Here is a 266174-nt window from a genome sequence, read left to right on the forward strand (position 1 = left end):
AGTGGAGCTGGGAAAGAAAAGAAAGGCTGGAAAAAGTAAGATTTAAAATGGCATGGGTGCTTAAGAAAAAAAAAGCGACAAAAAAAAACAAACCCCAGCCTCGAACGGGATTTAATCCTAAGTCCTTTCGAGTTTTAACTGAATGTCAGCCATTGCGCCACACGAACAGCTGAGACCTCTCGCATTACATTACTTGTGTAGTGCAATTGCATTTTTTACTCATTTTTCACTCACCGCTAAACAATTGCATCCCAAGTGTGCTGAATGCTTTTGCTGGCTGTTAATAGTGTCACCGATGTCTCATATCTATGATAAGCATAGGAGTTTACTAAACTATCTCGTAATATTTCTATTTCTCTATTTTCTGCTGTCCCAGCGTGCATGCACAGACATTACTCGCACATCAGTTTGCCATCTGCAGGGCAGCGACGCTAGAGTACACCACATAAGGTGTAGACATCCAAGGAAGCATTGAACGAAAGGGAGCTCAGTTGGTTCATATTAAGAAATACAATAGTGAAGGAAACGAATTAAATTGAGCAAAACACGCCCTGTGTACCCCTTTTTTCTTTTAACTTTCTGCCACAATGTATTGTTCACCCCTTGCTGCTATTCAAAAAAGACCATCTGTAGCAGTCTTTACTCGTCACTCGTGATGGTAGCTCGGCAATGTCAGTGGCCGCATCCATAGCTTCGCTAGCTACAAACTTTGCCGCCACGTCGGCGCTCATACATTCTATCCTGTTAGTCAAGTGACCTCAACTCTAAAAAGCACTGCATGCTCTGTGGCTGCCAAGGTCAAGATTCATTGCGAGAACTTTGCAGTCAAGCTCAGGATCTATGCCTGGTGCAAACAAATAGACGGCTTTGGCGAACTCTAGCTTTAATTTCAGCTGCTGCTAGATTGCACTGTTCGCTATGCATCAAGAATCACGTGTTTACACCATCGTTTGTGTCATTTTCCCAAGTCTAAATCCCTTGGAAGGAAAACAGACCTCTTCAACTTGAAATCGAAATATCTCGGCAATAAATGTGTCTTGCTGCCGGACAAGCGACAAAAAAGTCACGAAACACTGCACTATTGGATTCTGGCAACAAAAAATATTGTGATGGGTCCCATACTGCAGAAAATCTTGCATCCATGAAAAATTATGGGCATGTATCTGGCAAGTGGCAGGAAAGTGAAGCAGCACTGCAATGACTGTCCGTCAGGTTGCGTGACATCACAAGGCCACATGACATGACAAAGTCAGCAGGTACTGCCACACAGGGTGCTTTTTATCGTATCAAGTTAAAAAGGAAAACAAAGAGAACATCGCTTGGAGCAATTACGCGCCACTATTTGTTTCTTGCAGGTGTATCCGTGACAAAGGTTTGCGCATGCAGGGCTACCTGGAATCACTTGAGGCAAATCCTTGAAGCCTTTGTTATGAAATATTAAAAATTGTAGAGGTTCAGCTCTCTTTGAACCAAGTCAAGAGCATTAGCCATCGGCCGGTGCCGCATTTGTTGCTGCCGCTTCAATCTTGGCTCGATTCCGCATTTGGTAAGCTTCTCGGCAATAGGCTAGTCTGGCGTCTCGTTCGAGGTCTCGGCAACCTATCTGGCATGGTTGCAGTCTCTGTCTTTAGCACAAGTGGATTCCTCTACATTACACTGCCTCTTTTTGTTATGCCGCCTGGTGAATTTGCCCAACACTATGCTCGCGGTCTCGACTGCACTTACCCAGAAATGTTTTAAAGCAACGAACAGAATATGGGTGCACAAAACACAGACAACAGAACATGTTGGTGCCGAAGCAATTGAATGAAGAACGAAATAGCTATTAGAAATGACAGCAGTGCCTACTCTGCTGGCAGAAATCTTGAGCAAAAATTTCTCATCAATTGGCCCTAATTGGCTATACAAGGCCATGCGACATTTTCCCATGAAAATAGCAGTGACTGAAATTTTTCATACTTTCACAATCATCTTTTAGCAAATAATGACCTCCTTTTGTTTCGCACTACATGCGCCATAGTGTCAGCAAATAAATTGCAATGCTGTTTGTACAGCAAGCGACTGCAGGCAAGGGACCCGTCTGGGTGATATTTTTGAGGTAGTCGTGTAAGCCAGATATCACCCAAGTTTCCAGGGCAAAAACATTACAGCATGTAATTTTTTCCTAACAAAGATTACCAAAGTACTGCCTGCTGAGAACTTATTCTCGGCAAATAATTTCAACAGTGTATGGAGCAGAGCATGAATTCGGACAGCCCGAAAACCTGGGCCGGGCTGGAAAATTGCCATTTTTATGGGTCCGGACCTGGCTCGGGCTTGACATGCAGGCCTGGGCTTGCAGCTTGCAGTGGCGGAACCAGGCCAAGCTGGGTAAAGCTGTGTATGGCTTCTTTTGGAGATGGAATTCCAGCACTAAAATCATTCCAGTGGTTTATGAATAAACCACTACTAGTACATATGTTGACAGAGAATGAGAGAAAGATCATTTGTAAACAGAGTTTAATCAGTGCCACTAGGTGTTTTGTCCAAGTAATTTAGTACGAACATGCCGGGCTGCATTCAATGACACAAGTGAAAAAAGTTAAAAAGGAAAGGCTCAAAACTCGATAGCGAACAGTGCTACAATGGAGGTGTTATGAAGTGCTGTAACCTGTCATGCATGACACAGCCCGTTTGCATAAGCACGTGCCTACTGAAGTACTCAACACCATCAGCTTAGGATTTCTCAGCAATCAGTGAGCAAGAGGGTAGCTTCTAACCTTTGTGTTACTGCTAACGGCCGGACATTTGAAGCCTCATAACAGCCCCTGGACAAGGACCTTCAATTACCTGCTCGGCAGGCAGCCATCTGTTCATAAAAATTCTGACTGTCTGCTTTGCCCCCCCCCCCAAAGAATGTTTCTATGCTACAATAAATGCTGTAGGATAAGAGCTTATTGCTTTAGGAATCTTTACATATCCAATAACATATACATGAACAATGAACAGTCACTACCGATTTTCGTCTCCACAGAGATGTGGCAATGTGGCTGTGATTTCTTCAATGAATATGTAAATTTTGGTTTTTTCTGCCCTTGCCCACTCATGTTCCTGGAGCAAAGTTGCCAGGGGCAGTCTTTTTGTAGGTGATTAAGCAAAGAACTTGCACCAAGAGCCAATTGCTTATAAGGAGTCATAGTTAAAATGCCCGTAATCCATACCTTTTAAATGTACATTGTGCTAGATAGCTTTACATAAAATGACTTGTCAAAATATTCTTCACCATGCCTTTGCTTCTGTCGGTGCTTTAACTGTGCCCTTCTCTACCAAGAATATTTTGCAAGGTTTGTCTCTCATCTTGATTTATTGTGATGTGCTAGTTAAGCAATACATTTTTAAGGCGTCTGCTCAGACTTACTTTGTAGGTTTGGCACGGGCCCTGTCGTGGAAGCGCAGGCCGGGTCCGGGCCATGTAATCATTGCCGATGGGCTTGGAACCATGGGCCTGGGATGGTCTTCAAACGTGGGCCAGGGAAGGGGCTTGAAAATCCAACCCGTGCAGGGCTCTAGTAAGGAGTGTAAGAAACTAAAGGTACAGGGAAAAAAATCACACACACATAAGGGGAGTTCAGTAGCGAGTTCATTACTTCGAAGCACCGCTACGTCGTCTCTGTGCTATAATGGAGTTGTCTAAAAGGTATTTACGTTATCATTTCTGTTGTCTCAACAGAGCTTATGCTTTTGTCGTACCCGATGCAAACTAGGTAAAATTTCATCAAGGGTACGCAGAATATTGATACGGGGCAGAAGGCTAGCACAGAAACCACAGCAGATGAAGGGCAAGCGTCCACAGCACAGTAGAGCAAGTGTTCAGGCAAGTCTCTACGGTTTCTTCAGCTTCGTCTTCCTTTCGCGGCACTACTGTTAATCGTCCTCTTCTTCAACATCCAGCAACGCGCAGGTCATATATGTAACATTATCATCCATATAGCTGCCGCTTTTGGCTGTAAAAGGTTCAGTGCTGAGCTTTTGGTGCTCAATATGTATCACTAGTTTCAAGCAGTGATGCTCGAGCGATATCATATGCAAGTACTTCACCCGGATGTGATCAAAACGAACAGTGTATGGAGAATCGGGGCCAAGAACAAAAAAAGCATAAAATGAGCTTCGTCGCCCTAAGCAGTTAATCACTGACGAGTGCCGTGAGTACCTGGTTGATAGAAGACAAAGCATCAAGCGCCAGTTATCAGCATCATAAGACAGTGCAGTGCTCCCCTTCAACCGTGCTAAATTGGCGCGTGCTGTAAGTGCATGCCTTGGCACAAATCCCTGCAGTATGTGACAAATAAGAACGGTAAGCGGACAGCATATCACCACGAAGATTGCACGCAAAAGGGGCAGCTAAAATTTGAACATGGCGGCACCTTCATTGACATGCTTTGTCCACAACTAAACAAATCTTTTCACAGACCGGGCATTAACCTTTCTGTACCGAAGCCGCAGCAGATGTGCCAGGGTTGTTCATGGCGCGCACACCAGTCAGTTCGATCGCACCCGTCCGTGCAACAGGCACAGTCTCGTTTACTGCAACAAAAGCCACGGCACCAAACCTGACCAAACCGCCGCCGCGGCACCGGCGGCACCCCCAAGCGTGGGTGGCGGGCCACCGCTCATCTCCCGCCACCCACCCTGCTTGGAGGTGCCGCCGGTGCCGCGGCGGCGGTTTGGTGCCGTAGCTTTTGTTGTAGTAAACGAGACTGTGCCTGTTGCACGGACGGGTGCGATCGAACTGACTGGTGTGCGCGCCATGAACAACCCTGGCACATCTGCTGCGGCTTCGGTACAGAAAGGTTAGTGCCCGGTCTGTGAAAAGATTTGTTTAGTTGTGGACAAAGCATGCCAATGAAGGTGCCGCCATGTTCAAATTTTAGCTGCCCCTTTTGCGTGCAATGTTGGTGGTTATATGCTGTCCGCTTACCGTTCTTATTTGTCACATACTGCAGGGATTTGTGCCAAGGTATGCACTTACAGCACGCGCCAATTTAGCACGGTTGAAGGCGAGCACTGCACTGTCTTATGATGCTGCTAACTGGCGCTTGATGCTTTGGCTTCTATCAACCAGATACTCACGCACTCGTCATTGATTAGCTGCTTAGGGCGACGAAGCTCATTTTATGCTTTTTTCGTTCTTGGCCCCGATTCTCCATACGCTGTTCGTTTTGATCACATCCGGGTGAAGTACGTGGCTATGATATCGCTCGAACATAACTAGCTTGAAACTAGTGATACATATTCAGCAGCAAAAGCACGAAACTAGCACTGAACTTTTACAGCCAAAAGCGGTAGCTATATGGATGATATTCTGCGTACCCTTGATGAAATTTTACCTAGTTTGCGTCGGGTACGACAAAAGGATAAGCTCTGTTGAGAAAACAGAAATGATAACGTAAATACCGTTTAGACAACTCCATTGTAGCACGGAGACCACGTAGCGGTGCTTCAAAGTAATGAACTCGCTACTGAACTCCCCTTATGTGTGTGTGATTTTTTTTTCCTGTACCTTTAGTTTCTTACACTCCTTACTAGAGCCCTGCACGGGTTGGATTTTCAAGCCCCTTCCCTGGCCCACGTTTGAAGACCATCCCGGTCCCATGGTTCCAAGCCCATCGGCAATGATTACATGGCCCGGACACGACCTGCGCTTCCACGACAGGGCCCGTGCCAAACCTGCAAAGTAAGTCTGAGCAAACGCCTTAAAAATGTATTGCTTAACTAGCACATAACAATAAATCAAGATGAGAGACAAACCTTGCAAAATATTCTTGGTAGAGAAGGGCACAGTTAAAGCACCGACAGAAGCAAAGGCATGGTGAAGAATATTTTGACAAGACATTTTATGTAAAGCTATCTAGCACAATGTACATTTAAAAGGTATGGATTACGGGCATTTTAACTATGACTCTTTATAAGCAATTGGCTCTTGGTGCAAGTTCTTTGCTTAATCACCTATAAAAAGACTGCCCCTGGCAACTTTACCCCAGGAACACAGTGGGCAAGGGCAGAAAAAAACAAAATTTACATATTCATTGAAGAAATCACAGCCACATTGCCACATCTCTGTGGACACGAAAAGCGGTAGTGTCTGTTCATTGTGCATGTATATGTTATTGGATATGTAAAGATTCCTAAAGCAATAAGCTCTTATCCTACAGCATTTATTGTAGCGTAGAGACATTCTTTGGGGGGGGGGGGGGGTGCAAAGCAGACAGTCAGAATTTTTATGAACAGATGGCTGCCTGCCGAGCAGTCAATTGAAGGTCCTTGTCCAGGGCTGTTATGAGGCTTCAAATGTCCAGCCGTTAGCAGTAACACAAAGGTTAGAAGCTACCCTCTTGCTCACTGATTGCTGAGAAATCCTAAGCTGATGGTGTTGAGTACTTCAGTAGGCACGTGCTTATGCAAACGGGCTGTGTCATGCATGTCAGGTTACAGCACTTCATAACACCTCCATTGTAGTACAATTCCCTATCGAGTTTTGAGCCTTTCCTTTTTAACTTCTTTCACTTGTGTCATTGAATGCAGCCCGGCAAGTTCATACTAAATTACTTGGACAAAACACCGAGTGGCACTGATTAAACTCTGTTTACAAATGATCTTTCTCTGATTCTCTGTCAACATATGTACTAGTAGTGGTTTATTCATAAAGCGCTGGAATGATTTTAGTGCTGGAATTCCATCTCCAAAAGAAGCCATACACAGCTTTACCCAGCCTGGCCTGGTTCCGCCACTGCAAGCTGCAAGCCTGCATGTCAAGCCCGAGCCAGGTCCAATCTCATAAAAACTGTAATTTTCCAGCCCGGCCCAGGTTTTCTGGCTGCCCGAATTCATGCTCTGCTCCATACACTGTTGAAATTATTTGCCGAGAATAAGTTCTCAGCAGGCAGTACTTTGGTAATCTTTGTTAGGAAGAAATTACATGCCATAATTTTTTTGCCCTGGAAACTTGGGTGATATCTGACTTACACGACTACCTCAAAAATATCACCCAGACGGGTCCCTAGCCTGCAGTCGCTTGCTATACAAACAGCATTGCAATTTTTTTGCTGACACTATGGCGCATGTAGTGCGAAACAAAAGGAGGTCATTATTTGCTAAAAGATTATTGTGAAAGTATGAAAAATTTCAGTCACTGCTATTTTCATGGGAAAAAGTTTGCATGGCCTTGTATAGCCAATTAGGGCCAATTGATGAGAAATTTTTGCTCAACATTTCTGCCAGCAGAGTAGGCACTGCTGTCATTTCTAATAGCTATTTCGTTGTTCATTCATTTGCTTCGGCACCAACATGTTCTGTTGTCTGTGTTTTGTGCACCCATATTCTGTTCGTTGCTTTAAAACATTTCTGGGTAAGTGCAGTCTAGACCGCGAGTATAGTGTTGGACGAATTCACCAGGCGGCATGACAAAAGGAGGCAGTGTGGTGTAGAGGAATCTACTTGTGCCAAAGTCAGAGACTGCAACCATGCCAGATAGGTTGCCAAGACATCGAACGAGAAGCCAGACTAGCCTATTGCCGAGAAGCTTACCAAATGCGGAATCAAGCCAAGACTGAAGCGGCAGCTACAAATGCGGCACCGGCCGATAGCTAATGCTCTTGACTTGGTTCAAAGAGAGCTGAACCTCTACAATTTTTAATATTTAATAACAAAGGCTTCAAGGATTTGCCTCAAGTGATTCCAGGTAGCCCTGCATGCACAAACCTTTGTCACGGATACACCTGCAAGAAACAAATAGTGGCGCGTAATTGCTCCAAGCGATGTTCTCTTTGTTTTCCTTTTTAACTTGATACCACGAAAAGCACCCTGTGTGGCAGTACCTGCTGACTTGGTCATGTCATGTGGCCTTGTGATGTCACGCAACCTGACGGACAGTCATTGCAGTGCTGCGTCACCTTCCTGCCACTTGCCAGATACATGCCCATAATTTTTCATGGATGCCAGATTTTCTGCATTATGGGGCCCATCACAATATCTTTTGTTGCCAGAATCCAATAGTGCAGTGTTTCGTGACTTTTTTGTCGCTTATCCGGCAGTAAGACACATTTATTGCCGAGATATTTCGATTTCAAGTTGAAGAGGTCTGTTTTCCTTCCAAGGGATTTAGACTTGGGAAAATGACGCAAACGATGGTGTAAACATAGACTCCGTGATTCTTGATGCATTGCGAGCAGTGCAATCTAGCATCAGCTGAAATTAAAGCTACAGTTCGCCAAAAGCCGTCTATTTGTTTGCACCAGGCATAGATCCTGAGCTTGACTGCAAAGTTCTCGCAGTGAATCTTGACCTTGGCACCCACAGAGCATGCGGTGCTTTTTAGAGTTGAGGTCACTTGACTAACAGGATAGAATGTACGAGCGCCGACGTGGCGGCAAAGTTTGTAGCTAGCGAAGCTATGGATGCGGCCACTGACATTGCCGAGCTACCATGACGAGTGACGAGTAAAGACTGCTACCGATGTCTTTTTTGAATAGCAGCAAGGGGTGAACAATGCATTCTGGCAGAAAGTTAAAAGAAAAAAGGGGTACACAGGGCGTGTTTTGCTCAATTTATTTCGTTTCCTTCACTATTGTATTTCTTAATATGAACCAACTGAGCTCCCTTTCGTTCAATGCTTCCTTGGGTGTCTACACCTTATGTGGTGTACTCTAGCATCGCTGCCCTGCAGATGGCAAACTCATGTGCCAGTAAGGTCTGTGCATGCACGCTGGGACAGCAGAAAATAGAGAAATAGAAATATTACGAGATAGTTTGGCAAACTCCTATGCTTATCATGGATATGAGACATCGGTGACACTATTAACAGCCAGCAAAAGCATTCAGCACACTTGGGATGCAATTGTTTAGCGGTGAGTGAAAAATGAGTAAAAAATGCAATTGCACTACACAAGTAATGTAATGCGAGAGGTCTCAGCCGTTCGTGTGGCGCAATGGCTGACATTCAGTTAAAACTCGAAAGGACTTAGGATTAAATCCCGTTCGAGGCTGGGGTTTGTTTGTTTGTTTTTTTGTCGCTTTTTTTTTCTTAAGCACCCATGCCATTTTAAATCTTACTTTTTCCAGCCTTTCTTTTCTTTCCCAGCTCCACTCGGGTCTGTGCAGGTTTATTCTGCCCAGTAAGTTATAACTTAATCCTGTGTGCATTTCATACCAGATTTTTCAATAGAGAAGCGCTTACTGAGGCATGAACTTCATCAGAGGAAAACTCTGCTGCTCCGCACTTGTAAACCAAAGCATGTATATCAAAAATGAAACCATGTGGTGATGCCAAATGCATAGCTGTGACTTCAAAAAACCAAAACATACCAAAACGAAACTGACTGCCTGTGGCACTGCCAAGCGCAATTTTTTTTTTTTTTGGCTTCCAATATTTAGCCTGTCTTTTTGCCATTTTTGAAACAAAAGTTAACAATTCGAACATGCAACCATAATACATGTTAGGCAGCCTCCGGGATCCCTTGCTTGTCATTGTGCATGCATTTGCGATTTCTGTATTTCTGCAATGCCTGCATTTCTGTTCTCTTTTTTCTACCTTATAAGAGTTTTGTTTTCAGTGAAAGTGGTGTTTTTGTGATTAGGAGCCAGTATACCATCGCTGCAAGCCTACTTTTTCTTTCAGTGTTCCTTTAGCACTACTTGCAGGTCTACTGCAGGTCTTTCATATTGCACTCTGAACAATTTTTTACCCATGCTTTTCATTAAGATTTTCGAAGCATGATGGGTTGTAGCGAATGGATTTGATTGCACCTGAAAACTTCAAACACAAATTGAGAGCCTGTAATTTCTCTTTTTGTTTTGCTCACTGCGTGTTCTTTGCGAATGATGAATTTGACCACTTGCTTCACGAGGGAAGGCTCGCGGACATTGAAGCTACTTCGATTGCCCGTCACTAGGTACAGTTACAGCAGTCTCGTAGCTCACTGGGTGCATGATGTATTTAACGTTACTACTCCTTATCGCCATAGACACCAGCAGGCTCAGCATATGTATCTAGGCATGCGGCTTCTTGTTGGTGGACCCCTTATCATTTATACTGCGCAGTTTGTTGAATAATGGAAGCGTACAAGTTGACGCAGGAAATGAAACGCCATGCAGTCCTCATCGCACTGGCCGCGTGCCACAACGACTTGGAAATTGCCAACTTTCTGAATGTAGCGAAGTCTTTCGTTAACAAGGTGCGAACAGAACTGATGTGCTGTGACGGTGACGTGGCATCTGTGGTGAAAAGGAAAAAGCACAGTCAGCGATCAGACGTCGTCAGAACACCTGATTTTCTTCAGAGGCTGCAAGTCATCGTGAGTGACAACCCAGAGAAGTCAATGCGGGCCATTGCAAAGGAGCTCGATTTCGCAGAGTCAGCTGTCAGGCTTGCTGTGCACGAGGACGTGAGGTACCATTTCTGTCAAGAGGAGGGCGCAATTCTTTTCTGGTAAAGCTCGGGAGAATCGTCTGCTCTGGTCCAAGCGCTTGCTAGGCAAGCTGAAGTGCCTGGAATGCTCTTTTTTTTCTTTCAGATGAAAAGAACTTGATCAAGACCAAAAAGCTAATTGCCCCAATGAGAGATGGCTTTACGGAAGCGCTAATGAGGTGCCGACAGCATTGCACACAAAATTTCTGTCTGTGATGGTGTTAGCAGCCGTCAGCAACAAGAGTGATGTCATGCCGCCACACTGTTTTGCAGAAGGACTCCGCGTTAATGCTGCCGAGTACGCAGAGGTGCTTGCCACCGTTGTGAAGCCCTGGACTGATACTGTTTCGAAAGGAAAACGTTGTGTCTTTCAGCAACATTCGGCTCTCGCCCACACCGTCTGCGTCAACCACGAGTGGCTGGCCAACAACTTCCAATAACCACATCACTCCCAACTTGTGGCCTCCTAGTTGTCCAGATTTGAATCCACTCGGCGTCGTTGAGAGAGGAGCCGACAAAAGGCCACATAATACAAAAAGCTCTGAAGGTCGCCACTGCGAACTCAATGGGCAGTACCTCTAAGACCCACCTGATCCGTGCATGCAGCCATTTCCGAAGCCGAATTGAATTGGTTATTGCTGCAAGTGGCGCATTCATTGAGTAATGTGAAAATAAACAGTAAGAGAAATATCTCCTTAAGTTTGGTGAAAATATATATATATTTGCTGGAGATATTCTCTGCCTGAAGCCAACATTGCATCCTCAAATGCCTCGCGCACCCGATATATTGCAAGATATGTGGCTCGAAAGTTCAGGCACAAATCAAAATGCAGTACTTATTCTGTATCTAATTTTGAGCAAATTATGTGTACAAAAAAAAGAAAACGAATTCATCTCAAATTTTGACCACCGAAGTCTTCTTTATACGTCTGCAGAGCTTGCAAAGCTCGTAAACACGCTGGAAAATTCGATTTTTTTAATTATTTATTTCATTTCAATAATTGAGATTAAGACAAGCAGCATTCATAATTTTGCAATGTTTTTGAAAAGCCCAGAGGTTCCCGAGCCTGGATATTCTGCCCATGACAGAAAAGGTTACTCTTCGCATAGAGAAGTTCTACGTCCAGATATGGTTCTGTTTTTATGTGAAGTCACTAAACTAAGAGCAGAGCTCTAAACCAGAGCAGATAATGCACCTGAAAGTGAGGAGATGGGAAAAATTATGTTCTAGGGCTCAATTTAATGACTCTGCCCGCGTCTTGTGTATTTTCAAATTTAGCAGCTTAATTCATTCACTTGCTCGTAGTTCAGTGACATTTTCCTATAATTCTGTAGTGTTTCTTACGTTGGTACCATATGCTTGAACTATTTATATTCACTTAAAGGGGTCATGACAGCTAAAATTTGAGCATAAACTGATTATTGCATTTCACTCCATTCACGTTAATTATAAATCCTCGAAATTTGAGATTTCAGTGCAGTTGATAGTTTAAAATGAATTTTTTTTATTAATAGCGAAAGCAGCTTTATGGTTTGGCAACCTTGGGCGCTGACGTCGCACAATATCATCCCCATGTTTTCTGCTATTCATGGTGACTGCGGCACTCTTGCATGCATGCCGTGGATTGTGGTCACTGAGAGCCTTTTTCTTTCGTCCGCAGAAATATTTCATTCGCATATTTTTTTTACTTTGACAAGCCTTCACTATAGTGTGCAACCTTAGCGATCCTTGGACTTGTTTTGGGCTTCGTCTAGAGATTGTCGAGAAGGCCAAAATAGATGTGCTCATGCTGTATTATTTAAGCATACAATCTGAAGCACATTATTCTTACGTTTTGAAAGTTAGCTTGTTTAGCAACAAGTGCTCCTATATATAAGAAGGCACATGTCCAACGTTTCCTTCCTGGTCTTAAATCGGTAACCAATTGATATGAATCGAAGTTCGGTTTACATCCGGCTTCTGTGTTGGTGAGCCGTCAAGGTCGACAAGTCTCGTTCTGAACTAGGCCAATTTGGGAAAGCGACCCACGGTTTGCCTTTGCAAGTGTGAACATCGGTCAATCTGAGCGGTTCCTTAATCGCACACTGTATGCAATCCTCAATCGTGAATGGGCCTTTAAACTGCACGCTGGTCACATGTTGGTTACAGTCGGTCCGCAGTGAAACATCTTCAGAACACAGCGAGCCTGTTTGTAAGCAGCACAATTTCTGCTGCCAAGAAGGGTAGAAAGGCCTTTATAACTTATTAGAGATTTAATTGACCACATGCTCTGAAGTTTCTTCAAAAAGCCGATATTTCTGCTATGAAACATTAACATTTCTGCTCCATAGCTGTTTCAGAAAGTCTGTCCTGCTTTCTGCTCCATTTAGCTGCTCCAAAAAGCATATTTGCTTGCTCCAAGAGCTGCTCTAAACACCTATTTTGGCCACGCACACATGGTACTGCTTTTCACGAGCCTCTGTCCAAAAGTGCTGGAAAAAGACAATAACGATGCTATTTTGGGGCCTACTTCAGGCAACTTCAGAACTCAGACTTCGACTACCTTGAAGGAAAGTCATCCTTGCCGCTTAGAGTGTTCAAACATGGACTAGCCTCCCTTGCGCTTTATAATGGCGTTCGCACCCTAATCGCCTACTTACTTGTCCCTGTGGGCCTTCTCGACGAAATCCTACAAGCCCCACATGATGAGTCCACAGCTGGGCGTCTAAACTTTCGCATTCAGGTTAAATAATATGGGTCCATATTGGTCTCGTCTATCTGCTAATGTCACGCACTATGTCAGGAGTTGCTGCGACTGCTAACGCCACTGAACAATGCTAACAAGACCGCAGGATATACAACCAAACCAATCACTTGCGAGGCCATTCCAACAGATCGGCATGGACTTAATAGGTCATTTCCCGACATTGAAATCTAGCAACAAGTGGATAATAGTAGCAACTGACTACCTGACTCGCAACGTCGAAGCAAAGGGCCAAAGGCTTCTTCAGACTAATTATCGTTGTAGAAAGCGAGAAGCACATCATAATATCCGTCGTGTAAAAAACCCACTTCTCGTTGTCCGTGGCATTGTCCTCCTTGCATGCATTAGCAGTCAGTCGGCCTGAAAGTTAAGCCGATGTAACTAGTTTCTCGCTTTAATGTCAGCACAGTAGCCCGCCGCGCTGTTGCTGCCGGCTAGGAGCGGAGAAGCAGGTCAACTCCATTCCACCTTGTGTACGGCAGGGAGCCCGAAAATTCCGAGAGAACTGTGGAATCTACACTGCAGAAGTACGAAAGGCTGAGTGCTGCTGGTGCACACGGTGCATCACGTTTGCTCTCATTATCATTATCGACTAAATGCACCGTTATTATTGCTAATGCCGTCATTGTCATTATTACTAATTGCAGCGTCATTGTCAGCGCTACTATCGTCGCATGTGAGACAACCGCCAACCTTGCCTTGCAGCGCCGGCTGAGCACTTTGCCATAGATGGTCCAGCGAGGTATACAAGTGCATCGTACTCAAGTGCTCCAACACCAGATGGATGCTTTGAACGCGAAGGTTGGCAGAGGAGTACGGAATTCCACAAGCCGGCCTGTTGGAGATATTCCAGCTTGCGTGGAGAGAGCAGATCCATAACCAGGTTTGAGAAGCAAAAATGAAGAGATGGCACAGCGAAGCATGGGCAAAGTCATCCCTGGCGGTGGACTCCAGCACAAAACACACCATCGCTAATGAGAACATCTATGACAACACACGAGACAGCGGACGGCAGCGGGTTACTCTGCGAGGCACGGAGTGGTTTTCTGCGCACAAGTGCTCCAAGTGCCACGCAGCCGATAAAAACATACAGCATGTTGTGATCGAGTGCCCGAAACTGTGGCCCTCCCCCCCTACAACTGCGATATCAGCACTGATGGAGACTCTTTCGACAGCACTTCTTTTCCTTCCTTTTTTCTTTTTTCTGGACTTTTGACCAATGCACAGCAGTTGGTATAGTTTTTGTTCTTTTTCTACTCCTTTATTTATTGGCCTAATGAAGAACTCTGTGATCCCTCGCTACAAAGGGGAGTGGCCGCATCAGCATCATGCAGACAAGGAGAATTATGATGTGTGTTTTAACTCATCCTCACGATAGACAAGGGCCCGCCGGGGTGGCGCAGTGGTTACGGCGCTCGACTACTGTTCCCAAGAATGCGGGATCGTAACCGGACTTCGGCGGCCGCTTTTCGATGGAGACGAAAGCAAGGCCGCCTGTGTTCTATGCGATGTCAGTGCGCGTTAAAGAACCCCAGGTGGTCGAAATTTCCGGAGTCCTCCACTACGGCATCTATCATAGCATGAGTCGGTTTGGGATGTTAAACCCCGCATACCAAACCAAACCAAATCACTGTGGGCAAGATTTATGTGCAGTTCACGATCCCGGGCGTGGCGCAGTTGGTTAAAGCTTAGGCTGGCGATGCGAGGGATGCAGGTTCGATTCCCGGTGGATGCAGGATTTTTATCTTTCCGATGACATTAGTTTCGGTTTCAGGTGATGTAATTTGATTGAAAGCTATATTGTGACCGAACGAACGCCGACAGTATGAGCCATTAAAGCGCAGCTGCATCACTTTTCGAGAATTCTGCGACATTCAAGAATTTGACTCTCCATAAGCTGCCGGTAATGCTTGCAAAGTGTTTGTGTGTTATCTTTAAAACTGATGAAGTAATCAACGAATACAATTCGAGCTTCTCCTCACAGCACTGAAGGACTGCGTAGAAGCTCGATGATGACATCACGGACGGTAATATTTTTTCTTTTCGTTGCGTTACCTTCGCCCACATCATGCGGTGCCTTTTTTGATGCCATCAAACAATGTTTCTGGGCCTTCAATTTTGGTAGCCTTGTTTTTACTTCTTCCAACCAAGCCATTCTATGCGGGAAACATACCGGTGCCGTCAATGCTGTCATTATGTGCCCCCCACGCGTCGCTGTGTGGTGAGGAGAAGCTCGATAGCTGAAGCGGTTTAAATCGCTATTTGCGCCATTGTTTGAAATGCTAGCGCGAAAATATCTTGCATGCTTAACCTGGAAGCTGTAATCATTTGATTCCTTGAAACTCGTCAAAATCTACAACTGGTGCAGTTTCCCTTTAAAGGCTTTCGCCTTAATACAGCGCTCGATGTCATGCTGATGCCACATGTAACGGAAAAGGACAGCCTCAGTGTCACTGCCTACCTTCAGCGTGCAGAAGCAGCCCGACGACTCGCCCAGCTGCAAATAAAAAGCCAGCAAGGCACCAATGCCTAACGTAACCTACAATGACAATGAAAATTACAAGCCAGCAGACCGACTCTAGGTTTGGATGCTGAATCACCATCGTGGATTTAATGAAAACCATAAATTTTATGCTGCTGTTTCCGCAAGTCAAGTTCACTCATCTAGATGAAATGGGCTATGGAATTGTCCCCAGATGCTGCTGACAGCACCCCAGGGGTGATACATGTCCAGAAATTGTATGTTGTGTGCCTAAAGCCCTATTATAACTGATGGACACTGCTTATATTTTGCTTGATGTTTATTTTTGCCTACCTTTCTATTCAATGTAGAGCATTGGGCCGATGCTTCTTTGAGGGGGAAGTCATACCGCAAAGCTTTTTTTTTTTCACGCTTTACGCCACCTGGACGCAGCTTTTACTCTTTTTGTTGTACAATGATGATGCACAGAGATTTACCTCGAATAATTGCCACAACACAACACTGCTTCTACATTGTTCTTGATCATTGTACTTGGCAGGTTTACCTCTGTTTCCTTGTTGCCTTTAAACTGAGCACTGGGCATTCTGTTGTTCGATGACCAGTGCCTTTGTCGTGATTGGCACCTTGTTGCAACGAAATAAACTCTGAAAGTGAATCCAGTGTCCAGATAATGCTGTCGAACAGAGTACTGAGTTCTTTTTGGCTGATAGTAAATGATGGAATAAGAACACATGGTTGCAAAGAGCATATGTAGGCTCTTGAAGAAGTTACATGTGCTCCTTCTGCCATTAGCTTGTTAATCGGTGTGATGAACCACTAGTTTAAGAAACACTATCACCAACCAAATTATTTATTGGAACCCAACGTTTCGCGACCAACTCGGTCCGTTCCTCAGGGGCGACTAAAGTTAGAGGCCCGCAGTAGCAGGCAGCGGCCTATGCTTAGCCGATCTGAAGAAGAATGGCTATACACCCGCCTTTATTCCAATGTGCTTCCCGCCGTCGAGCTAGTAGGACAAGAGGGTCGGTCAGCACGGAAACGACGAAGCGCCCTCGCATTGTGCTCCCATTTGTGGCGGGCATCAGTGAGGCACTTGCACGCATCCTGCGCAAACACGTCTGTGTGTCGCACAAACCTACCTCAACAGTCTGCCGTTTTCTGCCGCTACCAAAAGACCGTATTCCCAGAGAAAAATAACCAGGCCTTATTTATAAAATCTCGTGCTCCGAGAGCTCTGCCTCGTATATCCGCGAAACAAAAAATCTCTGTCGGCGAATATTGCAGCACAAAAATGACGCCCGGCAATTGAACTCGAAAAGCAACCCCCCTCGCCGAGCACTGCGAATGCACCGACCACAAAATCGCCTTTGACGAGGTGAACATACTTGATGTGGAGACCAATCCTTTCAAAAGACGTCACGTCTTTTTCCGGTTCATCCGGCTGACAGCTGCAGCAGTGAACAGGAATCCGGGGACGCTACCCTGGCTCTGCTACACAACTGGACTTCGCCACGGGTGCCTGCTACTGCGGGCCTCAAACTTTAGTCGCCCCTGAGGAAGGGACCGAGTTGGACCCGAAACGTCGGGTTCTAATAAAAAATTTGGTTGGTGATGGTGTTTCTTAAACTTTTGTTTCAAGTACCCAACCAGGCGGAGTTACACCGAAGATGTTCTTGTTCAAGTCAATGAACCAATAGGAAAAGCTTTAGGCCTTTCACGTGACAGGCATCGCAAAGAACCAATGAGTGCGGAGGACAAGTCTATTTGCCATGTTTGAGCCTAGTCAGAGCCTCTATGAAGGCCCACAAAGGACAATTTGATAAGAAGTTATCTAGCTCATTTTGGATATGTTGACATTCATCCAGCAGTAGTTATGGCTGACTGCATGGCAGTGCAGCCTAGCCTCTGAAATATGCTTCCAAAAATTGATGTGAACATACGCAGTTTACTTGTGCAATCCGCTGGTGTTGGCAATATCTGTTCTTTTTTTGTATTTTGTATTTTCCAGTCTACAAGAGTTCTGTTTCTTGCTGTCTTTTTTTTTTTTTTGAGGCTCACCTTTGACAACTTGGAAAATCTTTCTTTTTGCAGAGTTCAAAGCCTGGAAGGACCATATGGAAATCTGTGAAGTGGCTCATTTTGTTAGTGGCAGGAATGGCTCATCTGCATACCATGCAGGGTTCTGCAAATGCACATCTGTTTGTTAGCCGACTTTGAAAAATACGAAGGCTAAGGAACCTGTTCCACATCATGTTCAAAATAGGCTGTGCTTATATGCCTAAGCTGCTTCTGACATTGCCATGGTGCTTTTGATTTTTTATATACATGCTATCTGAATAAAAGGTGCCTACGTATTTTGTATGTTTAATGAACTCAAGCATGTGATGGCTCACATGCATGACATTGTTAATGATGGTGCCCAAGATACACAGCATTTAATTGATTTTTGTTCAGTTCAGCGTCTACTTTCCTTCTTAATCGCAAATGTTAGAGTAATTCGCTGAACAATTATGTTCATGCGAATGGGAGACCCGCCGCCAAATTAACTCCCGCAATAAATACTAACATCGCCAGGTTTAGTTGTAATGTTTTTCATACCATTCTAATTCTAAAAAGTTTCCTTCATTAGTAAAGCATGCTGTCACTTCGCCATCTTTGTTTTGTTTTTTTTTTCCAGTGATACACATCGCAAACGGGGTCAGAGTAACTGTCAGGTACAAATTCTAGATTGTCAGCGAAGCTGTTGTCTGAACTACTTTACGAAAGAGCTCTTTTTTCTTGAGGCATCACCGCCACCGGCACTCTTTGTGTGTGGCACTATCATAAAATGACTTTTGTCATGCCAAAAATGTGTGCTAAAGACTGAAATGAGCATGTTTTTTCCATGGATAACTATGGCTCTGAAGGGTTGAAAATGCAATCAATGTATTTACCAGATCTATTCCTTTTTCATTGGCAGTGCAAGCAATGTAAGAGCAGGTTGGACAAGTGCCACTTGTCACTGGCAATACTGGCACAATTGCCAATGACAAATGAAGCTCTGAGGACTAAGCCAGCATATGGTTTTGTGGATGTGGAAAGTTATGTGTAGTTAGTCAAGTTTGTACACAGTCGTCTGAAAGATTCTCAACATTTTTACAATGATTATTGCAGACCTGCAATGAGACACTAGAATATTCACTTTTACATAGAAAAGTGATGCTGCTTCAATAGAGGCAATATGCGAAAATGCCCGTATGATATGCAGCAGTCATACGGGTCATACGGCGTCTCTCATAGCCTGAGTTGCTTTGGGACGTTAAACCCCACAAACCAAGCAACCAAACCAACCAACCATATGCAGCAGTATTAGTAGTGCACAATAAAGGTTCCCAAGAGGCTAAAATTGTGGCCCTCCAACAGCCTGGAAATAAAACCCCATATACTTTGCTGATATGCACAGAAATACTGCCTTTTGATAACTAGACATAACCTACCTCCGCCATCTGTGCTTGCCTTGGATTGCAATGCCTTATGTAACGTGCACAAAGGGATTGTACTTTATTTTGCAATTAATGGTGAACTGTCTGCAGCCCCAGGGCCTGCTTTTGAGCTGCATAGATTGTTTTCTCCTCATGGAAGTTTACAGTTGACAAGTGTTCTGTTCGGTTTATGGGGTTTAATGTCTATTGGCTATGAGGGATGCTGTAGTGGACAGCTCCAGAAAATTCTGACCACCTGGGTTTTTTATGTACACTGACATCGCAAAGTACAAAGCCGCCTTGCATTTCGCCTCCATCAGCTGCCACCACAGCTGAGAGTAAACCTGTATCCTTGGGATCAGCAATCAAGCTCTCTTATCCCTGAGCCACCGCAGCAGGGTACAAGTGAACATAGCTGAAAACAGATCCACGGCATGAAAAGTTTTCCCAGCTGGTGTACCTGTAGGCATAAGTTCAGGTGTAGAAACATTTCCTACAAAATTTTGCCTTGCAAACAAGCAACATTTGTTCACAACCTGCGCTGTGTGCAAGGAGGCTGCAGTGACAAAGCTGGCACCTGTTTCCAAAGCTAAGGTAAAGCTTGGCAACAAAGCTGCACATGCAAAAAATGAAATGATGCATTTTGAAAAGCCCAATGCTCAGCTTCATTCAAAGATGTGTACAAAGCCAAAATTCCTTTCGCCAAACATGAAATCCATGTTTCCTGCACAGCTGTAGTGCATAAGATGCCCATCTGAAAACCAATAAATGTTTCGCACCTTTCTTAACTGTGAGGAATTTATTTTTGTTGCATGCTTCAAGCTTACTCAAGCTGTTGGGCTGTTCCTAATTCGTTAGCATTGAGCAAATTATTGCAGTGCAAGTTTCAGTTCAGTTCAGGCGTTCAGTCGTGTCCAACTCTTCGTGACCCTATGGACCATGTCACGCCATGCTTTCCGGTCTCTCACTATCTTCTTAACATCACATAGCTTCATCTGCAATGCCTCGAGAATGCCATCTAACCATCGCGTTCGCTGCCTACCCCTTCTCCGGCGACCCTCAACCTTTCCCAACATCAAATCTTTCTCCAGCGACTCCTCTCTTCTCATCAGATGACCAAAGTAGCTGAGCTTTAACTTTAGAATTTGACCCTCCAATGAGCAGTCAGGGTTTATGGTCGACAATATCGACTGATTTGATCTTCTGGCAGTCCAAGGAACTCTTAAGAGTCTTCGCCAGCACCACAATTCAAACGCGTCAATTCTTCGGCGGTCAGCCTCTTTCACAGTCCAACTCTCGCATCCATACATCACAACTGGAAAGACCATAGCACGGGTTATACGGATCTTGGTTGGTAGACTAATGTCTCTGCTCTTTACTAGGCGGTCAAGGCTAACCATTGCTCTCTTTCCCAGAAGCAGGCGTCTCCTAATTTCATGGCTGCAGTCTCCTTCCGAGGTAATCTTGGCGCCCAAGAATAGGAAATCTGTCACAGCTTCCACTTCTTGTCCATTGATGCTCCAGGACTTGATAGGGCAAGACGCCATGATCTTCGTCTTTTTAATGTTCAGTTTAAGCCCAAAGTTTGCCAGCTGGCTAATGTGCATCATTTAAAATGATGCACTCTAGCTCGCAACCAAGCTTGAACAAAACTAGCCAGGGTTCTTCAATAAATTCGCATTTCGGAAACACCCTGGAGCCTGAAAGTTGCAAGGAATGGCGATTGCTAAATGGCTTTTTTCAGCTGCACAGTGCCTTCAATAAGCTCAAGCTTATGACACCATTTGGCAGTAAAGTCTTCTATTGGCCTGATTGGTGCACTACCCACAAAAAAGCATTGGCACTCGTGCTGAGCAGGTCTAGAATAGGAGATGTTAAGTGGTTCACAGGGCAGAGTACAAGCTGCTTTATTCTAGGTGTAGGAAATTACCAACATTACAAAATAGAGAGAGGGTACGAGTCAGGACACGAAAGAAAATGGCTGACTAAATATTCTCAGCCTGTGGAGTCATCTGTCTGACTGTTGGGTCAAACGCTATGCAACCACTAGATAATTCCATTCTTAAAAGCTTGGGCTCGCCTCATGACAATGGCATTAATATTTTTCTATTTTGCTGCATTAAATAGCCGTATTGCTGACACAAGCTGCAAGTCTGCGAAGTGTTCACTAGACAAACTGCTTTCAAGCAATGTAAACCGTGAACGCCTCTACTTCTACCGTTCCACTAGCACAAACAGCAAGCATCGGTGCCCGAGAGCTTCTAGCAAAGAACACTCAGAAGCATAAAAGTCGCACAAAAAAGTGGCTCGGTAGTAGTTAAACCGCTTGCGTTTTTCATTCCATAAGGTAAATGAAAATGCGGTGCCGTTTCGAATGTCATCAACAGAGCGAGGGGTGCAGACAAGAGTAGTAGCCAAAGGAGAAATCTTCCCTACCGTGGTGGCATTCTATGCCATCAAAAGCAGTTCCCTCGAATACCGCGCGATGGGCCCTACGTAGCCGCAGTGCTCATCAATGTGCTGGGCGAGGAAAGAAGGTTAATAAATTATATTAAAAGCGATAGAATTCGGGCAAAAACAGCGGTAAGCAGATCAGAGTTTGGACAGCCGGAGAAAAGCCTACATTTTTTTGTCCTGATTCAACCTCCTTAGTCCCGGCGTCACCCATTCCGTGGCACTTAGGTGCACACTTCTGAACCTAAGCACTTTCATAAAGCACAAAACAACCGGCGCAACAAAACGCAACATCGCGATTACGTGCGGCGGCCCTTTGACGTCTTATGTCCCTACCTGCAAGAAAAAGCAGCACCTTGGATGCGGGACGTATTATTTATTAGCGAGGACCTTGAAACTTTGTTATGGGTAAACATTCAGGACGAGAAATCTTCAAAAGAGACGGTCACTTATGCGTCTCAGCGCAAAACATGGAGGCAGCCATCTTGAATGTTTCTTTTTTTCTCTTTTTGGTGTACATACACAACAGATGGCGAGAGACGCTACAAAAACGATAATGATGATAATGGCCGCGAATTTTGAAAATTTTATTTGCGCAGAAGGGTGGCGTTTTTCGCTTAAATTAGGCGCAAATTCGACGAGTTTATAGGCAGACGCCAGGCATGAAAGGGAGATTCAGTTTGGCTATGAAAAAAAATTTACGCCATACATAGCATAAAAACAAATCCCGCTAATAGTTATTTTCGACTTCAATTACACTCGGAGACAAGGTATGATAGGCCACTGTTCCCTAGCCTTGGAAAAGGAGCCAACTCACCCCAAGTGACCTTACACTTTCTCTTCAATTTATCCCTTTCACCCGTCCCCTCGCCTTCCACAAGGCAAGAGGACCATGGCCTGTCCTCTTTCCTTTCCTGTCTGGCCTTGGCCACAGTGAGAAAGAAAAGGGGGGGGGGGGATCCTTTAGTATATACATAAAATATACTGACAACAATGAAAGATGAACTAATCGGGCAGCGCTTAGCTTGTCCATGCGACCCTCCATAGCAGTTGCAGATCCTGTATCGCCAGAGAACTTGTGTTCCGTCCAAAAAGCAAGGAAAGGCACTAGCTTTCTAAACTGGTTTATTTTATTTCATACATACTGCTAGCCTCCTTTTGGAGGCTGTTGCAGGTTTGGGGCATAATATAGAAACAGCAAATGACAGGAATACTGACAATCCACACTTGTCTAATTTTTATATAATTCTATATGGCAGTGTGGAACAAGAAATGGAAAAGAAGGATATGATACAATACACACACGCTGAAGACACATGTTTCACTATATTTGTACAGAGGTCAGGCTACACATATATAGGGTACTCAAGGAACAATTGCCAGCCGTGAACTGAACCCATCTAGTGATGAGCAATTAACCACTTCATCGGCTAAACCATTCCATTCGCGGACCGCCACGGGAAAGAAGGAGAACATGAACGTATCACAGTGTGCTCGATACTCGACTAAATGCTTGGAATGACGCATTCTTTCGTTTCTATGTGGTGACAGTTGAATAAATTTGGAAGCTGTATGCAATCAAGAACATTCACACCGTGCGTGCTGCATAGCAAACAGCCTTCGGATACTTGCCGTTGAATCAAACTATAATTGGAGTCTCTATAAAAGTCTTGACCATGAACTGCAGTACTTTATGTTGCTTTTCACCTCATCTTGGTTTGCAAGTTCAGGTTTAGGTTCATTGCACAGGCAAGTTCTGAGTGTAACTATAGGCAGGGGTGTTGGAAGAGGAGGAAAGGCAGGAAGGTTAACCGAAGAAGAAACCGGTTTGCTACTCTGCACTGGGGGAAGGGGGTAAATGGATATAAAAGTGATGTGTAAAAGAAAGTTACAGAAATATGAAGTCAGTACTGTCACATCACAGCCATATCACGTCGCATCGCAGCAAAATCAGTCTACCGATCAGGCCCGTGGTTTTCATGAAGCAGAGCCGTGCCTGGGAGGTCTTCACCGCAGACGATCGCCGCAGCCAATGGCATATAATCTTGATTTCTGTCAGCGGGTGTCCATATAGACACTCTAGTGCAGGGCAGAGAAACTGTCTTTCCGCATTGTATGAGGTCCACTCGCAGAGAATGTGGCCTATAGTCTCGTCAGACCCACAGGTTGCACATGCAGGGCTATTAGCCATACCTATCACAAACGAATGAGAATTTGTGAACGCTACACCAACCCACAGGCAGCACAGCAAAGCTGCTTCACGTCGGGGTAGGCCGTGTAGAATCCGGAGCTTCAGTTCAGGAGCAGTGGTGCCAAGATGCCTGTTCTGCTTATGATATAATGACAGCACCACATTTAAGCTGCAGTGAATATGTTTTGTTAAGAATGCTGCAATAAGCGGGTACCGCACGGTTGCTGATTTATCTATACATAGGAGAGTGTCCCCCTTATATGATACAGGGAAAGAAATAACCACATAGCGATCAAAAGGATGGAGGAAGGAGAGACTGATGACAGCATGCTTTCTTGCCACTGAAAAACTGTGGAATAAAAGAAATCAGGCAAGTGCCAAGAGACGGTTGGTTGGTAACTGGTTTATGGGGTTTAATGCCCCAAGCATCTCGAGTCGTATGACATCAAGAGAAGTGGTTATGGAAAAACCAAGCACATATAACAGTAGGACAAAAAAAAGTCATAGCAGAACTTGCCCAGACATAACAGATAAACAAATAAACAGACAAGTGTAGCAGTATAACACCAAAGCATTGTGCCTTACAACATATTTACAAATTTGCTTCCATGTGCATGCAGGAACTTGTTATAGCCTTTTCAAGATCATGGAATCAAGCATGTTGCATGCAAGGGCAAAAGTGGCTGTAAGCGAGGGAAGAAGGTGACACAAGCCGCTGACAAGGAGAAAGCTTTGAAACAGTTCACAGGAATAGGGAACGTAAGGCACAATGAGCAGGTACAGGTCTGGACAGTATCAAGGAAGTGACAGTGGCTGCGCACGATTGCATCGCATGAATGTGAAATGTGTAGCCTCTCAAATGACGTCAATGTATCCATATGAATTTGCATTTTAGCGTACAGTTGTTGTTTGTTTGCTTTTCTTTTTTTAGCGAAGTGGGGGCTTGACTATGGCAGGCCTGAACTGTTTGAGATCAAGTTAAATATTGTCACGCTAATGACGACGATGAAGGGTGGTGATGGTGGGACAGAAGAGGAAGACGAAGCGTTGGTGCCTGCGGCTAGTAGGCTTCACCTTATCCCACTGCCATATCACAGTAAATAAACACCCCTTTGCTATTTCATCGTAACAACTTGGTGGAGGTGCTCCGTTCGATCCCCAAGTACGGCGCAGCAAGAACAACTGGAGTTTCGACGTAGTCGCCGCCTTGCTGGACTGCCACCGCTTCCAAACATCATGGACCACACCGATTCTAACCGTGCCGGCTGCGACGCTGCAAACCAGGCTGGTGACAGGCCTGCCCCCTCCAGCTCTATTCCCTGCCAGCCTTACCGGGAACCACGACCGTTTGCAGGAGAGGAAGGTGAGGACGTTGAGAAGTGGCTACTTCATTATGAACGAGTTAGTCGGTACAACCGGTGGGACCCTATCACCATGCTCACAAATGTCGTCTTCTTTCTAACTCACACGGCGATGACATGGTTCGAGAATAACAAGGACAATTTGACAACTTGGGAACGGTTTGCCACCGAGATCAAACAGCGTTTTGGTGACTGTACCGAGCAAAAAGCGGGCTGAGCAGACCCTTGCCCAAAGAGCTCAATTGCCGGATGAAACTTGTACCACTTATATAGAAGAGATCCTCAGATTGTGCAGATGTGTCAATTCCAACATGCCCGAAGAAGACAGAGTCGGCCACATTTTGAAGGGTATCGCGGCTGACGTGTACAACTTTTTTATCGCCACAGACAGCCTTGAAACCGTCTCCGATGTCATTAAACACATCCGCGCTTTTCAAGCTCTGAAAACGCGTCGTATTGTGCCAAAATTTGGGCGGCTGGCCAACGTGCCTACCGTGGCCAGCCTTGATGACCACGCCCAACTAGATCTTCCGTCGACGATCCGGCAAATCGTGCGGGAAGAACTCCTGCGGCTCAACCCACTTCCCCTGCACGAATCTGCTGAGGTCTCTGAACAGAGGGTATCTAGACGGCCGGCTTCACCACCACAAGCGATTACCGTTCAGCCTTTCCCACAAGCTCCTGAAGTTGCAGCTTCCATTGACTATCCTCCTATGCATTTCGCCAACCGGAATGCGTCGGTGCCTGACGCCCCAAGGTATGACGTCGCCTCAAGTGCCCATAGATCTTCCATTCGATCTACCAGGATTCCTGAGCAGTATGAGCGTTCAGCCAGACCTACGACGCACCCAGCTGTTCCCTGCTCTTATTCGCAACAGCATTTTCTACCTTCCCCGCCGATATGCTACCGCTGCGGCGTCGAAGGTCACATTGCCAGATACTGCCGCAGTAGGTTCCCACCTCGCTATAACCGTCCGGCGCTTCCAACAGCACCCAACAATCGGCAATACAATCCCGTTTTTCAACAATCAAATACTCAGCGTGGGTATTACCGCAACATCCATAACCAGAATATCCGCGACCACTCCCCTGCATCTGATAGAAGTGTTACTCCACCACCCGCCTTCCGTGCGCGTCGTTCTCCATCACCACGACGGCGCCCCATGTCGCCTCAGCATCCGCAGCAGGAAAACTAACCAGCGCGACCAATGGGGGTGAGGCCGTTGGAAATGTGCTGTGTGCCAACATCCCTCCAACTATAATGCTCAAAAACAAAATTCGTGTGTTTATTGATGGTGTGTATACATTAGCTTTGGTGGATACGGGTGCGACTGTGTCTGTGATGAGTAATCAGTTTAGGCGCTTGTTGGACGCAAAGTGATGTTTGAATATGACCGTGCTTCAACGTTTTGTGGTGTGAGTGGAGAGGCGTTGCGGCCACTGGGTGTGTGTAGTGCGCAAGTGTCTGTGGGTGGTGCATTTTTTCAAGCCGAATTCGTAGTCTTACCCCACTCTACGCATGACATCATTTTAGGAATGGACTTCTTGAAGTTTTGTGGCGCTACCGTGGACTGCCGAAGTCAAGAGGTTCATTTTGATGGCTCGCATCTGCCGACACTTTTTGAAAGTGGCCGTGATGAAGAAACAGTTTTTAGTATTACCGAAGACACAGTAGTTCCACCCTTGTCTGCCATGTTCGTCCCCGTGTCCGTTCCACTTCTTGAGAAGGTTTCATTCCAGGCCATGGTGCACCCAGTTCACTCAGCATGCCTGAAGAAAAATGTAATTATCCCTCACTGTATGATATCCGTGCATCATGGTAGTGCCTCGTTATGGACCATCAACCCATCGTCCGAGCCCGCAGTTTTACCAACGGGATTGAAGCTTGCCTCCTGTGGACCCGACGCGCCCCACGTCGTTGCTTTGGTCACAGATGCTACGAGTGCCACCGTACCTTTGCCTGCTGATGAAACTTCGATCTTCCGCATGATCAGCGCCGATCTCAGCTCACCTCAACGCCGTACTCTTGTGGATATTCTTCTACCTTTTTCGCCTATGTTTGACTTTTCTGAAACAGATGGACCAACCTCTCGCCCTGCACATCGGACCCATCATAGCATCTACACTGGTTCGGCTCGTCCCATTTGTCAAAAGCCATATCGCGTGTCCCCATCTGAGCGCAAAGTCATTCATGAGCAAGTGGAGGACATGCTACAGAAAAAGGTGATACAGGAGTGATCTAGCCCCAGGGCTGCCCCTGTTATTCTTGTACGCAAGAAAGACGGTTCGTGGCGATTCTGCGTCGATTATCGGCGTTTAAATTCTGTTACGAAAAAGGACGTCTATCCTCTTCCTCGCATAGACGATGCCCTCGACTGCCTCTCTGGTGCGTCCTATTTTTCTTGTCTTGATCTCAGATCTGGCTACTGGCAAATTCCAATGGACCCTGCGGATAAGAAAAAACCAGCCTTCGTAACGCCAGATGGCCTTTATGAGTTTAATGTTATGCCATTCGGGCTGTGTAATGCGCCAGCTACATTCGAACGCTTTATGGACACAGTTTTGCGCGGCTTAAAATGGGACATTTGTCTTTGCTATCTGGACGATGTCGTCATATTTGGGAAATCCTTCCAAGAACACAATGACCGTCTAGTGCGTGTCTTGAATTGCCTGCACAACGCCGCCCTAATTCTGAACTCCAAAAAGTGCCGCTTTGGAGAGCGCCAAGCGCTGGTGCTAGGACACCTTGTCAATGGTGATGGTGTAATGCCGGATCCCCAGAAAACTGCCGCTGTTGAGTCTTTTAAACCCCCGCAGACAGTGAAGGAGTTGCGCAGTTTTCTAGGGTTGTGCTCGTATTTTAGACGCTTTATACATCGCTTTGCTGACGTTGCTTACCCATTGACGTGCCTTCTCCACAAAAACTCTACTTTTAACTGGACACCAGACTGCGACGCGTCATTCCGTCAACTGAAGTTTCTTTTAATATCGAAACCCATCTTACGTCACTTCGATCCTGCTGCAATGACAGAAGTACACACGGACGCTAGTGGAATCGGTCTTGGTGCAGTCCTTGTCCAACGGCACAATGAACGAGAGCATGTTATCGCGTACGCAAGTCGTACCCTGAGCAAGCCGGAGCGAAACTACACAGTCACCGAACAGGAATGCCTAGCTGTAGTTTTCGCTGTGCAGCGTTTCCGTTCATATTTGTACGGACGTTCGTTTACTATCGTAACTGACCATCATTCACTCTGTTGGTTGCGGAACCTTCGAGACCCATGTGGTCGCCTCGCACGCTGGGCCCTCCGGTTACAGGAATATGACTTTGCCGTGGTTTACAAAAGCGGGAGGCGTCATGCAGATGCAGATTGTCTTTCTAGGATGCCAATGGCCACGACTGGACCTGAAAGCGACAATTTCGACAATTATATATCGACTCTCGAGCCAGCGTTCCGCGACACGAATGTTTTCAAAACGGAACAGCAAAATGATACCAGTCTGCAGCCTCTCTTTGCCCAAGCCAACGTACCTACAAGCCGTTTTTGTGTGCATGATGGCCTCCTATGGAAAAAGAGTTATTCGCCTGTCGGCCAGCGATACCTACTCGTAGTTCCCAAGACATTGTGCACGGACGTATTGCGTGTTATGCATGATGATCCAACTTCTGGGCATTTGGGATCGGTTCGAACACTCCACCGTGCTCAAGAAAGATTTTACTGGCTTAGAATGCGCTCGACGGTTGAACAATACGTTGCCAGTTGCAAGCAATGTCAACGCCACAAACGTCCAACTGCAACTCCGTCTGGCTTGCTGCACCCTGTGAAGACCCCGACAGCACCGTTTGATCAAGTAGGCATTGACCTCGTAGGTCCGTTTCCGAAGTCCGTGGATGGAAATCGCTGGATTGTAATCTGCGTGGACTACCTCACACGTTACTGTGAAACCGCCGCTCTTCCATCTGCTACGGCGCATCAGGTGTCGCTTTTCTTGTTGCACTCAGTCATCTTACGACACGGGCAGCCACGAATTGTCATCACTGACCGGGGCCGACAATTCACTGCTGATGTTGTTGAAGAGCTCATGCGTTTATGCGCCGTAACTTTCCGACACTCGACGTCATACCATCCCCAGACAAATGGCTTGACTGAGCGCGTCAACAGAACGCTTATCAACATGCTAGCCATGTATGTGGACGCAGGGCATAAGAACTGGGACACCATACTGCCCTTCATCACGTATGCGTTTCATACCGCCACGCATGAGACGACTGGGTACAGTCCATTTTTTCTGCTTTATGCCAGACCGCCACGCTACTCTCTGGATACTATCCTGCCCTTCACAAGCCGTGAAGACCCCTGCCTGGCTGAGACCCTCTGTCTCGCCGAAGAAGCTCGGAGAATCGCCCGATTACGGTCTGGTGCTTCACAAGAACGTTCTAAAGTGCGATACGATGCCAGTCACCGGCGGGTTACGTACTCTATAGGTGATTTAGTCTGGCTATGGCGTCCAATTCGGCGCCGTGGCCTACATCAAAAACTCTTGGCCCATTATGACGGCCCATATGTGGTTATCAAACGCCTTAGTGATTTAACTTATGGAATAGCCCGCCTGACAGCATCGGGTCGCCGGTCTGCCAAAACCGAACTGTGTCATGTTGCCCGCTTGAAGCCGTGTCAGCCTCGCACGACTCACGAACACGCCCAGAGGGCTTCGTCTGAGTAGGGGGGAAATGTCACGCTAATGACGACGATGAAGGATGGTGATGGTGGGACAGAAGAGGAAGACGAAGCGTTGGTGCCTGGGGCTAGTAGGCTTCACCTTATCCCACTGCCATATCACTGTAAATAAACACCCCTTTGCTATTTCATCGTAACAATATTTATCTAAAACTTTCCTGAGGCCTAAAACTCCATTTGTGTTGTATCTGTGGAAATACGATTTCCCATCATCATTCTGTTGTTCTGTATACTGATGTCCATTTAAAGCAAGAATAACTAATATTTAATTAATAGCTAATAGCTATTAATTTCGAATAGCTAGAATAGCTAATATTTAATTTCGCAACAGATGCTTAAGCTAGGGCAGCGCAAAATGCTGAAGCCAGTCCAGTGCTCAATAATACTGGATGAGGTTACAGCATTGAATGATACTGGTTTATATCTACGGCACTCACAGGCCATGCACGACTATCCTACGAGGGTGTGAAGGAGCAAGCAGTCGGAGGTTGCAAGCCCAAACCATGGATGACAACAAGGACAAGTGAGCGGATGTCTATACCATGAGGTAATGCTAATTTAAGCATCTAGATCATCATCATCCTCAGCCTGACTATACCCACTGCAGGGCGAAGGCCTCTCCCATATTCCTCCAATTAACCCGGTCCTGTGCGAGCTGCATCCACTTGACCCCTGCAAACTTCTTTATCTCATCCACCCACCTAATTTTCTACCGCCCCCTGCTACGCTTTCCTCCCCTTGGAATCCAGTTTGTTGCCCAAAGCGACCATCACTTATCCTTTCCTCGCGCTACATGTCCTGCCCATGCCCATTTCTTCTTCTTGATTTCCATTAGAATGTCAGTGACTTGAGTTATTTCTCTGACCAACTCTGCACGCTTCCTATCTCTTAACGTTATCCCTACCATTTTTCTTTCCATAGCCCTCTGCGTTGTCCTCAACTTTAGTAGAACCCTCTTTGCTAGCTTCCACGTTTCAGTCCCATAGGTAAGTACAGGTAAGATGCAACTGTTGTATGCTTTCCTCTTGAGCAATACCGATAAATTGCTAGTCATAATCTGGGACTACTTGCCAAATGTGCTCCATCCCAGTCTTATTCTCCTTGTTATTTCCCTTTCATGGTCCGGATCTGCTGTTACTACTTGTCCTAAATAGATATATTCGCCTACTACTTCCAGTGCTTCGCTACCTAACGTAAACTGTTTTTCCTTCCCTAGGCTATTAAACATTACCTTAGTCTTCTGCATATTGATTTTCAAGCCTACTTTTTTACTTTTCCTGTCTAGGTCATCATTCTTTGCAATTCATCCCCTGAGTTACTTAGCAAGGCAATGTCATCAGCAAATCGCAGATTACTGAGGTATTCTCCATCTACTCTTATCCCTAACTGCTCCCATTCTAGATGTCTTCTTTCTTATATTCTAGCATCTAGATGTCACTGCATAAATTGTTCATGGTTTTTTATGCACCTATTTCTGCTTACAGCTTTTTCTTTGCTTGTATTGTAAACACTCATATGTTTTAATTGTTGCTATAAATGTTTTTCAGTCACTTAACAAATTGCTATCCATAGCAGAAATATAGCAGAAACAATACTCATGCACTGAAAAATAAAATGAAAATACTGAATATAATGCACATATATATACCTTGGTACATGTACTGTACATGTAGGAAGCCAAGGATGCGAAAGTTGTCTAGAATAAACGAGCGGCTGCGTCTCCAAGACTGCTGACAGTAAAAACAAAAAATGATAGACTACAGGTAAACACTGCAATGAAGTGAGTGCTCTACCAAGCAGCATTGCATATGAGATATCAGCCCAAGTTTATAGTCTACTAACACGTATACAGTAACAAGACAGCTGCAAGTGACCTGAAGGAAGTTAAGCAAGCTACCTTCCTGGCCGCATTTTGGCAGCTCACTGCATTCGTTACTCTGGGCCTCAAGCGAACTACTGTATATTGTGTCATAGTGTATATATATTTTTTTTATTTTTACCTACCCTGTACTTTCTCCCTATCGTTCACCTCTTTGATTTCCTCTACCCCTTCCTCGATATCCCTTTAATTCCACAGGTGCTTCAGATATCAGATACCGGGGCCGGCAAACCTCTTTTCTTTCCTTTTGCATATGTAATAAAATAACCACTAAAACAACAAATGCTGCTATTGCTAATCATCTTAAATTAGAATCAGATAAGCAGATAAGCAGCAAGCTGACACAGTATAGTGCCTACGTTGTCGTGTTGCGCTGTCGCAAGTTCCTGGTAGACAAAAAAATGTATTTGCGCAAAACTTTGTTGGAAACAATTTCATTCCTTCCAAAGTCATTTTTGCCATACTGCTTTATATCGATACATGTTCTGATAAAACACACGAGTTTTGCACCGTCTTCAGATTGCTTTCCAAAGCTAGAAGGTGGCATCCATGCAACAGAAATATAAGTAATTGACAAATTGCACGCTAATTTCGATTTGTCATATCTGCAAGCTCAAAAACAATTAAGTACCAGGTTGCTGTTTAGCTTAATTCACTGCTAAAGGACACCTCTCGCATTGATTTCGCGGACAAAAATGGACACGACACCCACCTACCGCTACACTCAGCGCACTATGTCAAAAAACAACAGCAATGACAATGGCTTACGTGAGAAGCGACGGCCGATGTCAGATCGTTGACGCAGACATCGCAAATTTGCTCGGTACCCATGAATCGAACGTCCGACTTTTGCAGTTGAATGGTTTAATGTTAAGGGTGCGTTGCACTACCTCCGCTGCAGCAAAACCACGCCAATAGACTGAGAGACTTTACAAACACGGCCTGAATGCGCCGACGACGGCGTCGTCCAGAGCTCGTCAATCCAAAAGCTCTGGGCGCCGTCGGCGACAACGAGGAAAGACTCGAGCCGAAAAGCCCGTCAGCCCGCCACGAATCTGGGGACAAATTCAGACTCAACTAGGCACATAATAATCAACATTTAGGTACTTTGTAAAAACAAGGCGTTCAATGCGTTTGGGGAAATCTAGGGACAAAATTTTAGCCGAAAAAAACCTATTCATGGCGGGTTTTAGTCTCGCCCCTCGCGTACGGTGGCTAGATGGGTAGGTGCGCCGACCGGCAGGGCACAAAGCCTAGTTCCGCGTGCCTCCGCTTCATGACGACGAAACTGGCGCTGCTGTTCTCCGCCCGGTGGTCACCGGCGGATCGTCTGCTACTTGTCGCAATCGCATCGCGCGTTTTGTTAACCTCATTTTTGTTTCAAAACATTACTTATTACTTGCGTTATCAGTCAAAATAGTTGCTGAAACTGAGACTTTTGTGGTCTGGCATTGAAACAATAAACAGACGACACTAGCTACCTGTTTTCTCGTCTGTTTGCTGTCTGTCATCGTCCACATGCAAGTGCCGTAGCGGAGCAGGCGCTGCGCTTTTTGTGAGAAGTGATCGGAATGAAGACCAAAAAGGACACAACTTGTTTCGCACCCTTCTGCAAATCCGGCTACAAGTCATCGAGAAAAGGACTGAAAGTCTCGCTGTTTTCGGCGCCGCGGGATCCCGAACTGTTCAAAAGTTGGGAGCTTGCTCTTCATCGTGCCAACAAGAGGTTGCAGCCACACTCCGTTGTGTGTGAGCGGCATTTTGACCAAGAGTGTATCGAACGGGATTACAAATATATGATAGAAGGCAACGTTGTTGAACAGTTCGGGATCCCGCGGCGCCGAAAACAGCGAGACTTTCAGTCCTTTTCTCGATGACTTGTAGCCGGATTTGCAGAAGGGTGCGAAACAAGTTGTGTCCTTTTTGGTCTTCATTCCGATCACTTCTCACAAAAAGCGCAGCGCCTGCTCCGCTACGGCACTTGCATGTGGACGATGACAGACAGCAAACAGACGAGAAAGCAGGTAGCTAGTGTCGTCTGTCACCCACGATTGACGAAAGATGCCGTGCCTTCTGCCCTGCCCGATGCTCCTGCTTACCTGTCAAGAAAGGTGGCCGCGAAACGAAAGACGAAGAATTCCACAGGCTGCCGCCCAACCAAGGCTGCCAGAAATGACAGCCACGACCTTGAGACAGTGCCGGACGATCCAGTACCTTCAAGCTCCAGTTAAGATATCTCTACGTCTGTAACCGAAGTGTCACCTCGTCCGGTTGACATTGACTTCACTACCTGCACGGTATCCCACAGCGGCTGGACACATCACTCTATTGAAGATTCTGGCGCCTCTGCGTTCTCGACTTGCAGAAAAAGCGGACAGAGCATCGTTGTGGTGAAAGTAATACTCCTGGAGCACTGTGCGTCAAAACTGCGAGCCACCGTGTCCGTGCAAGGCGCCGTAACACAGAAGCTGGATTTGGAAACTCGTGAACAGGTTGGGGACCTTTTGGCTGACGTGGATGCCATGATTCCATGTCAGGGCATAAAATGCAATGACCAACTTGACGCCGTCCTCGCGAAATCCAAGAATATAAGAATCCACGGAAACACAACATTCAGCTCCAAATGCGTCGGCATCGCCACAAGTCAAGGAGACTCCTGTTTGCATTGCCGATACGCAAAAAAGTTGCTCCTAAATCAGCTGTCGTACAAAAGAACAAAGGACCGGAGGTCGAGGGAGCGCGAAAAGAAGAGAAAGCTTGTAACCGCAAAGTTCAAGAGACTGAAGCGAAATATGTTTGCTCTTGAGACAAAACTGGAAGAGATGAGGAGGAAGAACTCAAAACTAGAAAGCTGCGCGCTCATGTCAAGAATCGAAAATTTGCCAGTAAGACAACAGTCACAAGTCATGGCCTGTTTAAATGCTTCAAAGCGGAAAAGCACGAAGTGTTTTAAGTACCAGCGCGAGTGGCTGCTCGAATGCTTGATAATGCGGATGAGGAGCAAATGGCTTTATGAGCACCTGCGCAAGGAGAAGATCATGCTGCTGCCCGGCAGGACGTGTCTCCAACGGTGCCTGCGCGGATTTCGAAGCGGATTCGGCTTCAACAAACGGGTGTTTGCTGCCTTGAAGGAAAAATGCATATGCATGACGGAGCAGCAACGTCATGGCGGCATTATGACGGATGAAATTAAACTTTCCGAGAACCTGACGGTCAGTCACTACGAACGGTTTGGTGGACCTCGAAAAATTTTCATCTAGGTCCAGCTCAGAATTGGCGGATCACGCCCTAGTTGTTCTCTTCCAACCATTCACGGGAAAGTGGCACCAGGTGCTTGGCGTTTTCGCCTCGAAGGGGAACGTGAAAGCTGATGTCTAGCAAAAATTACGGTAGAGGGTGTGATAATGGCAGAAAACGCCTCACTTTTTGTGGATTTCATAACAACAGACGCTGCTAGCTGGAATCGTTCCATGTGGCGTATTTTTTTGAATTTCTGGGAAAGCAGGACAAGTTGTCTGCAAGTCGCCGCACCCTGTGGACAAGAACCGCTCCTTGCACTTCGTCTCCGATTTTCCCCATTTGGTGAAGAATGTAAGAAACAGCTTGCTCCAGCACCCTTTAACAACTCCTCAGGGCGTGGCATCCATCAGTCACGTTGATGCCGCATGGCAGCTAGATCAACGTAGCCATGTCGGCTTGAAGGCAATGCTGCAGGGTGCACAAAGCTGTTGTATAAGGCCCGACACATTCGAGAAGATGCGCGTAAATTATGCGTTTCGCTTGTTCTCTGATGATGTCCGGCGTGGTCTTTTCACGTATAAACAGCAGATTGAGCACAACCACGGTTCAGTTCACGCGACCGATGAACTTGTCAAATTGATGCAGGAGATCATCAGCATCATGACTTCAAGATTTCCAGCTGCCGCCTTCCGCCCGAACTCTGCGAAAGCTCGGCGACTTCGTGACTTCCTCACCTATATTGATGAGTGGCAACGCTGTGCTCAGAAGGAGGGATTCTTATCAGGGAGCACTGCAGAAGGCCTCCGAGTCACGCTGTCGAGCACCCTTTCCCTCTTGGATTATCTGTCGTCCAAAATAGGCTACATGTACTTAATGACCGCCAGACTAAGCCAAGACATTTTGGAGCAACTGTGTGGGGTTTTGCGACAAATGACAGGAAGTAACGACCATCCAACCCCCGTTAAGTTCTTGATCTCCATAAACACTCTGGAGTTCATGAACTTGGCCAAGTCACCTGATCATGGGAATGTTTCACCCGGTCTACTAAGCAGCTTGCTTGACACCGATGATGTCATAGCAAAAGCAGAGACCCAGCAGAGGTATGTGGACGACTTACTGGACACAGGGGAATGTGCAGGCGGCACACGAAATGCTCAGCGCTTGCCAGCTTGACAACGACCACAGCAGCCTGGCGGTAGGAAAAATTGATTCGCGGCTGATTTTCTATTTGGCAGTATACGTGGCGCGAAAGTTTCTTTCAAAGACTAAATGTGCCGATTGTGCCACTGTTTTGCTGGCATCGCCAGAAGCTCCCCTTCCGCCTGTGGCCGCTCTCACAATCCACGTAAGCATGGGGAACTTAATATTCCCATCTGATGCTTTGAACAGTCTCGTGACATCTCTCGAGGAGACCTTCAGTCACTGCTTCACAGTCACTAAACTGAGGCGAGAAAGTCTCGCAGACTTCGCCTCTTTTCTGCAGCTCAAACCTCCGCCTATGATTGGTTGTGAGGAGCATAAGATTGAGATCACTAACAGCGTCGTCAAGTTTTACTCTATCATGCGCCTCCACTTCTTGGTCAAGAGCAAGAACCTGGCCCGTGAAAACGCGCGAAAAAAAAAAAGAAAACACCTGAAATTGAGACGCGTGCTTTGAACGCATAGGCATGATTTTGGGGTGTGTTACTTCACTGACTCAAAAACACTAATGTGTGCATGTCATTTATTGCACTTTCAAAAGTTCAGCTAGAAGATACCGTTTTGCAATACAAGCTTATGCACTCGTTTTATTTTATTTATTCGCAAGGTCTGCTTACGCCCATGCACACGCATAAATCACAGCTGAGCACTGTGTTAATATATATTCGCGTTGCCTTGTGATGACGTGGAACATTGAATGAAAAAAAAATTAAGAACGAGGAAGTGACATAACAGTGTTTGGAGTTGCTTGCCTGAAAAATCGGGAACGCAGCAAACACGTTGTACGTAAAAAAAACAGCCTTAAACTCGGCTCCCCTGCCTTTGTAATATGTTTACATCCCTTCCCTATTCCCGTAAGACAGCTTGTTTGCAATAAACTCATTTGCACTTGGAAAAAAAGTGAAGCGAGTCGCTTTCTGTCATGCGTGGCGACGGCCGGAGGAAATGGTCATGAACCGAGCTTTCGCTGGTGGCGCCACTGCGGCGTCATGAAGAAAAGGCACGCGTTACCCCCGCCGGTCGGCACACCTACCGTACCATCGCGTCCGGGCGCTCTGAAAAGCATGGGGAATCCAGGGACAGTCTAGGGAAAACACGTGCGCCCTAACATCCGGACATGACATCATAAAATGTCACGTGACCCATGACGTTGTTTGTGACGTCATATATGACGTCACAAATTTTAGGCCAATCAGCGTTTCTAGCCGAGCTACCCCTAAACGCTTGTGTAGGTTGTGCCGTACTGCGCGTCTGCGCCCTGCTGAACCGCTAGTGCCGTGGCAACGCTTATGCACCACGTGCACTTCTTTGCGCTCGCGAGCCCGAATCCGCGGAAGTTAGCAAGCATGTGTGTTGGTGCTCCTTTCTTATGGATGTGCGATCGCGTCATGTCCACACAACGGGACAAGCGTGACAGCATGTGTTTCGAACCCTACCGCCGTCTAGAAACTGACGCTAACACACAAATAATATTTGCCAAGTATAGCTCCTTTAGTGGCCTGATCAGAGCAATTTGATTTGAGGGATGATTTGTGAAAACACTAAAGATTCTGCCTACTCCACGTTACCTCCATCCATGGCCATGAGCCGTCCTATTCAATAAAGGACTTGCAACTCAACTCGTGCTCGCGAGCGCAAGAGCGGGTAGCGCTCGTTCAAGGTGAAATGTTCTGTCTTAGGACACCGAAAGACGCAGAGAAGATGCAAGCGTGGAAGCGCACCATCAAGCGCGGCGACAGAGAGCTCGACGAAGGTATAGTGTCGTTTGTGAGCGACACTTCAAACCCTAGCTGAATTGAGAAGACTGTGATTCAGGGAAAGGTTAATTGATTCCCCGGGATGTTACCTCACGAAGGATGCCGTCCAGACAGTGTTTCCTGACGTTCCAAAATGAAATGAGCGCAACTTATTGTGCCAGCAAAAAACGTCAGCAGGGAGACCTGCAGAGAAAAAGAAGCGCATTGATCCCATAGCACCAGTGAGGCGATTGAAGAATGCAGTGACGGTGGATCGTACATGTGACGCCAGTCTGCTCGAGGAATGCAGAAAGCTGCAGTCACCGATCGAGACAAATGCCGATCATTCTGATGATGAGCAAGGAACATTTCGCACATGCCACTCAAGCGAGGATGGATCTCCGGAAGCAAACTAATTAAGCCGGCGAGTTCTGCTCCATCGCAGTTATACAGATGAAGCTGCCATGAATGCTGCAGTGTACATTCGAGCAAAGAAAGTGAAGGAGATAGCAGCTGTCAAGTAAACAGAAGAGATAATTAATCTTCTTTAGGACATTGCGACACTCACTTTGTGTCCTGGCTGCGGATTGAAGCCCATGCATGACCAAGACCTTCCCCTCCTCCAATGGGCGTTACTTTGCGAGGAACTGTACCATTCTTTCTGATGCAGCGCGCATGCATAATCTGCAAATACTTGCGAAAGTTAACTCAGAACACCCTGTCAAGAAGAAAAGGATCAAGTCTGGCGGGTGTAAAGAATAAAAAGACGTCCAAGTCTCGAGCAGGTTTTCGTATGAAAGACATACAATTAATTGGTGCTAAAGTTGGTAAAAGGACTATGAAATGAAAAATGAAAATGAAGACCTTTCAAGGACAGAATTTAAAAGAAGGGTTAGTGGCCTTCCTCTCAAGCAGCAGCTGGTTGTTAAAACATGTTTTGAGGCTGCAAAACGCAATTCAAGAAAAGGGGTGGCATATTCGAGTGGCTACTCGGCTTCCTAAGCACTAAAGAATGCATATCAGCAGTTTTCCTGAAGCGCGATGCGATTTGCAGGGCTCGGGTTTCCATCTTGCGTGCTTTAATTGTGCATGCATCCGAAAGGTTCCAGTTCTACTTACGTGTTATAACTTAACAAGAAGTTAAGATGAAATTATATCGTGAACGAAAACGCCGGCGATAGCACTCTGTTTCTCGCACATATGGTCCTCTGAGCCTAGAATGCGCGTCTAATATAGTCCTTCATACAAGTGTAATTGTTTATACAAAATCTTCAGAAGACGTTTTTACAATACGGCACCGCGTTAGTATTCAGTGAGGATAATAGGGTATAAAAAGCAGCTTCGTTTCTCCATCGGCTCCGGGGCATGCGCGTAAAACTTCGGTCACGACAAAAAAAAATCGTTTCCGTGGTTATGCTTATAACTGGGGCGCGAATTCAATACTACGACTTAACTGAAATAAAAAACTAAAGAGTGGCATCGCACGTACAAGGCACCAGGCAGTGCGCAGCGAATGCATTTCGAAGCGCAAGGGTGCGTGCGTCGTCTGCTCCATCAGCAGTGACGCACTCCGGTAAAACCCCTTGATACTTTGAAAGTTGCGCCAACGATAGAACTTTGCCGCCGCCGCGCTACCTCCTCGCCTCCTCCTCGCCCCTTGCGCGCCCCTTCGCTGAAGGCCGGTTCTCCGCCCGATTTCCTGAGCGACGATTGGTCTCCCTGCCGTTGCCCTTGGAAACGGACGCGCGCCCGGCGTTTTCCTTGTGTTTTCTTTTTCCTTCGCGCCATTTTTCTCCTAGTCTCGGCGAGCGAATATTGCGCGCTGTGCTTTTATTGCAGCGTGCAAGCTGTATGCCGTGCTGTTGCGCGTACAACTGCAGCAAGCGGCCTGAAGATGGTTATGCGGTATTCATGATATCTCAAGGAAAGCGTGACGGCTTGCGCACGAGTCAATGGATTCACAATATTAGTCGAAAGAAGTTTACTCCTAGAAAGAACAGAGTTGTTTGCGACGTAAGGTGCCTTTCTCACTCCCCGTAATAACGCGTTACCTGACGCTGCGTTTTTTATTCTTGCTTGCTCCTCAATATTTTTGCGGCGGCAATATCTTCATTGTATAAAAATAAGGTTGTCCTCTGCAGCCTGCTGAATATTCTGCGAGGCTCCAAGGCTCAATCATTTAACACGCTTCGACTTCTGTACAGTCAGAAATAGGGCGCTATAATCTGCTTTTTGCTGTCAGAGATAAGTGGAAAATTACCGTCTCTCGATTGCATTTGTCGCGATTATGCTAGGATCCCTGGCCTCCTTCACTAAAAATCAAAATTCGGGCTTGTAGAGGAGCTAGCCTTTCCAGCTTGTACTTGTAGTGTGCGTTGGTTACTCGGGAGCAATGAATGCTGGCCCTGAAAAACTCTTTGACAAGTAAACCCGAGGTATTGCGGATAATCTGCACTAGTTAAGTCGTACGGCTTTTTTTTTTCAATTCTTGAATGTGTCTTACCATGCTTCGACGCACGCGTGGGTTAAAAAGTATGCGTTCGTTTTATCCGGGATATGGCCAATGTGCAGGACGTGTTCACATGATCACGCACGCTTCACTTTGACCATGACTACTAGGCGTTAGCAGGTTACCTTCGCTTTGAAAGCTGGAGCTCTAAAACCGCGATTCCGCGTATTCATTTACTGCGAGAAGAGTTTTCCCATCGATGTCAAATCAGCCGGAATCATTGCATCAATTTCTGTATTTACGAAACTTAAACGATAAATAATGATTATAGTTATGATGTAAAAATAGGGGAACATTTTGTGAGCAACAATTCTTAGCACTGTAACATATTACTCATTTCAATTGTATGCAAGATTTTTTTTCACCTAGCCTGAGTGATTTAACTCATCGCTCTATGTTCTAGCTACATTTCACTGAAGACCAGTTTGAGCCGCCAATATTACACGAACTCGAAAAAAAAAACAGGCCCAACGCAGTTCCATCAATTTTCTCTCACCGACCTGTCCTGAAGTAAAGGAAGCCTCTTCGCCAGAGACATGAACCTCGCGCTGATAGTAGTCAGTTATTTCTGTGGCTTGCTCTTTTCCCACCTCCATTTATGAGAAAACGAGAAAGTATAAGAATTAAAAGTCAATGTATAGTTGTCTCGTCAGATATTATGAGATAATAAAGATATGACTGACAACGTAAGTCAATGAAAATTGAAGTATATCAAGGGGTCATGGGACGGCATCAGATGAAATTGTGATGGTTATGAATAGTGATAGGTAATGATGGTGGCTGTTACGGATAATAATAGTAAATTATAGTAATAGGCCCCGATAGGGAGGTGATAGTGTTCGTTGCGGATAGTAACAGTTACGATAGGTCTTGGCCTTAGTAGATATAGTGATAGATAGGATAGCGATAGTTAATGAATTGGCAGTTATATGCTTTCTCATTTCCGCACGTTGAAGACCTATGTGCACCCTGTAATTTTTTTTATTGTTGCGTTCAATGAAATCACGCTCTTTTACATAGCGCATGAGGCCACAGCATGCTTGCCCCAGAACTTCAGTGTGTCGGCAATAGGGCCCACCACTTCTCCCAGTGTACCCTGCTGTCTTTTAATGACACGCGAAGTCAGTGAGTGGCCGCGTACTCATAAAATTATTTAATTCCTCCATCAGCATCATATCAAGACTGCCGTGGCAAACCTGTTCCTTGCCTCGAAGCGGCAAGGAACAGCTCAAAATTTGGTTTTATACAAAATTAACTAATTAACGCAGATTATCGCGGATCGCTAACTAGCACAGTGCCATTACACTAAGCTTTCCAACGGTATACGGTTCTATGTTGTAGCTAAAATTTAGATTTCAATTGCGATTTACTAAATATCAATTATTTGGCACAGTAAGTGATCAAAATACATGTACAATTAACCAATAATCCAATCTCATGGTTGATCACGTGACATATACTATGCTTAGAGAGATAGCTTGACTGTAGCGAAATAGACTAAGTCCTGATTTGACCTTCTCTGATCTTGAAGTTCAAAGCACCAGCCTGGATCGTTTTCCAAAGTTTTACCACGGTGACAGATTTCACGCTCTAAAAACAAACAGAAAGTCAGAGGCAGTACCAGATTAGGTGCACAAAGTAAAACTTAAAAAGTGTCTGCAGCACAAAACTCGCCTGAAAGCTTTGTTTATCAGTATTCCCCATTCAAACAGTTCTAAGAAGAAACCAATCAATTCATGAACTTTACTTTCGGCATTCTCAATGCTTTTCTCGCAATTTTTCAAAAATTTTGTGCACTCCTGGAGCGCAGACCTGGCCCAAAAGCTCGCGCTTCACTCACTGCTGCGGCCGACCGGCGGACGCCAAGGAGAAAAAGCGTGTCGTGCGCAGCGCTCGCGCCGCCGCGCGAGGAGAATCGAGGAGAAAAGCGCGGCGCAGAGGAGAGTGTCGCTACTTTCAAATTATCAAGGGATTTTACACTCCGGTTCACCGCAGCGCCACCGCGGCGATCATTCAGCGGCAGCCCCCGCCGCGGCCGGCGGACGAGAGGCTCCAGGCAACGTTGGCTCCAGGTTGTATGATGTGTGACACAAGCGTTTAGGGGTAGATCGGCTGGAAACGCTGATTGGCCCAAAATGTATGACGTCATATATGACGTCACAAACAACGTCATGGGTCACGTGATATTTTATGATGTCATGTCCGGATGTAGGGCGCACGTGTTTTCCCTAGACTGTCCCTGGATTCCCCATGCTTTTCAGAGCGCCCGGGCGCGGCAGCTCCCGGGCGCGGCAGGTCGACGGTGACACGGTGTCGGCGGCGCGCCGCAAGCAAACGGCAGCTGCCTAGTCGATGGCCGTCGGCGGAGAGGAGCTTGCATGCAGTGCGGACACTGTGGAAACGGCAGCGACGTCAAATAACATATGCACGCTTCGAGCCGCGAAGAGGTTTCCGAACCAGCTTGTCGCACCACACGAATTGCCGGGGAAATCACAGTTTAATTGGTTTTCCTTTATCTAGATCTGTGTGAGACCTTTCGGCGACAAAAACAATCGAGGTTCGCCAACGCAGTGTGACCTGTTCGTAGGCTGGCCGGGCGAATTTTCCAGTGACACATGTTTGCGGTGATTCCGCTCTTCTGCACATTTCGTATATTTGCAACACGTTTCCTTGCAAAATAGCTTTCTCGGTGCGATGTCTTTCAGGCGCGCAGGCTGTCGGCAACGGTCGTCCGTCCCGTTGCCACGCGTCCCGATATAATTCGGTCTTTTTCTAAGCGAAATAGTTCATAATGAATTGTTTTAACCAGAATGCGCTCGGTGACCGCTCTTATTGGCTAAAAAGGGCCTAATTTCCTCACTCCAAACTAATGCGCCGGCGAATGCAAATGATGCGGGCCGGCAACACCGCGGCGCCGGCGCTATTATAAGCACATCCTAGCTGCAATAACTGGCTAGTCGATGACTGTAGGGGGCAAAAAAAAAAAGAAAAAGCTTTGAGGACAAAGGGAATAGAGATGCGTACTAGGTCATTCGACTCTACAAATTTTTTAGGTCAGAATTGTGGTGCTGGGAGTGATATGTTGATTAGGAAAAAAAAAAACTAAATAAGCTGTAGTATTAAAGGATGACCTCTCACTGTTTTGGTTACCCTGTTGTTAAAAACAATTAGGCGCCTAATGAATACCCTATTCTCATTTGGGCTATGATTATTATAAAACTATGTAAGTCATTTCACATTGATCAGGGCTTGTTTTAGATTAAGTTTAATAAAGCAAATCCCCATCTTGCACTTGGAGCATAATGCCTTCATACCTCAAATAAAGTTGATGGAGCACATCATAAAGTCGCAATTATTACAACCGGATTTCAGATCATTCAGCCTCAGGATTTCAGGCCAACAAGAAGAAATGTTGTACTACATTGTTACTAAGGAGGTCATGTTATATATGGGTAACTATAGGAGCATTATAAGATGTGTTTTTTTAAGTAGTACAGAACTGTGCGCAGCCTTTAGAAAACATGAAAATATTGCAGCGTATATATCACATGAAGAGTAATGGCATTGTGTGTTTTCTAAGTGTCAGCATATGTTTGCTGTCAAATTGAGATCCATGTGATGCATGCATCTTTTAATGACTTAGTGCTTGTTCTAATGCAACGCATGGACCATTTCAGCTTGTCATGCCTTCGCATGTCTAATATGTAATAAGCAGCATCTTACGTCTTCTGCATTTCTTTCACAGCAACAAGTTTTGCATCCGTCATATGTGTCAATTGTGATTTTTAACTGGACCTGTAGCCTGAAACAGACTGCTGACTGCCATCACAAATTTGTTTGTTATATATTCAAACACTGCATTTATTTTTGTTCATAAAAACATTGAAATGCTTTAATAACTTTCATTGCCTTGAGTAAATGTTTGTCATTCGTTACATTGATTGCTTGCAGTCCAGAAATTCTTTACATTCTTATTTGGCTATACCTTACACATATAAACACATTTAAAGTTATATATGTGCTACACTATTTTTCCTTCCATTTAGTATCTCTTTCACACAACCTCAGAGTTTAAAGACAATTATTTATCAAACAGCACTTGTGAATATATCTAAGTGGACACTTTTTTCATTGCACAATGATGGCATAATGCAATGAAGAATAAGTTAATGTGGTCCACCACTTCAGTTTGCAAAAAACTTATGAAAGAGAAAGGTAGCATGCACTATAGCCAATTTTTAACAAAATTTTCTGGGCATATGCCACCTTTTAGGCATCTAATATGTCAACAGCAAAAAAAAAAAAAAAACCTTTCTTATACATTACTAAGGTGCAAAGATGAGTAAAACGAGTATTTGCTGAATTTCGGGCTGTCCAGACATTGTGGGATTGCTTTTCAGGATATAAAAAGGCATTTTTTTTAGCATAAAGGAGGGGTTAGAAACCTTGCGGGCCCTATAGGGGTGTGAGGACTGCACTGGGTGCAGTGCTCAGGAAAGTGTGGCTGGGAATGGGGGGGGGGGGGGGGAGAGGGTGGTAATGCAAAGAGTGCAGTTAGAGAAATATATGCAAGGCAATTCACATGCTGCAATACTGTGGGCCTTAAGTTCTTTTCCTCAAGAGAATGCTTTCTCTCTTTTGTTGCTGTAAGAGAAGGTTATTGTTAAAATGAGAGATACACGTCAGTCCATCATGAGATCAAACCTGACGACCCCCACTATCACTCCGCTGCTGAAGACCACTTTGAGACTAAATGTATTCTGTTAGCAAGGCATCACTGCTCATTGGTACCTTTTTTTATTTGCAAGGAGGCTACGGTAGTCTGTGCCATTGCTTTTTTATGTTGCTTTCACCTATAGCATGCAGTACCTGAAGTAGTAAATGCTGCACAATTTCATTTGCAGACAAAGCACCTATACCTTGACAAAGTAGTGGCAAAGATGGATGATTTAAAGCTCTTTCTCAAAGATGATGTGTGGCCACAGTGTGCAAGGCTATTGAGCAGAAATTCATAAAATCAAATGAGCTCAGAATATCAGTAGACAGGCACCAGAAGTTCAAAAAGAGTATGGTAGGAGAATGTGTCTGAGGTTCAGGGTTTTCATTGCAGGAAGAAAATAAAAGGGGCGATGCTTGACTGCACTGGTAGATTTTATGCCGAGCTCTGCATTAAATCAAAAGCGATTTTAGAAGCCGCAGAACATATCTGGTCCCGAAGTGAAGAGATTTCTTTATTCTACTGAGGGACCTCTCAAGCCTTAAAGTATGTATTCCGAAGCTTACATCCTTCTACAACAAGCTGTCTGATAGAACACATTTCATCAAAATGCCTTGGCTGAGGAGACACCTCAAATTAAAGTGGCAAGCATTGGACTCGAAGAGGCCAACGGTTGGGCAGCATTGGAGTTCCCCAGATTGAGATTTTCTAGAGCCTCTCCCAGCCTGCAACTATTCCTAATATATGAGTGTCTGTTGTATCCTGTGAGAGGAGGAGGTTGTGTCCTGTGAGGAAGAGGACCTATGATGGGTCAGTGGACGCTTTCAGATCTGGCATTATCATCTCTCGTAGGTGAGCTGGCAAAAAACATTGATTTTGACAAATCGAGTAGCAGCTTTGAAGCCTTAAAGACCGAAAAATGAAAATGTTGGCATGTCGGTTTTTTTTTTTTTGCTTTATGCTCTTTAGATCAATACCAGCTTTCAAAACAAGATTTATAATATCTGAAATTAGTTGCTCAAAGCAAGATGACTTCAGTGTTTCCCACTTTTTGTACACAAGCGATTTCTATAATTGATCGAGGGGTATGCTTATTTCATTTGTGCGGCAGGATTAATTATGCACTTGTCCCTCTGCAAAATTTGTCTTTTACAGCGCAGTTGTTGAAGGCCTCAATTATGACTGCTTGTTTGTTTTTGTAACTTCAGTTCTCTTCCGTGTGTTCGAGTTGTCCTTTCACTATTAGCATGCTATACTTCTCAAATGACATTTCTATGCCCATATTTGCATGTGAACGCTCAGTCTAACATTCTAGCTGGTTCGTATTTACTTTATTCTTTGTCACTGTGGCCGATGTAATTGCAGTTGTCTTGTGCATGTTCAAAGCTTTCAACAGTCCTTATGGAGAGTTTGTGGAAGCATAAAAAATATGAACTACAATACAGCACATTGGCCAGTTCTCAAGGCTTTTGCTGGCACTGCGCTATGCCTGATGTAAACGAAATTGTTCACAATGGCACCGTGTTATAATCCTGGTCGCATCTGCCAGTTTGCCACTTTTTAGTTACTGTACGTGTTACCAAGTATTTCTACATGCTCAAAGTTTGCAATTCTTGTGGTTTTTATATGCCCTTTTATTTGAGTGGTCCCAATCTAGAAATTCATCTGTCAAAAACCTCTACTTAATTCTTCACAAATGCACCTTTCTTAAGAAAAGAAAAAGTATGACATATGCCCCTCGTAATATAGCTATTATCAGTTGTGGGGTATGCTTGTTACGTTGAAGTCTTAAGAAATGAAGGAAAAAAAATGCCTCGGCTTGCACAATGTTGTGCGATACAAAAAACGAACTTCCCCAATCGAAGAAAGCCTTGACGACAAAGTAGTTGATGGTATTGCGCTCAGGTGTGTTCATGAAGAAGGGGAAGGGGGGGGGGGGGGGGGGCGGTTGCCCCGCATTATTGCACCGGATGTCGCAGACCTACGCCATTGGGGGTTAGAAATGGAGTGCTTTCATGGGATACAGAGGAACGAATACAACCGGTCATGGAGACTGCAAACATGCGCCTTATCTGCACTTGTGCCCTCGTTTTTGTGTTCTTTCGGAGTTGTAAACCATCAACAGGTAGCAAGGCTCGCATGCAACGGGTACCTTATACGCATGAATGTTGATCCCAGTTGAATTCCAGTTAGGGATCCATTGTTATCCTACTGGTATGAACTGGAAGTTTGTTCCTTAAACCATTTACATCAGTTAGGATTTTTGCCTGGGTTGTTTCAAAGTAATGTAGAAATGTTGTCAGTGTTGTTCAAGTTACTGCCTATGAAGCAACACAATTTTACAAAAAAACAATGGTTGTGAGCCACCTCATGCATTTATTTTTCCGTTTTGAAAATGTTTCAAGCTACAATACTTGCCATGTCACTTTGCGTAAAAGAAGCTCTAGCTTTTTACAGGAATGGTTTTAGAGTGTGCTAAAGAAAGAAAGTGTAAAGAAAGATGGAATAGTGACATGTGGCCTGTTTTATGCATGATGTTTGTGTGCCGCACATGAAGTGAAAAGATATCTCTGTTGGTTAACGGCTTTGCACTCAGTGGATTAGTCATGCAGTGTTACATGACAGACCACTGAAGGTCCAATACATCCTACAAAAGACTAAAAACGAGGAAACATGACAATGAAGTTGAAGGCCCATGATCTGCCAGGAAACAATGGGGTGGCTCTGAGAAGGACTTTTATATTGGCAGTAGTAAGGATGGCAGTCCTCTGCTTTGTGGCTCTTCACTTCGCAGTGACAACACTGGTGTATACTGCACTAACACCTACTGTAGTTTTGCCCATGCTGTCAGTTATTCTGAGAGCTGCGGCGGTGAGCATCAGCCAGTGCTCTAAGTTTCAAGTGTTCATTTGTAAAAGATGTGTTCTAGATCCTGCTAAAGAGTCTTGTATTATCCAATTGAGTTTCCAGAATTTACACTTTCTCTAGAAGCCCTCATTCCATTTAGGCATCTTTTCATTCTTTCCAATTAGAATTTTTAGTCCCAATTGAATTTCCATAATCAAATGTCTTCCAGTTTCCAGATGACCTCCCAGCTGGAATAAGTACTTAGTCCCAACTGCATAGTTTTAACTCTCTATAAAGAAGCAATTTATTTTTATTATGGGCTGCTAAGTTATGGTCATCTTACGGATTAGAATTGATATTCCTAATGAACATCCAAACTGAATGGACAATTGTTATGCATGGTGAAACTGGAATTCAAACTACATTTCAATGATGCATTGTGTGTGCGCTGGCTAAGATGTTAAAGGAAGCTGGTGCATTTTGCTCCCTTGTAAAAATACACCCAAACATATTAGATTTCAATAGGCTTTGCAGTTAAAAATTTTGCAACTAATTTCAATGTCCAATCTGGAGTCAATGATTTCAATTCGAGCATATTAGATAGTCTCGAGAGCTAAATTAAATGTTTCAGAGAGCAACTCATGCACTTAGGTCCTGGACCCATTTACAAAGGAGTAGCTGCAGAGTAGGATAAAAAAATTTACACATTATTTAAAAAAAAGTGCAAGAATTAGAGACCCTATGTCTAGAAGATCTATTAATGCTAAAGTATTACTTCGCTATGTTTATTTATTGTAAGTACCTACAGCGCCCGTGAGGCATTATTGTAGGGGGGATACTACATACAATAACACATGCAAAGAAGATATAAGGAAACTTGTTAGCAAGGTAACACAACACACTGATAGAACACTAAATGAATTCTCAAGTAGTATAAGTGATAAAATACATTAACACAGCTCTGGCAAACGCACAGATTTCACAGATTTCTGTCCGCAGACCGCGTCCGCACACCGCATCCGCAGAACGTGTCTGCAAAATCATGTCCGCAGCAGTTGTGAGTAATTGAGAAGTGGTGGAGGTTAATGAGTGGTGTCAATCGACGGAGGGTGATGTAATGTTGCAGTAGCATCCGTTCTTTTGCATTGCTCCAATGCAGATTCTGCAGTGCTCTTTAACTTTGCAACATTTCTGATTTTACAACCCTAAAAAGTGTATTGATAGCTGTTTTCACAATTTCAGGAATACCTGTTTAAGTTCATTCAGTGAGACCATTAGATTGTGTTTTATTGATTGCAGGTTGCACCAAGTGTGAAAGTGCGGGAGAAACCAGAGGTTGGAGTTTTGAGTTAAAAACGGAGTGGCTCTAAATTGCAGCAGTGCCATCGAGCAAAGAAAGCTTTTATTGTCCCGCCAAGAAAAATAGGAAACATGCAACAAGTGGCATTCATAGTTAAAGATAATTATACTGTATTCTGCACGGAGGTGTCATGTCGTAAACCGGCAGTCAATATCTGTTATGTAAGAAACACACATTTAATTTACTGAGAATTATCATTTTATTGATATATGCTCTTGTGGTGCTTGCCCACATAAAACTGCAATACCTTATCTGTGGGGACTTGCATAATTAAAAACAAGGACAGTACCACATGAAGGTAAAGCTCACTCATTGAAGAAATCTTTTTTTTTTTGCAGTGTTGTTTATATGAATTTCCTATCTCAAATGAAAAAAAATCACATAAGACTTATGCGAGTTTCTACAAGGTCAATATTTTTATTATAGATCGGTAGCCATCTCTTACATCATTTTCTTATTTCATACTCAAAATAAAACAGTTTTTCTGTGTTTATTTCTTCATGAAATTGGACCAGGCAAACGATTTTTCAAGTAAATAATTTCAATGTAAAACAGTCTCATTGAGATCAAAGCCAGTAATAAACACACTATTATCAGCATACATGATGAGCTGAGCACTGTTGTCAATATGAATTATGTCATTTATGTACAAATTCAGCAAAAGTGTGCCTAATACTCTTCATTGAGGTACTAAACAAAATATATAAAGGATGATTTGTTACTGTTCATCTGATTCCTTGAATGGGACTTGATTCAATTATTTCCAATACCTTTGCGAGTGCTGGTAATTAAAAAAAATATCTCTACGAACGTGTGCTCCATGCTCTAGCAGATTTCATAGAGTTCCCCGATAGAATATTGAGCTTTTATATTAGCATTGCATGACATGTTAATTGGATGTGAAGCATGTTTGATGTTCACAAATGCATGCCATTTCCATAATTTCGACTCCCTTAATTGTACGAAATGTTGGCACAGAGCTGAACTGTTGCCATTGAATTGGACTCCAAATTGTTGACTGGGGGCCAATATCCAGTTGGAAATGGTCATTTCCGATTTTGATTTGGGATCAACTGTTTAGTTAAACTTGGAACAAAGCCATACTGCCGCGGTGCAATCCATCGCTACGTACGTGGTTCGGCTAGAGCAGCTCTTTAGACACAGTGACAGACACAGAGACCATTTTTATTTAAGAAACAGCCAACAAAAGTGAACTGAAAACATGGCAACTGCTCACCCCATACATGGTTACTATACAAAGGCACACTGCACTTGAACCTTGTCTAGGACGCCTAGCGCGTAGGATGCTTTCGTGAAAAAAAAAAAAAGAAAAACGGCGTTGTACATGGCATCGAATCCAGGTGCGTACACTTCTGCCTTTTCCCGTGCTCTCGAGTTAAGTGATCCTTGGATGGCGACTATAACCTTCGAAATGTGATGCATTTATAAAAAAAAAATACACAAAGCCGCGGTGTATATTGTAGCCTATCGCGAGGCCTAGTTTGTCGTCTCTGCAGCACTGGAGAGAACGACGCTGGCCAAGTGCTAGCTGCAGCAGCTGTGGAATGCACGAGGTGAGAATTAAGCAGTACAGTACTTTATGAAGCAATATTCAAGACGATTATGCAGTTGTTATATAATGTCGATACTTCCATTAACATCGCTGAACAAAGCCGCAGAATACTCTAGCTGTTAAGCCGTTGTGTGGGCTTAGCGTTCGTCGCGGCAGTAGAGTGACGCTTGCCACGTGTTCTGCAGCTGCTGCACGAAGACTCGGAAGAATGCGTGAGGGAAGCAGGTAATAAGCACTGTAGCACTTTATTAAATCAAATTTGACACGATTAAGCATGCGTGTATTTACGTATAGCCTGGTAAAGAGGCCTAGCGCGCAAGTTATTTTGGTGGCCGCGACGATTGATACGAAGCCACGTGCAACGTAGAGAGGGAAGAGGAGTACGGGAGGTGCAGGTCTGCGGTCTGCCAGGAAACATTGGGGCGGCCCTGAAAAGGGCCGTTTGGATGCGCAGCGACGTGACGGCGTGGCGAACACAACGCCCTGCACTCGTCCGTGGCCCTTTGCCGTGCACCGTCAACAGCGGTGCACTACGTCGTACACAGTGCCATGGTTATATGCTGCCCTGGATGCTGTCGCGATGCTTCTACTGTAGACATTTACGAGGGTTGCGGCGATGATCTTGGAGAGCTGATCGATGCCGCGATCCCTGACATGGGCTGCTGCGTACAAAGAAAATCCTCGGCCTCTTCGCAGCATACAGGAAACGGTGCTGTAAAAGAGTAGAAAAAGTTGCATTATGAACATAGCGATTTGATGAATGCGCAACATATTACAAAACCTTCGACAAAGAAATCTGCGTTCTTGTACCTCAATCAGGGTTGAGAATGCGCACGGCAGACGTGCGCCTCAGCATAGCAGTCAGGCAGCGCTTAGTTGCCGACGGCGGATGTTTTCGTGGAGGTCTCCATAGCCGTGGCCGATTTTTTTTTTTTTTTTTTTTTGAACACGAGGAGCGTCCATGCCACGAGCTGCTGCTGCACGAGGTCCTGGAAGCACGTGGGGAGAGACAAGTGACACAGCACTTATAAATAAGCAAAATGAGAGACAATTTTGCGCAATTTATACTTACCTTGACGGTGCTTGCGATCTCCCGCAGGTCGTCGCCATTATCAACGTCATTCCGCCCAACGTACAGCACGGATCGGCGTGCCGAAAGCGCATTGACGTAAACGCGCAGGCCCGCCATCGTCGAGCACCTCGGTGACCGAACGCGCCGGTGTCATGCAGCAGCGAGATCCACGAACCGAATGCCGGAATCGCGCGCGTTGCCAGAGCGGGGGCTCCTAGCGATTCCCTAGAGCGTCTAGGGACGAAAAAAAACAAGCAAACCTAGTTTTTGACTACGTCACGTCCGGTTAAGCATTGAGCCCGACGCAAAAAACGTCACGCCAGGCCGCGGCGTGTCCACCAATCAGCGTTTCCAGCCGATCTACCCCTAAACTATAGTGAACTAGAATACATTCTAGTGGCGCGAACGGAAGGAAAATGGGCGCCTCTTGCACGCCGGTCGCCACTGACCGCCGCTGGTGGCGCTGCAGTTACGTTTACTAGTACCGCGTGCGCGTCCGCAAAGGGAAGTCAAGCTTGGCGCGCCGTGCAGTCTGCACATTTTTGCAATTTTGGCCTCGAACTTTCAGTTCTTCCTTTCATCACAGCAACTAAGACATCTCAGCTCTTCAAAAGCACCATGTGCAGTTCGAAATGGCCAGGAAAAAGACCAACTCGCACTGTTTTGCTCCGAGATGCCGAAGCTCGGCTATCCGGGTGCTTTAGTCACCTTTGTTTGCTGCTCCGAGGGACAACAAACATCGCAGAAAGTGGAAACGAAGCTTGTGAAGGCAGGGAAAGCCTCTCACAGAAACATCGACAGTGTGTGAGCATCATTTCGAGCCGCATCTCATCCTGCTGCGTGACCACGCACATATATGATCAACGGCAGAAGTGAGGATATACCGCGTGAAAAGCCATCACTGGCACCTGATGCGGTGCCTATACACTCTTGCCGGGTTGTCCGGCATATATTACCGTCAAACCCGTAAAGCCAAGGATGGATGTGGGCAATATTGATGTTGCAGAGAGTTGTGCTCATGTACAGATTCTTGCTATTAAGCCTGTGGCACCAAACGATAGCAGACATATTTTATACCGCGTGTCCAAGCTAACTTCAGCCAAGGGGTAAAAATAAACCATTTGAGATGGGCCAAAGAAACCACTTGCTGACAGCCACCTGGCGCACCAGGTCTGAACAAAAGGAAGACTTCGGGAAGCTTCGACTGTTTGCGTGATCTGGAATACTACTACTGGCTCAATAAAGCAGACAGCTGATATTAAATTAAATTCAAATCCGCATAGTCATAGTATGTCCTTGGCTGGTGCATTTATTTAATCATTTATTCATCCTTCATATCATACCCTACTGATGCCCTAAGACAATAAATATCGATAAAAAAAAATGGTGCAGGCAATTTTGCATTTTGCAATTCTAATTTACTAAGTATTTCTTTCAAATAAATGTGATTTACAAAGTTGGGGAGGCCCTTCTGAAACCCTCATTTCATTTATTCCCGATAAAGAAAACCTCACGTGCATAGTTTTCCCACCTCTTTAGAAAGCCCGCGAAATAATGAAAAAAATATCACGTGACTGACGCATTCATGCACTACGATATTGTGGTGCTCTCAACCGTGCATGGTTTCAGTGACAGAAATTAGTGGCGGCCGTGACTCAACAGCCTAGTCTCAGTACAGGCTGATAATTTTTGTATTTCGCGGGCTTTTTTTAGAGCTTGGAAAAACGATGAGGCTTTCTTTATCGGAAATAAATGAAATGGAGGTTTTAGAAGGCGCTCTCAAATTCTGCAAACCCAGTTATTGTCTAAAGGCTATAGTTTGTAATTAAAACTAATTACTAATTACTTAACTTCAAAATAAAAAAATTGCTTGGGGTGAGCCAGTTGGCTGGCAGCTAGTATACAATTGTGGTCTCTCTATATCCTACCTCAAACTAACTGTGATAAAAGCTTTATTCTTTTTATTTTTGAAAAGAAAAAGATAAGTCACATGTATTAAACTTGGCTAATTTTACTAATTTTAGGGACAACAGAGGCCTTTTGTGCCCTTCAAGTGATATCAGTTTGACCTTGAGAATGTGTTTACAACCTGCTTCAGTCTAAATTCAAGCAGACAGCTTGTACTCAGTATGCTACTGGCCAAGCAAACCTGCTAAATTGGGTGCTCTGACCACTGTCAAATTGGTGCGGCTGAAATCACTGCTTAACTATCCGCATGCACTTTTTCACAAAATGCATTAACCAGCGCAATGTCAAGCTTCAAAGCACCTGAAGATGAGCAGATGGATGACTGTTTGTTTAGTCAATAATTTCACAAAACAACTCATTGTTGATGGCTTTTGTTCCATGCACTCAAATAAAATAAAACAGCAGTAGAGAAGCCTTGTGAAGTACCTAAACAAAACTGCCCTGCACTCCTCATGTATGCATTTTTGGCATATATGTTATGCATATGAGATGATGAAAGGATTTTAACGTACCTGGCTTACAGCGGTGATTTATAACACATATTGTTGCTGTGAACAGAGAATAATGGTGACGCCACAGAATATCGCCGGCTGATTCGTTTCAAAGCGTAGGATTTTTTTTTTTTTTTCATGACCACTTTGTCAAAAAAAAAAAACAACAATAAATGTAACAGCCTGAAGCTGCTCCTCACTTTACCAGTTGGCAAATTTCCTAACGCTAAAATGAGCACGCTAAAATGAGCATTCCTGGTTACCAGTGGATAGCAAATAGTGCAGTGTAATATCATCATCATCATCATCATCAGCCTGATTATACCCACTGCAGGGCGAAGGCCTCTCCCATATTTCTCCACTTAACCCGGTTCTGTGCTAGCTGCATCCACTTGACCCCTGTGAACTTCTTAATCTCATCCGCCCACCTAACTTTCTGCCTGTAAGTGTAATATAATCATCATTATTGGCTAAAGGAAAGTTACTGCGGCGTGGTTGGAGAGATGTGAGAACCCGTGCGTGCGCACGATGCCTGGCCACTCTGCTACCAGTCTGCTGCTGGCAGCTGAGTTGGCTCTGTAATAAAGCGGGCTCTGCAAGGCTCAGAAAAATACCTGTCCCGTACAAATTAATGTGCTGTAATGATACAGTGCATGATAACTCGTCCCACATGAGCTGTAGCAGACGCTAGCGAAATAAGAGCGCTTTCACCCTAGTGCAACGGCGAAAACCCGAATATTATCGAATGAAACGCCTTCTATTATGGGTGGAGGTCCACATACGTCAGCATAGGGAAAACAATCACCACTTTTACTGTATAGGCGCACAAAAGCATTGGTACTATGTCGCACTATTGCAAGAAAGCATTGAAAAGTCGACTAGAAGATGTTGCAGTGGCGCCATCTGGCGGTGTCAATGAAAAGCGGCGTGCCCGAGCGCCGTCGTTCGCGCCACTAGAAAGTATTCTAGTTCACTATACCCTAAACGCTTCTTGTGTGACCACGGCCGGTCTCGAGGGAGAGAGCGCTTCTCTTCTCTTACGGCCTCTCCAATGGGTCTGTTTCTACCGCCCGCCGCGCCTCGGTGGGGTCGCCACCGCCCCACTGCTGCTCTTCCGCTACAGCCGTTCACGCGCAAGGGAAACGCGCGCTCGCTTTTAGCTTCGCCCGCGTCAGTTGCAACCGGCAGGTCCCGACATTTCGCCCCTTATAGTTTATACAAAATCCGTAATCAACATCGAATATTTATCGTGTACGAGGAATAAAATACAGTCAACAATCCGCTCACGCGCGCGCTCCTTCGTCAGTGCGGCCTTGCACGGTCGAATGAAGCTTCTGGAACACTTCAACATTTTTTACCCCTAAGTTTTGTACAAAACTAAATTTACCAGGCTATGCAATGTGCCTTTGAATGTTTTAAGCAGGTGTAGCGCGACCTGACGTGAGTGCATGGTGAACTGTTGGGTGGAGATTCTGTCAACCGCTACCGTTTTCGTTTAGATCAGAAGAGGCACGGGCAAAAATTCATGGCGCGTCTCAGATTCAGAGTAAAGAGCAAAAATTTACTCATATAGTAAAAATTTCACTTGTCTAGTGGAGTGGGCTATTCTAGCTTCGTTCAAAACTTATCAGTCAGTTGAAAGACCGAAGATGTATATGTAGTCTCGCGACTACTTTTAATCAAGGAAATCGGCATAAAAAGTTAAGCAGAATCGAAAAGAGCGGCAAACAATAAAAAAATTGTCCTTGAAAGTTACACATTGCACTATATGTTCATCAATTCATCAAAACGCGACCTGCGTCTAGAAAATTCAGTCTCAAAATATTCCTGCACGGCTTGTGCACATAAGGAGTTGGCCTCTCGGTCTTCTCTGTCACTTTCCTGGTATAATTAATTGAGAAGAAGAATTCTGAGAAATGTTTCAAATATCAAAGAAGCGGACCTAATAACATAGCTGTTGTCAATTCCTTTCGGGCAACTCAGTGTTGAATTCTGAAATGCTGACTGAATCAGGATCTTAAGTACTTCGAAAACATTTGTGTGTATAGTATGTGCACGGCAGCTTTTTCTAAAAAAAAAAAAAACTTGTCCAATAGAGCAACAAGCTCTGGTTTCGGATAATGCAGTCCACTAGGATATTATCCTCGTAGCAGAGCGTACTACGTGGGGCTGCTTCTTTCGCTAGTTTCAAGAGCAAGCGTCACACCCGAAGTTGATTAACTAAACGATAAAGCGTAAAGCAAACCGCGTAAAGCAGCGGCGGCGTAAAGCAAACCGGAATATGTGACAGTGGGAAATGGGATGGTAGGAGATGCCATCACTTCCTTCAGTGCCTTGATTTTGCTCTCAGGTGAAACGTCTGTCTTGACAATGTAGTCATGTGCCGCTAGCTGTTGCGGCCCTCGCATCTAGCATATGTCATTCCCTTCCGCACATTAACCTTACTTTCCCGAAGAGAGCCTCAATTGGTCGCTATATAGGGCTTGAAATGAGTCTTCAATGAGAGTGTCCTTTTTTAACGCTTTAGAGTTTCTTGCATACTTTCGATATAGCAGCTGAACTCATTTGTAAGTCATTGCATCGATCACCTTCATCATTTATTGGCCTCTTTTTACCACTTCGAGCACAAGTGGTGTCATGAATATCATACCATTTTTAGTGCTTTCATAACAAGCTTAATATCATGTAAAAATTTCATTAAAACAATGTTTATTTGCAAAATTAAAAAAATGTGTATAATACCACACATTGGCTAATATATGAATTGTAATAACATTAATAACTCAACCCTACAACGCTTACTTTGACTGTTATACTAATCTTTTATATCATGCAAGCATTTTGCAATTTACATTACATTTTTATGAAATTATTTTCATCTTCGTGTTACATGAATCGTTTCGCATCTAGCGCTAAAGACGGTTTTGCTGTTGCAGACGAGTTGCTGTCATGTTAGCCTTGAAGAAGCTTCGATGTGATCACTTCTCATTCAATTTTTTTTTTTGTTCCTATTCTTGTACAGGCTTGGGAAAAATTCGGACTAAAATGGACAAAAGTAGCTACCATGCCGCAATGTATGCCATGCTTGTCGAATGTTTGCTGAACGACAGTGTTTTTTATATCCGTTCACGTGTGTAGTACGTTGACGACATGCCGCTGCATCATCTACGTTCTGTGTTCTTTAATTTCGGGGCTGCACTAACCACGAAACTCGCGAGCGACAACGCGAAACCAGGCAAAAGCCACCCGCTGCCGCTGAAGCAGACGCGGAGCGAACAGTGAGCAGGTCGCGCCCCTTGCGGTGGCGGAGAGCGCAACTCAAGGAGAAACATTCCCATTGTTCCCGCGACGATTGAGAAGGCCGTAAGAAAGAGCGCGCGCTCTCCCCCCGAGACCGGCCGTGGTGTGACACCAGACCTTCTTTATTGGAATGATCCGTCGCTTCTGCGCATGCGCCAGCTGAAAGAAGTGAGGAGGAATAACTTGCCGGATGTGACGTAAAACTTGTTTTATGTTTTCTTTGTAAAATGTCTGCCGCTTCTCGTCGCTGTTTCTAGCGATAGGCCGATCCGGCTCCGTGATCGCTCGCAAGACGGACTTGGCTGTGGCGATGGTGACGGACGGGTTTCTTCGTATCGTAGTTTGAATATCGTAGCCGAGTGGCCGTGTGTGGCCGTGTTCCTTTCCACTTGTTATAATACTCCTTGAGCTTCGGCCTCGCGTACTGCTGTTCGTCAAGCGGCATGCTGTGATATTCCCATGCGTTCTCTTAATTACAGATAGCACCGTCTCCGACATGTGGACTCTGCGACGCTAGTTCACGGCCGGTCTCGAGGGAAACTCCCTCGAGACCGGCCGTGGCCCGTGGCTAGTTCTGCAATGCGTGTCAGCCCGCCCTTGTCGATGGAACATGCCTGCAGTATGTTGCAAGTAACTGGTGAGGTCAGCATTCCATGTACTTACTTGCATTTCCCGAAATTTATACGAGTCACTGCTTTTGGATCATCCTGAAGTACGTATACAATTCAGACTGAGGTGTACAGCGCAAGCAGCGCAACACATGGGATGCGAAAAACTCGTCTCCGATCGAGTACTTGAATGGAATCTCGCTGTCATTTTTATCGTTGTCCTCGACTTCGACACCACTATTCAGCAGCAGTGGTAAGCTTCTCGAAAGTTTTGTTCAAGTTTTGTTAAACCACCTCGAAATACCAGTATGAAAAGGCCAGTGGGAGCCTGTAATTTGTACGAAATTGCCTCTCTATCCTGAATTTCAAGAGGTCGGTTAGTGTATCCTCAGGGCAATTGTTTTGCCATTTTCGTTGCCTTTATCAGATGTACAAACAGGAATTCGGTGTCCAATTCATGCAGGCAGCTTGGCACAGCTAATCTGTTATGAAGCTCCGGTGCGATAGCCAGCCCGGGACTAACCGGGAAGGCCAGCTATTCATCACAGCTCTCAAGCGACTCACTGCCCGCCTACTGGGCTAGTCATGCAACCGTGGAACCCAGGTATATTTTCAAGTAAACTTCTGTGCTCAGGAGTGCCGGGAGGTAGTCCGCCCGCGCAAAGAAAAAATGCTCTCCACATCTCCCGACGCAGTCCTGCCTCTAGTTTTGCTCGTAAAGTTGAAGGCTGGAAGCGCAAGCTGTGAAAGTCCTGGTATTTTTGCACAGTATTTATCTTCCAGCTGCTCTAGCGCTAGACAGTTCTTGTATCGAATTCCTGTATTTTTTTTTGTTTTGTCTCAGAAAACATCCCACGACGTCCTATTCGATCGATGTTATTTCTACCTGCCCTGTTGTGCTTATCATTGTAGACAAGCATGTAAGTGTCAAAACAATAAATAAACAGTGCTGCGTTCGTGATTCCATCTTTGTCCAGTCATTGCCCTTGCGACTAGTTGCAGCATGCACCAAAAATAAAGTTTGCCAAGTATTTATTTACTCTGCCTTAGGAAAAAACAGGCCAGCTGTGAAAACTGCAAAGATATGGACTGATATCCCTTCATATTGTTTCACACAATCATGCTAATATGTTGTATTTTCAAAGACCTGCTTGCCAGCGCAAGACGGAACATTTATTGCGGACTGCATATTGGTTGTGTAGTGTCAAAATACACACATGCATCTCGATTTCAGGACATTCAATACCCTCGGGTGGTTACAAAATACTCCAATTGTCATGATAGCCAACTGCAGCTATGGGATAAAAAAGGTATAGGGACATAAATCATTGCAAGAGTAACAAAACTGCGTAAATTTTCACTGTTAAAAATATTAAACACTACACAGCGAAAGTAGTTTTGCTAGAACCATTGCTGTGACTGACATGGCAAACAGTGCTTGTTGCCTTTAGTGATGTGTTGAGCACAAGGCCTGCATGGAGATTTTAATCCTGTCAGTTAGGCGGAGTTATGTCCTGTTTTTGTTGTTTTATCATACATGCAGGCCAAGGTAATGCCATATGGTTCTTGGTTCCAACACTGCAATTCTGAAAAAGTGACTGCCAACACAGGTCCGATGTACACCGTCCCACTGCTGACCATGTATATTCCTAAGTGATGTCCAAGTCTTGGGCAGACACTAATCGACGCAGCTCACAAAGCAACATTCCTGCCAAGGTGGTTGCCTACCATAAAAACCACATGCCATAGCTGCCATTCATGGCAGCCCTGAAGTAATGAAGTGCTGACGAAACACATTTGAGATGTTCAGTGAGTTTACACAAGAGGGAGTTAATATGGTTAATTAGTCACCCAGAGAAATTTACACTGTATTTATTTTGTTAAACAAAGCTCCTTTTGTGAAGTAAAACAAGCTCCAAGTAGCCACAGGCACAAAGTAGGCAAATGGCAATACATATTGAAATACTTATTGTGAATTGTTTTATTGTCGGATTTCTTTGAAGGGACACTAAGGAGGATGGAAAGCAGTTTTCCTGTATCGCTAAGATACAGTGTTCTAATCTTAAAGAGACCACACGAGTCGCTTTGGGACGTTAAACCCCACAAACCATTAAAGAGATCACTTAAAATGAAAGCAGAGGTTTTAAAAGGATGGAAAGACCAAGAAACAGAACAAAGATGGCGCCATTACCGGCCAATTTTGCAAGTAAAATGCATGCTTCCACACAGAAGTTTTGGTGCAGATAACTGCAAGATATATTGTGTCGTGAGCCACTCTGACGTGGCAGTGACACGTCCTTTTCAGCAAGGTCATCATGAATCGACTCATGGGAAGGCTTCCAATTTAAATTTTCTCACCAATAAATACTATATGCCACAATTGCTGCCAGACAACACAGCCACAATGAGAGAAATAATCAAATATTTACTGAGACCAATGACTCAATGGAGTTGTCCTCAGTGTCCCTTTAAAAGGGTGCACTGAAGCATTTAAGCAAAGTATGCACTGATGCATGTGAGAAAATATTCTGAGGTAACACAATCTTTGCTCCAACAGAAGACTGGCAACTTCATCACAAAGAGGGAAAACAGTTGCCCAGGTACACTGGTACAGCACATACAGCAATCGCAATAATTAGCAGACATGCATTGCAATTCACAGAATGTCACGAAATGTGGTCGCTAGGTTAAATGTAATGGCATTAAATGTGCAAGCATATTTTGCAGATTGCCGAGGTTTATTTGTTGCTTCAATTATTTATTTCATATATACGGCAACGCCTTTGGTCAACCAAAACAAAAGCGTGTAGGTGCCAGGAAAGGGGTCAGATTAGATGTGCTAGGTTTCTCTCCTGGAGGAGCAAGGAGAGAATCGTTTTCCTGTAACCAGTTGACGGTGGATTCATACAAATGTGAAGGTCCGATGTTCGACGACCCAAAAGTTACCTAAACGGGCATCTCTGCCAGCCGTCGACCAGAGCATATGCAAGAGAGGTGGTCATGTGTAGCCTAAGCACGGACATCTGCACGAAAGAAGGAAAGAAAAAAGAGCTCACATTTTGGGTATCACATCAAAAATATGTGTAAGCCCACTCAGCAACCAAAAATGACGGACATTGTGCATGCATACAACGCATGAATATGTCAGCGCAACTTAACAGTGTTGGCCGTTCATGTCATATCGTAATTATGGTGCAGTGAGGCTTGCTGATGAATTAAACAGGCTCTGCTCATCACAAACCTCTCAGCAGCACCTTCCCACAATCAGTGTCCTGACCTTTCAATAAGACAGCTTTCTCCTCCTTGCATTGCTAGAATGTATCAGAACGTTCTTGCTCACAGCATATAAATACAATCAATATGACAAATACCAGTATGAGGATACCGGTATGCTGTCTAAAGAGACGAAAGATTTGATTAAGAAACACCAGAGTATGAAAGCTTCCAATCGAACAGACCAGATCAAATTGGCTGAGATATCAAAGCTAATCAATAAGCGCAAGGTGGCTGATATAAGGAAGTATAACATGGAGAAAATTGAACATGCTGTAAAGAACGGGGGAAGCCTTAAAGCGGTAAAGAACAAATTGGGCATAGGCAAAATCCACATGTATGCGATAAGGGACAAGGCGGGCAACGTCATCACGAATATCATTTAACGTCCCAAAGCGACTCGTGTGGTCTCTTTAAGATTAGAACACTGTATCTTAGCAATACAGGAAACCTGCTTTCCATCCTCCTTAGTGTCCCTTCAAAGGAATCTGACAATAAAACACAATTCACAATAAGTATTTCAATGTGTATAGCCATTTGCCTACTTTTTGCCTGTGGCTACTAGGAGCTTGTTTCACTTCACAAAAGGAGCTTTGTTTAACAAAATAAATACAGTGTAAATTTCACTGGATGACTAATTAACCATATTAACAACTCCCTCTTGTGTAAACTCACTGAACATCTCAAATGTGTTTCGTCAGCACTTCATTACTTCAGGGCTGCCATGAATGGCAGCTATGGCATGTGGTTTTTATGGTAGGCAACCACCTTGGCAGGAATGTTGCTTTGTGAGCTGCGTCGATTAGTGTCTGCCCAAGACTTGGACATCACTTAGGAATATACACGGTCAGCAGTGGGACGGTGTACATCGGACCTGTGTTGGCAGTCACTTTTTCAGAATTGCAGTGTTGGAACCAAGAACCATATGGCATTACCTTGGCCTGCATGTATGATAACACAACAAAAACAGGACATAACTCCGCCTAACTGACAGGATTAAAATCTCCATGCAGGCCTTGTGCTCAACACATCACTAAAGGCAACAAGCACTGTTTGCCATGTCAGTCACAGCAATGGTTCTAGCAAAACTACTTTAACTGTGTAGTGTTTAATATTTTTAACAGTGAAAATTTACGCAGTTTTGTTACTCTTGCAATGATTTATGTCCCTATACCTTTTTTATCCCATAGCTGCAGTTGGCTATCATGACAATTGGAGTATTTTGTAACCACCCGAGGGTATTGAATGTCCTGAAATCGAGATGCATGTGTGTATTTTGACCCTACACAACCAATATGCAGTCCGCAATAAATGTTCCGTCTTGTGCTGGCAAGCAGGTCTTTGAAAATACAACACATTAGCATGATTGTGTGAAACAATATGAAGGGATATCATTCCATATCTTTGCAGTTTTCACAGCTGGCCTGTTTTTTCCTAATGCAGAGGAAATAAATACTTGGCAAACTTTGTTTTTGGCGCATGCTGCAACTAGTCGCAAGGGCAATGACTGGACAAAGATGGAATCACGAACGCAGCACTGTTTATTTATTGTTTTGACACTTACATGCTTGTCTACAATGATAAGCACAACAGGGCAGGTAGAAATACCATCGATCGAATAGGACGTCGTGGGATGTTTTCTGAGACAAAACAAAAAAAAAATACAGGAATTCGATACAAGAACTGTCTAGCGCTAGAGCAGCTGGAAGATAAATACTGTGCAAAAATACCATGACTTTCACAGCTTGCGCTTCGAGCCTTCAACTTTACGAGCAAAACTAGAGGCAGGACTGCGTCGGGAGATGTGGAGAGCATTTTTTCTTTGCGCGGGTGGTCTACCTCCCGGCACTCCTAAGTACAGAAGTTTACTTGAAGATATACCTGGGTTCCACGGTTGCATGACTAGCCCAGTAGGCGGGCAGTGAGTCGCTTGAGAGCTGTGATGAATAGCTGGCCTTCCCGGTTAGTCCCGGGCTGGCTATCGCACCGGAGCTTCATAATAGATTAGCTGTGCCAAGCTGCCTGCATCAATTGGACACCGAATTCCTGTTTGTACATCCGATAAAGGCAACGAAAATGGCAAAACAATTGCCCTGCGGATACACTAACCGACCTCTTGAAATCCAGGATAGAGTCGAGGCAATTTCGTACAAATTACAGGCTCCAACCGGCCTTTTTATACTGGTATTTCGAGGTGATTAAAGTTTACCACTGCTGCTAAATAGTGGTGTCGAAGTCGAGGACAACGATAAAAATGACAGCGAGATTCCATTCAAGTACTCGATCGGAGACGAGTTTTTCGCATCCCATGTGTTGCGCTGCTTGCGCTGTACACCTCAGTCCGAACTGTATGTACTTCCGGATGATCCAAAGGCAGTGACTCGTATAAATTTCGGGAAATTCAAGTAAGTGGAATGCTGACCACACCAGTTACTTGCAACATACTGCAGGCATGTTCCATCGACAATGGCGGGCTGACACGTATTGCAGAACTAGCCACGGCCGGTCTCGAGGGAAACGTTCCATCGACAATGGCGGGCTGACACGCATTGCAGAACTAGCCACGGCCGGTTTCGAGGGAGAGCGCGTTTCCCTCGAGACCGGCCGTGAACTAGCGTCGCAGAGTCCACCGGTCGGAGACGGTGCTATCTGTAACTAAGAGAACGCATGGGAATATCACAGCATGCCGCTTGACGAACAGCAGTACGCGAGGCCGAAGCTCAAGGAGTATTATAACAAGTGGAAAGGAACACGGCCACTCGGCTACGATATTCAAACTACGATACGAAGAAACCCGTCCGCCACCATCGCCACAGCCAAGTCCGTCTTGCGAGCGATCACGGAGCCGGCGACACTGGCGACCAGCTATCGGCTATCGGCCTATCGCTAGAAACACCGACGAGAAGCGGCAGACATTTTACAAAGAAAACATAAAACAAGTTTTACGTCACATCCGGCAAGTTATTCCTCCTCACTTCTTTCAGCTGGCGCATGCGCAGAAGCGACGGAGCATTCCATTAAAGGAGGTCTGGTGACCTGCCGGTCGCCACCGCGCTATAGTGTTCTAGAATTGGGAAGTGTGCCGTCTTCGGTGCGCGGCAATGGGAGCGACGTGGTCGCCGGAGCGATGAAAAGCGTAGGTGGCGCTGTCAGCCGTAGGAGCGCATCACAAGCGCGCGCGCCGCAGAGGAAACGCTTGGGGCGTCTGCTTCTGCGGCTCGTTTCCTGCGTGAATTTTGTTGCATCGCGTTGCTTCTCTGGCTGTTGTACTATGGCGCGTTGTTGAGCGAAGAGCGATGATTGGTCAAGCAGGAAAACACATGTTTGCAGACAGCATATTAACAGTTCCGTCCGTCTCGTATAACTTTCGCCCCCCCCCCCCCTTCTTTTACTGAATGCTCTTTTCCTTCCTTTCGTTCTTTCTTCTTGCTCATTGCGCGCTCTTTCTGCTGCCTTCCCTATTCGATCCCTTCCCTTGTCGAAATACACTCAAAGCATGGTTGACTCAAAGCATGTTTTCCTAAGCAGCAGCACCGCGGAAGGCCTTCGGGTAACTTTGCAGTCCACAGTCGACCTCGCTGACTACTTATCTGCAAAATGCGGCTTTACATACATTATCACATATCGAGACTAAGCCAAGACAAACTAGAAAACCTCTTCGGCATCGTGAGGCAATTTAATGGCTGCAACGATCATCCCACGCCGGCTCAATTTTTTAGTGACAGTTAATGCCCTGACAACTTAGCGAAGCCCCCAAAGACAGGAAATTGTAATGCTGAGATTGTAAATGCCTTACTTGGAATTAGCCTTACAAGCGAGAAACCTACCCAGCTTCTTTCAAATCCTATTGATGAGCTTGACTGTTTGGTTGACGAGAGAAGGCTCGAGGACGTCGAAGCTACTTTGAATTCCCTTCCTTCAGATGACCGCAGATACGTCACTAGGCACAGTTCTAGCCGTCTCATAGCTTATATTGCAGGATATGTCGCTAGAAAGTTCATGAAGTCAAAATGCAGTACTTGCTCCGCTTATCTCATTTCCAGCAAATCGTACGCGGTACAAAAAGAAGAAAATCAATTTATCTCAAACTTCGACCACGGAGGTCTTCTTTATCCGTCCTCGGAGCTTGCAAAGCTCGTGCACACGCTGGAATGAGTCTTTCACGTTTTTTTTTTTTTAGTTCAAGAAAGATTAACGCAAATAGCATGCGTGAACTTGCTTTGTTTTTGCAAAGCGCAGAGGGTTCCAAGTTTGGTTGCACTACTCATGACAAAGAAATGACACTTAACATAGTGAAGTTCTACGTCCTCGTGCGATTGCGTTTTTATGCCAAGTCGCTAAACCAAGAGCAGACCTCTAAAGCAGAGCAGGTAAAGCACCTAAAGCTGCGAGGAGGTGCAAGTAATCGTGTTTAAGGACTTTAATCACTCTGCCTTTCTCTTGTGTGTTTTCAAATTTAGCAGCTTAATTTATGCACGGCCTAGTACAGTTCATTAAATTCTCATATAGTTATGTAGTTTTATACGTTTGTACCATATTCTTGCACTAAGTCGCGATTATTTTTTCACGTCGTCCATTGTGTGGTTTCGTTCATTGCTATGTGCTCTCATTCATTCATTTCGTTTTGAGTAGGACTGCCAGTTCATATGTATTCGCCCACATTTAAATAAAGTCATCAGTAGGCGCTGGCATAATTTCTGTCTTCAAGCAATCTTCGCATACCTCTATTTACATGTGGCGCAAAAAGTACGCTAGCCTAGCCTAAAACACCATTCACTGCGTTTTCAGTACATGCGAGCGTCGATGGAAGACTTCAGTCTAGCCCGCATAAACCGGTGCATCCAATATTAAAAAATTACATGATAATAGAAATACGTTAGACATTCGTCATTGAACCTCCCGCTAGTGTTCGAGAAATAAAGTACCCAATACGTTCAGGAAATATATCTTGCCGTTGCTTGGCAGTTCGTCGGTAATCTGTATCTTACATTGCCTGTATGTGTATTGCCGTTCCCTGGCGACGGCCGCTTATTTTATAGGGAACTAGTTGTTTTGTTCATGAACATAACCGTTTTAATACATTTAGACAAGCGTGTGGGAGCTAAAGCGACACAATTTATTGCGCCTTCGGAGTCCGATTGAACTAGCGGTGACGGTTCACCCAGCTGTCTGCTCCGCGCTCACTGCGCTCCTCCTGCACACAGCGCCCTCTCTCCTGTCATCGCTGAAACGACCAGCTCGCCGGCGGCAGACGGCACACTTCTCAATTCTAGAACACTATAACCGCGCGATCTTGATAAGCTGCGCATGCGCGAAAAGAAAGAAGGTAGGCGAGGAGGATCTGTTTGTAGTCTGGCGGATGTGACGTAATAAATTGCGTATTGTTGTTTTTTGCTTGCGTGTACTCTCGAACCCAGACGCTTTTTTTTTTATCGCCGCCTCCGCAGCCGCAGGTGCCTTTTTTTTTTTTTCTCCCTTTTCAATTTTGGCGCGCAGTGGTACAAGCAAGCGGGAGGCTTGTTCGCGCCGCGTTGTTTCAGAATGACCGGACTAGAATGGATTCTGCAAATTAGATTGGGTGGCACGCATCCCTGCTGCTTTCTCCAAACTTGCGTGAGTACTGCGAAATACAGCGCAAAGCACGTGTTGCATTCCGTACTTGCCTCGCCAACCCATTGCATCGCTGCCCTCTCGTTACAAATTGTTTGGAATTTTTTTTCTGCATCGACGCTCTATTGTTTAGCGATCTCAATTATTTTTTTGTAATCTTGCTATGAGTCTATTTATCAGTGACTTCAAGTGAAGTGTAGAGGAACTAAGGAGCCCTTTTTCGTGCGCTTAAAAGCAGTCCCGGCGGCTCGCACGAAAGGGCTTTCCTTTTGTAGTTCATTTTCGAATACGCCTCCGTTTGGCCCCGGCTAGCCCTGTCCCAGCAAGAGCAACCATTTCTGTTTCCTTTCAGTATGTACCGAAATAATCTTGATGCACGGCGATTGTGAGATCTTGGCTTCGTCGCAGCTTCTGCTCATGGCCTCTCCCGATGGTATGCCTTGTGCCTCATGAAAAGGTGAGTAGCACTTGAGTGCACCCGCTTGTAAAAATATGTGCTGGCAAAAACCGGTTGCTCCACAAGGGTGCTGATATATGTAATCAAACTCACCTTATTTATGAAGATAGTCCACAGCATGACTTTGATGTGGCCAGGGCATGAATTTCGATCAGCACCGCCACAGCCAAAGCAATAAAAAGCGGGGGAGTATCGAAATTAATGGTGCCCCAACGGCGAAAAAAATACAGAGACCAAGAAATAAACGAAATGAGACACACGAATAGCGCTGAACTTACAGCTGATTTTTTTTATTGGGAAGAATCACATCATATATACGCACACAGAGAAACAGCGCACATGCGCAACGTCAACGACGTCAAGTTTTGGTAAAAAGAAAAAAAAGCATTTAAAATCACGAGTGCATCGGCAGAACTGCTGCCCACTGTGCAGCATATTCATTTCCCGAGGAGATAATGTGACAAAAGGCGTACTCACGCACCCTTTACTTTTTCTGATGTGAAAAGCTTTGGCTACTTCTCTAGTGCACTGGTAAGAATGAACGAACAAAACATCACTGTCATCAAAAAACGACGTGCATTCGCACATGGATCAGTGCTTCGCTAGGTTAGCTTCTTTCTTTTTCAGCGAATTAGCGTGCTCCATGAGCCGCACTTTAATGCATTGCACAGTCTGGCCTATGTAGGTAAGGCCACAGGACAGAGGGATTTGATATACTATGCCAGTCTTACAAGGAACATATCTATTTTCATGATTTATGTTGCACACATTTCTTCTGCCCCCTCGTGCATTCTTTGAACCGCGGCTCCCACTCTTTCTAGTTTGTTAGGAGAAGGAAACAGAACGTTTACATTATGCTTGCTTCCTACTCTTTTAATTCGGTGCAACAGCGTGTGTACATATGGCATGACTACTACATACCTTTCTTCTTCCTTCCTCCGAACACCTTTCCCGCCCTCACATGCTTGAAGACAATTTTAGCGCGCAGAGGACTTTGTCTGCACTCGAGACGAGAACTGAGTTCAGGAAACCAGCTTCCCTGCATTTGTCCGCCTGAGTTAAGAGACTGGACATCATTTTATGATGACAAGATTTCTTCACTGCCATGCCTAAGCATCCCGTAACAATACTACTTTTTACGAGCTTTGAATGAAAGGACCTGTAATTCAGAAGGGGCTTTTCACTCCTAGGTGAATACTGCCAACAGGCATGGTGGGGTTGGAAAGACAACTTTAAATCGAGAAATTGTAAGGCTGTTTCTTGGGGGACTTCATGCGTGAGCCTTAGTCCCGACCCATTACGTGCAAAAACATCAAGAACATTTGACACAAATTCAGGATTCACAGAGCTAGCTAGCACCAGAAAATCCTCCACGAAACGGAAAATGTGCATGCAACAACTGGCTAAATCATTCTCAACTTTCATATCAACCTGCTTAGATAAATGTCGCTGAGGATGGGAGCTATCTTGGCACCTATGCACACACCAGATTTTTGCGTATAAAGTCGACCATCTCACTCAAAAAACGTGTTACTCAGGTAGTAAGATAACATTTCCAAAAAGGATCCGGTTAAGGTTCCACACTCATTTTGGAACCAGCATTCATCATTGTCCTCCGTAATACATTGCTGAACATACTGGATGAGTTGAGAGTGTGGAAGAGATTATACAAATCAACCACATCTACGCTAAAACCAGCACTGTATACCAAGCTCTCATTTTGGAGCAAATCAGCAACTGCCTCAGAATTAGGAACGAGAAATGGATCCTTTACTTGAAGTGACGACAAATGTTTGCAAAGATAGTAGACACAACCAACTGCCATGAATTGCGGAATTCATACTTTCATTCATTATACTTTCTGTGTTGTAACAAAATCCTTCACATCTTACCTTTCCCAGGAGTGGGCATTTATTGCATTGTTCTGATTTTCAGGTCCTTCCCTGTCTTTGGTGCGTGTGCTGAAACAGGGATCCTTTGGAGGCAACCTGGGGCTTTCTTCTGTGCTTTTGATTCTGCCTTAGTTTCCATCGGATAGCTGTGGCTGGTACATGTGGGCAAAGGCGTTTCATATTTGCAGACCAGCATATATATGGTCCAGTGCTTGTCAAGGCAATTTTTTTTGGTACAAAGTGTGATGCTGCTGCAGTTCCACAAAAAAAAAAATGTTTTTACAATTTTTAGACAGCTTACCTTCAAGTTCTTCGATTTTGTAATGGTGTATATATGGTATGCTACCACTGTTTTTTTTTTTTTTTTTTTTTTTCCTGTCATGCTAATGCATCAAGGATAATGCTAGGCTGTTATGGCTAGCATGATCTGCTAAGGTAAAAGTGCCGGTTTCATTCCACACCAACTGATACAGGTTGTGGGCTTGACCATCCTCAATTTCTTTTTAAAAAATCATAGCAAATTGTATTGCTATGAAGAATATTATCCCAGCTTGTTTTTGGCGAAAAAATATTTTCTGCCCGTGACCACCATCTTAAAGGAGTATAGACGCCAAATTTTGGTGGCATTTTTGTTAGACATTCCTGTATACGGATCGCCAAGTGGTTTTTGCCTACGACTGCGAAATAATTTTCAGTTCAATTTTCTTTTCTCGCCAATTTCGGTTTCAACAGCTGAGAGATGGCTGTGACATCACAATCAAGTCCAAGCCATGCACAGCATGAAAAAGCCGCAGTATAATCTCCAGCTCTTCGCGATTCCTGTTCTTGAGGAAGGCTGGCTTCAGCGTTGCAGTGAATTTAAACATCACAGGATATCAATTTTTTTTCACCGTCACGTGACCTAGACTTAACTTTGGCGTCACAGCCATCACACGGCTTTTGAAACCGAAACGGATGAGGAAAGAAATTCAATGATAAATTGTTTAGCGGTCATAGGTGGATATCACCTGGTGCTTTCTGTACAGTAATACCTTGCACATCATTACAGCTAATTAAACACGAACCCAAAAATTAGGTGTCTATAGGTCTCCGCCATGTTTAAAACAAACAAAGCAATCAAAGTGGTGTGGCAGTCGTCTATGGCCCCAGAGCAGGCGAAAAGCACGGGAGCGGCACTGTGGTGCCACCCCACTGCTGTGGCCATACTTATCAAGAGCGTGTTATTGTGATATGCAGGCACCTTTTTGGCAGATAAAATACCCACGCGCTGTGTGAGTACAAAAGCAATACTTGGAAAAACTTCACGTACACAGCATGCATCGCCTTGTCCTGCACACCGTACCAGACCAAGAGCGGGTTCAAAGCGCACGAGCAAAGTTGTTGCTGCCTTGAAAATGAGTAGCGTAGATTGATATCTATTTGCTATTTGCCCAGCACATTAGCCGCGGAATGCGTCGAGAATTGCAAAGCTTTGGGTGCATACAACAACTTTCAGTCGGGTAAGTGGAATGTGATTTTTCTCGCTCGTAAACAGCACACGCAAACCAGGTAGGAAGTATTCCGCTCAAAACATCATTGCATTCTCGGATGATTCTTCATACCGAGCATCAAATGAGCGTTGTTGGTAAGCATGGCAACAGTAGCAAGGGCATTGTGCCTTGGCACCGTACAGGTTTGCTTATCCTTGCATTATGCCTTTAAATCACCACGCTGCACGCCTATCTGTTCTGTTCGTGGAAGGTTATTGGCGTCAGCGTTTATAATTTCTTCATGGGTATTCAAGCTTTTAGCTTGCATTACAAGCTGCAGTGTCCACATGCTGGTTCCGTAGTTAGGGCTACCCAGTTCGGTCCCGGCTGCCGTGACCACGTTTCTATGTAGGATACTCTGAATGCGACAGTGTGCTACGTAGTTGATGTAAAGATCCTCAAAATCTGAAACAGGGGCCCATATGTCACTCGGGACGCTCAACCCCACAACTCGCATTCAAAATTAGCTGCAGTGAATACCACTCAAACCCCTCGGTATAATAAAATTCATCTCCAATTGAGCAAATCAGTGGCTGTCAGCACACGCACATTTCATCACAAAATTTAAAATAATTTGAGGTGAACAAAGCTAATGTTAGCCATACAATATAACCACGGAGGAGTGCAATACTGATCGCATGCGCAGCAGCTCACTATGCACATAATACATACAGCTAGAAAGTGAAAAAAAAATTTGCTTCAGGAATTGCTTACATTATAAACAGGTCTACGCATTAATATACTGGCTGCCTCGTCAACATTTTACGTGCACTCACAAAATACCATTACGCGTCATAAAGAAGGCCAAACTCTAGTTATTCATGGCCTTTGAGCCCATAGCCGCTCTGGCGTAAAGGTGTCTGTATCCAGCCTTCGCGCCACACTGCGATGGCCCACTGTTTACGGCGACCTTCGCCCATAAGAAACCTGGGCAAGCTTACTAAACTTTGCGTTCTTTGCCTTCCAGCACATGCCACGGTGATGCAACTAGTCAGCATGGTGCTTTGTTTATTTTTTCGGCTGCAGCAAACCATCGCACAATCACAATAGGCGAAAGCAACTGAAGCATTGTTTTTCCTACCACGCGAAAGTCTGTAATTACGACAGCGCCACCGCATCTTCATGACGTAGCCAGAGTGAAGGTGGTCTATACTCCTTTAAGCTTGCAAGTAATAGCAAAACCTAGTCACACAGATAAATTTGTAAAAAAATTAACTTTTTGATGCATCACTATAAACAAAAATTTTCATATTAATTAAATGCATTGTTCTTTTGATGTGCAGGAAATAAACAAACTCTGCCTTATATTTGTTCAAATATAAATCATAAAATATGGTACAAAAAGCTGGAATTTTGAAATGTTTGTCAAATTTTATATTCTTATGGTCTAGGCACTAGACGAGTGCCTGGGTTCGAATCTGACTGCCGGCAGCTGCGTTTCGATGGATGCAAAGCGGAGAGGCATCTGTGTGCTGTGCGATGTCAATGCATGTTAAAGATCCCCAGGTGGTCAAAATTACTCCGTAGCCCTCCACTATGGGGCCTCTCTCTTTCCGCTTTCGCTCCCATCTTCCTTCCCTTGTAGCGTGATTCAGGTGTCCACGGGAAAACTTTTCCTTTCCTGTAAACCAATTATTACTATTATAGTACTCAATCTATTTCTCCAACATTTTTAGAAGACAAAAAGCCTATAAAAGAGATCGAACAACTTAAGCTGCACCTGCAAAAACATTATAAAAGAGATCAAACAATGTAAGGTGCACCTGCAAAAGTATTCTAAATCAGAGAAAATTACCTTATTGAGGTTTGAGGTTTATTCCTCCGTCAGCTATGTAATGAAGTGGCCCTATTAAAGATATGAAAAATACTAGTTTACACAGAGCCATTCATTGCCATTTAATACTGAAAGTTTAATCAGGGTGCTTTTAAGTGAGAAAATAATTTCTCAAGTTGAGCCTTTGCAGGCAACCACGGTGTTGCTCTGTGCCTGCTCATCGCAGCAGCCCACTTTCTGCTGGCTGCGAACTAGCAGTCCACTGCTTGAGCGCAATGGTGCTTTAGGCCTGGGCACTGTCAGCTTTAAATGTGCAAATTTTTTGCAGTTATATATGTGTATTGTAAAGAAGAAGTTCTGATTAAGTGGACAGATAGCCGAGAAGGAGGAAGAGGAAGTGCTTTTGCGGACCAGCTGACTCAAAAGTTAAGCCACCACCGCTCCGGTTCTTCTCGCTACCAGTGCCCGCTACCAGTGCCCGCTACCAGTGCCTGGATCCCCACTTAACACTTGGTGGAGGTGCGGGGTAATATATATATATATATATATATTGCATGACACAGTACCATTCAATGGCATTTATTTTTTAGAGCTTAATCTAATTTGTGCTTTAGATGAAAAAAAAAAAACATTTCCATTCAGCGATCGCTTTGAACCCTGGCGTTGCTCTGTGCTTGCTCTTCACTGCAATGAATGCTGGAGCTGACGTCAAGGAGACATGTAACAACACCTTGTGGGGGTTCTCACGGGACTCGGGCTCTGTGCTCAGAACGGAACGCCCCGCCGCTAGCTCTGACCACATCCGTGGCAGGGAAGAACGAAACACTGAGGCAGAGCCACCGGGCTGGGCTGTTTATTGGGAGTGCCCAATTTTTATCCTTGGTCATAGCAGCATCCGCGAGCTCTGGCGTCGCGGCGTCGTCTCCCCCCGATGAGATGCTGTGCATCGATATTAGAGGGTAGGGGGAAGGAGGGGCCGCCCGGCACGCTACGCCAGGTCTCTCGCCCCTGCCCTCTCCGCCACTGCTTCAGGGGAAGGAGAGAGATGAGGTATCCCCGTGAGGCAGACAGAGCCGTGTCGTGCAAGCGTGGGTAATCTTAAATTCCCACACCCTCCTCCCTTAATCATGACCTCCACCTGGGTGCCGTTTTCCCCTTGGGAGTCGCACGGCTGGTCCTTCAGCAGGCCCATGTAATACAGGAATCAGGGCAGGGGTCGGGACTTGGGTTGTTGGGCTCTGCTCCTGGTGCCGCTGCCAAAGTGAGGCAGGCCACCCTCTATGCCGAACGGGCCCCGCATGCAGGCCGTACATCCGACTCGTTCTGTTGAAATCCCCGTCGCCGCAGTCACGAGGAAACACAAGGGGGCGAATTATCATGGCTCGCTTACCGGTCATGGGCCGCCAGTACGCCCGTGGTGCGCTGCTCGCCCACGGCTGCGCCGACTTCCCGTAGGTCGTAAATCGGCATCAGACTCCATCCCGATAGGAGCTCCATACTGTTTTTGTTGAATGCCAGTCTCTGTGCTCGACCTCAAACCGAATATGGCACCTGCATTTGATAGCCCTCCTCGCAGCTGCGGGCAACGAACAGTCTTCTTTGCAGCTTTTTGATCCGCATCTCAAATTACTTTGCGGGGAATTCTGATCCTTCTGCTGTACTACAGCTTCATTTAAATTTTTCTTTGTGTCCGTGGCCTTCAGCAGATTCCTTTATTGTCGAAGCTGGCAGTGCCCAAGCCTAAAGCAGCATTGTATTGAAGCAGTGGAGTGCTGGTTCTGTGTATATTTGCAGCCGGCAGGAAGTGTCCTGCAGTGAAGAGCATGTAAGGAATTTACGACGTTGCAGCGGAGCACCAGAACAAGAGGACCAGCGTGGCAGGCTTCTCGAACCGAGCAGCCTGTGCCGTGCTTGCTGGCTGTGAACGCCGATCTTAGCGCCTCCGCTTTACAGCGGCGCTGTGCGCTACAGGGCCCCCCGACCAAACGGAGCGGCGAAATGTACGCGCCAACGGGGCAGGGATGAGGGTGCCTCAGCGGCAGGCATGTCGACAGATAAGCCAGCAACATCCGAGGGGAGCTCCCGGGGAGGTGTCTCCATATATTTGGGTTTAAGGCGATCCAGGGAGACTACCTCTCACGACCATCCAGCAGGATAGTCGCCGACTTTGTAGTCTTGTTGAGGACATGGTACGGGCCATCATAGGGGGGGGCTAAGAGGCGCCTTTACAGTGTCTCGCCTTAGAAAAACATGCCTCGAGGACGCAAGATCTGGGTGCACAAAGATCTGACGGTCAGATGATAGAGGTGGGACTGGGTTTAGGTGTTGAATGCAGTCCCAAAGGCGTTAAAGGTACTGCAGGGGCTGGGACGAGGAAGCCGAAGGAACGAACAAGTCTCCGAGATGACTTCGGCCACCAAACAGCCAAGGTCGCGACGAAAAACGGTGCGTAGGCCATGAAACACCATAGGAAGGTGACCAGCCCAGTGCTCGCGATCTAGGCGAGCAATGAGGGCAGTCTTGAGCTGACGATGGAGCTTCTCAGCCATGCCATTAGCACAAGGATGGTATGCTGTGGTGCGGCAGTGTTTAGTGCCGAGCAGACTGGTAAGGGAAGTGAAGAGGATGCATTCAAACTGGCGGCCACGATCCGTGGTAACAGCCAAAGTGGGAAATCCATGCTGAAACGAAGGCTTTGGCAACTGTTTGCGCAGTAATGTCCAGAGTGGGCACTGCTTCGAGCTAACGAGTGAAGCGGTCAGTCATCATCAGAATGTGCCGGCAGCCATTAGATGGAGGTGGTGGTCCAACCAAGTCAAGGTGAATGTGGTCAAAGCAACAACCAGATGGCAGGAAAGACTGGGGAGGAGTCTTTGTATAGTGAGTCATTTTGACGGACTGGCAAGCAAAACACGAGCGGGCCCACTGGCGAACGTCTAATGTTTGGCCAGACGTACCGCTGGGTTATGAGGCACTATGTGGCTCTGATGCTGAGATGGCAGATGTCGTGAAGTGAATGAAAAATGGCAGGATGAAAGACCTCTGGGATGGATGGACGAGGTAGAGCCGATGACCCTAATCACAAAGAGCGCACTGTTATTAACCCTTTCACTGCCAAGTTTTTTTTTTTTTTTTTTGTGACTGCTCCTCACTTCCTTCCAGGTTCTTTTTTCATCTGTGTTACTTCCATCTCATTCGGTTTGGTTTGGTCAGGAATTCAGGAACAGTTGATTCAGAATTCATCAACATTTTCTGAATTCTTTCATCTATCGTAGCATGGATGAACCTGGCACACTGACTCTCCATGACTCGCTGCTGAAGCAATAAAGCGACGTGGTGATGATAATGATGCAGGTCTAAAAATACCTAATCTATTTGAAGGCCCCGCCTTCTAAAGAATGGGTCCGCGAGTCAGGGCCTCGCCCGACTACTAGTCACAAATTCACATGAATTCCATTCTGCTCCAAAATACCAATTGGTGAAATATGAGAGAGGCCTTCACCCTGCAGTGGGTATAGTCTGGCTGATGATGATGATAAAAATGCGTTTATTTCCGGGTCAGCAGAGAAGCACTTTGCAAAGATACAACACTGCACGCTGCTTCAATGCGAAGCATGTGGTCGAGACTCGTGACAGGACAATGCTTTGCTACAAAAGTAAGGGGCCAGTGCTTTTACATGGCAAGACAAAACATAGTGGGGTGTAAAGATGGCCTATGTGACATGGCAAAAGGGGCTCCGAGCAGTACAAAATACATTGCTCCTCGTCTGGCTGCAACTCAAGCAAAAAACCCAGCTCAGGAGGCATCGCTTCCGTCTTCATCCTGGTATTGCTCTGCTCCACAGTCCATTACATCAGGATGCTTCGGGCTGCTCGCCAACAGCTAACAACGTGATCGCTCCCCAAGCAGGGCTCCCGCCAGACTCCCCCGATTCTTCCATTCTGTCCCTTTATCTACACTTTCTGCCGCGTCAAGCACAAGTCTCGCGCCGCGATAACCTTTGCACATGCACAGTTCAGCTGCCCCTCCACGTGCTCAGACAGAGAGAAAAGAGCACGTGCAGTTTAATTAAAAGACGAATTGAGGCGTTGGAGCCGCACATATATTTACGCTAAATGTTTTATGAATTTGTGAAGCCTCTTCGTAGACAATACGACTTGTCAGCAATATTTCTTTTTAGTGGCAGGGAGTTACGAGTATACTCAAGAGGAGAGATGAAATGCTGGTGTCACCGTTGGCGACAGATTTCTCAAGTGAAATGTATATGTCAGTATTGATTTTGCGAGTGCAGATCCCAAAAGTTATGCTGCTCGGCCATTAATTTCAGAGTGGCCGCAAACTGGCCATTTTAATGAGGTCATTGCAAGTCTGGTTCAACTGGTGGGAAGATTTTTTTTTAATTCAGTTTTTTATGTGATAAAGGAGCCCTTTGTTGCCATACGGTTTTTCTTTGTCCATAGCTCATCATCATTATCATCGTTAGCTGGACTATACCCACTGCAGAATGAAGGCTTCTCTCATAATCCTTCAGTTAACCCGGTCTTGTGCTAGCTGCACCCACTTGACCCCTGAAAACTTACTAACCTCGTCCACCCACCTGACTTTCTGCCGCCCCCTGCCACGCTTGCCTTTACTGGGAATTCAATTTGTTGCTCTTAGCGACCATCGGTTATCCTCTCTTTGCAATACATGTCCTGCTTGTGACCATTTCTTCTTGATTTCGACTAGAATGCCATTATTTAGAGTTGATTTCTTGGACCCACTCTGCATACTTCCTATCTCTAGACTACACTTACCATTTTCCATTCCTCAGCTCTATGCATCTACTTCAACTTAAGTATAACCCCTTTAATTAGCCTTCACATTTGAGCCCCATAGATGAGTACTCGTAAGATGCAACTGTTGTTTACCGTTTTCCTGAGGTATACCGGTAAGCTGCTAGTCATGGCCTGCAAGAACTTGCCAAATGCGCTCCATCCTAGACTTGTTCTACAGGTTTTCCTTCTGAATTTAATCCTAGTGCCAGCGGAAATAATGTGAGCGCCAACTGATACAATCTGCGCACCGTGTAATTTAATTTTAGTGCCAAGCATTTAATAAAAGCGGCAGTGTATTTAATCCGAACACCAACTCGAATGATGACAGCGCCAAACAATTGAATCAGACTGCCAACGCAATTAATACAAGCGCCAGCGGATTTAATTCATATGTGGAAAATAAATGCGGTAGAGGGCTCTAAAGCACGAAGCATGAATTCCAGAAATAAATCGAAATTGAGATCACTTCGCAGACCATGCGACGCTTAAGCGTCACATCTGCATGCACTATTTTGCTTTGTTCTTGTATCTTGCAAAAACCAAGGACCACGTGCAGCTGAAAAACTGCAGTTTATGACGCCTCTTGCAGCTTTTAGTTTAGACGCATGACAAGTGAATAAATATGACTGTCACCTTCTAATTGGCTGGTTAAGCACTGCTTATTAAGGGTTGTCATATGCACTAAATCTGCATGCTGATGGCATTTCGGCCTTCACACAACAGCCTGCTGTTTTTGTGAAATGGCAACCGGTGCAGAAATGTATTTGTGTTTCTAATGATTCAACACTACTAGCAGAAAAGAAGGATTAGTGTAAAGCAGAGTTGGTTCAGGCGAGAAGACATGGAGCCAGAGAAACATATCTCATTTTACCGCTTTCTCAATTTTACACGGCCACTACCACGGAAAGAGAGAGCGCGTGCCGTTGCATTTAGTCTGGCTCTGACATGGCAAAGTGGCTGAAACTATGTACAGCAGAGCTTTTAACCCAAACAGCAGTGCTTAATTTGCCTGGGCTGTAATTGTAGCGGCGTAGGAAACTACAGGCTTGTAAAAGCACAGAAGCGGCCGTCTTTAAAATGCAGTTTTATTTTCTGGGAGACATTAGGTTTAAAACACTTGCATCAAGGCAATGTTTGTCATAATACCGATGAAGGCTATCCTATACGTTGACACTTTGCTGATTCGGCGCATTGTCTGAAAGATGATCTCAATTTTGATTTATTTCTGGAATTCATGTTTCGTGCTTTGGAGCCCTCTATTGCATTCATTTTCCACATATGGATTAAATTGGTTGGCACACGGATTAAATTTGCCAGCACTTGTATTAATTGCTTTGGCACTCAAATTAAATTAGTTGGCGCTGGCATTATTTGAGCTCGCGCTCGAAATAGATATGCTGGCGCTTTAATTAAATGCTTGGCACTCGAATTAAATTACATGGCACGCAGATTATATCAGTCAGCGCTCAGATTATTTGCACTAGCACTAGGATTAAATTCGGGGGGAAAACCTGTAGTTATCGCTCTTTCATGGTCCGGATCTGCGGTTGCTACCTGTCCTAAGCAGACACATTTGCCAACAACATCCAGAGCTTTGTTACCTGCAGGGTGGAAGTACTGCTCCATTCACTCCGTTTGCTTTATTCTGCTCCAAACTGCTTTGCCTGCGCCATCCTGCCCCAAAACACAATATTGTTCCAAAACTCCAAAACTTGATGTTTTGCCATGATGTTTTGATGCCTTGGTATTTTGCCATAAAATTTAGCGAAACATGATTTTTGCTTAACATTAATTGTATTGGGCCATTAATTGCGCCAGGTACAAGAAATGCGGTTCGATGCAATTTGGTTAGGTGACTGTGAGAAGTGCAGCAGGGCAGTGGCATGTTGTGCTATAGACCTTTTCACGAGCCTCGGCGAAACCGGTTTGACTGGGCTGTGGGGCGGCTTTGGGAGAGATAATTCTCAACTTTTCTTATGCTAGCAGCACAGCCCAGTATTCAATATGGCAGCGCCCACGACCACTTTTCGAAAAGGTCTATAGACCAGAACAAGGAGGGTAAATTGAACACTGCCATTTGGAGAGCGTTCTAGCACCATCTGTAGTTGCCGCAGTGAAACTATGCCTCTGGATTGTCAAACGAGGCAGCCGTGGGTGTCTAGCTCTTGCGCTTTTATGTTTCTTTTTGAAGTTTTCACAACTGGTTGCTGATAAAATTGTCAAAAGTTAATTTCTGCCTCACAGCAAGACTATTCTTTACATCTTGCGAGGGCAGAGGCAAGTACAGTGTCCACAAGTGAAGTGAGTGGTTCCTATAAGCGCATGGTACCATTGCATGCAGGCTTGCTATGGCTGTGACTTTTCTGATTTGATTTGCACCCCCAAGTAATGTCCCATGTACCAGCAAAACCTTTGCAGTCTGCTATATGTTTTACCTTTGCGTGGTGACTGCATAAAATCTGCCGCAAAACAGACCGCATGCCGCTACTGCGAGCGAATGCTTCTCATTGGCGATGATTCCCCGGTGTCTCTTTTGTTTTTTTTCCTTTCCAGCAGGGTTGAAGAATGAATCAGCAGCACATCAACCAAACAGGAGATATCAAGGTCTTATTTTTGTGACTGGTTGGCGTTGCTTATCATGGCTGTTAAAAAAAAAAAAAAGGCACTTCCTTGCTGAAATGCAAACGGAGACATCAGGTTTACTCGCACTTGTGGCATGCCACCTGTTTGTGCCTGGCGGACTGCAACAAATTTTTGCAGACACCACGCGAGGGTAAGAAATGTCGCAACCGTAGTATTTTTCGCATAGAAAGGTACCATGCACTTAACCGAACCACTCGCTCCACTTGTGGACGCTGTGCTTGCCTCTGCCATTGCGAGATGTGCAGAACAGCCTTGCCATGAGGCAGAAATGCAATTTTGACGATTTTGTGAGCAGCAAGTTGTGAAAACTTCAAAGAAACGTAAAGGCGTAAGCGCTATGAATAGCCATGGCCACCTTGTTTGGTAGTGCAGAGCAGTCATTTCGCTGCAGCACCTCTAGGTAGCCTTATAGCGCCCTCAATATGGCAGCGATCAATTTACCCTCCGTATTCTGGTCTATAAGGGTCGTCATAGTTTAAACGATGGCAGCACACTAGTGGTGGAGGTACAATGCACCTTGGCTGGGCCTAGCTAACACATATAAAATTTTAATAAACTAGAAAAGCGAGCATAAGAAATATTTTGATCTCAAGTTATTCTAAAACGAGTCACAAACGACTGGGAGGAATTAATTGCGAGAAAAATGTTTTGTGCGCATGACAGCAACTTCTCCCAGCCTTTTGAATCGCCGGTGGTGAGAGAAGTGAGGGCAAGGAGCGAAGCAATTGCCACAGACTATCACTAGCTGTTGAGGAAACTTTTCTGGTTACAAAGAACTACACGAGTTGTTCCAACAGTTCTGCTGTGAAAATGAGTGTGTACTTCACTATAGAATCGTTGTTAACAACAAACCTGTCCAGTCTACATCAGACAAAAGCATACTTGAAGCATTATGGGGGTGATGCCAGGACGGTGTTCATTGCAAGAAATGCTTTCAAGAGTGTTGGAAAGGCATAATAGAAAGCCTGTTGCTGACGTGTAGCCCCAGTGTTATTTAAAAGAAAACATGAGTCACTGGGAGACAACCATGAAGTAAAGAAGCTTAAGGAAGAAAAGGCTACCCTTCAGTGCCATCTATCCTTCCTGAAGGTACTACTGAGCAGTGCCCAGGAATTTATCAGCACAGCTGCGGAATCAAAAAGTGGCGATGTGCAGCTTGTTTATTTTAATTCCAAGGTAGTGGTGGTGCTTGAGCGTGGACATGTCTAAAGCTGTCAAGTCAGAATAGGCAAAAGCTTTTAGTCAGCTGTGTTACTTTAAACATCTTTACATGTTGAGATATGCGTGCATAGGTAGTACAGCATTGAATCTTGAATAAAAAGTAATCAAATTGGATTTTTTTGTATATCAGAAAAAAAATTGTAGTTATTAAAAGTGCTTGACCCTAGAAACATGTTCCAAAGCATAACTTGAGTGCTTCAAAACACTCGTTTTACTGCTCCAAAGTGGCATTACCACTGCTCCCTGAGCTGTTCCAAAATGCTCAAGCCTGCTTCCACCCGTGTACCTATTAAGGCGAAAGCCTTCAATGGCTCATACTGTTGCTGTTTGTTCGTCTGGTCAGACATAGCTATCAATCCTATGACGTCATCACCCAAAACCGAAAGTAACGTCATCAGGAAAATGAACTTCAGTAGAGTAAGTTGTTGGGCTAGTTGGTATTCTATATTTAAGGACATAGTTTTCAGCGCAAAGGCACGTGGCCAAAGAAAAAAAAAAAAAGAAAGACTATAGGGACAAACACTGCGCTGTGTTCGTCCCTATAGTCTTCCTTCTTCTTCTTTCCTTTGGCCGCATGCCTTTGCGCTGAAAACTTTGTCCTTAAATCTAGAAAAATGAAAGTCCGATCTCCACCGGGAATCGAACCTCCATACCTCGGATCCCCTGCCGAGCGCTTTAACCTACTGCGCCATGCCCCCCCCCCTTTTTTTTTTTTTTTTCTTTATTGCCGACTTGGACATTCAAAACAAGACGATGAACAATAAAACGTGCCAGCATACTTTCGCGTGACACGGCGGGTTAAAACTTTTTCAGTTCTACCAAACTGAAGCCATGCCCGGAATTGTGAAACACATCATAATTCTTGTCTACAGTGAGGATGATAGTAGCGATAACAATAATGCTGCAATTAGTGATAATGACAGTGATGGAATTAACAATGACGATGCAATTAATTGGTAATGATAATGAGAGCAAATGTGATGCACCTTGTGCACCAACAACACTCAGGCTGTCGCATTTCTGCAGTGTAGATTCCACAGTGCTCTCGGAATTTTTGTAAACTGCTGCTCTTATCCGAGGCTATTGACCATTACCGTAGGCTTCCACATATTAATTTTTAGGCCTATGTTTTTGCTTTGCTTGCCTAGGTCATTAAGCATTCTTTGTAATTTGTCCACTGAGTTAATTAACAAGGCAATGTATTAAATCAGCCCTTATTCATAATTGTTCCCACTCCAGGTTTCTGAATACTTCCTCTAAGCAAGTGGCAAATAGTACTGGGGAGATCGTGTCTGCTTGCCTAGTGCCTTTCCTTATGGGAATTTTATTACTTTCTTTATGGAGGACTATAGTTGCTATGCGGCCACTATTGATATCTTCCAATACTTTCACATACGGCTCATATACACCCTTAGGCAATGACTGCTGACGTTTCGACTGAGTCAAATGCTTATTCTAATCAACGAATGCTATTTATAAAGGCTGGTTATATCCCGAACATCCTTCTATCACCTCGTTGATAGCATGATGAATATGATCGATGGTAGAGTACCCTTTCCGAAAACCTGCCTGATCATTTGGTTGATTAAAGTCTAAGGTTGTCCTGATTCTGTATTTGATCCCGGATATATCAAATGCACATATATCATTTTCCTATATCGGACTCTCAAAATATCCCCCTGAAAATCCCACATTAAAGTTTAGCAGCGTTGTTCATGTCCATCGAATTGCGCGTCGTGCCCTGCAAAGGATTGTTTTAACAGCTCACCGGCAATCATTTTTCATGCATAGAGCCGGGTTGTGCAGTCATGGCGGCTGCTGCCTGCCAAGATTTCTCTCCTTTTCGACACTAGGTGGCAGGTGACATTCAGTGCATGTGTACACCTTGCAGGTCATCGCCGCACCCTTGGTGAGCAGTGTGTTGCCGGCAGGCAACGCACCACTGCCATACATGTACCATATTCATGCTTCTGGGTTATAGAGAGCCTCATCTGTTGGTTTGCCTTATATATGAAATTGCCTATGTATCTAACTATTCCGTGATCCACTTCGAGTTCAATATATATATAACTGTAGTAGCAATGACTTAGTAAATTCCGTATACGCAACAGGTAGTATGTTGATTGGTCTGTAATTTTTCAAGTCCTTAGCATCCCCTTTCTTAAGGATTAAAATAATGTCAGCATTCTTCCAAAACTCCGGTGACGATGTCCAGACATTGCATGTGCAGGGTGGCCATTTTTCAAGCACAATATCCCCACCGTCCTTCAACAAATCTGCAGTTACCTGAGCCTCCCCAGCTGCTTTCCCCCTTTTCATAGCTTCTAAAGCTTTCTTAACCTCTTCCTTTGTCACTGACGGAACGTCTGATTGCTCTTCACTATTGCTAATCTCATTATCAGCCTGGTTAAGTGTAGAACTCCTCGGCTACCTTGGTATGCATACATCGGATTTTCACCTACTTAATTTCCCCTTCACCTCTTTCAGGCTAGCATTGTATTTTAGAGCATGCTCGATTCTCTCCGTAATATACTCCCTTGCGTCGAACAAATTACGTTCACTGAGTACCTTTAACATCTCTGCCAGTTCTATCCTGACCCATCGGAGGGAGGTTTTCACACCTTGCCATTTCATAATCAGATATTTCGTCTGCTTGGATAGTTTACTGGTAGCCTGTCTAATTGTCCTACTGCCTACCTCTGCCATGCACTCATTATCAATGGCTCTGAAATTATCGCTCATTGCTTCTAGACTAAGATCACCTTCGTCGCTTAAGCTGAATATCTGTTCTGTTCAGAGATCCTGAATTCGTGCACCGTCCCTCATGTGGCAAACCTTATTCGTTCCCTCCCAAGTGTAGCTTGCTGCCGGGCTAGTTGATGATTCATGAAGTCAAGAATTTAGCGCAAAAATAAAGAGCGGACGAAGAAGGACATATAAAATGATTGACCAGCGCTAGTCAATCGCCTTATGTGTTCTTCTTCGTCCATTGTTCTTTATTTTTGTGCTACATTCTTGACTTCGTGTAGCAAGGGGCAGCAGAAAATGAAGTTTGCGAATGAGATGAAGTTTTCAAGGATTAGGTCGCCACAGCTGGCTAAACATTAAGATAGGTATGTAGGGACCTTGATGTCGATAGTGGGACCCGGCCATTTTCAATGGGTTCAATGACCAAGATACATAGGATTGGCTTATCTCTTACAAGCGATTAAGCGTCCACAACCAGGGAGACGACGCTGTGAAGCTGAACGACATGGTGTTTTACGTGACAGGCATTGCCAGTTTGTAGAGCAGAAACCGCAAAGCAAACTTCACCACCTAGTCTGCTTTTAAACGCGCCTTTTCTTAGATCTTTGGCTGCCCTTGCATACAAAAGCTGTGTTCCAAACAGTACTTGTGAGCCTAAACCCAGCTGCAAGGATCCTTCACCAGTTATACTGAAGACATTGTGAACCTGTGTACACATCTAGAAGTCTCCAGCCAGAGATGGATCAGATAAAGCACATTCTCAAAAACATAGAGGCTGACGCAGTTGTCCGAAACCCTATCACTGTTGCCAATATATTCATGCTTTGGCAGGAGCAAAGCAGCGCATTCTGGTTCAGCCACCTTCTGTGCACTTTGAATCACTTTCCAGCTTAGTTCCGTCAGCAGCTTGCTGCTGGACCAGTTTAAAGACTGCGATCAGGGAGGTGATATAACAGCTACTCCTAATTGAGGACATTTGGGGATCTCCATCTAGCCTGGCCATGACCCTTCAGGCTGATTTGAGAGCAAGTGACTGAAGTGCTGCCATTCATTCATCTGCAGGTTCCTGCTGCAATAACGCTCATGTATGGCAACGTCAGATCTGGTCAGACATGTTTATCCCGTTCCGCCTTCCACTGTAGCCTGCCACCTTCATTCCTACGTAACTGTCCCCTCTTTGTGTGGACTCCTGGTGCATACAGTCGTGCCCCGTTAATATGACCCCCGTTAATATGGACGACCCGAATTATGGACAGTTTTTCTGGGGACGAAACCTTTTCAATGTATTTATGCCTCGTTAATATGGAAACTCGCTGTCCGGACAATGGACAGGGGAAGAATGCACGCGCCCCACTTGGACCCATGTATTTTTGTCTCGTTAATATGGACAGTGCTTGAAAAAAAGAGTAGTCCGAACGCAAGTTAAAGAAGGGCGCGCCGCCCGCGAACCTACGCGACAGCCGATACGGCGGGATGCCTGAACGAGTCCTGTGGGGTTGGAAAGAACCAAAGCCTGCGTGTCGCCGTACTAAAGGAGGGGGGAGGGGGGGGGGAGCGCAAGAGCGGAGCGGAACGTACACAGAAAACCGAGGGTCAGCGTAAGAAAGACCCCGAAAGGGGGGAACCAGGAGATTTCTGGGTGCAGCGGAAGTGCCGCCGCAGTCGGGAAAACAGCAACATGTGGTTGCAATAAATTCTGCTGAACGTGAACAGAGAGGCCAGTAAAAGCGTAAGAAAGAAATGACAGGAAGAAACACAAGTGCCTACAGTGGCGGTGGGAACTGAAGTTTTCTTTCCCAAAGCGCAATGTGTGTTCCATGAAGCCGTTAACGCTTTTCGGTGAGAGTTAAGACACACTCACAAAGTAGGGCGACAAAAGAAAGGCGACGTACGAACACGCAACCGGGACCGGTCGTCCGGTCCTGGACGCACTTCCCTCTCATGCTCCTGGTTTTCGTCCCTGTTGCGCTGCCGAACTGACAAACTTTGCACACTAGGCGGTCCGTATGTCGGCTTCGCTTTGAGTCAACGATGCGGCCTTGACAAGGTCTGAGCCCGTCGTAGTCGGCTAGCCGACGTTCTAAACTGTACTTCAGCTTGCAGTGTTTGTTTTATGGGAACACATAAAAACGGCGCCAAGAAGATAGGATGTTCGATAGCCCTCTGCATAGCAGCTTGCCAACTTGACTCCCTTGCTTCCTTACAGAAACAGTACAAGGCAAAAAAAATAAAGAATCAGTACGGAAAGGCGGAAAGGTTAACTAGGCAAAAAAGTAGCCCCAACTTGAGTCTGGCTTTTGGCAAGGCGGGAGCTAAACGCAAAAGAACAGAGCTGAACGTAGACACGAAGAAATCTGTGAATACAAGCGGCAAAAGCCATCTCAGTCAATCCAAGCTGCGAGGGCTCAGCTGTTTCCTCGCCTCAGGAGATTCTCAAGCAGCTACTTAGCGGCTACTTTGCTCAGTGAAGAGGCCATTTTGGAAGTGGCGGTGAGTAGAGAATCAGACGCTGATTCATCGGCCAGTGAGGAGTTCGTGCTCGAAAGTTCGACCAACACAAAGCCCAACATCACGGGTGTCATGGTAAGCGAGTCGCTTCAGACTGCACTAAAATTTTTTAAGACAACAATGACAAGGATAATGCACTCAAAATTGCCGGTGTTCTGTGGAATTTTGAGTCCAGTGCACACCGTTATGTACAAAAGCAGTCGTTAATTCCAATTCTCTTTTCTCAATAAAATCCTTTTTGTTTTTATTCATGACTCGTTATTATGGATGACTCGCTTTATAGACAGTTTTGGTCGGAAACCAAAGTGTCCATATTAACGAGGCACGACTGTATATGACAACCTTCTTATTTGTTATGCGTGCAGAGTTTCTGGTCACATTGTGAGTCATTGTCGCCACCTGCAGATGTGCCTGCCTTTACGCGCCCCTGAGCCTTGGCCACGTCTGTCCTGCAGACAACTTTGACACCTCCACTCACCACCTGCCTACTCGCCTCCATCCTCATAATGCCACTCGGTTTCTTTGCTGCATCTCTGCCCCAGGAAAACTAGTTACTGCCTGAGGCAAGAACTGCGAATAAACAAATGTAGGGCCGTTCCTTGTTGATACTGGGGCTACTGTATCTGTGATGTGTAGGAAACTGCACAAGCTAATAAAAGTGTGGACAACATTATCTGATCTTTCGCTTCTCACATCGTAATGCGCAGTGTCTTTCGCTTTTGACTGCCTGCACGGCCAGGGCCACCATTCACAGCTCATTATGTACCATAGAATTTGTTCTCTCGTCGTGCTGCTGTGACACCATTTCAGGTTTTGACTTTCTCTCTGACCATGGCACCATCATCATCATCTGCGTTAATGCCTAATTAGAACTTCTCCCATGCAGTTTGATGATTTGTCTCCCACTTTGAGCAAACTGGCTGTGGCTGCCGACATTGAGCTTCCTGCATGCTCATCTTCCTCCTTACAAGAGAATTAAAGGAGAATTTTATCCTGCAGTGGGTGTAGTCAGGCTGGTTAGGATGATGATGAGGAACCTGTTCGGCTATGCTCTTGCCATTTTTTTTTTCTTTGCTGTTGCACACTATCGCATCCTCTTCACCTAAAAAAAAAAGTGCAAGACACCCCTACATAAAAACGTACACAATATCCATGGAAACCTACTTGTGAGATGCTAGTCATTGTTGCATGGCTAGTGTTTTGTACTTTCCTATGTGCAGGAAGTGCCGAGCATTATTTTCATCGAGTCACACTAGCTTCATTTTTTATTTATCGATTTATACATACTGTCGATCCAACCTGGACAAAGATAGGAGTGGACACAATGTCAAACTTGGAATACTAGCGCAGCCATTTCGTATCTAAAAAAGAAAAACAACTTTACCAAAAAAATAAAAGTGGACACTGCTCAGTTCTATGGCGCAGCTAGGAAGTGTTGTATGGTGCTTCATTTCTTTCTTTTCTGACATGATGGGAAGTTTTACTGAAGAGCCAAGATTTTGTTGGGGAAGCAGTTTCAGATAACAGAAATAAGCAGTTGGTCATATATGTGCTTGGTAGAAAAACATAGCTGCTATTCTGCAAGCATGAAACTGTGCGGCTTGTGTGAGTTCCTAACATTTTTTAGTTGCCCCAGTTTTTGTGAAATAGGGGCTTGTTTCTAACTAGACACGCAAGTATTTAGACATTCCTTGACAGATGAACATAACGCATGTCTGCAAGACCTGAAAGGCACTGTGTTTTGTTGTGCCTGAGTGCATATTTAGCAAATATGTTAAGTGCAGCACATGCCCTCTCATTTTGGAGATGTAAATTCAGGGGCTAACTGGATGGGTAGTAAGGACCTTGTAATAGTTGTAAACGTGGTGAGTACACTGAATTCTCATTTGAGGCGGAAAAAGATTGCTAGATCAAAGCAGTGCATCTTACTGTTGCATTTCATATTGCTTCCCCACAGTGGCGGCAAGTTTTAGATGCATAGCTGCGGATGTCCTGCTGATGACAGGAAAGGTGCTTGCATTACAGAACATATTTTATAAGCGTTGTGTTCATCCAGAAAAAAAAGAAGGATTGTAGTATAAGATTATTTCAATTTGAGAGTTTCTATACGCTCTTCAAGAGCATTATGTGCCTTTGTTTGGACAAATGCTGCATCATTGGTCATTCCTCGTTCATATCCATACAGGTGCATAACCTGCAGGATTTTCATCCTCCTAGTGTGTGGGCGCTCATGCATGAAGGAAAAAATAAGAGTGCGAGACAAAACAAACTATCGCTTGTTTGTATGCTTGGGCCGCTTTGTTTAGTGCATTTATAAAATATCTGTATAGCATGAGTCACTGTAAAAAGTAAAAAAAAAAAATCGTCAAGGGTGAGTTGTGCTCTAGTTGATGCCAGTAGTTAGGCTGCTTGCTGTCAGTTGAGCACATCAACAAAACTGCCAGGCTCAAATCAGCCACTTGTTTTCCAACATGTCAATCCAGTTGGATTCGTAATGGGACTGTTCAGCGTCAGTGTATTCTTCCTTTTGGGCTCGGCAAAGTATTTTCATAGTCACTTCTATTTGTGCTTGGAATATTGCTTGCGAGAAGAAAAAGGAGCAAGGGAATATCTTCACATTTGCACTGGTTCCTCACAGGTCTGCGCGGATGTGCCTTGCGATCACTGCTACATGTCGTGCGTCAAATGCTTCGATGGAGCAAAGCGGCCCTTGCGAGGTCTATCTGCGCAAACATGCGCTCGTTTAAAATAATTATTTCAAATAGGGCGCCGAACCTGCATTTGCGAGCGGTGCAGATGGCGGCACTTACCAATCATTTTTTTTTTTTTCTCTTTAGGATGCAACATACTCAGCTTTCTCATCAAGAATACAGTTCTAAATGTTGAAGTCATGTCGTTAGATGTCATTCAGAAGGGAACTTTTTTCTGTTACTAATATTTTCCATGAAGTTGCAATTGTAATTTCCAGTAGTGGCGCTGCATTCGCTTTTGCATTTTTCTTCATGGCGCCGTGCTTGAAGCATTTAACGTACGGCGTTAGAGGCAGAAATATGCGCTGTTATTATGCTGTTACATTTCCTCTTTACCGCTGTGGTTGTCATATGCTTTCCCAGTTTTTATAAGTCGGCAACCAGACCCTTAAACGCTGTGCTAAAACATTGTCGTACACTTGCAACGTCGGCGAACCGAGACCACCGACCGATACGCGCAATTCACCTAATCTTGGTAAGTTCGCTCCTATTTAAAAAAATGTCCGTGCATCGGAAACGAGCTTAGGAGAGTACAATGATTTCAGCGGCTTCTGCGAGGTTAAAATGGTTCAGTGCCATTTATAATGTCAATGCGTGGGGGCAAGTACAGAACTTGGGCGAGCGCACTAAAAGCATGTTCGGAATGTATCGGCAGGAAGAAAGTAATTTATTGTTTCCGATGTAAAAAGTGCCAGTTATTCTCTGAAAAACGACAGGACCGTACAGAAACGTGCACGCAAGATTTGAAGTGATCGATGGTGTAATCAGCTTTAACAGCGCTTAGTTTTCTTTAGTTCGCGTTCTTTGACACGTCGCTCTTTGCACTACATTGCCGGAGTGAAATAGATTGTTTACTAGGTGGAGGGCTTTTGCTGTGGCAGAAGCCTATTTTATTTACTTCACATACTTTACCACAAGAATCAATCTATTTTGCAGCCTTATCTTTCTTGTACTGCTTCAGCCTTGAAAAGAACAAAGTACATAAAAAAAAAAAGTTCTGTTGGCAGATAAAGATATGTATTCTGCGGCAAGTTCATGAACAAAAACAAAATGGTAATACACCCCAAGAAACTGAAGCTCCTCCTTGGCAGCTGTCTGCAAAACCTTTCAATGAACTGCCTATCGACATTACTAGAATAAACTCTTGTTCTAGAAATGCCTTGATACAAGACTTCGTGTGGAGATTGTGGCCCATGCAGCTCTCACTTCAGGAGCCTTGCAGATCACAAGAACACTGGTGGAAGGATGGATGCCATTCACTTGTAGCTGTTATCAGTCGGAACCGTTTCAACTCATCTTGTGGTGAGTATACAGTTCAAAATCTACAAAATGTTTCATGCATGGTAAGCAAATGATAGTAGCTTACTGATTGAAATAATAAAGATAATTTTGTTTCAAAGTGTGTTGTCCACTAATTATTTTAATTGATGAAATGCTCCGACCAGAAAACGGTTGGTTTGCTCAACTGAGGAGAACATTCTGGCTGAGCTACATGCGTTACAGCAATATGATTAGCAGCAGGTGCACTGCTCATCTCAGGCAGAGTGCTGAATTATGCGATGTGTATCAAAGAAAGCAGTACCATGCATTGGCTGCTAGATCAGTCAAATGTATACTTAGTGGAAACAAGATAAAGTAGACTTCAAATAGAGGCTACTTACTCATTAGCACCCATATAAGTGCAGCCATACAGGTAAAAAGAAAAGCTATATAAGTTTTCCAGAAGCTTCAGTAGTGAAAAATTTGACGTGGTCCAAGAAGTGAACCCTGGACTGTTACTCATGTGGGGCAGTTTGTCTACCAAGTCATCTAACCAGGACAACCAGTGGATGGTGGGGCTAGGCTGAATTTATCAACAATGCACAGGACTATAACTTATGTTTCGATCCCATGGACACCAAAAAGGCCTTCCAGAACTGGCCCTTTATGTCTGATAGTGCACGGCTACACGGTACTATTGCTGCACAATTGTTACTAAGGGCCTTGCACTTGAATGTGCCCATTGGACCTGTAAAGGGACAAAACATGGACCAAAATGTAACAATATGTATTAAATTAGATTATGGTGTAAAAAAAAATGTCTGATTTAGTATAGATCGAGCACTACAATATCCAAGAATTGAGGATCTATTTTAATTTGGCACTGAAATTGCATAAAAACGACTGAAGGAATCTCTTGCGGTGAAACACTGTCATCATCCCTGTAACCACGTAACCACGTCTCGGGAAAAAGTCTATGATTTTTTTAATTGCACGTGCTCTCTGTTCTTTAACAAGCGCTCACCTTGTTTTATTGTATTGTTACATACATGATCTCACTAGTGACATAATATTTTGAGTGCTGTCCAGTGTGCCTGTCAATAAACTGAATCCAGCTTCAGCAGAGAGTGGCCTGGACTAAATTTGAAAGTCACCATCATGCTTGACATAGCTGAATTAGCCTGAACGTCGGTTTTGGTCCAAATCGGACCAAGTCAAATTTTGAGGGTGGTTTGGACCAAATTTGGGGATCATCATTGTGTTTGCCATTGCCAAATTTTGTCAGTGGGACAGCTCGATAAAAGCTTTGTCAGAGTTGGCCGACAGTGGCGGTGGCTGCTCACTTTGAAACAGTGGGCGTGTATACTTCATTGATTCGAAAAAAAAAAAAAAAAAAGACGGGCTTTCTGGATTTTCAGTGTGGGCGGAAGCCACATACTCATGAAGAGGATTCCGTCATCTTTCATGCAAGATAAAACCTGAATTCGGATAATTCAAACTTTAGCAAAGCAAGACCGTAGTCATGTGGTATTTTCTTTTCCTTTCATATTTGCGCACTTTGTTTAAATGCTGGAAAAAACAATCATGCAGGAAGTATGTTAGTAGAAAAAACTGGGTCATTTGTACTTGAACCCCCTCTAAAACTTAAGGGTACTTGGGCCTAAACTGAATATAAAAAAAAAATAGAATAATTAATCTCAACTAATTAACCAGTTAGATAAAATATAAGGAATACTCCAAACAGAACTACACGAAGACGAATAATATGTCGTCGGTTTCAGTAAGCTGCAGTGCTCAGCCTTTTTTTTTTTTTAATCCTTGGTTTACATTACATAAAACTGTGCGTGCATGTTTGGTCTATTCACCAACATCACAGTGGCCACCAATTTGCTGTTCATGGAGCGTTGCAAAAAACTGCTATGCATGTCTCATCGGCTCACCACAATTTACTCCGGATTTCTTAGCAAAAGCTATCTTCTGGGCAATAAAACGGCACGTGTGAGGTCATGTAAATACCCCTCTGTAAGCTTGTCATGAATAGCCAACAAAAGAATAAAAAACAGACAAATTATGAATAACCAAATTTATTGCTATACACAACAGCACTTGCAGTCTTAAAATGTGAAAGTGCTCAGAAAGACAAGGAAAAACGCTTTTGTCTCGTCCACTTCTCTTGTCCTTGTCTTTCCAAGCACTTTCAAATTTTAGGATGCTATACTAGTTAACCCAGCAAACAACTTTGTTAAGCACATGCAATGTAGCTCTGCTATAGACCTTTTTCCAGTCGCGCCTCTTCTTGCAGACGTCAGGCAAGGTATGTTTGGCAGGGCGGGTTACCGAGGCTCCCTCACATATTTTCTGCAGAAATTCTTTCACAATAGTAGGGTGGGTTTATTTTCCAAGCGGCACTTGATCTCTTAGAAGGCAAACCTGGCAGCGTCTTTTCGTTTGTTGCAATAGCAGGCAGGGAAAATGTATGTGGTCCTGAGGGCCAAGTACATGCTAGCAATGCATGTAATTATTGCGCAACAGTTTGTCGCGTCAATGACCCAGCAGACATCTTTTATGGTTTTCGCACACGCAGTGAACTGCTGCCCTACTATGTAGAAATAGAGAAGAAGGCTTCGCACATGTGCAGTAGCATTACTGAAAATAAGTCAATTGGACCTTTTTCCATTTTATCCTGTCTCCTGCAGCCACCAATATCCTGTGCAGCCACCACTTTGCAGCAATGAACTAGGGTCACTCAGGATTGGAGTGCCTACTGAAGAGATCAGAAGTGAATGGCCCACATACTAGGGGCAATGCCTGACACCCCTGAGTGCTGGGAACGGTTCATAAAGAGCATTTTCATAGGAAGTTTTGTTGTAGGAAAAACAAATTTAAGGACGGTTAGTTCGACTGACTGCAGACGAAATTCACTCACCAATGTATTACTACTCTCATTGTGCACTGTGGTGGCTTGGTCATTGGGTGCTTGACTACAGAGCCTGGAAACCCGGCTTCGACCCTTGCCATGTTACAATAGAGACAAAATGCAAGGTGCCCACGTGCTGTGAGATTTCAGAGTACATACATTCAAGAACCTCACTTAGTCATAATTATCTGCATCCCTCCACTACAGCGTCCCTCATAGCCAGTCAATTTGGAACGTTTCAACCAATCCAATTTTAATTCCATCGTTTTTTCACTCTCCAATTATTCCAATCCCAATTATATTCTATTTCTATTCGTCGTGGCTTTTGGTTCAACTTTGCTAAATCTTTCGTGTCCAAATATCTCCCTCCTCTCCCATAAATGGAGGGCGGGAAATACCTCTTAACACCACCTGCCACAGTTAGTAGGCGAAGGCTTCGCATGGACACTGACGCCGAATGCCTGACATTCTTCTCGGTCAGCAAATGCTGTCGCATCAGTACTCGTATAGTTCATTGCGTTAGGCGGACGGGAGCAGAGATGCCAAGTAGTGAGGAGCAGCGCAGTAGCATGCCAAGAGAGGGTGTGCATGTTCTGCCCCTTGAACGATCACCACCGCTAGCCAGACCGCAGTATTGTGACTGGCATGATTGTAAATGAAATGCTAACCTCCATTTCCTCAGCTTCTCACGGCTAAGACATTGAAGTTGAGCCCATGTCCTCTGTGGCAACAGAGGCACCATGTGTCAAATAGGTATGACTGCACAGGGCAGTAATGCTTTGTCACTGCCATTTTAATGCGTCAGCATTATGTAGGTATGTCGGCAGTTTCATGTCACCAGAATTGTCATCACAATTACATTTGAACGAAACAAGTTATAAGAAAAAGAATGGGCCAAAAAATCTTGCTGGGTAAATAATTTGATGCATGTGGGTTAACTAGGTAATTAATTAGAGGGGTAATGGCAACATCCAAACGGGTCACGTGGTACTAACTTCCAGTGGCGGGAAATTTGAAATGTTTGAAATGTGAACGAGCGGGAAAGGGCGTGATTTGCGTGCACAAATGGTAGGAATGGTTAGAAAGTGTGTAAAGAGAGGTAATCAGCCAATTGCAATCTGAAAAATTCCGAGAGCGCTGCAGGATCTGCAGTGGAGAAATGCGAAAGCCTGAAGAACGGAAATCTGAGCTAGTTGGTGCATTGCAAGATCAAAAAACAGCGCGGCTACTTGGGACAAACAGAGAGGAGAATAACAGACAAGCGCTTGTCCGTTATTCTCCTCTCTATTTGTCCCAAGTAGCCGCGCTGTTTTTTGATCTTGCGAAAGCCTGAGCATTGCTGCTGCACACGGTACATCGCATGCCTCTTGTTGAACACAACCAGTGTTCCATTGAACGCATCACAGTTCACCACCCTTCTATAATTGGTTTACAGGAAAGGAAAGGCGCAGTATCTGTTACTCGCGGAATCCCGCTGACACATCTTGCGAACAACACAGCAATGAGCATGCTTACGCATTTCTCCAGTGCAGATCCTGCAGTGTTCTCGAAAATGTTCTGCTAAAAGGGGTGAAACAGCAATTATGCAGTGTTTTTGATGTCAGGCGACGTCCTTCAAACTTGTGTTTGAAGTGCAGCCTGGACTGCCCTTGACTGTTCTTGGTGCTAAGAAACTGCACTAGTTCTATCGCTGGATGAAAGTGTTCCAACCCTAGTTCTCCCATTCAGCACCATTAAAGGCTTCGTCCCCCAGAAAAGCCATTGTCCGCATTATGAGCAAAAAATCATGGGCATGGCTCTGGCAAGTGGTAGCTGGCAGACGACATGGTCATGCATGGCTAGTCATTGAGTTGTGTGATGGCATGAGACGTGACATGGCCGAATTGGTAGGCGCTGCCAACACAGGTGTGACATGGAAGGGTGAAATCGGAATCCAGCCCTTCAGGACCCCTAGGCCACGAAGATACCTTTGTGTGGCTTGGTTAAAATGGTGCTTTAGATCTTTGTCGCGGTGGTTTTATAATGTGGTATCTTGCGACTATGTATGGGACAATGCAGCCGCAAGTTAAAAGCTTCTGAACAAGTGAGTGGCAAAGTGTGTCTACACGAAGGTCCACAAGGAAAACCGGCAACTGGCGCCATTAACGCTGGCATGCCATGACCTTAAAGGAAGAGTTTAAGTCCCCCCCCCCCCCCCCCCCCCCCCCTTCCCCCAATATTTTTATGAGCTCAGTATTCATTTGCAAGTTAGCACTTTGCCCTGTGTTTCTTTCACGTCACTGTCTGTTTTGCACTTCAGACCTCACCAAAATGAGTAAACCCCACTAACTAGTCCAAGAAACAGCCCTGAGGAGTTATGTATTCATTTCCTTTTTTTTATATAAATTTGTCTTGTTCATGCAGAGAATACAGAACTGTAATAAAAGAATTTGTTGAATGCTGCGACAGTTATAGTACTCTCCGCTGAGTTCCAGAAATTTCACAGAGTACAGAAGCTCAACATAAAATATCAGAAAAAATAAACTGGAACAATTGGTTAGAAAAGCTGCCCTTGCAGCATCCTTTGGCTGTGCCTTAAGCGCGGCTGCACAAGAGGAGGACAACAAAGAATGTACTGGGCCGGAGGCACGTGCTGCCACAGCTCAGTAGTTTGGTTATGCCTTAAAATGTGTGGGAAGCTTATATTTCCCTGTGACCTAGAGCACCACATCTACAACTGATTGCCTAGGACTAGAGGATGACTGAAGCCGGCACCTGCTCTACAGAGCTGCCCTTACTCTCGCAGAACGTTTCATCATTGCAACTTTGCCTTTCACCCTTCTGACCCCAGAACCCGCAAATGTGGTTTCTCCAGATTGAGGCACAACTCGGCCCTTAACGTTAGAGGTGTGCGAAGGCTCGGTTTAGCCCAAAAGCTCGTACTCTGGCCGCTCAGAAGCTCTGTGCCTCAAGCTTGGGCGGGGCCAGGCCGGACACACCAATCCAGAGTATTCACAACTTTTTTAAAGGCACGAATATGGTTGTGGTGTGCTAGGCGTCACAATACAGCAGTATTTTGCAGCATCCTTCCCACACAAGAGTGTGTGAATTCTCTATACAGATGTTTATGCACCTTTACACCACACACCCCTGGCATGAACAGATCTTTGCTAGCTGTCAACGACCAAGCAGAAGGGCTGCTTGTGGGCTATCGAATTTTGACTTTTGTCTCTTCCTCTTCGGCAGATGTTTAGGTATCAGTTTCCAGATTCGCGGTATGCTGTCAGCTCTTCCACATCTGTTGTGCCAGGCCTCAACAAGCCTCAGTAGAAATGGGCCGTAGCACCTAGTCAAAGCATCTGCGGTCCACGACCTTGTCGGTGCCATGAAAGACACGCAGTGAGCAAGATAAGCTTACCGAGTACTTGGCCACAGAATCAACCCCTTGCTCAGAGGCCGCGTGTTTTTGGTGAAGTGAGGAAACCATGTACCTAAATCTTTCCTTTCTTGCTAAGAACACATTATTCATTGCAGCCACAAGTTACAGCAGTAAAAAGAACTTCAGCGTTGCTGGATTCACAATCCAGGAGTGCCACAAATGTCTTAAGCATTCATCAATGCATAAATTGTTCTTGCGTAATAATATAAAAAAATTAATATAATTCTATGTTGTGCTGTGCCTCTATATATTCTACAAATTTCAATCTTAAACGCGACAGCTGAGAATTTCAAGGTCAACTCATTATTTGGAAATTATTTCTTTCTGTATCATTCTGGGCCAGACCAGGGCCTTAAAGGGCCATTAAACAATATTTGCTCTAATATTCTAGTGAAAGAAATTTATAGAGATGGTCTTTGTGAGTGTTTGAGTCAAATTTAAACACTTTGCGTGGAGACAATTGACAACTAATTTTTAAAAAGTGCTCCTGGTTAAAGCTCTCAACTGATTAGGGCGACATGTTCCCCCGCGCAAACCTCCATCGGGGCTTGCTGGTTGTGCCCGCTCACTGGATGCTCCCAGGTGACCCGGGCAGAATGGAACGTGGTGGGGTGCCGTCTCAGCTTGTTTCCATTTTTTTTTTTCTTCCGTGGCGGCGTGCGTCAGGTTAAGCGTGCAGAAGACGAGCGCCATTTCAGTCGCCAATATTTTCGGTATTACTGACACTAGCAAAAATATTTGCGTGTTGCAAAGAGGACTGATAGGATACCTATATCTAGAGTGCGTTTTCTAGTTTTCGTAAATAGCTCTTCGTGGGCCCTTTAAGTCTGAACACGTTGCCATGCCAGACTCTGGTCTGTAACACAGATTCCAAGCTAGCTCGGGCTCAGAATTTCGGCCCGTGCACATCTCTACTGACTGCATCACCTCACAAGGTGATTTAGTACAATCATGTCGTATCTGCGCTCTCTCCTGACATGATCAGTGACCTGCAGGATATTCTTATAAACTCATGGGAGATGCCCTCATCAGCACCTCAAGACCAAAGTACCCGAGAGAACTATGGCGTAAGAACGCTCTCACCTACAGCAGCTCCTTACTGGTGGACCTTGACGACTGTCGCCTTTCACAACTGCTTCACCGGATTTGGCAGCTCCTCGGTGAGGACTCACCACCCATGTTCCGCTGCTTCGAGAGCTCTTCTTCAGCTCTTGCTGATGCCCAAGCATCTGCATCTTGCCTTCCCAGCGGCCAGTGATACAACCATGGAGCTGACCAACCAGGTTCATGAGGTGGCCTTCCAGCAAGCCACAGCTGTCTCACCACTGGCAGACTCGGAAATTTCCTGCCTCGAGGCCTGTACTGATGAGCTTACTACCTCAGTTGACACACTCAGGAGCCTGTCCCAAGAGACCATTCACCGTATTCCAGTCACCACTTTCCATCGCGCACAAAGAGCCATAACTTAACACTGCTGGTATGACTGGCAATTCCTACATCCTGCCACTAAGTGCATGTCTCGTGGTTGGGAAAAACCCCTCAAGACCATTAATGGCAACTCGTGGCTCCCCAATGCGGCCACCTTTCGTGGTTTGGTTTGTGGGGTTTAACGTCCCAAAGCAACTCAGGCTATGAGAGACGCCGTAGTGGAGGACTCCGGAAATTTCGACCACCTGGGGTTCTTTAACGTGCACTGACATCGCACAGCACACGGGCGCCTTCCTTTTCGCCTCGATCGAAAAGCGGCCGCCGAGGCCGGGAGTCGATCCCGCGTCCTTGGGAACAGTAGTCGAGTGCCGTAACCACTGCGCCACCCCGGCGGGGTCCTTTTGTGGTAATTGACAAGACCTGTCATAATCCGTTCCTTGTCAACAATGGTGCAGAGGTCAGCGTGATCCTTAAAAAAAAAAGCCATCTTGCCTAGCTGGCGGGGCAATCGCAACGAACTGCCATCCCTTCGACCATAGTGACATATAGACTTCGCTCCCTCACCTCAACTTGGTACCCTGCCACACATTTTGATGAGTGTTCGTCATCGCTGATGTTGACCCAATCATCAGCGCATATTTCTTATCGTACTTTCACTTGGGCTTCATTCAGCATGCAGCCCGACAGACAGCTTCACTCGGCTATCTATATCTGGCGTCGAGTCTAACCTTGTCCCCACTGGCATCGGCATGCTGATACCATCACCTCCTTTGAGAACATCCCGGTGTGATTTCAGTAACTGGCAAAGCGTTTAAATCTCACCCAGCCACCAAAGCATATGGTGTGACCACCACCACCAGCACGATCACACCTCTTGTTTGGTGGTCACCTGCTAAACGGGAGTTCAATCATGATGCAACTCGACATTATACACCCATCATCCAGCGCATGGGCTTCATTCCATCTCATATCTAAAAAAAGATCCAAGTGACTGGCGTCCGTGCGGTGACTATGAAGTGTTGAATGCCAAGACTGTCCACGACAGCTATCCACTGCTTCACATCACATCTGAATGGCTGCACCATTTTTAACAAAGTGGACCTGGTTAGGCACATCACCAGATACCCACTGTGTTTGCCAGCATACCTAAAGCAGCCATCACAACTGCGTTTGGGCTGTTAGAGTATGTGTGGATGCCCTTTGGACTTCAGAACCCAACTCAAACCTTTCAGCAGTTAATTGCTAAGGTCACAAGAGGCCTCCCAGCTGTGTTCGCATACATCGATCATTGATGTATGCGAACACAGTCAGCAATATGTCTATAGATAACGAGAACTACCTGCGTGCAGTTTACAGCACCTCCAACAGCACGGCCTGGTTGTGAATGCTGACAAGTGCGTATTCGCCGTTTTCATGCTCACTTTTTGAGCCATCACAACTTATAGCTTAATTGCCAATTGCTAATATTTACTCATTTGTCAACTTTTGCAAGAGTGAAATTCTCGCGGGAACAAAAAAAAAAAAAAAAAAAATTCCTTTGCAGGGTTCGACTGCATGTGCTCCACATTTTGACGGTTGAAAATGAAACTTGCAGTGCTCCGCAACCATTATGATCTGCTGAAGTGGACTAAAGCATAAGTCAATGCAATGGGTACCAGAGGTTTATATGTGAAATACCGCATTTTTACTTTCAAAATGAGGAAGTGCTTACTGAGGAGTTCGAGGAAGAGAGAGATGCGTGCAGACTGTTCTGGGCTTTGGGCCGTTTGCAAGCAGCCTTCATTATTCAAACGTTGACCTGTATTAAACCCATTTCATCCGCTACATTTGGTGGAGGTGCTGGGTAAAACATCCTGGGAATCCAGCCAGTGCCTCGTCGCAGCCGCCATGTGGCAGGTGTTTGCCACCTTTATCTTCTCAAGAGTACCTTCCAATAGCTACCATCCAAGCGACGCAGACTCAGGAACAGTGAGCTGAAGAGACGACGACCTAGAGATCGGCAAAGCGGCTCAGAACGGCTCAGCTTACTGAAGTGAGCCGGCTCATTTGAACGGTTCACCAGCTCACTTAAGCCTGGGTCGCTCAGGAGCGAACAGTGGTCTATTGGGGAGAGAGAAAGCCAACTCTGCCTCTCTCTCATTCACTGATACGCACCCATTCGACCTCCCGAAACTTAACGAAAGCGTGGAAATATTTGTGTGTCCATCCTATCTCCCCTAATGGTGACTACAAAATCTCAGTAAACAGCAACATCCATATTTTTTTAGGCTCGATTCTTACTCTTTATGTCCACTTTATGTCCACGAAGTCCAAGAGAGGACTTCGTTCTTTTGGTACCCTATCGTTTCAAAATTATCTGAATAACATTGGCCATCATTAAACACACTGAGAATTATCCTTAATAAATACTTCGGGCCATCAATCTCTAGCCCAAAATCTCTTGTGGACTGACTGTTAATAAATACTGATAGTGACAATGTAGACAGATATAGATAGTGAATTATAAATATAGAGAAAGCAGATCACCTGATTCGAGGTCCCTCTTATATTCCCGGAGACAGTGAACTCAGGAGGAGCCTGAAGTATAAATGCATCATTTTTTTTAATGCAGTGTGCGCTTTGTAGCTCGAGTCCGCTTTAGTCCTTTTTCACTTTCTAAATCCCCCCTCCCCCCACATGCTTTCTCTAGCTGATTCGTTTTTCGTAACCTATAACCCTGTTCAACTTTGCGACAGTTTTTCTCAATGCCCACAGCTCTCAGCGCCCCGGCTTCTCCCACTGCTTCCTTTATTCCTGGCAACAGGTTTCTGGCCCGGTCCCCTAACCCAAACTTGTTCAACCTTCCTGTTTTTGCCGCCACATACATACACCGACCGTATTTAATTCATTCATTTTGTATCTACTTCAAGCCGAATCGCTCGCCATTCATGCTGTGAAGTGTGGTTTTAATTTTCATAAAGCATCTGTTCCCGTTTTGAGCACACGACGCGCTGCAGTCAGTGCTGTTCATGACTGAACTAGATATTTTTTTTCTGCTGGGCTGGCTGCGGAAGGGGCCATGCATTCCACATTCGCCCTGTTGTAATGCAGCTTGAGAAAACTATACATAGCAATTATTGAAAGCAAAACAAAAGACGCACAAAAACAGCGGCGACCACCCGAAGCATACACACATTGCGGCTGCCAGGTCGCCGGCGCGGAGCCTCGACACGGCGCCGGAGCAGCCGACCAACTACGTGCGAAGGATTGTGCAGACAGCACACTTTTTTCTTTTCTTTATATGCCGGCCCAATCCACCTGTGCCTGACCACTGGAGTTGCTTTCTCGTACTGCTAATAGATGGCGCTAAAGTAGCAGCAAACAGAAGACCTAACTCTGGCAGAACGGTTCCTAACAGCACTCCAAAAGAAACGCTGCTCACGGTTCCCGATGGCTCACTGAACCAGCGGCTCTCCAAAAGAACCACTGCTCACTAAGCGACTGCTCTTCAAAAGAGTGGCCGCTCAGTGAGTCGCCACTCATTTTCGCTCTTTTAAAAAAGCGGCTCGGTCAAAAGACAGTCGAAGGCGAGCAGATGTTTGCGAGGAAGGGCGGGAAGCATGGCCTCAGAGATCACCCCCGCAAGCGTGGGGATGATCTCGGAGGCAATATGGGACAGCAGACACTTTCTCACAACACTAACAGATGGCGCCGAATTCAGAGGATGTTGCGCCGCGGCGCCCGGCTTAGGGTGGTGACATCTCATGCTAGGGTTCCCTATTTTGGCTAAAAACGGCAGTCAGGCTTGGTGGGCCGCCATGTTGGTTCCCAGTTAGTGCGGAAGCACTTAAGCAGGTATGACAGCGATAAATCTATAAAGGATGATCATGCACAATGAAGAAAAAATACAGGACTCCGTCGCGCCGCAAAGGAGTCCTTTGTTCCCCTTACTTTTTCTTTCTTGTCAGTGTCGAGACTTCCCACAGTATTTGGTTTCTAGTATTTGGTTTCAGTATTTAATTTCTAGGGAGCTTCGCAGGACAAAGGCTATCGATCGAACGGAGCTTCAAAGCAGTGGAGAGACTGCTAGAGGTTTTGGAGGATATGCAGGAGGTGCGCCTGCCAAAGACATCCTAAATCTGCGTACCAGGCTATTAATGGAAGGCTGAAAAGAGTGGGCATACTGAATAGGGTTAATAAAATCTGTCGTGCTCCAAGCAGTTAAAAAGGCAAAGACACCAGACCTCTCCCAGGCCTCAAAGAGCAGAAGCGGCTTGGTGCCTGAATATCCAAGAATGATGAGCGGACAGCACACAGGGGTGCAACAGCTGCACCAATTGCATATTTTGATACGGCTACATATTTCTGCACCAAGCTGTGCATTAAGCGTGAAATTTGCGCCATGCTGTGCCAAAATGCCCCGACTATCCACAAAAGTTTGCCATACTCAGTGACAACTTTCTGCGGCCGTGATATAACCAATCACGATGCTTCAGACACTGTAGCATGCGTCACTGGCATTTTAGTTTTATTTTGAGATGGCGTCATGGCATTCCAATGGCTACTCATATTTTCTTTGCATCCATGTGCTTTCACCGCTTTCCAGTTCAGTCACTGTCTATGCGCTGAAGGAACCCTATAACGCAAGTGGGCTGTTTGTGACAAGGCACCACTGCTATTGCTTCCGTGGTGGGCCGTAGTGGTACTTGTGATTTTGGAGCAATACTTCAACCCTGCATTTTAAGTGCTGCATGTTTTTATTGGATGTATCTTAGTTTTTTATGCGGCTCATGGAAGTTTTCGATATCCTGTTGGTTCATTCATGTACACTAAGGTTATTTTTATACTGTCTTGTCGATAGACTCACTTTCCCATCATCAGATAGTGTAGGAGGTGGCTTCTGTGTTTCATCATCAGCCTGACTATACCCACTGCAGGGCGAAGGCCTCTCCCATCCACTTGACCCCTGCAAACTTCTCAACCTCATCCGCTGTCCCCTGCTACGCTTTCCTTCCCTTGGAATCCAGTTTGTTACCTTAAGCGACCATCGGTTATCCTCTCTTCGCATTACATGTCCTGCCCATGTCCATTTCTTCTTCTTAATTTCCACTAGAATGTCGGTAACTTGAGTTATTTCTCTGACCCACTCTGCACGCTTCCCATCTCTTAATGTTACCCCTACCATTTTTCGTTCCATAGCCCTCTGAGTTATCCTCAACTTAAGTAGAACCCTCTTGGTTAGCCTCCACGTTTCAGCCCCATAGGTGAGTACAGGTAAGATGCAACTGTTGCATACTTTCCTCTTGAGTGATACCAATAAGCTGCTAGTTATAATCTGCGAGTGCTTGCCAAATGCGCTCCATCCCAATCTTATTCCCTTTATTTCCTTTCCATGGTCCGGGTCTGCGGTTACTACCTGTCCTATGTAGACATATTCGCCTACTACTTCCAGTATTTCGCTACCTAATGTAAACTGCTGTTCCTTCCCGAGGCTGTTGAACATTACCTTAGTCTTCTGCATATTGATTTTTAAGCCTACCTTTCTACTTTTCCTGTCTAAGTCATCAATCATTATTTGCAGTTCATTCCCCGAGTTACTTAGCAAGGCAATGTCATCAGCAAATTGCAGATTACTGAGGTATTCTCCATCTACCCTGATCCCTAACTGCTCCCATTCCAAGTCTCTGAATACTTCCTCTAAGCAAGCTGTGAATAGTACTGGGGAGAGCGTGTCTCCTTGTCTAACACCTTTCTGTATGGGAATTTTGTTACTTTTTTATGCAGAACTATGATTGCTGTGCACCCACTAAATATATCTTGCAGCACTTTCACGTATGACTCGTCTACCCCCTGATTTCGCAATGCCTGCATCACCGCCGAAGTTCGTGCTAATACAACTGGAGGTGGAACGTGAAATTTATTTCGAACATCAGAAGGTCGAGAAACGCACAGCAGCCTAGCTATTGAATTCCATAATGCCGTAGTGGAGCCCAAGACTGCCAAAATTAACATTTATGCATGCTGCAACATTGAAGTACTATAAGGTATGCATTGTGCATGAAATACATAACCTAATAATCGTCCACCTCTCCTTAATCAAAATATTGTGTCAAAGCCACCGCCAGTCCACAAGAAGTATAATTTACAAGCCGAAGATGTGCTCGCTCGTCGGTTTTCTTTGCTTAAAACTTGCTTTCGGCATTTGCCATTTCGCCTTTTGGTCGGCGTTTCTTTTTGTCTGTTTCTGTATTTGCTTTTTAATCAAAATTTTGTCTTTGCACTGCGCTCGCTTCTGGACACAGGCTGATCGCAGTCACTGCTTCAAATTAAGCTCTTTCGGAGCTGCCCTCGCACGACGCGAGCTGTGGATTTCGTAGAGAGTAAAACAATGTTTTTTGAGCCTTGCAAGCAACATAAAGTCCCATGATTAAGGTTGTCAAACCGTGCTAAATGAAAAAAAAAAAAAAAGGCATATTCTCTAGCTTTTTTTATTTAGCCTCTTCAATTTTATGATTCACATTTTTGTGTGTGTGATAGCATGCCTAGCAGTACAAAAAGCTCATTTACAAAAATAAATACACGCAGCATCGGTGATAGGTGGCCTTTGCTAGATTTCCTTTGGATCGCATTCATACAGTCCGATATTCACACCTCTTCATTCTTTTGTGCCGAAAGCAAAGTTTCTTCCATGTTTAACAGCTCCAAAATTTGAATTAATTTTTTTTTCTTGTGAGCTGCTCCAAATATGAATTTTATTGCTCTAAAACGAAGATTTTGCTGCTCCAAAAATCGCTACAAATCTTATTTGAGCTACAGTGTGAGTAATCAGTAGTCTTTCTTGAATGGTTAGTAATAGTGCTGGCTCACTATTTCCTTATCTCAGCATCATTCCACATTACAGCAATGTGGTGGGTTCGACTTCCACTCCCAATTTTCTCAAATATGTACCAGCTATGGCCCAGCCTGGTGCTTGGCTTACCAGGGCTCATGGCTTAGGAAAGGAGGAAAAAGGAACTGCATATGGGCTTCTGCTGCACGAAGCGGACTTAGGGTTGTCTAATGGTGGAACGAATCGTGAATTTTGGTTCATGACCCTTTTCCTGAAGTGAACTAGAATACCTTTTCCAAGCATCTTATCCCAGAAGAGCCCAGAATCAGGCCGGGAGAAATCTTGTACCCACCAGCACCAGGATCGAAACTGGTACCTCCTGAATGTGAGGTACCAGTCTGTCACAAGGCCATCATGTCTTGGTGGGGTAGTAGCCTTTCCTCGGGTTCTCGTTCTAATGGTGCTCAACGTGGCTTTGGAAGATCTTAAAAAAGCTTAATGATCGTTCATGAATTCAGAAAGGCCTTGGTCAAAGGTGCGCTGGTGTATGCAGTACATTTTCGTCTTTTTTTTTTTTTTTTTTTTTACAGAGCACTTGGGGTGGATTCACACACCAGATCCGTGTCATTCCGTGATGATTATGGTTAAAGGATAATACTAATGGCGATTTCCACTGGTCGCTACGGAGCACGTTTTCTTGCTCCGGGACGACGATTTCGATTTCCACTGGTCGACCAAGATAGGTTTCGCGTATTCCGCTGGTCGTTTGGGGCAGCTCGGGACGCTCCAGCTCGATCCGCCGACCGAAGTCGGATCTCGCCGGAAGTCCTAGTCGCTGACGCGGTCACTTCCGGATGCTGCTGGATTCTTCTGGCTGTTTTTGACCGTTTCAGCGACATCGGCAGAGGACGCTGGATGTCACCGTATTTTGCGTGAATATGTCGAAGTGCGTGTATTGAAAAACGTCTGCAGCGTTAAAAAAATGAGAAAGCAAGTTGTTCAGGGCCGCACTCCTGCCTATTTATCAAGCTCAAACATTTTGGCTCTGGGATGCGGCTACAACTTTCGAAACCGGCTCAGCTTTACTTCCGCCGCGCGCTCTACATGTTCCGCTGGTCGACCAAGGCTGATTCGCTCTGTAGCGCTTTAGGTCGGCTCGGACGCCCAGCTCCGATCGACCAGTGGAAATCGCCATAAGTTTGTTCTTGAAAGAACTGACCAAGCTAGAAAAAATTTCATTGCAAGAAGACATCAGTGCTCAGCATACTCACCAATGTTCTTAAAAAAAAATAATATACACTGGGACGAGCTGTCTGAAAATTTTCAGGAACCTCATAGCTGTGCTTTTTATTTCTGAAACTTAGCCATTGTCAAATATGTTAAACTAGCATGTATAACAATGTTTCTGTAACACTGATAGTCTTTACCTGAACACACACACACACACACAAAAACTGGATCGGTGAAATTTTGTGTTTAGCTCTGCACAAATTTAGTTAAGCGGCAACAAATTTCATGGATATATATTTTATAGACAAACAATGCCATGAAAACTAAAAGAACAGTGGGCAATTAGATTATGTACTGACCAAAAATATTTTGTCATTTTTGTTTTCTTGGGGTATTGTACTAAACTTAAATCTAACATATTGGACCAGCCAAAGACACGGGAACACAAGAAAAAGAAATGCTGCGCATTCAGAAGGTACCAGGTTTGATTCCAGGTGCCGCCAGGTACTCAACAGTTTTCCAACTGGTACAGGATTTCCCCTGACCTGATGCTTGGCTCTTTTGGGGTGAAATGCTTTGGAAATGGGTCTCAGACCAAACAGTGTTGTCCCATGTACTTCTTTGTATTAAGTTCCCATGTCCTTGGCTTCCCATGTCCATGTCCAGCAAGTTAGGTTTGCACCAACTGGTCTGCATGGCCACTATGTAAAAAAATATATATCAGGAAGCACTACAGATATGTCGCAATAATACTAGCTGTGCCCCCCCCCCCCCCCAACAGGGTAGGCACCTAAATTCACCCCTGCTACCGTGGTAAATATGCTCTCAATGACCTCATTGGATTTTCTCCCTGTCCATTGCCCGGACAGACTGTTTCCATATTGGGACATAGATACATGCTTTAGTGAAGGCCTCCAGAAATTTCAACAACCTTGTCTTTAACTTTAAATGTGTGTCAACATCGCACAGTTCACGGCATTGCTTTTCACCTCCATTGTAAAGGGACTGCCGCAACCAGGATTTCATCCTGTGTCCTTGGGTTTAACAATTGAGCACCCTAATCCTGTGCCACCGCAGTGGCTATTACCTATGTGGGGACGGAACCAAGATGATGAACAAAAGCTGCAAATCGCCTCCAAGGGATTCCTGTTTCAGCACACGCACCAAACAGGGAAGGGCCTGGAAATCGAAACAATGCAATAAATGCCGGCTCCTGGGAAAGGTAAGACATTAATGATCCCGCTGCAACACAGAATGAAAGTATAATGCTAGTAGCTGTCACATGGCACTCACATGGAAACATTTAATGTTCTATCAGTAAAATAAATTGGCCTCAACCAAAAAGAGCAAATAAAATTTGCCCCTAGTGTTAGCAGTGCATTTGCTGTTTGCAAGATAACATATAGGAAAGCGTGAATATGATTTGGCAGTGTAAACCAAAGAAACACGGAGATGAAGAAATGATAAAACAAACTTGGCATTTCCATGTGCGTTCCTTTCGTCCTTGGCCTGTTCGCACAGCCAAACCACACTGCAGTGGTGTGCCAGCTAGCCCATCAAAGCATGCTACTGGAAAGCTCTTCGAGCAATTATACAATTCTATTTTCTACCATGACAGGCCTACGTGGGCACTAGTATCTCTATATGGAACAGACTGGTTCAGCCTAGTCCCACCTTGTGCACCTGAATGCCCTCTCACTGTATTTGACAGCTACTGGAAAATATGCACCAGCATTTATTTTGTTAACGCGCTACAGCTGAAAGAAGCGATTTCACCAGCTCTAGTCAGGAATACAAAAAGGATCTATACAATGGCCACAGAAATAGCACTGTCACTGAGTAGATTTGCTGGTGAACATTGAAAAACATTTTTTTTACCGTGCCCATCAACAGCAATTACCTTGTATGGTGCACAAGACAATATACAGTCATAACTAGAAACAGAATTTGAATTCACCTAGAGTTGATGTAAAAATGTCATTAATATTATCACGCTTAGCTAAAATGTAGCTTAGCTAAAATGTAGTCGTATGACCGGGTTAGTCCTATCTAGTGTTCAGAACAGTCCGGCAGATATGTACTGGCACCCCCACCCCCCTCACCCTTTTCTACTGCTTTGGCTGTCACGGTGCTGACCGAAATGCATGCCCAGTGCCAGCTTCATAAATAAGGTCACTTCGATTTCATATAGTAGCGCTCTTGTGGAGCAACCTGTTTTTGCCAGCACACATTTTGTACCCACCTTTCATGAGGCACAAGGCATTCATGGTGCAGGAGAGCCCATGAGCAGAAGCTGCGACGTAGCCAAGATCCCAAAATCGCTGTGCAGCAAGAATATTTCAGCACACACTGAAACAAAAAATAGAAATGGTTGCTCTTGCTAAGACAGGGCTATTCGGGAGCAAAACGGAGGCGCACTCGAAAGTGAGTCGCCGGCGACCGATCGAAGCACGGATATTGAAGGGACTGCTTCCTGGCGCACGGAAAAGAGCTTCGTAGATCCTCTACGCTTCACTTGAAGCCACCGACTCACAGCAAGATGCCGCAAAAAGAATTGAGATCACTTAGCAATAACGCATCGATGCAGAAAAACTTTCCAGACAAGCTGTAACGTGAAAAGAGCGGCGCCATGAGCTCTCCTAAGTTGGCGAGGAAAGTACGGGATGCCACCGTAAGTGTTTTGCGCTGCATTTTCGCTGTACTTACGAAAGTCTGAAGAAACTTGCAAGGATGGGTGCCGCCCAGTCTATTTTGCAGAATACATTCCAGTCTGGTCAATCTGAAACACGGCGCGAACAAGCCTCCCGCTTGCTTGTACCACTGCGCGCCAAAATTGAAAAGGAAAAAAAAAAAAAAAGCACCTGAGGCGGCGATAAAAAAAAGCGTCTGGGTACAAGAGTACACGCAAGCAAAAAACAAAAATAAGCAATTTATTACGTCACATTCGCCAGACTACAAACAGATCCTCCTCACCTACCTTCTTTCTTCTCGCGCATGCGCAGCTTACCAAGATCGCGCGGTGGCGACCGGCAGGTTGTCTGGTGTGGTGTGACGAAATAAAGCTAAAATACGAAAAAAAAATTTTGAAGTATAAGTTGCATTATGTTCATTTTCTTTGCATATTACAATATCGTTTGTTTATTTTAATTATAAATGATGATAATGATATTGACATACGACTAGGTCAACTGAGCGCCCTCAACGGCGAGAAAGGTAAAGTTGGCGAACGCGGACCCATAGTGCCCATAGCCCATAGTGCAGGTCTTTTTACTTCAGTTGGTCTCGATGCGAACGCTCGTGTGCGGAGTCCCGCGCCCGCGCTGCAGTACTTTCGGCTGCTTTCGGTGTTAAGTCGGACTGTGAGGGGTTTACAAGTGTTCATTGCTAGACTTTCACCTATTGTATTCTGAGACATGGGGGAAGTGGGACAAGATAATCAAGAATTGCAGATGATGGCGAAGACCGAGAAAAGGAAAGTGCGCCGGCGAAAGAAAAAACTTTTCAAAAGCATTCGAGATCAGGTGAGGGGCTGTGGGCGATACTTTCTCTGGAAATGTAAAAATGCTGCCTGTTTTCACTGTTCTCGTATCTTAAGCTTCATAACTAATGGCCAAACCGAAAAATTTTCACTGTCATTCTGGATTTGCAGATGGAGTTTTACTTCAGCGACGCCAACCTTCGCAAGGATCGTTTCATGAACGAATTGGTTCATAGGGACGAGGAAGGATGTAAGTGATTGGATCCAAAACATGTTCGAAATCTCTAGTTTAGATCGCATTTTCTTCTGTACTCAAAGAAATGTCGTGGGTTGCGAAGACAACAAAAAAATAATGGGAATTGGCGCAAATAGAGTGCGGAAGGGGCACATTTGACGTAGGTTTTCCACAACTAACTTGACAGAACTACATGCTATGTAAACTTCGCGTTTAAAGCGTTTGCAGTGATTCGGTTTGTCTATCGTGACCTGTCCATCTCGAGACTTTTCCCGCGCTCTCTTAAGCGGTTTCCGCGCTGACTTGTCGCTTTGTTATGTATTCTTCCGTTACAGATGTAGATCTCGAAGTTTTCCTGACTTTCCACAAGATCCGGGCTCTTACTGCCGATGTCAAAGACATTGCAGGCGCCATAACTACGTCCAATTTGCTCCAGGTGAGAAAAACAGGTTTTGTAGTTAGTGTTCCGCGCAATGAAGCGTTTAAAGAACGCCTCATTGCGCTTCCTCCATGTAGTAATACCGGGCAGTAACAAAGGAGAGTTGCTAAATGTCTGATCTGTGCTGCAGCATTTTGCGCCTGTGTGTTTTTGTCATGATTGTAATCGTAAAAAAAATTCTGATGCCACATGTGCCAGCTGGTCATGTAATGTTACACATTGGTGTGTCACAAAGCTGATAGGTGGGCCAGCCCAGTAGTAGTAGTAATAATATTGATGACGATACTTCATCCTGCATTGGCCTGTGTATGCATACACTCTGCAATATAACGCATGTGCATATGATGGGAAAAGTCTGTGTGTGCATACACAGATGGCAGTTCTGGTGCCTCACAGGCTTGACAGCCTGAATCAGGGACCCAGATGTGTTGTCTGAAGAAAAGGGGCAGGAGGAAAGAGAGGGGGGTTAAAGAGATTCTGATGGAGAAGGTGTATGTGCTTTGTATAAATATTGCAATTGTTGTGCAGCATTCACAGTAGTTGGGACATCATAGTCATAAGGAGGTAATTGCTGGCAAAGCTGCTGCTGACAGATTGCATTGCTTAAGCAAGAGGTCTTGTGGTGCACTTTGTGGGCCAGAAGGGTGTACACGTTGCCAGGCCAACAGTTCTGTCATCGGCCTTCAGCAAATCTGATGACCCATGACCGAACTGGCCATGAGCCATGATGAACCCGAGTGTGTGTGTGTGTCTGAGTTTGGGTAAGCCTGCGAATTGACAAAACTTTTTTGAGTGAGTCTGAGTGAGCACTTGAGATTTTGCCGAGATGTAAAGTCCTGTGGTGAGTTCCAGGCTGAAAGGTCAGTGAGCCAAGACAGTTGTCCTTATTCTTTTATGATGGCATGGAGAGGCTAGTGCGATAGTACTGAAAGAGGCTTTCTTCTGTGTAGAAGGATATTACAAATATTCATTTGAATGTGATGTCTTTTTATTCCATCACATGTAGAAAAATTTATCGCCTAAGCGGCAAGACTTAAATACTCTTCATATTCGGTAATGCATTAAGAGGCGACTATCGGAATGTCTCAGATATAAAATGGAATATTGAAGATGTAGTTTCAGAGTGCTTATACTATATATTAACACTTAGTGCAATTTAATTTCCCTTGTCACATGATGAAACAGAAAGCTGGCTAGAGCTGGCATTTTATAACAATTCTCAGAAGCAGGAGATATATTGAAATGTGTATTCGGATAATTGTGGTGGAGCCCTGACGAGTGCTGAATAAATTCAGAATTTTGAAAAGGCTGGGGTGTGCAGTGTAAATGCGAGCATTTTTCAAACTTTTGTCATGTTCAATTGGGGCTAATAGTTTGTATTAAAGGTCACCGTTCTGTTAACGAAGCATCGTTGGTACATTGAACGCTGGAGTGTAGTTGTAGCTTAGTCAACCAGGCCTAGGAAAATTCATTTAACCCCTGGATAGTTTTGGATGAGCTCAGCTCGTCCAAGCAAAGCCATCCCTAAAGTGTTGGACGAGTCCAGCCTCCCTGAACAGTTTCTCCTCTTGACTGTCCAGGGCAAGAAGCGCTCGTCCACAGCTTCTTTTTGGTTTCTGCTACCAGATGGAAGCACCTGCTTGATCATTTGTTTTTTCTACGCCAGATGGAAGCATTTGTTTGATGATTTTGTTTTTTCTACGCCAGATGGAAGCATTTGCTTGATAATTTTGTTTTTTCTACGCCAGATGGAAGCATTTGCTTGATGATTTTGTTTTCTTCTTCACGAGGAGCATGGTTTTTGAGTGAAAACAAGGCATCCGGTGGCCCGAAAAAGAAGTTTTTATTCGTCATCATCTTCAGAAACTGATGTGGTTTATTTTCTATTTATTAAATGTTTTTTTATTGTTTACTACCGGCAAGCAGCGGGTTTTGTATGCAGCATTGTCAAGTAAACTTTATTGTGCTAATCTGACTTAGTATGCGGTCACTGGTGCAGTTGTTCTGGCAACATTGAGTAGTTGATTTTTACTATAATAATATTCGAAATCAATAATAAAAAGATAGGCACTTTTGGTCCGAAAAATTTAAAAAAAAAGTAAACATTTAAGGGTTTAAGATAATTGGCAGTGTCTGTGCCATTTCATGTATACAAGGCTGTGAAGTTTATTATGTTAGCATCTTATGAGCGTATCCAATCTTTTTGTGAAGTATTGCAACATTGGCACTCAGAATTGTATAACACAGGTGCATTTGTGTTCAGTTGTTACATGGAGTGCTTCGCTCATACCGAAACATATTGGGAGCTGAACATTATTAGGTAATGCTTTAAGTTAATAAATTTCTTCGGTCCTTGAAGATGACGTTTATTCATCATGATTTTGTCAGAATTAGTCTCTCATCATTGTTGCTTGTGCCACTAGTGCTTAAATGGGTGACCTTTCATTTCTTTCCCAACAATGCTGTAAAGTGGTCATTCAGTAAGCACACATGGGCTCAGTAAGCAGCGACGATGGCCTATTCTTTTTTTTTTTTTACTTTTTTTTTTCTTCTTTTACTTCTGCACTGCTTTTGTGGTGCACCAACAGGTGCTATCACTTGCATTTATAGCACCCGTCGATTGCTGTAGCATTGTCATTTCATTTGATTGTAGCTTAAAGGGACTGGCCAAAATATGTCATGAGATTACCTTGCCTCATATAGTACAGGTCGAGCACTACAATATCAAAGAAAAGAGGATTTACAATGTTAATTTGCCATTAAAAATCGCATAAAAACAACTCAGGCGCCATCTAGCAGAGAAACCCTACTACTTTCACTGTAGTGCCCCACATGATTGCACGCCAGCAAAATATCTCCAATTTGTGTAAGTCCACACTGTTCTTTTTCTTCTAGGAGTGCTTGTCATAATTTATTATGTTTTATGCTCTCCCCACAGTGTCATTAATAAAAACCACCCCTTCTTTTGCACCGCGAGAGGGATGTTTTCAGGTTTTGCCACTAGATGGTGCCATATTGTTTGGAATTCTGTGAATGAAGCGATGATAGTGCCCAGTAAAACTTTTGTCAGCAAGGCATGCGTTATTGTGCCGTAACAGCCTTGAGTGCGAAACTGAAAAGGACGTTACTCTAAGTAAAAAATGTCTAATTACTGTCTGGTGAATGAAATTTATATTTGTTTTCGGTACGTCTTTTTTGTCGACCATCAGTTATCATCGCAGTCACTGCTCATGGTTTCCAGCATTGGACCACATAAAAATGGGCTCATGCAGTAATAAAAAAACTCTCGATAAACGTTTCTAGCCCCGCCAGGGTGGTGCAGTGGTAAGATGCTCGATTACTGTGCCGGAGTACCTGCCGGGGCGGTGCAGTGGTAAGACTCCCGACTACTGTGTCGGTGTTCCCGGGTTCGAACCCGACCGCGGCGGCTGCGTTTCGATGGAGGCGAAACGAAGTGGCATTCGTGTGTTGTGCGATGTCAGCGCTCGTTAAAGATCCCCAGGTGGTCGAAATTACTCCGTAGCCCTCCACTACGACTCCCTTTTTTCTCTATCCACTTTCACTCCCACTTTCCTCCCTTTTCTTACGGCGCGGTTCAGGTGTCCACAGAGTAAGTGTGACAGATACTGTGCCTTTCCCTTCCTGTGAATCAATTAGAGTACCCGGATTCGATCCCGACTGCGGCGGCTGCGTTTCGATGAAGGCGAAATGATAAGGCATCCATGTGCTGTGCGATGTCAGTGCACATTAAAGATCCCCAGGTGGTCGAAATTACTCCGTAGCCCTCCATTGCGGATCACCTTTCTCTCTTTCCACTTTCACTCCCACCTTCCTCCCTTCCCTTATGGTGTGGGCAGGTGTCCACAGAGCAAGTGTGACAGATACTGCACCTTTCCCTTCCTGTGGACCAATTATATATAAAAATTTTCTACAGCGTTTTTATCAAAACCGCTATGGGAATTGAACATTTCAGACATCAATCTTTCCATTGCGCCAAAAAAAAAATTGAGACCTCAATTCCAGCATTCAGTCCCTTTAAACTTAACTTTCTTTTGCTGTCCTGCTGATTGTATGTAAGGTCAGAAATAAAGGGGGGGGGGGGGGGGGGGGGGGGGGCACACATTAGCTTGTGTCATATATTAGTACTTATTTTTTTGTTCTCTTCTGCTGGCTAACACTGTGCAGATGGATGAAGAGCACAGGCGAGTGCGGCGATGTACTGCTCTTGAAACAAAGCCTGATGTGGACGAGTGCACCTTGTATGTGGAGCGCCTGCCACCTCATGCTGACCACGCATGGCTGAAAGGGGTGTTTAGCCGCCATGGACAGGTGGTCTACGTGAGCCTTCCACGATACCGCCACAACAACCGCATCAAGGGATTTGCTTTCATTGAGTTTGCTACTGCTGAAGACGTCGATAGGGCCTGCCAGGTGATGTCGCCAAGACATTCCTTGCAGAGTTTATTTTTGGCACTTTCTGTCTTGTTGGCGAAAACCTCATGCCTTTGCCATGCTTTCTGTACCTCATTGCATAAGTGGCACCATGCAACTGATGGCTCCATGAGTGTTGATCAGCAATTGTATGCATTTCATTTATAGTTTATTTTTTGTTGTGTTGTTTTTAATTTTCACTCTGAAAGTCAGAATTGCATTTTGATTTAAGTGTAAATGTTGTTTCCTGCCTGCCAGCTTTGTACTGGGGATTTTTTCAGCTTTCTCGGGAGTTCAGGTGTGAGGCTCTGTTGGAAACAGTGGCTACAGTAGTGGCAATATTGTAACACAGCTTTAAAGCTACTTGTTGCTTATCTTCTTGTCAACATCTCTGGTTAGTGAAGAAGGAGCCGAGTAGGCTCCGAAACGTCGTGTTTTGTAAAATAAAAAAGTGTTGGTTGGAGAAATTTCAAGTTGCACTTAGTTATCAACCCAACCAGACAGGCAAATCTGTCAAAATGTTTAGCTTTCAATCTATCCATGCAGACTTCGGGCTAGAAGCTATGCAGCTTGCAATTCCTTTACTTATAGCTGCACGTAGCCCCTCGTCATGCACCCTTGAAGAAGGAGCCGAGCTGGCTCCGAAACTTTGGGTTTTGTAAAATAAAAAAGTGTTTGGAGAAATTCCAAGTTTCACTTAGTTATCAACCCAACCAGACAGGTAAATTTGTCTAAATGTTTAGCTTTCGATCATTGCATAAGCATGGAGTCTCTGGTTGCGTAGTGTAAGACAATGTGCTAGGTAGTCAGATGATCAATGTTTCTTCAGCAAAGTGAAGTTTTCATCTTATAGCAGTTATAGTATTGTAATAACTGCTATAAAATTAAAACTTGGCCTTGCTCGGTGTTCTTCGTCATTGTAAATAATGAATTCATTGAATGTTGTCTATGTTAAAGACCTGAAATGTGCCTTTGAGGATTCTATGTAAGATAGATGTGTGAAACTGCTACAGTACAGTACACTTATAATGATACTGAAAAAAAAAAACGGAAAATTGTATTGTTATAACCGATTATCGTTTTATCTGGACTGGTAAAAAAAAAAAGGAAAACAAAACGAAAAAGAAACACCCTACATTTTTTCCCATGCATGCAGACTTGCCTACTTACTAGGGATGAGTGAATCTGGTTGAACAATGCTAATCTTCATAAAGAGCACTAAACACTTTATTACATGCTATATCAGTAGCCATAAAATAAGCATACTAAAAAAAAGAATCGGAAATTCGCGCTCGCTTGAGTGGCAGCTGAAGCTTGACATTTGCTGCGAGTATTGCTTCCAGTAGCGCGTATGCTGGCGGCAGTCCTTTTTGCGTACACGAAACCAATCAGTGACTGGATGAACTGCAGGACATTCCTAGCTTTGGCAATCGTTAAAATCGTAGAGTGCGAATACCCGTAATGTTTTCGCAAAGCCTCCAACCTTGAAACCCTGCCAGAAATCCCGATGCTTCTTGCTGTTTCATCTCGAGAGCTATTGTGTCGTCTTTGTGGTCCATCTTCCATGGACGCACAATCTGCAATGACGATACGGCTGCACCCTTTGCGCGGCTACAGAAAGCGATTACGATGTTGATAGCATGTCTCCATGCCATTCCGTTCTCGCCGCTTACCTAAAGTTTTCACATCATTTCCTTCTTAGTACTTTATTTTTTATCAAACATTCCGACAAATTTTCGGGGTGTACCGAGCGGTGATAAAGCTATCATTGTTTCCAATATGCAGTGGAATACCACTTGAACGAACGTCACTTAAACAAAGTATTCAGTTGTACAAACTTGATTAAATCCCCTTTGTGGTTAAAATGAAGGGCACTATGCAAGTGCCCTTCATTTTAACGAACTTCAGTTATTGCTCATTTCAGTTCTACAATCATTTTCCGCAGCGTCATTTTGTGTCTCTCACGTCATGTTGAGCTGTGGCATATTTTTATGTTTAGAACCACTTTTCATTATGGCCGTTAATTAGCTTTAAACTGAATTGGCTTGTGGCCAGCAGAATCCATATCTTGCTTTGCACACTTAATTGGCTCGACAGTCCTAGCCAGCCATAGCGAGAGCATCAGCTCTACTAGGCTTTTAACTTCAAGAGAGGTGTATGTATGCATGCTGGTTAATCATAATATGCTGAAGCAGGGATCTGCTTTGAAAAAATGAAGGCCTTTGCTGCCCAGCAAACTGTTGTGCCAGACAAGGTTTGCGGGATGCTGCACACAGTGATTTAGTTCAAGAATACTGCAGGCATAATTTCGAAAGGGCTGCAAGAGGTTACTGCATTCTTTATTTGCAAATGAACACAGTGACAAATGGGTTCAGATATGACTTGGACATCCAATGTTTCTTGAAGCTGATGGAATCAACCTTGCACGCACTTATTTCAATTCAGCGAACTTTCATTTCAACAAACATTTTCCTGAGGCCCCTTGAAGTTCGCTCAAGTGAAGTTTCACTGTACCACCGATAACCGATCATTATGTCCGGTGTATTTTTACTTAGGGGCAATGGGAAAACTAATAATGCCCAATAATTTGATTGTTATAAGCGATATATCGTTATATCCGATATCGTTATAAGTAGAATGCACTGTTTATCAAACCCTCATTTGCTGAAATATGTCCAGTATCACACAGCGTCCTGTAGAGTGCACTTCCCCTCTGCATTGTGTGACATCGAGAGGTTTGCTAAACCTGCAGCTGGGTGTGCGGTGTAGTGTGTGACAAAGGCACACCATACGTGGCACACATGGCATGTGCTTCTTTGGAAAAAAAAAAGTTTGAGGGGCAATCTATTGGATTGGTAACACGAGCATGTGAAAGCATATGCCTTTTTGGCTCTTCACTGCTGCTAATGGCATCATTGTATACGCATGCCATATGCAAGGCGGTGTTGTAATCTAATGATGTGAGTAGTTCCCATTCATTTTAATTATGCTGAGTCACGCTTGGTCATCATTAATCTTACTAATTCCTTCTTAGTAGTCTTTAAATTTACTGAACCATTAATGTGTCTGATCACTATAAGTCATCCTTATTTTGCAAAGTATCATGCTTCAGCCATAAGGTCAAGTCATTGCTGGCCTTAGTAATCTTCAGTGTATCTACTACCATTAATCTGTACAGTTTTTCCTGTTGCCACTTTTGTCTCCCCTGTTCTGACAGATGCTAGTGGACAGTTGTTGCTACATGACACTGCTTTCGCATTAAAATTGGTCATAACTCGGGATTTTTGTAAATTTTGTTTGTGCTTCAGTGTGACACTGATTTTTCAAACTAAGCAGGAACATTCATATGTACAAGGGCCCCATCCCCGCATATCCTTCATTATCTCTGGGTAGCAGTCTTGTGGTTTATGGAAATTTTCTACATAAATATTCACTTGGGTGTTTGCTTTCTGGTGTTTTACGTGCAGCACTTTGGCTACCATGATGGGAACAGCAAGAAGCCTGAAGTGGTTGCAAGGTCCACTGAAAGCGATGACAAGGATATCCCCTCAATGGAAATGGAGGTGGATGATGATGGTAAAAAAAAGGGGGGGGGGGGGGGGCGGCTTTATACTTTTCTTTTCCTTTGTTTTTTCTGTAGTTCTCAAGCAGACTCCTTATGTGCAACACTGAACAAAGGAATGTGTGTTGATGCTGGAGTTTGCTTTGCATTTAGTTATCAGCACAGTGACTGTGGCATGACAGAGTTCTAGGTTAGTACTTGTTAAGGTATTTAGTGTGTACAGTTGGCGGCTGATTTTTTTAATCCTCAGGGGGCTGAAAAAGCGCCGAAAAAACCAGGCAGTCAGAAAAAATGAATGCATGCCAAAAAACATCACTTTGTGTGCCGAGCCATGGCTGGACTCGAGCAGCGTGAAAAACTGGTCAATTTGTTTCTGCGGGAAAACTGTGCAATGGTCAGAGCGGCATGATGTCTTTAACAAAGAGGCGCTGGACAATGACAAACCAATTCGGGCAGAGCCTGAATGTGGCGGTGGTAACCACTTGGGCAGAAAAAGTGGCTGTCTCCGCGGAAGCAGTGAAAATTGTCTGCTGCGCGCGTTTGTTTAAAAAAAAAATTTAAAAAAAATAAGGTGTCGCTGTGTTGTGACCTCCAGTAACAGCCTGTAGTTGGGGCACAAAGATCTCTGGGAGGAGACATCCAGCGTGTTGCAAAACTAAAACCAACAACTGTTGGCAGTGGGCACTTTTTGAGGCACTAGACAGGCACGCAGTTTTTCTTCATGCCCATGCACCACTGTCTGCAAGCAGACTTATGCCACCTCGGCGCCGCACGCTGCTAGCTCTCTTGCTCGCAGCTACGTGCAAGGCATGCACATGATCGAAGCACGCTCGTGTTTACTGGCCCATCCTCCAAGGGGCGGAGCTCCATCGCGGAACCTTGGAGCAGGGGTCTTCGCGGCACAGGCCACTTCGGGGAGTAACAGTTCCATTAACTTCCCACATCTAGTGATGCTTGCTATCGAGAGTATGGCAGGTATGCGGGGTGCATGCAATGCAGGTTTGAGGTTGCAGCAAAACAAAATAGCACCGATGTTGTGGGAGATTTAGGTAACCTTTGACCTGCGATTGAGAGAAAAAGTCCGGAAAATCAAACGAAAGTTTCAGTCGTTTGAAGTTTTGGTCGGTGCACGTGACGGTGCCGTGACAGAGTCGAAATAATCAAGTGGGTCTGAAAAATTGGTTAGCGAATGTAATGCAGAGCGAGGCTTCTACAAACTGGTCTTCTGCTTTTGAGTTAGACCAACCTTTTGTGTGCACATTATTTTGCTTCGACTCTGAGCAGTGCATAAAAAGTGTAATTTCAGTTTGAGTGAATGATGTTGTCATATTAAGGCTTGTTTAAGAATTGTGTTTTGGATATGAAAATGCAAACTAGAAAGCATTTTTAAATGAAAAGATGGCCAATCATTCTTTTTCTGGTGGAATATTTGTGGGATCAATCAGTGCAATGATCAGAGCCAGAATAATTGATCAAGTGCATCAAACTGAATAGATCAAAAGGTAGAATCAAGAAAGGCATTCATATCTTGCTTTGTTGATGTCCTTTTGTAGTTTTTGTCTGCGCATTCCTTTGAATTACATTCAGGTGTATTGAATAGGTTGTGTTTGGCAAGAAGAATCGGCATAGGAATGATAAACATGGTCATTTCATGTGAATTTCATTGGTACAAGTCTTGCACGTTTTCTTGGAGTGACATTAATTTGTTGGCTGGCATAAATAACGTTATATATGTTTACAGCACTGTGGACACAGAAAATGCCACCGAACAATATTGGTAATCCCTGGGTAGAGTGTAGCCTAAGTAATATCTTCACTTATTCTTTTTTTTTTTTTTTTTTTTTAGAATCTTCAATTTTATGAACTAGCTTCTGTTTCACGTTTGTGAAGTCACCTGTCTGGAAGCATGTAGTCTGTTTCTGAGAAATGAGAAATGGTTCTAGGGTGTTTTTTTTTTTTTTCTTTCTTTCTTTCTGTTAGAATAAATTCTAGGGCATCAGTGCAGTAAAACCTTGTTGATGCACTTTTTAAAAATGCGGGAAAAGCTTTGACTGCCTAATTTTGAAGAATTTAACTGTTGAATGAGCTACAAAGGCATTTAGAAATTGACATCTTCACTGCATAAAAGTGTAGATTAGCATTCTTTGATGGACAGGTCTTTTTTTTAGTTCCCGCAGAATTCAATCCATATTTACATTGTCCTGTGCGCGGAAGAGACCTAGTGACATGTCCGATTCGTAGACAGAAATGACATGCCGAGATCACTTCCTTGGTTTCTTCCGGATGGTTCACCCCTTTACACCAGTGACACGTGGAGAAGCCATCACGATGACTCTGTATTTTGGCTCATGTTGCATTCCCCAGACCAGGCCCATTTGTATGTAGTAAACGCATAATAGTAGCTATCAGATACCCCTGATACCCCTAAGGCACCGTAAGGAAAACCACCAGGTTTCTCCCGATGAAGCCGTGTTTCCATAAGAAAGGGCGCCTTGTAGGTTGTTAGCTTTCTTTGATGCTGTGCCCCTTTAAGCACTGCAGGAAAGCAGCCATGGTAGTTGTGAGTGAGCACCATGGTTCAGTTTCAATGCTGCAGCACTACTTCTCGCATTGTCGCAAAAACCGATGTCTGAAGCCTCGTCTGAAGCTTCGCTCATGTTGTCTACATCTCTCTTGTCCTTGTTCATATGCGCTAGAACGTGTCTGTTATCGAACTGTTTGTCAAGTTGTGTAGCTTCACGAGACCGCATGACATGGCTGAGATGGCAGACACAACGATCTCGGGCTTCACCTTCAAGATGGGAGGGTGAAATCAAAATCCAGCCCTCCAGGACCCTTACATCCAGAGTCGGACACACACTGATTGCCCTTAGGCCATGCAGGCACGTTCGTGCAGCTTGGTTAAAGTGGGACTTTATATGGGGTGGTATTTCGCATAATGTGGTTGCTTACAACTGTTTGCCAATAAGTATGTGTGTGATAGTAGAGGTAAAAATTAAAAGATTAATAATTGAGTGCCAGCGTGCATGTACATCTGAGATTGGGATCAATTGCATCCTTCAGTTATGGCTGAGCCAACAGTGCACAAAGGATCAAGCTGCCTGAGAACTCTGTTCTCAAATTTTTCATGCCATGACTTTATTCTAATGCAGTGTTTCTCTCCACTGCAGTTTTCAGGCGCACATGCACTGTATGTTTTATCATCGTATTGTTGAAGCTTCAAACTGAAGCCAGTGACAGATTTCGTCTCTGGCGGCAGGGCAGAACATTCAGTTATTAGCTCGTGCATATTGTGTGTGTCCTCATCCTCTCCTTACATAGTGTGTGAACATCTTTTCAGCACACAAGTTTTGACCAACCTAATGAATCCAATGAGGTTCTGTACTAGAGGTGTGCGAATATATTCGAAATTTCTAGTAGTTCTCGGCCTCGGCGGCCGCTTTTCGATGGAGGTGAAAAGCAAGACGCCCGTGTGCTATGCGATGTCAGTGCACGTTAAAGAACCCCAGGTGGTCGAAATTTCCGTAGTCCTCCTCTACGGCGTCTCTCATAGCCTGAGTCGCTTTGGGACGTTAAACCCCACAAACCAACCAAAATTTCCAGTAGTTTTGTACAGTTGAATCCCTCTACAACAAAATCAGCGGGGCTTACGAAAAATTCCGTTGTCAAAAATTTACGGACAACTTGAACAAAAAAAAAAAAAAGAAATCTTATTTCCAGAAGTCTGTAAGCTTTGTCTGCTTGCGTTTCACTGCCAGCAGCAATTTCACGTGACTCTCACACTCTGTTCAGAGAGCCATCGCAACGTCGTGATAAGGAGAGCCCAGGAACTTCTCAATAACATCGAAGGCATCCATCACCTGCTACAAGGTTGCCAAGGCGAGTGAATCCTGGACAGAGTTGTCTACAGCATTGGACGGCAGCTCTTCCGGCTCGCCAACACTTTTGATGATGTCCTCATCACTTAGCTCTTCGTAGACAAGCACATCCGCATCAGCGTTGAGGAAATAGTCCAGCTCGATATCACCAGGGACGTTTCCTGCATCTTGGAGGGATTTCCAGGCCGTACATATCCCCGGAGTCGATGATGATGGAGTGTCATCTTCCACGGCTGTAGCTGTGCTGGTCGCCTCCTGGTCAACAAACCTATTATACTGGAAGCAGTTGTAGATCAAGGTGGACCGGGTCATGCTCCACGCAGCAGCCATCTTGTGAAGAGCCATGAATAGGTCCACTTTTGTCTCCCTGCCAGTTTCGAGGTTCAAGAGAGACTGCTGAATTAGCCTCTCCCGATAAGCGCACTTCACGCTTCGGATGATGCCTTGATCCAGCGGCTGAACGATCGATGTGCAGTTCGATGGGAAAAATCGCACTCCGACGCTTGACAGTTTGACGTCAATGCGGTGGGCAGAACAATTGTCCAAGAGCAAACGAACCTTTCGGTTTTGCCTGCTCATGTCGTGGTCAAATGCCGTTAGCCAGTTCGCAAATATGGCACGGGTCATCCATGACCGCCCGTTAGCGTCGTATTTGACGGGAAGGCTTCTATTATTTTTGAAGCAGCGCGGTTTGGCACTTTTGTCGATAACTAACGGGGGATGCTTGTCCAATCCATCCATGTTTGTGCACAGCAGCACAGTCAACCTTTTCTTGCTGTGCTTGCCACCCTGGCAACGCTGCCCTTTAAAATCTAGCGTCCTCGCTGGCAGCATCTCATAAAAGAGGCCCGCCTTGTCTGCGTTATAAATATCGAATGGCACGTAGCCGCTCATAATATCAGCCACATTGTTTACCACCCATTTTGATGCGCCGCCAGTGTCTGCGGAACTTGCTTCACCGCACAAAAATTTTTCCCACGATGTTGTGCCTCGCTTTGAAGTCATTGAGCCAACCTGTGCTGGCCTTAAAGTCATCCAGGCTTAGCAAACAGGCATAATTGAGGGCCTTCTGCTAAACAATGCTTCCGCTAAGCAGGATGTTCTTGGCTCGCGTTTAGACGAACCAGGCGTATACTGCCTTATCAAGCTTCTCGTGTGTTGGCTGCGTCACCTTCTTGTGTTGAGCTGAAGGGCCCGACGCAAGTGCCTTGCCGATGCTTTATTTACTCTTCAGTATTGTTGACAACGAACTCGGCGCGATGGCAAAATCTGCGGCAATATTCGTCTTCTTCTTTCCGCATTCCACTTTGGGAATAATACGTGCTTTTTCTAAGCGCGAAAGAAACTTTCGCGTCTTCGCTTGTGGTGACATCCTAGGAAGTTAGCAGCGACTAGCAGAGACGAGACTGCGCTGCACGATGCACTCACGAACGACAAGGACACACAAAGAAGAAAAATGGGGATGCAAAGTAGAGTTCTTTCTGTAGCGCTTTTTAACCCGTCTCGTCGCATTTTTCTTTCTTTCTTTTCTCTTTTTTTTTTTTTTTTCTCCTCCGACAAGGCATGAAGCTCCTCCCACCAGTCCTCAGCCTGCCTGAAACGTGCTTGGTTCCCAGCAAACGATGCCGCCGAAGACGCTAGAAGATGATGTTATATTTACAGGCTGGCGCATTTTACACGCGCTTTTGAGCAGCCTCTCTTTGCTTGAGGTCGTGAACGCTTGCCAGCCAACACCGCTCACATGATGTGCTTTCCTGCTTGACAGGAAACCGCGAGCATTATGACCATGAGCTGCATCAATCGAAGAAGCCCAGCAAAGGCAAGGGCAGACTCATTTTTTTACACGAAGAGCGGAGTTAGCGAATGAGCAGGGTGTGACATCACTTCGAAATTACGTAGGCTTCTGAAGGGGAAAAAAAAAAGCAAACGAGTGGTGCGCGCAAGGAGGATGTGTGGTATGGGTGTGCCTCCCCTCCCCAAGCAGTCTGCGATGCAAAAAAGTGCAAAAGAAAGTCGCTGTTCAGCACCCACCTTCTGAAGAAAGACAAGACAGAGGGACCACTCACCCGCGAAAATTCACACACATAAAAAAAATCTTAAAAGCGAACATGTGCTCGCAAAGTACTTCGTTTTTGAGGAAATTTTAATACATTAAGTCCTATGGGGGTTTCACTGTGAATGCAGAATACTTTGTTGTGGCGAAAATTTCTTTGAAGCGGCGTTCATTGTACCGGGATTCAACTGTATCATATTTACTGTTCGATTCACGCCACACCTTCACTATTCAAATTATGTGAACCTCCTAAATGCTAAAAATGATGAAATTTTAGCTCATCTGAACTTGCAGCCAAATATCAGAGTCTATCTAATGGCGCTTGCTACTAGTTGCAGTTGGTTCTGCACCCACCAAGTGGTAAAAGGAAGCACTCAGTGATGTTCAGTCTTGCGTGAATCCTTTGTTCTGATGACCATCACCACTGTGGTGTGCCAAAATGCATTCTATGACTGGCTTTGAACATGCTGGTGATGCAATCGAGTGCGCACCAATGGTCTTTTCGTTTTTGGTCATGATAAGAAACACACATGGCAAATAAAGGAATGCATCCTGATAATTCATAGAGGTAGGTCTGCCCTGAGGTGTATCAATACTGTTTCACAGTCTTACAAAGTACTTTTCGGAGAAGCTACTAAACAGCAAACGAAAACAGTAAAGAGCTATTTAAAGCCCTGCTCCAGCCTTCACAAAATTTGAGAACGACAATACCTGGCCTGTAAGCGCTGTCTGTGAAATAGCTTAGATCGTGTGCCGCCAATCAAAAACATGACATTGCTTCAGCCGCTGCAAAACGCAAAGGCATACACAAAAGTGTATGTTACAGATCACAATTTTTACTTCACATTCACTGGAAAAGCACGCGCAGTGTTTCGTCCCTCACAGGTGCTTACAGCTTCTATTGACCTGTGCAGAACAAAGGCATTGCTTATGAATAAGCCTTCTGTGTTTTCTCAAAAAAGCAAATAGCTTGAAACGAAGTATTCATGAGAGGTGCGCAACTGTCAGTAGGGACCTATAATAGCTGTGAGCACCTGCGCATGGCATGGTCAACGAATTTCCATTTGTCATTGGAAATAAGCTTTTATTAATAAGGAATTAGGTTGTTTTAAAGCCTCAAATGTCAAGGCCTTTCTTTACCCATCATAAAACATTTTTTCTTTCACAGAAGCACTCATCATAACATTAAGCATGCTGTTTAGCTGATCTAAACACACATTGCACAGCAGTTTTCTGCATACATCGGGCCAGTAGTAGTAGCATGGGAATAAAATTTGTTTTCCCTCTTCATCGGCCGGACTATACCCACTGCAGGGCGAAAGCCTCTCCAATATTCCTCCAATTTACCCGGTCTTGTGCTAGCTGCATCCACTTCACGCCTGTGAAATTCGTGCATTGCAAGATCAAACTAAGCTAATCAATCGAAATGAGTATCAGAGGAGTGCACAGGTGCATGTATTTGCATTCCTTTTAATATCATGATATGAGGTGTGGCAGTAGAATGTGGTGCTGCCACCTCAAAGTGTATGAATAGAATATGCCATGGCATTCGCATTTTAAGTCATGCGGAAGTGCGAAAATCTCTACTGGGTAATAAAATTTAAAATCAAAGCTTTTTTTTTTTTTTTTTTCTCATTGGTGCACTTTGTGGAAAAGCATCTGTTTCTAATGTAAACTGCATATATTGATGTTGCAACTATTCAGGGCTACCCATTTCATTTTGCAACCAATTTCTATTACTCATATTTGCTTTGCAACAAGAAATGTGATATTTGCACATCTCTAGTATGTACAACGGTCATTGCTTTGTTATTTAAAAAAAATCTGAATATTTTGGAAAGTGATGCGTCTAGAATATTTGTCCAACATCATTGTACTTGCCTGCTTGCAGAGCCCCCACCAGCCAAGAGGAGGAGAGAGGAGAGTATGGAGATAGTAGAGCACGAGGCACCCTCCAAAGAAGCTAAGGCGAACGAAGAGGGGGCAGAAAGCACTTCAGACGCTGAGAGCTCAGACACTGGTGTGGACGAAACTGAGAATGGGGACGCTACCAGGGAACTCTCTATGTCCGAGGAATTCAAGAAAAAGAAGAAAATTCGCAAACGCAAAAAGAAAACACCGCATTCAGAGACCAAAGTGCAACACTCCCTTCTGGTGATGCCCAAGTGAGTCACTGATCAGTTTTGTAAGCGTTCCTAAAGCAGGGTTCACAGTGCTGCTCACTGACACGGTATGTGATGACTGGTCTCTTGCTGTCCAGTGAGAATGTACTCCAAAGAGACCCAGCCCGTGCCTGGCCATTGTGGGCATTCTTGCAGAATCCTGACATATGCGAGAACATAGCTCTTAAATCTGACATAGTTGGGGCATGATTTTGATATGTTCCCAGTTAATTCACTTGAGTACAATTGTGAGTAATAAAGCTGGCTTAATAGAGTTGAGTTCCCGTTTTTCTTCTTCTTGATACATTCCCTGATAATGTTGTTTGCAAAATTCTGATCATGTGGTGCATTTTGCAGTCACCCATAGGAGCATTGACATATGAACAGGCCAAGCTTAGGTTTATGAAACTTCAGCGGAATACCAGTTTCTGTGAACTGATGTGTAATGAGCTGCGGTGAAATGTTACCGGAAGAGGAGATGCGGCCAGCGATGCCAGCAGATGTTCTCAGTCTCCGGTTGCAGATGTTCTGTGGCTTCACTGCAGTCGGTAATGTGGATGCTATGTACTATAAGTTACGGATAACCTCATCAATAGCCTTTGTTTTTATACACATATCAAATTATTGCAAGGTTGAAATCTTTAGGGTCCCTTTTGAATTTGATATATTCAGGCTCAACTCTGGATGTCTACCAACAGGGAAAACTGGGGACTCTCGGGGAATTCGGATAATCTGGAAAAACTCATGGAAAACTGGGGAATTTGTGCTGATATCAGGGAAAACTAGTTGCAGTCATATTTAAAGGGCACTAAACACGCGGTAAAACTGACTGGCATTGCACGGGTTGTACAATACGGCATTCCGCCTCCTCTCCTCGGCGACCACCGGCCTCCCGCATAGTGCTTTCGAGTGTACCATCCCAGCAAGGCGGCAAAAAGCGCGCTTTGAATTCGAAGGGTGTTAAAAGTGGACACTTCCCCGGTGCTCTGGCCAGCGGCACAGCATGTGCTACCTAAGGATCGCACATGGGCTGTTCCACGGCCACTGCCTCCCTTATTTTTTTGTTTGTCCCAGTGGACAACTCCAACAAGGAGGCAAAGAACGTTGTGAGAATTTGCAACGCTTCCGATTGCCAATGTGAGCAATACAAGTCCCAAATGAACTGAACAAAGAAACAGCGCTAGCAGACAGGACAGATGCATGCGCTGTGTCTTCCCACTCGTCCTGTCTGTTAGCGCTGTTTCTTCGTTCTGTTTAACATGAAAAAACCAGCCGACAAAGCCCTTTTTTTTTTGGACTCAAATGAACTCTTCCTCCCTGTGCATCACTTTGATCGAAGCGTCCATTTTTGCTGCTCGGGGTGCACGTACGCAGTGCAGGCGACGCAGCTTTGAGAGGAGAGGATATAGGGAACCAAAGCTGGAGTTTGCTCCGCGACGCCAGCGCTTGGTTTCCAGCGGAGTGGAGAGGAACTACAAAACCTACGCGCATCCGCGCCCGCGCTGCACGCGGCTGTCTGCGGAGTCTGCGCAGCCCGCTCGCTCGGGAGCGCGTGCTACAGGCAGCCGCACGTGCAAGCGGAGCGGGAGAAGGAGAGTGAGGACGAGGGGGGATGGTCGTGCATCTGTGCGCGCAAAGCCAGCGCTCTTTGCCAGTGGTGTTTCTTATTTTTGCTTTTTTCTGTGCCCCGGCTGACATAGAGGCTGGCTGGAGGCACGCTTTTTATTGGTGCTTTCGAAAGTGAGAAATTATGATTAATTGGTCTCCGCGGACATTGTTTTCAAAGAGCGCTTGTTGGCAGGCTCAGACAAAAAAAAAAAAAACACATGAATGCGAATTCGGTACTCGAAGGCAGAGGCAAGCGACAGGTATTTTGAAGGACTTGAGGCGGCACCTCTTGATGTCTCTTCCATGTTGTTCAGAGAATGAAGGGTCCAGCCTTCTCGTTGAGAATTGATACGCGTGTACACAGCGACGAGTGCTCCGGGCGCTGGTTGGGGAGCTTCCTTTCCATTTGGGACTGCTCACTTGAAAGGGGCCTATTCAACTCTTTAGGGACAGACGTTTTAGGCGATGCTGCCGGCGCCGTGGTGCCTGCTTTCGGCGCGTTTAGGACGCGTTCCCTACAAAGGCACAAAGCATGCCGCCTTACCCTTTGGTTCCTGCTGACAGCGGTTAGGGGGAGTTCGCTGCTGTGGCGCTGCCATCCGAAATCAATGACTTACCTACCTTTAACGATGAGAGGTTTCTTAACGACCTGGATCACTGACGAGAAGCCGAGGCATGCCATTCTTTCGGCAGTTTCCTCTCTCCGTGAGACAAAGAGCGAGGAAATGCCTGACGACTTTTCATACAGGCGGGGACATCTCTCCAAGTAAACCTTTGTCTTCTTAATTCCACAGCTACGCTGTGCAATCCCTAGTTCAGTTATCTCCTCTAGCGAATGCGCAGTTTTGAGCTCCCGAAGCAGGATCGCGTATGAGGATAGGACGATTAACGTATGTGTTTTCCCTTTATAAGCTCCGAGTGGTGACATTAATGACATATATCTGTTTCTTGAGGCCGACTTGGTTCTGCGATGGCTGCTGCGGCACCGCCAGTTACAAACAGAGGTGCGAGATACGAGCGGTACGAGATACCTAAAAAAAACCGACAACCATCGTTTCAACACGAAAGAGAGAAGAGAGAAAAACACTTTCACGAGTTTTGCGAAAAAGCGCGCCGTCACTTTTTCATTCCAGTTTTTTTTTTTTTTTTCTTGCCCCCTTTGTTGGAGCGCGACGGCGGCCAGAATGCGGCCGGAGGAGGAGAGAAACAACCGAGCGCGGGCGCGCAAACACGTGCTGAAGAGCAGCGCGGAGCAGACGACAGCATGCTTTTCTATGCGGCGGGGAGCAGACGACGCGGCCGCACTGCGCGTAGGTTTTGACGGGATCTCCATGGAGGGCGCTGACGCACAGAGCGGCGCAGCGCCCCCTGGCCCAGGTTTTCTCCCCTATAGTTTCGCACCTTATCGTGAACTTGAAGAAAAAGAAACCAGTTTTCTACAAAAAAATCAGTTTTACAAATCACGAACTTTGCCACTTCCCATATTTCGTCTTTATGTCGATAAAAGGGAATTATAGCTCAGTGCGATCTGCTAGTCTAGTTCACTATATCTGCTACTGTGATCAGCTTCCGCACACTGCCCGTGCGCACGTGCTAGCATGATCTGATACCTCAGGCGCGGCTGCCAATATGTACGTGTGCTGCACGCCATCGGGAAGTATGCAACTCTCACTCAAGGCAGTCACCTCATGCACAGTGGTGCCCTGCAGAAGCGGATCGTGCCAAAGTGCTAAGCTGTAACCATTATAACTCTCCAGTTAGAATATCTCGGGTAGTCATGCTTTCGCCATGTCCATACGTACTGTGACGCAGCTGCAGATCATGCTCATGCTGCAAATGAATGCACACGCCACGTGAACAGCATTCAGGTGAAACAAACGAGAAAAAAGCGAGTGGTACAAGAGCCTTCATGAATGCATCCCCCCGCCCCTTCCCCATTTTTTCCCACGGGCAGTGGCGTCTGCGTAGAGTGCTCATGTTTCATTTTCAGTCCAACTGCACACTCATTCTAGGCTACCACAATGACAGCAACAAGCACACCCTTACTGCCACTACCTCAACAATGAACAGAGAGCCAAGCTAGTCTTCCCGAATGACTGCTTCGCCTAGCTTTCATGGCCGTGCAAAACCAGTTGTTTGCAACAAAGATGCTGCTTGCGTCTGTGTCATGCCTGCTGCAAAAACCAAATTTCAGCCAAAAAAATTATCTCCACAGTATTGGTGGCACGAAATTTGGTGTAAATTTAATATTGAACTTTTAGACACCATAGAGTCTGAAATATCGGTCGTGGAAATTTGCATGCTCCTATAAGGCGCGTGATGGTTCCTGATGAAGTCCAAAATATTGTGCGAGTCCAAATTGTTGGAGTCCGAAAAATTGATTGGCTACCGTATTTGAAAATGTTCGATTTGATTTTCAACTGGTTATAGCATTTTTTTTTGAAGATAGTCAATTTGTTATGATTTAATAATGTCTGCCTTCCGTTTGCTTTGAAATGAAATAAATGCTACTCCTTACCATATGAAGCGGATTATATTGTTTTTATTTTTTATCATGCTTACTAGAGCGATAGCATCAGACGGCCTTGTGTCAGCCTGTTTTAGCATAAAACAAAAAGCACTGGGCCACTCTGGGAATTTGGAAACATCAGCTTGGTAGTCAACTGCTTATTTGCTGGGTAAGCGCCGAGGATGGTATCAGTGTGTGCAAGCATTCCACCTGTTTTGACTCTTCTGTGTTGCTGATGTTTCCATTTTTCATTGCATTGTACTAGTTTGCATAGAGGCCTTAACCCATCTGGTGCCATCCTTGATGCAGGTGCGAGTGGAAACGGCTGAGGAACAAATACCTGGCCTTGCAAAAGGCCACGATGGCACAAATCAAGCGTTCACTGCTGCTACCACCCTCTGGGGGAACACCTTTTTCAAGCCCAAGCCACACATTTTGTTCTCCAGCCCGGTCATTGACGGTGGATGACACTGCTGTCCCAGAAGACAGACAGTGTATGGAGGATGGCCAAAACACTGAGGAATGGTGTGAAGCACCAGCTCCAACACTGCAGTTCCAGCCTGGCGTTATTGTCAAGATGCTGACAGAGAAGCCAGTCTCCAACACGTCTGAGTTCAAGGTACCTGTAGTGACGATCAGTGACGTCGTTCGGTCTTGAGGCTACCACTTCACCACACACTTTTTTTTTCTACAACACAACGTTTAATTGCCATAGAGAACAAAGAGAAGCGTTCCACAGCGCTACATGGGCAAACGCTACACTCATAATCACCGTCACATCACACACCTTTTACCGCTTCAGCCTGCCTTTCCTCTTTCCCTCGCTGGAGAGGGAAGCTAGCTCTCTTCCCGCCCGCGTGGTCTTTAAAGAGACCCCACGCGGAGATTTACTACAGTTCCCTCTGTCAAGCCGTGGCCACCGCAATCGGCTCCGGCGCAGCGCCGGCTTTCGCTTGGTGTCGAGCGTTTTTAACGCGCCCTCGTGTCCGCGTCTTTGGGACTTCAGTCCCTCGTTACAACAGTACCCGTTCCTTTGATTGTATTATTCCAAATGGGTGGTGCTAAAGACCGACTACGACAGCCTTTTTCACTCCGTAAAAGAAGCGGTTTCTAGTAGTATGTCAATAGAGAGTACTAAAAACAAAGTATGGCATTCGTGATTGAAGAATTGCTCCCACAAACAGTTTTTTTTTTTTCATTGAAACGAGAAAAGGGCAGCCATTGCCAAGAGCCAGAAATAACGTAGAAAATGGCGCAGTGGAGCCCTCAGGTGCTCTAATTATGGCAAGTTGGCGGCTTCCTGCTGCCTTTAAAAACCTCAGCGAGTCGGCATACATTATATTCTGGTATTTTAAGGGACAAGAAATGCCAATATAAAAAATTTACGTCACTGCAAACAAACACCAACCACTAACGGATCAGAATTTGTTAGCCCTGTTTTCAGTACTTCAGAAGCGCATGTGATGCTTGCGTTCTTGCACACCATACACCCACGTGTCGCCGATGGCTGTGTGGCCTTTTGGCATGGTAATCACTACAGAAATTGCAAAAACTTACCATTGTAACAAACCTAGGACCTCTAAGCTACATACCAGCCTCTAGTTTTTTACTGTGTGCCGTCCGACGTTAGTTCATCTACAATGAACTCAGTTTGAGGACAGTTCTTGTGTGCGCATCATATGCAGTATGTTGCCCAACCATGCCCCAGGTGCATGCGTTGTCTGCTACACTGTCTTTTAAACACTTGTCACAATGAAACTACTTAACAAGTGTAAAACCTCGTTACATTCAATTTTAGGGCTCACTGGTCACTTTAACTGCTATTGTAACCAAAGGAAAAATTTTTTTGCTGTTGGTCTTTAATGTGTGAAAAATAAAGGGGCAAAAGAAGAGGTGTAAAGAGAGATTTGCAAGAACAAAATACTATAAACCGTTTCATTTTAATTGAATTGAATGGTAATTGCCTTACCACTGTCCGAGCAGAACTAAACAATGTTGGAGCAAAGGGTTCCAAGAAATCCTCAATGGAATATTGAAGTGAACTTAAGGACACAGGATTGCCTGCATAAGGACGGCTGTTGCAATACCAGCGCCGAGTAATGTGTAGCTACGTTGTAATCACCAGCATCAGCAATAAAGGCCGCACTAGCACCATCGGCGAATTCGGCTAATAGCTGTGACCAATGGTGGTGTGGAGGTCATTTCTTTTCGGCGGCGGCGCATAGCCGGTGCAGCCGCAGTAGATGTAGAAATTTCGCCTTTGATCTCTGCCAAAGGGCGGCCTCTCAGCGCACTTGGCGTTGAACGGTCATTGTCACAGCTTTGCCCAAACAACACGCCTTCGCCTCCTGTATTACACTCAGCCACATGTCTCATGTTGCCAAGCTGCGCTGTGCTATGCCTGACAAGGGGGTCATGGCTCCTTTTTCTGAAACATCACAGCCAGCAACAACGGTAACAGATGGAATTGCATCTAATGGGGCTAATAATGGTTTTGCATTAAAAAATTAAAACAGCATCCGAGTGGTGTGTGAAAGAAAGCGTCAGACTTCCCCTTTGTTGGCAGTAAAAAATGTTTAGACTTTATCTCGCTATGTTGGCAGTATGGTAAGCTCAGTGCCCATTGAGTCAGTAGTCATCTAAATTTTGGAGCTCCATTCAAATGCGCTGTTGCCATGTGGCAAATTTCAGTGACCATAGAGTGGTGAGCAGGTGATTCGGCAGATGACATGAGGCGCAGCAACATTTGATGCAAACACAAAATGAAGCAGTAGTCAGTGAGTAACCACTCCACTTTTGGTCATCCCCCTAACCTTTAGACTGAAGCACAGCTCATCTATTGAAGGCCATTTTTACTTGAAAGTCACTCAGGAAAAGCTCCCGGTCTCGCTGTTCAGTCGTTTCTGTCATTACGAAACAACCAGCTCGACTTAGCCTGCTTCTTCAATATTATTTCCGTAATGTATTGTGTTCCCTTTCTGTTCTTACATTGCTTGCTCATTTTTTTGTGTGCGTGTTTTAGTTAAAGCCCCTCCTGCTTTGGGCCATAGGACTAGCCTGCGGTACCGTCAAATAATTCGTACGAATTTCAGCTGATATGCACTTGTGTTTCTACCCTGAGAGGTTCATATCAAGAGTCTACTCTAGTGATACAGGGCTATCAATGTGTCATCATTACGTACACTCACTGCTGATGGCAAAATTTTTTATGGCCCTCTGAGTGCCTTGCCTAGAGAATGCTTCCTTTTATTTTCAGATTAGGGAAAGGTTCTTCTGTGTGCCCTGATAATAAGACTTTGGAAAGCCTGCATAGACTTTCATACTATCTGAACAAAATGCACTTGCCATGGCCCCATCTCTCTCTTTTTTTTATACTATATAGTTTCTCAGCAGTGATTGATATTAAAACCATCATTCATTTTGAGTTTTTGCTAGCAATAAGCCCTGTAACTATAAGTAGCCGGCAGCTGGAGTGATAAAGTCCCTGCATGAAATAAAATAATTTTCTTTTTGTTAGGAGGGTAACTTTGTAGGGAGCTAGCGCTTCTGTAATTGCTTTTCACTTGTTGGCTTCTCTCCGAAATTCAGTTAATTTAATATGGCTAATTTTTTTTCTCTTTAGATAGAGAAATTGAAAAACTTCCCTTTCGGTGAACAAACTTGTGCGCTCTTGCATGATAATCCAAAAAACTTGGCGCACACCTCAGTGTACCACCAAGCCCAAACCATTATCACATGTTGAGCAAGTTGGGTTGTATGTGTCGCAAAGTGCATTGTGTGTGAACGTGCAGAGCAACATCCGGCAGCTGGCCAATGTGGCCTATGTGGACGTCATGGAGGGAGACAGTGTTGCCTACGTGCGCTGTGCTGATCCTGAAGGCGCCCGTCAGTTTATTGAGAACCAGAAGGAGTCCTTTTGTGGCTCTCTCTCTCTGCTTGCAGGTGGAGTACCACATTATTTTTATTCCTCTTTTTTTAAGTGTGAATTGGTTAGAGGTGGTGTTATTTCGTGAGTGAAACTGGGGGAGGAGGCTTTGTAGCGAAACTTCAAAAATCTCTATGCTAGGCTCGGCAAACTGGGAGTTTCAAAATGGAGTTTCAAAAGATTCTGCCCTTTGGCAGAATCTTGACACGTTTTTAGACATGGCAGTTTTAATATTGGTCTGAGTAGTAGAAGTACAAGAAGAGAGTGAGAAGTTCGAGCTTAAACTGAGCATTAAAAAGACGAAGATCATGGCGTCTTGCCCTATCAAGTCCTGGAGCATCAAGGGACAAGAAGTGGAAGCTGTGACAGATTTTCTCTTCTTGGGCTCCAAAATTACCCGGAAGGAGACTGCAGCCATGAAATTAGGAGACGCCTGCTTCTGGGAAAGAGAGCCATGGCTAGCCTTGACCGCCTAGTAAAGAGCAGAGACATTAGTCTGCCAACCAAGATCCGTATAGCTCGTGCTATGGTCTTTCCAGTTGTAATGTATGGATGTGAGAGTTGGACTGTGAAGAAGGTTGACCGTCGAAGAATTGACGCGTTTGAGTTGTGGTGCTGGCAGAGACTCTTGAGAGTTCCTTGGACGGCCAGAAGATCAAATCAGTCGATATTGTCAACCATAAACCCTGACTGCTCATTGGAGGGTCAAATTCTAAAGTTAAAGCTCAACTACTTTGGTCATCTGATGAGAGGAGAGGAGTCGCTGGAGAAAGATTTGATGCTGGGAAAGTTTGAAGGTCACTGGAGAAGGGGTAGACAGCGAAGGCGATGGTTAGATGGCATCCTCGAGGCGCTGCAGATGAAGTTATGTGATGTTAGAAAGATAGTGAGAGACCGGAAAGCGTGGCCCGATATGGTCCATAGGGTCACGAAGAGTCGGACACGACTGAACTGAACTGAGTAGAAGTAAGCAGCTGTAGGGTATATACATGCCATACAGTGCAAATCAGCTAAGCTGATGACCTGTTAAAGGGACTTTGTAGGACCACCTTGGTGTAGAAATTTTGTTTGTCATGCCAACATATTTCTGTTAAAGGAACCAGGAAATGGGCTTGAAGTTTGCTGGTACCATGATTGCTTTTGAACATTCAAATTGGTATTGATTGAGACCGACACTTGCATTGACTGAGGAACAATTAATGTTCATTGTCCCCATACCGGAAGTCCCCAATCACACTGCCAGACTGGCTGGCGTGGACCATACAGTTTTAGCGGTTATCTATACGTATCTTTTTCTTTAAACATTGAGAAGCTGACTAGTGTCAACACCCGTGAAAGTCTGTCGATATCCTGTCGCTCACATGAATGACTTTGCACGCCCCCGGAGCTACGTCCTGTTGGGCGGAAGCTGCCATGTGTAGTCGATCAAAACCTTTTTCATATTCCATAAGTCTTGCAGTTCCTTCTAAATTTGCGGTACGTTCCGGGATTGACAAGGTCCAAAACTTTACCTTTGTATACCAAGATCCGAAACATCCGCATTTTACTGCATTGTGAAACTTGCATGCACGCCATGGATGCTAAGCATTTGGAAAGTATTTCGTGAGCAAAATAAATCATTGGCATGCTTTTTCTTTTCGGAAGCGTTATCATAGTTTGCAACATAGTGATCTTCGGAGAACTGGGCTTTGTTCTTCTTGTCTTCTGTCTCGAAGTTGTTGAGGAAGCCAAAAATTAATGGGCTCAGGCTATATTGTCAAAGCATGCATTTCGAACCATGCTGTTCATATGTTATGGGAGTAGTCTCTTATTGGCAGCCGGTGCTCCCGCATATGAAAACTGACACATTTCTCAAGTTAGCACAAGGTGACGCTTGAGCACAAACTGTTGAACAAGACGTCTTCTTCATTGATGCCTGGAAAGGTGCGTGCGTGTTATTTCTTTCGGCTGGGGAAACGCTTTTGCAAAGCCTAATGCGATTCGAATACTGCCCTATTCAAATTTACTTAAAGCCACTGCCATTTTCGTTTAGTCTCACCCGCAGCTAAATTGCTTGGCAAATTGGTCTTTGGCCCGATCTTAAGTAAAGAAGCATACCTTGTGTCATGGCGCTCTTTGGCTGTAGTCGCCTTTCACATAATAAAAGTGCATCATCCTCATTTATTTTTATTTATTCAATTAACTCGCTGGCTCCTCCTTACTTGGGAGTGTTGTGTAAGTGGGACAAAGTGAATGAAGTACACTGAACAAATTGCTGCTCAGTAAAACACGTTCATTCAGACTTCAGGGGACCGGGAAAGAGTACAGATTATCCGATAATGGTCCAAATTTATGAGTGGCCTCCTCAAAAATTGCCGAAAGGAATTAACATTGTAATGATTTTGGGAAAGCCCGGGCAGTGGTAGACGCATTGAAGAAGAGAACTGTGTGGTGTCAGACGCTTGATAGCTTCGCTGCACATGTCACTACACACACATCAGAGGGCACTTGACGCAATCCGAAGTGTTCAGATGGTTGCTCATTATGCTGTTTATACCATAGCACAACCTTTGAACAGCAGGCCATCCAAATCGGTTGACTGGTGTGAGGCTAGCTGCACCCAAATTAACAAGTGTCCAGTGCCAGACTTAACCTAGTCTTAAGCTGTGACCATATTGGCTGTCCAAATGACCTGGATATCAGAAAGAATGGGGATTGAATTATAATTTAAATAATGAAAGTTTCGCTATAGTTGGCACACAGCATGGCCTCTAATTGGGCAGGTGTGGATGCTTATGTGGCAACAAGTTGCAGACTGGTGCCAGGCTGTATTGCAAGAACAGGAGTCTGGTGCTGTATAAACCGGAATATAAGTAAAGATTTTGTTCTTCAAAAAAGTAAGCTGAAGTCGCCCTTCGTCTTATATAATGGTCTTTACCAGAATGTGATGCTTTGTATGGCAACATGTGGCATGCCTGCTTGCGAATGGACACCAAAGCCGTATGGGCGTCCTGCAATCGCTTGCAATTTTTTTCTTCTTCTTTAGTCCGTGGCGTATTTCTCTTCGCGTGCGCTTTTTCAATCAACCTATAGTATAGTATATTGTAACGTAACGTTACACAGAAGGCGCTCTGGCACTCTGACACCGAAGAACACCAGCAGCCAGTCAGGGCAGCACGAAAGCGGAGCACCGTTTCGCTTCGTCGTCTTGTCCGAATCGCCGGTTCAAATCTTCGTCGTCTATGAATGGCATGTGTCATTGCCCCCCTTCTTGGCAGCATCGCCTCGATGCTGCAAATGCTGCTTGATGCGATGAGCTGACAGATGTTATGCTAGGTTGGTGTGGGATACCACAACACAAAACGGGGCACCATCAGTCTCAAGAATAGTCAGCGGGGCGATCGTGGTAGGGTTTCATCCGGACGACGTGTACAACATCAGTGAACTTGCGTCGTCTGCGGCTTGAGGGATCTTGGGTCGCGGATTCAACTTCGTAAGTAACGTCGCTGAGGCGGCGGAGGACACGATATGGGCCGAAGTACCGGCGCAGCAATTTTTCAGACAGCCCACGATGACGAACGGGCGTCCAAATCCAGACATAGTCTCCAGGCTCGTAGGCAGCGAAGCACCGTCCCTTGTTGTAACAGTCAGCGTCTAGTTGCTGTTGTAGGTATATGCGCTGCCTTGCCAGCTGCCGTGCTTCTTCCGCACGCTGGGTAAAACTGGCGATGTCCAGGTCAAGCTCATCTTCGTCGTCGGTGTGTACGGGCAGCATTGTATCCAGTGGAGTGGTCACTCGACGGCCGAAGACAAGCTCGAAGGGTGTGAGCCGCGTCGTCTCCTGAAGTGCCGTATTATATGCGAACGTGGCATATGGGAGGATTTGATCCCAGCTCTTATGCTCTATATCCACGTACATAGACAGCATGTCAGCCAGAGTTCTGTTTAGCCGTTCCACCAAGCCATTAGTTTGCGGGTGGTATGCCGTGGCCCGTCTATGGCTAGTGTGTGTAAGGTTCAGTACAGCCTTAGTCAGGCGGGCCGTAAAAGCTGCCCCGCGATCAGTAATGATAACAGCCGGAGCGCCATGACGCAACACGATGTCGTGGACAAAAAAACTCTGCGACTTCGGTGGCAGTTCCATTTGTGAGCAACGCGGTCTCAGCATATCGAGTCAAGTAGTCTGTCGCAACAACAATCCAATGCTTTCCATTACTTGACTTCGGGAAAGGACCAAGAAGATCTATCCCCACTTGTTGGAAAGGAGTTTTCGGTGGAGCGATCGGCTGAAGAAATCCAGCTGGTTTCACGGGTGGAGTCTTTCGGCGTTGACAATCACGGCAGGTTTTTACGTAAGATCGCACTGAAGGTAATAGTTTCGGCCAATAGTATTTCTCCCGAATTCTTGCAAGCGTACGACTAACTCCCAAGTGGCCGGAGGACGGTTCGTCGTGACAAGCGCTCGAGATGTCAGGCCGTAGGTGCATAGGCACTACGAGTAGAAATGTCTCTTTGGATCTTTCAAAATTGCGCTTGTAGAGAACTCCACTTCGTAAAGCGTATGACTGCAAGCCACGACGAAAAACAAGCGGTACTCTACCATCGTGTCCTTCCAGATAATCGATGAGCGGCGCCAGCTCCGGGTCCTTGCGTTGAAGGTCAGCCATATGGGATTGGGTAATGGCCCCAATAAAGGGAAAATCGTCGGCGTTTTCCTCTGCAGTGGAGTCCAATGGCGCGCGTGACAAGCAATCCGCATCTTGGTGTTTATGTCCCGACTTATACACAACAGTGACGTCATAATCTTGAAGACGGAGGCTCCAACGAGCTAAGCGTCCAGACGGGTCTTTAAGGCTTGCCAGCCAGCACAAGGAATGATGGTCGCTGACAATACGGAAGGGTCGTCCATACAAATATGGTCGAAACTTGCTGATGGCCCAGATTACCGCAAGGCACTTCTTCTCCGTTGTCGAATAGTTCGCCTCTGATCGTGAGAGCGTTCGGCTCGCGTAGGCGATAACCCGTTCTATTCCGCCTTGCGACTGAATGAGTATCGCGCCGAGGCCAACGTTGCTGGCATCAGTATGTACGTCGGTTGTGGCGTCTTCATCGAAATGGGCGAGTATTGGGGGTCTGTGTAGGCGGCTTCTAAGCTCCTGGAAGGCTTGTTCTTGATCGTCTCCCCACAGGAAGGGTATGCCTTCTCTGGTTAGTTCTGTCAGTGGTTCAGTTATCTTAGAAAAAATCTTGGACGAAGCGTCGGTAGTATGAACAAAGACCTAGAAATCGTCGAAGTGCCTTTTTGTCGGTGGGGCGTGGAAAATTTGACACTGCGGTAGTCTTCTCGGGATCAGGGAGAACGCCCTGTGCACTGACAACATGGCCGAGAAAGCGTAGTTCCTTGAAAGCAAAGTGGCATTTCTCAGGCTTGATCGTTAGTTGCGCGCCTTTGAGTGCTTGAAGCACGATGCGCAACCGGTCCAAGTGTTGCTCGAAAGTAGGCGAGAAAATAACGACATCATCTAAGTACACCAAGCACGACTGCCACTTCAGACCTGATAAAACCGTGTCCATCATACGTTGGAACGTGGCCGGTGCAGAGCAAAGACCAAACGGAAGCACCTTAAACTCGTATAGGCCGTCGGGTGTCACAAATGCAGTCTTCTCTCGGTCTCTCTGATCCACCTCGATTTGCCAGTATCCGCTTTTGAGGTCTAATGAGGAGAAGTACCTGGCGTCGCGTAGTCGGACGAGGGCATCATCAATCCTGGGCAGCGGATAGACGTCCTTTTTAGTCACGTTATTTAACTTTCGGTAATCGACACAGAATCTCAGGGTGCCATCTTTCTTTTTGACAAGGACCACTGGCGATGCCCATGGGCTCGTCGAAGGCTGGATCACGTCGTCCGCGAGCATTTCATCCACTTGCATTTTAATGGTGTCACATTCCTTAGGAGAAACCCGGTACGGGCGCTGGCATACCGGTAACGTGGTCTCATCGGTGATGATGCGGTGCTTGGCGACAGGAGTACGACCGACCTTAGAGCCTGTGGCGAAGCAGTCTGCGAAATCGCTCAGAAGAGCCGAGAGAAGATTCCTCTGATCGGGCCTCAAGTCGGGGTTAATTTTAACGGTCTGCAGAGCATGACAAGGTGCGGCCTCCTCTTTAGGGTTCGCTCCGGTGGTGCATAAATGAGACAAGGCAGTAACATCGTGAAGGATGGCAACAGCCGTGTCCTTGGCGAGATGCCGCATCTCCTTAGCAAAATTTGTCAGGAGGACAGTAGCACAACTGTTCTGGAGTTGTACGAGTCCTCGAGCAACGGCTAATTCCTTCTCGAGTAGTAGCGGAAGGTGCCCATCCGCGATGCCCTCGTAATCGGGGAATAAGTCATGCTTTACAAGAACCAACACACTAGAACGTGCCGGAACCCTCACGTCATCGTCGACTATACGCAAAACGTTCAGACCCGGATCTTCGTTTTTAATGCGCGCCACGGCTCGTTTCGTCGAAAAGGAAACACGCGCTTCTTTCAGGTCAATGACAGTGCCGTTGGTCTGCAGGAAGTCTAGACCAAGGATCAAGTCTTTCGAACACTCAGGAAGCACGATAAATTCTCCGACATACACAAAACCACGGATGCCGACCCGCGCTGTGCACTTGCCTGCAGGTTCGATCAAGTGGCTTCCCGCAGTGCGAATTTTCGGGCCGGACCAATGTGTCAAAACTTTTTTCAATTCTCGGGTGAGACCACGGCTCATTACTGAATAATCGGCACCAGTGTCGAGTAACGCGGTGACATCCACTCCATCAATCGTTACACATAAATCGGAGGTAGTATGCCGGATGCTGTCGCTACCTGACACAAGCGAAATCTCGTCGGGTCGGCCTGACGATGACGGAGGATCTTCACGTTTCCCGACATCAGCGACCCTGCCTCCGAAGGCCGCTGGTATTAGTTTTCCCGGCTAGGGCTGGGAGAGGAGCGGCGTCGGGAAGAGTGGGGACTTGTCGAACGGTAGCTCGTCGTGGACGTAGACCGAAGCTCTTGGTAACCGGACGTGACAGGATACTGTCGCGCTCCAAGGTCGCTTGCAATCTCAGTAGGCCGTTCGTCATTCCGAGGGTGGAGTTCCTCCGAGGCGAAACCCCGCATGTTGACGCGGCGGTACGGGCACGCCCGGTAAAGGTGACTGGCTTCCCCGCAATGATAGCACAGGGGGCGACGGTCCCGGGGCCGCCATACTTGACGGGGTCGCTGGTAGATTGGCGGAGGGGAGTAGTGAGGCCCCATGCGGCTCCATGCGAGGCCCTCCATGCGAGGACCCTGCGGCTCCATTGCTGGAGCTGCGGCGTTGATACTATGGTCCGGCGGGGGACGCCTACGTAAGACGGACGTGTAGGTGGGCCTCGCGTCGATCGTCTGGTGGGGAACGCGCTGCTGGGGAACGTCAGCAACTTGCTGAGCTGCCATACACACCTCGTCCCGGGCGACTTCAGCCAGTGAAGGAAAAGCTGTTGTGTTGCAAGGCATCCGGAGCGCTTGCAGTTCCTCCCGCACGACAGAACGGATGAGATTTCGTAGTGCGTCCATGTCGCTGCCGATATGCACAGGAGGTGCGTCGGACCCAATGATGTTCACGTCACAGTTGTACTGACGGGCTCGGTGTTGCAGCGTTGTCTCCATGGTCGCTGCCTCGCTGAGAAACTCCGCCACAGTGCGCGCTGGACTGCGCACCAGTCCCGCGAAAAGTTCTTGTTTAACGCCCCGCATCAGGTGACGCAGTTTCTTATCTTCAGGCATTTGTGGGTCTGCACGCTTGAAAAGGCGTGTCATGTCCTCAAAGAACATACGCACGCTCTCGTTCGGGCGCTGATTGCGCGAGTGTAGCGCAGCTTCTGCTCGCTCCCGGCGGTCGGCGCTAGGAAAGGTGGCTCTGCCCAGGATGGGAAGGCAGCCTCATGGTTTTCAAACCATGACCATGCAGACTCTTCAAGAGCGAAGTACACGTTGTGGAGCTTGCGCTCATCAGTCCACCCGTTGTAACGAGCAACTCGCTCGTAGTTCTCAAGCCAGTCCTCGGCGTCCTCGAACACGTCGCCATGAAAGGAGGGGGGTGTTCGCGGCTGATGACACAGGATGTGGGTGGGAAGCCTGCTCTCAGATGTCATTGCAGCAGGTTCTACGGCCGTCTGAGGATGCGTCGTCCTGGTAGCGGCCGGAAGGGGTCCGAATTCAGGGGGCTCTCCACGTAGGCGGCGGCCGAGGCGTTGATGTACGGGGGTAAGCTCCGTATTGACAGGTTGATATGCAGGACTGGATCGATACCTGGCAATTCCTCCACCAGATTTGTAACGTAACGTTACACAGAAGGCGCTTTGGCACTCTGACACCGAAGAACACCAACAGCCAGTCAGGGCAGCACGAAAGCGGAGCACCGTTTCGCTTCGTCGTCTTCTCCGAATCGCCGGTTCAAATCTTCGTCGTCTATGAATGGCATGTGTCAATATAACTCCTCACTAGCGATGACTAACAGCACGTGCAGGCAGTTAATGTGACTTTCCAGAAAAAAAAAACGTTTTGGCATTTCAGAAAAGTGCATGCGATATTGGCGTGGACAAGATCAGCTGTTAACGTGTAACCTTCCAAGGAATGCTGAGTAAGCAACGCGCTTGATAGAACTAAATGACGCACTGTGGGAGGTGGCGAGCGACAAGTGTCTTCTTCTGGATGCCTATGTTCTGGATGCCTATGCGCACTATATTGTGCACTGGATCCATTTTAACATGTGGAATTTCACTGGCAAATGTAGTGGCGCCGGCACTTCGGTCATGTTCTGCTACCGTGGACGTAATTTTCGCTGAACACGGAGCTGTTGCACAAACCTTGAAGGAAAAAAGTACGATGAAGCTTCAAAATTGACAAGCGCAGCAGCGAGGACACTATTTTGCTGGTAACTAAATCTTATTTGTATGTAAACATGTCAGGAAGCGTTGCGATGACCGAGGGCTCGGTTTGTTTATACACAGTGCAAGAAGGAGCGCAAAAGCTTGAGAAACATGTAAAGTATTGTGCATTACAAGCGCTCTATGTTTTTTTTTTCTTCCTTTATGGGCCCATCACTCGGTAAATTACTCTCTTCATCGTTTTATTTATTTCGGCTGACGCCGTCATTGCGAGTACGCTGTTGCCAAGTTGGCCCTTGAGGGATGCGACGCCGCGGGCCGCGCCGGCTCGCTAGCTATCACGGAGTCTCCGCTTACGTCATAGTGTGCGTCACTCAACTCCAACTACGTAGTTGGAGGCCACAGTTTGAATTCGACCGGCGGGAACAAGAAAAAACCTCAACTTCTTATCGCAATATCTCAGCAATTATTCGATTTTTTGCTGCCGGATATGCGGCGACAGTGTCACCAAATGTAGTTTATTAGATTTTCATACCATCTTTGGCTGTCTTTAGTGTCCCTTTAAGCACCAACTAACCCAATTTGTAACCCTTTTGATGTTCACTTAGTCAACAGTCTAAATAACTGCATTTTGGCAATTTTGTTTGTTGTTTTATTTTCTTTCTTTTTTCACTGTAAAAGGTGGGGGGGGGGGGGGGGGGGGGGGGGGGGGGGGATTTGTATTCCCACTCTATCTTTATGCGGTTTATATGGTATTTTGTCGACATGATGCATGTGACTTGATTGTCTGCTTTGGAGGATGTATGCGCTTGGTGAATACTCCCATAGTTGAAACCAAGGGAATATTAGGTTAAACCAGAACAATAGCTGCAAATTGCCTCCTGGAAACACATTTTCCTACTGCAAACAGCTCATCCTAGGTACTGCACAGAAACTAGCAGGTACACTAAATCCTATGGCAGAAAGTTTACGATTTAATTGTTGGTGCTGTAACTTGTCATCTTTCTTTGGTTTTGCTTTAGTCTTTGCTACTTTTGGCGAGAACTTGCTTCCAGATGTGGTCAAGCAGTATCGTTTAAGAGCCTGAACCCAGGACATGAGTTATTGAAATTGTATCCCATTGATTAAGGAGCAGCGCACCAGGAGTACACACAGACTGGAAGAAGGGACAAGCGCTTGTCCCTTCCTGTCTGTGTGTCTTCCTTGTGCACTGCTCTTTAATTAATGGTAAACCAACTAGCCCATTTTTCTGCCTTACTTTATTTATTTATTTTTTACAGGTAGTACTGCAATCTGCTAAGGATTTTAGCAGGGTGGGAATATAACATTGAGGGAAAACAATAATCGTAGGCAACAGAACGAAGTGAAGAAAAAATGCACTGCCATATAAATACAACAATATAGGTGGTCAATTTGAAACCCACTGCCGGACACCCACCGGTAAAAATGGGTACAAGCGTCCCCCGGCCTGACGCCCAGCTCTATTAGGGGTTTGCGCTTGGGAGAAGCTCCATAAACCCACTGTGCCCCTGCCAAACCGTTCCGACCACTTCGCAGCCTGCAAAGGTAGTTCATGTTCATCTTGGCTCTCCCTTTGAGCCTCAGCATCAGCAGCAGGTCCAAAAAAGGGCCACGTAATGGGCTTTTGCCTCGCCAAGGTGGAGTTATGGTTGTCCAACAGCGGAACGGATCACTGTCCCATCGGCGCAACTATTTGGGACCTATGACCCCTTTCCCAAGCATTTCACCCCAAGAGCCGAGCACCAGGAAAGCTTGTACCCTTTGAAAAACCGGTGTGTACCCGGCGCCACCAGGAATCGAACCTGGTACCCGAAATTTTGTAAAGTACTACAGTAAAATCTCGTTAATTTGATCCCCATTATTTCAGAAGTTCGGTTAATCCGAACTAGGAACACGGTCCCAGCCCACGCCCATGTAGGTTTATGGCATCAGACGCTTGTTATTTTGGAAGGTGTGGTTAAATCAGACTGAAGGTCACATCAAGGTACAACTTGCGCAGACAGCAATCGCCGAACTAGACCTCTCCGAACCTGAATTGCATGGAACAGGGGTGATTGTACATTTCGTGCTCGCATTTGCAGGTACAACAATAATCGGAAGTCCCCCATTTTCAAAATAGAGCTCTGTCACATAGTTTTGGTGTCGCTATCCTTACCTATATGCCATTAAAATTAAAAGCTCATTTCACTTAGATATTGACTTTTTTTTGTACTATTTCTTTTTTTCTTATTTAATCCTATGCTATAGCGCTGTATAATCCTTTGCTAAACTCTTACATGAATACTATAGTTCTCACGTGTGTTGCACTTTGTAGTTCGTTTGTTTTTTTACTTTTCACTGTGTGCTTTATTTTCATTGTTTCCGACAGCTACAAAACTATATATATGTAATGCCTTCGGGCCCTTAAGGAATCAATATATGAAATGAAATCTGACAGCTACTATCGAGCATGCAGTTTGGCCAGACGTGCTGTTCCGGACACTGCTTGGCGCTTCGTCATTTTTACTTTTGTTTTGCGGTGGTATCACGCAACTGTCCTAACGCCTACGCATATATCCTGCACAAGCGTCTTTCCAGATGTTGATTGTGTGCACTTCACTGCAATGCTTCACTGTGAAGCATCCCCAAAAAGCTGCTTTGGAGAAATTTCTACGGCATTCCTGACAATGTGCACTTGATGACACTGGCAAAAAAACGTCATTCTCACTTGGGTTTCACCTCAAATGCAGACAGGCATCGTGTTAATTAGGTAAAATAACTGTGATTCAAATGGTTTCCAGCAGTTTTTAAATAGTTAGAGCTTTTGTTTAATTAGAGGATCTTTTCCTGTTCATTGAAAGCCGAAATAATGAGAGCTGACTGAGCTCGTCACTTGGCACTGAGAAGGGGCTTGTGACATTGTAAATGGGTCACAGTAGCACAGTGCGCTGCACTGAAACTTTCTACAGCTTGATTTTTTTTTTTTTTTTCCTTTTACACGGCAATTTTCTTTCAGATATGGTTGTTGGGAATGGCAAAAAATGGCGCACAGTGGCACATCATGTTTTGCTATGTATAAGCCACACTGGCAAGCCACTTTTCGCTGCTCCAAAAGCTGCTCCGAAGTGACCTCAACCTGCTGCTCATTCATTTTGAGTTGGTTAAGCTAAGAGCTGAAACCAGCTGTAGTTGCTGTAGTTGCTGTGTTCATAGTCCTTAAAAAATGTTTGGGCACTAGTAGATCTGAAGCAGTGTAGTGGAGCTTGATTACTTATTGCAAGAGATCAGAGCATGCTGCACGAACTTTTCAGTAGAAGGAAGAGAAAATATTACTTGGAAAATAGTTTTTTTTTTTTTTTTTTCTTTTTCTGCACTCAAGATGTTTTGTGAAGGTAGGTGCATATTCATTTGCAGGGGATGAGGAGAAGTCTTACTGGGACAAGATCATCCTGGACCGAGAGACACGCCGTAGCCAGAGGACAAGACAGAAGAAACGAGGCGCTGAGAAGGTGAGGTTATATACATGAGTGCACCGCTGGGCCAAAGGTTCGCGAGCCCAGGCACCGTTCTAGCAAGTGTGCATTCTGGCATCTGCTTGGCTTGGCTTGTTCATGGTGTCTTGGCTGGCAGTGTGGGTTAGTATGGAGAAGCTGTACATTGAAGCCATAATGACCGTAATGATGTGCAAGATGCAATAGTTCGTGTAAGTGAATTGCATTTTTTTTTTCACCGAAGTGAGGACTTTCTTTTGGCTCATTTGTTTATATATTGTTTGAATTGTCTATAAAAATTGATGGTAGTCGTTAGTAACAGGAGCAGTAGTAATATTGTTGATAAAAAAAAAATGTGGCTCTAATTTAATGCTAGTAAGTAGGTATGCCGCCCCCTGCTACGCTTTCCTTCCCTTGGAATCCAGTTTGTTACCCTAAGTGACCATCGGTTATCCTCTCTTCGCACTACATGTTTTGCCCATGCCCATTTCATGTTCAATGCATACAGTCGACGACCGATTTTTCGGACATGCTTGATTATTCGGACTTTTTCCCGGCCTCAGGACATACCTTATAAAGTCAATGTATTATGCTACTCAAAATTTCAGACACTCTAGGGAGGGCTATTCGATTTTTCGGACATTCCAGACATCAGCCGGGCCAACTGCCACACATTTTGAGCGGTGTCTGGTGTTTGTTTACTTTTTCCTTTGATAGCCTCGAAACCAGTGCCAGCCTTGCGTGCCGCTCCTCAGCTAAACTGACGCTGGATCGAGGCTATATTATTTGCCTAGCAGCTTCCGTTTCCGGAACAACGTTGCTGCCATCGCTGCTTGCCGCCGGAGTGCTTTTTTTTTTTTCTTTTAGCGTGATCGCTTCGACTGCCTGTTCCTCTGTGTGTTTGCCGTGCGTTGCCAAGAGCAGCGAGTAGGCCTAGCAGTGGTTGTGCTGATGCGAGAACTATGTTCTGTCACGTGGCTCGCATGTAATTGAAATTGAATCAGCTTCAGTTCTTCAAGAAGCTGTTAGAGTTTTTTTTTTTTTTTTGCGTGCAATGCAGCAGTGAGAAGGCACTCAACGGATTCAGTGTTGTGATCCAGTGGTAGGAGGTGGTGGTGTGCCTCGGTAGTGGGAAAACCTACTCTGTCGATTTGCTTGGAGCACTTAGTAACTCGCCGATGCGTGGAAGTCTGTAGCACCCACAACGCTGCGCAATTGCTTCCGCCATGCGGGATTTGTGCAAGAATGATGAGTCGGCTGCCTTGGACGAGGAGAGCGTCGTCGAGCAGGTGTCAGGCAGTGAGCAGCTCATTCACGACTTTTGCACTGCTGGTGTTGAAATTCCATCGGCCGTCTTGTTTTCAGAGTTCACAGACGTGGACCACGAGTTGGAACTGTGCGCTGAGCTCACAGATGCAGAAATTATTCGCCAAGTGCTTGCGGAGTCTGAGAGAGACGACGATGACTCACCTGCAGCAGCGCAGCCGACACAAGCTGAGCTGATGCAAGCGGAATTCAGGCGGACCTATTAGTATGAAAGCGGAGCGTGATGCAGAAAAGCATTCATGACTTTTTTCGGCCTCAAAGTCAATAATAGGCAATAAATTGAGCTTTTTTGGTGCACATTTGTTTTTTTAGACTGCCCGATTTTTCGGCAATTTTCGTGGTTCGTTGAGAGTCCGAAAAATTGGTTGTCGACTTATTTTATACTCACCTGCCAACTGCTAATGTGACAAGTTAAGAAAAATCAGTTTTCTTGATGACAGTTTGAAAGGCATGAATAATTACAAGAAGCTTTTTAACCCTTTCGCTGTCACAGATGTACCGATACGTCTTCGCACTTCACTACACAGTGTCACTGACGTACCGATGCATTCTCTATCCTGCGTTCAAACTACGCCTAAGTTTGTATTTTCGTCCCTCGTTGTGTTGGTATGTATATTGAAGCCTATGGTGTGACCACACCCCCCTCCTTCTTCGCTGGGGGCGGAGTCGCTCCGCGAGTGCTACTCTCTCTTGCTGAGCAATCATGCGGCGCGTGTGTGCGGCTAAGGGTTCTGTGGTTGTTCTGCCATCTGCGGCAGGCTTGCAGGTTTTTATTTTTATTCATTTAGCTTGTCTACTACGGCGCATCAAGTTGAGGGAACGGCGCCATTGCCTCTCCAATAGACCCACACACGCTCGATTGCTGCTTTCGCTCTCTCTCGCCGCACCTTCGCTTGCGGCTAGCAGCAGAAAACGAGGTTGTATTAGTCTCCCTTCATATCTCTGTCATCTTGAATTCAAAATGTGCTATTTCTCTCGATTGTGCAGGGCAATGAAATTGCGTCCTTCATGCGCATGGGGACCGTATATTGCCGATTATAAGTCAACCCCCCAACTCTCGACCCCCTTTGGGCAAAAAAAGTTAGACTCCGAATTTAGGTTGATGCTGCCACACCCTGCGGTCCTAGCTCGCCCAAAAAGTTTTTCAGAAGGCCGAGTTATAAAGGAGCATTTATTCATTCACAAGACATCTCTGACTCGTCGCTTTTGAGGACACAGTCGCAATCATCTTATGAGCCACTGCTGCCGCTGGTCGTCGGAAGCAGTGCCAAGATGCCGCACGTGGAAAACGCCGCAGAGACCATGTCTGTTGGTAGTCCATACCAGGCATCATTGACCCATTGTGCCACTTCGGCCAAAGAAGCACACTTCAGCCGCCCTATTAGTGTCTTTCTGCGAGTGCTTGCCAAATGCGCTCCATCCCAATCTTATTCTTCTTGTTATTTCCTTTTCATGGTCCGGATCTGCGGTTACTACCTGTCCTAAGTAGATATATTCGCCTACTACTTCCAGTATTTCGCTACCTAATGTAAACTCCTGTTCCTTCCCGAGGCTGTTGAACATTACCTTAGTCTTCTGCATATTGATTTTCAAGCCTACCTTTCTACCTTTTTTTTGGCAAGCACTCGCAGATTATGACTAGCAGCTTACCGGTATCGCTCAAGAGGAAAGTATACAACAGTTGCATCTTGCCTGTACTCACCTATGGGGCTGAAACGTGGAGGCTAACCAAGAGAGTTCTACTTAAGTTGAGGACAACCCAGAGGGCTATGGAACGAAAAATGGTAGGGGTAACATTAAGAGATAGAAAGCGTGCAGAGTGGGTCAGAGAAATAACTCAAGTTAACGACATTCTAGTGGAAATTAAGAAGAAGAAATGGACATGGGCAGGACATGTAGTGCGAAGAGAGGATAACCGATGGTCGCTGAGGGTAACAAACTGGATTCCAAGGGAAGGAAAGCGTAGCAGGGGGCGGCAGAAAGTTAGGTGGGCGGATGAGATTAAGAAGTTCGCAGGGGTCAAGTGGATGCAGCTAGCACAGAACCGGGTTAAGTGGAGAGATATGGGAGAGGCCTTCGCCCTGCAGTGGGTATAATCAGGCTGATGATGATGATGATGATTAGTGTCTTTGGGTTTTCTTGCTGGAGCAGCCACTCGTAGAATGCACTGATGCGTTCTTTGAATGGCTTGTTCAGCATCACATCCAGTGGCTGAAGAATAGGTGTTAATCCGCCCGGATTGATAACCAGGTCGCACCTCACGTCCTCTACCGCTTTTTTCACACAGTCTGTTATGTGGCCATGGAAAAAGCCCAAGATGAGCATGCTGCGGGGCTTCAGCAGTGCCCCCGGACGCCTGCACCACACGAAACGAAACCATTCGAAGATCATCTCATCCTTAAAAAATCCCTTCTCATTCACCCGCACGATGACCTTTGGCGGGAACTTTTCCTTGGTCAGGATCATTTTCCTCTTGAATAGAAGAAATGGCGGTAACTCGTGCCCATCTGCCGTACAGCATAACATGACCGTGAAACAGTTATGCGTGTTGCCCGTTGTCAGCAGGCAGACCTGGCGCTCCCCTTTTGTGGACACGGTCCTATTGCTAGGCATATCAAACCATACTGGAGTCTGGTCATCGTTGCCTATTTGACCAAGCAGGAATGAATGTGTTGCCCTCAGGTCATTCACATAGCGCAGAAAGGCGCTCAGTTTTTCTTCGTAGGCTTCGGGCAACCGTTGGCATACGGTCAATCGTCGCCTTAGGCTTAGGCTGTTCCTCTTCATGAAATTCGTCACCCACTTCTCAGACACTTTAAACTCGGTACGCGGGATGCACATCTCCTCCGTGACAATGCGGGCCTTTCTTTCAGTGTCGTTGTAGCAAACACTCAGGCTCTTGCTTCTCTGCTCGTGGACCCTATCTCAAATTGCCTCCTCAATGGCAGGGCAGGGTATTGTCCGGACTTTGGCCCGGGAAAGGAATGACGCATAGCAGCGCACGCAAAAAGCTTGCTTCTTTGTTTTCTCCAGCCTCTCGCACACTTTTCTGAGATGTCGAACTTCCGCCCCACTGCGACATTGTTTTCCGACTCGGCGTAGAGGATGACTTGCTACTTGAAAGCTGCGCTGTACTATTGCCGAGGGTGCTGCGGCATCTTTGCAAGCATCCGTCGGGCAGTAACACAAACTACATGCACCGCTGTTAGCTGTCTTGTAGGCAGTGTGGCGTGCAGAAATGGCGAAAGGCATACAACGTCGCATAACAAAACGCAAAATGCTTCTCGACTCATGTGACTGGTCACGTGTAGCCTAGTTTTGAATTGGATTGGATTAGGGATTTGTAGCTGTCTCATTTGTATCAAACATTGCCAGCCCACCCAACTTTGGCCGTTTTTCCATGGAACACCCACTGTTTGTCGATAACAGGTTGCTATCGTATTAAAACAAACCTTTGGTGCATATTTCATTAAATTCAAGCTATTTTTTTAAGCAGATCCACTTCCGCACAGTTTCTGACAACTATTATGGAATTACGAGCACACGGGGCATGATATTCTTCGCGACTCATTCGAAATTACTTTTGACCCCGCATATAGGCTGACTTCAAGACTCTGCATATACGTCGACTTCGATTATAAATCGACCCCCCAGCTTTGGAAGGATGTTTAAAAAAAAGAAACGTCGCCTTATACGTGGCAATATACGGCACTTTTTGATTGCTGAATGTGTGGGACCTTCTATTGTGGACTGGAGCAATGGCTCTTGTGGTTCTGAATACGAGCCGAGCTTGGACCAAACTCTGAAAAAGTATTGAGCAGTTTCTTTTTTTTTTTTTTCATGTTTTCCTCATTTATAGTCAGGCTGATAATGATGATGATGATGCTTATTAACGCCTGCAGAACACTGAAATGTGCATATTTCGTTATATGTATTGTAATCATATAAAAATAAATAGCTATGCTCGTTTTCCAATATGCTCATTCCCTGAGACCAAGCTAACACTGGGGGTGCGCCAAGCCCAGAAGTACCCGACAGCGAAAGGGCTAATATATGGCACCAACTACTGCAGTAGTGGAATGAAGCTTGCAGGGAGAGCAGTGGGCCAACTGTGGCGTCACATCGCTTAACTACGGGGTGGAGTGGCACACTTGAAGGTGCTTTGCACTAATAGCCTTCACAGCTCTGGCAAAAAAATGATATTGCGCAGTATACATGCTCTCATTGTTTTTTGGGAGCATTTCTTTTAAGATGAACTTCTGGTAAAGTCAACAGATTTTCTGGTTTCTGCAAGTTTTTCCAAAAGGGAGTGTAATATTTTTTTTTTTTCTGACCTAGTCTGTGGTAACCCACACTCAGGATGCCAATTAATTCATGCTATTTTCATTTGTGTCAACGCATCTACTTGGCAGGCAGCATTACTGGCAAAGGTGATTGTTAACAAAAGTAGGCTGCCTTAAATTGGTCTGTGACTGATGAAATAGATAGTACTTCATTCTTGAAATTTCGTCATCTCGCCAGGCATCTGAATAGCCTAGCGCGAATGCAAGTCTTTTAGCCACATTATTGTCTGCTAGGTAGCTGAACGCATTTATGCATTGACATAATAGAACAGGTACTGAGGCTTTTTCTTGGATTTATTTTCAGGTGATGGCGAAGGCACAAAAGATGATGGAGAAGCTGAACCTTCACATCCGTTTTGATGACCTCTGATTTCACATTCGAGTTCATTTTCACGATGCTCAAGCATTGTATGGGTATTGGCATTGAATAAGCCCCTATGTTCAGTTCTGTAAATGAGAACCACGAAATAAAATGTAAATAAAACTTGTTTGCAGTGTTCTGCATCATTTGTTAAGAGCTGACATTTGACAAAGATTGTCCTTGTGCTGATATTTGTCATTCTTGCATCTTTTCCAAATGATTTCAGAATTCTGATGCACCATGAATGCAGACCAAGAATGTAGTCAAGAGGTGGTTTGTTCACAATTTGTTGTGCATGTGTGTACCATATTTACACGACTGTAAGTTGACCCTTTTTTAAAATTCGAAGATTCGAAGTGGGCGGGGTCGACTTACAATCGAAACCAAAGCATGACACCATTAATAAGACCAAGATAAAACCTATATCAAGGAGGTTACAGCGAATTTCTTTGCATTATGGCTTTAAGTGCAACATTCACTTACTGTGCGTGCCTCTCAGGGAGAATTTTCCTTTTAACTTTTAGTGTGCAGTACGAACATAACTGCACCTGCGGGAGTGTCGATAGTTTACGGAGGAACCACTTTTTAAATTGCGGCGACGCTCATTCCAGGGACCATTCGCTTTTTGCACGTCAGTTGCATCAGGTTACTTGACACAGCGGCATCTGCAGGGACTGTCGATGGTTGATGGAAGGGCTAACACTGATCACCTTGCTGATCATTCATTGAGTTCGCACGTGGCTCACATGTTCACACTTTTGACTTTATGACAGGCCACATACTTCATCATGAGCTCTCGAGTGAAAAAAGCACTTGATCAGTGTTTGTTTCGTGCAGTGTTCAAGGAGGTGGCTATCATTTATGCCAAAGAAACAACTGCGCTGTGGGCCGCAAATTCAAAGGTTCTAAACAGATTATGCGCAGGAATGGCGTTGGCAGCAAGACGAAATTTTCAACTGATGCCAAACGAAGAGGCTTCTAAGAGATGTAGTTGTTATGCTATCCAGATTGCAGCGTACATCACCGAAATATGTGATTTGAAGTGGAGACGAGTAGTGCTACCAGCCAATAAATTTTTGTTGAAAGCATCCTTTTTTTTTTTTTTTTCAAGACGCCTTTTGGGGGGAGGGGTTCAACCTACAAAATTGGAATAGACTTACAATCGCGTGTACCACCAAAGATGCTGTCATAGAATATGCATTGCATATCCCCCACTGTGAGGAGGAGTTTGCACAGCATGCACTTGTGAGGAGGAGTTTGGGATTGTGTGAATGGGGCCAGGTAGAGGCATGATGGAAATAAGTTCAGTTTAGGAATGTGGATAAGAGGTAAGTTCAAGGTGATCCAGCAATGGTTCAAGACCATGCATCCTCTTCATTGTCTTCTTCATGCACAAGATGAGATCATTGAGGCATAAGTTCAACACAGTGTGAGAGATTTGCCATGCTTGGGGATCGCTATACTGTTGAGAACCTCTACCTGAAGGGAAGACTTGGTAGTGGTGAATGATGTTAGGAAGGTGTAGGTGCTGTAGGTATCCTCTACACGAGCAGATTTGTGGAATATTTCAGCGACAGCAGAGTTGAGTTATGCTAGAATGGAGAGCTAACCTAGGGAGTGGAAGAGGCTAAGCGATGTATGCTTGGTCTTGCAACATTTATGGCAATTGTGTTGGGCCCCATAGAGAGATTTGTTGCGTGGGGAGGGCTGAGGTCTGAGTAAAGAGCTCGTAATTTCAGCAATGTATGAAGAGAGCCTTCATCCATTTTTTATTTTTCTTCCAAGTTTGGGAGTTAAAAACGGGGCATTTTTGTGCCAAAAATGGGTAGAAATTTGGTTTCTTATGAAACCGTTTCTTCATTGAGGGTTTAATTGAATTTGGGGAATTTAAGTGAAGGGGCATTCGGGAGGTAAAGATGGAAAAAGAATCATTAGGAGATTAAAAGAAATGAAGGGAGAGATAAAATGCAGCCATTAAACGTGTTCTAAGGTGCATCGTGGAGTAATGATATGAAATGAAATTATTAAATGCATAGTCCGATAAATGTGCTTATAGAGTGAAAAATGCCGAAGGGGAACATTCAAGGTGAACTTAAAGTTTGTCTAAAAGTCCAATGTCTTTAAATACATAAATAAAAAGTTCATTGCGAGTCTCAGTTGCCTAGGGCAGGCTAAGGGACCTAAAACAATGTCCATTGTTAAAGGCACTGAGGAGAGCTTGTCCATGTTATGTTTGTAGTATGCGCGCTCGTCAGCCGACGCAGGACACTCAAGTAGGATATGTTGCACAGTTTCAACCTCACCACAGTTGTCACAAAGCAGACTGTTCATTTGACCAAAACGGTATCGCAAGCTATTTGTATATGCACAGCTCAGGCGGAGTCTGTGGTAAAGAGTTTCTAGTTGACGAGGAAATTTCGGAGGGAGTCTTGACCTTAGATGTGAGTTAATCGAGTAAAGAAATTGATAGTGACTTGTCGGTAAGCTCCAAAGTCGATACTTTGCTTCGGTAGAAAATTTTTTAGCCAGTTTCGATGCATTAGATTTCATCAAGTAGGTCCGAATGTGTCGTTGATCTTGGTGGCCTTTACGAGCCGCTTCATCGGCTTTTTCATTGGCTTTAATGCTACAGTGGGCTGGTATCCATTGAAATCTTATGCAGTGGCCTGCAGCAATAGCCAAATTATGCATGTACCCGATGTCAAAGGAAACAGGCTGATTATTGGTTTTCTTCAGTAAATTATACATGATTTGCAGAGATGCTCTGGAATCCATGAAGATAACCCATCGGCCGGGGGTCTGGCGCAGGATATAGGAAACAGCTTTTTTGATGCCATGGAGCTCAGCTGTCGTAGATGTCTTCCGCTGCAGCCGGTAAGACATGGTTTGTTGAGGGCACATAAAGACCACAGGAAGAAGTGTCTTCAATAGTTGAACCGTCGGTGAATATATGGGTGTATTGTGTATATTCCTTGACGTAAGTAGGCGAGAGTGGCTTACAGAAGTGCTGCCTGTGGTATGTGGCTCTTCGCATCCACGCCAGGAACATACATTTTCACCTTTAGAGACGATAGTGTCCATGGGGGAAAGGCGGGCGGTAGTAGATTTCGTGGTTGAGTAATAGTAGGGAGGGGCAGAAGCTGTACAGCTTGACCAAAGCCAGAGTTAAATTGAGTTATGTGGACACGGTTTAAGAAGTGCTTCTTTCCTTGAAGGAAAGCTTACCACCAAGGCAATGGATGCCATCCGTCTCATATGCAGACTCTCCACACGACAGGCAAGCACGTGTGAAGAGTCTCGTGCGCTTTGTCCAGTTTTTCGTGATCAGTCACATCTACGCTGCTGCCTACCTCAACTGGCAGGTCATTGACAGGACTAGGGTCAACAAGGTGGTGCTGGTCTTAATGGAGACCATGAGTACCACTCGGCTTCTGCAGCTCGACATCCATAACACCCTAGAAGAAATAGCCAAGGTGCAGCTCACTGTGCAAATGGAGCACCTCTCTAGTACTACCAAGAAGGCCACAGTATACTGACATCCTTGGGTTACAACTTGTGGGGATTCACAATCCCCTGCCCCCATTATAATGGCAGCGCGTAATTATAACACGAGTTAAGTGCGCTGTTAGGGAGGTTGGCAGTGAAGAGGGCACACCGGCCATCCCCTCATTGCCTCCCAGTCTTCTGTAACGACTTTAGTAGAAGGCACAGCCGGCATGGCGGTTTTTACAGCAGCGGCGGCAGTACGATGATGGTGGTCGCGCCAAAGATGGATGCCTGGGCAAGAACTAAATCGCACTTCACTGCAGTTCTGTTTACAGAAACATGCAGAGTACCCTTATTGGCAATCATTTTAGCAAGAACGAACAAAGTACAGTGTATCGGCAGCTTATCAGCGCCGGCACAGCAGCAAACGATGCAGGCTGTCGGTGGGAGGAGCTTCGCGGTGTCAATTTCAGCCACTTTAGATATAAGGAATGCGTCTAGAGCGCCCCAATTTGGGAAACAGAATAATAAGGTCCAGTATTATTTGCCAAACTATAAAACTGTAATAGTGGATGACCGTGGCACGACTTTTTTCATATACTTTGAAAAGTTTTATTCAAATGAGAGTCATCTTATTCTTCTCACTTTACATCCCTCAAAGCCGATTCCACTTTGGGAATTTGAACTCCATATACCGTATTTATATACCATACTTATCCTGCTCTATCAGAGTGTGCTGCGTGGAAATTTGGCGGTGAACAACCTTCAATAAGAAAATTCAGATAATCTGGTAAATAACACTGCACAACTTTGTAGAGATCCTAGTGACGTTTACTCATTTTCTAGAATCGATGACAGAGGAGCCACTTGTTGAAACTCTCGAAAGTGGACACAGAAAAGTGTGCTACTTCACAAGTCCAGTGCTGTTTCTTCAACATCGTGCTCAGGGGCTCGGTGTGATCGTTCAAGGTAACTAGCAGCACTTCAGTGTCCTTTAGTGCACTCATATATAGATGCTCTGGCAGTAGTGCAGGCAGGTGAAGGGGCCTAACAACGTGGCTTCCGTAAGTTTGACTAAAGATGCATGCACACTGAATATTGTGTTTAAACTTTTTATGCAGAAAGCACAATAAAACGTTGCACTCCACAATTTCATCTCTATCATACAGCAAGAAACTTGTGACAACCGGTACCATTACCTTTTTATGCCTTGCGGCACAACCAACCGAAATATCGGCAACTATGCTCAAAAACACAGCAAGCGCCACACATCCAATGCTGACTGCTCAGGCTTCTGCCTACACCATGAAAGTCACCGCCGCATTTCCACTGACGTCACAGGCTGACGCTTGTCTATGTCCTTTATTTCTACAGCGAACATGCAGAAAAACTGGCGTAATGGAAAATGGCAGGAGCCTGCAGTTACTATTGAGTTTTATCCAAAGGAATGTTTGATGCAAAGACTTTCTCCAAATATTTTTATCCACCTGATGTTTTCTAAGCAATGCTTATTCATGCTTGAATAGTGGAATCGCTGTCACATCAAATTAGTTAGACTAAAAAAAAAATAGAGATAGTAATTTAGAAATGCAGATAAAGAATTCGTGAGGACAGTGCAGCTAACAGCATGAAAATCCCTCAAGACATTGTCACACCATGCTTTATGCAAGCACGGCAGTTAGGTAAAAATATGGTTAGAAACCTGGCACTTAACCCTTTGCGGTCCGTTGTCGGGCAGGGCCCGACATCGGAATACGGCCGTAGCGGTCCGCTGTTGGGCACCGCCCGACAAGGGTGTTCGTGGTTTAAATTTCGCGGCTTTTCTTACTGCGATCCATCCGAAGTTTTTTCTACATGATGCGCCATCTCTTGAGTGTCAATAAAACTATGTTTTTTGAAGTTTACTTTTTTTGCACCAGGGTGCAGCACAATGTTCAGCACTGCTCCTGGATACCAGAGCTTTCCTCCGCGCGACACCACATGTTCGGTCAGTTCGCTGAGAAGCATGGCCACGTTTTCACCGCATGCGTTTTACGGTGGTGCATTTAGTGACAGTGACGATGATTTCAGCGAAGAAGAGAACTACGCGCCTCCATCAGCTAGTGATGACAGCGATTCGACAGAAGAGAGTGATGAAGACGACAGCGGCAGTGGAGACAGTCCGTCTGGCCTGCAACCCTGGAGAGTGTTTTGAGTGGTATCACACGCTGCCCAAATATCGGTAAAGGAGTTGCGTGCAGAATGCAAGAGAAAAAAATAAACATCCTACGAGTTTTTCGTCCGCAGTTCGTGTTTTTCTTCGCGGCGTCACAAACTGCCAAAATAGTTTCAAACCAGGACAGCCGGAAAGTGGGCAAAAATTTCGGACCGCAAAGGGTTAAGTTGCACAAACAGCTAATGTTCATCAAATGCCCCAGGACAGTAATGTTTCATGTCTTTGGCTGGCTTGAGGGACCTTCATATATTCCAGTATTTTACTTTATTCAGCCCAGTGTGCCTTTTGTGCCACATTGTGATGCAACATGCTGCACAGCCCCACTACTAGGCATTGCATCATGACTACACATTATGCAACAAGGCAATGTGGTTGACTGATATGGTATACAACAGCACCAAACTTTCCAGCATGGAAACAAATATAGCAAAAGACAGGAAAGATGCCCACGCACAAGTTCTGTCATGAATAGCTCTTTCCTATCCTTCACTCGCGTTCACTTCAAGGGCCAACAAAGAGGGACAGAAAAGCAGACAGCACACAGAAAGTTGGATGGAATTCCTCAGTGGCCAAAATTGTGGTGAGGACAGCACAGCACCTTTATTTGAAAGTGCATTTGTCAGAGAAATATAATGACAAAGTTCACAAGAGAGTTCATGAGAGCCACTTGCAGCAGAAACATCATGATGACCTGGAAAAGCCTCTGCTTCCAAATCCACCGCCGCTGCCTCGGCCTCCAAATCCGCCACCACCTCCTCGGCCTCCAAATCCACCACCACCGCCTCGGCCTCCGAATCCACTGCCGCCGCCTCGACCACCAAATCCACCGCCGCCACCTCGACCTCCAAATCCACCGCCGCCACCTCGGCTTCCAAATCCGCCGCCGCCTCGGCCTCCGAAGCCTCCCCCTCGACCACCACGTCCACGGAAGCCACCACCACCTGGACCTCCTCCACCTCTGCCACCACGGCCTCCGCCTAGATGGAGGAAAAGGAAACCGGGCACAAGAGGTAACATTCTGTGGTGCTCGAGTGTCACACTCTTCCCTTAGGTTACTACTTACACACACATGTTTTCAAGTGGCAGAGCTGTTTTTCTGTGTTCTTCCACTCTTGAGAGCAAAACCTGTTTAATTTGTACACTAATCCTCCTTGCGCCTAGTTCTTCATGAGCCATGTATATAAGAACCTCATCAATAACAATCTCACAAAACAGCAAAAAATGTTCTATCCATCAAAAATTTGCATAATCAAGAACAAGCGGAATGAGTGATGAAAATGTATTTTTGGCTAATGGAATTTGTTTATGGCCATGCACAACCACTCGGGGCTTGTGGTGTCTACTGTGAGACTGGCAACTGTGCCATCACTGCAATATGCTGGCTGGCCAGTGCTGCTTGCCCATGCAGTTACGGCTGCCATGGCCCCACACTAGAGGCATAAGAGAGCGAAGGAATTGCACACATTACACACAATTCAATTCGACCAGAGAGTTTTACAAATTTCTTAACAGTCGATTGTGGACATATTGAATCATTGCTTATATCGAACAGCAAAAGAATCCCCTTGAGTATTCCATGCAAAAGTATAGCACCGCTGATGAACATTTACCGAACTCTCGCAAACAAAGTATTTAATATATTAAATGGTGTGCTGCACCCCAGCAAGCGGCGCTTCTTATAATGCCATTCCTGTCATCGCTTTTCGCGTGCACAGCAGTGTTGGGCATGGCCTTGGGTATCTAACGGCTGTGCTAGTTACATGAAAAAGGCACAAAGGTGCGTAATGTGAGCACGGCATGAGACTGGAAGTGGTATATCCTACCCAATAACTGCTGCCATCCAGGGAAGTCAGTGTTTGGTACAATGAATCGGCAGCTCTCACCAGCCTTGCCGAAGGCACTGCAAAAGCCCAACTGCATCTCAACCTTAAAAAAAATTATTCTGCTTATCATCTACCAGTGACACTGTTACGCCTCTTATTCTAGGCAGTGTTTAGCTACAAAGCATCGTCCACAACCTTTGGTACAAAGCAGGTTATGTAAGCATAGTGACATCCGGTGCACTGACGGGCAGCACGTTGCTGCAAAAAATGTTTCATATCGGAAATTTTCACAAGAACAAAGCCACGATACGGTGGCACGGAATCCTCTGATGACGCCTTTGCGAGTGTTTTATCAGTGCATTCAGACGTCATATTTGCTCAACCATGTTTCAGGATCTTTATCAAGTATATTTTGAGGTTCAAATGTACTATAATAAACATAGCCATAATGCACCACAACGTATATGCCACAGGTAACAGCATGCAAAAACCTGTACCATCAGCCAGCACCAAACAAGGTCCATAACTGCAGCTATGACTCAAGACTTAGTCAGGACAGAGGCAATGGCCTTACCTCGGCTGCCTGTGCCTCTCTTGCCACCACGGGGCTGGTTGCCAGACAGGAATCTTGCCAGGGGCATCAGCTTGTTGGGGTCGATGTAGAACTTTTGGGTAAACAGCAAGGTTTAACAAAAATATATTAGATGGCAACTGCACAGTGTGAGAACCGCACATACAAGGGGCCTGTCTCTATGTCACCCATGCCCTTTGAAAACATTCACTTCCAGTGGGACATGGTAATGCGATAAAATGAGGTCACATTTCTTGGAACTGAAAAACAAAACCGTCGAGCTACAAGGTTTTTAGAGTTCTGTAACAGACAAGTATGCTGCAAATCACATACAAGACAAGCAGAACGCTTCTGCATGTGGCTCAGAATAAAGTGGTCTTTAACAGCCTTGAAAATTTCAGCTCAGTTTCTTACAGTAACACAGTGCTGGTAATGACCACAGACATTCTGGAGCAAGCCTTATACCAATATAGCTGTGGCCCCTAAACAATGTGAAAATATGGCACAATGAGCAAGCTGTAATGGACATACTAACAGAAGAGCTAGCTGTAACATCTGGTACACTGTAATGCTACTGGCTCCACTGCTGACATAAAAACGCGAATCATGCACACACAATTTACACCAGAACAGGGCAGGACCTTCACTGATTTTCTGTCATACAGAGAATGAAAGTTTGTGTCACGCCCTTTTCACTTCAGTCTCCCCCAGAGGCCCCCACCAGAAAAGCACACAGCTTCATTGAAGTTGCAGAAAGCCTGGACATCCCTCTAGTTCTGCAGACCGCATTTTTCGGACTAAAAGTGCGAATTCAGGGGGGGGGGAGGTACAGCAGCGCAAAGTATGGCCACGGACAAAGTGAAGAGATGGGATGAGCACTTTGAGCTCCCATACCTTCTTTTTTCCTGAACATTCAAAAAACAATGAGTCTTATTTGTTAGCCAAAAGGAATAATTTTCAGTCATTGCTTCCATCTGGTCCAGCTTTCTCACAACTGTAGATGAGAACAACCATTTATGATCCACAAGTTCACAACCCATAAAGGCATAAAGTGCTGCCCCACTTTTTGAACACCAGAAGCCATAAAGCGGTAACCGCATGAGGCGACGATCCTTGACGACGCGTCGTGCGACAACAGCAACACCTGTCATTGTCTCTGGTGCACACCACAAGAAGCGATGGAACTTGGCAACAGAGCGACGCGTCTCCAGCGTTGTTCTGTTACTGCCATCTCGTCGTTTGGTCAAGGAGAGTACAGTTACGCTAGTATCCCGTTTCTAACACTAAACACCACGAAGTACAATGATAATAACAGCTCTTGTTTAAAGGAGACAGCGCAGTGGTGCGCTACTACACTGTGATGTAGACTTCATTGCAAGAAGTGACTTCCTCCTGCTCCTTTCGAAGATTAGCAATATTTTGACACACTAGTCTTTCTTTTTCCTTTACTACCCTACCAAGCTTTTACTGAACTGCTTTGATGCGCTCATATATATGCACGGATCAGGTGAAGCGAGCGTACGCATGCAGGTTCTTCGCTCAAACCTGAATGGGAAAACAAACTTCACTCGCAAAAAAAGCTGCCAGAACGGAAGCTGCATATCCCAAAGATTTCTGTGATTGGCTGCCTCATGAGCTGCTTTCAAGTGACAGAAGAAATTTTCTAAAAACCCAGAATTGTCACCTTATGCGGTTAGCACTTAAGGAACCGAACAAAGGTCAAAATATGTTATGAGATAATGGTAGAAATGGCAAGATCATGCCTCATGCAGCACAGACCAAGCACTACAATATCAAAAAAACAAGGCTTTATAATTTTAATTTGGCATTGAAAATCGCACACAGACAACTGAGGTGACATCTTGTGGAAAAACACTATCACCGTAGCACCCTACGTGACCACATCTCAGGAATATATCACTGATATTCATAAATGGACACTGTTTTTTTTTTTTTTCCTCTAGGAGTGCTTGTCATGTTTTATATTTTGTGCTGTCTCTAATGTGTCCTTAATCAAAAACCACCGCTCCTTTCGCATAGCGAAAGGCATGCTTTCAGCTTTTGTCACTAGATGACGCCACAGTATTTTGAATTCCTTGGATGAAGCGGTGATAGAGCCCGCTAAAACTTTCTTCAAGGTGTACGTTACTGTGTCATAACAGCCTTTAATGTGGAAACGCAAATGGACACTACTCTAGACAAAATGTGTGTAATTATTACCTGGTGGGTGAAATTTACATTTGTTTTCGGCACGTCTTTTTTGTTAACCACTAGACATCATCGCGGTAGCTGCTCACGGTTTCCAGCATCGGACTACATAAATACAGGCACATGCACTGATCGAAAAATTTTCTGTAAATATTTTCTGAAAGCATTACTACCAAAACCGCTATAGCACCGAACACTTTAGACAGCAATCTTTACACTGCACTGAAAAAAATTTGATGCCTAAATTCCAATGTTCTGTCCCTTTAAGTGCCTGCCATGGCAATTCATAAATTTCGTTTAGAGCCAAAAAAGCCCTGAATGCAAAGGCTGCATAGGCCCACCCCCCGTATGATTACGAGAAGCATAGACATGATATGCGCAACCAAAGTACTAAGAGGAAAAAAAAAAATTACAAGCTTCCCATTTCTCTCTATATGAGGTAGGCAACAAGGTTGGCCTCCATTCGGTACTAGTTTTTAATGAAGGGACGTAATTGAAAACACTACATTTAGGGCCCTTCATTTCCCAGCAAATAATGGTCTCCCCTAATCAAAGATAGTTCATTTTTCAATACCTTAGACAAGGACCAAATAGGCTAAAGAAATTGCTCAGATCTGTGAGTGAGTTCAGACGAGCGGTGTCCAATACCCCAGTCAGACGGGCAAATATAGTGTCACTTTCAATGAGTACACTCGCCTTTAGTATCATTCGCATACAGTCAAATCTCGATATAACGAATCCCGCAGGACCACAAAAAATCATTCGTTATTTTGAAATATCGTTGTAATGAAAAATTTGAGATTATAAGCCAGTGGTCAAGCCTGGGTATGAAAATGACGTACCTTGGCAGTAGGCACATGTGTAGACAAGCAAAACCTCAAGTAAAAAGGTTGCACTAACTCCAAAGCTGATTTATTTGAAGAAATAAATTATTTTCTTCTGCCGCGTGCAGCAAACACGACCGTGCACTACATTACACCACTACAACACATACACCTTCCATTTCCGGAACACCTCACTGCGTGCGTGATTGCACCGAGCGAAGAAAGTACGGACTTTGTCCATGTGCAAAAAAAAAATAAATAATAATAATAAAAAAAAAAACATGGGAGTTCTCTATGACCCCATCTTCAATGCTCCCTGAGCTTTGAAAATTTTGTCTCGGTCTTTCATAATGACCGCGGCAGTCGATGGGGCAATTCTAGCTGTCTGTAAGGCCGAATCGCTTTTTCCCTGCGTCGATTTCTTGCAGTGAAAGTCGCTATGTTCATCTTCTTGTCACTTCGCTGGCTAATATCATCGCCAATCTCGTACAAACTTCGCAATAAGATAATCTGCGAAAAAAAAAAAAAAAATACCGTCTCGCACTCACGAACGACTGAGCCGCGTACGGCACACAACACAGGAAGAAAAAAATGCAGGCAGCTAGGCCTGCTGGCTACTGTGTAATAAACCATAGCTTCATGGTGGCACTAGGAGCTGGTCCTAGATAGAGTCACTGGAAAACTTTCAGAGTACCGCATTCATCACACAGCTTGTGCACTTTTCGTGCTCAAACACCGGCAACTCCGCTCAATACGTAGGCGCTACAGACTTTTTTTCAGTTGCCGATGCAAATCAATCGCAAAGCTACATTCGCGATAACCGCGGTTAGCAGCGCAACTATATAGCATAAACGAGGTCGGTTTTTGCATGTAAACAGCAGTAACCATGCACGTTAGCGAAGCACAGTCAAGCTAAGATGCCTGTGCAACATCGCAATGTTTTTTAGTCAAAACCATGTACTCAAATGCGCAAATAAAGTGACTGTTAGCTTGGGGTAATTATGCTTGCAAAAAATTCAATTTTAAGGTATTTCCGTGAAAACTAATTAATTTCCACATAAGGCTGCAGCATCCGCATCGGCAGTGCCGTCATTTCAAAATGACACTTGATTTTGCCGTGCGACAGCGAGCACCGAACGTGTCATTCTGCCTATGTAAGTGCACTTTGTGAAAGTGTCACTAAACTTGCCCGTGTGACTGGGGTATAAGAAAGTTTGAGTTCACTAGTTCGGTGAGCCCAAGCATGTGTGAGTCTCAATTTGAGTGAGCCCGCAGGGTGACCAAGAATTTTGTGAATGAACCTGAATGAAAACTTGTGATTTCGCCGAGGTATGCAAGTGAGTGTATGTGAATGCAAGGGGTCATGAGTGTGAGTGCATATGGGTGGGTGGATGTGAGTGAGGGTGGTTATGAGTGGATGTGACCAGTTAGTGGTAACGAGTACAAGTGTACATGCGTAAATGCATGTGAATGGGGACGAGTAAGTGTGAGTGGATCCGAATATGTTTAGTTCGCCATGCCATAGCGTCCCTTGAGTACAGTGATGCCACCTAGTGACAAGAAATCGAAGCACATTTGCAGTGGGTTGAAGAAGCTTTTATCCACGGTGGAAGAGAGGTGCTCCAACGGCGCGGTCGCGAGCGCGTGGCCGCTTAGTGTGACCGGAAGAGAGGGCAGCCACTAGAGGCAGCACGTGTTCTAGGGGCCATCCTCTCTGCCGGTTCTGCTGGCGTGCCTATGAAGCACCGGCGCGCGCGCTTATAATTTCGCACTTAAATAAACATTAAAAGACCCCAACACTTAGATATTTATCTTGCGATATTTACACCCAAACTTCTGAGCAGATAGAAACTTTCGTAAAGCTGACTAAACAAATAACTCCATTTCCGAGCAAACAGAGACGCGTCGTCTGCTCGAGCACAACACGCTGCGCTCGCAGTTCCGGAGCACGCACCGGGCGCGCTTCTAGCGGATTGTTGCCACGTCTGGCCAATTAAAGAGAAGCTCCATTATATCATGCCACCGGTGCAATGTCTCTTGGGTAGCTGTTCAACGCATGTGAAATGAAGGTTCGCTATTCTATCCGCCCTTTGTTTGCATCGCAACCAGACGCCGATTACATGGCGGTGAAGGAAGCTCGATCAAACCGCTGTCGCAGAGATTTGAGCGCCCGCTTCACCCTCGTGGGCACGACAACCGTTGCCACACGAGAAACTGCGCTGCGCCAGATGGTATCAGAATGAATGTGGCGCTCCAGTGGCAAAGTGAAGTATCGAATACAAAAAAAAAAAAGCAAAGCTATCCGTAGCCGGATGCGCGTCTATCTCAGATGGTCAGATTGGGGCTTTTGCCGCACGTTCAATCTGCGGTTCACACTTCATGCAGGCATGCATAGGACTGCATGAAAGAAACAAAGAAACTGTGCACAGGAATGAAGGTAATGTGCATAGTCAAATGATTAAAATAAATTATTGCAGCCAAGAAACATTCTGTTTCAATGAGGCACTTCTCCATGACCTTCACAATTTCTTCATTTCACTATATTTGTAATATGTTGCTTACTCACTGAACTTTATCATATTTTTGCGCAATCCGTGTTTTGGTGAAGGTAAGACTCGAAAAACATCTCTGTGCTGCCCGGTACGACAAGCGCATCAGGAACACTAAGCGTACAAATTTCCGAAAAATTCGCTACAGTGTCTGCCAGCTAATTTGCAACGCCAAGACATAAATGACAAAATACAATATTATGCCACTGTTGAAAAACAGTGTGCGATTCACAAATGTCGTAGAATCTTGAATCCTACGTCGTGCACTGAGACTTGCGCAAGGGCGTTACTGGAGTGACCGTAATTACTAGCGCAACGAAATTATGCAATATGTTTTCAATGAATTTGAAAGCTGAAGCAAAGAAGAATAGGTGGACAAAGTTTAAGAAATATAAGAAAAATTATTTGTCTTCAGAAATTTTCATTGTTCGCTGTTTTTTTGAAATTAGCGTGATCGTGCATCTGTATATTGAAACGTGATATAAATATAAGGTTTCGCAGTTTGATAGATAAATATGCTGAGAACGTAGTGTGGAAGTATTGCCACACTACCACAAACATTTTTTGAGACAAAGGCCTGCAAAATAGGCAAAATTTCATTTCCTGGGGTGATTTCGCCCCGCCGCAGTGATGCAGTGGTTAAAATGCCCGACTACTGTGCCGGAGGACCCTATTTCGATCCCGACCGCCGCCGGCAGCTTTTCGATGGAGGCGAAAAGAAGAGGCGTCCGTGTGCTGAGCGATTTCAGTGCACGTAAAGATACCCGGGTGGTCGAAATTACTCCTTAGCCCTTCACTGCGGCACCTTTTTTTCTCTTTCCGCTTTCACTCCCACACTCCTCCCTTCCCTAAAGGCGCGGGGTCAGGTGTCTACAGAACATTTGTGACAGATACTACATCTTCCCTTTCCTGTGAAAACCAATTATTATATGTTAAGAAATTTCATAAAAACAAACTAGGTGTATCTTATAAATTTGGTGGAAAGGAGTAGCCGGAACCGCTATGCGACACCAACCTCTCCTTTATTGTTCATGTAAATAAAAAAATCTACATTCCCTCCCCCCCCCCCCCCCCCCCCCCAAAAAAAAAAAAACTATCTGAATACAAACAAAAGCATGCATATTTTTAGTGAGACTATTTTCAGCTACCTAACCTTATTATAATTTCTGTAATGAATGTAATCAATAACCAAAGTTGTCAAAACAAAACAGAACATAAGCACAGCACTCCACTCCTTCGTTATTATTAACTTCCTACCTATGCCCCGAAAAAAAAAAAAATTTGGCAGCAATACCAATTGCAGATATCTTCTTTCCAGTCATCGGACAACAATATATCAAATTTTAAAATCAATTTATAAGGTCGGCCGCCCATCCTTTGTTTGATCTTACATGAAATCGCCCTATAGCATCCTACCTTCTTGTGCTGTTGTGCACGACATGCACATGTAATGGCAATAAAAAGAAATGTGAGCAAAGGCGCCCCCCTATGGGTTCCGCTGTTTAAATTTCTTGTGTCATGTTTACATTTGGGTTGCAGTAAAAGCCTTCTACAATTGTCCGTAATGCAATAAATCAGGACATTAGCGTGTTTTTGCTATCAACCGAAAAAAAAAAGATCGGCGAGAAAAAATTCAAACAGCGGAGTACGCAAACAATTCCCCCCCCCCCAGCGTGACAGTACCTGAAACTTGCACATGTTGGCAGTTGTTTGTGAAGGCTCACATAGTCATCTTGCACTCCTTTGGATGCTTTTTACGCGCCGCTCACAGGAGTGCTTTAAGGAAATATTGTATTACTCGTGTTTGTCGTAAACCGCAGAGCTGCATATCAATTAAAAAATAATTTATGTGGCCCTGCATCGAATTATAACCTAGAAAATGGGCAGAAATATAAAGGTACACACTTCCAACCAAAAAAAATTTGTTTCAAGCAGGCGAACGCCCCTATGTGTCAAAAACAAGTGCCCGTCCTAGGCGCGCCCATAGAAACGCCAGCAAAACGAGCGACGAGATAGGCCCTCAGTAGCGGTGCTGCCCCTGGCGGCCGCTCCATGCGTAAAAGTCACACTAAGCGGCCGCTCCTCGCGGCGCTGTCGGAGCACCTCTCTTTCTTCCACCGTGCTTTTATCCATAAATGTTGATGGCAATGATTGGCACATTGTAAGTCTCTTTTTGTTCCAAAAAGAAATAGGCTAGAAATATGTCACTTAAAGGGCCCCTGAAATGCTATTTGCGGTAATATCTTAATGCAAGGAATTCATAGAGGTGTTCTTTGTGGGTATTCGAGTCAAATTTGAAAGCTTTGCGTAGAGCCTATAACTTACAAAATTTTTCAAACGTTCTAGCAAATGCTTGCAAATGATCTGGGCGACTCATCCCCATGTGCAAAGCGCACAAACTCCCCTATGATGTCATCAGGGCTCGTTGGGGCGCACCTGCGCTCTCCTGAGTTAAGCAGGCAGGATGGGCGCTGTAGACTTTTCATTTATTATTTTTTTTTGCACACCGGCATGTGCTGAGTTTAAAGGGGAGAAGATGAGCATCATTTTCGACTGCCCATATGTTTGTTGCAAATGAAGATAGCTTAAAGACCTTTATGCTGCAAAGAGGATTGATGGGATACCCATTGCTCGTGCGCGTTTCCTAGTTTTAGTAAATAGCTTTTCACGAGCCCTTTAAACCTGCAAGTTGCAAATGCAGTACATCAGGAAAGAGTGAGTGGATATGAATATGGGAGTGAATGTTACTGGATAGGAGTGGTCATTAGTGTGAGTGAATGTCAGAATGGCCATGAGTGAATGTGAGCGCAATCTGTCGTGAGTGTGTGAGCGGTCGTGAGTTTATACGAGTAGGAGTGAATATAAATTACTTGTTAGTGGCAATACGTGTGTATGTGGACATGCGTGAGTAGTAGCGAGTTTATGTGAATACGAGTCAGTACATGTGAATTTCAGTGGTCAAGGGTGTGAGTGAGTGGCCTTGAGTGTATATGAATAGGGGTGAGTGGATAGGAATGAGAGTGGACATGAATGCGAGAGTGAGTGTCTGGGGACTTGAGTGTTAGTGAGCAGATGTTAGTTTACAGGGGCACAAGTTTGAGTGTGAGGGAGCAAGAGTAAATTTGAGAGTGGGCATGAGTGTAAGTGAAAGGAGGTGAGTGTCGCTGGTCGTGAAAGTGGGTGATCCCCTCCTCATTGTGCCGAACTATAGGCACACCTAATTAGAGGGCACATCCACAAGGCCCAGTTAACATCAACGGAGAGACGGTGGCAACGAATTCTCACTGAGGTGTCACACTAATCAGTTGCGGGAAGCAATTTTTAACTCTTTCTCTACCGCGCCAATTGAGCGTCGTTAGCTCGCTAACTATGAATTCATGCGCCGATTTTGAACCGTTTCACGTCGCTCACAGATACGCTATAATATCTAGTGTGTAGTCGGATAATCCAAGTTTCAATTTTGATGCTGTTTACATTTTTCCAATGAAGTGGTTATTTGGAAGCGCTCCTAACACGCGGCAGCGTCTTAGCCGTATGCGAGTATGGCGGCATCCGCGTCGACGATGCGCGCTTTGAAACATCGCAAATCTGACAACTATGCACTATCTACAATCCATTTCATCAATGATCCAAGCAGAAGAGACTCTGAAGATGCTGCCAATTATTGTGCGACCCTGCTGACAACGGAAACTAGCCCGGAACACTGGCGGCCGCACTACGGCCCACTAGCGATGACTTCGCGAGCAAAGTTTGAACCTTTCAGCGTCGCTCATGGACACGCTACGCCATCTAGCTTGTAGTCAGGTAACAGAAGCTTAGATTTTATTGATGTTTATATTTCTTCCCGCGAGGTGGCTATTTTTGAATGTGCTCCGAGCACGCGGCTGCGTCGGAGTCGTATGTGGGAATGACGGCATCCACATCAATGACGCGGTATCCGCATCGATGACGCGAGTTTCGAAACGTTGCAAATCTCGCGATTCCGCACTGTGAACGACAGATTGAAGATACTGCCTTATTGTCAGAATTCAGTTCCGACCCCCATGACGATGGAAACCAGCCGGAACATCGGTGGCCACACTTGGTTGGCCTGTTTTGCATGCGTCTGGGACCCCTCTGGATGTTTTGTTTGTGTTGTTGGTGTCATTTATCTCATTCCCAGGGTGTCAACATCATTTGGGCACGATATCTTGCCTCCCGCAATACAGGGAGTGGCGTTGTGCCGAAGAAGGGAACCGGGCATCTGTTTCGGCATGGCGCTCTGCAGCGGCCCTCATTGATTGCTTATTATGCATCAAAACACTATTCAGTACTGCATTTTAATTTTTTCACAGGGAGTGGCCAATATAATGCCCTGCATTTTGTACATCTCAAAAAATTTTTGTTGTTTCATTTACGAGTGCATTTCTTCAAGTTTTGTTCAATTTTTTTCTAAAATCTGGTTTCTGGTAAATTATATTGTGTTACAACCCGCAACTTCATATTCAAAATTATATGCCTAAAAAGCGAATCTATTTAGCTTTCTTTTCGTGTATTGTATAAAATTTTAGACATGATAGCTTTTACAGAAAAACAAAATACTGAAACCTACAGAAAATTGGCCATTTTGCCCACGGTAGGGAAAGAGTTAAGGGCATTTATAAATTACAGGGTCCACATTGAGCTCCTAAATTTGATTCAAAAATTCACGACCACCTCTACACATCTGCTGCATTATATTATAACCATAAATATCTTTTGAAAGTCTTTTTTAATGTTGAGTCTGTGTTGTGGTCCTTGTTATATTTTATATGATGCCACTAACTACAGCTGAAATCTACTACATGAAATTTCCACCATGATAAGCAGTTGCAATTTCCCACCTGAAAACCACACAAAGTAATGCAATTGTTTCTCCCACAAGGAACAATTTTTAGGGAACGGATCTGCTTCAACAACTTCTTGAGAGTAAGTAGATAACATTTTTTTCCCAACAGAGTTCAAAATCTCATGCGGTTTTACCAAAAATGCCTACCAAAGTCGCTTCGCAGTTCCAGTGGCACCACTAATGCCAGTGCAGGTTACGTGCTTCTTGCTTGCTGTCACTAGACTCTTGATCTCCAAAGCATCTATTTCAATGAGGCTGTGATATCAGCACATGTGCACCTTGGCAGATGAAGAAATGCCTTCTGGCAGCGCAACCTCGGTACAAACTCTCACTATGCAAGTCAATTTTTTTCTGGATTGCCGGATTGCCATGAAATTCACGCCAAGGTGCCAATTTTGGAATTAAAAAAAAAAAAAAGTAAAGCTGACAGAATTACCAAAATGTTTTTGGAAATTTTGAAATACCCAGTCCTATCTACCGACGTTCTAGCACGATTTCAAGTCACTGAAGTTTCTGCTGCAGCAATATTTTTCACAGTCCCATGAATTTTTCAGCCCCTGGATTCTAGAGCAGTGGTGTAACTGGATCTCGAATGTTAAAATCAGTGAGTAAGCTTAAATATTTGATACAAACAATGCTGTTCCCAACTACAGTGGAACTGCTTTTGGCTGCTGCACCCGTTAACGCGATTTTCTCCCCCGGCTGCCCCCATGCGTCGTCTGCTCTGGCTCTGCTCTCATTGTTGGCTGTCTTTGTATTTTCTGCGTTCTTTCGCCTTTCGCCATTTTTGTGATCGCCATATTTACATCGCTCGTCGTGCCCTCTGAACAGTTACGTGCAGCGTGTCAAACATTACGTGATCGCTCATGATGCCCCGAGATGCGACACGCGTTCAGTGCACGGAAGCGAAAGTCGTCCACATGGCGAAGCGCCCGACTGCATTGACGCCTCAGCGTCCTAGCATCTGTTACAGTGGAACTTAGAATACAAGGAAATGCAACAAAGCATTTAACCTGGAACTTCACTTTCATCCCAAAAGGGCTGTAGATAATTTGGACAGTTTTTCACGTGAACATAAGTAAGGAGACTGCAGCTCTGGTTGAAGGTGTGCTCTCTTGACAATAGGTTTCTCCTTAATTATTTCAACTAGTAAGAAGGAAAGAGCTTTATTTTCAGCACCCGGGCGTGCATGCAATATAATGTTTGACGAGATGTACATTCATAAGAAGTCCTGCAACACACCTTTCGATACGTTTGAAGGCCTCGTGGAACACTGTACCATGCAGGGGGGGGGGGGGGGGGGGGAAGCTATGCGATAAGGCACTGGTGTTCATGGCTAGAGCCATTGGAACATATTGAGAACATGTTCTTGCTTATTTTTGCATGTGAATGCCTTTTTTTAAGGCTTTTATTGAGAGACATGTGTCTAGAAAAAATATCGGTCAAGCTCTTTCTTTGATTCATCCTTGATGAAAAAGTACAGCATTCTTGGCAGTGTGCAGCGGTGCTGTATATGATGAAATGTTTTCCTGCTTCACATGAGTTAGGCTTCATTGGTTTGCGAGGCAAAGGAAGGCCAAATTTTGTTACGTGGCTGCTCATGCGAAGGCAGCACACAGGCACAAAGGCTAAGTATTTGGGTCTGTATTCAGATGTCCGACATTTTATTGCGGTTGTTAGTGAAGGGTTGTTTTGGTGGCATGCATATATTTCAGTTGCATAATATTTGGGTTGATGGGGATCTTACTGTCTTGGCATGATGTGTGCAAGCTGACTGCTATTTGTAAACAGATCATTCCACCAAATACAATACGCTTTCATGTAATAGTGTATTTGTAGAGTGCTATCATTAATTGTTGTGGAGGCTTTCGCACGTTCATTTACATGCAGGCTCTCCTTCACTTGTATACCCTGATTCTGTGGGCACGTAGTTGTGTACAATTTAACTTGCAAATAACTATCCACACGAAAAAAAGATGTGTTAAGAGTACACGGTTTATTATGTGTATTTTTCATCTTTAAGCTCGGCCATACTGCTGATGCAACATACTACTGTGTGTTATTTTTGGAGCTGTATATTCCACCTCGTTTTAGGGCCTTCTGTTCCATTTACTGCACCATGTTGCTGCTTGATCACGACCGAGAGCTGACATTAAACTGCTGCTGCTTCTCCGACACTTCATTCTGTATTTGTGTTCTTCGTGGTGTGCAAGCACTGCGGCGCATTTGTGACTCATCAGGCCAGTGCATGCCTGAAGAATGAATGTGGATGTAACTAGTGGTGTGAAGCTGCATGCTTTTTCATCACTCGCACAGAAAGGCAAGGCCATCGACAACGGAGACTGAACGATGCTTGGACAAGTCGGCTAGGGATAGACCCTGTTCAATATTAAGAGTTGCCTTAAATTGGCTGTCAAATTTTCTGCCAAACTAAATTTCCACAACAGTTACGGGGTCAATTTTCTCGTGTCTGCGAGAAAAACAATCAAAATCCACGGCAAACATGCGTCAAGGTGACGTCATGCTTTTTTTGTTTGTTTTTTATTGACACTAGTATTTAGAATCATTCGCAGACAGCGTGGCAGTGAAAAGAAACTCGTGCCTCACTCGGTCCCCATGGGGTCTATGGAAGTTTTGCTACCATGAGATCTACCTTGTCGCTCCTCCAAAATGGTGACTGTGTCTAAAATTCAATCTTGAGAAATCAGCGAAAAATGTTTTTGGCATATTTTTGAATTACCAAGGCAAACAGCAGCTCAATAAAATGAGTTATAACTGGTTTTTGGTGTGAATGCACCGTTTCCCATTGATATAATTGCCCTTGCAACTCAGAAGGAAATTTATTTCGACACGGTTTGCAATTCCGCATGCCACGAGTAACAATGTTTTGCGATCGTCGCTGCCGCCATGAAAACCGTCCAGGTATCACTTTTTCATCTGCAGCGTCATGATTACAATGCTTGTACGCGGCAAGGAATCGCCTCGAGGAAATCGTTCGCTCTCCTATCTGTCGCACCAAGCACCACCGGCTACGCCCTTATCGGCCCATCACGGAGCGTCGGTGCTTCGTCACTGATTGCGGATAACAGGATGCCGCGTTGCTGCGTCACCGGCACGCTTATGTCTACCTTTCTTCGTTTTTGGGTCAGCATGACGCCCGAACCTAAATTTTGCGCGTTTTACACCGTTGTCGTTACGCCGGAACGTTGCTAAACCAGCTAGGACTAACTTTGCGACCTTTTCAAAATGGCACCAGGCCACAAGCAGTTGACGCCGGCAGCCAACCAAAAGTGGCCATTTGGGTCAAATACTTTCGGAGCCCAATAGCAGCGCATGTTTCGTGCAACTTCATGCCTTTGTTTTCCACTTTGGGTGTTCACTCACAGACGCCAATCGTGACATGGGAATAGCCTGAATCACGATCTTTGGAACAAGACCAAAATGATGCCGGTGGAGCGCATATTTTTCGATCTGCGGCCGATCAAAATTCGCCGAGATTTGACCTCAATTTAAAGGGCCAAGCATTCAGATTCACAACTTTGGAACGCTGTAAAGTTCAAAATAGGTGGTACAGTCGAACCCGGTTATATCGAACCCGGACATATCGAATTTCGGTTATATCGAACTCGCGAAATATCCACTTGAAAATCCCATGTAAAAGTATAGGAAAGCCGCGTCATATATCGAACTTAATTTCACTGGTCATTCGATATATCGAACTCCGCACCACGCTCTGGAAAGTGTGCCTTCCCTAAAGGCGATCGCATCACCCTTGGCCGTTTGCCGCGTGACGTTTTCAAGCCACACGCGGAAGGAATGAGAGGGGACAGTTCGGCGACGGCTGGTCTGGGCAGCGCCGCGCCCATTCCCCAAAGGCGCGCGCATCTGCAGTTGTCGTTTCCCGCACGCCAACACATGACGTTTGCAAGCCATGTGCGTGAGTGTGCCCATTCTTTTGCCGAGCTCTCTCCTTCAGCACGCGCAACTCATGCGCCAAGCCAGCTCAGCCCGTTTTCAGATAGGTGTTGGACGCTTTCTTCAGCGTGTGTTGCGAACCCGCTGCGTGCGTCAGCGGACGTGGCTATGGCGCCTGCGGATGTTAAAAAGCGGCAGTTCTCTGTTGTTGTTTTTTTTTTTTGCGAGAGTCATCCTTTTTTATTGTTGTGCTGTACACGCGGCGTAGCGTAAGATATGGCGGCTGCGGACGTTAAGAAGCGGCAGGGTTTTTTTAAGTTTTTTTTTTTGCGGGGATCTTTTTTTTTATCCTTGCATGTGTGAATCAGCGAAAGCACGCGGTCAGCTGCTGCGATCATGACGCCCGCCCCAAGCGCGCGCGGCGTGATAAATCGAACCAGGCGTGTGCAATCAAGCCATCACGGGCACTCGGCCAAGTTCGCTCCCCGCCACCCCAGGAGCTATCAAAAGATAAACGCGCCCTGACGTTATCGTTGCGCAGCATCTTGGCACGCTGCCAATGAGCTGTGGATGAGACGACCGAAACGGAGTGACACGCGCCATCGACATGCAAGCGAAAATGTTCGCGATTACTGCCGCCGCGGCGACACAGAAACCTTGTTTTGAGCTGCCGCGGTGGCTCAAGCGGCGAGAGGGACGCAGTTCCAACAAGTTTGAAAATTTTCGCTCTGTCGCTGAGATCACTCAGTCGCTTGCATGTGAGCGAGCTGGCCTTAACGCTTTATTTATTTTTTTTCAAATTCTCGAGTGCAAAAGTGGAGGGTGGGTTCATTATGCGAGTGGGTCGGTTATGCGACAAATACGGTATCGTTTTTTCGCATCGTAAGTGCCGTCACAAGCCGATTTCTGTATATCGAATTATCGATATATCGAACTATTTCGTGATCCCCTTCGAGTTCGATATATCCGGGTTCGACTGTATTTTCCAACCAAAATTTGCAGAATTGCGGAAACGTCTCAGGACCGCGAAATTGAAAAAATAAAAAATTTGATTTTTCGACCGATTTTCGGCAGCATAGAGCCGTGTTGCCTTAAGGGGGGACACGGGTCTTGCGGACCAAAAAATCGCGAAAAAATCACTTTTTGGAAAATGTGATTTGCGAAATCAGTACCTCTTTATCTACCTATATGCTAAGTTTTTCATCTCTAGGGACGGTATTTTAGTCACAATGCCAATTTATATAATCGATGTCGCCCAAATTTGGGCCGAAAACGACCCCCGAAACAACCATTTTCCGCGAGGCGTAGCTCCCATTTTGTGCGCGGCACCGTAGCCATCTTGGTCTCATTCGAAAGAGCCGCCTTTCGTCTTCAAATTGCCGCCTCTGCTGTTTACATTCGCCCATTGGTCACATAAAAAATAGCAAAAAAGAAAACGTGGCATTTGCAATCCCATTGGCTTTCGGGGTGCACGTGACGATAAGGCGTCCCCGCATTGGTGGAGCTGGCTGACGGCGTCTGCTCGGCGCGCCCGAGCCGCGGGGAGACGGCGGAGACGTGACGCCGGCCGCGCTTCGTTCCGAACCGCGAGGTGCGTTCATGGCAAGAATTTGTGAAAAAAGTGAAAAAAAAATAGTTGAATAATCATCTCAAGTGATGCCCTGCCCCGGCTGTGCGCGCTCAGGCCGACGGAAATTGTGCGCCGAACGATCGTGTGTACGAGCCTGAAGTAGGCCTAGCGTGTTCCCCAGCATGGGGGACTGCTACTGCCAGCGGTCGCACCCGCCGCGACAGTGATAACGCAGGCCGCAGATGAGCAGAAAGATAAGCTCAAAACAGGAAAAGCTTGAACTCGCGCCAACTCCAGCAACGAAGCGGTAGACGGATTGTGTTCGTAACGATGACGGCAGCGCGGCGGACAGTCTGCTTGGCGATGCGGAGTTCACGATCGTCAGATCTAAACAGTTTGCCGAGATTGGCGAAGCGTAAAACATACGGCGGTGATATTGGCATTTAAAAAAGTGAACGGGGATAAGGAATCGGCGTCAAACTTATTCTCCAATGCGTAAACTGCGGGACACGTCGTCTTCGTAGAGCTCGCCGCGCGTTTGCGCCGATCGGACCTCGTTCATAGTCCTTAGGGAATTCACTTGCTTCCAGTGCAATGCAGAGCACTGGGAAGTAGCAAACAGCTCCAAATTACATTTCTTTTCCGCAATAAACGTTCCTCACAGCAGTCTTGATGCGAGGGCGTAGCAAAACGACGTACGTAAAAAAAAAAAAAAAAAAAAAAAAAAAACGAAAAAAAAAAAAATCGAAAAAGTGACAACTGAATGTGCTGCAACTGCAAATCAAAATGAAAGAGGTGACACTTGGACGTTGGGAAGCAAAGAGACTACATTCCTGGAGGTTTATAGCCATTTTAAATTGTAAACGTGTGCATTGCACCAGTGAATGTCTGAGAGCAGAGAGGAAGCGTGCTTCCTCTGCAGCTTTTCAGACTGCAGCAAAACGAAAGCAGAAGGGCAAACCCAATGCAGATTACTGTCCAGGAGCCTTCTAGGCAATAGTGGCCTGCATTTCTACAGTTTTTGTTTGATTAAATTAGTGTTTGACATTGCAATTCGTTTTTTCCATTTTTCTCAAAATGAAAATTTTGCCTACCCTTCTATTTTGCGGGTGGCATTGTGGCTCTCCTACTCGTTAGATCGTAATGATTTCTTTTTTTACTGGCTCGTGAGTGTTAAAGGAACACAATAAAGCTATTATACAAGGTCTCAACTGCATGAAAAATTTTTAAACATAAGAAGATGTAGAAAGGGGGTGGTTGCACTTGTGAAGCTGAAACTTAAAACTTCCATAACTTTGGCTTGTAGTAAGGCAGGAGCACAAAACTTGTTTTATTGTGTTCCTTAGACATTCAGGAACAGATCCATGTGCATTTTAGCAATTTCCCTTCAGTAGATATTTTTACAAGCTTCCCGCAAGTCTGGAACAGCAAAGTTGCTGTAACTACTCAGCAAATTTATGTAGAAGAAAACTAACAACATATTTGAAACCAGCACAAGAATTTACATAAACCCTGCAAATTTCATACTGACAGGACAAATATTAAGAAAATTTTGCTCAAGACCCATGTCCCCCCTTAAGTAGCTTCTTCCCCAGAACTGTATCTGAATAGAATGCTTTACCTTGTCCCGCTTTCTTTCTGTCTGGTAGTACTGCAAGAGAACTGGAACGTCTCCTTCTTACTTCAAGAGTTGTAGGTTTCCTCTCACGATGCCTGTCATTAATTGTCCCTTTCCGATTGTTTGTTTATATGTTTTTCTTCAGCTAACATAATCTGCATATGCTTGTCATTTCTTATCTTGTACTACAATGTTTGACTACGCCCCTCCTGCTAGGACCATATACATGGTCTGCAGTATTCGAAATAAATAAGATCTTCAACTCACTTCTATCACTTAGAGGTTACAGATCCGAAGGGAAGATTTAAGAAGGGAAGGGTTGGTTCTGGGACCGCTCTTATTCTTGATTTACATAAATGACTTGCCTTCCTGTGTTTCTTCGAAAATTTGCCTATTTGCTGATGACTGTGTTTTATACCGTAAACTTGCTGATAATTCCGATATCCTACTAATCCAGAATGACCTTAATAATATTAGCGAATGGTGCAGTAAATGGTGCATGCAATTAAACAATAACAAATGCAAATCAATGAGGGTATCTCGAACTAATGTAACAAGTCCTATGTATATGCTTAATAACGTCCCATTAGAATCTGTAAAGTCATACCGCTACCTTGGTGTAATCGTTACTAGTGATCTAACCTGGAAATTGCATGTCAACTCCATCATCGCTAAAGCCAATCGTACTCTCGGATACATTCGTCGTAATTTGTCCCTTGCACCATCATCATTAAAGCTATTAATGTATACAACATACATTCGTCCACAACTGGAATACGCCTCATCTGTTTGGGACCCCGGTCAAGCAACACTCATACACTCCGTTGAGGCAGTACAAAATCGCTCAGCCCGGTTCATCTTAAATAACTATCAAAGGACAGCCAGCGTTACTAATATGAAAGCATACTTACATCTCCCGCTGTTATCTACTCGAAGAAAACTATCCCGCCTCTCACTTTTTCACAAAATATACTACCATAACTCCACCTTGCGTTCCTCATGGGTTCAGCCACCATCCTACATTTCGTTTCGTCGTAACCATAGTCAAAAGGTAAACATTCCGCACACAAACACAGTTGCCTATTTTAACTCCTTTCTTCCCCGCACCTGTAATGATTGGAATAACCTCTCTGCATCACTAACAAGTATAACTGAAGAACAAAAATTTAAATCCGCGCTGCAATCTTTCTTTTTTGCCTAGTTTTAAAACTTACTGTATGGTTATTTGCATAACATCATTGTATACTGTTGCTTATTATATTTTTATATTGTTGTTTTTAACACCTATGCCGTTTTCCTAAATTTCCTAAATTGCACATGTACCTTGTTCTTTTTTTATTTGCTTTGTTTTTCAGATTTGTACGCTTTTGTTAACCTTCTGTTTTATATATATATCCTGTATGCGCCCCTCCCCTCTGTAACGTACAACTGTACCCTGAGGGTATTATAAATATAAATAAATAAATAAATGTGAGCATCAACAAAATTGAGTATTGTGCTCACCTTTTGCTTTTTGCTGAAGGAACTCGCCTTCACATCCTCCTGCAGCTTTACTGAAACATACTGTTCAATTCAAATGTCAAGGATTCAGCCTTTGCCTGGAGTGGATGTAATTATACAAGACTCCAGTGCTCACAAAACACTGCCGTAGTTTTACGACAATCACAAGACCGTGCTTCGAAAAAAGAGGAAGAGAAGATTATAACTACTATTAAGAAGCAGCAAGGTGATCAGATCTTTGTGCTCTTGGTTTGATAAAGCCCCTGTGACGTAAACTATTCTCCAAACGCAGAAAATGAAATAAAGGTCTAAGGAAGTGTCAGCACCAAAAGAGCTAGCTATTGCAACAAAAATGTTACATACATGTATGCACAAAGTAAAAAACAGTAATCTTTTTCACTTCAGCTTCACTGCATGTTACACAATGCTCTCCTGCAAAAATGAATATATAAAATACAAATGGCAATGCATACCTGCCAACCCGCGAGACTATATTTTTGATCGAACTTTCCAACTGTACAACATAGCCCTAAATCTTCCAATAAATGGCTTCTGCCCAGATAAGAACGGTTTCTGCATTAAAAAAATAAAATGGTGTGCCACAAAAAAATAAATAAATAAATAAAACGGCGGCAGCGCCACGCTGATCAGTTTGCGCTGGCTGCGAGAACACTCGGCAGCGTGCATCTCTAGATGCATTCTATGCTTGCTGCTGCTGCCTGTGTGATGTTTAGGATGCTTAGATTCCCCACCCCAACTGGCACAAATAAAAAAATCTGATTTTTGATCTCACCAGGTTGGCAGGTATGGAAATAAGCAAAACAGCAAGTTGAGCTACTTGGTAGATACTGATGCAAGAAACAGTACAGCAACTGCTTCCGTTCCCCTTGTCGCTGCGCTGTTTCTTGCACCTGAATGTACTAGCTCTTGTTTTTTTTTTTTGTTCTTTTTTTGTTTTGATCTGACTGTGCATTTTGTCTTCAAATTCTTTTGTAGCATAAGATTATATATGACGTCCTTCCCATCCTGCTAAAATCCGTAGTGAACTGCAGTATCTGTAAAAAAAAAAAATTTAAACACTAAAACTTGGTGCTGACACTCCTTTAGACTTGTATTACATTTTTTGTGCAAGGAGAAGAGCTTACACTACAGTTGCATTACCAAACGCTATTCGCCGCGAGATCGACCTAGTGGTGGCACCACCATCGCTCCGGTAGTGTGGATCGGCAGCCGGCGGCGCTCGCAGAAACGCACGCTGCGTAGGTCTGCTTCCGAGTTTACGGCGGGTTTGTTGGCGATGAAAACGTGTCTTCTGCAGTATTTCTGCAATATTGCTGAAAAAAATCCAAGGATTTCGCCAATGCAGCAGAAGTAGGAAAACAAAGCATGCAACCACCAGTCTTCTAGATTTACTTTGCACGTTTCTTGTGCTGAACCGCGCTCACGCGCCTAATGCTTGGGCCTGCCTAATGACAGCTTTGTTTTTCTTATCGAATTTTAAACAGTTTGCAATTATCTCATGCGAGTGAGACCGGCGAATTTAGTGTCAAGCCCACGCAGATACAAGGTTCGTGCTCTGACCTGCAGTAACTTAGATTGAATCGATGCAGCCTGGTTCATTATATCGTACTTGACACGAAGATTAAGCAGTTTAACTGTAGCACTGGCAGCGTACTGCCCGGCGGGTGCCATAGACTGAGTGGACATCAACTCTGGCCCAGACAATCACGCACAAGCATTCCCCAAATATGAGATCACGCCGACACTTTACAGGAAACCTCACCGCACAGGAAAGCTGATTGTTCACGTGTACAGCGCTGAGTGGATTGAATTTGCCGAGGTGCTTTTTGCGGCCACTGTCATAGAATGTGATAGCGTATTAATGCATGCGCCACTAACTTTAAATGATTTCCTGAAACCGAGGAAAGCATAAGGGATTCCTGATGTGTGTGATGTTAATATATAACGGTAAATTAGTAGTGTAATTATTTTGTTTTGCAATGCGAATAAATTTAACCCTGTGAGAGAACTTTTACGCAACTTGACAGAATTTACAATAATCAGCGATTAATTTTTAGTGACGTTAAAGTACAAGCTACGAATTACTCGCTGCGAAGACATCGTTATAAACTGCGCATGGGCACTGTCATGTTCTGAGAACCAATTTTACGAGCTGAAAATTTCTTCATCACTAATTATTTAGCAGTGGCTATCTTATGCGAAGTAAAATATTAGGGTTGCTTCCAAAACAGGTGCCGGATATAAAACTATTCCGAAAGAAATGGAGGTCATCTTATCATGCGACTATAAAAATGTATTTATTCCCGAACTAAACACTGATATTTAAGCCCGCATGAAGCTGTTTCACTCCCCCTGTCCGAAATGACGAGTTTTGTCGGAAGACAGCACCTGGACGAAAAGGGATTATAATGATTATAATAGGCTACCAATAAAGTACAATGATCTAGGTGTATTATGTAATATTTAGGGTAACAATTAGGTGCAGGGAATATGTTTCCCAAACATTCGATCATTTCTCTAAAGCGAAATGTGCTCACTAATACTTTTACGGATGCATAGAAGCCTTCAACAAAAGAAAAGAAAAGAAAAAAAAAAGAAATGCATATTGGCCCGGGTTTAACGCATGAAAGCGGCATCGGCTATGACGGATAATAGCAGAGGCTCGTTTTGGTGTAGTTTTCTTTTTTTTTTTTTCATTATTAACACCACCTTTACCACGTGGGATTGTTTATTGTGCAGTCAAATCCCACAGCAGAGGAACGCCTTTCGAAACGGTTGTGATTGGATCCCCCGTTCTCGAAATCAGCAGTCGAGCGTCCTTACCATTGAGATACCGCAATAGAAGTTTAAAAGCAAAAAAAAAAAAAAAAAAAAAAAAAAAAAAGAAGTACTCACACAACTCTATCGTGCATACAGACGGCATAGCAGGCAAATAGTGGTCTGTTCAAACTGCATTCTGCTATATGAAGCAGTCTGAAGTGGCATATGTTTTAGTAGCTGCGGTATTCCAAACAGAAACGGGAATATGCGATTTCTGAGAGTTTGCATTAACTGTTATTGACGGCAACGACCTTTTTTTGCTTTGACACGGCGGTAACGTCAGTACCACTTCGTTTGAGACATTGCATGTCAAAGGACCTCAAGCGCCGAAGACCGCGATGGAAGATGTCCTTATCCAAGCATGAGATGCTCGATACGGACAAGTATTTATTTCTTTAATGAAGCATGGGGGGGGGGGGGGGGGTTATAGACTGTTCATATTTATTTTGCAAGAGGCATATAGGTAAGCAAAAGCTCACAGGAACCGCGAAACAAACAAAAACACTCGTGTACACGCCGCATGCGCGCGCGTGAATCACTGCGGGATGGCACGCGACGCGAAAACGCATCCACACTGAGTAGGTTTCGCCGCTGAGCCGCAAGGTGGCGACTCTGCTCGATCTCGAGGCCAATTGCATACTGAGCAATTTTTCCTTTTGTGTTCTGCTGTTGTGCGCAAGCCCTTGTCCTTTCCTGAAATTCATCACTGTCTTCAAAGTAACATAAATCCATTAGCAACACATACACCTTTTCAAGAAATAGATTTTGATTCCCTTTCTGTGAGTGAGCCTTGGCTTACAGATACCAAATTCCTACCTGTTTCTAAGTATAAGCCGTCATCTCTACCACGAAGCTCATACACTCGAGGTGGAGCATTTGCAACTTTTTGAAAGAAAGTTCCGCTTTTCAAGTACTATCCAGTGTTAACTAGAGTAACACTTTCAATGAAGCTTCATTTATTAAATTTCCCTGTGGCCTAGTTTCAAGGTCTAACCTATCTAATGCTCTGACATGTACTTTCACATATTTTCCCCGTATGCTGATGCATACATTTATTCCTTCATGTAATTCTTTTCAGTCTTAATCACATGTTTACTGTAAAAAGCACTTACATTGCTGAATATATTTTTCAGTTATTTTGTTACGCATGCTACTTGGTGAACTTATTTTGTTGCTATACTCACAACTAGCCACTAATTATGAATCCAACAAACAGTTTTGTACTCCATGTCTTATATGAGCAAACAAACAAGCAAGCAAGAAAGCAAAAACTCATTCAGAAAAGAAAGTGCAGAGAGAATAGAAAAAACTCGGCTAGCCACTTCACCTCCTATCACATACAGTAAAACCTGGATAATTCTAACTCGGTTAATTAAAAATGCTACGGGATAATTTAAAGGACATTTATAGTCTTATAACTACTACAGTAAATTTGACCGAATAATTCCAGACTGCCGCCTGCACCAATTGTCAATCACAATTTTGCCACAAACTAATGTAGCGATGCATACCTTGGAGCCGTGCGTGATGCTCCAGCGCCAGACGTCCCTTTCAATAAAATCCCCTCCGTGCATCTTAGTTGTTCAGTTCAATTAACGAGGTTATTACTGTAGTTCCAGTGATTCAAACCGCCACCAAATAATACGCTGTTAAGGATACAAAGTCTCGGATGGGTCCAAAGATTTCATCCACTTTGCCTATTTGCTGCTTATTCTCCAAATAAAGTGGAGCATTGAAGAAAGGCACCCGCTCTTCGGTCACCTTGGCCACCAGGTCATCTAGGCATGGGTGGCTCAGGTAAGCAAACTCTGAAATAAAAATGCATCCCAATCTGTCAAAAACGAGCGAACTAAGTGATGCGAGGCAAAATGTTGACAATGCTTCTTGCAGCACTGAGACACTACATGCATTCTCTGCGCAACCAGATTCTACAGTCATCCTAACTAGCACAAATGGAAACTCCACCACATCAGTGGCTTTTCGGCATACTGCAAGCGATACGAACATTTTTAACGGGGTGGAAAAAGGACTTATCAAAGCTGCAATATTTTCTGAGGGTGAAAAGGAACTGCTTGCAGAATTGCTGACAACGTGAATTTTGTAACCGCGACTGCTACCGGCGGTGCGAAAATCAATCAAAAGTAGCCGCTCAATGCTTTCTGGGCCTTTCCTTCTCCAGTGTCGTTGAAAGTCCTGTTAGAGACGCCAGCAACATGCTTGATAATCAGAGTAATATAAAGATATATACTAAAAGCCATATTATAAGTTACTAAACATCAATACCAGAGCTAAAAGATAAAAAAATGCACCCATAAGAAATGACGTGGAATTTTGAAGAAAAAGTATATAATACTGAACAGAAAAATATGTAAAGAAACAAGTAGAGTCTTTAAACCAAGAAAAATGCAATCAAGTGCACAACACCAAAGCCCCACTGCTCAGTCTAGACCAGGGGTTCTCAAACTGGGTTCCGCGGAACCCCTGTGTTCCGCGGGCTGTCTTCTTGTGTTCTGTGAGAATCCTCAGAGCTCAGGGCAAGCACTGCTCTCAAAGAGACATTTAATGATGAAGGCTTGATGACATTTTGGATGGGGACTGCTCCACTGTTTCCATGCCTCTTCGAAAAAGCAGTGGACATTTTGCTTCCCTTTGCAACTACATATGCATGTGAACAGGCATTTTCAGCCCTTGCCTATCTGAAGAACAAGCACAGGAGCCTCTTATTGAAGGCTTTTGGGGTTCCTCTAAGCAAAAAAGTTTGAGAACCCCTGGTCTAGACAGATCAATCTACCGCAGTCTTAAATTCAGAAGGTAGTATTTGAATGCAATAGCGTTAAAACCCCAGTCTCCAGAAAATCCAGCATCAGTGAGTGAAAATTTGGAGGAATGACCTTGGCAGGTGGTAGTTAGCAGGTTGTGTGAATTCACAAAACTATGCGACACGGCCAAGATGGCAGGAGCTGCCAACTCGAGTTTTTCCTTTCAAATGCATAAGTCAGACGAGAAATGAACCCACTGGGACTCTTTGATCCCGAGTCACACACGCTATTCCTAGCCCCTTAAGCATGTTCGGACAGCTTGGTTCAAGCGAGGCTTTATACATACGTCGAGTGGTCTTTCACACAATCTGGTAGCTTATGCCTATAAAATGCGGCAGATTACGACTGCACGCAAAAGAGTATTTGTGAGATAATGCAGGCACAAAATAAGATATTAGTCGCTAAGCAAGGGCTCTCTACAAGAGGAGCCAACAGATGGGAGTCATTAATTCTGTCGTGTCGGACCCTTAAAGATGCAAATTAAGCCCCCCTTCCCTCCTAAATCGACGCTTGCCATACAGACACTTCAGGTTGCATACAAATCTACACACTGATTAATATCTGTCAAAAGGCAAACTGCACAGCCAGGCAGCTTTGTTCCAGTGTAAAATTTAGGGGCAGAAAGTGTTGGCATCATTGTACTCGAAGGCACATATCTGAACACGCAGTCAGACTGAAGGTGAGTGCATGCGCAATATAGTCTTCTGTTTAATATCTCTTAGACAGCATGCCTATGATGCTTACTATGCGGGCTGCGTATAAACCAGGGGTCTCAAGCTCATATTCCTATGGAGACTGCAATGAGGACATTTCGTCCCTCGCGATCTATATGCCCGAAATTAAGAAAAATAACGACAGCAGCAATAAAAGTATAAATTATAAGAGGTCAAAAACAAGACCAATGCCCCGCCGTGGTGGTGCGGTGGTAAGACGCCCAACTACTGTGCCGGAGTACCCGGATTCGATCCCAACCGCGGCAGCTGCGTTTCAAAGGAGGCAAAACGAACAGGCGTCCGGGTGCTGCGCGATGTCAGTGCACTTAAAGATCCCCAGGTGGTCGAAATTACTCCGTAGCCCTCCACTATGGCTCCTCTTTCTCTCCATGTTCACGCCCACCTTCCTCCCTTCCCTTACGGCGTGGTTCAGGTGTCCACAGAACCAAGTGTGACAGATACTGCACCTTTCTGTTTCTGTGAACCAATTATTATTATTACTATTATTATTATTATAAATACACTAGAACGTTTTTATAGTAAAGTTGGACCGGCAAAAATGTTTACCATATCAGGGTCTCTACTGTATTAGTTGTCAGTGATATAACATGGTCTTGAAGATGCTGCCTGGTAATTAAATATCTACTTACTAAATACAGCTTCCTGGTTTATGAAACACTCTAAAAATACCTTCCATCCCTCTCTTATCATCTCTTTGTGCAGTTTTGGTATTTTTCAGTTATAAGATTTTTTTGTTAGAACTTGTCAAAGTAATTCTTAGCAAGAATGCACCGTGGCTATAAATACAACAGTGTGATTTCATGTGAAAACTAAGGCCTTGCATGAACATGGCATTGTGTTCCACTGTTTCAGTCATTTAAGAGGCAACAGATGGGAAACAGCACATGCCACACCTTCACTTCTTGCCACCACTGCCTCGTGCTTTGCGCTGCCCGGCGCTGCAAATGCTTTGATGTTTCTTCCCATCCCCACTTTTATTCTAGTCTACTTTCTGATTAGACTGCGGGGCCTACTTTCCACATTAATAGCCAGCTTTACCTTTTTTTCCTAAACGGCTGCAAGGCTTACATAAAATTGCCTTCTCCTCAGGATTGGTGAGCTTGGTGGTGAAGCCATTAAAAAAAAGAATATGCAGCTTTTTTTTTTTTTTTTTTTTCAAAAAAAAAAAAAATTTGCCTCATGATTCTAGGTAGCGCACGCGTAGTTATGTGATATCGTGGGAAGTACATCCCTGCGGCCAGATGCATTTTACTATAACTGATTTTTATCAAAAACATCTTTACTGGCTTCATTTGTTTTAGCGGTTTAATGTCCCAAAGCGACTCAAGCTATGCGAGGCGCCATAATAGAAGGTTCCAGAAATTTCAACCCTCCCCGGGGTTCTGACATTACACAGCACAGGGGAGCCTTGTTTTTCGCCTCCATCAAAAAGCAGCCACCACAACTGGGATTCGATCCTGCATCCTTGGGTATAGCAGTCGAGCGACTGGGATTCAATCTTGCACCCTTGGGTACCACGGTGGGGCAAAATGTCTTTTACTATAAAGAGAAATAAGTGTACAGTTGTCTATGGCAGATGAAGTGGGGCTTCAGTTTCACTTTACTATATCTAAGTTTACTATAACGGGGTTCTACTGTAATAAAATGATCGAAAATCAACTAAAACGTCTAGTTCCCAGGCCACACTTCCCGCATTATTTGTGAAAAAGAAAAGCAGCGCATGCTCTCCTTCTAACCAAAGACGGACAGTCGCAACTTCAGGATGGCTCAGAGAGAGTTACTGAAAGCAAAGAGCAATTAATACCACCGTCGCTTATCCTACTACTATATCAGCCTACCGCTGCAATGAAGCCGTCGAGTCACGGCCACAACTGATTTCGTTTGCTCAAATCACGATTGAGAGCAGCACAATCATGGCACATAAATGCAATAGTCACGCAATCTTTTTTGATTCCGCATACTTTTTTTTTTGAGCTCGGGAAAAAAAGTACACACGAGGCTCTCTTTAGCACAAATTATGAAATGAGGGTTTCTGAAGGTGCTCTTCAACTTTGCAAATCACGTTTATTGGCTAAAGTCAATATATATTTATTGTCTAAAGCCAGTGAAGTGCACTTTAAATACATACGCATATGATGAACAGGCATCAAGTATGGGCCCGTGATAACTGTACTAGGTGCAAAATAAGTGATGCAGTACGAGTGAACATCAAAAACCACAGCCAAGGGCAAAATAAATACCACGAACAGCAGCTACTAGACGTGGTGTGAGCAGTAACACGGGCATGGTCCCAAGGGGAACCAAGCTAACGGGAATAAAGACGAAGACAGAGTTCAAGGAAACGTTAGAAGTTGAACATTATACCTTAAATTTTTGCAACTAAGTTCTGTATGCATGAAGAACATTTTACAGAACAAGCTGCTGACAAGGGTATCCAGCTCATCCAAAAGCATTTCTAGAAATCAATGAGGACAATGTTTCAGACCCCCAGACCTTTCTGATGATGACAATAAAACTAAGTGAAAACATCAACAGGTATCACAAGAAAAGTATTGTTTGACAGTGCATGTAATAATCCTTGGGAGATGACAGGCCTCAGAAATATGTTTGGTTCGATCTGGTTAGGTTGACTGAGTTCCAAAGAAACTCTAGCTATGAGGAATGCTATTAGGTGGATGTCTCCAAAACTTTCGTCCAACTGGAGTATGCCCTGACATAGGCACCACCTTGCTTTTCACCTCTACTGAAAAGCGGCCACCACAGCCGGCATTTGATCCCGCGTCCTTAAATTCAGCAGTTGAGCACCCTAACCTCTGCAGCCACTGCGACAGGGCCCTCAAAAATGGGTGTTAAAAATAGTACCCTCCTGCAGCTGGTAACTCCTCAGTATTCCTTGTGACTTTGACACAGCTAGGGAAGACTGCTCAAATAGAATATCAAAAACCAGATGCCAAAAATAAAACATTGAAAATATACAAAATGCACATATGCACATATGCACAGGTTATGCAAGCAAACACATGTTAAAGTACTTTTTGCCCTTTTCAGCTTTCTGCCGTAATTAGATTTTAAGTTGTCGTAGATACACCTCAAGTTAAACACTACTTCTGACAACCCTCTCCTCTTTTGCCTTTAGTGCTAGTAGAGCAACGTGGGAAAGCTACTTGCCGACAACTTCTTCGGGAGGCCCTTGGTCAAAACCTCCACGGAAACCACCTCTGCCGCCGCCAAACCCTCCCCGACTGCCAAAACCACCCCGGCCACCACCTCGACCCCCAAATCCACCACGGTCCCCGCCTCCTCGACCGCCGCCGCCACTGCCACCACGGAAGCCTCCACGGCCTCCTCGAAAGTTTCCACCCCCACCTCTGTTCATGGCACTGCAATGAAAAACCATTAAACGCATGTTATGAAGGTAAGACTATGAGAAAATGAAAGACAAGTCCTAACTATACATATCTCACACTGATGTCACACTGCCATGTTGCTGGACCAGCAGCCTGCTTACTTATGCAATCCATTCAAGTGCCAGCTGCCCTGTAGAAGCTTAGCGGAAGCTACGTGTGGTGCCAATCGCGGCACTCCTGACATCACATGCTAGCACAGAAAACACACAGGCTGCTTCATGAGCACTTTCCAGAATGACTAAAATGTGGTTTTCAGATAGAGAACACTCTCAAGAACACACTCTCGGCCGCAGTGGATATCAGTTACATAAAAGAAATACTAATCAGGATGCACTAATCAATTCAGTTATTACATACTTGTGATTAGTATCAACAAGACTAGCTACGGACCAGACGATGCCATATCAAGTAATGAAATGAAGACAAAATCATCTAAAGTTGTGCAACACAAGGAAATGCAGTTCTTTTCCAGCGTAAAAACAAAACCAAGCACATGAGGAGAGCAGCAAGTCCAGTGCAAAATAAATATCTCCTGCTAGTATGCTCCACTGACTACAGTACCAAATTCAAAACAAACTACTCAGTTCAGTGTACCACATCATTCACTTCAGTTTGCTTTGTCAATATCAAAATAGTAGCCACATAGTGAATGTTTTTGCTTGAAACAAAAGCAAGTGCATGACACAGTACAGCAACGAAGGCGGTGCACATTTGGCGATGTACACACGCAGTTTGCAATGGACTTCTGCATGCCTGATGAGCTCAGTTTCTGTTTTGTACAGAAAAAAAAAGCATCGGATTTCCTCACTGCGTAGGTATTTAGGGATGACTTTTTCGTTTCTTCAAAAGCTGATGTGGCATTGTCGTCTATCGTTATCAACTTTCCAGTGCGACTAACCCCCAATATGTGTAAATATACAAGTTAATTATTAAATTTTAGGCAGTTTTCCTGCTGATTACTATGACAGCATGTGCATCCTGAAAAGATTTTTTTTTTTTTAATGAAACAAGTTTAGAATTTTTGCAAGCGCTCACTGAAACACCAAGTATATGCAACCTGCAATACAGTTTGCCGCCACACGTGTCACCATCAAGTAGCCATGAGTATCAATGCTCAGTTGACCAACAAGTGCTTGGGCTAATCGTCACTGCCACAATTTAGTTAAAAAGTTAGCATTTTCACTGATTTGGAATTCACTACCTCAGCTTAGATGGTCTCATCGAGCTCATGTGACGTTTCAACTGGCACGGAACTGAAGCAAAAGAATAAGTGCCAGTATTGCTGCGTAACGGACTCCTCGCTACAGTCACAAAAGAGGCTCAAACATCAAAAGATTGGCTCCCAACAAGACTGTAGAAACAATTCATCGGATATTTATGTGTTTATATTATGCAACTTTCAGCAATAGATGGGTTGGTGTGAAGTGTTTATACCAATCCATCATGCAGTGATTAATACAGATGTGTGGATCTTACCCTCACATTAGTGTATGCATAAGCTGGAAAATGCATTTTCCTAGAAGTGCTGGAACAGACAGGTGCAGTAACCAGTCATGGGGCGGCCGGTAGCTGGTCGCAGTATAGGTCGGTGCATGGTGAGGGGTACAAGGCAGACTACACCACCGTAATTTCAACAAACATATTGGCGACAGACGTGGACTGCAGCTAAGTGTTGCTTTGCTGCAGGACAGCGCACCCACTCTGCGCCTCTTGATTGAACAGAGCTGTGAATGGAGACTCAGCATAGTTCAGCAGTCCGTTTCGCGATATGGAGACAATTAACTCTGATTTTCTTTTGTCGAGAAAAGGGATTGTTTTACTTTAAAGCCGAGAAGGGAGACAACATTAATTGGTCAATAGAAAATGATTCCCAAGTTGATATACCGAGGTATTTGACATTTAGCTTTCTCCATCACATTCTTATAGCAGATCTTCATTATACACGTTTTCACAGACACATTCCCTGAAAGCAACAGAAGTCAGGCAAACAGCAAGCAACCAGACAAGCAAGATATAGCGTGATGCAGAAAAACAGTGCAGCACAGTGGGCAACATATTCGCTGCGAGATCGACCTAGAGGCAATGCCACCGTCGCTCCGATAGTGGGGGTCGCCAGCCGGCGGCGCTCGTGGAAACGCACGCTGCGTATATCTGCTTCCGAGTTTACGGCGAATTTGTTGGTGGGGAACACGTGCCTTATGCAATGTATTAGCGATTTACTGTTTAGAGTGTTCGAATACTGCAGAAAGAAAAAATTCGTGGATATCGCCAATGCAGCAAACAACAACAACAACAAAAAAAAAGTGCCCGAATTTTAGGCAAACAAGGCGCGCAACCACTAGTCTTCTAGATTTACTGGCATCGCTTTGCTCGTTTTTTGCGTTGTACGGAGCTCATAGGCCTGATACTTGGGCCTGAACATGACTTGTTGCCTTTTCAACAGCGTGCACGTCTTATACGAGTGAGAACGGCAAAGTTAGTGCCAAGCACAGTGATATCAAGGTTCGTGCTCTGACCTGCGGTACTTTAGAATGAATTGAGGCAGCCTGGTTCATTATATCGCACTTGAATCGAGGATTAGGCAGGTGAAATGCAGCACTGACAACGTGCTGCCCGGCAGGTTACTGTAGACTGAGTGGACATCAACTCTGGCTAGACAACCAGGCACAAGTATTCCCCAAAAATGAGATTATGCCGACACTGTACAGGAAATCTCGCCGCACAGGAGAGCTGATTGTCCACGTGTAGAACACCGAGTAGACACTTTGGCAAGCTCATGGGCAAGCATGGGCGAATGCTTCTTTCGGCCAATGTCAGAGAATTTGGTAGTGTAGCACTGCTCGAATGACAAAACAATTTCCCGAAACAAAGGAAAGTAAGATTTCTGATATGTCTGATGTTGATAAATAGTAAATTAGTAGTGTAATGATTTTTTTACAATGGCAATAAATGTCACTGTGTGGGAGAATTTACACATTCGAAAAAATTTAGTACTATCAGCAATTAATTTACTGTAACGCTAAAATGCAAGCTACGATCAGTAGCTGAGAGGACATCGTAAAAAACTGCGCACGGTCGCTGTCATGTTCTGGCAAGGAATTTTGAAGGCTAAAGATTTCTTTAGTAAAGGGTTCGACGAAGGTTCGTCTGATCAGGCATGGTAGTTGAGTAAAAAGAATTAGTCACTGACCAAGTCAACATGAAAAAAGCAGACGTTTTGGAACCCCTACGGGTTCCTTGATCACAATGAGGCGGAAAAGGCGAGGGAATGGAAATTTTCTTTATCTTTATTTAATGAAATTTTTTTAATTTTCTGAAGATTTCTTTATCATTGTAATTATTGTTGAGCAGCGACTTGAGGTGGTTCTGTCGGTTACTTCCAAAACAGGTGCCGGATATAAAACTCTCCTTAAAGAAATTAAGTTCATCTTATCATGTGACTATAAATATGTATTTATTGCCAAACTCAACACCCACGGATAAGCCCGTATGGAGCTATTTTACTCCTCGTCAGAAACAAGCAGTTTAATTGAAAGACTGCACATAGGAAAAGGGGTTCTTATGACTATAATGGCCGGGCTACCAATATACTCGCCGCGAGACATCGACTCCTGGATCAGATACTCCACCAGCCGCTCGATGGCCTGGCTTTATCCCAAAATCTTTTTCCAGGACTTCATAGACATCGCCGTAAGCTGTAGCGGCGTCGCTGGACAGGTATCCGCGAACGGTTTCGTAGGCATTCTTGATTTTGTCGAACTTAGCCGCATTCGCTGCCTTGCTGCTGCTGTCCGGGTGGTATTTCCGAGCTAACTGGACGAAAGCTTCTTTCACCTCTCTCATGTTGGCATCTTCGTCGACGCCGAGAACTCGGTAGCATTCCTGTACAGCCTTATAGCTACTACTTTGACTTAGAAGTAAAGGAAGTCTGAAACCACAAATTACACTACTCAGGCTATTATCTATGTGAATTATGTAATATTTAGTGTAACAGGTGCTGAAAAGATCTGTTTCTCAAACGTTCCAGCATTTCTCTAAAGCGAAATGTGCTCATTACCACTGTTACGGATGCGCAGAATCCTTCAGCAGAAAAAAAAAAAAGAAGAAATGAAATGCATATATGTGTTTAACGTGCCATGCGACATCGGCTATATGACAGATGATGTAGAGGCGGACCTCGGTGTCGTTGATCACATGAAATTGTTTAACGTGCAGTCAAATCCCACTGACGAGGAGCGCCTTTCGAAATGGCCAGGATCGAATCCCCGTTCTCGAAATTAGCAAGCGAGCGCCCTACCACCGAGACACCGCGACAGAGGTTTAAAAGCAAAAGAAATGTACTCGAACAACTCTATCGTGGATACAGAAGGCAAAGAATGACTTGTTCATATACTAGATTTTGCTATGCAGCAGTCGCAGTTGCATGTTTCAGTAGCTGCAGTATTCCAAACAGAAACGGGAATATACGATTTTTGAGCATTTGCATTAAATTGTATTGACGGCAGCAACCTATTTTGCTTTGGCATGGCGCCTAACGACAGCAGCGCTTAGTTTAAGACACCACTTGTCAAAGAATCTCAAGTACCGAAGACCGCGACTGATGATATGTCTTTTCCAGCATGACGTACTGGATATGGACAAGTATTTTTTTTTTTTTTACTGGAGCATTGGGTAATAGGCTGTTCATATTTCTTTTGCAAGAGGCAGATAAGTAAGCAAAAGCGCACAGGAACCACGAAACGAATGCAAGAGGCAGATAAGTAAGCAAAAGCGCACAGGAACCACGAAACGAACAAAAAGCACTCTTGTATACGCCGCACGTGTGCGCGTAATCGCTTCAGACTGGCAAGCGACGCGAACACACATCCACACTGGGTAGGGTTTGCCACTACGCTGCTGGGTGGCGACTCTGCTCATCTCGAGGCCAAGAGAAGCCTCACAGCAAGCAGCAAGATTATAAAGTGGCTGAAAGTGGGAGGTGGCACACTGATTCACTAAAGCAGATGCAGCACATTGAGCACTTGCTCATTCACCAGCTCTGACAACATTTACTCTGTGCAGGTGCAATTAAGGTGCCTGCATATCAACGAAGCATGCTAGGTCCAAGCTGGAGATTCAATCATAAAGGCAGCGATGCCACCAGCTTGACTTTGCCTAGCTGCCTCTGGCCTGTGCAGCATTGTCGCAATCTATGCTGCAAAAGCAAATTTAACGCATAATATGAATTGCAGGGCAAAAGGCTGAGAAAACTGTATATGCCACAAAAGAGAAAAGGAACCAACTGATACCCTTTTAACTTCATTCTTGTTATCACATGCATATATTGACTGAGGCTACAGGCATGAAATGTGCCCATAAACAAGTATAAATAAAAGAACCTGTTGCATGCAATGTCGCATGCATGCTTCATGTAAGCTCCTCGTCCTTTACATCTTGTACACTTACACACGAGCTTCCTTAAATAGGCAGCACCTTTGATGCAATACCGGTTGCTGAAAACACTTGAAATTACTCTCAATGACCTTAAAACTGTAAGGAATGATCATGTAAAGCACCTTGCTCGACTGCCTGACGGCTGCTTTGAAAGCTACGTGGCCGTCCCAAGTTACTCAGCACCGGCGTTGGCAGCAATGGATGCTGCAATACAGAGGAACCACTGCTAACTGCAGATTGCCTACACACTTGCAAAGAAGGAACATAAGTAGCAGTTAGTAAAATACAAATATGCAAGGCACTTGGACAATATATTATTGTAAACACCATTTGTCTTTTTTGCTCCTTTTCTATGTTGTTTCAACTAGCGCAGTACAAGCGCAGCTAGCAAGCATGGTTAGTGAGCGACACAACTCTATGAAATGGGTGAAGTCACACAGAACGTTTTTGTGTCCAGGCTACAAGCACAAATCGCTTTAGCTTTTAACACTGCCCCATCTGCATATAAAACATATTTATAAAGCACTGCTGCTCTTCACAACAAAACTTGCAACTTATTTCTCACTACTATGTATAAGTCCCGGAGTCAGCCACACTACTTGAGCTACCCTTGTAGCTGCAGAAAAAAAAATGAGGGCATTGAGAACAGTGTTATCTACATAGATTCGCTGAGCATACAGCTTTAAATTTCAGAAATGCTGTCATGCAACTACTCGGTGACATAATACATGAAGAATCACAACATAAGGACGAAGCATAATATTCGTCACGTAGGCATTGACAGCAATGAGAGAGCAGACACATGCACTACACTAGCTTGCAACAAAGCTACTAAGAAAGTAAACATGCCACATGGATTGCATGAAGTTAGTACAGCATAAACAGAAGAATAAATGGCAGTATAGGTGGGGTAACCAAGAAAATAATAAATTACACCTCATAAAGCCCACATTAGGAGAACGGAAATTGAGTGCACATCAGCAACGTTTTATGGAAGTCATTGTATGCTGCCCTTCTATCGGACACACACCTTTTTACTAATGAACATATACAAACCCAACTGTGAAGAATGTGGACAAATACTCACTGTCAACCACATTTTAATTACATGCTCAAAAGTCGAGGCATTGTGAAGAAAGCATTTTATTAGTTCTTACAATCATGCCATCCCACCTTACATTTAAGAAGAAAGAGCTATAAATGGAGTATACATTTTTTGCACATCCATTTACACTTTTGCAGCAAAAACTCCTTTTAACCTTGCTCTTGGTGCATGATAGCCTTAATTGCACCATGAAACCCAACCCAACAACTTGAGTTGTTTTGTTTATGGCTCATCATCTACTATGGCCATCACGCACCAAGATCAAGGTTTGTTTTTTACTTTGTGGATAAGGACTAAAATGTTTTTAAGGTACTACAACTTGTTCAGCGCATTTTTTAGGAAACAAAAATGCAGGACTAGTGCTTTCTTTCTCTTCCAGCAGCAGGCTGCAATGGAAAGGGATCTGTTCCTTGTAAAACTGTAAATACTTTTCCCTTAGTTTCTCCAGTTTGGTGCATGAAAGTAAGATGTGGTTTATAGTTAGGTCACCTTCACACCCTATACATACTGGCTTGTCTTCTTCACAAGAATGAAACTGTCATACGAATGTGCCCGATGCAGAGATGACATACAATGACTTCAATGAAGCGCTTTTTATGACTGCACGATTTACATTCCTTAATGACTGGTTTGAGAAATCGTAATTTGTTGTTTATTTCACTGTAGCATGATGCCTGCCATTTCACTGTTTTCTATTCGCAAATTTCCATAAAACCTTTATGTGGTATATTTACTCGCTGTATTTCAGCATTACGGGCTCCTGCGAAACGGGCTCCTGCGGATACCTAGCGTAAGGCAAATTTGTAGTTCTTTTTTTTTTTTTTTTTTGGCATATAAAAGAAAAGGCAAGCCATTTACAAAAGCATTGGAAAGCATACAAAACGGCAGTCTAATGGAATCAAGCGCTGTCGCGCAGATTTCGCCGCGAAGTTTCGGAACTCGGCAGATTGCTTTTTGGACATTGGGTTGTTAAGCAATTATTACAAATTTTAATGCTCGCGTCCGACCGCTCGAGGTGTAGCGATTCGCTCAATCAAGCATGTCCGGCACAACCCTTGCGGCACAGCATGGCAATAAAACGCGTTATTCAAGGATTATTCAAGGAGTCTTTTTCAGTTAGCTTTATAGCCACACGACATTCGAACACAAAAGAGAGGATGGACACAGGACAGGCGCTATCCCGTGTCCATCTGAATACACAAGGTGGTTAAAGCAATGTACTACAACCCACTGAAACTTTAACAATCACCGCGCTCTTTTTGTAGCCATTAGTGACTGAAGCTGCCACCAAAGCTTTAACGGCTACAATTGCAGAATAAAATCAGTGTCTGATCAGAGCAGAATGTGTTACCGGTACAAAAATCAGCCAGGTCCTACGTCTTGTAGCGGCGGCGGGAAATCACCACGTGCACGTCCCAAAACACATGGAAAAGAAGCGGTAGCCTGTAGGCAATAAAGCGGTAGCGGCGGCGCGCCGCCTGATGATGGTGATGGTGGCTGTACTACATGGCTGTACCAAGGTCTATGTACAATGCATGGCCCTTTGCAACTAAAGTCACTTATTTGCAACGGGTCGCTAGCGCCGCGCGACGCGGCGGAGTCAAACAATTATATAACAAATAAATTAAAAAAAAAACACATAAAACACACAAATAACCACGACCTAAACGTTACATCCACCGGCCTGCTCGTCGGTCATGGAGGAAGAAAAAACTAAAAGAGAGCGCCACGGCGGAAAAGTGAAGCCAAGGAGGTTATATAATACATAGATATAATATTAATAATATTGCACTGTAGCTGTACAATGATCGTTGGCTTAGCTTTTAATGAAGCCAATACAAGTCAGTGTTGTGGAAATCATGTTTCGGTTTGCAGGAACGTGGTTTCATCGCGGCGCGCGCAGTACATTGTTGCGGTATTCTTTCCAATTCGCCGAGCGCAGAGAGCTCTTTCAGCAAGGAGTGCCGTCAACGTATCACGGCTTGTGTGCGGTTCGGTGCTTTTCACTACAGTCGTGGGCGCAGACTTTGTCACAGTCGACGCCTGTAGCGTATGCTCAAGACTTGTTGGATGCAGTGCACTCAACGAGCGGGTTGTCGTGGGGCACGACCATCGTTGTCACTTCCCTGGCCCTCCGGGTGGTTGTCACGCTGCCTCTTGCCGTATACCAGCACCACGTGCTGGCCAGGTTCGCCAATCTGGATCGAGAAATGGCCGGCATTGTCCAGGAGTTGAAGCGCGAGACAACGCAAGCTGTGCGCATGTTCAATCTCAACGAAAAGCAAGCACGGTATCTCTACAAGAAAAACGTATGTTTCTCGTGCAGTTTCGCGTGAGCGCGTTCTTTGTTCGAACGAAATTATCATGATCATAATGTCATTAAATGCAGCATTATGAGCGGTTTTTCGGCGCTGTTACAAAGGCGCAGGCGGTGCTTTGGACGATTTTATGAGTGCCTTCGAAAACAAATTTTCACAAAATTGTTGCTCAGCGTATGCTTGTTAAACGTTGTAGTTATATACATTGTCTAGCATTTGCGATGTGATAGTGTTAAAAAATGTGTGGAGTGCTTAATTTGCTCATCATCTATTTTCATCAAATGCAGCCTTATTTGCTGTTACAGAATACTGTGAACAACATGAGATTTATTTTTCGCGTGAACCTAACTCTCATGGTTGCAGTATCATATGTTAAGTTTGTGCCTCATATAAGCTGGGTAAAATACCCTTTCATATTTCCACAAAATTGTCTATAGAATTAGCACTTCGTATCTGCAGCACGAGTGGAAAATGTAGCGATAACTCTTTGCAGACAGGTACATTTTTGCAGGTTGTACATGTACAAGATTCCTTTGCTCCTTATGGCAAACTCATTCAATGATCGTTGGAAGAGGAGCATAGTATTCTTGCGCTATCATTAAGTTTTTTTTTTTTCCTTTTCTTTCATTTCTTTCCTTCTTTCAGTCAGTCCCCTGCTCGTATCAAATATGTGGAAACCAGCAATAAGAACACATGCTGTCGGAGCTTTTGATGGCCCTTGTGAGACACATTCTGCATTCACTGTACATAAGCAAGGTGAATCTAAAAAGAATAACGTTTAGGCTCTAGCTGAGCATGTGTAGTTTTCGAAGTGTTTTAACAACTTTCAAAAATTACCTGTTTCGTTAAAAAAGCCCTTAGTATATTGTTGCTATGGGTAGTGCCACGAAGGAAGGGGCACACTTTAGTGCTGAGACGTGTTCCTGTCTTTGTACCTTCCGAAAGTTTGCGCACCTGTGAATTAAGGGAGCAGTAAAGGCCCTGCCATTTCTGCTGCACAAATTTTAGTGCTCGTAAGGCATTATGAAACTCTTGACTTTAGCTGATATACAGACTACTGGGCTCGTGAAAAATGAGTCACTTGCAGGGCACAGTCACCAAAAATAAAGGTGACATGACCCTAAAAAAAATGTTGACTATAAGGGATGCCATAATGAAGTGCTGTGGGTTGATATTATTCATATAGGGTTCTTTGGTGTGGAGCAGAATCTCTTTTTGCACACGTGCTTCTGTATTTCTCCACCACCGTGACCAGGTGTTAAGACTTGTATTCTTAATGTCTGTGGCAGAAGTGTCTGCCATCTTTGCCAAAATAAAGCAATTAGCTAACATAAACATAACAACAAAAAAAAAAAAGCTTTTGGCAGCACTGTGACTACAACCCTTGGCAAGAATAATGAGCACATGAGCCTGCACCACCACTATTCTCTACTGGATAATATATTAAGTCTGCTGCTAGCATGAGAACAAGTTAGGGCAGTTTGGTTACTTTGGCAAAGGTGGCAATTGTGCCACATAATTATACATTTTATTTTGGTTTCTTATAGGACTTATTGGCATTCGTTTTGTTTATAAATTTTGCACCTATTGGCCAACAGCACTGTTCTCAGGCATGTTTTATACTTCTCAGTTTGTAGAGATGCTTCTGCACATTTACTGCGGGGAACACAAAGGCAATAAAGTAGGGTTTTTGCAGTTTGAACCTGTTAAAACTCATTAGTCTGTTATGTCATGCTCAATGTAACCAGCAGTCTGCAACGTGTGGTCCATAGTCATTTCGTAAAGCAGTACAAGCCCAACTCGGCTGAAAAATTGTGCATCTATCACAGCACACGCATGACGTATAACCCACATGTTTAAGGCCGTCATGGTACACTCAGTTGTAGCAAAGCACAAACTGATGTGCAGTTTTATTTCAAATCATTCTGGGTCATAACTGTATTGCATGTGTTAACCTTGTGTAGAGCACCGGTGTGCTGCCCTCTTAACAAAGTTGCTATGTATTAAAGGCAACACTTGTGTGAAATTATAGCCACATAGACTTACAAGCCCAAGTGGCCACAACCAACTTAGCCAGAAAACCATGGACTGCTGTACATTTTTAGTGTTTACTGCTTGGTGAAAGCTGCTCCAGTGCTGTACACAAGAGTGACGCTGGTTGTACATACTGAGGTCTTCATCCAAAAGATCCCGAGCATTTGCTTTTTCTTTTTTAATGTGCAAACATCGTACGTCCAGTTACGACAAAAGCCGGCAGTGTTCGTGCCCAAGATATGGCCATTAAAGTCTTAGTGATGGCAAGAAAAATGGAATGATGTCATCATGTGGCTGTATGACACACACAGCAATCCAAGCATCCACAATGCATTACTGCATGCACCCAGATTGATTTGTGACCACGGCCACCGCCATTTCAGGCAATCCTGTATACCTGCTGTTTGTCTGCACATACTTGTTACTGATTAATTAAGGAGCTGCACACCAGAATACACAGAAACATGAAGCGCTTGTCTCTTCTTCTTGTCTGTGTGTATTCCTGGCGCACAGCTCCTCATTATGGCAAACCAACTAGCCCAGTCTTCTGCATTACTCATTACTAGCCGACCTCCATGTGGCAGCAGTTTTTCGAACATATACATCGAAACTCACAATATACGATTTCTCGTTGTATATAGCATACATGTGCTAGTCAAGTTGAAGGCTAGCTTGTGATAGATATTTAAATCGACGACATATACCTTTAATTGCATGCTTTCAATACTGAGGTTTCGGCAGATAAAGCTCCCAGACCTCGCTTGAAGCGTGGCTATCTGTGTGGAATGCTCAAACGCACACACTGAATATAGTACTAACAGAAAGAACGTTAATAAATGTAGAAAGCCTCACTTGAAAAGGTTTCACCCACAGGACTAAAATGCTTTCGCATTCCTATACGTAAGCAGTCTTAAGTGTCAGTGTATATTATTTTTTGTCTCCATCACACTCTTTTGAAAGAAGCTACAGATTATCTGGCCCTACCATACCTGGAAGCCTTGCATGCTCTGTGCCCTTCTTTCTCCTTTATTCCCATGTCCTGTATTCAGTGGATGGCTGGTGCTAAAAAAAGAGCAGTCATTCATGCTCCTGGTAGCAGCCAAGGGCATGCTTTTTGAGCTGTGATCACTGCCAGTGATGATTAATCAGGGTGTTTTATTTTAGCTTGTCCTTTACACTTCTTTTAGTGTCTTTATTTCCTTTGCTCCCACTTTGCTACCGTTTGTCTTTTTTTTTTTTTTTTTTTGCTGTACTGCTGGCCTGTTGGTTGGCTTCTTGGAAAGACAAGCTTTGAGTTTGCCATCCAACACTGTCCTTTCCTGCTGGAGCTTCATCATCATCATCATCAGCAGCAGCCTGATTATACCCACTGCAGGGCGAAGGCCTCTCCCATATTTCTCCACTTAACCCGGTTCTGTGCTAGCTGCATCCACTTGACCCCTGCGAACTTCTTAATCTCATCCGCCCACCTAACTTTCTGCCGCCCCCTGCTACGCTTTCCTTCCCTTGGAATCCAGTTTGTTACCCTCAGCGACCATCGGTTATCCTCTCTTCGCACTACATGTCCTGCCCATGTCCATTTCTTCTTCTTAATTTCCACTAGAATGTCGGTAACTTGAGTTATTTCTCTGACCCACTCTGCACGCTTTCTATCTCCTAATGTTACCCCTACCATTTTTCGTTCCATAGCCCTCTGGGTTGTCCTCAACTTAAGTAGAACTCTCTTGGTTAGCCTCCACGTTTCAGCCCCATAGGTGAGTACAGGCAAGATGCAACTGTTGTATACTTTCCTCTTGAGCGATACCGGTAAGCTGCTAGTCATAATCTGCGAGTGCTTGCCAAATGCGCTCCATCCCAATCTTATTCTTCTTGTTATTTCCTTTTCATGGTCCGGATCTGCGGTTACTACCTGCCCTAAGTAGACATATTCGCCTACTACTTCCAGTAATTCGCTACCTAATGTAAACTGCTGTTCCTTCCCGAGGCTGTTGAACATTACCTTAGTCTTCTGCATATTGATTTTCAAGCCTACCTTTCTACTTTTTCTGTCTAGATCATCAATCATTATTTGCAGTTCATCCCCCGAGTTGCTTAGCAAGGCAATGTCATCAGCAAATCGCAGATTACTGAGGTATTCTCCATCTACCCTTATCCCTAACTGCTCCCATTCCAAGTCTCTGAATACTTCCTCTAAACAAGCTGTGAATAGTACTGGGGAGATTGTGTCTCCTTGCCTAACACCTTTCTTTATGGGAATTTTGTTGCTTTCTTTATGCAGAACTATGGTTGCTGTGCAGCCACTATATATATCTTCCAGCACTTTCACGTACGGCTCGTCTACCCCCTGATTTCGCAATGCCTGCATCACCGCCAAGGTTGCAACTGAGTCAAATGCTTTTTCGTAATCAATGAATGCTATGTATAGGGGCTGGTTATATTCCGAGCATTTTTCTATCACCTGATTGATGGTATGGATATGATCAATAGTAGAGTACCGTTTCCGAAACCCTGCTTGATCCTTTGCTTGATTGCAGTCTAAGGTTGTCCTGATTCTATTAGCGATTACCTTAGTAAATACCTTATATGTAACAGACAGTAAGCTGATTGGTCTGTAATTTTTAAGGTCCTTAGAGTCCCCTTTCTTGTGAATGAGGATAATGTTTGCATTCTTCCATGGTTCCGGTACCATCGATGACACCAGGCACTGCGTATACAGGGTGGCCAGTTTTTCTAGCACGATATCCCCCCCGTCCTTCAGCAAATCTGTAGTTATCTGATCCTCTCCAGCTGATTTCCCCCTTTTCATAGTTTCTAGTGCTTTCTTGACCTCGTCCTTCGTCACTGGTGGAACGTCTGACTGTTTTTTCCTACCGCCAATCTCATTACGGTCCTGACTACTTTGGCTACTGTAGAGATCTGTATAGAACTCCTCGGCTACTTTGACTATCTTGTCCATATTAGTGATGACGTTGCCAGCCTTGTCCCTTATCGCATACATCTGGTTTTTGCCTATGCCCAATTTCTTCTTTACCGCTTTAAGGCTTCCCCCGTTCTTTACAGCATGCTCAATTTTCTCTATGTTATACTTCCTTATATCGGCCACCTTGCGCTTATTGATTAGCTTTGATATCTTGGCCAATTCGATCTGGTCTGTTGGATTGGAAGCTTTCATACTCTGGCGTTTCTTAATCAAATCTTTCGTCTCCTTAGACAGCTTACCGGTATCCTCTCTAACTATCCTACCGCCTACTTCTACCGCGCACTCAGTAATGATATCTCTGAAGTTATTGTTCCTTGCCTCTAGAGTAATGTCGCCATCCTCAGTTAGAGCTGAATACCTATTCTGTAGCGAGATCCTGAACTCTTCTGCCCTCCCCCTCACCGCTAATTCGTTGATGGGTTTCTTTCTTACTAATCTATTGCGTTCCTTCTTCAGATTTAGGCTAATTCGGGACCTCACCATCCTGTGGTCACTACATCGCACTTTCCCCATTACCTCTACATCCTGCACAATGGCGGGGGTTGAACACATTATGAAGTCGATTTCATTTTTAGTCTCTCCGTTAGGACTTTTCCATGTCCATTTCCGGTTCTTCCGTTTGCTGAAGAAGGTATTCATGATTCGTAAGTTATTGCGCTCTGCAAACTCAACTAGTAACTCCCCCCTGCTATTCCTAGAACCAATGCCATAGTCACCTACTGCCTTGTCTCCTGCCTGTTTTTTCCCTACCTTGGCATTGAAGTCGCCCATTAGTACAGTATACTGCGTCTTTACTTTTCGCATTGCCGATTCTACATCTTCATAGAAGCTTTCAACTGCCTGGTCATCATAACTACATGTAGGTGCATAGGCCTGTACAACCTTCAGTTTATACCGCTTATTAAGCCTAATTACGATGCCTGCAACCCTCTCATTAATACTATAGAATTCATCTATATTACCCGCTATATACTTATTGACAAGGAAACCTACACCTAGTTGTCGCCTCTCTGGTAAACCTCGATAACACAGTACATGCCCATCCTTCAGTACAGTATATGCTTCATTCGGCCTCCTAACCTCACTAAGCCCTATGACATCCCATTTCATGCCCTCTAGTTCCTCTAACAGCACTGCTAAACTATCTTCACTAGCTAGGGTTCTAGCATTAAACGTTGCCAGGGTCAGTTTCCAATGGCGGCCTGTCCAGCGGAGCCAGGCTTTCTTAGCACCCCCTGCTGCGTCACAGGTCTGACCGCCGCCGTGGTCAGTTGTTCCGCAGCCGCTGGTGACTGAGGGCCGGGGTTTTATGGAGCTTATCATAGGAGGTTGTGGCCAATTACTGCACCAGGGTGGCCAACTCCTGTTCTGGTGAGGGAGTGCGTTGCCGGAGGTGTTCACCGGCATCAGGTCGCACCCCAAACCTGTGTATGCAATTCCATGGACACGCGGACTTTTTTTTTTTTTTTTTTTTTTCTTCCGGTGGAGAATTGCGCGGCACCGGGATTTGAATCCCGGTCCTCTTGCATGCGAGGCGGATGTTCTACCGCTATGCCACCGCTGCACCTCTGCTGCTGGAGCTTATATGCTTTCAACTGAGAGCATGTGACCTGGAGACTGCGACTGGCAAGCCAGTCAGCTTTTCACATTTTCAACCATGCCTAGCTCCCAAGTACAGAATGTTTGATTGTAGATCACACCCCGAAAGCCAAAATCATCTGGCTTTTTGTGGCACTTGTTAGTCACCCCGAAAAGCTTTCAAACTCAATGTGTCAGGGACACATGAACAAATTTGACTTGCAGTCTCAATGAACCTTGAATTTTGCCTCCTTCCTGAGAAATGAACTTACAAAGCCCACTCGACTCGTGCAGTTCAAGCGGCATTTACAGCGGCTGGTGGTGCGGGACAACTGCCATCCACTGAAGGCAGCACTGGTGGTGCTGTTCCAGCTGCCTCTTTGGGTCAGCCTCTCAGTTGCCCTCAGGAACATGGCCTTCATGATGCCATACCAGGATTTAGGCAAGTAGGCTGTGCCAAAAGTATGCACCTTTTTACCCGTCTTTCAAATGCATCTGAGGTTTCTCAGAGTCAAGGCATTAGGCTTCTTGGCTGGTTGTGACAAGCAGCTTGCTAACACGTCTTTAAGGAAGGTGCAAGCAACAGTATCGAGTTTAACTTCGCTTTGTGTCTCTTCTGTGTCTGCCGTTGAAAGGAAATGAGCACTGACTAAAATGCACCATGAGGTTAGGGTGAAAATGTAAATATCGTGCCTCATATTGTAAGAATTAAGCTCTGCAGTATCGAAGGAGGGAGGTGTTATAATTTTAATGTAGCATTGAAAATCGCATGAAATAACTAGAAGTGCCATCTAGCAGACGAACCTTACCATTACCTGCTCATCTTTGGTTTGCATATGCTTTGTGAGCCAAAACTAAAAATATTATTCCCTTATGACCACATCTTTGCAAACATTGCTCATTTTTTGTTAAGTGCACAGTGTTTTTTCTTTCAGAAGTGTTTGTAATTTTTTATTACTGTTTACATTCTCTCCAGTACATTCTGCAGTGAAAAGCAACACTCGCTTCTCATCGTCGATGAAGTACATTTCACTGAATGGCACGACTATGGATGAACTAGTAATCGCAATCCACCAAGGCATTTGTTTGTGAAATGTACAGCCTTTGTCAAAAGTTTGAAGCCCAGAGGGTTCACTTTTAGGCTGTATATTATGACTTCTTTAACGATCATGGAAGTCCTAGCCATTGGAGAGGGTAGGACGAAAAATCTTCTTGCCTTCAGCAAGATTGGAAACCTGGGCATGCATTATGAGCCACATAGTGTAGCTTAGAAGTAGACCCCCTGAGCTCTAAAATTTTGATAAAGGCTGTCTGTCACTGTATTGTAACAGCTTTGGGTGTGGAAACTCAAATGGACACCACTCTGTACTACATTTAGAACTGGCTAATTCTTGTCTGGTGGGTCAGATTTAAATTAGTTTTCATTACATCACTTTTGCCAGCATGTAATCATCATTGCACTTGCTTGTCATGGTTTTCAGCATGTCCATACATAAAAATGAGGGCGTTCACTTATCGAAAAATTCTCGGCGAAAATCTGCAGCATTTCTAACAAAACCATTGCAGACTCGAGCACATTTAGACAGTACGCTCTCTGATCAGAGAGTGTACTGCCTCAATGTGCTGGATTCTGCATGTGGGGGCTAGATGACCAGGGGATCAGTGCTGTTTAATTCTTTTTTTTGCTCCTGGCAGGCTAATCAGCTAGCAGCTGTGTACTGCGTCGCCATGGTTGCCTTGGATGGCTACTACGCATGTACAGTCTTGGTCCAAAGGACTTTCGTCTCAGCCATAAAATGGAGCCGTTGCATCTTTAATGAAGGCCAAAGGGCACTTAAAATGCTACAAAATGATTTCTTATCACAGTAAAAAACTGTCTCGTAGCGTTTCACGGATGTTTGGTCTTTATTGGCGCCATGGCGGCTTCATTTTGCGGCTGAGACGAAATTCTTTTGGCTTTAAGACTTTCAACCAAGACTGTACATGCTGCACACTCATTGCATTTGTTTTCAGGAGTGCTGGCACAATAATTCAAGTTTAGATAAGTTAATTGCTGTAATCATCCAGGTTCACCAACAGCTCTAACCCCTTAGCAAAGATTTTTTTTTTCTTACTAAATTTGAGCCAAAGTGGTCTTTTATAAAAGTACCCATGCTGTAATCTGTCAGCTGAACAAAAGTTGATGTTTGAAGAGCTCTGCTCACACAAGACTGCACAGAGTTTCACAACCACGGTGGAAGTATAGGTGAGTGAACGGCCGCCGCCAGCCGCCGCGCACCAATGCTCTGTTTCCATAACGCACGACAGATGGCGCAACGAACTTCCACCCGCTGCGATCGCCGATCGGCTGAAGTTCTGCTGTTGCGCCTGCTTGCGCGCTCGATTATATTGTTGAACTCGTCGCCTTCCTGCCGAATTTCACCAATCAACTTCTACTGGCCCTCATTCCGCGCATCAAAGATGTTATCCCCGGCGACTGCTAGAATCGCACTTAGGAAATAATGCAAACCTGTGACAATTATGTTTTTCTCTTGCCGCTCTCACCGATTCAGTCTGTCGGTATGAGTTCCGTGGGTGGTTTGGTTTTAATCTTTCGCCGTCGTTTTATATAGCTACTACGACGATGAGTAGCTTTAAAGATTGTATATATTTTTCATTGTTAAGAGAATAACAATAAGAAGCATGCACGGATGACGAGTTGGAGAACAGGACAGGTTTTATTAGCCAGCATGACGAACCAGAGCGCGACTAGCACCAGGCGATCATGTATAGTTGCACCTCGGCCCACTCAATGTGGGTACTGCCTACAACAAAGCCCATCCAACCGAGTCTCCGTATGTTTTGAGGCGAAAGCCTCTAATGCCTCATCATTCGTGCCCGTGTTTAATTAAGTACGCCCACGCAGCTTATTTCCCTGCCACGGCCGCCTGGTATGACTCCAGTGATTGCATGCACACATGAAGCATATACAAACTCGAACAAACCATCTCGATGACGGCCCTTTTTCCTGATTCTGCACACAAGTACTGCAACGTTGTATTTACTTGATTCCAAACCCGCAAGCAACCACTTTTTTTTTTTTTTTTGCTAAAATAGACTGTGCTGACAATAACACTAAAAATTTAGAAAGCAATCTAATTCATTTATTTTTTGAAATATCAGAAGCACACGTTCAGACAGATTTCAAATATATGACAATTACAAAGCAAAGTTGAAAACAGTCAGGGTTTAAACAGTGCGCCCGTCCCAGGTGCATCTGCTCACACAAGCTTTGACATTTTTTGCAATTCCTGGCTTTTCTTCTCATTCTTATTTTTTAATTGCCGCTAGTACTGTCGCATGCGCATACAAACATAGTATTGAATTAACCTGGCCAATATATCCTCTTTGTGCAACTCGCGAGGGAAGGTAAAGTGATAATCCCCCAACACAGCGTCAGTTGTCTTGTCATACGCATCCCTCTGGCTTGCAAACTTCATGAACTCTAGCTCAGTCTGCTTAAAGAGCTGGAAAAGATGAACATTTGGATGTGTTAGCCTCCCCCTTGTTTTGCAGTTCACAAGGTCTGCTTCAGGGGCTCTTGATAAGCCTTTGCGTCCCACAAGGGCTTGTTTGCAAATGTGCACGACGTCTGATTCACCAGCTTTCTTGTGACAAATCCGGTGACATAATAGATCATGCAGTCAACAACTGTTGCACTGCAGTAATCGTGTTCAAATGCGTCTTCGCACTCCCAGCTTCCCTCATTGATTAGGCCGTCCAGCTTGTGTTTGAGATCTTCCACCTTTTTCGTGCGCTCCACAGCTGAACACTTGTATATGTGGCTGAGGTCAGCCAATGTTACAAAAGCAGACTGGCTATTTTCGGGGACCATACAGTTCCCAAACTGCGGTGGCTTGAGCAACGAATAAAGGGAAAGCATACAATAAAGTTGCAAAAACGTTGGAAAAGTAGGATGCTTATTTTGTCCCCCTGCTTGCCATATTATACCAAAAAAGCACTCCAAGGGGTCCTGGTTCATCTTAGCTGAAAGGACGTACTTGAACCCACATTCCGTCAACAGGTAAGCTGACAACTCTCGAACAGACTTTAACGTCACTCGCAGTCCCTCCGAAGTATACTGAGTCAAAAAATGGTTCTTAGGAATGGCTCCATCCGCAACCTCTTGTTCCCATTCGTCGAGCCACCTGGATGCACTGTCAATAATCAGTAAGTCCTTGCATCCAAGAGTGAGTCCTTTTGCAGGGAAGCTGTGGTTGAGGGCATGGAATAAGTTGTTAAGAAAAAAGGTAAATTCAACAGTTGGCTCCTTGTTGTAAAGCCGAGGTGCACCTCTCTTCGTGTAAAACTGTATCCCTGTAGCTACAGAGTTGCTGAAAAGCTGGTTCACGAGTTTCACCCTCATTTTCAGCATGTTGGAGGGGTTGACGTGGTTATAAGTTAGCTTTGGGCAAATTCTTAGTTCTGCAGCATGTTTTGTGTCTGCCACATACAGGGCATCATAGTGGGACCATTTTATAAACCGGCCTTGTCTTCTCAGAACCTTCTTTTCATACAGCCTATTGCAAATACATTTAAAAAGGTGGGGGACATCTGACAAGACATACACTTTTCTGGAGGTATCTATAGGATGCTCAAATGCATTCACAACATGACCCAGTGCACCATTGACTCCAAGTTGTCTCCACATTGCTCGGTTGGTTGAGGCACCGTCGCACACAACCCCATCAACAAATGTACCAGCATTCTCTAAGTGCACAATGCACTAGAGAAGTAGCTGAGCTAGAAGTGTGCCTTTTGTTGGTCCTTTTGATGCAAATACAGCTACAGGCTGTAAGTAGCTTTCCCCGAAAGGAGAAAATGCAAAGACAAGACCATGGTCTGCCAGCTCATCGCTCCGAACACTTTGGTCTCCGTGATCAACAAGACCACTGTATGTCATCGTCTGAGAGTGAACGGCCATCTCTTTTCTCACATGTATTTCATCTAAAATTAGCATTCCTCTTCTTGGAAATTCTGTTTTCTTGGAGACTTTCATCTTCAAAGCTTTGAAAAAGTCTTCATCAAATCCACATTTAAGTCCTACCATGCTGATATATTTCCTAATTGTGGACACACAAGGAAGGGGCAATATGCTATTGCTTCGCAAAAAGGAATACGTAGCAGGACTTCGTACGTAGAGCAGCAAGCACAGTAACAGCCAGTCATCTGTATATCTCCTATTGTTTTTTGTTGTGCACTTGGCAGCAGAAATACATTCTTTCAAGAGTAGTAGCTGTGCTGGTGGTACATCAAGAGCCTGCAATTTCTCTACAACATCCTCATCTTTCAATTTCATCATCTCCTTCTTGCTGTCTTCCAATTTTTGTTTCAGCAGCTTGTTGCATTTCAGCAGCCTTGCTCGTGAACGCTGCAATGTAGCTCTTGAAGTTAGTTCGCAAGAAGTCAAACCTTTGCTGTTGGGCAGGCAGTGCAGTTGTGTGCAGCGCTGACAGCCTTATGGATTTCAAGTGTTGCTTCTGCTTTGTCCTGAAAGTTTGTCGGTCAGCATGTATTCTTAAAGTTTCTGTGAGACTGCTGCATGGCCAACATATGGCACCTCCAGACGTCACCAATGGGCACTTATTGTGCCTCCACTTCCGCTGACAGTCAACAAAGGCGCACACAGGCAACACTGAGGGAAAACTTTTGAGACTTGGTCCTCCACAGCAAACACTCAAGTTGCTGACAGCTGATAACATCAATTCCACTTCAGAGACAGAATTCGCGAACAAACTAATCCCTAGCACTCGTGCATTCAACTGGCTTTCCTAAAACATACAACTGGACCGACATGTCACTTTTTACATGTAACACGACACAAGACCCGTCGCAGTGTTGGATGCAAGCATTGTTGAACAAGATGTCCTTAATCCCCGCAGCATCGATTCTGTGAACCGCCCAAGATGGTTCGGGAAGGCACAAGTCCTTCCCGAGAAAAGCTTTCTCTTGTTCTATACACTGTTGTTATAGCGGACTTAGGTGGCATCACATGTTTCTTCTTCCTTCCCTCGATCAATGTTTCATAGAGTATCAGGCTTCACCTTGAAGTTCTGCGTTGAGAGCTTCAGCCCCGTCACGAGATGTGCTACGAAGTGATGTCACTTGGGAAGCACTGTGCTGCATGACACAGCCATGTGTCAGCCAGCAATGCAGCGGTGCATGGAAAAAAAAAAAGAGTAGGCTTTTCTACAGTTTGCCTGAACTGTGGAGAAGCTGAGTCATGTGACAATAAGTGATAGCTATGGCAAGAGGCGCATCCGCGTGACTTGTAGAGGGACCATTTTTACAGTGGTGCAGCAGTAGTCAATGAGTGTACTGTACACAGGAACGGGTGCAGGAGGGGAGAGGGTGTTCTGCAGTCACAAGGGGTCATGTCAACAGCTGCCAGCATGCTTGCTGCACCATATCAGTATTCACACATCTTTGCAGTAATTCTGGTGAAGCTTTCCTGCGATGCGCATCATGGCTCACGTATGCCTTGTCAGATAGGGTATTTGTCAGAAGTTTAAAGCCCGGGGAATCTGTTTTTAAGCCGTGTAGTGGCGCTTATTAAGCATTCGTGGAAGTCTTCCTTATTAGAGAGGGTAAAACAAAAAAATGTTCTTACGTTCAGGAGATTTAGAACACTGGAAATTTGTTACAAACCATATCAGTGATGTGGCTCAGAAGCAAACCCCGTGGGCTGTCTAAATTTTTGATAAAGACAGTACCTCTGTGGCCTTGTACAGGGTGATAGGTACACACTGGCCGAGAAGTTTGTGGTGAGCCATGGCACCATAAGGGCGCACGGAATGCATGATGTTTATTTGATTTGATTACAGTTTAGTTGAACTGCCTCTTAAATGAATGTACCTTAATAAGGTTTCATTGTAACATGAAAAAAAAATTCTGACATGTGTGACAATGAAACCAAGATTTTGTATTCGCTCCTTTTCCTCTTGGCCTCATGCTTTTTGTACAATGCTAACTTTCCTTGAATTAAACGAACAAGCCCACAAAAATGTTTAGTAAAGAAACAGCAGTTTATCACTGGTTGTGAGGTACTAGAAATAGAGAGCATGGGTATACAAGAAGGCGATGGCAGCAGATCTGGACCATGAAAACAAAATTAGGGGAATAAAAATGGATTTTTATCGGACATATGCACCTGAGATTGTGCTGATGTCAGCTAGTATGTACTGGGACTACAATGGTTCAAAGGAATGTAGACACCAAATTTTGGTGGCATTTTTCTTCTTGTTTATGGTCTGTAAGACATTCCTGTATATGGATTACCGCGTGGTTTTCGCCTATGATCGCTAAATAATTTATCATTGAAATTTGTTTTCTCACCAGTTTCGGTTTCAGCAGTCAAGCGATGGCTATGACGTCAAAGTCAATTCTAGGTCCCATACGGGATAAAAAACAGTGATATAATCGCTCACTCTTCACTTGTAATTCCTGTTCTTGAGGCAGGTGAATTCAAACGATGCAGGAATGATTATGTTGCTTTTCTTTTTTTTTTTTATGCCTCGCATGGAGATTGCAGAGTGCTCCTTGGCTAGTTACAAGACACGCAAACAGCTCACTTTTGGGCCTTGTTCTATGATCTAACTTCTGAGATTTAATTATTGCTTCTCGAGATCTCGAGAAGAACTCTACATGTGATAGTGGCTTCCCGCTGACCTCATATCATGATCCCGGCGAGAAAAAACTACCGAGCACTTGATTGTCCTTACATGCTATTAATGCATATCATTAAATTCTACTGCTTTGTTTCTGTTGCATGTTTTTTCTTAAACCGACTTAGATTAACATTGGCTCGGTTAACGCGCTGTTTTATCAGTTTGACATGGCTTTTGTGGGGTTTAGCATTTAATTTTGGATTCTTCTCGTAGAGGCCTTTTCAACGGTATATAATTCCACGTTTTAGCCTCAAGTTCATCACATACTTTGTTAATCACATTTAACTAATTAACGGTTATTAACTAAGAACTACGATTAGTGTAGTGCAGTTGTACTATATATAAGCTAGCCTGTGATATATGACTTGATGTTATTGCTTTAAGTTCAGTTTAGTTATAATTAATTAATTAGCAAGGAATAATTAAGATATACAATAAATGCTGTGCAGTTGTACTTTAAATAAACTATCCAACAACATATCACATGATATAGCATAACGCTCAGCTTAATCCCAATGAACTAATTAGCAGCAGTTAACTGAGACGTGAAAATAGTAAAGTGCAATTATACTGTGTGGGTATTATACTCAACATAAGCTACACAGCCACTGCAGACATACCCTGTAATGCATTCCATACATGGCGCACATGAGCCAAATAATGCTGAGTATTAATAAGAAACGGTATGAAGCTGGCACCCTCACTTTGTTGGTTATCCTTAGCTCCTTTTTGTGTAAATCAAAGTGCAGAGCAATATTTGGGTATTTTAGACAACGATAAATGCAAACTTGTGCATCGTATAATGTACTGCCATACACCGCTGCGGTATCCTGAATCACCCAACATGACGGAAACGCGTGCGGTCAGTGCTAGGGGGCGCCAGTTTTTGCATAAGGTCTATGTGAAAGCAGTGGGAAAAAAAATGAAACAGTAGTGCCCGAAAATGTGAATAGAAAAGTCAAACAGGCACCAGTGTCAGGCAAGAGGGAGAAACCAGTAGTAGCTTTCTAATCCTATTACTAATACCACAGGGATTGCCAGGCACATGAATGAGCTCTCTGTTAAGCTAGTCACCACTGTGCCATCTGCAACGTGTGTGCAAAATGACTACAGTGTCAGAATGCACAGTTGTGGGCTGCCCTGGCAAGGCAACAATTGCACACAAGCTTCCGCTGTGTGAGCGGTTTTGATTGGCAGTGCTGCGGACAAAAGTAAAAGGGGTGGGTGAAATGAGACTTCATCTGATCTTCCTGTTTTGAATTTTCTAATGAATGGAATAGCTTTCATTTGCACGCTCCAACTTCAGTCATTGCTTTTGCACTGGGGTCTGGAATGCATGAGCAATCCCTTTAATTAATATAATTGCAGCAAAAAAAGAAAAAAATGTCACAGTGCCTTTCATGTCCTCAAGTTGGTCACTAGATGTACTGTGTTTTCTTTTTTTGTTTTGTTTTTTCAAACACACTCAAAATGGCACGTCTTGTGGATACAGAAAACATCATCTAACAACAAACGCTACATTTTGTTTACTGTATGTCACATGTACTCAGTACTACAGTTTGTAGGGTTTAATATCCCTAAGCAACTCAGGCATGCCGTAGTTGGAGGGCTCTGGAAATTTCGACCAGCTGGAGCTTTTTAATGTGCGCTGACATTGCACATTGAATGGGCACCTTAGTTTTTGCCTCCACTCGCGATAAATGTTTTGTTATTTATGGTAGTCCTGTTTGCTAGTATATTTGTTTGTTTGCTTGTTTGTTTTTCACTTGGTAACTGTCACTGCAGCCAGCGTGAGGTGAGCAGAACATTGCTGTTCCGAACAAACAAAAGCCAGAGACAAATTACCGAAGCGTAATCGTTTGTGCCAGAACCCAATGGCTTACCTTAATTCTAGATAGTGATGCCTTGCATCTCAAGGCAGACCAGCGCAAGCTACACAAGGACAAGAAAGGAAGATGAGACACACACAGCGCTGACTTACAACTGTTTATCAGACACTGTTGCCCTTATTTTCTTGATGCTAGTGTATATTTACCGTGTCTGAAAAATAAACCTTCAGTTGTAAGTTAGCGCTATGTGTGTCTCATCTTCCTTTTTCTGTCCCTGTGTAGCTTGTACTGTTCTGCCTTGAGATGAACCAACTAGTCTGTGATGTGTTATTCAAGCCTTGTATCTACATATTTTTTTGTTATCTATCAACTGCTCTGTAAAGGAAAGCTGTTGTCCAGCCTCAGACAAAGCTGTAATTCTGGCACATGTAACTTTTCATGAATGGCGGTGGTATCTCTGGTTAGCATTTATGTACCTAAAGTGTTGCTGTAACAGAGAAACTGTTGGCGTACATTCATTTTTTTTTCCTTGTCTTTTTGGGATGTTTTTGTGTTCCAGAATGTAACAGTATGCCAAAGTAGCTACTCTGGCTGGCATGGCTGGTGAATGATGTTCTTAGAACTGCTGCTTGGTGATAAAAGAATAGATGCTGCTAGTTATAGGCTGTTGTCTCCTCTCGCTCCCAGTGCACATGCACAACAGGCACAAAGGCTTGCTAATGGGCGAGCATAAAAAAGAAGGGCAACTGGAAAAGGCTTTATCTTCTAAGATAGATCATCTAGCTGGCATTGAAATAAAGGCAGCACTGGCTTTGGAGTAGCCATTTGCATTTTAAGTGGACAAGAACAGCTCAGCAAAATAGAATTTCGTATAAATACTCTCTCTTCATTATTTGTGCATGAGGGACCAAATTTGATTTAGGTGACTGAAATGTGCAGAATGACAATTTTTTCACATGCCATGCCATGTAGGGTCATTTCTGCCCTTGATTTATTTTTCTGACTTGTCTTTTTTTTTCAGCTGCACAAGCTACTTATCTTGAATTGAGTGTGGGTGGCATGCTTTGGTTCACCAACTTGACGCAGCCAGACCCACTGCATATTGTTCCCATCCTTGTGGGCATTACCAACCTAATGAACATAGAGGTGAGCCCTTGGAATACTTTGTCATTTTAATATAGCAGTTCCTTGCCTGCTAGCAAGCCATTCTTTCTCTCAGATTGCTTTATAAAAGACTTTTGTTTAGGGTAATCAGCGTTCACTGCTTCGTGTCTACACTGAAAACACCCACATTCATTTTCTGGCTACAACGAAACTTGTCAACACGGCCTTAATGTTATTAATATATACGTTACAATATTAATTATTATGAGGATATTATGCTGGGTGCCCACATCATCTGTGTGTACCTGTTGGTGTGAGAACTATCAGAAAATGGACATCATTTTGTATCAAGAGCAGTAACTACTGTATTATTTGCTGAGTTGCAGTACTTAGTGCATGAGCAAATAAAGTACGCTGTGTATGCTGTTTTTTAAACAGTAATGATGCTGAGACATTTCTGAACCCGGTTTTTCAGTCTTGGTGCAATGTGGACTGAAGCAGTTATAATTATTTTCCTTTGGTCCTTCAGTGTTGGCCATTGAAGTGCTAATAATAAAGTCCTCCAGCATGCTGTATTTGTTATGTGGCTTATGCTAAATGTTTAAAATTAGTCAGTCATCATCATCATCATCAGCCTGACTATACCCACTGCAGGGCGAAGGCCTCTCCCATAAACCTCCAATTAATCCGATCCTGTGCTAGCTGCATCCGCTTGACCCCTGCGAACTTCTTAACCTCATCTGCCCACCTAAATTTCTGCCTACACCCACTACGCTTTCCTTCCCTTGGAATCCAATTAGTTACCCTAAGCGACCATCGGTTATCCTCTCTTCGCACTACATGTCCTGCTCGTGCCCATTTCCTCTTGATTTTCACTAGAATGTCAGTAACTTGAGTTATTTCTCTGACCCACTCGGCACGCTTCCTATCTCTTAATATTACCCCTACCATTTTTCGTTCCATAGCCCTCTGCGTTTTCCTCAACTTAAGAATGCTACAGCAGCTTACTGGGCCCAGCCAGACGCCCGACACATTCGTCTAAGAAGGCTAGATCGAACATTGAAATTTTATGTTCCGCGTGATACTCCACGCCATCAGGCATGTTTGCTACATAGACTTCGTTTAAATGTGGCTTTCACGCGCGAGTACTTACATTTAATTGGACAGGTGGACTCGCCGGAATGCTCAACTTGTGGCATCCCAGAGACTGTGGACCATATATTATTGGTGTGCCCAGCATATGCGTGCGAAAGAAGTGTGCTAGCCGCTTCCTTGAAGCATTTGGACAAGAGGCCTCTGTCGGAAGAACTGCTGTTGGGCGTTTGGCAGGACAAGGGGAAGGGTGTCCAGGCAGTGCGTGCTCTTTGCCGTTTTGTATGCGCCAGCGGACTTGATTCGCGCTTGTAAAGCAAGCCACTGTGCCTGTAGATATGTATTTCATACGCCTTCTCCCACATCGTCACCCATCACGATCTTTTTTCTTCTCTCCTTTCCCTTCCTCAGTGCAGAGTAGCAGGCCAGATTTGAATTATTCCGGCCAACCTCTCTGCCTTTTCCTTTCAATAAATCCATCTATCTATCTATCAACTTAAGCAGAACCCTCTTTATTAGACTCCATGTTTCAGCCCCATAGGTGAGTACAGGCAAGATGCAACTGTTGTATACTTTCCTCTTGAGCGATACCGGTAAGCTGCTAGTCATAATCTGCGAGTGCTTGCCAAATGCGCTCCATCCCAATCTTATTCTTCTTGTTATTTCCTTTTCATGGTCCGGATCTGCGGTTACTACCTGCCCTAAGTAGACATATTCGCCTACTACTTCCAGTAATTCGCTACCTAATGTAAACTGCTGTTCCTTCCCGAGGCTGTTGAACATTACCTTAGTCTTCTGCATATTGATTTCCAAGCCTACCTTTCTACTTTTCCTGTCTAGGCCGTCAATCATTCTTTGCAGTTCATCCCCTGAGTTACTTAGCAAGGCAATGTCATCAGCGAATCACAGATTACTGAGGTATTCTCCATCTACCCTTATCCCTAACTGTTCCCATTCCAAGTCTCTGAATACTTCTTCTAAGCAAGCTGTTAATAGTACTGGGGTGATCGTTTCTCCTTGCCTAACACCTTTCTTTGTTCCTTTCTATATGCAGAACTATGGTTGCTGTGCAGCCACTATATATATCTTCCAGCACTTTCGCAATGCCTGCATGACCGCCAATTTTTCTACTGAGTCAAATCCTTTTTCTTAATCAATTAATGCATCAATTAATGCTATGTATGAGGGCTGGTTATATTTCGAGCATTTTTCTATCACCTGGTTGATGGTATGGATATAATCGATAGTAGAGTACCCTTTCCGAAAACCTGCTTGATCTTTTGCTTGGTCGCAGTCTAAAGTTGTCCTGGTTCTATTAGCAATTACTTTAGTAAATACCTTATACGTAACAGACAGTAAGCTGATTGGTGTGTAATTTTTCAAGTTGTTAGCGTCTCCTTTCTTATGAATTAAGATAATGTTTGCACTCTTCCATGGTTTCAGTACCGTCGATGACACCGGGCACTGCGTATACAGGGTGGTTAGTTTTTCTAGCACGATATCCTCCCCTGTCCTTCAACAAATTTATAGTTGCCTGATCCTCTCCAGCTTCTTTCCCCATTTTCATAGTTTCTAATGCTTTCTTAACCTTGTCCTTCGTCACTGATGGAGCGTCTTGACTGCTTTTCCCTACCGCAAATCTCATTATTGTCCTGACTACTTTGGCTTCTGTAGAGATCAGTATAGAACTCCTCGGCTACTTTGACTATCTTGTCAGTATTCGTGGTGATGTTGCTCGCATTGGTCCCTTAGCGTATACGCCTGATTTTTGCCTATGCCCAATTTCTTCTTCATCGCTGGCTTCCCCCGTTCTTAAGCTTTGATATCTCTGCCAATTCTGTCTGGTCAGTTGGGTTGGCAGCTTTCATACTTTGGCGTTTCCTAATCAAATCTTTCGTCTCGTTAGACAGCTTACCGGTATCCTCTCAAACTATCCTACCGCCTACTTCTTACAGCGCACTCAGTAATGATATCTCTGAAATTAATCCTCAGTTAGAGCTGAATATCTATTCTGTAGCAAGATCCTGAACTCTTCTGCCCTCCCCCTCACTAGTTCGTTGATGGACTTCTTTTCTGTTTCGTTCCCTCTTCAGATTTAGACTAATTCGGGACCTTACCATCCTGTGGTCACTGCATCGCACTTTCCTGATTACCTCTACATCCTGCATAATGGCGGGCTTAGAACACAGTATGAAGTCAATTTCATTTTTAGTCTCCCCATAAGGGCTTCTCCATGTCCACTTTCGGTTCTTCCGTTTGCTGAAAAAAGGTGTTCACGATTCTTAAGTTATTGCACTCTGCAAACTAAACTACAGTGAAAGCTCGTTAATTTGACCCACGATAATTTGAATTTTTGGATAATTCGAACTACACTACTTGGTCCGGTTAAGCTCCATAGAGATCTGTGTATAAAAAAAGCCCATTAATTTGAACGCGAGTCGGTTCTGCTACGGATAATTCTAACTACGCGCCGTTGCGTCTGGGTGGCTTGGAGCACAACAAGCGGCAAAAAAAAAAAGTAAAGAAACACCTCCGCGATCGGAAGGCATAATTAGAGGCTGTGCACGTCCAAAACGGGGACAGAAGATGGAACCAGGTAAAACCTTGGAAGAGTGGGTGAAACTTAAATGGTGCCATGACCGGCGCGCCAGCCGGCGGTGTTGGAGAGAGGGGACGGCAGCTACAGCAAGGTCAGTGCATGGCTGCGGCGGCGGCTGCCTGCTCTCTCTTCTGCGCAACCTCCGTAGCTTGCAACTAAAACTCGTTAATTCCAATCCTGTTAATTTGAAAATTGGGATATAAGTACTGTAGGCGTGGTCCCATCTAATGCCCATGAAAGGCTATGATCTCGGACGAGCACTATGGGTTAAACTTTTTTTTTTTTTTTTTGCGATAGCCATCTATCCTTCCACCCATTAGTTGTCAACGGAAGCACGCAAGTCAGCCGCGATCATAACGCTGACTTTTAGCACCGTTCGCTTCAAAAGCCGCTTGCTGCTATCACGTGTTCTGATGATTGGAGTGGCAGTAGACGGCACCCGCCCCAGTCGCTTATAGCATGATAAAGTGAACATACTGAAAAGGAGGCTTGCACAACCAGATAAGCGCTGGCACTTTGCCAAATTTGCTTCCTTCCCCCCTCCTCCCCCCTGCTGGAGCTAAAGTCAAAAGATAAACATGCCATTATCCCTGCTCAGCATCCTGGCGCACTGCCAAAAAATGTGTTGTTGCCCGGAGGGACGCGCTAACGACTCATTTTTTTTTTTTAGCCTTGGTAGGCACAAATTGGGGCTGGGTGAATTCATTATGCGAGCGAGTTCGTTACGCGACTAAATACGGTACATTTACTTTAATACAAATGGTTTTTGTCAGTTTTTTCGAGGCTATTCGATAATTCGAACATCGGATTATTCAAACGTTTTTCCCAGTCCTGTGAAGTTCGAATTAACGAGCTTTTACTGTGTAACTCCTCCCTGCTGTTCCTAGAACCAATGCCATAGTCACCTACTGCCTGATCTCCTGCCTGCGTTTTTCCTACCTTGGCATTGAAGTCGCCCATTAGTACAGTATACTGTGTCTTTCCTTTCTGCATTGCCAATTCCACATCTTCGGAAGTTTTTGACTGCCTGGTCATCATAACCACATGTAGGCGCGTATGCCTGCACAACCTTCAGTTTATACCGCTTATTAACCTTAATTATGATGCCTGCCACCCTCTCATTAATACTATAGAATTCATCTATATTACCAGCCATATGCTTATTGACAAGGAAACCTACTCCCAGTTCTCCCCTCTCCGGTAAACCGCGATAACACAGTACATGGCCGTCCTTCAGTACAGTATATGCCTCATTCGGCCTTCTAACCTCACTAAGCCCTATGACATTCCATTTCATACCCTCTAGTTCCTCTAACAGCACTGCTAAACTTGCTCCAATGGTTAGGGTCCTAGCGTTAAACATTTCCAGGGTCAGTTTCCAATGGCCGACCTCCCCCCCCCCCCGTTGCGTCACAGGTTCGACTGCCACCGTGGTCAGTTGCTCCGCAGCCACTGGGGACTGAGGGCCGGGGTTTTATGGGACTAATCACGGGAGGTTGCGGCCAATTACTGGACCAGGGTGGCCAACTCCTGTTCTGGTGAGGGAGTGCGTTGCCGGAGGTGTTCACCAGCATCAGGTCGCACCCGAAACCTATTTATTCAATTCCATCGACATGCGGCTTTTTTTTTCCTTATCCGGTGGAGAATTCCGCGGCATCGGGATTCGAGCCACGGGGTCCTGTTGCTTGCGAGGCGGATGTTTTATCTCTGCACCACCGCTGCTGACTTTTAATTAAAAATAGAATGCTAAATTATGTTACTGCGCTCTCTTCAAGTCAATTCTATGGCAAGGTGGACATTATTTACATTATAAAGTTCGCTTAACTAAAGTTGATCAACTCATCAACTTTTTAATGTTTGATTTTGAAAAGATTATATTGCAACACTGAAGGCCATCAACCTCAAAGATGAGTGAAATCTTGAAATTTTCTGAATTGGCATTATTGTTCGAAATAGAGAGATTTATTATACCGTGGTCCACAATCCACCACCGTGATCCTCTACCGCGCTTGGGCGGTGCGCACACATGCTAATTGGTCTCGACACGGCAGGGCTATGTGCCGACTTCCAGCATGTGGCGCCATCTATCGGCATCGAGGGGATCTGGGCATGCACAGTGGAACACATGGTGGCAGATTACGGTAACGGGTCAAGTAAACTAAAACTCTCTAAAATTGAGCATCGTAAATATGGTTTTGAAAGCTTGTTGAGTTGGCTCTTCCACATTGCACATTTATAAAACTACATTGTTGCAGCTGGTATTATCACTGAAATCATGTTAACTTCTGCTGTCATAAAACATGCTACTAACTGCATCGCTATTTGCTGCATCAGAAATGCTAGTGATGCCATTTTATCGCTGTGCAGTGCAAGAAAGCTTGCAACGAGCTTTCGTAGGTGCATTCTTTGCCTTCAGTATTTCCAAATGCAATGCTGATTCCAACAATTTAAAAGCTGAGCATCCCTTTGAGGGCTTTGAATTACACAGTGTAAGCTTGTAACTTGGAACCACAAATTAAAAACTTGATAGTTAAATATTTGCTTCTTTTTTTTGCTATTAAGTTGTTGGTTGTTGTTGTTTTTTTTTTTTTTTTTTTTTTTTGCAAATGTGGCATTTTTTCCATCTCACCAGATTTTACAGAAATTTTCACAGTACATTCTCCTGAGCTTTCTGATCATTTGGTCATTTTTATCAAATTACCTAGCGCTGAAATAGTTTTGTGGCAGTGCAAATGAAATTTAAAAGCTTCCAATTTGTGGCATGGGCGTGCGACATAACTGGCTGCACTATATTCAATCTGTGTTTGCTGGAGATCAAAATTTTGAGCCTGCTTTCGGTGATTTCACATCAGTGGTCACCCCAGCTGTCACTTGCTGTTGCCAGTTTAGCTAATTGACACGGGCACAATGGTTTTTGCAGCCATACCAGTGACTTCATGTAGCTTGGTATGCTGCGATGTCGTGGGTTTTCGGTAGTTTTCGGTCTCATTGTTATCATTTTTTTTTAAATGCTTCTGCTTGGAATTTTGAAAAATGGATTTTTTGCACCAGGGAGAGAGTACTTTGAGGAATGTAATGCGATTATGAACTCGAAATGTTATAAAAACCACCAGAGTTACTTTTTAATATGTTTAATTCACCGCACGGTCCACGTGCACAGACCAGACTGAAGTGTACTGTGCAGTTTTTAAAGTAAAAATCCATATTGAATAATTTGAAATGCCCAGGATATTTTATTAGGCTTTGCTTTTTACGCCTTTCTGTGTTTCATTAAGAACAGTTATTTTTTCTTCATTCAAACGAAATCATTAACTTTTTAAGCTTTGAGCATATTTAATTAGTAAATGTAAGAGAATTATTTCATGTGAGCTGGGCAGATATTTCTGTTTATTGCAGTGTTGTAGCCTGCAGTGTGTTTTAGGAAAATTACATAAAAAGCCCTTTGCAGCAGTAAAGTGATCATAGTTGTAAGAGTGTTGCTACGCTTATTTTATTTCAATTTAAATTTTTTTATTTATTTGATTGTTTGAACAACAACCACACACCAGTTATGCTCACTTCTATCTTTTTTTACCACTATTGACAGATGGAGCACTTAATAAACACAAGAACACACTTTCATTACATACAGATAACACTGCTTACAGAGAGTGTCAACTTCTCTTTCTGAAAGATATGATATCTATCTGAAACCTCCTGGCTGGAAAATGAGGAATCTAATTAGCAAGAGGACCTCTCATGATGTTTTCTTTTTGTGTGTGTTTACTTGTGCAGTTCCACGTACTCCAAAGGCAGAAGCATATGGCATGGCTGCGGAGATGGATCACAAACTTTATGAGGGGTCTTGCGCTTGTCAGTGTTCCTGTTGCTTGGATTATGCCTGCTGTGAGTCTGCCGTTCACTGTTTTCTTTCCTGATCACGTAGCGGTGGGTCACGCTCTTGTCTGTGGTTATTGGCTGTTGATCCACCACTGAATTAAACTAACGAGGTGGCAGGGGTCGAGTTATGGATCACTCCTGGGCCATATGGGTGGTCTTGCATAGAATGTAGTACTAGCTTCAACTGCATGCTAATGAGTATGCGCGAGACATTAGAGCCACAGATTATGTATGTACTCTGTGAACAGCGATCTGCAAGCGGAGCCACAGACAGGAGCCATTAAAACAGTTACATCATGCAAGGTGTGAGGCCACCCAGTGGCGTCGCGAGGGGGATGTGGTCCGCATCAGGTGCAGGGCTCCACAGGGGTGCAGCTGGGCCGTAAGAGGGAGGAAGAGGCGGGGGGCGAAATGAATTACTGTGTAAAGACGTGAAAAGGCGCGCATTGGTGCTGCTGAGACACTGACTGATCTTGTAGAATGAATTATTCTGTTGTGAGGAATGCTTGAGAACACATACCTTAGTTTATGCCAGAGGCTCCACGCCATTTTGATGTTGTACCGGGATTGTGTACTTACATGTACCCCGGAAAAAACAGCATTAACTCGATACCTATCGGCCCGCCGAGGTGGCGCAGTGGTTACGGCACTCGACTACTGTTCCCAAGAATGCAGGATCGAATTCCGCTCTCGGTGGCCACTTTTCGATGGAGGTGAAAAGACAAGCGCCCGTGTGCTGTGCGATGTCATTGCACGTCAAAAAACCCGAGGTGGTTGAAATTTCCGGAGTCCTCCACTACGGTGTCGCTCATAGCCCGGAGTCGCTTTGAGACGTTAAATCCCTCAGACGAAACCATTTGATACCCATCAGGTGCCCCAGCACGGTAGCGTGTTAGACGACACCCGTCGGCAGCCACGCCGCATCGCCTCTATTTGTGTATGTGCCGCTCATTCTCCTTTCCCAAGCGAAGGCCGCTGGCGGTATCTTTCCGACAGTCTTTTGTTTTGTTCATTTATCTTCTGTGCCTTTCTCGCTCCTCGGCCAAGTCACAGATCTGCATCACACTTTCAAAACGCCGAAAGGCATGGTATGCCTGTTACTCAGTGGAATGGCAAGTCTGATCACTATGCGCTGACTAGAAAAAAAAAATAATGAGAAGGAGGGCACATTTAGCAAGACCAGGTGCATTAAAAGGGGAATTGAGAATAAATGTACCCAAAGGTGCTCACGCAGCAAATTATGCGGTTCTTACCTTTTTATTTGAAAAAGGCAAAGTTGTTAGAATAAGAAATTAGAAAGCATTAAAAAAAATGAGCCTGGAGAAGCCCACCGCCTTTTTCAGAAATGTGTGCTTTGTAATGGTTTGCTGAATTATCAGTCGTGGGGCACGATCGCTCCGTCCTTGTGTTAAAAAGAAGAAAAAAATTGCGGACGTATACATTACTTCCTAATGCGAAATTTGAGTGCAGCTCATCAGCTGTTTCACCTTTTCGATAGAATTGAGGCAAAGATTTCGATCAAGACACATATGTACAATTACAGACTTTAATTTTTCACACGCATTCCTTCAAGAAACACCCCACCAACAGTTCTTGGCTGTCATGAAAGCAGCGGCGAACGGGGAGCGTGCACAGCAATCAGATAACACGCACGGTCGGCGCCACGCAGGAAGATGGGGGCTGAGCTGGGGGGCTGAAAGGGGGCCGGAGCAGGTTACGAGGCTGACAGCGACGCCGATGTGAAACCCAGGAACAGGCACCAAAGAGCTGCGCTCTAAAAATGCCACTTCACTCGCACTGCGTGGTTGGATGCAGAGCAAAGTTGACTTCTGTTACAAGCTGCCTCCCATATAGAGCAGAAGTTACGGGATCTCCTGCCTCACGTATAGAGTGAAACTTACGGGATCTCCCCGCTCCTCTAATCATGCTTCGACATGAATCTCCGGGCCAGCGACCAGGCAGCACACGTCATTGACGATGGGCCGCAGCGCAATCAGCCGAGAGTATAAATAGGCAGACCGCAGCCCGCCCACGGCAGTGCGTTCTGGAAAGATTCAGTTTTCCAAGCCGCTTGCGGCCGCTCGCTCTGAAAAGTGTCATTTTTCACTGAGCCCGCGATCAACTCATCATTTCTCCTCATCTAGTACGGCCGCCGCTACCAATCAATTCTACGACTACGACGTCTCATCAAACAAGAAAGCTGAGAGAATTCCTTTTTGCCACAGACTGTTGTTTAATTGAATATTGTTTTTACCTTTCTTTAAACCTTGATCTGACTTAGTATTTTACGCTGTGTTTTCTGTGTCACTCTTGCCCCTATTTACTATATCTGGAATACTTGCTTTGTTATCTTTATAGTCTTCTTTTATCACAGTGTTTGTTCATTATTGGTTTTTCCATCTTATCATTTACCCAGCCATCTTTTATCACTCGTGTCGTGCTTTTTTTTTGTATTGTTCGAGTATTATGCAGTGTAATTTGGACTACTAGTTACAAATATCCCATTGTTTGTAAACAAAAAGTGACTTTCTTGGGCTTATTCCTCAATCACACACCGACACACATACTGCAGAGGTTGACCAGCCTAACTTTTAACTGTGTCCTCAAGTCTCGTAGAGGGATGGCGGGTAACTGTAAAAGGGGTCCAGTGCCTCTGTTGACCGTAAAGGCGTGGGTTTGAGACAACTTCAAAACAAACCATGAGGACAGAGGAGGTAGAAAGGAAGTTGCGATTCAGTGGGATAGGGGAAGGGGGGGGGGGGCACTTGGGTGACTCTAGCAACGCCACTGAGGCCACCTGAGCACTAGAAACGAGCAGCTTTGTTGAGCCAACCTTGTTTTATTGGAAGAACGTTTGCCCGAAAGTTTCCCCTCCCGGACATGGCCGGTCAGCAGAGAACATGGAGGCAAAGCGTGCTTACATACGCAAAGCGGTGGCAGTGTTCGTAGAAAGGCTGCCGTCTTCCTGAACGCAGTGAAACAGGTGATGAGCAGTTGACACATGGTGGCGAAACATGCATGCCGACGAGCCCCCGCCAAAGTCCAAGGCAATTAAAGTGGTTAACATGCAGTTCGGTAACCCTCCATGTGCCGAGAAGGAAGGGGGGGGGGGGGGACACTTCCACTCATGAAATGCCGCTAATTTGGTGGTTGTGCTATATCCATGTTGCGTCATGCGGTGATAATCGGCGAAGACAACACTAATGTCCTTACACAAAGGTTCGCATCCGACCTTAGTGCAAACAACATCGGTTGCTCGTGACAGCAGGAACGGCAGGGCTAACATTTCCAAGAATTGGCGAACTCACATATGAGAACCGGCTGTGTGCCACTTGAGTGGCGAGGGTGTGTGTCGGATGATGATTTGCGGCCATCTTCGATGGAAAGAAGGAACATTGCAGGGGGCTGAACGTCGGACTCTATTGGTGGGCCTTGTGCCTGAATGCAATTTAATCGATTAGGATTAGGGCATATAGATTGGACTTCAATTTGATTTCATCATGTGAATGAATAAGTTTTCAATCTGTAACCTAATGTTTGCCTGCGAACCTTCTTCTATGTGCTGACAGATAGAAATAACTTATGGAGAATCGTAAGTACTGTTACCTTTTGTGGCCGCAATGTATCCGCAGATGTATTTTAAATGTATTTTAGATGTATTAATTTTTTTAATGCATTAATTTTAGATTTTAAATGTTTGCATTTTTATTTTAATTACTATATTTTAAATGTATTAATAAGCATATTATTTTTTTTTTCATGAAAATAAATGTGCCTAAATATTTCTACGCACTAAGCTGGCGAGAATTAGGCATTCTCGCTGCAAAGAGGTAAGAGTTGCCTCCCCCCCCCCCCCCCATCTCTTTTCATCTGCATGAAGGCATTATCTTTTTCAGGTGCCACTGAGTATTCACTAAGACAACATGCAGGTTTTTGCGTAATGGGGCTAGTAGGGCACTTTTGTTTTGAAAGGTGCACATGGAAGTCAAAGGACAATGCTAATCTCCAATGTGTTTGTTTTGCAAGCTGGCACCATGCAAACAATGCACGAACCAGCTCAGATTCAGCCGCTCTGGCAGTGCTTGTGTGGAATCTTTGATGGCACAATGCCTAAAAAACTGTATCTCAGATGCATGATGGTAGCTGTGGCAACTTATATCCACCCTGTGTTTATCATTGTGTGTGGAGCACAGCATTATGGTTTTCTCGTGCACATGCAGTGCATAGTGCTTAAGGTTAAGTCACAGCTCGAGCTTTCTTATCATGCGGAGTGATGTAGGAAAGTTTTGGGAACATCTAAAATTCTGCGCATCATATGCAGTGCACTCCAGTTAGAATTCCTATCATCCCAAAATTCATATCACCAAGATTCTGCTATATTTCGTCTGGTGTCTTTTGTAGTTCCAAACTGAGCAGTTATGTACTGATGCAAGCAAGGTTTGCATTGGGAGCCAAAACTTTAGTAGTGCTAAATCACCTCTTGTTTGTCAATTATATGGGCATAATAATGCGATATAATTTGTACAAAATGTCTTCTGCACACTGCTAAGGTTTTAGGAAGGACTTAGCCCGTACACTGATTTTGTAAGTAATGATCTTTTAATTGCGGAAATGTAAAAAAGTGAGAGGTTTATTTTGAAAAAATATGATTACAGAATAACTCAGATTAACTATTTTTGATTATTTCTGGCTCCCTGCAGACCCAAAAACTGGGACTAACTATTCAAGTGCATACACTAAACCAAGACAAAGTATTTCTGTCATCTGCCAGTCCAGCATTATGGCCAGGAAAATTTTTGCCTCTTGTGTTCAGTTTAGCTGATGCTCGAATTTGTCTTTCAGCAGGCCTCCTGCACCTTTGGCAGCTGAGAAAATTTGTAAAAGCCGTTTCACCCAGTATATTGCAAGTTTATATAGTTTTACAAGCAATGTATATTCTATATATAGAATATATAGAAAAATACATTCATATTTTTATGCTTACAAGAGCTGGGCATTGCAAACCTGCACTCGAGGGTCATCATGCCAAATATGCGAAACTGGACCAACATTTAAATACTGTCTCTGGTTGCTACAGCACATATTGCCAAATCTGCACTGATGGCTCTGTCATGTCTGTCAAACCCCCAATCACCCACCTATCCACCCTTTTAAAAAAAAAAAAAAAAACACCTAAACTGAAGATATGGTGCACAGTTTCAGAAAGGAATCTTTCAGAGTCATCTCCAGGGCACTAAAAGGAATCAACCTGTGCTCATTGATCTTGTGACAGCCAGGGTGCCTTTCACGCTGGCATGTAGCGTGTCATTACCTTGCTTTTTGTTTTTGTCCGGTGACACTTGAACATGACACCAAAGGCGAAGAGCAAAGCATGCTACATTGGAGAAGACATTAAATCCTTCATGAATGGGTAGCTGCTATCAGCACTGCCCACTGTCGAGCCAGGCGACTTGGGTTGATCCCGGCCACGGCAGCCACATTTTGGTGGAGGCAAAATGGAATGTGCCCGTGTACTATGTGATGTCAGTGCATGTTAATCCTACATAAAGTATGAGCTGTATGAATGTCTTATGCAGGGCTTAAAGTCCGGGGGGTCTAGGGAGTATTTAAGAGGGGTCTGAGATCCCCCGCACACAAAGATATATGGACTGCATGAATACGAAGCAGGCTGTCATATTTTAATCCTGTCATTGGTTGTTAGGACATTTCTGTGTTGTTTTGGCAACAGTAACTATTAAAAGGACAGAACACTGGCCAAAATGTGTCATGAGATTATGGTGGAGATGAAAAGATCTTGCCTCATATAGTACTGATCGAGCAGTGCAATATCAAAGAAAAGAGGCTTCACAATTTTAATTTGCCATTGAAAATCGCATAAAAACAACAGAGGCGCTATCTAGCGGAGAAACCCTAGTACTTTCAGTGTAGACTCCCACGTGACTACATGCAAGCAAAATATCGCTGATTTTCATAACTGCACATTGTTCTTTTTTCTTCTAGGAGTGCTTGCCATAATTTATTATATTTTGCGCTCTCTCTAGTGCGCCCTTTAAAAAAACAACATCAAAAAAAAAAAAAAAACTTTTTTTCGAACCGCGAGAGGTATGCTTTCAGGTTTTGCCACTAGATGGCGCCACAGTGTTTGCAATTTCGTGAATGAAGCAATGACAGTGCCCACTAAAACTTTCGTGGACGAGAGGGTGCGTGATTGTGCCGCAACAGCATTGAGTGTGAAACTGAAAAGGACGTTACTCTACGCAAACAATGTCTGATTACTGCCTGACGAGTGAAAGTTATATTTGTTTTCGGTACGTCTTTTTTGTCGACCACCAGTCGTCATTGCTATAGTGAACTAGATAGTCATTGCGGTCGCTGCTCATAGTTTCCAGCATCGGACTACATTAAAACGGGCGCACGCATTGATCGAAAAATTACCGGTAAATATTTTCTACAGCGATTCTAGCAAAACCGTTATGCAATCAAACGTTTTAAACATCAATCTTTCCACTACGGCAAAAAAAAAGCGAGACCTAAATTCCACTGTTCTGTGCCTTTAACATGTCTCCTATAGCCCACGATGGAGGAAAATAATTTCTCCCATTTGTATCAAAAGATGTGCGAAGCAGGCCACCAGCCGCTTTCTCTCTCCCCCTCTATTTCACTTTCCACTTGGCTCTGGAATCAGTAGAGACCCCCTCCGATGGAGCCTGACTTTTTAAGCACTGGTCGATGTGAATAGAAATGAAATATATAATTTCGTTCATAATGGGGCTAGCAATTAAATTACATCACTTTCAAACCATTTCGACCCCTGATTTTAGAGAAAAAAAAAGGGTTTACTTTCACACCAGTGACTTAAACGAAGTTACTTTAAATGTGTCACATGTCAGTAAACCAGACATTTTAGTGTCTAAGGAAACTTGCGTTAGAATGCATCGAAAAGTATTATGCCGACGTTGACTGATCAAAAAAGCTGGATGCGGGATTGAATCCTGGCCTCGGTGACCGCTTTTGGGTAGAGGCTAGATGCTGTGCGACACTAGTAGTACATGTAAAGAACCCCAGGTGGTCGAAATTTCCGTATCCCTCTTCTATGGTGTCTTTCATAACCTGAGTCGCTTTGGGACGTTAAAACCTCCATAAAACAAACCAAAAATGCTGGAGTGCAGAACTTTTTTGAAATTATCTTTTGTTTTTCCCATGCAAAATTACCCATATCAAACCATACACCTGCACATGTAAAAATGCATACAACAGCATGGAGAAAGTGTAGCAACAGATGAACATACACTGAATGTTTGCTTGGTTTGTGGGGTTTAACGTCCCAAAGCAACTCAGGCTGTGAGAGAGATACATTGAATGGTTTGTCTGATAGCTTGGTAGTATCGAGGAAGCAAAATATGGTATATAGGTGCCCCATTGTTTATTTGCTGGGACTTTAAGCAAATGGGACATCATATGTTTGTCTGTGCAGATATATATATGAGGGTTGCCGAAATTACGTGGAGTCCATCACTCTGTTGTGTGTCTCATAGCCTGAGCCACTTTGTGAAGTTTAACACCAATAAACTAACCAACCGTCAACTGTGGTATTGAGTTTTGTTGTTGGTTAAGGGCATGGGTAGTGCTTGGTCCAGCTAGGCATAACGTGTTGTTGCCTTTAGCATGCCTGGCTGAAGAGCACTAAAGCGCTATTTAAAATTCAGAGTGTTAACATGACGCAGAGTTGCTGCTCTATGATGGGCCTGGGAATGCAGCCCAGTCCAGGAGATGCCTCAACAGGTAGAGCATGAGAAAGAGCGTTTGCAGAAAAGCTGAAGATTTTAGTTATCACAGCTGTGCACAACAGCGGCTGAGAAAAATTTAGCTGCACAATTACAAAGCACAGCAGGTTCACTTTCAGCGAGAGCCTTTAATACTGAAAACCCAACCTGGTCATGTACTGAAGCATGCTACAGCTGTAGTTGTCCTAGAAATCCTCAATCCAGCAAATCCAAGAGGGAGAGTAGAGTAAGAAAGAAAAGGTGATGGAAGAGCATGACAGCTCTTACTGTTTTAACCAAGCCATAACACAGCTTAGTGGGTAATATTTTTGTCTTAACTGCGAATCCCCAAAGAAGTTCTAAAGAGCAGGCACACAGTGAACTTAATGTCTTTTTTAGGAAATTTTAATGTGTTCACATGAGAAATGCCATCGTCCGAAGACGGTTACATCAGGCATGTCATATGCCACCTATCAAGGCTGGCAGGTGGCCAACTGGTGAGAGGGAAATCTCCCTCTGCACTTGTAGTGGACGGAGAGGCTGGAAGGTGGCTTGCTATAAGAAGAACAAAAAAAGGAATGTCTAAAGAAATGACTTCTTTTAGTAACTAAGAATTAATCAACAAAGAGCAAAAAAAAAAAGTTGCTCAGAATAGAGTCGTTAATGAGCAAGAAATACATTGCAGTGTATAAAAGAAGATATTAAAAGATAAGTATCAGAGAAACAGTTTAAGAACAAGGAGAAAACCCTAATGCTAACACATTATTATCACAATGAAAATTGCATCAAACCTTCAAAGCACGCACTGCAAAGTTTGCAGCTATAACTACGTCAAGGAATTCCTGCAATATCGTCAAGCGCACATCAGAGTGGCTGATACAAGATTCAACCCCATCCACATGGACACGAGGGGTACGCCACAATGAGCGGTACTCCTCGCTTCTTTTCAACCTGGCCCTTTTGCACCTACCCATAGAAGGCATGCGCCATGCTCTGTATGCAGATGACATAATCATTTGAGTAACAAGAGGTAATGCAGGACAGATCGAGGATGCACTCCAGGAAGCTGCCAACACTGTGCAGAACTATGTCACTAACTGCGGACTCACCTATTCTTCTTCCGAGTCAGAACTTCTAGTCATGTGCTGTCGTGGCAGCAACGAAGCGATCCAAATTAAGATCCACGATTCACCCATTCCTGAAGCAGACACCATTCGCATCCTCGGCCTGCACATTAGCAATAAAAAAGTCAACATGACAGCTATCGGTAAGCTCTGCACTATGAGTGAACAAGTCAGCAGAATGATCTCGCATATTACGACCAAGAAGAATTATATGAGAGAAAACGACATGCAGCGACAAATTCAGGCCTTTATCGTCAGCCGTATAGCCTACATATCCCCATACCTCATGCTATGAAAGAATGACCTCAAGCAACTTGGCACCATACTTCACATGGCCTACAAGCGGGTGCTAGGGCTACCCCTCACCGCATCCACTGACCGGCGTCCACAACACCATCGACGAACTCATAGAGGCTGACCTCCTAACGCAAACATTCTACCTGTCTGGTACAGCCATTGGACGGCAAGTAAATGGCATTAGCCTTCCCAGCACCACGCAGCAGAGACGGGGCATACCACAGGAATAGAGAGGCAAACTCCATACTATGCCCCTACCACGTAATATGCATCCTGAATATCACGAGGCACAACGCAAAGCACGAGCCAGGACGATGCATAAGAACTACTCCTAGGACAAAGGAACCTTCTTTGTGGATGCTGCGAGTTCCTGTGAAGGCACCACAACAGTAGCCATCGCTCGTCTAGGCCATACGGTAGCGGGGCTGACGGCTAGAGATTCAGATGTTGCGGAGGCAGCGATCCACCGACTCCTAAACCGCGCACAGAAACTACATGCGAGGCAGGGTTTCTCCCTTCACCTTTCAAATCTTATCCCAAGCCGGACACCATGCCTCAGACAAAGATGTAATATGGGCACATGGCCATCAAGGGGTAGTGGGAAATGAGTGCGCACGCCACAGCGTGAACATTCCTCTCCCGGGATTTTTCATCACTCCCCTCATGTGACCACCCCCCAGCCCTCACTACATATCACGAGATACTCCAACACGTCCGCTTAGTGAGACTAGCATTCCCAGCACCTACTAAAGGACTGGATAAATCAGAAAAAGGTCACTTCAGGTGTTTACAAGCATTGTCCTACAACAGCCCACCTAAAGCGCACGCAATTAGTTACTTGCTCAGTTGAACATACATTTTATGGCCAGAAAGCAAACCTTTACCATATGGTATGGGCTTGCCAAGAAGACCAAGCCATACTTCATGAAGAAAACCCAACTTGGGTGGATTGGGAGGTGGCCCTGTCTAGCTCTGACCTTGCAGCACAAAGAAACTTGCTTGCGAGAGCTCGGGCAGCGGCATCAGCCAACGGAGTCCCGGACTGAGGACCCAACTAACCCTGTCCTTAACGCATAACCCATTTTCCCAAATACTAAACGCTTTATGCTTCTACTACTACTACCCCCCACAATTTTGAAATTACTGAAACGTGGCACATTTCAGTAACCTTCCTCCCTACTTTAACAGGAGCATGAAGCTGTTGATTTCCATTCAACACATACTCTCTATTTTTCCAGTGGAAAGTCACATTTGCCACTGTGACAAGTGGCAACTGAACAAAAATGAATAAAAGAAGGGATTAGAAATAGAAATGGAATGAAAAGATAATCATAAATGAAATAGGATTGGAATTTAAATAGAATCAGGAGTAGAATAGATGTTGAGTGAAAGGTCATCAAATCAGAAACGGAACCGAATCACAATTGAAATAAACTGACTGGTCAGCGAGGAATATATTCAATCAACCGCCCTTGAATTTTTTTTAGATAAGTAGAACCTCGGTGATATGAATCTCACGGGGTCACGAAAAAAATTTGTATGATTTGAACATTCGTTTTATCAAAACGAATGAAAATAGGTGTGCAGAAGCATGAGAAAGGCAGTCGTGCAGATCTGTTTACGTCTGAGAAGGTTTATTATGGCCGCGTGGTAGAGCACTGCACAGGCCGTAATTATCGACCTGGGCCCGGCTGCCTTTTGCGTTACCCGCCCGAGCCCGGCTCGGCTTTTTCGATACAATCCCCAGCCCGGCCCGAGCCCATGGTAGCTCTGACCTATCCGGTCTGGCCGGGCCCGCCAGTTGGGCGGGCCGAGCAGAAGCCCGAAAAAAAAATCCATAGCTAAGCTCGCTTCCCTAATGCAGATATTGTTGTTAATTCCAGTTTGCATGAAAAGAAGCCCTCATTTTTAAAACAGTAGCGTGAAATCCCAATTCCTGATTCTGGTTGCATTGGTTATTGTGTCTCTGTTGTCCGGAGGAAGCATGGTGGCTTGGATTCCAAGGATATGAATTTCCCAAAATTAATGCTCTCATGTAAGACTACTTTAAAGAATATGTGAAACAACTTCTAACTTCAAATTCAATTCGCTGCTAGAGGTCATGCGATCATGCGATTAAAGCAGCTTGCGTAGCCGATCCTCAATCAGACACCTGCTGTGTGCATTCCGGTGTGTATGTGTCGGGAAAGTGGGGGGGGGGGGGGGGGGGGTCCTTGTTATTAATGATTAACTTACTGAAAAACAAGGAAATTACAATGGTCAAAAACGCATGCTGAAACCAATTTTATCGAACATTCTAATCACAGCCTTTTGGGATCTGGAGAAAATTTTAATACTAATGATTTCTGGCTTATAAGCACCCATAGTTGCTGCATAGTCCCCTGTTATTGTGATATGAACTAGAATTATTCTGTGAATTGCCAACATTTATCAAAAAACACAACTTCGTTGATTTCAGCCGTTAATGCAGTCTCTTTCAGAATAATAAATATGAAGCAGCTCAGTGTCACTCGATGAATATGAACACTAATTGTCATAAAATTTATTTAGACATCTCCACTTATCAACTAAACCGCAGTCCGTAAAGATACTCGGTTCAAAGGGGCAGCTATTTTACTGTGGTAAGTGTAGAAGTTCCGTGCTTTGCGCGTTCTTATGGCGCAGTTGCTTTTTTTTTTTTCCCTCAAGGGCTTCAATGCACATGCGCTCCATATGGAGATCCAGCTGTCTGTCATGTTGTCTTTGTAGGTGCTACTTCTCTCGCTCAGGATATCTGACAACCTATGTTCTATGGTCGATTGATTATAGCAGAATTTTCTTCAAATCGCCTGGGATGAACTCATATGCTCAATGTCATGCCCGTCTCTTGCAGAACTGAGAGCAAAAGTAAAATGTCTACAGCAGTGAGTGGATTTTAGGTCGCTCTTGGGGATGGATAGGGGGTGTCCCGTTTGAACCCTATTTCATGAACACTTTCATTTAAAAAGTAGAGGTCAGAATTTTTTTCACACAGAATGCACACTGAAGGAATTCTTGCTCTCCTGCCCCACCTTACATTGTCCCCTGGGTGCCTGTAATGCTTGCCGTGGTTCAGAATGTGTGATTGCAAAGTAAAGGAACCTAATCAGCTTCATGAAACTAGAATTGTATTTATTTGAGTTTCCTGTTCTGGTGGTGATGAGAGGAAATATCTTGTTGATGATTGAATTGGAGTTTTTGATGCCTTGATGGTTCTAACTCGCAAACATTCATATTTTTCGAAAACTTGTAATGTTATCTTTTTTTTTTATGACAATAAATAAAACAAGAAGGAACAAGTGAGACAAAAGTATTTACACCAAACGAATTATAAAACTCTAGCACTTACTTTTGAAACCTCTCTCTCCACCCTTAGCGCAGCCAGCAACCAATATAACAACTGTCTACACTCCTCACCAATTAATATTTAGGGAAATGAAAAATAATGTTTCTGCCAGCTAATCAAATGCCTAGGGAAAGGATATCAAGTAGCCAACGATCGGGGAAAAGATAAACAATTTTTCTGCAATTCCTTTGACCAATGGAATTTGGAAAGGTAGAGGTCGATCGGAACTTCGGCCAAACATACAAACCGCATATTGCAGTCACTACATGCATAACAAATGCTCTTTATCCTATATCTGTCATAACACCCATCTTTTTTTCCACACATGTCAATATCTAAAGGTATGCAGTGGGAGCAATCACTTCAAGATGCATACCACTCACCAGTTGTTTAAAACAAAAAAATACCAGTCATTACAGGCAACGCCTTGTTCAGATTACATTGCGGCTTTCTGCAGGAACAAACGAAAAAATTGTAGTAAAGTACAGAATTAAATTTACAGTTGAGTTTCAGTTTCTCTCATATTCAGAAATGCGGCCGGTAGGCAGCCAAAAATCGAGGTTTTTCAATTCCTGTTGGCGGAACTCATACTTGGTAATGCGGGACATTTCATGCGTGAGGTTTGATTACTTTTTCATCTTCTGCTTAAATAAGTGTTAATATGGCACGAAAGCAGCGCAAAAGACAGGAAAAGAAAGGATTACAATACAAGTGCTGAATATCCCGAATCGCCCCTCTACACCATATTTCGCCTATGTTCACATCTCACGATCTGCTTCAGTCTGGACAGGCAAGGAAGCGTGGCATGCACATATGCGGTATCTGAAACCTATTTATTCACATTGAAGAAACCAGCTGCAAAAGAGAAACTCTCCTCCAACCTAACTTTTATTTTTTTACCATTTACCAAAGATATCCGAGGGAGTTGCCCTGAACTCATTCGCTCCCGCTGCACACGGGCTTGACGTACAATTTGAGGCCGTGCAACAAACTTGTCGTTTTCATAGTGTGCGTGATCACTTTGAGTGGTCAGAAGGCCACCTGACAACACGTACAGAAGAGTTTGCCCAGAAATCTTTGACAATTGCGGTAAATCGCGACCCTTCAGTCGGAGCGAGGAAGCGGAAAAGAAAAACGACGGTGACGGGCCCTTCTGCCGGAACTCTCAGTGCATTGCTGCCACTTGCACCCATATGTCTAGCGCTCAGGGCAGTTCTTCTGATATGGACAGTGTTACTAGCTGCCCACCGCGTGTATTTTTTTTTTCTTTTTTTTTTTTTTTTTTTTTTTTTTTTTTTTAATGGAGGGGTGGGGGCTCCTGCTAGCTGTCGTGGGTGCACTGTCACTTTAAGCAAAGCCGACCGCATTTTTTCCCGCTTTGTATCTTTTTTATCATCTTCCATTCAAAGCTTATGTTTGCGCGCCGAGTAGAACTATTGAAACGAAGCGCCCGTGCATGCAGGGTGGGGTGGACGAAACGTGCTCCCAGTCGAGAACGAGTGGGGACTTCTTTGATTTCTTTTCAGTTGCTTTTTTTTTGCAACACACACATATGGTGTGCATGTATGTGGCGAAAGACACAGAACCGACCATAAGAAGGTCCGTTCTAACACGCTGACGCTGTTGGAAAGCAGACTTTCCAAGCTTTTTCCGTTGCTTCACATGAGAAAAGGGCATCCGCATCTCGCGCGCGCCGCGTGTGCGGTGGTGTTTGCTTGTTTTGGAGCAGTGGCGCCTCCATACCAGCGCACCTTCTTCAGCTGCCGGTATGCCGTCCAGACAACCCTCTGGCATCGCACGCACGTCGCCCACCGCAGGTCGCATTCTTCAAAAGAGGTTGCAAAAGCATGATCTTTTGAACAATGCAGCTACTGCTGAGGGCTGCACGCAGAGAAGGCATCCGTGGCAGGAAGGGGAAAAGGGATGGTTCCTTTGGCGACAGTACCACCGACCCTCTGTCGAACGGCGATTGACGATAAGTGCTTCCACAAGCTCGGGTATGGACGCGAACAAAGACAATAGGACTAAAATCTCAAAACAGACAGCTTGTGTCATGGGGGATCGAATAGAACCCCGAAAAACTCGGCGAACTTCATATATGTATTTGCTGTTTTATATGCATATATTCGCTTGCTTTTCACATTGTTTTAATTTTCTTTTTAGATTCCTAACATGTCATAAGCATTACCATGTATTAAAAAGATGCAGTCTGGAAATATAGTCCTGAACTGGCACCACATTTGCCTGGTACTGCCTTCACCTGCTAACCACGTAAAACATATGCAGTAGACATTCGGTTAAACTAGCTGTTTATTCACAGGCCCGAGCCCTGCCCAGGCCCATCTATTTACAGGCCCGAGCCCGACCCGGGCCCGTGGCTCAAAAGCCCATGCCCGGCCCTGGCCCGCCAACAAAGTGCTTTACCCGGCCCGGCCCAGTACGCAGGCCGGGCCGGACCCAGGCTTTCGGGTAAGCCCGAGCCCGTGCAATGCTCTACCGCACGGTCACAGCTCGCCACTCGCGGCGTGCGCAGCGCAACAGGCAATCGCGTCACGTTGGCGACGTGCGGGTTACCTGCCTCCGTAGACTTCATGCGACGCGTACAGCACGACAAGAGATGGTGATGTGCCAGCCGTGCGGCTCCGCAGACTGCTCACAATGCATACAGCGTCACAAGTGGTTGCGAAGTATACGATGTGTGTGCCCGACAGACGATTGCAATGTCTGCTAGGTGTGGACCATGCGCTACCGCAGACTGCTCACAATGTGTACAGTACACGGAGTCGGGTAGGCTGTGCAGTCTTGGGCACCTACGAGCAGTGCTAACGCTCCAAGACCGCTTGACGAGGTGCATGTAGAATTCGCTTGAAATTGGTTTTTGTTCTGGTATGCTTGCTTGCAAAACGATACTGCTGTCATGCGGGGAAGCTGGAGTTTGGTGCACTGGTTGTGTGGCAATGCCAGCCTTGTTGACCGAAGGCTTGCAGCGGCACTTGCTTAGCCTAGCTGCTTCGTGATAGGAAGAAATCAACAGTGCCCTATTTTAACTATGTTATTGTTGTGTTTATAGTGTGCCAGTAACAGAATTAGACCTAATCAGCAGTGGCTTTTCCAGAGCACCGCCTGGAACACAGGGTGATCTCTAACCACTTGTAATGGCCTGGCAGTATCAGAAATTCAAGCTTCTTGAACTCATCGCAGCTGCGCTTTCTTTTTCCCCTCTCTATTAAGGATGTGGCCCTCTACTGGCTTTGCTCAAGCGGCTTTGCCCTGGGCCAGAACATGCTGATGGCAGCACCAAGGTTCCGTCGGGCCTGCTCCATTCCTATCACAGCATCCGAAAGCCAGACACCCTTCAGAGATGTTGCTGTTCGTCTGCGACAGCGGCTGGATGCTGCCTTCAGAACGAGCTCTTGACATATAACGACATACAACTCAGTGAATCTGTTAGAGCACTATTGAGGACAGCAGACCTGCACATGACATGAGAGCATGGACATGAGTGCTGGCTTTCAAAGAAAGAGCATGTGCCACTGCTTCCTGTAGTCACTGAGAATTCTGTCAGCAACACGTGCCTTCCGTTCTGTCTGAACCTTATTTGGGCCTGTTTCAATTTTCAGAGGTTTGTCTTTGTTTGAGCCTTTAATTTGCTTTACTAGGGTTGATTTAATGGGCTTCAGTGAAGTTTGTATTGCTGGATCTCACATAGGGCTTACTTCATAAGGTTCTTACCCGTTTACTGTAATATTTCATGAAGACAACATGCGAAAGAGCCTATTCTCCCCCCTTTTTTTGTTTCTCATGATCATTTATATTTGCTGCTGCACATGCATGTAATATAGATCTTACATGTGCTGTCTGCTGAGTTTTTAGTGATTTGCAGTGGGTATGAAATAAAATGAGAAAAAAAAACTCAACTGGAGAGTTCTGGATTGTTTTTTGAGTGTAAAACATGTTGTCGGCCTAGTTGGCACAATTCGTCTGACATTGGTATGTTGTACAAAAGAATACGCACACGGGACAGGGTATGGGATAATTACGGGATTGCGCTGGTTCCATATCTTGTCTTATGTGTGTGTGTGCTTGCTTTTTCGTGCAACTTGACCATATCAAGCTGGATTGTTCTTCATTGTCACAATGCGGAGTATGCTTCTTCCATAAGCATTCTTAGCTTTCTCAGTTTGGATTTCACTAAGGGTGATCCACCGAATCAGCCTTGTTGTCTCAAAAGAGAATTATTATTTTAAAAAATATATAGTAAATAAATAAATGCTTAACACTTGGCTTATTTGTAGACTTCAGTAAGACATTTGATCTCCTAATATTTTATTGCTTTGCAAACTAGCACATTATGGCATTCATGGTCCTTGTCTTGACCTAATCCATTCCTACCTTAAGCAGGGGTGCTTCATCTGATGTGGCCCTTTTTTAGTGTGGTTTTCCCCAGGGTAGCCTGTTGCATCATAGATCCTTTTCATTTCTTGCTGCACCTCTGAAAGCGGCTGCGCTTTGTGCCTAGGCACCGAGATGAAGCTGCGGTCGAAGTCTGCACCGCGCCGATGGTGTTTTTTTAATCAAAATATCCCATTTTTTCTCTCTGAGTATGTGTGCATTCTCGGCTGTGCTGCACGTTAACCTGCTGTTCAGTGTGGCCGCTGGCATTGCCCAAGAATTATCAATCGACGACCTACAAGTAGCACGTGCTGCCAGACATTATTTCTCGAGCGTAAAATTTAAAAATAATTGCTTTAGGAAAGTAGGTGGCGTCTTTCATTTTTCTTTTTTAAAATGTTTTAGGACCCGGGGGCGGTCACATTGCAGTACATTATGAGGCAGAATATCCCAGCAAGCACCGGCGTAACAAAAAGAAGAGACGCTTCTCTCTGCCACCCGATAGTTGTTTCTCATATTGCAAGTGCGAGAGAAGGATACCCCGTGTAGACAAAGTGTTGCGAACAACATGCAAGGTGTGCAGAACACACTTTCTGAAAGGGGATATTGTTAAATTGTATAAACATGCAATCAACGATCGAAGAAACAGTGAAACTTTTGTGGGCGGCATATATGGGCCCTCAGGCATAATGCAAAATCCTCTGTTGTACTTCTCTCTAAATCACAAATGGCAAAAAAAAAAAAAAAAAAAGAAAGAAAAAAAAACAGCAAAGTGACACGCAGTGGTACAACGCAAAGCAACGTGCGCAAGATACCATGCAAATCAGCCGAGTGAACTCTTCAGCTGGTGGAAAAAAAAAAAAAAAAGGAGCAATGTGTGGAATTACTGATCGTTGAGCACTGCCGATCAGCAGCTCTTGGAGATGAAGATGGTCGTTAACCATAGGTTCTTTTGTTCTTTCTTTTTTGTTTTCAAGGCAGGAATATCATTAAAGTACCAGGGTTTGTGAAATCATGAGTTGCGGAATATATGTGCCCGTGTGCAATTGCTGTCGACATTGCTCATACGGATCTAGCAGTTACTTCACTAAGAGATACGTAGAGATGATTGTGCAGGCTTTCATTTCATTTTATTTTATTACTCTCGGGGCCGGTCAGGTGTTACAGAGAGGAGTGGGGAAAAAAATAAACAGTAGACAAAAAAAAAAAAAGGAAAACAAGTGGTTACAGCACGTATGTAGAAACAGCATCTTTGAATTTTTTATGATCCATAATGGTGGCGACGAAGGAAGGCAGGTGGTTTCATTCTGAGGCAGTTGTGGAGATGAAGGAGTTTATGAACTGGTCAGTCCGGCACTGTGGAACATGAACCAGTAAGTAGTGATCTCTAAGAGATGATAAGTACACTGGAGGAGTGAACAGGAATTTCTTTAGGCTATTGTTATGTAATATATTTTATGAAAGGTGCACAGGCAAAACATCCAATGTCATAAGGAAAGATCTGTAAAATTAAGTGTTCTTTTCATTTGTGAAACACTGGCGTGACGTGAGCAATTGGATGTAATAAATCTTGCAGAGCGATTTTGTATCGATTCAAGTAAAGCAATGAGAGAGTTAGTGTAGATCCCAAACTGAGGCAGCGTGCTAAATCTTCGAGCGCAGAAGAGTTTTATACAGTAGTAGTTTTAAGGGGATAGAAGCCATGGAAAAGTCATGACGGATGAAATCAAACATGCGGTTATCATCATTAGGGATATATTCAATGTGTGCTTTCCAAAACATATCAGCTGCTATTTGAACACCAAGATACTTATACTTGCTAACTTTGGTGAGTAAAGTGTTAGTATTAAGCAGGTAAGAGCACGATGTTTGTTGAGTCTTGCGTGTAATTCTCATCCCTTTACATTTGTTGACGGTTAGTTTCATAAGCCAGGTGTTACACCAAGTTTCAATATTTTTCAGGCCATTTTGAAGAACACATGCATCATTAAAATGAGTAATTTCTCTGTATAAAACACAATCATCAGCAAAAAGTCTTATTTTGGAAGCAACTAAGGATGGAAGGTCGTTAATATAGATTAAGAAGAGAAAAGTCTCTTAATACTCATCCTTGTGGAACACCAGGTGTTACAGGAGGAATGGAAGAGTCATATTCGTTAGTAGTTATGTACTGGCACTGATTTCTTAGGAAACACTCAATCCATTTTAGTACAGCACTATCAATATTTAGTTTACTTAGTTTATAAAGTACCTAATAGTGGGTGAGACACAGTATCAAAAGCTTTTGCAAAGTCGATAAATATGCAATCAATAATTGAAGAATGATCCAGTACAGTAATCAAATCATTAGTGAAAGCAATTAATTGAGTTTTGCAGGTGCTTACGAAAACCATGTTGTGAATCTGCAAAAAAAAAAAAAAAAATCTTTTCTCCCTATCGCTCGCCTCTTTGTCTTCATCTACCGCTTCCTCACTATCCTTTATTTCTGCCGCCCCAGTTCAGGTGCTTCAGATAGCAGATACCGGGGCTGGCAAACAGCTTTTCCTTCCTTTTGAATATATAATAAAAAAAAAATAGCCACAAAAAATAATTTGTAAAAAAAAAAAAAAAGATAGATTCCAGGTAACCAACAAGATGGAAATAATATGTTCATGGAGCTTACACGCAATTAATGTTAGAAATCGGATTAATTCGGATTATGAAAGTCACCAGACTTGTGCTCAGGAACCACCTTGCTGATCCTCCAGTCGTCAGGTATCGATGCGCTGAGGAGGGACTGTGTAAAAGTTTTGGACAACATCAGGGATGATTATAAACATGTACTCTTAAAGAACTTATAATTGATGTTATCGACACCTGCAGCTGACGAAAGCTTCCCTTTCTGTAGTATTACCTTTGCGATTCTTTCATCACTTATAGCAATTGACTCCATCGGAACCAGTTCTGAAACCATAATATCGGGTAAATTAGACAGCACAGCATTGGTAAATAATGAGAAAAATGCATTGTTTAAAAATGTCACAACACTTTTCGGGTGGAACTGGGACGTTATGTTTGGAGTGAAGTCGGATATCTTTTCTTTTTCGCATATTAATGACATTCCAGAATTCTTGGAGGTTGCAAGCAACTGGGGCAGTGCTTTGTGATAAAAAGTGTGCTTAGCGGGCTGGAGGGCCTCTTTGTACTGTAATGCAATAGAGTGCCATTTATCAGCAATGCTTGTACGCTTTAGGCGCCAGTAGGTATGCTTTTTTCTTGTTTAGCAGACGTTTTAGCGATATGTTAAACCAGGGTGCTTGCTTAGGACAGGAAACGCAACGAACAGGGATGAATTTGTCAGTAAGTTCGCTCACTTTCGCTTTAAAGATACGCCAATTTTCATGAATGGAACGCCCCCGGAACTGCGGGAAAATGTACTGGCAAAGCGCTCTAGTTCTACATTATTGGCTTGAAAATCAACCTTGTTATAGTTTCTTAGTAATTTATATCGCTTTAAACACCGCGGAGAGCGTGACGGCATAGTTAGATGGATCACTTTATGGTCACTTAGTTCTGAAACAACGCTAACTGAAGAAATGGTTTCGGGCGAGGTGGTTAGCACAAGATCGAGCATGTTGGTGGATGTCTGAGTAACATACGGGTGGGTTGTTTTACGATCTGAACATGGTTAAACATCGAGCGCAGGTCAATAAATGCAGAACATTCTGATGAAGCAGGTGAGACATAAAAAGTGGAGCTATTCCATGAAATTGCAGGAAGGTTAAAATCACCAAAAACAAAAAGAGGAGCCCTTGGAAACTTAGAAAGGACCAAATTGATGGCGTCACACAGGTTGTTGCAAAAGGAAGGCTGAGATTTAGGTGGTCGATAGCATACGCAAAAGACATTGTCCTTGTGGTTCAAAAAATGCAAATGCAAAGAAATTCCAGTGAAGAATTTACGGGAATGTGATAGGAAAGAATTTCATCTGATACGGCAATCAAAACACCACCACCTGTGCTCCCACACTGATCAGATCTGTAAACGTAATTTTTTTCACAAGTGAGCTACTCCCGAGAATCCACGTTCTCTGACAACTACGTTTCGGTCACGACGATCACATCGGCAAGGCACGTGTCGACCAAAGACAATAAATCACGTTTATTTGAAATGCTCCTAATGATATAGTCCACTGTTCTTGCTCATTGCAAAGCAAACCTTTCAACATCACATTGCAGTTATTCACCTGAGCTTCTTCTGTATGAAATAGTGCTGCAGTGTATTCATTTTCAAGAGTAGTATCTTCTCAAGCGATTGTGTATACTTCTCTGTTTCATGAATCCAGGCTACATGACAGAAAAGTGGAGCATTCCTTTGTGCCTGATTAAAACACTTATGTTTGGTGAGAATTTATTTTTCTCCTTCATTATGCATATTATGTTCTTTGCTGTGGTATACATGCAAGTACTATTCTTGTACGCATTTGAAGCTGCAAAATACTACAACGCAGTGCATGACAAAATACCTTAATGATAATAACAGAATGCATATAACACGTACTGATTGCAATATGATTCCATGGAGAAAGCGCTTGTTGGCCCACACGAATTTTGCGATAAACTCTGCCCAGGCAAAGGATGATTGATGACCTAGACAGGAATAACAGAAAGGTAGGCCTAAAGATTGATATGCAGAAGACTGGGGCAATGTTCAACAGCCTGGGGAAGGAACAGCAGTTTACGTTAGGTAGTGAAGCACTGGAAGTAGTAGGCGAATACGTCTACTTAGGACAGGTAGTAACCACACATCTGGGCCATGAAAGGAAAATAACTAGGAGAATAATTAGGGTAGAGCACATTCGGCAAGTTCTCGCTCATTATGACTAGCAGCTAATTGCATGGTATTGCTCAAGAGGAAAGTATATAACAGTTGCGTTTTACCTGACACCTATAGGGCTGAAACATAGAGGCTAATGAAAGTTGTTCTACTTAAGTTGAGGACAACGCAGAGGTTCATGGAACGAAAAATGGTAGGTATGTATAATGTTAGAGATAGGAAGGGTACCGCAGAGTGGGTCAGAGAAATAACTCAAGTTAATGATATTCTAGAGGAAATCAAGAAAAAGGAATGGGCAGGGCATGTAGTGCAAAGAGGATAACCGATGATTGTGTAGGGTAACAGATTGGATTGCAAGAGAAGGAAAGCGTAGCAGGAGGAGGCAGAAAGTTAGGTGGGTGGATGTAAGAAGTTCGCAGAGGTCAAGGGGATGCAGCTAGCACAGGATCGGGTTAGTTGGAGTAATATGGGAGAGGCCTTCGCCCTGCAGTCGGTACATTCTTGCTGATGAAGATGATGATGGTGTATGTGACTAGCATTTTATACTGCAATTTTGAATTTGTCATGCTTTTTTTTTTCTTTTATTGATACATTTGTGACAACCTATGGGCAGGTTGTTGTCTTATGGCAATTTGTTTATTTTTGTCTCATACGTGGTGTTCCCTCTCACCATGGGCCCAATTATTACTTTGTGTCTGTACACTGAGTGTGTGCTTCTGCGTACATTTTTATCGTGACTCACTGCTGTATTGCAGCCATACTAGCTGTTAGAGATATTTCAGTGCTTTGAACACCTTCCAAAGAGAGAGAAATAACATTTATTGGCACCAGTCAAAAGGTTGGTGAGGATCCGAGGCGCAGCTCTGTCCCAGCCATGTCCTCCCCCTCAGCCGTCGACCTGGATCTCTGGGATCTGAGCAGCGGCCAGGGCGAGACAGATGACTTTGCGTTGCCCTTTTTCGTCCTGTTTGATAAGTAGTGCCTCCCAGGACTCATCTGTACTGTCAGGTTCTCCAAATCTAGGACACTTCCATATCATGTGGATCATGTCTGCTATGTCATCGCAATGTTTGCACCTGGGGCTAAAAATTTCTGGGTGCCACTTGCTGTAAAGCTGAGAGTTTGGGAATACTCCAATTTGTAGCTTACGCCACATAACCTCCTCACTTTTGGTGAGTTGCTTACCCGCTTTTGGAAATATTGATCTGCCTAATTTGTAATAATTTAGGATATCTTGGTAGTTAATAAGGTCATCATCGAACTGTAGGGGCTCCTCATCGTGCAAAGGGTACAGGGTGTTGCATAAGATATGTCGCTGGAACCCCGGAATGTAGCTAATCCTCAGGCCAGTATGTGCACTTTCTCGTTCCTCCTCAACCCCTGGTACACCGGTGCCCAAATGAGCGTGACGTGCTCTGCCACTGGCCAGCACTTTTGCTGCTATGGCCGAAATGCGGCCCGCATCAAATGTTTTAATCACTGATTTGGAATCTGTAATTATAATTTTGACTTGTTGTTAGGTTAGAGCTAGAGCAATGGCCACCTCTTCCGCCTCCATTGCGGTCGAGTTTCGGGTGCTCCAGCAAACTACCGAGCCCCCGTTTGCTCTAGTTTCTACTGAAACACGTCCCATAGCGTCCGCGTATTGTGCGGCATCTGTATATAAGACGTCCTGTCTGCCCTCAAAATGGGCTTGCAGCGCTGCTGCTCTATCACTCCTCCGGCTTTCATGGTAGACGGGGTGCATGTTTTTGAGGAGCGGAGGTATTTTTAATTTGTCCCTAACCTGTCTAGGAACCTTCTCTGTATGTCTGGAGCATGCTTTCGGCTCATAGCCTAGTTTCTCCAAAATTCTCCGAGCAGTACGACTGCGCAACAGTCTCTGGTATTGTGAGGTCGTTGCAACCTCAATGAGTTCTTCGAGTGTATTGGAAACCCCTAGTCTCAAAATCTTGTTTGTCGATTTATTGGGTGGTAAACCTATAGTGTCGTTTTTTATCCCTTTATGAATGAGAACGTCAAGTTTCTCCTTTTCCGCCTTGTGAAGCCGTAAATATGGTGCCACGTAGACTATCCTACTGTATACGAATGACATTAGCATGAGTCTTTGTATTAACTCTATGGTTTTGACTGAGCGCCTCACAGTTTGGACGCCAATTGCATGCTCTACGTGTCTCCGTGCGTCTCCGCACTGTGTATCCGCGGTCCGCTGTGTTCAGCCATATTGTTTGTTTACAATAATAATAATAATTGGTTCACAGGAAGGGAAAGGCGCAGTATCTGTCACACTTGTGTCTGTGGACACCTGAACCGCGCCATGAGGGAAGGGAGGAAAGTGGGAGTGAAAGTGGAAAGAGAGAAAGGGGAGCCGTACGTAGTGGAGGGCTACGGAGTAATTTCGACCACCTGGGGATCTTTAACGTGCGCTGACATCGCACAGCACACGGACGCCTCTTCGTTTCGCTTCCATCGAAACGCAGCCGCCGAGGTAACCCGGGAATTCCGGACAGTAGTCGGGCGTCGTACCACTGTTAAAGTGAGCTAGAATGGGGTAGTGGGCTCACGGGGGCTCCTTCCCTGACGCAGTCTGTGTTACATGCACTAGGTGGCGCCACCGCAGACTTCAATGTAGCGCTCTGCTGGTTGAGGGGTTGCGTTCGTGCGACCGCGGCCTTCTCGCTTTAGAAAAACGCACCGTCTTCGTCCACACTTTTTAGATTTGCATGTGGCAGCTATGCAGAGGTTGGATATATTAGCAAGTTGTGCTACTACTGGTGCTATACGATGAACTAAGAGGTTTCTAACTGCAAACGCGTGTCCGATTTCTCTCCGGAGTCCTTGGCGAAAAGTGAATTAAGGCGCTTGTATGAATGACTGCGGCGCTCGATTGCCCAATTTTCTGAGGTTTGTGATTCACGGCCGCGATGATAAAGAGTACAGAGACACGTAGGTTTACGTGTGTAACGTGTAAAGCTGTATCCGTATTCCTAATTGGCCGCAGCTGTCAGCACCTTTCTGTCGCGCCTGCCTTCTGGATCGTGAATTTTAATTTACTGTCGACGCTGTTTATGGAAGAAAGGTGCATAAAAATGGCCACAAGTCATTATTGAACACATCTTAAAAGTTTGCAGTTGCGCACCCTCCGTCCATTATCAGCAGTTTAATCTGAAAATTTTCAGGTAACTGCACAATTGCGAATTAGCTATATTCGTGTAGACAGTGTTCTGATCGATAGGGAAGGACCTGACAGGAGCTCTAGGAGTGTGAAAACAAGCATTTAGTAGGCATCTCGGGTTGATGAACGGCGGCTCCAAGCTTCCTTGACAAAAAGTACACCCGTGTTATAATCTTAACTGATGAGAAAGGCGAGGCGTATATGTTGTAAGCATCCGATTTCTCGCGGGAGCGTGTCTTTTACTACTCCGAGTGCATCAACTAATTTGCTGCCCGAATGCAGTGTATGGCACGAAAAAAAAAAAAAAAAAAAAAAAAAAAAAAAAAAAAACTCCGTGAACATATATTTTCGAGAACCTGCATGTATACGGCGCAAACAACACAAGAAAAGGACAGCACATGCTCACATGGCGTTCTTTTATTTCTTGTGTTGTCGTCTTTGCGCCGTGTACAGTGGTTTTCATGTCATGAATGATCGCCCCACAGGCCGTCATTTTTCGAGCTTGCTCAAGAAGCAAAAGCTGAACTGACAATAGCTGAGTTCCCATTGTCGCGGAACTTTGCGCCGAGTAAGCGGTTAGCAGGCTTGTACAAGCTTCGCAATTCAATTTCATTAGACTCTATTTAGCAACATACTATACCCAGTAGTGTGAAATATTAGCCTATAATCACGCACTTCAGCTATAATATGCTGGCTGTGGTCAACAGATATATACCAGCGTATTCTTGACGCTTAGTAATGCGTTGAATAAAGTTGTTTCCTAACTACTGGTCCTCCTTTTTGTTCACATTCGTGTCTGGCTTTGTGCTTTCTTGATGCAGCATGTCGACAATCCGGCTAGGCCCTCCTGCCCTTCCCCTGGCTTATTGTTTCCACAAGGCCATAGAATGAAATATAACTGAAAAACTAGGCTGGTGTACGTGTCATTGATGTGATCAAGTCATCGGGTATTTATATCCTTTAGGGAGTATTTATATTCGCCCCCATTATTTTCCGAGAGCCACATAATCTTTCGATTCGTGGCGCCTTTCCCGTAAGTATAGTGAACTACCGTAAGCATGTCCGGCAGCCTAGCACAATGGTTTTGTCATCGGGTGGCTTCTTCGTATCAGAAGTCACATCGCCCACCGCAAAACAAAACCTCCGCAATGGCAAGAATACAGCAGCGAAGGGGAAGGCAGGCAAAGGCAAACGGCGCGCAGCACCGCTGCTACATTGAAGCACGGCCGGTCTCGAGGGAGAGAGCGCGCGCTCTTTCTTACGGCCTTCTCAATCGCCGCGTGAACAATGGGAATTTTTCTCCTTGAGTTACGCTCTCCGCCGCCGCAAGGGGCACGACCTGCTCACTGTTCGCTCCGCATCTGCTTCAGTGGCGGCGGGTGGCTTTTGCCTGGTTTCGCGCTGTCGCCCGCGGGTTCCGTGGTGAGTGCAGCCCCTAAATGAAAGATTACAGAAGGTAGATGCTGCAGCGGCATCCTGTCAATGTGCTACACACGTGAATGGAGTCTTTATATTAAAAAAACACTGTCGCTCAGCAAACGTTTGACAAGCATGCATGTATTGCGGCATGGTATCTACTTTTGTTCATTTTAATCTGAATTTTTTCCCAAGCCTGTACAAGAAGATGAATAAAAAAAAATGAATGAACAGTGATCACATCGAAGCTTCTTCAAGGCAAACATAACAGCAACAATAGCAAAACCGTCTTTCAGCGCTAGATGAGAAACCATCGAGGTAACACCGAAGATGAAAATAATTTTGTCAATTATGCTAAGAAAGTGACAGAGAGGAACGAAAAGCCAGCTCCTTAGGTGCACAAACCGTCCAGAAAGATTTTGAGACTAATTTTCTAGCCGCATGTACCGTTTTGATGAATGAGTGCAATGTGTTAACTTTGAAGGACATTTTTTTTTTATTGCTTGCCGCTCTTTTCAATTATGCATATCTGTTTATGCCCATTTCCTTGACTAAATGTTTTTTTATCACTGTATTAAACTGACTACGACTGTCTACGTGTGCGTCAGTCGCGAGACTACGTATACATCTGCTGTCTTTCAACCTACTGATTTGTTTTAAACGAAGCTAGAACAGCCCGGCCACTTCACTAGACAACTGAAATGTTAACTGTATGCGTAAATTTTTGTTCCTTACTCTCAATCTGAGACGTGCTGTGAATTTTCGTCAGTGCCTCTTTTGCTCTAAAACGGCAGCGGTTGACAGAATATCCACCGAACAGTTTGCCATGCACTAGCGTCAGGTCGCGTTATGCCTGCTTATTGACTATTTTATTGCTCATACACGATAAATCAGACGCTGATTACGGCTTCTTCCTATAAGCCATAAGGGGTGAAATATCAGGACCTGCCGGTTGCAACCGATGCGGGCGCAGCGAAGAGCGAGCGCGCGTTTCCCTTGCGCGTGAACGGCTGTAGCGGAGGAGCAGCAGTGGGGCGGTGGCGACCCCACCGAGGCGCGGCGGGCGGTGGAAACAGACCCCATTGGAGAGGCCGTAAGAGAAGAGAGAAACGCGCTCTCCCTCGAGATCGTACAGAAATGTTTTGATCAGCTTTAAAATGTTACACAGTGATTTCAAACGCCTTTTATGCGCACTGATGCTCCTTAAGTGCAGCATTTTTTTGTAGCTGATCGTAATTGCTACCATTTGCGAACGACATTATATTTTACCGTGTAGCACCGAAAGAAACCGAATGACATTCCATGCATCGAATAACATTCGATTCGAATGACATTAAATCTGCTCGTGTGACAGAGGTATAAGGAGGTTAGCTTCTTTCATGCCCGCATGTTTGTTTGCGATCCACGAGTCTACAAGTTTGACTGGTGCTAGCGTCTAGCCTCTGTATTGTTTCCGAGTTCCTACCGTTAGCCTGAATTCGTAATCCCAAAACTCTAATGCTTGCCACCGTTGGTAATGTTACCGTTGACCCTGAGTGTTATTTCCAGGTTATCCTGCTTTATGCACCGACGATGGGGCGATCGCATTGGCGTGAGAACGATCGAGCGCTTCCGATTTCTCGGCCAATTAAACATATCTGAGCCGAATTGGTTCTAAGTATATTTCTATAACATCGATTGCTCGCTGGAGTGTCTGTTCAATTTCGCCGTCACTGCCCCTGCACATCCACAGAGTCAGGTCATCTGCAATCAATGTATGTTGTAGCTCTTGGATTTCCTCTAGTTTTGCGGGGAGGCCAAGCATGGCGATATTAAACAGGGTCGGCGATAACACCGATCCCTGCGGTGTAGCTTTGTTTCCCAGTCGAATACCTTCTACATGTGTGTCCCCCCATACTTATAGCTATTGCCGTTTTATCGCTGAGGAAATTGCGTATGTATAGTTATACGTGCGCGAACTCCTGCGTCTAATGCTCTGAGATTCTGCAGAATAGCCGAGTGCTTCACGTTATCAAAAGCTTTTGACACGTCTAGACCAATGATCACCCAGGTGTCTACTGTTGAATTGTATATGATCTGTTTTTTTAGCTGCAACATGACGTCGCATGCGGCCAAATGAGGTCTAAATCCGATCCTGGTGTTCGGATAGATGTCGTTGTCCTCCAAAAACCGGTTCAGCCGGGCCTGAATAACATGTTCCATTAGTTTCCCCACGCATGACGTGAGCGAGATGGGATGCAAGTGTTCGAACGGCCATTTCCCCGGCTTCGGGAGGAACACGAGGTTTGCGGCCTTCCATGTCGCTGGCAGCCGACCGGCCTCCCAACACTCCTGCATGAATGCTGCGAGGTGTCGGATCGACGCGTCGTTCAAGTTTCTTAGCATTCGATTGCTGACTCTGTCTGGACCTGCAGCAGTTTTTGTTTTCAGTCAGCGCACGTTAAAGATCCCCAGGTGGCCGAAATTACTCCGTAGCCCTCCACACGGCTCCTCTTATTTCTCTCTTTCCACTTTCACTCCCACCTTCCTCCCTACCCTTACGGCGCGGTTCAGGTGTCCACAGAAACAAGTGTGACAGATACTGCGCCTTTGCCTTCCAGTGAACCAACTATTGTTATTTTATTATTTATTTCTGCCCGGACTTTGGCAACCGTTATCGGGCTATCTAGCTCCGGGTTGTCCTGGCCCTTGTAATCAGGCATTTGCTGACCTGTACCATTTGCGCAGTTCAAATACCGGTCTCGGACTTGGGATATGAGAGCAGCCGCGGTCCCATCAAAGGTATGTATTAGCCTGTGAAGTTGCTGCCTGGCCTCCAATTTAGACTTGTCGGGATCTAGAAGATGCCGAAGTAAATGCCATGTACTTGCCTTTCCGATGTTCCTGTCCAGTTTGTCACAAATGTTTCCCCAGTTTTGCCTCGTTAAAACGAGCGCATATTCTTCAATTTCCTTGTTCGGTTGGTTTATCAAGAAATTCATAACCTTAAAAATGGCTCTGCATCACAGTAGAAATACCATTTGGCAGTGGAACTGTAGAGGCTTCGGTTGCAAACGCACGGTTCTGCAAACTTTTCTGACGAACACTGACAAACCCGAAGTAATCGCGTTGCAGGAGTGCGGTAAGCACGCTAAGCTAGCGAGTTACAAATCGTACACGGGACGAGATGACAGCACGCAAGTTGTCACCCTTGTCAAAAAGAACATAACGGTGTTGCAGCATAATACCGGGACAACAAATGTAGACCATATATTGGTCGAGATAATCCCACAAAAAAGAAAATTCAAAAGTCTATTCATTCTCAATGTATATAGCCCGCCTCGACAAAAATGTCATGCGGGTTCGATGATCTCTTCGCCAAAGCACGAATGATCGCGAAAGGAGGACCCCTATTGATAGTAGGGGACTTTAACGGGCATCACACGGCAGGGGGGGTATAGATACACGCAGGTAAAAGTATGCAAACTATGGAACAGCATTTAGCAGAATGGCTTATTGCTTCTGACTAATCCCCTGAAACCGACCCGCCAGGGTAACAGCGTTTCGATAGACACATCTCCCGACTTAACTCTAACTGGAGGCTGCGTTTCTGCCATGTGGTGCAACAAGGGTGAAAATTTAGGCAGCGACCATAACATTATAGAAATTGTAGTAGACAACGGCCCACCGGTCGTCCGCACCAAGAAGGCGACGTTGGTGAACTGGGATGCTTTCCGAAATGGCCGCACAGGTGACGAGGAAGGCATAACTAACATTGACGAGTGGAATAAAAGGGTCCTTCAGTCAGTCAACGAAGCAACAGAGGAGGTGGAGGTTGACGAGGATGTTGAAGGAGTAGATCGTCACATGGTCAGTCTCTGGCGAAGAAGAAAGATCTAGAAACGCGACTCACACAGAAAAGAGGGAATAGGAACTTGCGCAGACAATTGGCAGTGCTGAACACCTTCCAAAACTTTTTTTTGTTGCACTGTCTGCTCATTTTTCATGCTTCAACCTTGAATGGTTGAACTCTCGCCCATTTTTCTAAGCTTGCTTCCAGAGCTAGGCTAGCCTAGGCCATCAGTGAAAGCGTATATGGTTGTTTGCTTAAATTGGCATCATCATCATCATCAGCCTGACTATTCGCAACTTTCACGGGCTATAGGCGGCGCCACTGGAAATCCAATATGGCTGCCCTTAAGGTGATCCGGCTGTCACGCTTCAAGTGCGTTGTGCTGGGACGCTGGGCTACGTTTCCTGAAGCTGCATTAAAATATTCGCGCGAGTGTTCTGTGGAGCGAACGTATGCACGGCGTTGTCAGTCAGCGTATGCAAGCCCTTTGTGAGCATGCGTTGCAGGGGTGCGATACAAAGGACCCCTCGAGTGTGGCGGGTCAGGTATGTGAAACATCCTACTGCTGACTGTGTTGTGCGCAAGTACAACAGGTTCCCAGGCGACTCTAATCGCGCCACAAAGTGCTACAGAGAAACGTTCGACAATAAACATGCATATAGATAAAACTTTCCACTTTTATCCAGGGATCACGGGCACTCGCGAACTGCAGCATTTCAAGAAGTCGTGCTGTGCATTCACGCGCGTAGCACAGGCATGCCGAGCAGCCAACCCCGAATTTTATGTGGCCAAAGTTTTTCCTTGACTTCAAAATATACGCCGTCGCATCGAAGTACCTACTACCCTGTTTGGGCACAAGAAAACATCACTACAAGGTAATAATGATGGTCTACTATGATGACCTTAACCAACCTGTTTTACTTTTCTTTCTTTTTTTTTGCTGCACCTCTGATAGGCAGTGATTTTGACTTTCGCAAGTGATGACCCAGTGCTGACACAGACAATTTTTCGGGAACAGTTACTTGAAAAGCAAGACAGCTAGAGCGCCGGCTTTGAGAACAGTCTCAATGTGGAGTGCGAGTGTATGTTCCGTAACGTTCAATGCATGCTCCTAATCTAGCGTTCATATGGCAGGTGCTGATTGCAAACACTGCATTCACTCAACCGGGTAGGAAACAAACATTCTTAATTTCTCAAACATGTGTGGGCCATGAATTGGTCGGCATCAAAAATGATATCGGGCAGGTATGGCTCGCAACTTACGCCAGTCTAACTTCTCACATCAAAAATGCGCACCGAAAACCGTCATAGCTTTAGTCACAGTTTTTTTTTTTTGCGAAACTTGGTTCTGCTCAGAATTTATAGCGGCAATGAAAAACGAGGCCCATGCATAACCCCAGAAATGAGATAGCTACGCCGCTCATACTGTCACTAAGGGGGTGTTTCTTTGTCGACCAGGATTTATCACAATGCTTTTCACGATAAAGTAACCGACTTGATCTTACCGAAATCTTAATTAACTTAATTATCCTCTCCTTCCGGGGCATATAATCTGGAGGTAACATGTGAAAGTTTATCCCGCCTTTGACCGTGCAGTCAGAACACATCGGTGTATGGAAGATTCGACTGCTTTTATGTTTTCCCCTCATACTACGCGTGCCCCACATACCAAAATAGAAGTTATATAATTAATCTATTGTCATGGCTGCGAGCCAAAGTCAACTCGAAAAGCAGTTACACACTACAGGAGCTGCAGTACCGAGCTCCACGTAAAGAATTTTCGCGGGAGACGCAGCAGCAAGCTGGAGGAGCACGAGCCGTTTTCCGAGTATCCCCTTAAGGGCGGTACCGGAAGCGGCCGCGTGGCGGCGGCACTGTACGTGAAAGTTGCGAATACCCTCTCCCATATTTCTCCAATTAACCCAGTTCTGTGCTAGCTGCTTCCACTTGACCCCTGCAAACTTCTTAACCTCATCTGCCCGTGACCTATAATTTTCTGCCGTCCCCTGCTACGCTTTCCTTTCCTTGGAATCCAGTTTGTTACCCTAAGTCACCATCGGTTATCCTCTCTTCGCACTACATGTCCTACCCATGCCGATTTCTCCTTGATTATCACTAGAATGTCAGTAACTTGAGTTATTTCTCTGACCCACTCTGCACACTTTCTATCTGTTAACATTAACGTTACCGTTAAATTGGCATAATCTGTCCTAAAATAAATGGCCCTTTCTGATAGGAGTTGCCTCAAAACTCTCTGAGACATTTATTATATTAACTGTTGTTCTCACCTCCCAGCTGTCAAAGTGTTCTTGTATGCAGCATTTATCAGCAAGAAAGCACACCTGTATCAGTTTAAAGAAGTCAAACACATTTGGAATGGACGAAAATAAATTCATTTCTAGTTTTTAGTCACGTTCATGAGGGGTCTTTTTATGCTGTGCACAATACTATATATCACAAACACATATTGCATGCGACTGATCGTGAACCTGTTCTCAAACACAAATTTATGCGACCAACGAACAATACCAGAAATGAGTTTTTGTATGAACACCCTGTCAGCTTACAAAAAAAATACTAAGAAGACTTTTCTGGGTCTTACAATACAATTGGTAATTGGGTTTTACAATACAAGAGCTAGTCATCAAAGCACATGAATGTAGATATGAATGCTAAGTGTAAACATTGTCAGAAATTGCAAACAATTTGTCAGTATGTAACAATGTTAGGAATTTTCAAATAATTAATTACCTGTGTGTTGTGTGAACGACATGTCGAAGTACAACCACTAGTAAGAGTTTTGTAAGCAAGAACAAGTTATCACAGCACACATATATATATGTGTGCAAACACTATATGTACGTATGTTTAAATGATGCAAGCAAATGTAAAGCAGTGCAACATTTTGTAATGCTGAAATTTTGGATTATTTCATATCTATATACACACAGAGCTGCACATGTGTGTGTTCTCATTCACCATTGGTTCTGAGACTAGTCACAGATAACGCTTTGTAAGCAAGTACACTACGTGTGAAGCACATATTGAAAAAAATACAGCACATTTTACAGACACTGTGCTACATGATCCCGAATCTTGCTTGCGCAAGATGGAATCTTATTTTCTTCTTCTGCATTGTAGACATCCAGGCCCTGGCTAGGCAAATCCTGCATTGTCCTCAAGCACTGGTGTGCTTGCCTCACTGCACACGTGTAGGACACAGGACCCAATAATAATAAAAACAATTTGCTTAATCGATGGTGAATTAATATAAAAAAGCCTTCTGAAATGATTTTTTAGAAGGCCAAATGTCCCTTCAATGACAACTCGCTGCTGACTGTCGACATGATTGAACATCTCTTCATAGCTCGCGCTTACTTGTAGTGGGTGAGGAGCCATATGGCTGCAATGGGTAGGTGAAGTCGCCAAGAAGATATCCACCTGCATCATGGAGGAGAGCATATCCAAAGCTTCTTTCTCTGTGATTCCATATTCTCTGATTCCATCAATATGCCCGGGAATATTTCCAAATGAGATGATCCTGATTAGCATTTAGTGCAGTACTTTGGATGTTCCTCGCCTCCCCGTATAAATAAAATTTAGAACCGTTTTTTTTTTTTTTCTTTTAGAGCGCAGCTCTTTGGCGGCCGTTCCTGGGTTTCGCGGCCGTTCCTGGGTTTCGCGGCGGCGGCGGCATCGGCCTCGTAACCAGTTCCGCCCCCCTTTCAGCCCGCCCGTTCGAGCCGGCGCTTTGGCCACCGGAGCCTCGCAGGAGGAGGGGGGGGGGGGGGTACACTCAGCGGCGAATGATGGGGGCAGGAGCGCGCGCAGCTACCGGAGCACACGAGGAAAAAAAAAGGGGGTCGCCGGAGGCAGCGCTAGCAGCGACTGACTGACGTCGCTAGCTAGTCAACACAACGTGCTGCATAGAACACCGTCGCCGCCATGCAGAAAGAGGAGACCCCCCCCCCCCCCCCCTTCTTCCTGATTGGAGGCGAGGGTGCTCTCCGGTTGCGGAAACGCCGACCCGCTCCGCAAGTATGCGGGCGCACCGAGACGACCGGTCCGGAGGGGGATACAATAGCGCTCGCATCCTTCATCCGCAGAAAGCAACCGTACAGCGGCGGATCACGGTGCGTGCATCCCGTTCTCACTCGCTTCCAGGCTCGCTTCACTCGCTAGCGGCGTCAGCGAGTCGCTGCTATCTGTTCGTTGCGCAACGTTCCTATGGACCCACGCGCTGCCTCCCGCAACCTCCCGATAACTCAATTGCTCTCTTCATTTCTCGGACCACAAAGCTTCTTTCATGACAGCCAAGAACTGTTAGTGGAGTGTTTCTTGAAGGAATACGCGTGAAAAATTAAAAAAAAAAAGAAATATGTAATTGTGCTTATGTGCCTTGCTCGAAATCCTTGCCTCTTTTTTTTTCTCTATTGGTTCACGGGAAAGGAAAGGCGCAGTATTTGTCACATTTGCTCTGTGGACACCTGAACCGCGCCGTAAGGGAAGGGAGGAAGGTGGGAGTGAAAGTGGAAAGACAGAAAGGGGAGCCGTAGTGGAGGGCTACGGAGTAATTTCGACCCCATGGGGATCTTTAACGTGCCCTGACATCGCACAGCACACGGACGCCTCTTCGTTTTGCCTCAATTTATCGAAAAGATGAAACAGCTGATGAGCTGCGCTCAAATTTCGCATTAGGAAGTAACATAATCGTGGGCTTTTTTTTTTTCTTTTTTTTTTTTAATCTTCTCCAGTCTCGATCTGCATTCTGGAGGTGAGAGGTCTAGTCCTTAATCCTGTGTTCAGCCGCGATTTCCCTGTGCGTGGTATTAGCGGGTCCTTCGCCCCGGGGGAGGATGATTCCGCGGCCGCCTGGGTATGTATCTCGGGCGAGACTGTTAGCAGATCATTGCCTGAAATCCCCTCGTGAACCAGGACCCATGTGATGGAGATCGCTGTATCCAATACCGATTGTCAAAGTATCTTAGTCGCTTCTTTCGAAACAATTACCTTATGAAATTTTCTTACTGCTATACCTTGCTGTCGCAAAGTATGAATTGGCTTTGGTGCTCCTGCAGCCGCTATGAGCGAGTTTCGATCCTAGGGATCCAGTTGATCCAGTGACCACCGTCTCGCAGTCCATGCTGGGTAATTCGCCATGATGTTGTCGTTGGCAGCAGACGACGCAGCACGGCACTGCCACACAACCATAGACGCGTAGTGCGCGCAGACGATGCTGGAGCGATCGGACAGGCCGACTTCGGGTTTTTCACGATTCCAACAATACGTCTGCATGAGGGCGAGAAGGCAAGTGATTCCTCTAGCGACGCCGACGCGAATGGCTCGCACGGGCCACACGCGAGAACGACACCAATCCGGGCAAGTATAAAACTACATACTTGCTAGAACTAGAATCATGAATGCCGGCGATGTCGACGGGAGGCTAGGTCCAGACGCATAGTGCAGTCAGTCGTTGTCGCGTAGCTAGAACAGGTCCGCGTCGCACTACATTTGCATTTCTTCATAGCGCACCTGACTTTTCGGGCACAGCGTAGACGCGCAAGTTCCTCAGGAATCTGTTAACTGCACGCACGTAAGAGCAGCGCACGAAAAGCCGTGTATTTGATCGGTGGACCGTCGAAAATACAAGGCACTTGCTCAATTTCTCACTGTGCTGCCCGCCGTCTGCTGCCAGCGACAACATCATGGCGGTTGGTTGATTGTACAACTTTTATTTCCATCGGAAACGGGGAGTCGTGCGCCCGCGGATTAGAGGCTGGCAGGTAGCCCTTGGCTTCTTGCGGCCTCTTCCGCCAGATGGACGGTGCGGTGCTGGATCGCAGGGTCCGCGCTTCGCAGCAGGGTATCCCAGGCTTCTCTACTTGTAATATTTTGCCCTATCCCTGGAGATTGTGGGCACTCCCAAATTATGTGGTCGAGGGTCCCTCTCGCCCCACAGTGTTTGCAGAGATCATTGTCCCTAAAGTCTGGTAGCGCGTGAAACGCCCAGACCGGGTTCATGAACGTATTAGTTTGTAGCCGCCTCCACGCGACAGCTTCTCTATTATTTAGTCTAACATCTGGCGGAGGTACCAGTCTACGTCCCAATTTATAATGGTCGATGATTTCCCCATAATTTTGCAGACGCTCGTCGTATGCCCAGTGTTCGGGGGGCTCGACGGCTACCCGGAAGTAGAGAGCTCGGGCTAGCTCGTGAGCCGCCTCGTTACCAGGGACGGCAGCGTGAGCGGGTGTCCAAATTAACTGAATTTTCCTATTTATTGTTCTTTAGGTGAGGATTTTGGCCGCCTCCGGCGATATCCTCCCCTTCCCAAAATTTTGAATGGCAGTTTTGCTGTCGCTAATTATGAACTTGGCTTCTGTTCCTACGCAAGCTAGCGCTATCGCAACTTCCTCCGCAGTCTCTATGTTGCGGCCTCTGATGGCTGCCGCGGATACCGGTGCCCCTCGGCCATCGACTACCGAAGCTACCGCCGCACCTGTTCTGCCACTTGCCGCATCAACATAGACTACTTCCTTTGTTCCCATGTTCTTGAACCGTCGCTCTAGAGCTTCAGCTCGTTTGGCCCTTCTTTCGACATTAAATTCTGGATGCATATTCCTAGGGAAAGGGGGGACAACCAAGGCATTCCTGATTTCACTATTAATTGTGACTTTTTTTTGAACTCCCCTGTCTGGGTTGAGGCCTACTTTTGCAAGGATTACCCTGCCCGTCTCGGTCGTGCTTAGTCTCTCTAATTGGGAGACTCGCACTGCCTCCGCCAATTCTGCCCACGTGTTATGCACCCCGAGTTCGAGCAGTCGTTCGCTCGAGGTACCCATGGGCAGTCCTAGCGCCTTCTTAACGCATCTTCGAATCAGGCAGTCTAACTTCTCTTTTTCGCCGGCCTTGATGTCCAGGTAGGGCGTGGCGTAACTGATTCTGCTTATTACGTATGCCTGGATTAGTTTTAGTAAATTTCTCTCCTTGAGGCCTCTTCCTTTAGTGGCGACCCTCCTCAAGAGCCCGAGGGTTTGCATCGCGTAACTTTCTAATTTTTTCAGGACCTCTCCGTTGTGACCGTGGGATTGAATGGCCATCCCCAAAATCCTGATCTGATCTACTTTTGGCACCGGTTTGCCCTCCACCTGAATATGAAACTCCCCGCTATTCTTGCAGCGGAGGTACTTTGGGTTATAAACGAACAACTCAGATTTATGCGGGGAGCACGAAAGTCCCCTTTTAGCCGCGTAATCGACAATGATGTCGGTCGCTGCTTGCAGGCGTTCCTCCGTACTCGCATCGCTCCCATGGTTAATCCAGAGGTTAATATCGTCCGCATACATGCTAAAATTTAGCCCCTTGATTTGGTTAAGTTTACCCGGGAGGCCTCTCATTGCCACGTTGAATAGAAAAGGCGATAGCACTGAGCCCTGCGGTGTGCCTTTGCTTCCTAACTCTATCGTAGGAGATTCTAAATTTTGAAATATCATGCAGGCTTTTCTGCCCGATAAGAAGTCTTTTATGTAGTTGTACGTTCTCTCCCCTACTCCGAGCACTTCGAGCCCTTCGAGAATAGCCTCGTGCCTGACATTGTCGAAGGCCTTGGTGAGGTCTAGGCCCAGGATCACTTTGGCGTCTCTCGATCGCGAGTCTATGATATCATGCTTTAGTCGGAGCATTACGTCCTGCGTGCACAAGTGTGGTCGGAAACCGACCATTTCATGCGGCCACAGGTTGTTTTGCTCCATGAAGCACGTTAATCTCGTCTGTATTACGTGCTCCAGCAACTTCCCTACGCATGAGGTTAGGGAAATCGGTCTCAAATTTTCCAATTGCGGGGGTTTTCCCGGTTTGGGTATTAGTATTATGTTTGCCGTTTTCCACTGATCTGGCAACTGGCTCGTTTCCCAAACTTTTCCAATGAATTCCGTTAGTAGACTAATAGAGTCATCGTCTAGATTCCTTAGCATTTTATTGGTGATCCCATCGGGGCCCGGGGCTGATTTAGTTTTTAGTCTTACAATTTCCGCCCTTACCTCTGCCTCCGTGATTGGGGCGTCAAGCGCCTCATTGGGCGTGCCACCGTAGCTCGGGAGTGGGGAACGCTGGTTGTCTGCAACGTACGTTTTTACGAACTTATTCATAAACGCCGCATCGTCACCTTCAAAGGCGTGCCTGACTTTTGCCAATCTTATTCCCGATTGAGTTTTTGAATTTGTTGGGTCCAGCAGATGCCGGAGCATGCCCCACGTTTTGGAGAGATTCATGCCTCCCTCCATTTCGTCGCATCTGCTGAGCCAGTTTTGTTCGCACAATTTGATCGCGTAGCTTTCAATTTCCTTGTTATGCCTCGCGATTCGTCTTCTAAGATTCTTGTTCCACTTTTGTTTCTTCAGCCTGCGTTCCATGCTTTGTTTAGCGTCCCACATGTGGAGCAGTCGGCTATCTGCTATACCAGGAGCGTCGTCTCCTACCAGCGTCTTTGTCGCCTCACCAACGTGGCGTTTGAGTGCCTCCGTCCATTCCTCAATGTTCTCAATTCGTTCTAATTGCGCGGTTGCCCTGATTTCTCTAAATTGATCCCATTCTGTAACGGCCGGTTGGCACGCCCTGTGCGTCTTGACGCCCTCTTTGAGGACCGAAACGATAATGAAATGGTCACTGCCAAAATTTTGCTCAGAATTTTGCCAGTCTAAACCCTGTAAGTTTTTTGAAAATGTCAGGTCTGGGGATGTGTCCGCACATACGCTGTTACCCGTCCTCGTTGGATGATCGGGATCCGTATGGAGGGTGAGACCTAGCTCGTGCGTGTCCTCCCATAGCTGCCTACCTTTGGTGTCCTGTAAAGCATAGCCCCATTCTTGATGTCTGGCGTTAAAGTCACCAACAATCAGCAAGGGATTATTCCCGGCCGCCTTGATGGCTTTGCGCATAAGGGCCCTAAATCTAATTTTCTTTTGCTTGGGTGAGCTATAAAGGTTAAGAAGGAATAGACTGGGATCCTTCTTTCGTCCCGTTAATATCTCGAGAAATACGTTCTCGATATCTCTCGAATTCAAATCGTGTTCTATCACCGCTACATTGCGCTTGACAAAGGTCGCCACCGTCGATTTCACGCTTCTATCGCTGTTGAACACCTGGTATCCCATTAGTTTGGCTCCCTTCCCTGTTTCCTGAAGGGCGATTGCGAGGGGGGTCTCAGTTATGAGTGGAAGGTATTGCTGCAGTAGCGCTCTCTTGCGCTGGAAGCCGCGACAGTTCCACTGCCAAATTTGGTTTTCATTTACGCGCCTGGCCATTTTGCAGCTGGGTTAGCGTTTGCTCGACATTCTGCTGCCACGTGTTGACGGCTACGAGTTCAGTTCGAACTCTTTGCACTTCCCCTGCAAGTGCCTGTACCTGGCTCTGAATTTGGTTCATGAATTGGGTCATTTGGCTCATGAATGAATTCAATTTTTCGTCAAGCCTATTTTCGAGGGCTTGGAACGGGTCGGTTTCATTAATTTTGCGCTTCACCGGGGGCGGGCGAGACGCCTCAGTCGCCATTTGCTCATCCCCTTTCGCCGGTGGCAGCTGCTTCGCGGGAGTGGGAGGCCCTTGCTTTTCCGCATGCTGTTTCGAATTTTGATTTTGCGTTAGCTTTTTAATCACCCCCTTAAGCTCTTCAATTTCTTTTTTAAGAATTTCGACTTCCTCGCCTTTCTTATCTTTCCTAGGTTTAGCCTGGGAGGCCCCGCTGTTGAAGCTTACATTTTTCTGGTCTCCGCTGGCGTTCCGCTTGGTCCACGGGTTGGCCGTGTCCCACGAACTCGACCGTCTCCTGGACCCAGACCTGGAGCGTCCCATGGACCGAGAACTGGAACGCCCTCGCTGCTGCGGTGGCGTCTCGTTAGCGGTGGATTCCAAACTTGGGAAGGAGTCTTCTCTAACGCGGAAGTCTCCTCCTCCTTCTTGCTTGACTTTCGGTCGCCCTCTGTTGTCGTCGTGCGCTGGCTTATCCTTGACTTTTCGCTCCCATTGCTTCTTCTTCACCTCGTACGGAGTCCTGAACATTTCCTTACATTTTCGGTCACCAAGCAGGTGGCCCTTGTCGCATAGCTGGCATTTTGTCTCGCATTGGTGACCTTGCGGTGGCCTCTCCATTCCGCAGCTTCTGCACTTGAGGTTGCTCGGGTCCGGACAGACGTCCTCCCTGTGACCGAGTCTTCCGCAGGCATTGCAAACCTCATATTTTTTGCGGTAAAGTTGACACCGCTGCGCCATCGGAGTCAGGCGAACCCATCGTGGTACTTCTCTCTCTTCAAAGAGAATTAGTACAGTTCTGGAATTTTTGCCGAGTCTCCGCACACCCAAAACTGGCGGGTTGCCGTGGATTCTCAGCCTCTCCATGATGATCTCGTCAGTATAAGTAAGTGGCACGTCATGTACCACGCCCTTGCCGCAATCTTCCGGCGTCGCCACGTAGGCAGTCAATTCAATCTTCTCCCCCTCGAACACGAGGTGGGTTAGGCTCGCGTAGCGTCTCTTCCTTTCGGCGCTTGGTAGTTGCCACGAGGATCGAGTGCTGCTTAATATTCGTCGAGATGACGTCCTCCCCGGCCTCGCCTGGGTGGATACCAGCTGCCACGATTATTGCGTCAGCCAAGATTGCGTTGCCAAACTTGAGCAGACGCACGAGGCCGCCACGTGGCCTCAAAATGATTTTCTCGGCGCCATCGGGTAGGCGAGCATGCTGCTTTTCCACCGATTTCGTAGCCATTTTTCTTCCAGCATTCTTCTCAGCAGCTCGCTGCTTCTCAACTTGTTGCACAGTCTTCTCGAGCGGCACATATTTCTTCTTGGTGGTATACCATTGGCCAGGCACTTGAAATTCCTCCGGATCTACCGGCGTTCCTTCGACAATTTCCATTTTTTTAAGCTAGGCCTAACGTGGCCTAGCGTCTCGCGGCGCCCTGGGATCGCGGCGGCCCCGTCGGGGACCCACCCCCAGCCTCGTGAAGCTGACTAAAGCTTAAAAACATCATGGTGGATTACAGCCCGTCAGTGGAGATGCGGCGGCGCTGTCGACATGCAGCAGTGAGGAACGCCTGAGGAAATTGGACAGTAACAGATGGGCAGCTAAAGCAAGGTCTATGTACAACCTGTACCTAAAAAGCGTTGACTCACAATGGAGGAAAAGAACTAGGAAACTAACTAGTAAGTATGCTAGTAACAAGGACGGAGAAATAAAGAGCATTAAGCAACAGGCGAAAAACACAGAAGGTAAAAATTGGATAAATTCGATGGAAAAGAAACAGAGTGTGGAATTATACCGAAAGTGGAAAATGCAGATCAGGAAGGAAGATTTCTTTGATAACTCAAGAGGCAGTGCCCTACTTTTTGAAGCTAGATCAGGGTGCCTTAGAACACGCAGCTACAAAAATAAATTTAACAATGGAGATGACGCATGTGCTGTATGTGGAAACTCCAGTGAAACAATTCACCATATTATACTCGAATATAATGGTATCCATCCGGAAGTTGGTGCAGGCGCAATCACTGTTCCTGAAGCTCTGGGGTTTAGAGATAACAGTGGTCGGGTGAATATACCGGCGGGGGAAACTAGCAAAACACGACTGGAAGATTGGTGGCTTAAAAGCAGAGAAGTGACATAATGTTAGTAATGTAGGAACAAAATTTAATAAATAGAATGATGGTTTAGTTAACCATTCTAAATCAATAATTAAGATATAGGGAGAAAAATGAGCATGATAGCTACTGCTACCACCCCGTTTCAAAGGGGACGCTCCTATATTCCATCGATTTATCCAGTTACTTTCGTGGTGTAGGCAAGGGCAGCAAGGGTGTAAGCATGGTGTAGGCGTAGGCATGTGTAGGCAAGAGTGTAGGCAAAAGCTCGAGTCGTCTGCATGGATGCGCAGCGCTTGCTGTGTTTTCGGGCATAATTCCCAATATTCCTGCAAGCTGTGGTTGGTTTCGCCACGAGGCACAAAAAGGAAAATAGCACCTGCTTTCACATGTTTCTTGCGGTCGGACAAATATG

General features: G+C 44.8%; 3 protein-coding genes and 3 long non-coding RNA genes across 14 annotated transcripts in view; 3 read left to right on the forward strand and 3 right to left on the reverse strand.

Annotated features, from left to right (window-relative positions):
• LOC146172359 (uncharacterized) overlaps nucleotides 1-4590 on the reverse strand; it is a 13597-nt gene extending 9007 nt beyond the window's left edge. Inside the window, exons 1-2 of the long non-coding RNA XR_014702529.1 lie at nucleotides 4462-4590; nucleotides 3398-3519 (exon numbers count right to left, since the gene is read on the reverse strand). This is a non-coding gene — a long non-coding RNA (uncharacterized LOC146172359). The remainder of the gene's footprint in view (nucleotides 1-3397; nucleotides 3520-4461) is intronic.
• Nucleotides 4591-67031: 62441 nt separating this feature from the next.
• LOC146172360 (uncharacterized) lies at nucleotides 67032-106077 on the forward strand. Of its 6 annotated transcripts, none has more exons than XR_014702485.1 (4): nucleotides 67032-67259; nucleotides 67609-67713; nucleotides 69649-69760; nucleotides 90750-91338. It is a non-coding gene; the product is annotated as an uncharacterized LOC146172360 (long non-coding RNA). The 6 variants fall into 6 exon arrangements; XR_014702488.1 differs by lacking the exon at nucleotides 67032-67259 and adding an exon at nucleotides 106018-106077 and having other exon boundaries at nucleotides 67334-67713; nucleotides 90750-90898; XR_014702489.1 differs by lacking the exon at nucleotides 67032-67259 and adding an exon at nucleotides 93553-94310 and having other exon boundaries at nucleotides 67334-67713; nucleotides 90750-90898.
• On the reverse strand, nucleotides 100164-109498 carry LOC146172361 (uncharacterized). 3 transcript variants are annotated; one of them, XR_014702492.1, is made up of 4 exons: nucleotides 109364-109498; nucleotides 108900-109006; nucleotides 101146-101196; nucleotides 100164-100592 (listed from the first exon to the last, which is right to left on the reverse strand). It is a non-coding gene; the product is annotated as an uncharacterized LOC146172361 (long non-coding RNA). The 3 variants fall into 3 exon arrangements; XR_014702491.1 differs by having other exon boundaries at nucleotides 100164-101196; XR_014702490.1 differs by lacking the exons at nucleotides 100164-100592; nucleotides 101146-101196 and adding an exon at nucleotides 106602-107836.
• A 408-nt stretch (nucleotides 109499-109906) lies between these two features.
• On the forward strand, nucleotides 109907-153472 carry Larp7 (La related protein 7). The gene is made up of 10 exons (XM_084586042.1): nucleotides 109907-110178; nucleotides 110307-110385; nucleotides 110706-110806; nucleotides 114995-115240; nucleotides 118708-118816; nucleotides 126625-126898; nucleotides 131322-131631; nucleotides 134804-134954; nucleotides 147239-147333; nucleotides 153289-153472. The coding sequence occupies exons 1-10, from the start codon at nucleotides 110071-110073 to the stop codon at nucleotides 153352-153354; spliced, it is 1539 nt and encodes a 512-aa protein (XP_084442168.1). The 5' UTR covers nucleotides 109907-110070; the 3' UTR covers nucleotides 153355-153472.
• Nucleotides 153473-159594: 6122 nt separating this feature from the next.
• Gar1 (Gar1 ribonucleoprotein) lies at nucleotides 159595-198369 on the reverse strand. Of its 2 annotated transcripts, XM_084585906.1 has the most exons (7): nucleotides 198182-198369; nucleotides 195848-195929; nucleotides 190054-190265; nucleotides 184992-185140; nucleotides 180495-180554; nucleotides 161444-161534; nucleotides 159595-160023 (listed from the first exon to the last, which is right to left on the reverse strand). In XM_084585906.1, the coding sequence occupies exons 3-7, from the start codon at nucleotides 190259-190261 to the stop codon at nucleotides 159728-159730; spliced, it is 804 nt and encodes a 267-aa protein (XP_084442032.1). In that variant the 5' UTR covers nucleotides 190262-190265; nucleotides 195848-195929; nucleotides 198182-198369; the 3' UTR covers nucleotides 159595-159727. The 2 variants fall into 2 exon arrangements, with proteins under 2 accessions (XP_084442032.1, XP_084442031.1); XM_084585905.1 differs by lacking the exon at nucleotides 195848-195929 and having other exon boundaries at nucleotides 198182-198368.
• Nucleotides 198370-198641: 272 nt separating this feature from the next.
• LOC146172364 (cytochrome c oxidase assembly protein COX18, mitochondrial) lies at nucleotides 198642-240414 on the forward strand. The gene is made up of 5 exons (XM_084585904.1): nucleotides 198642-199139; nucleotides 206035-206182; nucleotides 216297-216421; nucleotides 223845-223955; nucleotides 239729-240414. The coding sequence occupies exons 1-5, from the start codon at nucleotides 198657-198659 to the stop codon at nucleotides 239912-239914; spliced, it is 1053 nt and encodes a 350-aa protein (XP_084442030.1). The 5' UTR covers nucleotides 198642-198656; the 3' UTR covers nucleotides 239915-240414.
• The last annotated feature ends 25760 nt before the right edge of the window (nucleotides 240415-266174 follow it).

Source organism: Amblyomma maculatum, unplaced genomic scaffold (assembly GCF_055883805.1).
Source record: "Amblyomma maculatum isolate TAMU_Amacu unplaced genomic scaffold, ASM5588380v1 scaffold_13, whole genome shotgun sequence".
Classification (NCBI taxonomy): Eukaryota; Metazoa; Arthropoda; class Arachnida; order Ixodida; family Ixodidae; genus Amblyomma; species Amblyomma maculatum.

Excerpts from the sequence above, each read along its gene's own strand:
- Larp7 (XM_084586042.1), top strand. The coding sequence starts at position 110,071 with ATGGGGGAAGTGGGACAAGATAATCAAGAATTGCAGATGATGGCGAAG. Across the intron at positions 110,179-110,306 it reads TCAAAAGCATTCGAGATCAG|ATGGAGTTTTACTTCAGCGA; the intron begins GTGAGGGGCTGT and ends CTGGATTTGCAG. Across the intron at positions 134,955-147,238 it reads CTCTCTCTCTCTGCTTGCAG|GGGATGAGGAGAAGTCTTAC; the intron begins GTGGAGTACCAC and ends ATTCATTTGCAG.
- Gar1 (XM_084585906.1), bottom strand. The coding sequence starts at position 190,261 with ATGAACAGAGGTGGGGGTGGAAACTTTCGAGGAGGCCGTGGAGGCTTC. Across the intron at positions 185,141-190,053 it reads GCCTCCCGAAGAAGTTGTCG|AGTTTGCTTACCTGAGCCAC; the intron begins GCAAGTAGCTTT and ends TTTTTATTTCAG. Across the intron at positions 160,024-161,443 it reads GAGAGGCACAGGCAGCCGAG|GCGGAGGCCGTGGTGGCAGA; the intron begins GTAAGGCCATTG and ends TCCTCCATCTAG.
- LOC146172364 (XM_084585904.1), top strand. The coding sequence starts at position 198,657 with ATGAAGCCAATACAAGTCAGTGTTGTGGAAATCATGTTTCGGTTTGCA. Across the intron at positions 206,183-216,296 it reads GATGCCATACCAGGATTTAG|CTGCACAAGCTACTTATCTT; the intron begins GCAAGTAGGCTG and ends TTTTTTTTTCAG. Across the intron at positions 216,422-223,844 it reads CCAACCTAATGAACATAGAG|TTCCACGTACTCCAAAGGCA; the intron begins GTGAGCCCTTGG and ends TTACTTGTGCAG.